Below are 272,711 nucleotides of genomic sequence, written 5' to 3' on the forward strand. Positions count from 1 at the left end.
CTGTAGAAATCAAGCACCTACACGACAGAAAGTACACACACGTTATAAGCGTATAAACAGAACATCATCCAGTACCACGCAATAGTAACACAATCTCCCAGGCACTTGAAAGGTGCTGACAAACGCAAAGAGAATTAAAACGCAGCTTGGAGAACATCAGGCCGGACACCGTCATTTGAAGCTCTTCAAAGCAACAACCCGAGCAGGCAACAGCAAACAAGAGATACCGCTAAGGCACAATCAACCGATTCAGAGTCTTCAAAAATGCTTCCAAGGTGATGATGCCCAAAGGGCCCCTCGCTGCCAGCTCAGGCGCATCTTGATGATAGAAAGCAGCTGAGTATTTAAATTTGTCACTTGTTGAGAAAGGACTGTGGTCCCAAGGACTTGAATGTCTATTCCTGTGGAGTACACGTCAGAATAAATGGTGTGGAATTATTTAATAAGTTTCTTTTCCTTAGGATTTGTCAAAAAATCAAGTTCATATTTCCCAATTCATGCTTTGAATATTGAAGTTATTTCAGGATGGGATTGTGTTTCCCGGCTCAGAATTCATTTTACTGACAATAAAACCCCACGTTAACACGAGCCCACTGTTTTCAGTGTTGCAGTTCTGACCTTTGAACCTGCTCAGAGGTAGAAATGTTCTCAAAGTTTCAAAAACGAAGCCAGAAGCCACGTTCCCAACAACTTCCCTGTCTGCTCTACTGATGAGGTCACGGTGACTACGTTTTCTGTTCCTTCATTTCTTCAGGCAAGATTTCTAAATATTAAAGGTGAAGCGAAGGTTAATTTTAAAGTTGCCTCTTATTCACCTCTACATCTGGGTTCACAGTTTTATGGTCTCGACATACCCAATTAAGAGTAAAAAATTGCCCTCAGCCAGAAAACTCATTTATATTACAGCAAAATCAGGCCCCAGGGAAAAACCATGCAGAAAAGAATTTATCTGTTCCCTGAGAAATGTACAGTCTAAATTAGCAGAGATTCCTTTACATTGGCTCCCTCTTGATAAATACAGCAATGCCAAGCTGAGAGTGTCAAGATATTTCCAGATAGACTCTTTTTCTCCCCCTGCATTAGTACTACTTAGTGCTCGTGCCAGCAATGGTCAGCAGCTGCCTCATACTTTTAGGAAGTCAATATAGGACCCGTATTGGAAAGACACAGAATTTGGTTATCATGCTGTAATCATAGTTCTCCTAAGAGTTCGAATCAGACTGGTAACGCCTTGTCTTTACTTTAAAGATGAACAAAACGAGAAACTTTTACTAGCGGCATGGAAAACGACACGGCTCGTGCCTTAGAGGCATCACGCTCCCGTCACAGAAGAAAAAACAACTCAAGGGCTCTTGCTTTTAAGGTTCAGAACATGCGGAGTAACTCCACAGCGCTCAAAAACATCCCACTCGTGTTCTGGTGAAACTACAGCAAAATGGACTTACCTTAAATGGACTGTATCTACAATTTTGGGAAACGACTCATTACAAAAATACAAAAACCTCTCTGTGAATTCATCTGGGCAGGTTCCACTACAGTCCACAAAGAAACACGCGGCTATTGTTTGCTGAATTATAGGAATCTTTGGAGAACCCGGCACAGGATCTTACTATGCTGCTCAGATCCACAAGAAAAATGAACATTTAGAGATCAGCGCCCGCTGAGTTTTACCTCTTTTCATATTCTGAAAGTGCCGCACTATTTAAGTCAATCGCCGACGTGAGGTGCGCACAGAAAGGAGCTGCGGGAAACCTTTGCGATATCCCATCATAAAATAACTGCCAGAAAGATAGAATCTGCAATTTTAGTTCCATTATAGCTCGGGAACAGAATTTTTAAAAGCAAGATAAGGCGTCTGATGCAATGAGTTACTCAGATTGCAGTCCAGCTGCATCAGCTGTGTATCGCAACTACCTGAGGGCCGGTAAGTTGTTTCACGATAAGCAAAGAGGCCTTTGTCATTTTTTGGGAAATGATGTCTCATCTAATACAACTGATTTACTTAGATCCTTTGAAACCTCTCACAAAGTACACATACATTGAGCTATGGGAAGTTTAAAATCTAAGAGCTACAAAGACCGTCATTGTGCAGAACTTGTTCCTCAGCGCAAACTATGATTTGCCTCCTGAGCTTAATTAAATCAAATCGTATTCAGAGAAGAAGGACACAGCTTAACTTAGACCCTGGGCTGACACCAAGGGGCAAAACAAAAAAATAAAAAATCTCTACATATAAGCTTTTAACCTTACAATTGCTGTTTAAGAATAAAAATTTAAAGAAACATTAGTTTCAACATCCAGTTTTTTGGTAAATAGTTGCAAAGTAATGCAAAAATAACCACTGATGTGGTTGGAAATACACCATAAGGAACTATTTTCCCCAAAGGCAGTTTGGTTCTTCTCAGTTACATCTTCTTCCCGACGGCATTAAATGCCTTAGCACGTTCCTGCTTCCACAAGAACAAGAAAGCCACGGTCAGCGAAGAAGCCTGAGAGAGAACAATTCAAATCCACCTCTTTCCTTCCCCTTTTGGCTTGCAGGGTCTGTGACCGTCAGAGAAGAAGAAACCGAGTCACCGATGTCGTAGAGCTCACACACAGAAACAGTATAAACCCCAGTGGAAAATGATTTAACCAAACCGGTGCAATTTCTGCAGCGAATGAGCCCTCTGCCACGTCCACTTCCAGAGTCGTTTGTAATTCAGAACATATTTCAAAACGCATAAATGTGATTCTCCGGGGTCAGCACCCAATGTGTTTATTGGATTAATAACTTAAAAAAAAAGAATCATATTATGTATTATTACACTGACATTAAGCTTTGGGCCATACCTTAAATCCTCCCTGTTCACAGCGGCGGTGGCTGAGAACATCTAAACATCCCTGGCCAAAATGACCACGGAGGTAAGAGCCTGGGACAGCCACATCACGGGGCTCTGCCGGGCAGCCGTTGTCACCCCTCCACCACGGTCAAAGGACGGATTGCACAAGCACTTTTCATTTCAAGGTTTCTCTTTGCAAAACTGGAACTCCAGCAGCTGATCTCACGCTGGAGCAGATAAAAAGAGCAAATTTAATTGGCTTCAAATGAGGGCCGTCACTTCCAGCTAAAGAAGCAACCGCATTTTAAACCATTCCAGCTATTTCTGCAGCCTTCAGCTCACAAAAGCACACATGGCTCTGTGATGTGCTGCTCGCAGTTACGTTACTCAAGGCTGAAGTCAGATACTCTATTAACAAGTCATTAGAGTTCCTGAGGTATTATATGATAATAAGGCTGGGATAAATTCTTGACACTCAAATTGTTCTCAACTTGAGTTTCAATTCCTGGGAGAAGGTAACATCTTAATAAAAAGTTCCAGCTATTCTTGGCACGAGGACAATTCTATCTATAGAGTCATTCTCGTAGAGTATTCTGCATGGCACAGTGATTTGTGCCAAGAAAACGGAGAGCTAATTGCCCTGAAAGCATTTGATGTACGTATAATCTGGAATCGATGCAAACAGAGAAAGAGATTCTCTTCAATGGCTTTGCTTTTCCTCGTCTCCAACCACTGGGTCCAGAACGCAGCGGGGTGACAGACTGCAATGCCACCTACATATAACACATTAAATATGCATTTAAATAAATATTCTGCTTTTTGCAGCTTGTAAAACATTAGGAAAGTGTTATTAAAATCTGTCCCTCTGCAAAGCAATGTTGTAGTCACTTGACCAACGAAGCACCTAATAAACTGAGAGCAGCTTTTGATGGCAGCTGAAAGGACTGTAAGGCTCAAAGCTTTTCCACCAGCCCCGCTTAAGGTCTGACACAGACCTTTTAACGAGACCAGACCACCAATTTTTAATTTGTGAGCAAATCTTACCTACCGAAGAGGTGCTGAAATGCGCGCTTTGAGGCTAAGGCGAGGCAGATAAGGCAGCTTGAGGATCTGTCTGGAGTTAGCAGACCCCGTTCAGGACAGAGATTTAGTTCTAAATAGGAAAGGTAAGAAGAGCGCTGCCCTCAGGCCAAACTGACCGGGGGAAGATCACCAGCTTCCACCAGATCAACTCAGCCCGTGACAAATTCCTTCTGAAATCGTATCCCATGAATATCCCCCTACGTGAATTCCCAGCCCACGGAAGTTACTCAGATCAGGAGGGCAGACTGCTTCCTGGTCACCCTGAATGCCAGGTGCCACCTTAGGTAAATAACCACACGGAAGTCCACGGGCTGCTCTGCTGGATTTGGACAGCCCGCAGGCACTGACTGTAAGTCATGGGAGGTTTTTTCCCAATAGATGCCGATGCAGAAGCACATTTAAATCCCCAAACACGAGAAGAGAGGCAGTCTGCAGCAAAACCTGTTTTTACAAACGACAGCAGAGCAAATGAACCAATTTTTTATTCACATCCCTTATTCAGCGAAAGGATTTCACAGACATAGCACCTTGAAAAAGCTTAGTGTGCTCTTAGCATTACAATATTTATCATTCGATTGTGTCAAAGTACAGGTCACAGCTTTCACTCACAGTTTCCACAGCATCAGCTCTGGGGAGCAAGAATTTTGAGTTTGCTTTTTGACTAAAAACTTAGCTACATTCATTTCAGCAAATGTATACCTGAAATACCTTGTTATGATTTTGGAAGCAAAATCATTAAGTTAAAAAGGAAAAATGACTACAAGACCACTATAAATTAAGAAAATAAAAAGATTTATAATTTTTTTTTTTAATAAAAATCTGTCCTGTCAGATATATACTGTATGTATTTAGCACTTTAGAATTAACAGTCATTTCTGGACATCATCATCATCATCATACCACGTTACCACTCCACCCCTCACATTCAAGTACAGATTAGTTGATCCCATGCTGTTGTGACCAATTCCTATTAAAGCTTTCATCCTTCATAGCTTTTACCAGCCAGTCCCTCTCGTTCTCCTCATCAGAGTCACTCATATCGCTGGAATCAGCAGCCAGGAGACGAGAATAATTAATTTTTTTCTGCCGTGGCAATTTAGACTGGATAATTAAGAACAAGAAGAGCCACAGCACCAGGCACACACAGCACGCCCTGTACAGAATTGGCAGGCCAAAGTGCTTCACGACAAATCCCCCTGCAAAACTGCCCACACTTGCTCCTCCACCACAGCAGAGACCCTGGAAAACAGCGTGCAGGGACCTGTCCATGCCTGGAGTGGCTATGTCATCCACCGTCATGTTAACCACCCACCACAAAGCACCGCTACTGAAGGCGGATAAAATCTGGATAAGGAGAACTGGCCACGCAGTCCTTAAAAAGGAGTAGCACAGAAGCTGTACTGCCAGGAGGCTCAGACTGACTGCAACAATTTTGCTGCTCGAGAAAGTCCTCAGCAACTTCCCTTTGAAGAAATAAAGAAAAATTTCAGCAAGTAGCCCAATGGCCACAGACAGCCCCATGTACAGCTCACTGCTGCCTTGGTCCTGCATCTGCCAGAAGAGAAAGTTGTGCGCCGCAGACCCAGCCGTGCCGGTGAGGAAGACGGTGATGGCGTACAGGATCGCTCGGCCGTCGCTCCACAGGAGAGCCAGGGCTTTGGCGGTTTTGTTAACACGGTCGGTTCTCTTGGGAACGTGGACAGGAAAAAAGACACTGACAAGCAATGAGAGCGTTATCAGGAGAGCATAGCCATAGAAATGGACAGCGAGGCGGGTGATTGTACTGCTGAGGAAGCAATTCAGTTGATCCACAAATATGGCAATGCTGCAGGCGCCTACAGATGCACCCAGGTAACTCCAAATCCACAGCCTGCCGTACCTGTCAGTCGCGTCAACAAAGTCGAGATATTCATAGAGACTCTCATCCACTGTCCATTCGAGAGAAGTAGCCAACACCTCCCAAAGCACGACAGCACCCAGTACCATAAGAAAAATCTGATGCTCTCTGTCCTGAAAGATGTTTTGCACAGCCTCGAAGCTGACATGTTGAGTGTCTTTCTGGTGGTCTGAAAGGTTTCCAGACACGTAAACGTCTCCAACAGTCGGAAGAGTTGTTTTAAACAAAGAGAGCTCATTACTTTCAGTAGCATAAAGGCTTTCTTCAGCAGTATCAGAAACATCTATTGCAGCAGAACCCAGGCTGCTCGTTTCCTCCTCAAGTCTATGTAAAGGAGGTCTGTAGAAAGCTGGCATTTCTGGTGCTTGTGTTTCCCTGTTAACTGCTTCCACAGACGTTGTCCAGCCGGAGGGACCATCCAAGTAGCCATTTGTCTTTGTATCACCTTCACCAATCCCTCTGCCTTTTTTCTCGAGAGTATCTGTCAGGCCAAATAGTCCCTGGAAGGCTGCACTGGTTAGTGTTGGCTTTCCGCTCGCTATTAAAACATCAGCGGTCGTTTCCACTGTTTCTTTCGTCACAGCTTTTGCGTTCGTAATAGCACTCGTGCTTAAAACACCGTGGCTGCTGGTGCCCGGACTGGGCACGGTGGCGGCGGCCCCTCGGTCACCCGGCAGCTGGCTGGCGTTACAGTACTTGTACCCCGCGTCCCCGCCGGCGGGCGGGATGAGGGTGAGCAGCAGACTGGCCCCCGCCGAGCCCAGCAAGGAGCTGGCGACCAGGAGGCGCCGCTTCCTTCGGCCCCGGGGGCAGCGGGAGCAGAGGGGAGCCCAGAGCGCTGCCGCCAGGTGCTTGGCTCCGGCCACGACGCCCACCAGCGGGGCCGACAGCCCCAGGTGCCGGAGGTACAGCGTGAGGAAGGGGGCCGCGCAGGCCCTGCCCGCGCCCTGCAGCAGCCGGAAGAGGCCGGAGAGGGCCAGGGCCCGGCCGACGTCCCACTGCTCGCTCATGGCGCCGCCGCATGCTCCTCCCGCGGGCACCGGCGGGACCGCCACGCACCTCCGGGTCCCCCGCCACCCCTCCGGGCTGCGGTGACCGTACCTGCAAGGCGCGGGGCCACCTCCGCCGCTCCCCGCCCGGCCCGGCCCGCACCTGCTGCAGCCGCGGGGCCGCGCCCCGGGCCCGCCCCGTTGCCAGGAGACGGCGGGCGGTGGGGAGAACAGCGCCGCCTGTCGGCCGGGAGGAGCGGGGCCCCCCTTCCCGCCCCGCCGCCACCTCAGCGCGGTGCCCTCAGCCCCGCTCCCCTCAGCCATCCCACTCCAGGCTGAGAGAGCTGGGGGGGTTCAGCCTGGAGAAGAGAAGGCTCCGGGGAGACCTTAGAGCCCCTTCCAGTGTCTGAAGGGGGCCTACAGGAAAGCTGGGGAGGGGCTGTTTGCGAGGGCATGTAGCGACAGGACGAGGGGCAATGGTTTAAACTAGAGCAGGGCAGGTTTAGATCAGACATTAGGCAGAAGTTCTTTCCACTGAGGGTGGTGAGACACTGGCCCAGGTTGCCCAGAGAGGGGGTGGAGGCCCCATCCCTGGAGACATTCAAGGCCAGGCTGGATGAGGCTCTGAGCAACCTGATCCAGTTGAAGATGTCCCTGCTGACTGCAGGGGGTTGGACTAGGTGGCCTTGAGAGGTCCCTTCCAACCCAACGCATCCTATGACTCTATGATTCTATAATCTTCCGCTCTCCTCAGCCCCGCTCCCCTCAGCCCTGGCCTCCCCCGGGGAGAAGCGGGTCCTGTGGGCCATGGTGGGCCCAAGGAGCCCCACCTGGTGCACGATGCTGGGAGGGTGTTGGGGGGACCACTGGGTGGGGAGCAAGGCCTGCGAAATCCGACTGCAAGCCTCAGCCTGAATATTGAGCTCAGATTTAATGCTTTCTGACTAGATTAACATTTGTTTTCCATCCTTACAGTTGTTTATTTTTGTCTTTATCCTGGAGGGAGTGAGATTTGCAGGCCGTGGGTAAGATCAAGGCCCAGGTCACTGTGGGGTAGGACGCGGATCCCATGGGATGTCCGTGGCCAGCTGCTCCGAGGTCTTTCCCCTCGTGCCTTCCGCACTAGGCAGTTCGTGCTGCAGCATCCCAGCCGCAGTGAGAAGGAGCAGAGTGGCTCAGCTGCCTCTCTCGTACAAAGTAAGGGACATGGGGGCTTTTTTCTCTGAAGTTCCAACTTGGTTCAGGTCCCAAAAGGAGACATTGTTTGCTGCAGTGTTTCCCCACATGTGGAAAAATAAAAGCTAAACTCTTCAATTCAGACCCAGGATGGACTTTCAGAAACAAAACATTTCATGCTGGTCACAGAGCAGAGAGGAAACTCTTTCCCTTTTTCATATAAAATCTCACCAGCTCCACACAAGGCACTGGGCACTCCCCAGCCCACTGGCCCACAAAATGACCTCCTGCTGTCAGCCCTGCGCTGCAGGGACGTGGTGACCTGGCCTGGGCGATGCACTGGGTCGCTGCGGTGGAATGAGGCATCGGCCCGTGACACTTTGCTCAGGCATCGGAGCTCTCCCTGTCCCTCCCCATGGCCATCGGGGCTGGCCTGGATCCCCTGCCCATCTGCAGCATCCCTCCCCTGCCTGCTGAGAGGGAACCGGCCCAGCTTCTGGGGAGACATATCTGGTTCCCTCTTACCACGGGGGTCTGTGATCTCACCCCGTAGCTCCCATGTAGAAGTCAGCCATTCTGGCTCCCAGGGCTGTTAAGGCTTATTTCTATGAAGGTTAGAAAAATTTATATCCCAATCCCACAGCAAGCACCGACCCCTTTTTGCATCATTCCTGGCTTTCAGCGTACCCGGCGTATTCCCCACCCTGAGGGTTTAAGCTGCTTTAGGGCGGCTGCCTCAGGGTTGCAGCTACATCCCCTGGCCCCACAGCTCTCTGCTCACAGCTCCTCTCAGTGCTAACCCTTCGCTCTGCTCCTCTCCTTTCCAGCCCTGCGAAGCTCAGGAAGAGCTGGCTGCTGAGCACTTACACCGTGCGTCTCTGTAAGAGAATGGTTACTCCGGTACTGGTGGTCTGCAGCAGTCCTGGCAGAGGTGGCAATGCCTCTGTGTACGTTGGCATCTCGCACATCGGGTAAACGACCCCGCTTTGGGACAACATCTCTGCTGTGGCAGAGTGGGAAAAATGCAAGGAAACATGTAAAAATAGGCTCATGAATCACTGAATTGAGGAGCTCAGTGCAGTCAGATCTCCTAAATCATCATTCGTGGTGGGGAATACCTTCTTTCAACGTAGACTCTTTGTTTTTGTTTCCATGCGTTGAGTGATGTGTTCATAGTCCTGCATTACTACAGTGCTTTATAGCTGGCTGTTCTGCATGCCGTGCCATGTGTTGAGTGTTCACAGGAGCCGACATGACACTGACATCCCATGGAGTTGTTTCCAGCCCCTGAGGTCACCTAGAAAACACACACCAACAGCATAGCGCAGCACAGAAACCAGCAGAGCCTCGATTTTGGTGAGCCCAAAACAAGACATGGGGAGATCGCATTCTCCTTGCTTTGAAACGCCTTTAAGAGAGACTTTTCCTCCATTCTGTATTTATCCTGGCAGTGTTTGAAGGCTGCCCTCATCCAGCTTTATGGTCTGACCTCCTAGTGCCATGGGGCAAAGGCAGGCAGGACCACCTGGACATTGGGTGCCCCTGGAGGGCTCAGTGAGTTCAGCCAAGAAAAGCGAAGAGCTGCCTGAGCAGAGAGCGGCTGAAGTCACGCCGGTGGGATATGAAATATGGATGGGGCTGTGAACACTGCTGTTAGCACTGATTTATTCCTGGCACCTTGCTGCTGGGGAGGTCGTTTGACGAAGACACAATTACCTACCGTTAACGGTGGCCATGCAGCATTGTCCTCCCCCTCGATCAGCCCGTAGGTCTTCCCATGGAGCTGGTGGGAGATGCATTTTCTTTCCTATGTAAAAATGATCTATAGCAGGGTTTCTTATTGCTGGCTTCATTCTGCCTCTGAAAGTTTTAATTTTGGTACAGAAAAATTTTGGTGCTTTTCCTCCCTGGAAAAGAGGTGATTTTTTTTAGCCTTTCCAAATAGTGTTTAATTATTTACAGCCTGTGGGTGTTTTCAGGTTGTCCTAGGCGGTATTTCGGCAGAGGTGATGGAAGGAGGGGGTTGTTCAGAATGCAGCACTCACAGGCAGCTAACTGGGGATCACGTTAACTACCTGCCAGTGCCGAAGCGCTGCTTGCTGCCCAGGCTGGTCTGGGTTTGTGCGGGAGGAGGAGGCGGCAGTGACTCAGCCAGACCTGGCATGACGCAGCGGGGGCCGCGGGGTGACACAGTAAGCCACCACGCGTGTGGACTTTAGCCAAGCCAAGCCAGCTCGGCATCAGCCACCATCCACATGAGGGCCGTTTGCGTCTCTGCTCGGCATTGAGCTGGGCACACAGGGAGAGCTGGGGGCATTTTGATGTAACAAAGTGTGATATAATGGCTTAAATAAATGCATTCAGGAGGGACTTTGGAAGGCTGGGAGTCTCTCCAGTGAGCTGGAGAATCCTGCCAGTGAAAACCCCTAACACAGCTGTGCCAGGAGGGTTTGTGCCCGCAAGCCTTACCTCCAGCTCTGCTATTTATGAACGCACCCTGTGCTCAGGTTTCTGTGCTCTCCCAGTCTCCAGGCAATCGTGTCCACCCTTATCCCCTTGAGGTCCACCGCCACTGTCCTCCAGGCATTTCACCTGGGTACAGGGTATACCTGAACACTGTCCCTGTACTATGGACGCTCTGTGATACGCACTAGCTGCCCATGATTTCCAGGGCTAAATAAACCTGTGAAATTCTCTTTTTCACAGCTGTGCTAGTTCATTAGCACGAGTTCAGGGACTGTTTCTGCTCTATCAACGAGCAGCTCCTGCGCTCAGTAGGATCAGCAGGCTGTAGAGGATGCTGGATGCAGCCAGCATTTCACCCCCTTCCCAGCCCAAGCCTCCATGTGCTGGGACAAGTGCTGGCCCCGCTGAGGGAATGGGGTGCTTTGAAGTGACAGACGTCAAGGGGAACAGGCCGTGGGGACAGAGTGTACCAGCACAGAGGGAAATCGAGGGGCAGCCAGCATGGGGGTTGTAGACTGCTGCTTCCGAATTCCTGCAATTCAGCCATTTCTGCCCATCCCTTCACGAAAGGGCTCTTTGGCCATGAAATCTCTCTCTGTGTAACATAGCAGGTAGCCCCCAGGAGGGGAGGAGGCAACATCAGCCATAGAGGGCCAAATGACAGTGATGTCTTTCGATTCCTACCAGCTTATTCCCTAGCCACACGCAAACATAAAAAAACCCAAACAAACTGACAGTTTCTGCTGGGTTTTTTTTCTACTTTTTTTTATTAATTGGCATTAAAAGGATTGCACCTTCTGATACAGATCATCTCTGACAGCTATACAAATAACTTATAATCCATCTACATCATTTACAACTGTACAGAGTAAGCTCTGGACACCGCAGACCATGCTCGAACCCAGCGTACGTCTCTTGGCTTTGTGAGCATTTGCCTTGCGTGTCAGGGTACACGAACACCCCAGTGAACCCCCGGGGAGGCAGAGGTGTGAAGAGCCGCTGGGCACCCCTTAAACCCCGTGTTACCCTACGCAGCAGCTCACAGAGGAAAACAGCTGGTGCAAGCAGGCGTTTCCTGACTTGTTTCTGAGCCTCCTGTCTAACTTCAGCTTCCTTCAGGGCCAAAATGCTTGCTGCCTAAGGCTGGCATTGGTGGGCATCAATAATTTTTTTATTTGTGAGCAAATGGAGGTGAAAAACAGGTACTGAGGAACCGAACACTGTTGCTGAGATCCTGCAGCTTTGTGACTCCTGTGAGGGACATTAAGGCTCGGGGACTGTGCTTGGCTCAGCCGGGAGCGAGGGGCTACACCTGCCAGCAGGCCAAGGTAGCTTCCTTAGGAAATGGCCTTGTTGCTGTTGCCCAACATGATCTTTCGACTGTTGGTGCTGGTTTGGGATTAGGTATTTCTTGGGACCTGGAGGCTTTTTACAATGCTAAATAACCCATCACCGGCCGACAGCTCCGGAGCTGCTCTGCCCCCAGTAGTGTATTTCAGCGGTTGTTTTGGACTGCACAGTACGTTCAAAGTGAGAGGAAATATACCTTTAGCTTGGGAACAGGAAGCGGCAATGGCTGCTGTGCCAGGTGACAGTGCATGACAGCAGCAGGAATATGGAAACTCTGTGCTTGTTGGCAAAGAGAGGGACCAGGGAAGCCTGAGGGTTGAACCCCTAAAGCCTCGTGCACGTGCCAAGAAATGCAAGGAAGATTTCCATGGGGCCTAACCAGCCAAGACAACCCCACAGGCTCAGAGCAGTTCTGCGGAAGGGAAAGTCCTCTCCAGTATCTCAGACTGGGATACCTGGGAGGTGAGCTCCTTGTTCCAGGTGTGGGTGGTTAAACAGAAGTGACTTTCCAGAGGTGCAGCTCCCCAGGGCCGGGCAGACCTGGCACGGACAGGACAGGGGTGGTTTTGTCCCCAGCCATCAGGGCTAACACAGGGGTTTGCCACTGCCACTGCAGCTGAGTCAGCATCACCCAGTAGCACAGAGCTGGCTCCAAGGTCTCCCCACCAGTGACAGCCAGAGATGACTGGGAATAGTTGCTATGCACATATACAAAGCTGAGGGACACTTTCTTTGGACTGCTGATCCAAGCAAGCACCCCTGAGCGAAGACAACCCAGGTAACGAGCTGTCTGGGAGCCGAGAGAATAAAAAAATGATAGTGTCATCGAAGGAATGCCCCCAAATCCCCTTCAACATGAATTTAGGGAAGGCTCCCTGGACACACCCCAGAAACCACAGAACACATTCAGAAAGTCAATAAATACCATGTTGCTTCCATTATTTCAGTCAGCCACAAGCTGGAATGAAGACGGGTCCTCCTACATGGTCATCCTTAACACGGGGTTAATCTGAGCCTGGGTGGATGCAGGAGCTGGGCTGTCGCTGCTCAGCCTGGCCCATCTGCAAACCAGGGGAGGGTTTCAACACCGTGGTAGCAGCAGAAGAAAGGAACGGAAAAGTCTTGCAGGCATCCTGTCCATCCGTCGTTCCCAGGAGCGCTACTCTGCTCTTCCACATCTCTTACCCGCACAGCAGACGCAGACCAAACCAGGACTGCAAGGCAGGCTGGGATGCAGAGGGATTGCTGGATGACCTCATGGAGGAGGTCCGCTGCTGCTGGGGTTGTAGGTGGTTGTTCCTGGGATGTACAGCTGGAGGAATGCAACCGGTGCACGTGAGGTTCCGGACCACATGTGGAGAGGCCATGTAGCAAAGCCCCAGTGAAATCCCAGGTGGACTCAAAGGTACAGCTCAGATGACAAAGAGCTGTTGTGCAGCCTCCGTTGTCTGCTCACAGGTTTCTTCTTCAAGCAGATCTATGCCATTCGCAGCCGAGCACATCCCACAGCACTGCCTAGGCAGCCTGAGCTGTTCTTGCCCTTTTCGTCACTGCCAAATATTGCACCACATGTCCCACGTCCCTGTTTCACACCATTCATCGTTACTTTGTGCGAACCCTTTGGAACAACAGTGGGTTTTCCACTGACTTCCGTAGAAGCTGCGTTAAACACACATGCTGTCCTGGTTGTGGCCAGGCTTACAGTGAGGTTTCCTAAATCACTCAGGGGAATAATTGCTGGTTTGCTCAAATACATCACCCTGTGCCAGAATGAAGAGTTTGCTGTGCAGCACCCAGTGCAACAGGCCCTGATCCCCTGCCGGGCTGTGAGACATCGCCATAATAAATATTACTGCTAGCAACTGCTCTGCGACCCACAAGCACAGCAAGCACCAGTGCCTCAGCTGTATTTCCCCCAGTCTTCCTGAAACGAAGAAGCTCAAAGGTTTTCCCTGACTTGTGCAAAAGGTTAAAACTCAGTTCTTCGGCAACGCCCTGCCCCTTGGCAGGGGAGGTTGGCTGTGGTCATCGCTGTCATTCAGCACATTCAGCAGCGCACAGCTGTCCTCCCTGAGCCCTATCCACCTCTGCTGTTGCAGCTTTGTACACCACTACCATTGTAAAACCATTGTTGGTGGCTATTAGTGTGTTTTCTTTTTCCACCTTCTCTGTGATCCAATGTTACATCTCTCGCACCAGCTTTTTCTCATTTTCTTCACTGGATGACGCCTGCAAATGTGTTGATGGGCAACAACAGGGACTTGGGCATGTATTTCACAAGCCCCACATCTTCTGTTTCATGCAGGCTGAATTTCATTGTCCTTGTCTTTTGCAAGCAGTAGCTGGGCTCTAGGCAAGGAGACACTTCCACACTGCAAGAGCACAAGAACGTATTTACTGCATGTGCAAATCTGCCCTTGAGGGCCAGAGCCTGAACTCAGACTAAACATCAGGTCTCTCCACTGACTGCTGAGGGTGGGCTGTCACATTGAGATGAGGAGCTGCTTTTATGCTTTTTCAACTGGTTTTGGCTGGAAAGATGAGCTGATGTGTATTAGTGTTTGACCACAAAACCAGTGTCCTTAGCCTGGCTCAATTCGATTCTCAGAAATTCACATTTTATGTATATTCCACGTGGTCCATGGACCATGACCCACCTGTCTGTCTGCTTCCAACACATCATATGTCACTGCAGCAACTATAGGCACATTGATCCCTGCTATTTTCACAGAGCTGAATTCTCTCCTTCTACCTTCATATGCTTGAGACACTCTGCTGAGGAATGCAGTCAGTGAGAGGTCATCAGCTCCACAATATAATTAAGGAGATCGAAGAGCTCAGTTTTTCCCTGGAGGTATCTATCCTTCTACTGTCCTAATGACAGCAGCTTTCTTAAAATGGAAGAACTGTTTTGTTTCTCACACCATCACCCAAAACCACAAAGGTAGGAGAGCACCACTCTGTCCTGCTTTCCCTGGAGAAGCAATGTATTTGCCCATGGGTCTTTTGTCACGTAGAGTTTCAGGACTAGGACTCCCTAGGAAAGAGCTCTGCCACCTTGGGAGCCCTTCCAGGGAGGGATGCAAGGTCACCGGCAAGACGTGCAGAGCCTGGCACGTGTGGCATTCTCACCTGATCACGTTCCTGTAGGCTCTTCTGCTGTCCTTGTCCAGACACACCATGAAGGGTCTCTGCTCTGTGCTCCTGATTTTGATACTGCGTGTTTTCAACCTGTTGGCCACCGCCTGGATTGAGAGAGGAGGAAGAGCCCAGTGAGTGACTCGCTTCCCCTCCCTTGGCTGCGCGGTGATGGCGGGTGTGCACGTACTGGGTATGAAAGGGACCGATGATGACATTTCTCTTTTTATTTTTATTTTTAACCTCAGATGTGACACAAGGTGAATTCATTAGGAGGGAAGTGTCTGTCTTGTCTCCTTTTTCTGTAATCACAACCTGGTCAAATTTTGCAAGGGCAAACTTTCAAAACTGGCAATGCTTGCACAGGTTGCAGCGTTGGGGATGTCTGATATGGGGCATGGTCTGTTCTCCAGGGCCATGGTGTACCGTGGTGGGCAGTGTGGCCTAAAATACCTTGGTGTTTCTGAAAGCCAGGTGAAAATAAGCAAAAGCGTGCTGGCTAGCTAAAAATACCAGCTGAGAAATTGGAGGCTCCAGGGCTCAAATGACCAAGGCACAATAATACTTAATGCCACCCAAACCGCAGTGACACACTACCACGGGGCAGCGTGTCCTCTGGGGTCTACTTGAGCTCTCATGTAAAACAAAAAGGACAGGAGTCCAAGTTTTCAGTCTCATCTCTTGCATATCCATCTTTCTGAGTTGGTAATCAGATTCATTGAAGTTCCTGCTTCTCGTTTATGCTTTGTTAAAATATTTCTGCAGTGGCCTCTATTTTCGTGAGCTCTGTGGGGATTAACTCATGGGGTCTGGGGAGGGCACTGCAGCTGGAGGTGTGGAGCTAATGAAGTTGATCGCAAAACTACAGACCCTCTCCTGTACCCAGGTGGAGCCACGATGACTAGGGCTAAGCCTTATTTCTCCGGTTCTTCCCTGGGGTCACAGCATCAGCCCAGCTGCAGGGTGTCCTGAGACAGGATTCGATGTGGCATTGAGCAGCAGGGATGGCATCTGGGGCTTTGGCTCAAAAATCTAGACTTTGCCATAGAAAGTAATTGCAAAACACTCTCTGAGCAGGGTGGCCCCAGAGCCTTCTCCTCCTTCTCCTCCTCACAGAGTGTTTCGCCTTTCACCCTTGTTGTAGGGATTTCCACATATTGGCCGGCCCCTCCAGGGCTGTGACCACCCACAGCTACTTACTGAGAAGGACCGTCCCGACAAGTTGTTGATCCTAATGATTTCAGTGATGTTCACATTCAGACACACCAGGTCTGCAACAGAAGCAGGGGGTTAGCCTTAGACCATGGCACGATCTCAGCTCAGCTTTGAGTGGGGCTGGTGTAGATCCCACACTCGGGTGCACTGCCAGAGATCCATGGGATCAGCAGAAAAGGACTCTAGCAAGCTCCATGGGTAAGGGTTTGTGTGGGATCATGCTCAGGGCTCAGGCTGGAAACCTCACAGGCTATGCTAAGGGCAAGGTAAAAGGGGAAGGCTGCAACAAGAGGAAGAAGTCGCCAAATCTAGATTACGGTTATGCTGAATCCCACGTTACAGGGAGCCCCAGGCACATCATTCACAAGAAAGCATACAGCCACAGCCTGTGGTGACACCAATACATGCACGTCACTGATTCAACCCCCACAGCCCACGCACAATTGACACTATGTACTGTGGTCGGATTTACTCTATCAAGCACCAGAAAACTCAGCAAACCCTCTTCATGTAGTTCCAAGCAGGAGAAACCCACCTTCAGCCTCATCAGCAGGGATGGCTTTCATCACCAGACCTGTGGAACGCAGTGACATTGCTATCTCCTTCGCCCGGTCACTCACCACAACCTGCAGGAAAGGCTCTGTTAATTCACCCTGGCAGGGAGGTTAGACATGGAGAGGTTTGGGGGCAGTTTTTCACAAAGGCAGGGTTAGCTAACAGGCTTTTAAAGTTCATCACCACCTCTCTGTCCTGGAGTGCAATTCCAGAGGAATGGAGGAGCCAGAGCACTCCTTTTGGGAGATCTGTGTTGTGATGGAGGTCCCTGTGAGCGGAGACATTTTGGGCTGCTGAGAGCCCCACTTACCTTTCTGTATGTTACTGTGAGATCTATGCCAGGGCCATCCGGGGTGGTTTTCTTCTTGTTCGTGTTTAGCTCTGCAAGGAGGGAACCATGTAGGATTGAGGTTTCACTCATCCCACCTGTCTGTGGTCAAGAGAGGGGTCCTCCCATGGGATGAGCTACCCCCTCTGTCACACAGCCCTTGTGGTTTGGCAGACTGGCCCTTCTCTCCTTGCCTATGGGAGCTGAGGGTCTGTGAACTTAACAGGTCCGGTGGGATGGATGCATTTGAGGTTCTGTGCCCAATCACAATGGCAAACATCCATTGGATTGGACACCAGGGAGCACTGATGGAAGGGCTGGATGTGACCTCTGTAACAGTCCAGCCTTCAAGCACCCTTGTCCCATCATTGGCAACTCAAGGAAGCAGAATTTCTAGTAGGGAAAACATCTGGCAATGGGAATGGCTGTAAAGCCCATCTTGTTTCCTCAACAAAAATATGATGTTGGTTCAAATTCAGAGGGTCATGGAGCTAACCAAGGGCACAGTCTACAAGAGCTGGTTGAGACCAGGAGCCAGCGACCACAAGGTCTTTCATTTAGCCTGGTGTCATGCGCGCGAGAGGGAGATGGAGGTGTTTGGGGAGGCCTTCTGCTCATCAGGGAACAAGGGATAGTGCCCCACGGCATGGCCTTGATGGCTGCAGGCTAAGGGACAGGGCGAGAGGGAGCTGGGGCCAGCAGGACCCCTGCCCAGGATGGCAGCCCCTGCTGCAGGGCTCATCTTGGGGACACGCACACACCTCTGTGGGGGTTGCTCTCCTGCACCTGGGTGCTCAGCTCCGTGAGGAACACATCCTCGGCCGGCTCCTGCGCTGGGTCATTGAAGAAAATCTGAAAGAGAGGAAAATCTCTAAGAAACAGCTCCTCCTCAGTCACCCTGTGATGTCACACTGGGCTTGTGACATCAAAAGGTTCTCCAGAGCACCCCAGTGTGACATCATCAAAGGGAATCTATGACCTCATCATGGCAGCCAGGGGGCCTGTGGGGTGGAGACGACCACTTTTGCTCTGCTTTCTGAAGCCCAGGAGCATGGCAAACCTTGCCAGGAGTGCGGAGGGCCCAGCCAGCAGAGCCACGGGCAGTGTCCCCTGCCACTGGGTGTCACTGCGCCCTCACAGATGAGTCTGTTCCCAGCCATCCACCCAGGGACAACCCAGGTGGAGGGGAGCAGCTCCCCAGGCCTGACTGCAGACGCTGGCTTAGCTTCAAGGCTAAGCTAATTTCTCCCTGATACACCTAAATCGACTGGTCACTTCAGACGTATTCGTTTTCTTTTCATGGGCTTGTTTTGGGCAGAATATGAATATAAGGGCCTGGGGAGCCTCTCCTAGCCCTACGTCCAGCTCCCATGGGACTTGACCGTAACTTCCAGGAAAACTCTCTGCAACCAAAGAGGAACAGTGTGGTCTTAACCAAAAAGGCAAACCAGGCGTAGTGTTTCCAGATGAAGCGGCATCACACCCTGTATGACAGCAGGGTAGGTTAGGTGCCTCTATCTGAAAACCACATCTGGACGCAGTTCCTCTTCCCCTTGCTTGAGTCACCCACTCCCTCGCTTGCTTTTGATTTTTGTCTTGGAGGAGAAATGAGTGGAATAAAAATTCACCAAAACCCCCAAATCTCCAGCCCCACAAGCTGAGGACCAGCTGCTTCAAGTGTTTGTGAGCTACTTGTTATTAATTCAAGTCCTGGTGATGCTCTACCAGTAATTGCCAAAGCTCTTCCAGCTCTTTGCAAGCCACCTGTCAGTTTGCTCATGTCATAGCTGCCCCTTTGCTGCAATAGGTTGCCACGTTGGCTATGGGTAGATTAAAAGGAGATGTGTGCATCAGTACCACCCTAAGCTTTGAAGGGGGAAAACTGCCAGAGAAGCAGATGGGGGGGGTTGATGTTACACCACCAAATACAGTAGTTCTTTGCTCTCATATCAAATGCTAGGTCTCACTGTGATGCCATTTCAGAGAAAAGCTGGCAGGAAATAAATAAAATGGTGTTTCAGGAAGCCTTGCAAAGCCCCTGCAAGGTACAGGATGGTTTTGGCAAAGCCACTCCGTAAACTCCTGTTTGCTCACAGCATCTAAAGCAGCAGGAGGTGCCAGAGCTCCTGAGCAAACCCAAGTCCAGCAGAGCTGGAAATCTGTGTCCTTACGGGCCAATTTCAAGGTTCACTTTGCTGACCTGGGTGATCCTGAAATAGCCTTCCTGGGATCATTGGCTCTGGCTGAGCTGTGCTACGGGGAGTTGCTAGACCCGGGAGCCTGGCAAGAAGGGAGCGAGCTGGGGAGTACGGAGATCCAGGCTCAGATGTCTGCCGAAAGCCCCCAGACCCTGTTGACTTTGCACGACTTTGCCAGCAGTGGGGCTCTGCAAGTCCTTTCAGGGCCACCCAAAGACACAAGAGATGTGGCACCCACCTTCACGGCGTAGACCTGGAAGCAGACGGGCTGGACGCCCATGCGGACGTAGTACGCGATCACATCAGCGATGAACAGATCAGTCACAAGATGTTTGCTCGGAGAGGAAGGCTGTGGGGGGCAAATCACATCATGGATCAGCCACAGTCACTTCTCAAAAATGCTGCCACTAACCCCCATGCCTTCCTAGATAAATAATGACCTGTCTCCCGGGGCAGCGCCATGCTGCTCTGCCATGAGTAGTCAAAGCGAACGGGAGAAGCGATGGCTTGCGCCCACCTACCAGCCTTTTTTGTAGGCTATCGATGGTGGCTCAAACTGCCAGGAAATGAGAGCTGGGGGTATTTCAGCAAATGTCTCATTTACATTTTCTTTCTTGAAATCTGCCATTTCCTGTCCCTCAGCCAAAAAACCCCATCGTAGCAAATAGGTCTTGTGGGCTGGGGCAGTGTCAGCTGTATGTACCTTCCCAGCTGCCAGCCCCGGGGAGGGTTTGCAGGGAGAAAACCTCTCTCTGGGTGACAGAGGAGCCCTGCAGGGCACAAGCTCGTCCTCAGGTACCGCAGGCGTGTTTGGGGAACGGGCCAGGCTGGGATGGTGGGAAGGTTTCCCTCGTACCATGGTGGCCAGCTTGGGAATCATGTGGCAGAGCGTGTTGATGTTGCTCTCGTACCACGGGTCGGCTCTGCCCAGGTACCTGGCCACCTCGCAGAGCTCCTCTTGGCCGGTGACAGCGTGGTCCTGTGGGAGAAACACACAGCTCAGAGTACGATTACGGCTCAAAATACCTGGAGCCGTAGAGGAGGCAGAGAGAGCTGGGGCAGAAATGTCCCATGAGTCCCATCCTTCCACCTTCCCTGCTTGGTCCAGAGAAGATGGCAAAACGTTTCTTGCAGCACTCACTTAGCAGGTGCTCAAGACCAAGTGAAGAATAAAAAGAAGAAATATTCATTTTTGTAATGGCACATTTGTCAGGATTGACAGCCAACTCTGGGCCAGCTTAAAACATTGTGAGAAGTGCAACTGTTTATTTATCGCTGTCTGGAGGCTGTCAGAAGGGAAGAGATTTGCCCGAGATAAACTGCAAGGTAGTGAGTTGCGGAACTAAAACTGGGGCCATGACCAAGCAGGCAAAGCCTTCAGTAAGGGGCGGCCGCTTCCCCTAAGCATTTGGGAGGTGAGAAAAACATCAGTCCTTTGCTAAAGCTCCCTCGATCCTCCTATAGCTGGGGCACAGCAGCAAAACAGAATGCCATTTCCAGGCTGTCAGTTATCACCCCTCCGGGAAGTTGGAGCAGCCTGAATGTCTCTGGAGCTGATGGATTCCTGAAGTCAGTCTGCAAACTGAGCCCAGCCCTGTCCTGGCTCCCTTCCTCCTGCTTCTAGGAACTAGTCATTAATGGATATGAATTCCTGTAAATAACAGGAATTCCTCCAAAAACACCGTCAGCCACTGGCAGCCGGCGGCAGTGCCCGGAGCTGCTGAACCCAAACTCACCGCAACGGTCAAGGTGTTTGGCTGCCCTGTCACAACTGGAATGTAGTAGAACTGCAGGTTCAGCCTAGGAGTCAGGAAAACTCGCCGTGTTTCTCGTTTCCTTGAAATGGAAGAATAAATAGCCGTGTCACAAGGGGAAGGTGGAGGAAAAACAGCTCTTGGCCAAGGCTGGGCAGTGCCAGGAGACCACAGCTGCTCTGCGACAGGAGCACGTGCCCTCCTCACACGCCTCCTTTGCCCAGTGTGACGGGATGGCAGTAATGGCCCAGGGTTCCCAAATCTGGCAAGGGGACACGACAGGGGTAAGGGACATCGTGCAGACAGGCTCTCAGCTGAGACCAGCAGTCCCCTCCACACCCAGCTCTGCTTCCCCAGCTGCTGCACCACAACCCAGACCCACCCTACGTTGGTCTCCTGTCTGGGCAGCTGGAAAACAGCTTTTCTTTAGGATTTTTCCCTTTTGCATAGGAAAGCATCTTGCCTCGTTTATTATTCATTAAACCCATTCCATGGACAGAAGGGAAAAACTCCCTGTGTGCATTGTTTGGGCCAACAGAGCCAAATGATACCGTGCAGCCAGTGAAGTCAGATGCATTTGGGTGCAAAACAACTTGGGTCATAGAATAGAATCATAGAATCATAGAATGTGTTGGGTTGGAAGGGACCTCTCAAGGCCGTCTAGTCCAACCCCCTGCAGTCAGCAGGGACATCTTCAACTGGATCAGGTCGCTCAGAGCCTCATCCAGCCTGGCCTTGAATGTCTCCAGGGATGGGGCCTCCACCCCCTCTCTGGGCAACCTGGGCCAGTGTCTCACCACCCTCAGTGGAAAAAATTTCTTCCTAATGTCTGATCTAAACCCGCCCTGCTCTAGTTTAAAACCATTGCCCCTCGTCCTATGGCTACATGCCCTTGCAAACAGCCCCTCCCCATGGGACATTGTAGTGTCCCACCCTGTCTGAGGTACCACTGGAGCCCAACCCCATCCCCAGCCATTCTGGCTGCATCAGCAGGCTGAAGAGCAAGCCCTCACCCTGCCCTCCCTTTCCCCAAGCCCCCAGGGCCAAAGAGGCTGTGGCCACCAGTTACCTCAAAGAGTGGTAGGCTTGGGCCAGGCGCCCCAGGATCCGGTCGTCCCCCAGCAGCACGATGCGGGCAGTGTGGAGCCTCTGGAGTGGGGCTGCAGGCTCTGGGAGGACGCTCACTCTCTTCTGTGACTTTGCCGGGGACTTTGCCCCAGCACTGTTGCAGCCAGCCTGCAGGAAGGCCACGCTTTCCAGCGGTGACAGTTTTTTTTTAATGCCACCCTTCCTGTGGAGCCGGGATTGCTCTGTCTCGGCACTGCAAGGGGCGAAGGGCTCCTCGGCTGCCGCGGGCAGGTCTCGCTCGATGCCGCTGTCGGTGGAAAGCACGGAGAAGCGGGTCTGCTCACAGTACTCGCAGTCCGAAATGATGTCCTGGATCTCAAAGTTGTCCAGGTCCTGGCTTAGGCAGTTGGGCTCACAGCTCTGCGACAGCGGGCGGATGAACAGCACCAATTCCTTCCCTGTGGGAGAAGGGAGCTCGAGGAGGGAAATACAACCAAACTCCGGCTGAGCCCTAGTCCTGCCCTGGCTCCCCTCTTCTCATGCAAACTGGAGGGTCAAGATCTCCACCAGAGGGTCCAAGAGAAGTCAGTCTTTCAGTCCCATTTCACATTGCACAATGAAGAGAGCTCAGTTTGAGTATCACTCAAATCAGGCACTTTGGGTGCATCCTGATGCAGCCTGTCCCACAGGGTTCCCCCCCTCATCTCCTTCACCCCTCTTCCCCCCTCATCGCCTGACCTGACCCCGACACTCCACAAGAAGGAAGGCTGGTGCAGTCAGCACGAGCCTCCACAAGATTGGCCCTTGGGCAAGTGTTATGAAACTCACAGCCCAAGAATCAGGGCTAAATGGCTCGTTTTGTGCAGGCTTCCCAGCCTCAGGTACCATCCGAACTCGTCACAGCCCCCCCAGGGCACTCACAGAGCTGGTCTTCTTCTGTCCAGAGGTGAAAGCTGATGTTGGGGTTGGGCAGAGGGGTACCTTGCAGCCCTCCCGAGGAAGCATCGCCTGGGGGAAACAAGGATGCTTGTGACACATGGGAGCAGACAGTTTTCCTGCACCCCGACCAATGCTGTGCTTCAGACACAGGCTGAGAGAGCCTGTGCCAACCCCAAGGGATCTCCCACCCTGGTCGCCTTCTGGCCAGACCTGAGACTGTAACCACAGACCTCTACTCTCACCAATTGAGCCATGAAAAGGTTCCTACACCATCAGTGAAAGGGCGGAACGAAGATGGGGAAGCAGTCACAGGCAAGCGAAGGACCTTGCTCTGCTGCAGACAGCAGAGGGATTGCAAAATAAATAAAACATTCTTTGAGCACTGGGCCTTCAATGCTCATGGCAGGACCTCCCCTTGGCGATCTCAGCTGAGATGAAGGAGAGCTCTCTGCCACCACCATCGCTGGCTATTTTTAACCCATTATGGCTCGGGGAGAAGCAGTGTGACAATTGAATAGCTCCCTGCCACCTTTTGGTGAAGTGGTGGTCCAATGGAGTGGAGATGGTCCCACTCCTTTCCCTCCACCACTGTCTGCTCCTGCCCATATCTTGCATTGGGACAGGCTCCATCTCTTTCTGGGGATGGCGTTGGGATGCAGGGACCTTCCACCTGGAGCAAGAGGGAAGCATGATCCCCATTTCCCTCTGGTCTTCCCCAGATTTGTGTAAGGAGCTGCGATGGGTGGGGACTATAGTCCATGTAGCCCCGATGGCACCAGGCTGGAATAGAGCACTGCCAGGGATGGAAGGAGATGGCAGTACCACTGTCCACCACAGCAGTGCAAGGAGGTTTCAGGGAGTGGTGCACAGTGTCTCCCCAGTCTAGGCCATGGCAAGATGTGTCTTACACCAGCAGAGCACTGGAGAGTCTGTCCAACCTCCCGTGGTTGGACAATGAAGATGAACAACTAGGGCACCCTTTGCAAACAATGGAGACGTGTCTCTAGGCCTCAGGGCAGATGAATTAGCAGCAGAGATTGCGACGGTCCCTTTCCTCAGGCGACAAATCTGCCTTCTACTGCCACGTGCCGTTTGGCATCATGGACATCAGGTCACTGCAAGGAGCCAGGCTGCAGGGACCTGATCCCGGGGACGGATGCTGCTGAGGTGGAGGCAGAGGGGAGGTGGGGATGGACAGCTATGGGAGGGCAATGGTGAGGACACGGCAGGGACCTGCCAGCTTCACTGCTCCCTTCACCCACCGTGATGGCTGGCCTGGAGCTCACCTGCTTGCAAGGTGCTGAGGATGGCGTGGTAAATCTCCTCCAGCCTCGCTGCGTGCTGGCCACGGTCTGCGTTCGCCTCGTGTCCTGCACACTCCACTGCCGCCACCACTTGCCGGAACCAGTGCTCAATGTCGCTCGTGAGCATCTCCTGTCATGAGGAGCAGCTATTAGCACCCGGAGGCGTGAAAAGAAGAGATGCTCCAGGGGCATGGCCACGGGAGGGGACAGAAAGAGGGCAAATGACTCCTGCAAAAATTACTGTTTCACAGCAGAGGACACAAATGTCCTCCTGTGCCCGGGGAAGGCTGGAGGAGGAGAGCTGCTGGCTGTGCTCTTTGCTTAGACTTTTTTCTGGCAGGTTTGCAGCTGATGGGTGCTGTGCTCCCGGCTGCCACCAGCTCAGGGAGCCCGCAGCAGAGCTGGCAGCTCCAGTGACAGCTCAAGTGGAAGCTGGGGAGATAGGCACAGCAGACACACAAAGGCGTCCTCTTGCGTGGAGATTGCTGAGACCCCCTGCAAAGTCACCTATCTGAACCAGCTTTTTGTCTTACCGGGACCCCACAGCTCCTTGGAGGAGGTCTGGGAGAAAACTGGTTGAAACATTTCTGCCGAGATGGTTTTGCAATGACTCATCGTGCCAAACCAGGGATCACAGAGGAGCCTGTATTTCAGCTGCAGAGCCCAGCTTTGCTGTGCAAAACTGAAAAATCAAACTGAAGATTCAAAACCTCTGGCTTTTGCTATAGCAACTCTTTTATTTTTGGAGAATTTTTTCCTTTAACACTAGCTCTGCTTGTAGCCCGGCCTTGCAAGTAACCGGTGGGGCTACTGGGGATGGAAACCTGCAGTGAGGAGCTGAGGGGTCTCCCCACTTGCCAAAAATCCTTTCCCTGCTCTGACATGCCCAGCAAGAGCAGGACCACTGGAAAACCATACGGGATGCCGCAGAAGTGCTGCCAGTTACCTGGAGGCTTCTCTTTAAGCCGCTGACATCGCAGCCCTCGCCCAGGGACGCCTGCATGGCGTGGATGACCACATAGCACATGCATGCCCGGGGACTCTGGGACACCTGAGCTGCCTCTGTGTCGGTGACCAGTGCGTTGCAAATGGCTTCTGAGAGCAGCTCCGGATCGGCAAAGATGAAAATCCTGCATAGGGCGGGAACACGGGAAAAGAGGGAGATGAGACGAGGACTCCCCGTTACTGACATCAGGGCTGGAGTAAGAAGATCAGATCTCCATTATCCCACGCAAAGAAAAAGGGCTGCTGCTGATATTCCCCTTCTCTGCCCTGTCTCCCTGCCCAGGGAGGCTCCCTGCCCCCAGGACCGTGGAAATAAATTGAGACACATGGGAGGAATGTGCTCTCCCAACACAAAGCTCCCCCAGGACCATGTGCTGCCATGTCGTTTATGTCCAAATTGTCTGTTCCATCCAAAGTTAATTCAGGGCACAGGAAAAGGATAGATTTCACTATGAGACTACAAAAGAAATACAAGTAACAGCACATTTGAAGAGGCGCTACTCACTTTTCCTGATAAGGGTACGGGTCGCTTTTAAGACTCTGTTCGGAAATGACCATTCTTTGGTACAACGTACCTAACGAATGCAAGAAGATAAACAGGCAGGAGTCAGAGCACGGGAAATAACAACACAACTCACCAGAGCAGCTCAGCGCTGCTCCCGGTTGTAGTGGCTGATGGTGGGTCTGCCAAGTCGGCGAACGCTCATTGCTGGAGAGATGATGTACAAGAGCCAAGATTCAGGCTCAGAGTTAAAAATAGTCAAGGACAAAGATAGACCACGCTACATAAAAAGAAAACCCCTTCTATTCAGGGACAATTTCCTGTATTTCCCTTCCTTTGTTTAGTGGATTATGAGCTTAGGAGTGGAGTCGGAAGCAGGAGGAAGGGCCCTACTCCCGGCCTCCATACCAGGGGCCGCAGCAGGGGACAGCATTTGGGTAGATGTGAAGAACACAATGCATTTCTGAATCGGGAGGGATGTACTTTACTCTCACCCAGCTGTAGGGTGGGGAAGATACGTCCACCCCACATTGCTCGGGTGCAATCATCTTGTGAACCTTGTGGTGCTCCCAGAGAAACCCCGCTGGAGATCCCCATCTCTCCACACTGAATCATTGTTTTACCAGAAGTCAGGTGAGATAAAGGTGGACCTTGGAGCTCCAGACAAAGTGATACTGGGGAAGAGCGGTTGAAGTGATGGTGATGGGCTGAGACTACCGAGGACGGCACTCTCTCTCTGATTTCCCATCAGGTTTCTCATATTTTACTTCCACCTCACAAGGTGTCTGCACCTTGCACTGTTTTAAAGGATTGCTTTTAAAGACTTTTACTAAAGAAGCCTTTACCAAGAAGAACTTTAATGAGCAACATAGAAAAAAGGAAAATAAGAGTTTTCCTCTGACTTGCTTTTTAAAAGGGAAAGATCTCTGGAGGAACTAACGCTGTTTTAGTGTCTAAAACATGAGAGACAGTAGTGGAGAGAGAGCCCATGCTGTCAGCCTGCAGCTCAATTTTAGATGGAGACCTCCGCAAAACTTACTGAGGTGTCCGGGCTGGAGCATAAGCACCCTGTTTCCCTTATAGACAGAGGGTGTATATACACCTGCCTTAGGTGGGCTGGACTTGACGCTGGTGATGCCACCACCTACAGCAGGAGGACCACAAGGTTTTCCGCTAATAACTAAAGCTCAGATGCATGAAATCAGGAGAGGAGAAGCCTCCTACCCAAATCCATCCCTAAGAGCCCCAGCGTTTGGCCACACCCCTGCGGAAATCCCTGCCATGGCTCACTGCATTAGGCAAAGACCAGCTCAGGTATGGAAACCCCCCAAAACCCCGGAATCATCGCCTCGAGGATCAAAGCCGTTCACCCTGCCCTGCACGGGCAGAGTGGAGAAGCCCTCATACCCGGTGCTGTCCTTTCCATCTTCAGCCTCATGGCATAGTCCAAACCGATGGTGCAGAAAGGCTTGGGCAGGGTGAGCAGCTTCTTACAGAAGTCATACACTCTGCTGCAGAGCTCGTCGGAGATGCAAGGAGCCTGGAGCGAGAAAGGGGCAAATAAGGAGATGCCGCAGGAGTGATCCCTAAGGGTGCTCTCCCCACCACAGACCCCAGGGTGGGAGGGCACAGAGCTACGCCAAATTCAACATGGATTTAAATGCAGTATATGAAGCAGAACCAGACCCTGGGATGGTTTGGAAACCTCCAGCAATACCCACTGAAGGGCTGTGGGCACACATTTTTGCCAGGTTGTGGCTTCCTCCACCATCAGGCGCTTAAACACCTCCAGAAAAGGGGGTCAGCTGGAAGGACCTGTCACTCTCATACACGTCACAGTGTCTCAGTCATCAGACATCACACTGGGAAACGCACGGTTGGGTCCATCTGTGGTAGTCCCAGGGCTTTACTGGGCAGGCACTGTGATATTTCAGCACAGGAAGAGGTGCTGAGTGACTTCAGGTTGGTCCCTCCGATCTCCCTGGAGCTTGTCCCAGTGAAGCCCATGGTAGGTTACCTTTATCAAGGTGTACATCAGCGTGTGCAGCAAGGGGATGATGTAATGTCTGAAGTCACCTCGCTCCGCCTGTGGGACCAAAAGGCACAGTCAGCGCAGGCAGCGCCTGGCAGGGGGCTGGGACTGGAGCCGGGGGCCACCGCAGACCCCGGGATGTGCTGGGTCCCGGCTGCTCGGTGGCTCAGGCACACAGGGTGAGCACACAGTGGCTCACCCCCAGCTCAAGGTGGGGTTTGGGGTCCCTCCACAGGCCATCAGGGTAGGCAGGATGTCCCCGGGGGAGAGAGGTCCTGCCTGGTGGGCATCCCATGCAAGCCAAGCCTTGGGGAAGGGGTATGGGGGCAGAGGGGTGGACCACGCTGCCGTGGCCACCATGACCTCGAAGGTCTGGAGGCTGTCGTAGGGAGGTGAAGGCTCTGGGAGCTGCTGCGGGAGCGTGGTTTGCACAGCGAGAGCTGCAGAGCACATTCACAGCAGTCACGGTGGGAGAGAGCGAGCAAAGGTTTCTAAGAGCGCATTGAGGAGCTCCTTTCTGTTGCAAAAAGTCATGTGAAAAATAAAAAAAAACGCTGGGAGCCCTCTGGAAAAAGCCTGTTTTACATTTGGTGGGTGCGGGACCAGAGTGGACAGGGAGGAGAGATGCTCCTGCATCCCTATCCTGGCCCATGGGAAGCCAGATGGATGCTCAAGCCAACACAGCCCTGGCCCCTCCGCGAAGCCTGGCTTCAACCGACAGCTCCAGCAACAGGAATGCCCCTGGATAAACCTGGGAAAGACATTTTCATCCCAAAGATATTTTCGGCAGCTTTCTTCAGGGCTGCTGGATCTGAGTTAAATGGAACTGATGGCAGCACAGCTTTAGAAATAATCAATAAAATGAACAATACTGAGTTGCGGAGACCAGCTGATATTTGCCCAGAGCCCCGTAGGAACTCAAGCGTGAAATTGCTAAATTATTATCTATGGTTGGTACTGCCTCTTCAGAGCTGCTGCAGTACCAGAGGAATAAAAAAATAAAATTTAAAAAAAAAAAGTGGCACTGATTTCCAAGAAGAGCTTCAGGGAGACAAAGGGAATTACAGACCGGGACACCCGACATCCCTCCTGGGCAAGGAAAGCAAGAGTGATAACTGTTATAACGGGGAGGGAGTGACATGGCTTTTGCAGAGGGAAGCAGACCTCAAGCCTTCCGGGGGAATCCCTGCATCCGTAGCCGAGGGCGATGCGGGTGTTCCTGTCTATCTGTATTTGCAAAAGCCGCTTGATAAGATCCCTCCCAGAGGCACTGAGGGAAGCTAAACTCTAAACTGCCATGGCGGGGGGAGGCAGCAAATGGCCTCGGAGGGGCTGAAAAGGCAGGAAACGGAGAATAGGAATAACGGATCAATGTTCACAGCGCTGCGCTGCGCGCTCAGGGGTCTGTGCTGGGCTGACACTGACACGGGAGGGGACGGAAGGAGGTGACGGCCTCTGCAGAGGGTGCCTGGCCCCCGCGGGGCTGAGCGGCAGCGGGCAGGAGAACTCGGGAGCTGAGCGATGCCGGGCAAGGCGGCTCCATCCTTCCAGCTCAACAGGAGAAACGGCAAAGGGGCAGAGAAGATGGTACAGGGAGGTTTCTGCACAAAGGACGACTTGCGGGGCCCTTCACCGGGGTGGGGAGGAGGAGGTGTGTGTGTAGGGGGGGCACATGGGCTCTTCCTCCCTGCAGCGGAATGAGAGGGCGCTGGGTAAAATGAGGCAGGCTACTAAGAAAAGGTGTGACTTCTACACATGACATCTCATCAGACCACAAACGAGGTCGCACCAGGATGCTGAGGGTGCTAACAGTTTACACAAAACCAGAAAATGACAAGACAAATCAATGAAACAAAAAATCCATGACAAGATTTCCGTCAGATGCTCTCAGGACAGGATACTGGGTCAGGTGCTTCTGCTCCGACACCTTCCGGGGCAGAAATGAGTGACACGGAGGAGAAATTTCCACTGTGCCTGTGACTACAGCTGCCTGGGGTGGGATGAGGGAGATTTGGGGGTGCTCAGAAGCGTTTTGCACTTTGCTATTTGCAAGCTGCAAAGGCCGGCTCCCTTTGGCTGCTACAGCATGGCCTGGGGAGGTTCCTTGCTCTGCCCGTGGCTCGCTGTCACTTTTGGGGCAAATCCTGGTCCCTGCAGCCGTCAGCTGGGGACGAGCTACTGGAGCCCTGGTGTCCCACTGAGTTTTTCACTCTTTTCTGAGTTACAGTCCCCAGCCAGGCTCAAGGTCCCTAAAAACACCTTAGCCATCTCCAGCCCGGGATGCCCCAGGAGGGAGGCAGAGCCCTGCGGGTGGAGTTGATCCCCATCCCTCGGCTCCCCCGGCCCTGCGGTGGGACACACACGCCACAGAGGGGCCGATCCCAGCGCTCAGGGGATGTCTCTGAGGTGGCACTCACCCTTTCCAGCTCCTTCACCAGGATCCTGACCAGGACAGAGCTGTTACTGGGATTCTGGTCGATTTTTTTATGCAGGGTCCATCGCAGCATCCCTGAGGAGTGAGAGCCAAGAAGGAGGTGAGGTTGCAGAGCAGGGCAGCGGTGGATCCGGGGCAGAGTTTGACAGAGGAATCAGGAGACCTGGGCACCGTTGCTGCAAAAATCACGCTCTGGGATGCTACATTGGCATCACTATCAGAGCTAAACCAGGCTTCTCTGCCCTCGGCTTCAATCACTGCCCCTCTGCAAGGGACGAGTCATGCTGCTGCCCCGCTTCCGGATGCAGCATTGCTGTATCGCACCTCTAACACTGGGAAGCCTTTGGAAAAAGGTCCCAGAGATCCAAGGACTGGGAGGCTGCAGAAAAGCAAGGCAGGGCAATGGGCACGAAGTTTGTTTCCCGTTCCCTCTGTTGCTCTGTTCACGACTGCCTGCTTTCACCGCCTGCCCCCAGGAACGTGGGAATGCCCCCAGGAATGTGGGTCCCAGTGGGGGGTGGGAATGCCCCCAGGCATGTTAGTCCCAGCACACAGCACCTGAACACTGGCTGCCGACAGCTCACACTCGGAGCAAGGATCACAAAGCATCTCAGTCCTGTGGATGTCAAGGCTCATTCCAGACCAAATCAAATTTAATTGACCGTAAAATATTCTGTGCACTCCAAGTAAAATCAATTTTTCAAAATCAATTAAGTTTCCTGAGGCTGTAGCAGTCCAGTTGCTGGGTCAGCTAGAGTTTTATTCTCCAAAACCGTAACACGGGGATTTCAACTGACTCTTTGGCCAGGAGCGGAGCGATATCCCTGCAGGGAGAGATGGGGAGAGTCCAGCTCAGAGCTGTTAAGTGAGTTGGACGGGGCTGTGCGGCGAGTCGGTGTCAGAGCTGGGAACAGCATCACAGACTCTGGCGACTGATGTCCCACCTCCATGCTGGACTCCCTGGGCGAGTGAAGGGTGTAGAGGAAGCAGGAGGAGGGATGGGAGCTGCTGAGGTTGGTGCACGGCAGACACCAGGAGCTTGACAAAGATTTAGCACCTCCGAGAGCAGGTTAGAAAGGGCAGAGCAGGGCCAGGGAGGTGAGGCCACCCCGTGTCCCCCCACCCTGGTGCTGTCTGAGAGAAAGGAGCAGTGAGGTTTGGGACCATGCAATGGCCCAGCGATGCAATGGGGGGGACCTGGGGGGAGTGCTGACCCCCAGGAGCTGTACCCGGGGTCTGCCTTACCTCGATCACTCTGGCAGGCGGGGTGGTGACCGTCCAGCTCTCGCAGCAGCGTGCGGACGCGGCGCAGGATGTCGGACTCCACCTCTGCAGGGACGGAGAGGACGTGAGTAGCCAGGCCAGCACCCTTGGGAGACTGGCACCCGGGGACAACCCCGGAGGAAGAGACACTGGTTCTGGTGTACAGTGAGTTGCGGGGACTGCACCCTCCCTGCATCCCTCAGGATGGCTGTCTCAGCGGGCTTCAAGCCTGGATGAGCCTTGATGGAAACAGGCCAGAGCCCTTCCAAGGGCCACTGGAGCTGGGGGGCAAATGACGCCCCATGGTGAGGTGGTCTGTGGAGCCATACTGGAGAGTGCAGTGGTAGGGGAGCTCTGCAGAGGACTGCCCGTGCATGAGCTCTGCAGAGCCCTTCTCTCCCTTTTTTCAGTAAAAACTTTGCACATTAAATATAGAAACTGACAAAATTAAACCACAACTTGGCACGACGAAAGAGCAGAAACACCTCTGCATTTTGGCACCACATGGATTTGTCCTCAACCCATCACAAGGAGCACTCTTGCAACAAGGTCTGCTGCCCCCACTGGCACCTCACTCCTCCTGGGAAACCCAGGCAGGGCCACCACGCTGGGCATGTCACCTCCTGCCTTCCACCCATGACCCCTCGCAGCCTCTCCCCGACGTGTGACCAGCCACCTGTGGGCCCCGAGCATCTTCTGCTCCCCGAAGCAGGGACCTGAGGTCGGTGCTGCTGCCTGGTAACAACCACACGCACCTCGTTCACATCAAAACCAAACTGCATCCTGCTCTCGGCCAACAGTAACTCTGACAGCCTCAGACCCAGTTTGAGGTATGACTTGTACATGGGGCAAGGGCTCGTGGTGGCCATGTGTGACGACACAGTGCAGATGTAAAAGAAAAGTCAGCCCTGAAAGCACGTGGGGTGTCAGCCAGGAACGCTGCAAGGTTCCTTTGCTCCACCACGGCCTCTGTGCATGTCCCTCCTTACCCTGGGCTACTCTTTCCCCATCGGCAAAACGATTCTTGTTCCTTTGTAATAAAAAAAAGCATTATATAAAGTTGGATATTTATTACGTGACATTCTCCCTCTGTAGGAAGTTGTAGGCTGGAGCAGCCAGAACATGGCCTGATCCAGAGGAGGAGCTCAGATGTTTGTGGTAACCGTGTCCCAGGGCTGTTCCCTGGGGCAGGTTCTTGCCTCCGTGTTCACTGGTGGGTTCCAGACCATTGCCAGCACTGCCTGAGCAGGTCTCGCCTGAATGGCAAGGGTGCAAGCAAGGAGGAATTGATTCAGGTCCTAAGGGAGCTCCAGACACATACTGCTTGGTCTAAGCTGCCTTGTCCACGTGGGATTGGTGTCATTACCACCACATTTCCTGCCCTGTTTTGGTCCTGAATTTGTTCATTCCCTCCACAACCTCTTCCGCTGCAGCTCCACCTTCCCTAACAGTAGAGAGATGGCAGAGGAACAGTGGTGGGCACTCACACACAACTCTACCTACAAGAAACGGAGGCAGCAGCCAGGGTGACACTATTTAAGAGCTACGCTCAAGGACCACAGTCTCCAAACATCCTTCCTTGGCTCTGGAAGGAGATAAAGCCGACTGGGCTGGGTCGGGTTGGTGGAGCAGGTGGTGCTTTGGGTTTTACAAGGAACAGTGACTGGGGGAGGTGGATTGGGAGCTACAGGAAGGGAAACAGAAAAAATACAGGGGGGATTTTACAGCTCAGCTGGAGGGTCAGACCAACAGGGGCATCTCCAATGAGTGCTCCTATGGACAGAGGACCATCAAGACAGGATCATGCAGTAGCTGGGGCAGCTTTGAGTTTCTGCCCCCTCGTCCCATGCAGATCCATGCACCATCTCAGCATGTGTTTGAAGCAAAAAATAGAGACTTTTTTTGCTCTTCTACTGTGCCTTTTTAGGCGGCGTGCAGGCCCAGGGTCATCATGCAGGGGAGTGGACATGGCACACCAGAGTTGCCACCATTCCCACTGGTGAATGCACGTCAGAGAGCAGGAGCACTTTGCCCCTCACAGCATCCTTGCTGCCTCCTTGTCACTAGCTCACAGGGCTGGCAGCATGGCCAGAGACGTGACAAGCCACTCTTGCCCTCTACAAGCCTAAAGACTGCAGCGCCATAGGTCCAATGAGATGGTGACCAGGGCAGAGGGGCAGCAGACACGAGCCCGGCATAAAAGACAGATGGGAAATGCAAAATTTAAAGTATTGGAGATGGCTTATTCCTGAGTACAGCCCAAGAGCCAAAATAGTTCTGTTTACTGACTGGAGAGGGGGCAGCAAAGGGCTACCAAGAGGATGAGGGGACTGGAACACCTCTCTTGTGAGGAAAGGTTGAGGGATTTGGGTCCCTTCAGGCTGGAAAAAAGACGCCTGAGGGGGGAGCTTATCAACACTTATCAATACTGAAAGGGGGGGTGTCAGGAGGATGGGGCCAGGCTCTTTTCAGTGGTGCCCGGGGACAGGACAAGCGGTAACGGGCACAAACTTGACCATAGGGAGTTCCACCTAAACACGAGGAGGAACTTCTTTGCTGTGAGGGTGGCAGAGCCCTGGCACAGGCTGCCCCGAGAGGTGGGGGAGTCTCCGTCTCTGGAGACATCCCAAACCCGCCTGGAGGCGTTCCTGTGCCACCTGCTCTGGGTGACCCTGCTCTGGCAGGGGGTTGGACTGGATGATCTCCAGAGGTCCCTGCCAACCCCCACCAGTCTGGGATTCTGTGATTCTGTGTGACCCCAGGGAAGTGCATTCCCTTAAGGATGCTTGTGGTGAGGATTCATTCAATTCAGGCGTCTTCTGCAGAGGTGTACCCACTGCCGTGGCTTCGGTCGAAGCTATGTCAGAAAACAACCGCGCACTTGGGTCCACAACTATCCACACATGCTGTGCGAAGCTGTGCATGGGACACGGGCAGCCCCATCTCTGCCCGCACAGTTCATGCCATCGTACCCGTGCGGGGAGAAACTACAGTGCAAAAATGCCCTTTGAAATTTTGGAAGTGTCGTTTGGGGAAATGTAAAAATTTTGCTTTGGAAAATTGTGTTTTCTCTCCTTTTTGTTTTCTCTCCAGTGATTTTGTAAAGCTCCTCAATTTCACTGCTGTGTTCATTGGTTTTGCACTAGGGAATTACACAATAATGGACTATTTGAAATTTCCTATTCTTTTCATTTGTGTATATGTTTTTGATTACCAGGGGAAGTTTCTCCTGAGCACCGATATAAATACTGTCCTCTTTTTCTAAATCAAAGTGACTACGGTCATGATCTGCTGAGGTTTCTTCATGGGGAGCGGAGCGTCAAAGCGTTCGCTCCAACACAAACAAGAGGCACTTTGATCTAAAAACAGTCTCAACCTACCAGCGACAAACAGTAGTGGCTTAGAAATGAGAAAAAAAAAAAAAGACATTTCAGCATTGATATCCTGACCTTGAGGTGCTGGGACACCATCACCACCTTGTGAAACAGCGTGAAAAATAAAACACAGATTGGGGGGGGGGCAGGAAATGGACACTAAAAAAAATACCGTAAAACTGCTTTAAAATTCAAATGTCAATGGTTGCCAGACCTGGTGCTTCCAAAGTGCCCCTCTACAGCAAATCTTTTGGTTGCCCCTCCATTGCTTCGTGCCTCATTTCCCACCTACCCAGTGTGTTCTGCCAATGCCTTGCGAAGGGCAAGGTCTGCCCCGCGGCAGCCAATACTCCTTAGATACCCACGTGTTTTATCGGAGGGACAAGGAGGCAGATGAGGCGGGTTAATTTGGCCAGGACCCCCCTTCCCCAGCACCCCAGCATCACCCACCTGCGCTCTCCATGGCCGGGCCGGGTCTGCGGCAGGGGGTGGGCACGGCGGCCGCGGGGCGTCTGTGGCAACGGGGCGAGGGTGCAGCTGCTCCTCACTCCGCACGGGCATGGCCCTGGGTCCTGTGTCTCACCTGGAAAAAACAGGGCAGGCTCAGGGTGATGGTGGCGATCAGGATCAGCCTAAGGGGGAGCACAAAGCCACCGGGACAACGGGGATATGGGACCCCAGGCTGGAGGATGGCCGGCACCCCCTAAGGGTGAGCACAGCATGTCTCAGGGGCTGTGTTTTGCTGGAGAAAGCTTCAGCTCGAAGCTGAACCCATCTGAGCGCTTGGTGCTCAAAGCCAGGAGGCCCCCAGGGATGAGCATCAGCATCTCCAAGCAGGGGAGGATCCTTCTCCTTCTCCTCCCCAGGATTTAAGAAGAAATGTTCAGGGTAAGTTGAGTTTGAAATGCAAAGTCTAACCAGAAAAGCAAAAAAAAAAAAAAAAAGAAAAAAAACGGCCCAAATTTCCATGAGGTTTCTACGCTTGGTGTGCTGATCTGCTGCCACCCTGATCCAGCATCCCCGAGAAACAAACCCCAAGGAAAGCTCGGGAGCCAGTTACGCTGCAGAGGGAAGCCAGCCTGGAGCCGGCCAGCTTCCCTTGCCCTCAAGCATTGTTTTCTCCAAAGAAAGAGGAAAAAAAAAATAATAATCCCAAGAGCTGAGGAGGAAGGAAGGGAGATTTCCCCCTGACAGGACCACAAGCGGGCTGGGGAGCCGGCACGGGGCAGAGGAGACGCCAGCAACTTCTATGTGAAATACCGCCGCTGAGATGCTCAGCTGCAGCCATCCACCCCACAACTGGGTCCCTCCCGGCCCCTGGTCCCAGTCCTCCGTGGTCCTGGCCCCCCACAGCACCCATGGGAGGTGGCATCCCCCCCAGCGCGTTGCCCTCTCCTGTCTCCCCACCCATGGGCACAGCAGCAGCCGCAGAGCGAGCTGCAGCACCGCTTTCAGCATTTCTATGTTGAGGCTTCTCCAGCTTCTGCCCTCTCTTCTTACCTTGAGGGATGGAAAAAACCCAGCCCACAGCTCTGAATCCTACGCGTTCCCTGAAATACCCACGTTTGTGGCTGATAAGAAGGAGCCCACCTCCAGTGGCGCCCAAACCAGCACAGGCAGCGATAACCACGCAACCCCGTCGGTCCTCCGCATCCCCCCAGGCATAGCCAGGCCATCAGCCCACGCTCCTGCTCATGTCTTTGCTCTATTTAGGATTTTCCCTCTTTAATTTGCAGATTTAGGCCCTAGCTCTACCCAGGTAGGTCCTAAATCTGTAAACATCCATCACCAAACCCAACGGCTCTGCGGCTGCAGGGGGAGATGGACAGACACGCGCGGGAACGCCCCTGGCACGCACCACTCGAGCATCCTGCAGCTCATTAAAGGTTTCCTGCAGCAAGCGAAGTTTGCAAAACCCACCCCAGATCTGTGTGGCCTTTCTTTCTGGCCCCAGGGCTGGATAACAAGGCCTGGCGCCCGGCCACCGCGGCGGATTTCCACCGCCCGCTGAGCAGCAGCGCCACCGGGGCAGCTCCTGGCCACGGAGAGAAGGGAGGCAAGGACAGGGGTCCTTCTGCAGGACAGGGGCTTCCTACAGCAACACCCCTGCCTCGGCTTGCACAGCGGGCAGGCAGCTTGGCCCAAGGGTGGGAGTGGGGAGGAGATGCCAGCCCTCCTCCGGCTCAGCTGGATCCCTGATACCAACCTTGGAATCACATCTCTGCAGCACATGGGTACTGCTGCAGCGATGGACATGCCCTTTCCTCCCTGGTGACCACCCAGGGGTGCGTAGCAGGGCAGAGGGTGTCTCCTAAGGTCATCAAACCATTTCCCCCTCTTCCCCTCATGCTGATGGCAGCAGTTCTGCTGGCGGGTGAGTCGTGGTGCTGCCCACATTTTGTCCCTGCCTGTGACACAACGTCCTGCCTTCCCCCTCGTGCTGACGCAGCCACCCCTGGCCGGGCACCGGACGCCTCCCCGGGATGCTCAGCAGCCTGGGTGCAGAGCGCTGAGCAGGGGAAGGATGGTCTCCTGCCCTGGCCACAGCTAACCGCAGCGCTGACAGCCTGCACCACGCGTCCGCCGTCAGTCTGGGGGCAATCAGGGCTTTGCTTCTACAGGCAGAGATGGGACGTGTCTCCTGGTCTGCTGGCATCTGGGCCAGAGGAGGAGAACATCAATTAATCTTCCTACTCTCAGAAATTACCCGTCACCCTCTTGAATCCCTGGCTACAGAAGGAAAGTGAATGATTCTCCTAATCGTGCGTAAGAGCACCAAATACCATACAGCAGCGTTACACAGCCGGTGAGCTGGTTGGCACCACCATTCTCAAAATGATATTTCCTGCTGGGAAAAGCACTGGTGTCCCCGCTGCCGTGGGAGACCCACGGTGCCTGCACGGAGCGGAGCGGCCGGGGCTGCAGGCTGGCTCCTCCGGCGCCTGCCGCGGGGCTCGGGGAGGCCGCCTGCCGGAGCGAAACGCAGCCCGCTGCTAATTGCGTCGGTGGTTTTCCACATCCGCATCCTACCTGCCCGCGCGTGGGAGGGGAGCTGGTGACCGAATGTGGAACCTGCACGCCAGAGCTTGGTTTCCAGATTTAGAAAAGGGCTCAACAGGGGCAGAGTGACGTGAGCTCCTCCTGCCTGAGAAACTTTGGTTCTCCATTCACCCGTCTGCTTAAAAAGTGCTGGCTTTCATAGATCATAGAATGGTTGAGGTTGGAAGGGACCTTAAAGACTGTCTGGTTCCAACCATGGGCAGGGACACCTCCCACTAGACCAGGTTGCTCAAAGCCCTGTCCAACCTGGCTTTGAACACACCAGGTGACAACCTGGGCCAGGGTCTCACCACCCTCACAGCAAAGACTTTCCTCACTGTTGGCAAGGAGATGTTGAATCCATAGTCCACCTGCCTGCTCTAGGCACTTGGGTCTCGCAAGAAAAGTCAACATAAAATGCCAAAAACTGGTCCCCAGCGTACTCAGAGTCCAGTCTCGCTGCCGGCGGGAGGACAGGTAACTGTCGTATGAGAAGAGGCATGAAATGACATACATAGAAACAGGCTGGGGAGGAAGACTGGGGTCACCCTGGTTCCTGCCAGACACCAGCTACTGCTTCTCGCTTGGCCCAGCCATAACCAGCACAGGGACCTAAATGAGCAGAAAATCACCCATTTTCAATGGGGGCGCTTTCTGTCTGCTTTGCTCACCGAGGGTGAGGGTACCAGGGCTACCAATGGAGGAGGAGGAGGGATGCAGGGCTGAGGACGGGAAGAGCCGGCCAGCATCAGCCCCAGTTCAGAGCAGTTCAGACGGCAGGACCACAGTCGCCCTCTCCAGCCATGAGAGATGGGGATGCTGCCTGCCCTTCCCTCCCGGGCTTCGCCACGACTTTCCCGACAGCAGCTGGCCCTGGAATCACCCTGACACAAATTCATTAATGACACCAGGCCGATTTCTGCCAGATGATTTGACCTCGGCACCTCTTTGGCTGAGCGGAGAGGGGCAGGGAGCAAAGCCCCAGCCTATGCACCCTTGGGAAGGAGACTGCCAGTCCCTGCCCCAGCAGTGACGCTGCTCCGGGCAGCGGGTGACCATAAGGGATGAAGCCCATCACCTGGCAGGAGAGATTCCTTGAATTATAGAATGGTTTGGATTGGAAGGGACCTTAAAGATCATCTACTTCCAAACACCACCTAGAAGCCATGTGTCACTACAGGTACACAATAACCAGCTGAAGCTCCAGTGACACACTTAGAGCTGCTGATTTTCTTCAAAAAGCATTTTAGCAGACGGTGCGTGCAACGGCAGGCGCACACCCCGGTGTGAGTGTTTCCGGCACCCAGAAACCTGGGGCATTAAGAGGATCCCTGTCACCGCACCAGGCTGCTGCTCGGCCTGCTGAGACAGGATCAGTCCCCAACACCCGTCCTCTCCACCTCTGCCTGACAGGCTGTTCCCAGGACACGGCAGCCATAAATCCCCCGAGACACCGGGTGCGACACACCGGGATGTGATGCTGTGATGCTGGAACCACTCCTTCCATGGAGAAGATGGAGAGGGATGTCCCTGCATCCTCTTCCTGCACAGACAAGTTCCTTCCTGATGGCTTGTTTGCCATTGCCACCCCTTCTGCTCACAGGCCATGGGGCTGAAGACCCTGGTTATAGCCACCCTTTGCACTTTGTGCCCATCGAGCCTTGACCCACCACGTGCTATGAGCCATCCAGGGGGTCCCCCATGCCCAGGGCTTGCTCAGGCGCTGCGTGGGGACGGCAGGCAAAGAGACATGTCTGAGCTGCGCTGCAGCCCCCTCTTGTCACCCAGGGATCCAGGTCCCCTCTCCCAGATTTGCACTGCTGGCCTGGTGCCTCGGGCAGGGACGCTTTCAGCCAAGGGGACTTCAGGGCGTCTCTAGGACCAGTCCCTCAGCATCAGCTGTGCCCCATGCCCACACCCCAGCGCAGCAGACAGGGGTTGCTGCTGACAGCAAGCGTCAGCGCAGTCCCGGGAGGAAGGGGAGCACAAGGCATCAGACCCCCCCTGCTACAGACAGCCCCCTTGCTGCCCGCCTCGTCTCTCCCAAAATGACCGATCCCTGGCACAAATTGGGTGATGCTGTCCCCATTTCTGGGGAAGGACTCTGTGCCGGTCCCTAGTGCCTGGAGCACTAACTCAGACCTTCCGCCTGGGAACCGCTGCCCCGCTCCCCTGAGGGTTGGGGTCAGGATCCCCCATCACAGCCTGGCCCCACAGCATCCCCCTTGCGAGGGGCACCACGCAAGGAAGGACCCTGTCCCAGACCTGCACTCACCTTCCCTTGCGTCCTTCCAGCTCCCAGCATCACAGCTCCCTTCGGGGCACAGGACCATCCCAGCAGCCACATTGTGAGGAGGAGGAGGAGGAGGGAGGAGGTGGTGAGGGATCAGGCGCAGACGAAGGGCACCGGCTCCTTGGCCGAGGTGGGAGCCAGGTGGCAAAGCAGAGATCCCTGCGGCATCTGCACCGGAGCCCACGCACAGCGCTGCCGAACGTGGACGGGGCTTGCTTGGGCTCGCTGTGCGTGTGTCTGCACTCACCGGTGACCACGAGCTTTCTACCCAGGAACAGGAAGGGCTCACAGGCCCCAGCCAACCGCGGGGAGACGACAGACGAGCCGAGGGGAAATATGACGGTGTGGCGCGTAAAAGCAACCCCTGCAAAAGTGCCGGCGAGAGGTAGCAGCCGCTCAGCTCCCTGATCCACGCCAGCGAGGGCTTCTCCGCTTTCTGTCCCCCTCCTCCCCGCCTTGGATCTCTTCCCTTCCCTGCAGCAGACACGAGACACATTTCATCCCGTAACTGGTTATTTTGCTGTCTGCCAGCTCAGCAAGACCAGAGTCTCCTCTGCATTCATCCCACTTCTTTGCAGAGCTGCAAATCTTCGCTTCCTCTCTGCAATTCTTAAAATACCCATGGCATCAGCTGTATTTTATTTCATTTGCAGGAAAAAATTAAAAAGGAAGGGTGAGAAGGGAAGTCGCATTCCTCCCTTCGGTTTTCAATAACTATGAGGGCTTTGGTGAAAAACCCTTAGTGACTCAAAAGCCACCTTTCCCAAGACTTCGGGGTAGTTATGGGAACCATCTGGCTATATTCTTAAAAATGAAGAACTTCGCATTGAAAGTACAGCTTGTGCTGGAAACTGGCAGATAAGACCATGGGTTAAAGGGCTTCGCAGCCTCATCCTCCTTTTCCAAACTACCAGGGTGCTGGAGACAGCATGAGCAGGACCTGCCTGAGCAGCGGGTGCTGAGCACCCCATAAACCCATCCTCGGTGTCCCTCCTCTGCAGGGCGGCAGTTAATGGGGACCCGGAGGTGGGGAACAGTTTGCCATGGCTGCTCTACGTTGGCTGAGCCAATACAGAACGAAGTGCTAGAGGAGAGGCCACTGGGGCTGGGATCCTCCAGTCGTCTGCCTCCCTCCTCACCTCTCCATCCCACCAGTGCTCACCCCGTTGAACCACCTTCTTCCTAAGCAGGAGTTCCCCATCTCTGTCATGCTCTGGCCCAGGCCTGCGCCAGGAAATAGTCACCTTCCTCCAGGGTTGTCCCCTCCCTGGTGCTTACAGCCAGGGAGGCATGGTGGGGAGACTACACCGATGCCCTCTCCTTTCACCAGAGACTGGTCATTAGGAGGACGGACACCAAAGACACTGTCACAAGGTTTCAGCCGATCACACATTACCCTGTTTGCTTTTTGGAGGTGTCTGGGGGGGTCCTAGCTACAGCAGGGTGGGCACCACCAGGTTGTACAGACAGAAGGTCATTGGTGCCTGTAGGGTCATCGGTCCCGACCGCATGCAGAGACCTGCGTTGGCTGCTCTTGTCCTCCATGAAGCACAATCCATGTTCACTCAGCCCTTGTTAGATTGTTTTAATTACAGTATGGGCTAGCACCCTTACAGCTGTCACGGGCAGTCCCAAAGGGCCCCAGATCGGGCTCAGCACTATGTGGTCCCACGCCAGCGGAGGGCTCACCTGGCCACCAGCCTCCAGGCACCCTGAGCAGAGACGGTCCGAGCGAGGCATGGCACCCTCACCACCGAGAGCACCTGGGGATTCTCAGAAGCGCTGCCAACACCCTGACAGCAAACACCCATGAGCCTCTACGAGTTGCAAGAGAATCCAACCTGACCAGGACCAGACCTGAGTCCCAGGAGGCCACCTGGGCTGTGTCCCACCCCAACCCAGCTCCCCCTGCCTGTTCCGTTCTCCTGACTGTTACGACAAAGCCCAGCTGGGTGAACTTCCCAGCAAGTGTGTGACACAGCAATGGGATTGCCTCCCCAGCCTGGTGCACCCGCTGGAGGAACAGTCTGGCTCTGTAGGAAAGCACATCCCTGTCCCAAGAAAAGGAGATTTCCCTCTTAGCTCCAATCCACAGCAGGAGTTGAAGCTCAGTCCTTTTTAAGCCCTCAGTATGCAAGGGCGATGGGAAGAGACAGAAAATCCCATAGCAGAAGGATGGAGACGTGTCCATCCACATGAGCCATCTCAACCCCACCGTACTCAGCGGAGAGAAGTGACTCAGGCTGTCCCCTGGAGACATTCAACACGGGGGTGCATGGCGTCCCCAGAAGACCTGCTGCTCTGTCTCACTGATGTCTCAAGTGACCGAAATCACTAAAAACCAAAACCCCCAGACTAGGTGAAACACATGAGACACAGACCGAGCGATGCAGAAATATCTGAAGCCGTGAAAGAAAACCTAAACCCAAACCCTTTTGGCGGTGGGAGCTGGGCCAGCAGCAAAGGTTTGGGCTCCCTTGGGAAGCTCGGTCGCGCCGTCCCCCGGCTCTCCAACATGCCTGGGCACCCTCCGCTCCCAGCACACCCCGGCTTGGGTCCCTCATGCCATTACCTGGAGCTCCGCTGACCACAGCCAGCCCTGGGGGACGTCCCCTCTCCCACCCCAAGGACGGCAGTGACACAGCAGGGCAAGCGCAGCCCCTGGTGCCCAGCACACGCTCGCTTTCTCCGAGTTATATTTAGTCCCGCTCCAAAGCCAGTCTCTCCACGCCTTCTGCAGCCCCGTATTTAGTTACCAATTCACTACACGGGTGCGTCTGAGGTTTCCTGTGGTTGTTTATCAGCTCGACTACAGACGCTCGCAAAGAAAAACCCGCGTATTGCACAGGAACAAAAGTATGGAATGCTGTTCCCTGGCCGCGCTCCTCCTCTGCCCTCCTCCCCATCCCACCGCCCCCATCCCAACTCTTCCCATTCCTGCAGGGGACACCCCGCCTTGCTCCCGGTGCAAGGAAGGATCGTACAAATACCATCGGCAGCGGCAAGCGAGGTGTTCGGCGCCGGAGCATCCTGAGGGGAGACGCGGCGGGTGCTCAGCCGTAGGGGAGACACATGGGCACGTGTGCTCGCGGCGTTTCGTCACGAGGTGACAGATGTCCCGTGGAGCAGACACCAGAATTCGCCGCCCCCCCCCTCCCCGTGCTGCCCTCCCCCTTCTCCCTGCAGTTGCCTTCGAGCGAGATGGGTTATGAAAGTAGCACATCGGCGGCTCCGTCTAACGTTACAAAGCGCCGGGGCGGCTGCCCAGCCCGCGCTTCCTTTTAGCTCTGGCGAGAGCGGCTGGGGCACAAGTATCAAATGTGAGCCAAAGGGGTGAATTCTTCACCGTGTGAGTTGAAGGGCCGTTTCCCCCCCCCCAGCCAACCCCAGTATTTGACATTGCATCCCCTGGGCTGCTCAAAACTGCAGCCGACAGCTCCCGAAATGCTGCGCAATTGCTCCTCTGGGCCCAGCCGTCGTTGCTTACGCCACGACAAGCTGATGCTGCAGGAAAATCATCCAGGGGGAGTCCACCAGAGGCAGGTTTGACATCCCGTTTGGACCTTCCTCTTAAACCGCGTCCGCCTGCCAGTGGAGCCACCGCTGGTTTTGGCCCCGATCCCGAGGAAAACAGGACAAATGGAGCTTTCCAGCCGCCAGCCCCTCCTCACTGCCCAGGACCTGCACCATGGCCAAGGATAAACACCGAGGGCAGGGTCTGGTTCCATCTCACCTTACCTCAGCCGCCCCAGAGCAAAGCGTCTCAGTTAAAATGAAAACTAAAGCAAGACTTTCGTTCTGAATCTCAAAAAACCACATAAAGATCACCTGCCTCGTTTCTGGCCCCCTTCGGACAGGTTGCTGGGGCGGAGGAGACCTGCAGAAGAGGCGGGGGGGACCACGCGTGCTGTGGACCAGCCTCGGAGCTCCCCTTCTGGACTGCTTTTTCAGTTTCAGCTCAAAAACTGGCAGGGCTCGTGGTTTCAGACAGCTCTGATATGAAACCAGATGCTCTCCCTCGGGCTCCCACTGCCAAGGAAACGCATCTCGAGCTCAGACTCTGCTTTCCAGCAACACTTTGCTGCGCCGCTTGCCTGCTCTGGCAAGGCACGTCCCTGCCAGCAGACTCATGCCCATGGAGGGAGAAGGTGAGAACGGCTCTTACAGCCGTTTCACTAATGAAACACCTTCGCAGCTCGCTCTGCAGCGGACGTTCGGCTGCCCATCAGGATTGAATGAGCCCCAAAGCCCTTTCCTAAAGCTGGCGTGGAAGTCAAGCGGCTTCCTGGACACTAACGGCTCTTTGGAGACTTCCTCGCCAACGTCACATTTCATTCTTTCTAAGGAAAGAAATGAGTTTTCCGGAAGCATCAGCTTTTTAGATTTAGCATCTCTTTCCATTCCCAGAGTCGGCTTTGGAAAAAACAATCAGAGGGAAAAAATAAGTGCGTTTTGAAAACTGCTGCCAGGTTTGCTGGCGCAAACAGCCCGGGTAAGTGCTGTCCACCTGAGGGGGAAACAAAAGCAGGCAGAGGTCAGGCTCCCGAAGGTGTCCAGCCTGGGAGAGGCCAGGCAGGGATGCGGAAGGGGCTGTGGGATGGCACAGCCGCCCCCTGCCATGACAGCCCCCCTCCCCCAGCAGCACCGCCCTCGCACGGTGCCTCCACCAGCACCATCCCTGCTGGTGCAGCCCCTTCCTTGAAACAGGTTGCCCAGAGAGGTGGTGGAGGCCCCATCCCTGGAGACATTCAAGGCCAGGCTGGATGAGGCTCTGAGCAACCTGATCCAGGTGAAGATGTCCCTGCTGACTGCAGGGGGGTTGGACTAGATGGCCTTGAGAGGTCCCTTCCAACCCAATGCATTCCATGATTCTGTGATTCTATGATTCCACTCCCATGCTCTGTGTCCCCAGCTGGGAGCAAGAGGTTTTGTGTTGACAGCAAATCCTCTACCCCTCGCAAAGAAATTCGGGGTTTAAACAGCAGTTTCGGGGTGTGTTCAGCGCCTCGTGCAGTGGAGCAAAGCAGCTCCCTCTGGGCTGCAGTGAGACGTGCTCGGGCAGGAGCTCCTGAACACAGCTGAGCTGCTGCCACCATGTCGCCTTGCCGTTCCTTGCAGCGCTCCGGCAGCACGGCCGGTGGTAGCACATGGTGCCCACCTGCCTTGCCTTATCACGGGCACAATCTGGAGATCAGACCATAAGGGGACCATCACGGGTGTACCTGCATCCAGAAGCCCCAGTGGTGAATCCAATGCTGTTTATAACTTAGGTCTTTTCTCCCCAGGTGATGTGACGGTGTCTGAGTGCCCGGCTCAGTGCGGGGACACGGTCCTGCTCCCCTCCATGGCGGAGGAGCTCCCACCCAGCCGCTGCTGGAACCTGTGCTCAGGTGGCCACATCTGCCTGACATTGGAGGGGAGGCCACCGGGGCTCAGGGAGGGCACAGAGCAATTGCCCATGGCCTTGGGAGGTCACAGAGGAGGGTGACCAGAGCCAGAGTGACCCCAGCGTGTTGTGACGGCACCTTCCCCTGCTGTCAGAAGATGACCAGGCCAGTGGTGTGCTCGTGGGATTGCTCTGGCAGTGGGGAACGAACAACGTGACAACTGCTGACAGGGCTAACATGGAGCACAGAGACTACGCAGCTTAGCAAGGAAGGAGTATATAATAATGAGATTTAATTACATGGTACGGGCAACAACAGAAACCACTGCTTTCAGGAGGACCACGAACAGCCCCCCAGTAACACCAGTCTGGACCAAAGAATCACACCAGAGACTCACAAGCAAAACCCGTCCCAGCACAGATCGCTCACAACAGCATTTCCCTGCCCAAACCATGTTTGATGGACCGTGCTGTCTTCAAGGCATGTCACACCTCAAAATAGAAAGACATGACTCAGCCAACACAGCATCTGCCTTCGGAACAGCCATTAACACCAGCAAAGCTCACAAAAGCAAGAAAGCAACTGGGAAAGCAACTCCTGAGAGCCTGGGTAGGAGATGCGGTCTGCATTAGGAAGGCTGGACACAACCAAAATGAGAGTCCTCTTGGGTCAGCTCTTTCCCAAACACTTGGAGCGGAGGAGCTCTCATTTCGTGTGAAAATCAGAGCTCCCCTCTGTCAAATCCCCGCCGAGGCTGGGCACACGGGGGATGCTGGAGAGGGGTACTGCTGCTGCTGCCACCCACATCCCAACCGCAAACCCGTATGAAGGTGACTGATGAAAGGCCATTATGGCCATGCCACAACAGTGGCCGTGCCCACCCCATGTATCAGAAGGTGATGGGGAGGTGGGAATTCAGTATATCCCAGAGGGATGATGCACAGGGCAACCCCTGCCAAAGGGGCCACAGACAGGTTTTACATCAAGGTCCCTGTCACCGGTGGAGGGAGACCATGTCTGACACAAGAAGGACTACGCTGAGACAGCCTTCACAGGTCTCCCAGAGGGAAACCATCTGAGCACAAAAGAGAAACTGGAAACTGCTCCAATGGGGATGTGCAAGTTGGTGCCTGGCAATGGGGAACAGTGGCCAGTCGCCTCCCCCACAGCCCTTCCATGAAGCAGAGATTATTTTATTTTTGTAGTGAAAAAGAAAGCAACGTTTCTGTCCTCCTTCAACCTGAACATGCTGTCCCGTAAGGTTCAGGAAACTCCCATAAAACCATTGCTAGCTGCCCTGTGCCATCTCACCCTGTGCCAAGAAGCCTTCTCTGTCTGATTTGGAGCCATCCAGCCAGGAATATGGGCTACCCCAGAATGATGGACCGGCAACAAACAGTGAAGCCTCATAGCTCTGTCTCTTTAGGAAACGGGATTAAAAGAACCAAACCCAAAGGATTCTCGGGTGGAAACACCATCACAGCTGATCTTCATAGCAGGTCTCCAATAGCTGATGTCAGGACAGCCCTGTCCCAGCGCTGGAGTCCCAACATCTCACGGCTGGCGGGGAGAGCCCTGCGGAGGCCAGTGCCTGCTGCCAGCAGCAAGCCCAGGTTCTTGCCAGAACAGCTCAAGCTATTTCCTCGGGTGGAATTAATGTTTGAGACAAAGCTGTGCAGTTTGAACAGATTCCTGTGACAGAGCAGAGGCAGGCCATATATTTCACCAGACTGACCTACATTGTCTTCCATTGCAGATGTAGGACGTACCTTCAGATGTTCAGTAGGACCCTAGCTGTGAAGGCTGCATTAACGACTCATGCATTTGGGCCATCCGCAGAGGAACTCAAAACCTGATTGAGAAAGCCTTGGGAGCCACATACTCACTCCACAACCAAAGCACCAAACAAGTATGCACCTAAAAGTTTGCGTAACACTCAGAGGTGATAAATCAATCCTTGGAGCCCGGAGGAATTTGTTTCTGTGTTCTGTCAAGACACAGAAAGAAAAACTGCTGCGAAGTTGCGTAGACGCTCAGAGAGCTCCCGTGGGAGGGCGAGAGCATCCCAGGGAGGTGATGGGTCAGAGTGCGATGGCTCAGGCTCGGTGCCTCTGATGCAGCCAGAGGACGCAGAGGAAAATACTCAGCAGGGCGCAGGAGGGAGGAGGACTGAAAACCTGCCTGTTACAAAGCTGGCTCATCTACATTTTTTTGAAGCTCGGGCCACAAGCACTCCCCTTTTTGTTTCCTTTCTGGACGGGGCCGCCGTGCTCTCCTCGTTATCGCCGCTGCCATCGCTGTTTATTGCCATGTCACTGCTGCAGCGCTCAGGGCCCCCGAGGGACCGAGGAGGCCCCGGGCCAAGGGGAGGGGAAGCTGGGCAGCCACACGACTGCTCAAAGAGCTGCCGCCGGAGCGTGTGCCACCCCCGGGCTGCAGCAAAACCCGCAGCAAAGCCTCCCCGGGGCTGGATGCACGAGCAAGGAGGGCAAGGAGCTGGGAGGGGTGGGATCCCCGGCAATGCCAGGGAAATAGTGGCGATGGCCGGGAGCAGCTGTGGGCAGGTGACTCTGTTCCTTGCGGCCGGGAGTTGTTTCACACAGAGCAAAATGGGTAAGTGTGAGTTACTGCTGAAACGGCCTTGAGTCAGTGACGGGACTCGCGCGCCCTGTCTGTGCCACGCAGCGAGCGGCCGCCGGCAGTCTGTGCTCGGGGATGCGTGTGCCGCGAGCTGCCGGGGGCTGTGAATGAGGGCCAGGGAAGTAACGACATCCAAACTACCTGCACCTGCCCGGGGGACGCAGGCAGCAGAGTCCCCACACTCCTCCCTGGGACAGGCTCCCGGGAAAACCCTGTCTTTCCCACCAGGATGCAGCCGGGGAAGCGCGCGCAAATATTCCCTTCCCGCAGAGAAGCGGCACGTTCCCCTTCTCCCGCACCATCGGTGCCTCCTCCCCTAATTCACCCTGAGAAAGGAAACCAAACCCACCCCGTTCAGGGGCTTTCCAGGGTCTTTCACCCGCAGGGACGCAGCACTCGCGCCCGCACGGACAGCCTCTAAGACAGAAAGCCCCCCCAGTAAAAGCGCAGCACTGGGGGCCAGCAGAGCAGCAGGTCCCCCCCAGAGGAGCAGGGAGAAGACAAAAGAGAGGATGAGCACTGCCTTTCCCCATGCACGGAGCCGGGAGCAACGTGCCCTCCAGGACTTTACCTGCTTCTCCAGGGCAGGCACCGCGGAGCCCGGCAGGTCACACCTGCACCTGAGGTCCCGTCCAACGCCGGGGAGCAGAGCAGGGTCCCGGTGGAGTCATCGCGGGGTCCGCTCTGCCCGTCCAGGAGGTCGGTGGGTGCCGGGAGAGCGGCGGGGCAGCTGCTGGGCTCTGCAGGACACTTCAAAGTCTGCAAAGCGAAAAAGGGAAGCGTCGGAGTTATTTCAAGACAACTTCCTCTTTCATAGAGAAGTCCCTCAAGGAGAAAGCTGTCCCTGTGCAGGTCGCGCTCGCCCGGTGATCTCCGGACGTGCAGCAGGAGCAGGCGAAAGAGGGCTCAGCTGCGCCCTGCCACTAATCCCCCAAAACCAGCTGTGCAGGTCAGGCTCCTCTGGGATGAGCCTGTCTGGCAGCAGACGCGGTGAGCTGCCACGCCACCGACCACCCCACGCCGGGGCAGCTCCGGCGGTGCTGCCGCTTCTCAGAGAGGCAGAGCGAGCGCCTGGAGGCTGCACACCCAGCTCCTCCAAATAAACAGTGTTGCTACGAGAGACAAGGAGGAGTCTGTCCAAGAAGACACTTTTCCAGCTCCCCGTTCCAAGCGCGGCGTTCCATGCCTCTGCCAACGCCTCCCGCCCGGAGCATCTTGGGCACATCTGTTTTTGCTCAATGCCAGCCCCCGCAGCTGCCCTGCACAGCCCCTGCCTCCTGCTGCCAACTCGGGGACGCCCTCCGGGCAGGGGATGCCCAGCCCCTTCTGGAACGCGTTTGCGGAGAAGTTTGAGGTTGCGTTGACAGAGGTGTTGGCTGCGCATTGGTTGGAGCAGGTCTGGCTGAGCTCAGCAGGGCGTCACGTTGTCACCCCTTGTGACTCAGGAGCGCAGCTCCCGGGATGAGCCCAAACAGGGCTGCAGGTGAGGGTGCTCGGGGCTGCGGAGGTCTATCAGTGCCCTGACACTCGGGTAGGGCTGAGGCATGTTGGCATAAGCCCAGGTTGGCACATGGGAGGGATGCATGGGCCTGGCAGACCCAGCCCACATCAGGAGATAAGTGTTCATCCCTATGGGATGCGGACGTAGGGCTGGGTGAACCCACCAGCTCTGACAGTCCAGCAGCTGGTGGACATGTGTGCGTGCCCCACGTTTCACTGCGTGATGTGCTCAGAAAAGCTCAATAGCATTGACCGACCTGCCACGATCAGTGCTGTCCCCACTATGGCCAGGGCCCTGCTGGGTCAGCCATTACCCCAAGCGTTATCTAGAGCAGTGCTTGAGGCGCTGAGCTTTTCTGGGGTGAGTGGGTTGGGGGGGGAGAAAGTACTTATAGAGGGAGCGTGGGAACTGCAGCTGATACCATATCACTTCCCATCTTCTTTTACATGAGAAAAAGCATTAGGTATAGTTACATACCTGGGCCCCAGATTTAAAAATAACCTGTTTCCTTCCTGACTGGGAGAGAAAGGCAGGAGGAGGCAGTTTAACTGGCTGTCAGCGTTACTCGCATTCAATTTCCCACTCGTTGCACTGGTGCCAAGTCGCTGCACTGAGCAGCATCCCCTTCCCCTGGCGGGCTCGCCGCCCCGAGCAGCCGTCCTGCGGGCAGGAAGGCTCCGGGGAAACAACAGCAGATGATAACATCCTCGTTTCCCCTGTCTTGTTTTCATTCACATTCACTCCCATTCATGGAGGACACGCGCACGTGTCCTGGCCCCAGTACAGAATCGCCGCAGAGCACAGCGGCACCGGCAGACCTCAGACCGTCCCCGTGGGCAGCACAACAGCGTGGTTGTGCCATACACACGCAGGATCCTGTTTGCAAAAGCTTTGTCCCTTCTAGCTTCAGAATTATCTCCTTCAACATGCTCGGGCTAAGGGTTTGGGCATCCCTGATCAATAGCTTATTGTCCCGTGCCTGTCCATCACTCCTGATGCCACGTTGCGTCTGTCCTTCCTCAGCAGGAGTTACCCAGCCTGCAGGAGCTCCGGCCGCAGGCAGGAATTGCCACACAGATGCAGTTTCCCATGACAAAAGCCAGAGGAAAGTGAGCTGTGAAGCCAATGCACTGACACGAGCTGGGGTATGAGCCCCATGCGGTGGCATAGGAGGGGAAAAGGCTGTCACTGGCTACATGGCAGCCCTTTGTCAGATGTGCTTTTGCTTTGGTGATGCTTCACAAACATCTTTCAAGGCTGGGATCTCCCATTTTCATGCCTCACTTCTCAGCTGGCCACTGCAGGTCCCAAACCTTCACCTTACCCCTTAATTTTTCTGGAATTGGACTCTCTCCCGCTGCACAGCTGCAGAAGGAGGATGCCAGTGAGCTGCCGTGGACGGTTCCCGTAGCACACACCCAGCACCCCCTTCATTGCCATCAACTTTGGGATCCCAACGCAAAATTCGTTTATCTGAAGGACCCTTCTGGAGACTTTCCCCCTGTGCCTTTTCTGTACGCACCGACTCCGGTCGTAGCATCAGCCCTCTTCCGAGTGTAGGGTCATATTCTCCTGTGGCAACACATGTAACGGGGAGGAAGGGGGCTGGTTCTCCATGTTTTCTCTAATGAGCTACCAGTTAGCAGATGAGATCATTAGACACTGAAACACAGCTGACTGTCACCCCGAGAACAGGACGGGGAACCTCAAATCACCCCAGACAACATCACACCTCTGCCAACCTGTGCTGGCAACAGCGAGAGGAAGAGCCAGGTATGACCTCGCTCAAACAAAGGCTCCAGTCAGAGGAGAAAAAAAAAAAAAAAGGAAAGAAAGAGCCAAAATAAAGTAGAGAGAGAACCTGTTGTATTGGGAAGCGGCGTGGACCAGGTACAAAACAGCTCTTTGTCTCTTCAAACGCCATCCGCTGTGATTTACAGGCAGTACCCGAGCACCATAAAGGGCCGTGCCTGTAGGCTTTTGTGCATGAATGGCACACAAAAAAGTTTTGGTTTTTTTTTGAGCCGGTCTGAATCTCCCTCACGTGGAAGAAGGCTGTCTTCCAAAATAAACAGAGAGAGCTCACCTGAAGCACCGATTCAGGAGGGGCTTTCCAGCGTGGAGAGGCGCTTACTGCCCAGAAAGGGGCTTTCCAGCCCTGGAGCGGCCACAGCCCTCTCTCCTCACGAGACCCTGCAGCCCAATGCATGCCAGCAGCAGCATCTCCCTGCTGGAGAGCCAGTTGCACCACCGCCGGGCCGTGACGCGCCAACGCCGGCCAGGGCTGGCTCGCCCCCCGCAGCCACGCTCCAGCGTGCACCGGGGTCCCAGCGCCTCACGGTCCCTCACTCGGCACTGGCACCCGTGGGGCTGAAGGAGCGCTGGAGGCGATGCCAGGGCTGGCAGAGACAGAGATGCTTCTCCTCCCCATTGCGCTGACGTTCGGTTCCCATTTTGGCCTCTGTTCCACAAAGGTTCCTGTCTAAGAGGAGCTCTGGACACCTCCCGTCCTGCCCTGATTTCTATTCACAGATGCTTTAGTTTTCCCTGCTTTAATTTTCCACCATTACGTGGCTGCTTTAATAACATACCTAGCAAGTCGACTGAGTTTCTGTGGGAAGCAAAGGTATTTGTGCAAAGAAAACGATGCTGTTTGAGCTCCGCTCCCTATAAACCACCCATGCTGCAGGGAAAACTCCTCCCGGCAGACGTCCAAATCCCCAACGCTTTAGTCAATGGATGATTTTCTTACAGTTTACAAGGGAACAGGTCACAAACCAAGCTATATTTTGATGACGCGTCTCTATTTCCCACTCCAGAATTCAGCCCAGTTCTAGTTTTGCTCCAGCTTTAGCAAATATAGAAGATGGGGGGATATGGGGAGAGGGAAAGCCAAGCAAACAGCCAATCCAATGGTATTTAAGTTGTCTTTTTCATGTCTTAAAACTAAGCTATTTGTGTCCAACATTTTTTCTTTCGTCTTGGAAAAATCCATAATAAGGAGACAGCAGCAGCAGCAAAAGATAATAATAATAAATCATGGACTTTTCAAGTCTAATCAGCATCTCGGTATGTCCTGCAGAGGTGGAAAATATCATCTCTTTTGACAAAGGCTGTACAGGGACTAGCACCAGGAGATGCAACTGCTCACCTACAGGCTTGAAAATCCAAGCAAGTTGATTGCGATAAGCGCCAGCAAACAGCTGATAAGAAACCGCCGAGCTTTCTCTTTTCATCCCGTCCAATGACCAGCTCCCACCATCCTCAGGGCTGCAATTACGCACCCGCTATCGCACAAGCAGCGGGGCAGGCGACGGAAAACACGCTGCGAGTCGAGGTGACCCGCTTGTGAGCAGGGAACTTTGAGGCACCTGTAGGAAACGGGCCCGGCGCCGCTGGCGGGTGCTCAGCCGGCCCGTGACGATGAGCTGGGCACGTCTCCGCTCGCAGGGGTTGGCAGTGACTTGCCAGTGCCGAGGAAGAGAACAGCTGCTTGAAATGGGGAGAGATTGCTTTTTGTCCAAAATCTTAAGTGCTGCATCACATACGCTAAGGGTTTCCACTGCCCACTGCTCACACCTCCCAGGATCTTTTTCCCAGAATTTATGGCTCTCCCGTGGGTACCAAGGTGGCAGTTTTGGAATGAGATCAAATCCTCGAGCTTATCGGTTCTGCCAGCGATAGCGTGCAACAGGAAGCAGCTCTTTTTAATCACAGTCACTCTGCTCCGCTCCACTCATCGAGCCGATAAGCTGAGTGGAGAAGCTGTTTCTGCAGTTGTTTTTCAGGATGGAGGAGCAGGACTTTCGAAATGCTGCTCGAGCTTCCAACCTGCTGCGTAAGGCAGAGAAAGGGGCAGGTTTTTCCTTAATCCCAAGGCTTGCTTTTTTGCTGAATCCCAGGACAAGGCTAGACCCAGAAACCAGCCCCCAGTATATGCCCAAGGCACAACGACCATCTCTGCTCCCCCTGCATGGCCATCCCTGTCCCTTCACCCTGCCTCACCTGAATGTTTCTTGAAACATCCCCGGTCCGTCAGCCTTCTCCAGTTAATCATAGAATCACCATTCGGTTACAGTTGGAAGGGACATTAAAGCCCACCCAGTGCCACCCCCTGCCCTGGGCAGGGACACGTCCCACCAGCCCAGGTTGCTCCAAGCCCCGGCCAACCTGGCCTTGAACCCCTCCAGGGATGGGGCAGCCACAGCTTCTCTGGGCAACCTGGGCCAGGGGCTCACCACCCTCACAGCAAAGAATTTCTTCCTCAGATCTCATCTAAATCTCCCCTCTTCCAGTTTAAAACTGTTCCCCCTCGTCCCGTGGCTCCCCTCCCTGATCCAGAGTCCCTCCCCATCCTTCCTGTAGGCCCCCTTTAGGGACTGGAAGGGGCTCTAAGGTCTCCCTGGAGCCTTCTCTTCTCCAGGTTGAACCCCCTCAGCTCTCTCAGCCTGTCCTCCCAGTAAAGGGGCTCCAGCCCTCCCAGCATCTCTGTGGCCTCCTCTGGCCCCGCTCCGACAGGTCCATGTCCTTCTGCTGTTGGTGGCCCCAGAGCTGGAGGCAGCTCAGTGCCAGCTTGTGATCCCCAGCGTCCCCACAGCATTTCCAGCAGGACCGCCGCCTCCCCAGCCGCTCCCCAGCCCCTACCATGCAGCTTCCATTTCTGCCCCGGGGGGAATCTTGGCTCTTGTCCCCGTTGAATGGCAGCAGGAAAGGTGAAAAAACCTGGACTCGGCTCAGTTCACTTTAAATTCCAACTCTCCACTGGAGTCACCATCCTGCTCGGCCTCACCTATGAAGGCAATTCAGGTGCTCTTTGCTCCATCTCCCGTCTCATGAATGGTTAGATGGGAAAGCCCCAGCAGCCCAACAGGCCCTGCACAGCCACCTCCCTCTGTCCTGCTGGCTTGGCAGTGGACCTGTGCTCAGACCATGGATGGTGGCCTCCCACCAGGTCTCCATGTTTCCCCAGTTCCCTTAGAGGCGACACAGGAGAGTCAGTGGCAGAAGCTCCACTGTTCCCAGACAGCTCCTCAACATCCTCGGTGTTCATTGTGCTGCCGCGGAAGCAAAACCGCATTGGTTTAATTCAGTTTGGCTCTGATAAATCCCCAGCTTGATTCTTACAAATCCATCACTTCCCTGTTGTTTCCAGGTACCCACAAAGGGTTGGTTTGTTTGTGCTGGCATTTTCCCAGCAGTTGAGTTAAGCTGAGAGAACTCAATTCAGCTCCTTCACCCTTTTTAAAACTCGTCTTCTGTTTGTCTTTCTCCAGTCTTACAACCTCACTTTTCCTCTGCCCATTCCCAAAAGTCACTGCAAGAGGGAGTCCTTAGCTGAATCCCGAAGCCCCCTGGCAGGAGCTTCTTCATGTCAGGTGATTTAAAGCATTTAACATTCCTGAGTGCACCTACCCTGCATAAGGGGACCTGGCCCTGTGTCTGACAGTTACACTGAACCCACCAGCTCCCAGCTGGGCTATTCCCAGTTCATGCAAATGTGCCTTTAACGCGTTCAACATCGTCCATGGACAGCTTTCCCTCTCTAGCAAGGACTCACAGAATCCCAGACTGGCGGGGGTCGGAAGGGACCTCTGGAGATCACCCAGTCCAACGCCCTGCCAGAGCAGGGTCACCCAGAGCAGATGGCACAGGAACGCCTCCAGGTGGGTTTGGGATGTTTCCAGAGACGGAGACTCCACCACCTCTCGGGGCAGCCTGTGCCAGGGCTCTGCCACCCTCACAGCAAAGAAGTTCCTCCTCGTGTTTAGGTGGAACTCCCTATGGTCAAGTTCAAGACTCAACCAGCTTTTCCTTGTCTCTCACCGCTAACATTCACTAACAGGGTGAGCGTGCGTTGCTGTTGTGCTCCTGCAGCCCAGTGCCTCCTCTGCCTTTCCCACCTCTGGGATGCTCCCGTGTTTGCTGTTTGTCACCCGCTGTCATCCCAGCACCTCAGCCCTGTCCTCCTTGTGGCAGGTCAGTGAGGAGCTCACCGCTTAGCCAGGCAGGTCTGGTACTGTATGTCGGGTCTGGTACTGTGTGTTCTTTTGTTCCCCTCCGAGTGGGATGATCTGCACGTGTAGGGTGAGGAAAATGGTATTGTTCTCTTGGGTGATCCATGGGGACATCTACTGGTGTCACCCAGTGAAAGGGAGGGATTGCTGGTGCTATCAGAGATATAGAAAGCAGCTTCCTGAAGAAGCAAAAGTGTTTGCGGATACCAACCGCTCTCTCTCACCTTTGTAGTCGTGAAGAATTTCCCCACTGGAGTCCCTTTGCTGGTGTTGACTCATCCCTGGTGGGTCTGTCTCTGCTTCACAGAGCAGCTCCGCATTTCTTAAACAGGGACATCAAAACTCAGTAAAACAGGTTTGTTTAAAACACATCAACAATGTGGCAAACTATTTTCTTGATTTACTATTTCCTTTTTCTCTTCCCATTTCCTCGCTGCCAGGGATCATTTTTCCCCAGAGCTCAGCACCTTCGGGCTTTATATCATCAGGCTTTTTAAAGCGAGGAACGGAGAGCTGGGAAAAGAAGACAGGCAGGAGAAAACCACAAAGGAGAAATAAAAAACCATGACAAATGAAGCTTTAAAATTTCCCAGAGAAAAACCAGAGCTTGGGAGCAATAGCTGAAGCGTCTCTTTCTAGCACCCTGCAATGTAACGACCGCGCTTTTACTCCTAAGTTGTTTTCCTGGTTTTTCAGTCCACTCCATCTGCTGGCAGCCAAAAGTCTTCTTCCCCTGGGCTGGTGGGAACATCCCGGCAGCCTCGGTGAGATGACATGAGATGTGAGATGAGATGAGGCAGCTCCTCCAGGGCGTCCCTGCGGAGGAGGATGCCCTGAGCCCCCATGGCCATCGCGGGGGCTGCGGTGGGTGCAGGCGTCTCTGCCCCCGGACACCCCCGTCCCACCCTGGGGAGAACCGAGCGTGTGCTGGAGCAAAACCTTCACACTTCAAGAGGTTTTTCGCTGGCTGGCTGTGGCTGCTCGCGGAGCACGGCGGTGCTTAGATTTCTGTTGTCATGTGTCTATTGAAAGAGAAACTTTACATAAAGAGCATACATACACACGTGTACCTTACCCGCTCTAGCCGGCCGGGTTATATGTTAATAACTAAACCATATCAATCTACATTCTGTAACATATATTTTATTTTATAATTTTTATATTTATGTTGTTTTATATTATTATAATTATTTTATAATATATGTATATATTAAGTATACTTAATGATACACCTGGCAGAGGCGGAGATTCACACTGCGCACCGACCCGCACACCCATCTGTACTTTCTTACCACACAAAGCACGTGGAAGTATTTTATATGCTACAAAGGAATGTGCAGTGTGTAAGTACACATCCACCCGCCTCTGTGCTGCCTTTATCATTCACGTTACAGCGCAGACATGCACATACGTACACACACAAGCTGACTGCGTGTGCTATACCAAGGATTCATTGATCCATAGAGATAAGCAGGCAGACAGATAAATACAGTGATGTGTATTTCCTGGTATGGTTGTACGCGCAAGGGGTATTCAAAGGCTTTAAAATGACTAATAGGCAACTCAACTCCCACAAATCGGAGTCCCGCAGCTTGCATATTTAGAGACCCGAGTCACACCGGGGGGAGTTCGGAAACCGTCTCTCACTATCTTAAGCTATTTGTAAACACATTCTGAGAGAAAGCGCGAAACACGAAGATATCACAACCTCCTTTTGGCCATGTTTTACCATCACCGATCAACAGCCGTTAGCTACGCCCACTCTGCCCGTCAGCCAAGAGGATGAGTTACGGGCCGCATCCACCCTGCGGGTGCCCATCTCCACCCAGAGACCTCTGGCTAAATATTCACACGGTCGCCAAGAGCCGGGCCCGGGGAGAGAGGGATGGAGGGAAACGTAGGCTCAGCCTGTTCCTCCCTCCTGCATTGGCCATGCTTCATGTCATGGGAGAAGGACCCCACTGCTCAACCCAGCCACCATGGCCAAGGTGGGGCTGGAAGGGGACAAGGGGACCTGTAACCCAGCCACGAGGATGAGCTCCAGTCCTCATCACACAGCCCACCAGGCTGCTCACTCACTACGTAAGAAACAATTTGTCCTGAGCATCCCAGGGGCAGAGGAGAGCATGGGAAGGCTGCTGGAGCACCTCAGCTTGGTCCCACAGAAACTGCCACAGGTGCACAAGGCAAGTCACTCCTTACTGATGGCTTCCAGGAAACAGAAGAGAAAAATTAGAAACCAAACATCTCCATCCTTGCTTGCACCCAGCCCAGGCTACAGGCACCGTTTCTCCTCACCAAAGTGTCTTTCTTTGGACAATTTCCGATCGGGATAGATGACTCTTCTGCTCTTCTTTCAGCAAACAAGCAGAGAAAGCGGTATGAAAACCAGCATCCCCCCAGTTTTTTAAGGCTCCAACCTTCTGCCCCCCCCAGTTGTGGGCTGTCTTTGGCCTGAGGGACTGTCACAATTACTGCAATGGTCTTGGTTACACACAGGCTCGAGTCGCATGTTAAAAGTACAGACGGCTCCTTAGGACGGGAAGAGGTTGGCTTCTAGCTGAAGATTAGCACGTATTTCCTTTCACGATGGCTGTGAAGTTAAACAGAGGAGGAATCTCAGCTATCGGTCAATCTCACCCCTACCCAGATTGTTCGTGCCGGTTCCAGTGTGTCACATCTCGGCGGAACCACACGCCTCTCAGTCGCCCAGTCCACGTCAGGGAGGCGTCTGATGATGGTCTGCAGCACGCAGAGATATGAGATGGTGTCTGCGCTCCATCCCGTCTTTCATCCCTTGCCCAATCTCCCAGGGAATGGCTGCAAAGCCCTAGCTCCTCGCTGGAGCTACCCCATCGCTTCCTACACCCAGTGCGCCATTAAAACAGCAGCAAAAATTCAATCAGCAGCTTTAGGATTACAGTTCAGCTGGGTACCTGGGCAAAAAAAGCCCTTAATGGGCTGAACTTTCTTCTAGGAACCTCTGACAAGGGCATCCTGTCCTCAAGTGGCTTAACCTGAACCGCCGTTGACGGTAAGTCAATACAGAGACAAGCTAGGGGAAAAAACGCGGGCTGCTGTGCAGGGGAAGTACTGATGATTCAGGGTCTCATTTTTCCCTGCAGCTCAGCACCCAGCCCGTGCCCACGGGCAGTGCAGAGGGGCAGCACCAAGCGGCCCCCTCCTGGGAGATGTGACAGGGCCTGCCATCAGCGAAGATCTCCCAGTAGACCAGTGGAGGACCCAGGGTCCTGGTATCCTGACAGAGCCATCCACAGATTTCTGATTACAAGGGCAAAGCCTCAGCCTGCAGTTCATTGGCGTCTCCTAGAAAGTCTCCAGACACAGCCAGAAGCAGGACTAGTCCTTGTGAGACCAGAGAGTGTTCGACTGGCTGAGCCACCCTGCCCCAGGTCCTCTCCGGGGTGGGAACACCAGCTAAACACGCTGCATTGCACTGGCCCGTTGCTGGCCAGAAAGTTCTATGCCGTCTAGGTTATCCTAGAGCTGGGTAAACACCACAAAATATTTTCCATGCTTGCTTTGATTTGGATTTCAGTTTTGGGACGTGTTTGCTCTGGCTACAAGCCTTTCGCTTTCGCATTTCTTCCTGCGAGTGTGGCAGGGGAGGTGCCTACGGAGGGGAGAGGGGATCACGAGGGCACCGAGGAAGAAAATGAGCGTGGGATTGGCACAGACAAGCCCACCCCACTCCCCTGGCACAGGCACACGGGCCATAGGACTCCTGCTGCAGATGAACGTATTGATAATTATGCAACTTCGCATCGTTAGCGCACCGCTACTCTTCTTGAGGGAATTTTCCCTGCTAGGACAACTCCGCATGCAGGCATGGGGAGCCTTGTTAACTTTTAATTGTTCGTTAATTAGCACAAGTAAGATAAGGAGAGTGGAGCCACAGGCATTGCCAAGAGAGATAAACAGCCGCCTGCAGCCCAGAAACGTTTCACTTGCCCAGCTTCGCTCCCGTTAGTCCTGAGCAAAGGTCAGCCCCGGGACAAACAGGGAGTCGGGTGCCCTTTCCAGTCATGGATGCTGGCCAAACCCTTAAGAAATTGGCAAAATTCACAGAAATTTCCAGTCTTTTCTACTTTACCGCAGCCTGGAAGAGCAGCTAAATCACGCACATGGGAAACAGCCCGATGTACCAGCCCAGAAACCTGCAGCCTCAAGGGGGAACTAGGGCAGGGAATTTGGCAGGAGAATGTATTCCCTGGATTTTCTTCTGCTTCTCCCTTTTCTTCTGAAAGTGCTGGATTATTGGTGGGTCATTCCATAACCCCCTCCGGGTCAGGCAGATCCTGTCGCCGGCACAGGCGGTGGCTTTGGCCATCGTGCCGTGGCTCGGTTTGCCCGTCACCAGCCCGCAGGCAGGGAGCCAAGCTCGGGGCTCGCTGCCAGCCATCCCCGAGCCGTCCCCAGGTACCTCCGCTTCGGCGGAAGGTAATTTGAGATGCAGGGACGGGAGCAGACAGGCAGCAGAGGGACAGAAAGGAGGGGACAGTGACCTCTAACCGAGGAGACACCCTGGGCACGTTAATCCTTATCCTGTAATGGTACGTGGAGACCGGGAGCTGCCGGGAAGCCTGACTCTGCTCTCTGCTATTCCTGCTACAACTGAGAGAGCAGATAAAATACCTCCTTGTAAGAGATCCCCTGGAAACAGCCCAAGTCAAGTCCCGTGACCCCAATGCCCAGGTCCTTGTGGGCTTCCACATCCCCTGTCATCCCCCGTGTCCACTGGTCTCTCTCTGCAAACGCCACCCACGAAACCACACGTGGCAGGAAGGAAAAGTTCAAGAGAAAGGTTTGCCCTGGCACAGCTGACAAACAACTGTTCGAGCGCGAGGAAGGGATCAGAGGCGCCGGGCTGCGCGAGCCTGTGGGTGAAGGTAAAGAGCCCCATCGCCAGCCAAATGCTTGGGTCATTTTTGTGCCAGCGCACCATCCTATGTCATGCCTCACAGCAGTGTCTCCATTCAGACAACCTCATGATGACCTACTTAGACCATGGCAGGTGTGTTCTATTGCCCTACCTGCCAAAAGAGGATGGCACCTGCTTTTTTTTACCTTTCAGAGGAGTGTCTTGCTGTGGATCCAGCACAGACAATCTCGTTCCTGCCTATTGATGCTAACTCATTCTGTATTCCCAATTAGCCATCGGATCAGGATCGGTCACTTAAGGACCCCTTCTCTGGATGATCAGTGGCTTATGTTGTTCTCCAGCTCGTGCACTAGAACATCTCCATCCTTGAAGCTATTCATACCTTGGCTGGACCCTGAGCAACCTGACTGATGCTGCCTGCCTGCATTAAGCTCTTTGTTCCCTGCCAGCCCTGAGCCACAGTGGCTCCGGGGTGGCAGATTGGGCTCTCAACCAACACCTGTGGCACGCTGGCACCTGCTGCAAGGATCCACACTGGGATGGATGTTCCTTGTGCTGGCGAGGTGAAGTTGTGGGCATCACACCAATAAAGATGAGGAGCACCTATGCACAAAGTGCCATTGGAGAAGACCAGAGGATGGAGGGTCACCACCGATGATGGGTGGGTGAGAAGACACCCCACAGCGCGTTCCCACACCACATCACCACCTCCCATCTCCCCGGTGGTGGAGCATGTCCCACTCCAGCTGTGCCGAGTCCTGCAGCTTCGGATGAGGTGGCTGTGGGATGGCAACCCCTGAGAGAGCAGGGACCATCTCAAACCACCACTGCACCTTGGTAAGTTGACATGTACCAAAAGCCCAAGGCACTTTTTTTTGGTGTAACCTATAGAATTCAGGAAGTCAATATAAGTTGCTGTTCCCAGCCTGAAACGTCGAATACACCTTATTCACTCTCTTCCCGTCCCTCACAGACGCAGAGGGGCCACAGACCCTGTGAGATGCTGTGAGAGCTGCAAAAATCTCCGTCGAGTTGATTTAACCATATCTACAAGAGGCAAAACTAGTTTTGTTAAGTGGTCTAGCCTTAGCCCAGCCTTGCTTATTTTATCAGCAGCTGTTTGCTAAATCTTTTGTACTTACACGAACAAAACCCTCAGTTATGCGGCACTTCAAGGATCAGACTTGAGCCCTGATCCTAAACCTTTCGTCATGCATGTTTTTAGAACAAAGTACCTTTTTTCTGCTTTGGATTTAAGCATGCGTGTTCCTCTTTCCACTTTTCTTTTTAAAAAGAAAAGAACAGGGAAGGGGGATTTGTGGTTTAGGGTTTGGGGCTTTTTTTTTTTTTCGTTGTTGAGAACAAACAAAAGCAGATTATCATTCCAGCTTGGAAAATAAAGTTTTTTCCTTTTGAGTTCTATTTGCCTTTTCAAAAGACCCTTTTCTTTTTATTTAAAAAACACCTTTTGTTATTCTCTAATCAGAGTGAAAAAACTTGATAGCTAATACATAACAAAGTGCTGATTAACAAAAGTTATTCTCATCTGGGGTTTGGCTCGCCTGAGCCAAAATGACTTTTCCCACGTTGTTTATTTGATGACGACGCGTTGGCCCTCACACCTACCGACTAAGCCTCCTTCCTCCAATATCCACAGGAAGAGAAGGCGACACTGGAGACAGTTAAACATTTGCAAGTGTCATTTCATATTTCAGACTACTTTCAGTAGCAACAGCTCCATCTGCAAAGTCTGCGTGCCCAAAGACGCAGAAGGGATTTCCAAGTCGGAAATACCCCAGATACCCGGCTGCTGGGCAAAAAACCCGCCGACCCCAAACAGTAGCCCGTCGTGCCGGGGCTGGACCTTGCCCGTGGTCCCGGGAGCTCAGCTCTCGGTGTAACTCGTATTTCTCTGCAAAGCAACACCGCAAAGGTCAAGGATCCTCCTAGGAGGGAAGGGTATGCCCAGATCTCACCTTGCACACACAAGCTCCGCTCGTTTCTTTTCTCCTTAACCCAGCAGGAAACCAATTGTGGATTTACAGCCTCAAAACCTGCTTTTTTTTTTTAACTCACAGAACAGAAGCAGCTCAATTAACCGCCGCAGGTCTCCGTGTCACGCCCTCCGGGACCAAGCTCGTGAATATAATGCCTATAGGAGCCTTTTCCTGCTCTCAGGTTCAGCCGCTCCGTAAAGGAGCCGGGTGCTCCCTGCCCTCTTCGTGGGGACACGGAGCCTCCTCCTGCGCCTCCCGCCTGCTGAGGAATGACGCCACTCAAACGCTGTACTTGTATTCGAAATAAATCGACATTTAATATTTTACAGTTACCTTTAAAAGTTCCTCGAACGGTATTTTACAGATCGGCACAGACGTTACACAGATTTGGTGAGGCTGCACAAGGATGACCTGAAAGAACCTCGAACTTCTTTAGTTTCCAGAAAGCATCAGAGGTCAAAACCTCAGCCAGGATTATGAGTCCCTAGAGTTTGTGCTTGTTTTTCCTCTATGAGATGGAAATTCTCTTCTCTAGTAATTCTGCAGGGGCAGCTGAAACAAAGGGGTTTATATCATTAAGAGTGGCAGGGATAGATTTAGCCACGGATATCACGATCATAAATAGCAATGTTTTGACAGGATAAGGTGCTATTTTAAAGTATTGAACAAAAAGAAAAAAAAACAAAACCACCCAGCTGTCAAATTTCAGCCCCGTATGAGAAGACGTACACAAACATGTTTGAGAAATGAAAAGTCAGTGGGAAAACTTTTTCCAAGTGCGTGCAAAGAGCTATTAAAATCTGTTTCTGATCCCTGGAGCCCACTGGACTTAAAATACTGATGTGCAGAAGCGCACAGCAGCGACCTCAGCGTGCATTCCCGCATCGCCCCGCAGGCACCCCGTGAGACGGGACAGCCCACCGCGACCTGGTAGCGTCTTGGTGTCCCTGTCGAGTCTGTGCCGCGAGCAAGGGATGGACGCTGCTCCACGCGGGTGGGAAGAGATGGGTGCTCCCGGAGTCGGTGCGTGGCCAGGGAAGGTGGGTCCTTGCCGGGAGTCCAAGCTGGCTTTGCATCACGGTGGAGCCAGGGCGCCTACGTATGTTCAAGTCATGCTTCGCCCTGCACGAGGGTCTTTTCTTGGAGTCCACAAGACAACACCATCCTTGGGATGGTTTATTCAAGTAAAAGGATGAAGCGCAGAAGCCTCAGGAGCGTGTTCACCTCTTATTTTTGCTCTTCTCTGGCCGTTGGCAGAAGCTGCACCCGCAGCTGCCGAAGGCACCAAAGGGCCAGCTGGTACCTTCTTCACCTGAGATGTCCCCACACAACAGAGACAGCGGGGCCAGGATCGGAGTTGCCAGCACAGGAGGGATCCCCAAAACACTTCCAGGAGGGATGTGGAGGAATCCAGCAGACAAGCCTGACCCACGCTCCTCTGAGACAACTGAAGCCCCCGAGCCCTTTTCGTGGCAGATTCAGCCTCAAATGACACCGCCGCTGTGCCACCAGCCCTTGGGGACAAGAGCCCAACCTTGTTCTTACTAAGAGCTAACCAGGTCCTGCTTTCTGGAGGATCGAGGAGCCCACACTGATCACGCCATGGCTGAACCCTGCAGCCCCCCAGCCATATCTGGCGTCCCTTCCAGACATTTTCCAGGGAGCACACATCCTCGGCATTGAGATCCTTTTAGCCTGCAGCAGGCAGCATGTTCTTCTGCTTGTTATCATTAGTGCAATCAAGCAAAAACTACTGAGAAACAGCTTGAGGGCTATGAAACCAGGCAAGGCTTCTCCAGTTTCATTTTTTGCTCCCGGGGTCAGAATACCTCTAAATACCCGCAACTATTGCACCGTTCTGTACCTAGAGCCTTGCAGAGAGAAGGAAGAGGGCATAAAGCCTCTTTGCAGGGCAGGGGGAATCTCAAATCCTATCGTCGCTTGGGAGCGTCACTAGTGTTTTTGGTGCTGGGTCCTTCTCAAGCAAAACTGCCCCTTCAGGTGAGCTTCAGGCAATCCTCATGGTTTCCCCAGTACATCCCTCCCTCCCACGAGCGTGAGCATGGGTCCCGCCGTATTTCAAGCAGCTATTGAGGATTCAACCTCTGGGATGTCTCGAGCGTAGAGTGCTGGGGAGCAGGACGCAAGAACATGGGCTGAACAGGGAATACATCTCCTGGGTGAACTCTGAAGTCCTGCAGAAACTGGAAGTTGATCTCCTGCAGGTCCTGGGTTTACAGTAAACGCAGGTATACATGACAAGCTGTCCATGCCCTGGTATGGCCTATTGCACTCAATTCACTGGAACGCAAGCAGCAGCCTACAAGCCATGCTGGGCTCTTTCTGGGCCTCAGCTGGCTTGCTCTGCTCTGCACTGGTTCTCTGCAAGACGCCCAACCTTCATAATTTAAAGCAAACCTTGAGGAAGCCTGTCCCCATCCCTGAAGACCTGTCCTGAGCATCCTTCACCTGTTACGGGTGAAATGCCATCAGGACATTGGCTGGGCAGTCTGTATCTCTGCATGCATTGAAGGCCACCTACCACCACTCAGCCAAAGACAGTCATTTTCCAAAACATCTCCCCGTGAGCTCCCCCCACACCACACTGGCCTTGCAGTCACTGTCAAATACAGCCACAAGACCATTTGCTGACAGGAAAATATCCCTGTCCTTGCCTTGACCTCTCAATCCAGGTGTTGTCAGTCTGCTGAACCAGGTGGACATCTCAAGGAAACCACTTCCCCCCATTGCTGAGGAACCCTGAGAGGTGCCAGAGCACACCACCGATGTTCCCGTTTCCCAAAGACAGGCTAAGTCCAGACCAGGAGCAGCTCAGCCACCATGCCAATACTTCAGGCTGCAGTATGTCTTGGACAAGAACGGATGGGTCTCCAGCCCAAAGGAGGACAGTCAGCTTCCTCTTCCTGAGGCTGTTTTGGTGTTTGACACTGTTTGGTGAGACGACACAGGGTTCTTCTATGGCAGTGCTCCACTGAAGGTGGCAATGGGTAAACACAGGAGAGAATGAAACTCGGAGGGGTCCTGGGGAGGCAAAGAGGACCTTCTCAGTGCAAAGAGATCGCTGTCCCTGGGTTTGTAGCACACAGAGATCTCACACCTGCAGGGGAACAAAAAGAAACCAAGATTACGTAAGGTGTGTGTCCTCAGGTGCAGCAGAAATATCTGCAAACAAACAGGAATCAGTGCAGTCTTTTATAGGACTGGAGTTTGAGTGCTGAGAGTTCAGGTCCTTTAAGTTGGCTCCAATTGGGACGTAGAGCAGACATCCACAAAGACTAATTTCTGAAACACATTAGGGAAAACGAGAACTTTTGCACCCCTCAAGTTTTGGGAGAGGGAAGTAGCTCCTTTTCCATTTTATGCACTGAACTCTCCCCACTAGCCCCTTGAGTTGTGCAACAAACAAGTTAAGTAAAACCCTTCTCTTTAGGGTTATTTAAGAAATAAGATCCTAAATCTTTTCCCATTGGAGGCAATATAACCTGGGGACCACCCTTTAGACCGTGGCAGTCACGAAGCTCAACTACTGCTGGGATCTGAGCAGGACCATCCAGCCCACCTGAGCTCAGCTGCACTACAGAGCTCAGAGCTAATGTCACTCAGCTTGGGCATCTGGCATAGATCCACAATGGTGCTCAGGACCTTGTCCCCCCGTTGGCCACCCACGCTTCATGGACAAGTCCTTACACGCAGAATGCACCATCCCAGGAGCAGCTGGCCAGGCTGAGGTTCCTACCTGGTTACGCTCTGCAGGATCTTCTGCTCATCCTGGTCCAAGCAGACGGCGAAGGAGGACTGGAGACCAATAATCTGGACCTTGTCTACTTTTATCTGGGACACACTGATCTGCTGATAGAAAAAGAGTCCAAGTGAGGGAGCTTCCAGGCTCAGTGCGTTATCCTTGATCAGGGAAGGGGAGCAGGGGAGCTGAGCATCCCCCCGCAGGCAGGCCTGCTGGCCAACAGCAAACAGATCCCACAGGGAGCGACTGTCTCCTGCCCTGCTTCCGTCCCAGCTGAGTCAGGCTGACATCCTGTTACCAAATGTAAACGCACCGTGATTTGAGTTACCTGATTGAAACTTTTTTTGGATTTGGAGTTTTGCCTTTTGACCACCTCCGTCATGGTCAAGTTGAGACACTCTGTCTTTGAGGCTGTAACAAAAGAAAACTGTTATCACTTGAGGCTTCTGGGCCACTGGTAGGAACCCAAGTGGTCCCTCCACCCCTCAAAGCATCCCAGAGACAGCGGTTCTCAGCAGGACCCTACTGTCATGGGAAGTACGATACCGTTTCCTTCCCCAGTGCCAACCTACGCAGAAAGAACTCAATCAGAGAGACAGAAGTCAACTTCTGAGTAATTTCCAGCTGCTTTCCAAACATAGCAGCAAAGGGCATTTAACTATCTTAGGACCTAAACAGGAGAAAACCCATTGCCCCATCGTCATGAGAAAATTCTAGCTCTCCAGCATGGCCTTTCCTGCAGTCCACCTGGAGATGCTTTGCCGTGTCTGGAATTACAGTGACATCCTGTGGTCAAAACTGCTGAATGTGAAAACCAACGGAGACAATCCAGGGGAACCGGTTTTTTTGGAAGGAAGAGATTCATGAAGCAGAAGCTTCTCCCCAATGCGGAACCGAGGACACCCCCTGAACGAAACACGCAGCGTTGGCAGCACAAGCGAAGCTCCTGAACTAGTGCAGAAACATCCAACGCAAAACGTATAGAGGAGGTGAGAAAGTAATTCCTGCTGGGTTTTTTTCCAGGGTTGTCTGCACGGGCTTCATGGATGGGGTAGCAAAAGGAGGGACAGAGGTTTATGTTGAGCTCCGTGGGGCATGTAGGAGCTGTCTCCTGTTTGGTAGATCACCCGTTTGCCACGACTACTCTGCTCACAAACCACACATCTGCCAGACACAAAGCACACGAGGAAAGAGGAACTAAAAAACCCCTTCTGTTTACTCAGAACTGGGTGTCTGACTGCCAAAACAGCAGTTCTTAAGCAAGAATGAACAGGTATTGCTTCTAAATATTCACACAGACTAAAAGTCTTGTTGCTTTTAAAAGGCTCAAAGCCTTATTAAGGCCCCATCAGAAACCTCATTAGGAAAAAAGTTCTGAAGCAGAACCACGTGGCAGGCGGCTATCTCTGAGCTGCAGGAAGGAAACCGGGCTGAAACATCAGCTTGACGAGAGCCTGCTGAAAGCTGCGGCGGACGGCAGGACAAGCACCCTCACCCTTGGTTCTACTTCATTTAACAACAGTTCTACCTGTCTCTCCTTCTCCTGACTAAACAAGTGTTGCTCTGGAAAGCACCGCTCTCCAGTGACCATCCTGCCGTTTGGACCATGCCAGCCCTGTCCCTAATGGACATCCCATTTCCCTGGCTGGAAGCTTTAGGACAACGGGAAATCAAATGCCCTTCATCCCTGATGTGGTGGCAGCCAAGGACTACAGTATGCCCCAGGGAACCCCAGGCACCTTCCATGTATCTTCTCCTGCATTCACACATCCCCGCTTTGCTCCAGCTAGAAAATCCACACCATCCTCTCGCTCCACCAGTCCCTCCCATTGCTCCCTACACAAAGCCAGAAAGACCACCTCTACCCACCTAGTTCTTCGTACTTCTTGCAGGCTTTGCTAAGGTTGACAGATGTGCAGACCTTCTCAACATCATTCCAGTGACTTCTTCCACTGACGGCTGTCTGCAGAGACGAAGCAAAGCCCATGAGATGCCACGCTCCAGGCTGACGCCACCCTCCCTCCCACCCCTAACCATCTGGCTGGACTAGGTCAGATCTGGATTTACCAGGAGCTGCACAGACAAAGTTTGAGTAGGCATTAAAGTTCATTTAACCCTGGATTTACAAAAATTGCCCAGGCTTAACACTAAATAACTGCAGAGGGACGAAGACAATAATGCTTGACCAATCTCATAGCCTTCTATGATGTTATAACTGGTTGGCTAGATGGGGGCAGAGCAGCAGATGTCATCTACCTTGACTTCAGCAAGGCTTTTGATGCTGTCTCTCATAACATCCTCCTTAGGAAACTGAGGAAGTGTGGACCAGACGAGGGGACAGTGAGGTGGATTGAGAGCTGGCTGTGTGACAGGACTCAGAGGGTTGTGATTAATGGAGCAGGGTCGAGTTGGAGGCCTGTAACCAGTGGTGTCCCTCAGGGGTCAATACTTGGACCAGTATTGTTTAACGTATTCATCAACGACCTGGACAAGGGGACAGAGTGTCTGCTCAGCAAGTTCACTGAGGATACCAAACTGGGAGGGGTGGCTGACACCCCAGAGGGCTGTGCTGCCATCTGGCGTGAGCTAGACAGGCTGGAGAGCTGGGCAGAGAAGAACCTAATGAGGGTCGACAAGGACAAGGGCAGGGTCCTGCACGTGGGAAGGAAGAATGTCAGGCACCAGTATAGGTTAGGGGTGGACCTGCTGGAAAGCCGCTCTGAAGAAAAGGATCTGGGGGTCTTGGTAGACAGTAAATTATCCATGAGCCAGCAACGTGCCCTTGTCACCAAGAAGGCCGACGGAATTCTGGGCTGCATAGGGAAGAGTGTGGCCAGCAGGTCAAGGGAGGTCATTCTCCCCCTCTACTCTGCACTGGGGAGCCCACAACTGGAGTATTGTGTCCAGTTTTGGGCTTCCCAGTTCAAGAGAGACAGGGAACTACTGGAGAGAGTCCAGCGTAGGGCAACAAAGATGATGGAGGGGTTGGAGCATCTCCCTTGTGAGGAAAGGATGAGAGAGCTGGGACTCTTTAGCCTGGAGAAGGCTGAGGGGAGACCTTATTAATGTTTACAAGTATCTAAAGGGTGGGTTTAAGGAGGATGGAGCCAGACTCTTTTCAGTGGTTCCTAGTAACGGGACGAGGGGTAACGGGCACAAGCTGGAACATAGGAAGTTCCGATCAAATATGAGAAAAAACTTCTTTACAGTGAGGGTGACAGAGCCCTGGAACAGGCTGCCCAGGGAGGTTGTGGAGTCCCCTTCTCTGGAGACGTTCAAGACCCACCTGGATGCAGTCCTGAGTAATGTGCTCTGGGCAATCCTGCTCTAGCAGGGGAGTTGGACTAGATGATCCCTAGAGGTCCCTTCCAACTCTGAAAAATTCCATGATTCCATACTAGGAGGACCGCTGCAACCAGTGGAATATTGCTCCCTGGAAGCAAAGTCCACCAGTGTAAAGTGGCAGCCAGTACATGTCATAGAATCACAGACTGGGTTGGGTTGGAAGGGACCTCTAAAGGCCATCTAGTCCAACCCCCTGCAGTCAGCAGGGACATCTTCAAGTGGATCAGGCTGCTCAGAGCCTCATCCAGCCTGGCCTTGAATGTCTCCAGGGATGGGGCCTCCACCCCCTCTCTGGGCAACCTGGGCCAGTGTCCAATGTCCAGTCTATGGAAACTAGATGCACACTCCCTATTTCATTTGGCTGAACAGGAGTGGAAAACCACTCCAAATTAGCCAGTAAGTAGACAATTAGCTGGAGTTTGGCTCGTCTGGGCTTGGATTTGGGCTCTTCCAGCACATTGTCAGCGCTTGTCTCTCTCAGCCCCCAGCAGAGAGACGTGTTTGCCCAGCACTGAAGTGGTTTCCTGCCCCGTTTGTCTTTGTGCAAGTCCCGCGCACTCACCTTGCTGTAGGCGATCTGTAGTGTTAGTGGGATTGCTTCTCTGTCTCCATCTATGCCCAGCCTTTTGCTGCCTGGACCTGCACAAAACAAGGAGCAAATGTCACAGGGTGGCCTTTTATCCCCATTCTTCAGCGGGCGACCGATACGGCAGCGCGCTCAGTACCTACAGAAAGGGGGGGAAAAAAAAACCCCCAGTTTGCTGAACACAGCTTGCGGAGCAAAAAGGCAAAAAGAAAAGGTGGCTTAAAAGCCGCCAGAAAGCAATTAATCCAGTGCAGAAATTCCAACACAAAGCGCAACAAGCAGCTCTGCAAAACTGAAAGCGGCGCTGGCTAAGCCGGTGCAGAGGGGTCAGTGCTCCAGGGAAAACACAAAGCAATAAAAGGCCGCGTTGCTAACCCGGCTCCTGTTTTTCCGGGCATGTTTGTGCCCACATTAAATTAGCCTTGAAATACTGTGCCCGACACTTACTAACTTTCCCTTCCCTCCCGCCCTCCCCGGATAATTTTTTGCAGCTGTTAAGCGGTTCGCTGCCAGACAACCGAAGGAAAAAAAAAAAAAATTAAAAAAAAAAAAAATCAAAGTCAGAAAGGATCGGTGGTTTCATGAGTTATTGGGAAGAGGTCTTGGCCCAGCCTGTATTTTTGGGGGAGTGGGGTGGTGACACTTCGTATGGAGGATGTTTTATGAGCTCTGTTTAGAAAGACAAGGCGAGGTCACAGAAAAGCACTTGGTCAAAAAAAAAAAAAAAAAATCAAAAAATAACGAAGAGACGTGTTTAAATGCAGTAGTGTTGGTTGGCCATGAGATGTCTCTGCCAGCTGCGCCGCGCCAGGCAGCGTGTCGGTGCCCAGGAGAGCCAGAGAGCACGCTGCCGAAAGATGCTTCTGCCGTTGCTTCTTGTCTCTACTCATTTTATAAATTCCTAGTGTAAAAGCTCATGGATGTCCCCTGCAGGAAGGCTACAAGCACATGCACGAACCTTGCTTTGCCCGGTAAACTCAAGAAAATGGAAGGCGTTTTTTGGGTTTTTTTTACAAATGACGCTCCTGGACAAAGCACAAACAACAGAAAGCGGCGAAAAGAAAAGATGAAAAGCTGCGCTTGGCCAGGTGCTGATGAGAGGAAGGAAATGGGCTTGAAGCTGTTTTATTGCAAATACGTCTTAGAGTTAACAGCAGTTAAAAACAACAAGGCGCTGCCGCAGCTTCGCTCCTGAAGGGGAACGCGACGGTCGCGACGCCTCATTTCCAAATTTGTGAAAAGATTGTCTGGAACTTCGCTCACAATGCAGCCTGGGCTCAGCTGCCTCTTCCTTCCAGCCCACGCTCCCTCCAGCCCCTCTTCCCAGTTCTCTCCCAGCCCCGCGGTTTGCAGACCCCCGCCCCCCAGGGCTGCGGGCGCAGACGCAGCTACGGACCTGAGGCTTTGATGGCCCGCGTGGCCGCCGAGTGGCCCAGCTCGAGGGAGTGGATGAAGACTTCGGTCAGCTTTTCTCCCCCGATGAAGGTGAGCTGCCAGGGCGAGAAGAGAGGAGACGCGGTGGGGTGAGGAGACCCAGCCCGCGCCAGGTGACGTTCACCCCTCTCCTCCTTTCTACAGGAAACCGCTCGGTTTGGGAAAATCCTCTTATATTTTCAAACTACCCCTTTTGCTCGCTGCCTTGAGTGACGCCAGCCTTTAGCTGTACTTCTGACTATTTTAACAGACCGCCAGCAAGCAAAACAACCCCAAAACCTAATTTTTGTTTAAAGAAAACTCCCCAACCCGCTGGAAAGAAAAGCCATGATGAGCCTAATGTCTGAGCATCGCTTTGGGCGACACAAATCCCACAAACAGCAGTGACTCTTGCTCGCCACAGCCCCACTGCAGCCGGTCCCGTGCCACCGCACCAAAGCGGTGATTGCAGCCGTGCGTTCAACCTTCCCCACCACGTCTGCCTCGTGCACACAGCGGGATGTGGAAAACAGGCTTCGCGGAGGGGCTTGGTTTGGAAAGCAGAGCACTGGAGGGATTTCCAGTGACGCGAATAACCTGTCAGCACTGACAGGAGCCACTTTGTGTCACGGGAAATGGTATTTGGATGGAAAACTGCTCGTGTGACTTAAGGATTGTCTGGGCAGGACCCGCGTGCTCTCAGTCCTGGAGCCAGGAGCACCACAGGCACCTGAGGAATAAAAGGGGACGGAGGTCTGCCCCACCAGCACGTGGAGGCTGTGCCATACCCCCATCCGCTTCACAGGCAGGTCCTGAGTTGGTGGCACAGGCAGAAATACCCCCCTTTCTCCCTCACCGAGATGGGGCTGGGCTCCTTCACCTACCTCTGTCTGGTAGAGCTGCAGCAGGACGGGGCGCGTGGCAAAGCGGCAGTAGTAGAGGATCATGTCGGCCAGGATGGGCAGCTGCTCCTGGGAGTTCTCCTGGGGCTCAGCCTCCGGCTTGGCAGACTGCGGCGAGAGAAGAAGTCATAAGCCTGATGGGTACCCACAGCCCGGTGCCAAGAACTGCCCTTCCCACACTGCCAGTGACAGAAACCCTCCTACTGACCACCCAGCTCCATGTCCATGTAGCACAGCCTGCTGTACAGGATTGTGGTGGCTCAGGGCTAAGCAGAAGCTCTCTGCTCAGCTGCCCTGTACCTCGGGGAAGGAGAACGCCAAGCCCTACCAGCTGGCATACACATACCTGACACAGGACGTCCATGGGCAGGTTCATCAGCCCAAGAACGTTGCGCTCGTACCATGGGTCCAACATGCCAATGTAGTGGGAGATGTCGTTGGTGCTGCTCTCCATCCCAGCCAAGGTGGGATCCTGAAACCGGACACACAGGAGTCACACCAAGGCCCCCCTCAGGCTCCTCGCCCCACGCTTGGGTCTGGTGGAAGCAACACCAATGCTGCCCTCAGCCTGCCCTGCCAGCCTCCTCGCACACCACTCTCGGGGCCAAGGAGAGCACTGGTGGCACCGTGAGCCCCACAGTGAGCAGGACACCTACCGCCTGTGCCGAGGCCCGGAGCTGCGGGTCCCCCAGGGACGGGGAGGGATGCATCAGTGGGGTTGATGGAGCCAAGCAGCTCCTCTTCACGGGGACGTAGAAAAACTGCAGCTTGAAGTACCTTGTCAGTGAGGGGCAGGTGCTCTCCTTGAGCCTAGGAGAAGGTAGGAGAGGGCTGGGTAAGCCAAGCCCTCCGGCGCGTCCAGCAGGGCCAGGTACCTGCAGCCGGGTCCCCCCACACCGCCAGCTCACCTGAGGTTGCTGTAGGCTCGGGCCACTTTCCCCGAGATGCGGTCGGAGCCGAAGACCACGACACGCAGCGTGGACACCTTGGCGTCCTCGTCGTAGCTGAGGAAGGGCCGTCGGTGGAGGCTGAGGTGCCGTGGGGCCAGCGGGGCCGGCAGCCGCTGGCTCAGGACGTGCTGCGGCAGCGAGTGAGCGCGCCGGGAGCGCGCCGGGATGCGGTGCTTTGCCTGGGGGGTGCACAGGCTCTCGGCCCGGCGCAGGGGCAGTGGGAGCGAGCCTGTGTCTGGGCAGTCCTTCAGGTCCCTCCTCAAGACCAGCTGGCTTTTGCTCTTGAAGAGTTTGTAGATCTTGTTGGTCAGCGTTTGTCTGTATTTGTGGTGGGTCTTCTCTACCTTCAGCTCCGGCCTCCCCACCATGTCCAGGGAGCTCTCGTCGCTGTCCTCCGCGTACCCGCTGTCCATGCAGTCCTTCAGGCTGGAGACGAACGACTTCAGGGACTTTCTGGAGACCACCGTCAGCTCCGAGATGGAGTCCTTGGAGGTGGTGAAGAGGGACACTCGCGAGGGCTTGGAACCCTCCTCCGACAGCGTTGAGTACACAGAGTCTTTGGAAATAGTGCAGATGGGGGAAAGCAGCGAGTCCCGCTCAGGGGAACAGCCATCGGTTTCCACCTCCTCCTCCTCCTCTTCATCCTCCTCCTCGTTCTCCGAGGCCATGGGCTCGACAACGCTGCACTCTTTGCTGAGGACATCATTGAGGATATCTGAAAGGCAACCAGAGGGAAATCGTGTCTGGCACGGGCTCCAGCGTAACCACTGGAAATGTGATGCCTGCAGCCAACGACACTACTACAGCGTGGCCAGCGCTCCCTTTGATCCCGCACGGTTTCAAGCAAGGAGCTGAAAACCTCCTACGGAACGTTTTTAGATTCCCATAAGGCGCTCAGATGCAACGCTAAACAAAACGTGCTTCTCTCCTTGAGGTCACACTCTGTTTGGGTTCGCGAAAGGCAAACACCAGTTGGGGTTTTGCTTCCTTCCTACACAGATTTCACAATGTGGTCACGTCCGATTCAGGTTTAACTGAAGGGCAGGAGGAAAGCAAGGTATTTGGCTAATTGACCCCCAAATCACCCCACTATGGGTGGCCTTGCAGCAAAGCTGGACTCGCTGCAAAGCCCAAGGCAGAGCTCTGGTCCAGAGCTTGCTGAGGCCAGCAAGCAGCAAACACTAAACCTTCACGGGAACAGAAAAAGTCTTCCAGGAATGGGGAAGCTGAAGAGACCAGCTCAGCAGAAGGAGAAGCCGCCACTTCCCCTGCAAAACTGCTGTGGCCGGGCCGAGAGCACGGCAAAGGCACCCGCTGCTCGGCCATCCCTGCTGGGGGCGGGGGGAAAGAGCTGCAACGTCTGAGGGGTCTCAACACCACAAGGCCCTGACATCTCAGTGCTGTCAGGCTTTCCCAGCAACAATTATTTCCAGGGCACGAGCAAGGTTTACTCCTTGCAGAGGAGCTTTCTATCAAACAAGGTCTCCGTCCTACCAACGTCCCCAGGGACTCGGGTGCGACAAACCTCTCCTAGCTTAATGCAAGGCGAAACTTTGCCCAGGAGGTGAAGCCCTGCATGATTTGTCTCTTGGCAACATGTATTTTGGGGCCACCAGCCTCTCGCGCCCACCACTCGGATGAGGGCTTTGCTTGGCATCGCAGCAGGTGTCATGCCCGCGTCATGAGTTGATGCCCATGTCCCCTCCTGTCCAGGGGACACTGGTACCCACTACGTTACCTCTCCCATCACCACCAATTTGTTACCAGCTCTTTCAGGCTGCGGCCACAGTTTGTGTCGCACGCCCGGCCGCATGTGGCGGTGCCGGCGGAGTGGAAACGCTGCTCAGCCGCCCCTGCAAGGGGGAGCAGAGGCTGCGGTCTCACTGGGAGGGACGGGGGACCCCCTCCGCTTACCAAAGTTATCCTGGTCCCAGCTGTAAGTGTAGCAGCGAGCGGCAGGGATGGGGATGGTGTGGAGCTTGCGGGGCTGAGCCTCACCTGGGACGAGAGGAGGGAGAGGAGTTAGTTTGCAGGGAAACCCGATGGCGGTGCTGACAGCTCTCCTGGCTGGTGGGAGATGCCACCCACCCCGTGCACTTGTTTTGGGCAGCCCAGGGCACGCAGAGCACTGACGCTGCTGTTGTTACCCCCGTGAAGTCTCACGCAACTGGGATGAGAGGACATTCCACACCACTATTAGCCATCAGACACCACAGCTGCCATCGGTTTCTGATTCAATGTTTGCATCTCACCCACAAAGGCTGGAGGAACAATTTTTGTGTTGTTGCTTCTGTTTTAATGAAAGATGAGAAGCAATTTCTGGCTCGTCATGTAGTTATGAAACGGGACCTGGGTTGGTGGTTTTTTTGTTTTTTTTCCCCTGTTGTAGTGGTTGCTGCGCTAGGTCGCAACTTTGCAAAAGAGGGTCCTGTACTTCAAAGGGCTGGCTCCCAGCACCCGCCGCAGCGCAAGGGAGCTCCTCGCCACCGCTGGGGCTGAGCTGGCAGAAAAACCCGGAGGAAAGAGGGGCCGGGGGGGGTTCCTCACCCACGATGGCAGGAAAGGAGGCGGCCCCGGCGATGTCCCGCAGCACGGACTGCAGCCGCTCCCGGGCCAGGAGAGGGTCGCTGCTGGCGGCCGCAACCTCCTGCGCGTCAGCGGCGCTGGCGTAGATCTCCGAGAGCTCTTCCAGAGTCTTGGACTGGGGGAGCAGAGCCAAGATGAGAGATGGAGGGGGTCCCTCCGCAGAGGCAAAGCACAGCTCTTTGGGGAAGGTCATTAACTACACCACTGGGCAAATCTCTCTCCCTCCTCTACCTCCAACCCCCTCCCCTTCAAGTCCCTCCAAGACTTCTGCAAAATGGAGGAGACAAAAAAAAAAAACAAAAAAAAAAAAATCATTTGAACACACCTAAGGGGTTTTCTTCAGAAGTCTCCCCCCCGCCACAGACACCAAAGCAAAATGTTTCTCCGGTTAAAGAAAAACTTTTGCTGCATTTTAAATTGAGGTGCTCTTCCTCTCTCCACGTAAGAATGGGGAAAGGAGTAAAAGGGTAAAAGGCAAGTTATTCCCTCGCCACACTTCACAACACAGAATTGTGGACCCCAGGTCCAGAAGAGAAGGGGAAGATGTGTATTTTTCCTACAAGAAGTGTTACGAAAACTTATGGTCTTTTGTCAATCAAATACTATTTTGGTCAGGAAATCCACCAGCCACCTGCATGAAACTGCTCCCAACACCATCATGGCATCACCGAAGGGGAAGCTCTCTGAGCCTACCTTCAGGAGGTGGTGCAGGCTGCCCAGGTCGCAGCGGGTGCCAAAGTTGGCCTGGTAGAGGTGCTCGAGGAGCAGGACGAGCGTGGCGTGCTGCGGGTGCTCGCTGGCGCTCAGCTTTTCGGCAATGGAGAGGAACTCGCTCTGCACCTCAGAGCGGTTGAGCAGCAGCACCGTCCTGAGGATAAGGGGACGGCAGTTAGGCTGGGCAGCCGGGCTCGGATGCCGGTGGCACATGAAACTCTTGGACAAATTACCCCCCTACTTGGCTCTGGGGAGACCCCCCTGCAGTGCTGCCTCCAGCTCCGGGGCCACCAACAGCAGAAGGACACGGAGCTGTTGGAGCGGGGCCAGAGGAGACCCCGGAGATGATCCAAGGGCTGGAGCCCCTCTGCTGTGGGGACAGGCTGAGAGAGCTGGGGGGGTTCAGCCTGGAGAAGAGAAGGCTCCGGGGAGACCTTGGAGCCCCTTCCAGTCCCTAAAGGGGCTCCAGGAAAGCTGGGGAGGGACTCTGGATCAGGGAGGGGAGCCACGGGACGAGGGGGAACAGTTTTAAACTGGAAGAGGGGAGATTTAGATGAGATCTCAGGAAGAAATTCTTTGTTGTGAGGGTGGTGAGCCCCTGGCCCAGGTTGCCCAGAGAAGCTGTGGCTGCCCCATCCCTGGAGGGGTTCAAGGCCAGGTTGGACGGGGCTTGGAGCAACCTGGGCTGGTGGGAGGTGTCCCTGCCCAGGGCAGGGGGGTGGAACGATGATCTTTAAGGTCCCTTCCAACCCAAGCCATTCTAAAACTCTATGACATTCACGCTAGATGGCAGTGTCCTCTCACGTTAGTCCCAGCCGGAGCGTCTGGGGCCAGACCCACGCTGCAGTGCCAGCCGCAGGCAGGGAGCACGTAACGGCTGAGGATGCTCCATCCTGCTCCTCGGCACCATCTCTCCTGCCACACCTGCATTACCACCGGCCCAATAATTGCTCAGTCTACCCCAGACGGGGCTCCAGTCCAGCAGCCAGTTGTCCTAACTGGACAACCAGCGCACACGATGAAGCAGAGGGTAGAAGATGAGAGCGGTCCCCAAAACATCCTCCCCCTGCAAGACGCAGGTCACAGCATCACTTCTCGGCTTTAAGGAGAAGAGCCACATCCTTCAGCTGCATTTTTGCTCTGGACCACAACATGACCCCATCAGTGGGCACCTTTAAGATTCGGCTGGGCAGGGTGTTGGGCCATCTTGTCTAGGTCGTGCTTTTGCCAAGAAAGGTTGGACCAGATGATCCTTGAGGTCCCTTCCAACCTGGTATTCTCTCATTCTATGACTATCCACAGGCTTTGAATTCCCAGACCTGGATCCCAGAGAGTATGTTTATGGAGGAGAACAGTCCACCTCTGAGCAAAGATGGCTCTGAATTAAGGATGTGCTCTGGTGTGCTTGGGTCTAGAAAGCCCAGCAACGGGCACAAGCTTTCAATAAGCTCAAGGTTCAGCTTGTGTACAGCTTCGTGCCAGGTTTTCAGGGCTTTTTATGCAAATATAGCCATCCTGCTGTAAGCGGTTGCACTTGCACCAGTATAAGCCTGTAGAGCAGCAGAGCTGTACTGGGAAAGCAACACAGCAGCGCCGGTGCAGCCGGGTGGGGTACGGGTGAAGTTCCAGAGCTGCACGGCACGGGCGGAGAGGTCAAAACAGCAGGACAGCCCTCCTTTGTGGAAGTGGCTGTGCATGAAGGACTGTCCCTGGGGCTGGCACTGCAGCCAGGAAGGGCCCACAGCACCACCTGGGCTCATTTTCCTATTTACAAACGAGGTGCCCTGGCAGGAGGTAAAGGTTCAGCCCTCGATTAAGGGGCAAAGTCTGCCTGCGCTCACAGCTGCAAGGCTTTCCTTAACTTGTTGCCCTGGGACGGACTCGCTTCTGACCCCCTTTGGGGTGGTGGCTCCCAAACAAAGCGTCTCCTGGCTGTTCTCCAACGTGCCCCGAGTTCAGCCGCTCCCTGTGGAGGAGACTTTGCCTTCCCTGGCTGTTTTCACCCAGATCCGCAGCCCTGCAGTGAGCAGGGGGACCGACACGGGGAGCCCACAGACCCTGACGCCACTTTCCTCCTCCCTTCCCACAGCTCAGCCCAGCTCTCCAGCTCTCCTCCCCGGCACGCACCGCTACACCTTTGAGACGCTGCTCGCAGCGTGCTCACGGAGCAGCGTGAGACTGTGGGGATGCTACAGAGCGGCACCAGCAGCGCCCACCGCCACACTTACACAGTGGAGCTCTGGTAGTTCTTCACGGGCAGCCCCTGCTCTGTCCTCACCAGCCGCTGGAAGGAGATCCCTGGGGGAGAAAGAGCAGAGGACATGAGACACGGCACCACCGCAGACCGCTCTGCCCCAGGAACGCGGTGACTTTGTCTCCTAATGCAGTGCTGAGCCGGCTGAGCCGCTGCCCGGAGCAGGCATGGCAGCACCAAGAGTCCTCATGGGGACAAGGCACAGCCACCGTGTCAGGGGACCAACGCAGGAGCAAGGGAGTCATGGCATGTAAAGGGTAAAAGCCCAGAGCAATGGAAAAGCAACCAAAGGAGGGGATGGGAGAGCTGCTCCAACCCCAATCCCTTCCGCCCCACTGCTGATGTGGGGTGTGAATTGCGTGGATGATATTTAGCAGCTTCTGCCACTTGCATTAGCTCCCCAGGCCCTGGATCTCACTTATGGACAGCAGGTCACTGCCACCTTCCCTCCCGCAGAGATGGAGCCCAGACTGGCCCCAGCAGAAGAAAGGCTGGCGTGGGCAGCCCACGTCCCTGGATGCCTCCCTGGGACTGTCCCCAGGGTGCCATCGGGAACCCCAACCAGGTGACATCGGATGGACCTGGACTGGGCGGCAACAGCAAAGCCTGTGTCACCCCCAACCAGCCAGACTGGGGTACACCTTGGGAAAGAAATTAGGGTGTCAACAAGACCCAGCACCCTTAGCAAGACCCAGCACCCTTATCACTGTGGGCAGCCACGTCCCAACCCCAGCTGCTGCTCGGCAGCACCCACGGGGGGGACCCAGCACCCACGAGAAGCTCATGTTGATCCACACAGGCCCCCTGAGCGTCCGCCCCTCTTGCAGAGGCATCAGCCCCGGTTTGCAGATAAAAGCTATTGCATTCTCGGCAAATATTGACAGCAGCTGGTTCTCAGTTAATATTTACCCTCAACTCAATAAAAAGCTTTTGCTTCAGCCTCGTGGCAGGTCACGAAGGCCGGGCAACAGGCATATAAGGTCCTGGCCAGCTTACCAGCAGAGGACACGTTTTTGGTGTTCTTAGCTCCAGTCGGGGGGAAAGGCCGTGGTGAGGGGCAGCACCGGGCTCCCCAGCCCCAGCAGGCCAACATCTCCCACACGGCATCTTTTGGCGGGGGTGAGGGAATCTCATATACTTGTAGGAAGGGAAAAGCTTTCGGACCAAAGTGGCCCCCTCACACAGCCTCCAGGACTGGTGATGGCGGTGATGGCACGGGAGCAGGATGTAGCAGACCCCCCACCACCACAGCACCGGGGCTTTCCCGGTGGTCTGCAAGACACGGCCTGATCGGCGTCACAGCAATAACTGACCGGGAAGGAGCTGGGGAAGTCCAGGGCCGCAGCAGCATGGGATGAGCATCCCCACATCCGTGCTGGCCCTGCAGCTCGGCGCTGGGGGGCTGGATGCAGCGCAAGAGCCCAGCCAGAGCTTGCCTGGTGGCCATGGCCATTTATCTGGGGGTAAATCAGCCAGCCCAGTGCCAACACCACAGAGGGCTTTGGGTTTGGTTTTTTTTTTCTTTTAATCTTTTTGTTCCTTTGAAAGCATCTTTCATCCCATCTGCTCCTACAGGCTCCCATCTCCGCAAGACATTGCTGCCGTGATGGAGACCCCGTATTTCACATCCCGGTCAGGGCTCTCCAAAGCCGGCGCCTGGTTCAAGGATGTGGGGAAGCCCCCCCAGCCTCAGCCGCAGCCCATCTCCAAGGCCTCCCCAGTCCTGCTCGGAGCCGGCCTTGCTGCGATGGCCCTGCGTAGGATTAAACAAGGGCCAAAATCCACTCTGTGTGATAACTGCTCTCCATAAGCCACCAAAAGACGGGGAGATTAGGAGAAACGGCCTTTTAGAAATAATTGGAAGAGCTGCTCCACTGGGAACAACAGGACATCTACGAGGAGTCCTTAATTAAGAGGAGCGCTGCTGCTGCCGATGGATGTGCCCAAAGCCGTATCACAAGGTAGTGTCTCGGCTGTAAAGAAAGAGCCGGGGAGTCCCTCAGCCCTATGGAAATCTCCACGCAAGGGCAGGCTCGAAGGCTCCAGCCACCTTCACGCCAATGAATGGACCCACTGTTACCACCCCACCGAGCATCTCAAACCGAGCACCTCCAACAAAGCCCAGGGCCGGGCGGGAGCAGCCAGCACGTGCTTTGCCATGGAAAAGACCCACCAGACTGAAAGGCGGCCAGGAAATAGTTACACGTTTTGCTAATTCACGCTGGTCCAGAGCTGAGTGAGAGTCCCGGCGATGCTCCCACCACCTTGCACGCAAAGCGGCCACCAAAAACACAACCCTGCCCTGCTCCTCCAAAGGAATCTGGTCTCACCCTGTGCTGGGCCACCAGGGAAAATCATCCAGAGGACGGAGGGCGTAGGTCCTCGCCTCCTGGAAATGCTGAGGTTCGGGTTGCACAAGGTAAATGTGGACACGGCGCCCAGGGGATTCACGAAGCAAGCGGGGTATGAGACAGCAACACCAGGAGAGTCTCGGGAACAAGTGCGGGGTGGTCAGTTTTTGGGGAAGCAGAGCCCGCGGCAGGGGGGCAGCGCTCACCAGGGGCCTTGAGCTCGTCGCTGATGAAGGTGAGCAGCTCGCGGAAGATGTCGCAGTAGGGCACGGGCCAGGTGAGGAAGCTGTGGTACACGCTGGCGGCTTTCAGGAGCAGGTCGGAGCCTGGTGGGAAGTGGGGAGCCTGCGGGGGGGGCCGGGGGGACACAGTTAGAAAGGGAGCGAGGACACGGGCCTTGAGCGCTGCGTAAAAACTGGAGGATTTAGGCTGGAAGCGGGAGGAGGAGAAGCAGATCGGAGCTGAGGTTAACCCCGTGACACCCCGTCCTCTCCCAGGGAAGGGTCAAGGGATCCCCACTGGGCACAGCTCCGGGAAAGCTTCATCCGCTCTGCACCTCCCCAACCTCCCGGCTGCGGCTCACGTGCCAAAGCCTATATATAAATTTCTTTTTAACAACCACAGAGCCATACAGATGAATCGCATTACAGCCTGTGCTTTTGCAAGATCTGGCAGCAATGATTTCCTTAGGATAATGATGCATTGTGCTAATAATAATAATAAAAAAAGTATTTCCTGTGAAGGCTCCACTCCTTTTCATTAGTGTTGCCTATATATTTTGCAGAAGTATAAAAAAATGTGATGAAAAAAAAAATTTGCCTTCTCCACACAGAGATATTGTCCGTCTCCCTTTCTCATTAGCCCAGCTTTAAATAAAAAGCTTAAAACCACTGAAGCTCATTTTTTTTCGGCTCTCAGCTTGTGCAATGATTGCCTGGTCTTGATCCCTGTAGATTCGTACAGGATCTTTTTTTTTTTTTTTTTTTTTTTGAGATGAATCGCTCACAGCGGAGCATGATGTTTCAGACAAAAGCCACCCCGATTTCGGTGAACTGTCCCACGTGGCTCCGTGGGGCCCTGGACCCCACGCCTCCCCACGGGCCGGGATCAAGGTACGTGCAGCAGCTTGGGACTTACATACAGGACCGCATAGTAGAAGAGCAGAGCCAGGGGCGGGACGAGGTCGTAGTCGCACTTCTCCTGCACCTGTAGGGAACAGCCCGAGGGCAGAAGGATGAGCCGCGCTGCTCGCCATGAGTGTTACCCAAAAACATCCTTGGAGGTACCGGGAGACTCCCCAACAGCGCAGCCGAGCACCCAACCCACACCATCACATCACCATCCCCAGCAGATTCCCTTGTCTCCAGGGGAAAATAACCCCTAAAGCCCCAGTAACCCCCGCCGCTGGGACAGGCAGGTCAGCACAGACTGTGGCTCTGCCTTTACCCTCGAGAAGCCGGATTTGGCCAAGCTCCCAGCCCTCCGATGCTCCTGATCTGTGCAGGGTTGCATGAAATGCCATGAAACTGTCTCAAAGCAGGCAGCCCAGCCCCTGCAAGCGGCTGCGAACCTCAGCAGCACACTACAAACCACGGAATTTTGTCCCAGCCTCTGTCATTGAAGAGCCAGCAGAATTATTTCACCGAGGGACACAGCGACGGCCCAAGGATATGCTCGCAGACACTGTCTCCCCCTTGTTCATCAGCACGGCACGAAGGGCAATAAACCCTTATGCAAACCCTAATGTAATAAAATGCTATCTGCGACTAGATCAATTCCAGCCATTAAAAAAAAAAATTAAAAAAAAAATGGATTAAACCGAATCGTACTAATCTTAACTGGTATCTGCTCCACAGCTAGACAGCCTTTCCCAAAAAAATGAAAGGCAGCATTTACCCCATCACATGAATCCCAGCGCTGGGGGTTTAGGAAACACATCACTGTTTCCTGCCACATCAAGGGATTCCTCCGAGGTGCTCCCGGCCACAGCCCCAGTCATCTTTGCTCGACCGACGATGCCTCGAGCTTCTCCAGCACATGACAGAACCGCGGCGGGACGGTACCATCGGTCCCACGGCCGTTTCGCCTCCCCATTGTGCTTATCCCAACAGTCGCCCGTTGGGATGCTACGCCCTGAGAACCCTGCGTGGTCCCCAGCGCCCCAGCTCCGCTCCTGGCCCGGCAGGAAGCCCGCCAGAGCCGTGGCAAAGTTTCCACCAAAAACAACAGGAAACCTTCAGTTTGCTCTGATTTGGACTAGCAGCTCCCCAGGCGTAAGCTGGGAAGGTCTGGGGAAGGCCGGCCCCATCCGTGCAGCCCTACAACCCTGTGTCCTGGTTTGAGTGACACAGGACTAATTTCTCTTCTAACGCCTGGGAAAACTGCACTTTTAGCAGACTCTAGTGTCTGAATTTGTGAAATATTTACTTTATAGCCAGCTCTGGTGTGCGAGTTTCAGGTCTCAGTGCACAGGGATGAGGAGGAGCGAGACCCCGGCACTTGCCCCAAGCTGCCAACAGGATTATTTCGTACCACGAACGTCACGTTCAATATAAATTACAGTTTGCTGAGGAGTTCTCTCCCTCCCTTGCTGGCTGCCGTCCTGAGCACTCCTTGCCCCGGTGCCAGAGCCCTGAGCCCTTCCCTTCCTCCCGCAGCCGCAGCGCTCGCCGGGTCCCACATCGGCTGTCCCTGCGGGGAGTGCAGGGCCTCCTGTGATGGAATGGGCTGGGAATAGTCCTTGTGTGTTTAATATTGATATTGTGATCAGTATTGGTTCTTTAGTGTTATTAGTGTTAATTATTTAGTCTTATCCTATTAAATCTGTTTATATTTCAACCCTCGGGTTTCCTTGTTTTTTCCCAATTCCCCTTCCTGGTTGGGGAGGGGTCATCAGGTGAGAGAATAATGGCCTAAACAACAATAAATTGTTGTGGGGCCTCAAACCATGACACCTGGGCTGCTGCCGCACGGCGCCAAGCAGCGCTTCAGGAAATCAAACCCCTTCCCCGCGGATCTGCGGTGCTGCCCGAAGAGCAGGTATTGGAGCTGGGCTTTTCCCTTGCTCTTCCTGTGTGCCGGAAGGACACACAGGGCTGTTCCACCAGCATTTCGGACCTGTGAACCCAGCATCTCCCGTGTCCAAGCTCCAGTGCTCCAGCAATACCTTACCACAACCCAAAATCACCCACCAAGCTCTGCAAAACCCCACTTGGGGCAAGTCCCAGAGCTGATACCACCTCAAAGCACCGCAGCCCCCTCCCACCCCCCGGCAGCCCCCGACTCACCTCTTTGGCTTTGCCGAGGATCTTCTCCACCAGGATGAGGTAGTTGCCGGCGTCTCGGCTCACCAGCTCCTGCAGGCTCCAGCAGTTCAGGCACAGCCCGGCTGCGGGGGAAGACAGAGCCGCCATCACTCACGGCCCCCTCCGAGACCACGGGAGGGACGAACAACGGGAAGGGGTCGGGGCGAAGGCGTTCGCCACCTGCGTCAGATCACGGCAGAGGAAAGAAAACCTTGTGCCCTCATTCTGGACAGATCTAATCTCGCCGAATGGTGCTTATCTCGGCAGCATCGCTTCGTACCCGAGCGCCTTCGTGCTCACGCAGCCCAGCGCGGTCTTCCCCGGGAGGCTGGAGAGCTGACGCGCCTGCGCCGCCTCGTGCATGCTGCCGAGGCCGGAGGGATGTGCGTGGCATGGGTGGATGCCCACCTTCATTCTGCCCCAGCACAGAAACCCCACCAGTACACCCCCCCCCGAGCCCTGCCACCCCCGGGCCCAAATGCCCCAGATGCTCCATCCCAACCATAAACTCCTTCAATTGCTGCAAAATTCAGCTCCCGCCAGGCACACGTCCAACATCCTCCAGCTGCACCGTGGGAGGGGAGATGCTGCAACCCACCGACCAGCTTCCCCATCACATCAGCGTGGTGACAGTCAGACCTCGCGTCAGCATCGTTGTTAAGCCTGCCCAGCATTTATTCCACCTCTTAGCACCTTCAAATTTTCACTAAATGTATTAAAACCCCACCAGGAGATGACCCAGATATGGAGAGAGGAGAATTGCCGTGCAAAGGGATGGAGGGTCCTTCACGCCGGTTGATTGAAAACCCCCCCGTCCTCCATCCCCAGACATCTGCCTCTCGCTGCTGGGACCCGACCGGTGACAATGGCCCAAGGTGTTTCCCGAAGCCGTCGCTTTTCTTGGCGGTCAGGGCCACCTCCCAGATGGTCGCAGAGGAAACGCTCTGCGCGAAGGCTGCCGGGCGCCTCCATTCATCCCAGCCCCGCATCCCAGGGGAGGAGGCGGTGCTCTCCGGCTCGGGACCTGCAGACCAAGGGAGCAGCAGCACCACCTCCTCCTCCTCCTCCCTGCCAGGCACTGCCCACAGCCCCATGGAGAAAAGTTATGGGGAAATTTCAAGCGAACAGCCTAGCCAATATTGACAAGGGTCCGTGTTTGCGTCTCCCCCATCGCCATGGACTTTTCCCCCAGGAGTGGACACAGGGCAGACATCACGCACAGCCCGGTCACAGCCCACGGCACAGTGCCGGGGGTGCCGGCATCGGGGCTCTTCCAAGCTCAGTCCAAAAGGAAAACCAAGAGAAGGAGAGCGTCTCTCACTGCAGGGAAGCGGGGGCTAATGATCAGAGAGGAAAAATAAATATAAATCCAGCCACTCTTTACTCACCCGGTCTATTAAGTGGCACAGAAACATAAAAAACACCAGCCCACGTGTGTTGGCTGTCGCGTTGGAGCTAACGAGGAAGAAACAATGCCGTGAGCTGGCAAGAGACAGCAGAATTCATCACACGTCTACAGGACAGACACTGTCTGTCCCTCAAATGTTATTCCCAAGCTGCAGAAGCTACAAATCCATCAAACGTACCAACACGTAAATGCCAGAAAAACACCTTTACACACCTTCTAGGTGTTAAACAAGATGAATTTAAACCAGGGGAGAGGTCTGCTGTGGCCCAGCAGGGAGAAGGGTGAGGCCAAGACAAGCAAAACTGGTGCTAAGGTTGCAAAAACAGCCTTCACTTGTCCACCCCCCCCCGCCATGGACAGGCGTTTGCTCACCAAGACACACGCTATTTCTGTGGCTTTATGCCTAGCTTGGATGTGAATTACCAGGGCAGGAGCATTCCCTCGTAGGAAAGCCCCCCCCGCCCTGGTGCCATGCAACTTTTTACTTTCAATGAATCAACATTTGCCAGCCGAGAAAGATCCTGCTGGAAAGCTTCCAAGGAGCTCAGATGCACTCGCTGTTAACGACAGCTGCAATTCTTAATTTGCCTCTGGTACTGCCAGCATCTCGCTGGGTTTGCGGACACCCAGAGCACAACCTTAGATTGTGGTATCTTGTCAGCGAGGGCATAGCCACAGCGACCCGCTAATTCAGCGATGCTCCAGACTTCCTTCGAGCCACTTTCCTACACCATGGAATCACAGAATGGTTCGGGTTGGAAGGGACCTTAAATATCATCCAGTTCCACCTCCTGCCCTTGGCAGGGACACCTCCCACCAGATCAGGTTGCTCAAAGCCCCATCCAACGTGGTCAAAGCCATGGCTCTGCCCAGGATGACTCCGGCAAACTGCTCAAATAAATCAATATTGTCCCAGGGCACCACATCCTCCAGGGAAAGCCCCAGCACCTGTGAGATAGTCAAGAAAGCCCAGCAGAAGTGGTCAGAGCTGCCGGGAGCTTTGCTGACCTCGACAAGAAGCAGCTGGGCTCACATGGTGCCTTGAAACAACCCGACCTGCATCAGCCGGGAGGATTACTTCTCCCAAGAACTTCTCCCATACACCTCTCCCAAGGAACAGGTGACAGGACAAGTGGAAATGGCCTCAAGTTGCACCAGGGGAGATTTAGGATGGATATTCAGAAAAATTGTTACACTGAAAGGGTTATTAAGCATTGGAACAGGCTGCCCAGGGAAGTGATGGAATCACCATCCCAGGACAAGGGGTAACGGGCACAAACTTGACCATAGGGAGTTCCACCTCAACACGAGGAGGAACTTCTTTGCTGTGAGGGTGGCAGAGCCCTGGCACAGGCTGCCCCGAGAGGTGGTGGAGTCTCCGTCTCTGGAGACATCCCAAACCCGCCTGGAGGCGTTCCTGTGCCACCTGCTGTGGGTGACCCTGCTCTGGCAGGGGGTTGGACTGGGTGATCTCCAGAGGTCCCTGCCAACCCCGGCCAGTCTGGGATTCTGTGGAGGTATTTAAAAGCTGAGCAGACGTGGTGCTGAGGGACATGGTTTAGTGGTGGAGTTGGCAGTGTTAGGTTGATGGCTGGACTCAATGATCTTAAAGGTCTCTTTCCAACCAAAACGATTCTATGATTATCTCACCCAAGAGAGCCCGTCCCCACCCAGGGGGAAGCCTGGCCGCGGGGAGCAGGATCCGGGAAAGCAGCAGAGCTGAGCTCCATCGCGGAGCATCGCCGGGCGAGGAGAACACCACTTCCTGCGCCAGCGTAACCACAAATACAAATAGCCCAGCAAGAGCCCAGCGAGACGCAGGCTCTTTCCTTCCTCTCACTTCTAGCGAGGGAGGAGGGAACTGCGGCAGCAGCGGCTGGCTGCCTTATTCAGCCTGGAGAAGAGAAGGCTCCGGGGAGACCTTCGAGCCCCTTCCAGTCCCTGAAGGGGGCCTACAGGAAAGCTGGGGAGGGGCTGTTTGCAAGGGCATGTAGCGACAGGACGAGGGGCAATGGTTTAAACTAGAGCAGGGCAGGTTTAGATGAGACATTAGGCAGAAGTTCTTTGCACTGAGGGTGGTGAGACACTGGCCCAGGTTGCCCAGAGAGGGGGTGGAGGCCCCATCCCTGGAGACCTTCAAGGCCAGGCTGGATGAGGCTCTGAGCAACCTGATCCAGTTGAAGATGTCCCTGCTGACTGCAGGGGGTTGGACTAGATGGCCTTGAGAGGTCCCTTCCTACCCAACATGTTCTAGGATTCTACTCTGTGCTGAATGGGCAGAGGGGGAGGCGCTGGGGCAAGGCCGCTGTGAAGGGGCAAGGGACAAGCAGAGACAAGGGCAGGGCTCAAGAGAAGTGTCTTACAAATATCATTTAGACCCATTTTGGGGTCTTCTAACAGGAACTGTGAGCTGAAGCACAAGGACACAGCCAAGTATATCCGAATAGCATCGCTACAAGCAGAATTTCTGTTTAACTCAAGGCACGGGGATTCCCCTGGGATGAAGCCAAGCAGCGCTGGGAGGCAGCAGGTTGCCAGGGGCTGGGATCCGAAATCTGGCAGAGCAGCATTAACCAAAACACACCAAACCAGCTGCGTCCTTGCCAAAAATAGTCTCGAGCACAAAACGCAGCTTGGAAATCCTGGACACAATAAACAAAGACTACCGGGCATCAGTCAGGAGAGGAGATCCAGACCTGGGTGGGAATTCCCTTCTCTCCACACACAGGCCAGGTCACAAGCATCCATTTACCAACCACTGGAAGCAAAATTAGTCCCTGAAGCCATATCATCCCATGTATCCAGCCTAAAAAGGTTATTTGGGCACAGAGGGTGATGCTCCTCATGATCACAGCCCATGGTGACATTAAAAGCAGGAAGGAGCCACCCACCTGCACGCACACTCTCCGTCCCTCTGCAGATGTCCTGCATCCGCTGGGGACACAGCTGGGTGCTGCGGTAGCAGCCGGCGACTTTTATGAACTGCAGAGCAGCACTTGGTTCATTCCCAGGCCGGGGAAAGGCTGCAGCCAGGTGAGACACCCAGTCCCGAAAGTTTGATTTGCAGCCGCTCTTCCGTCTCAGCACCCCCAAGCTGATGGTCCGCTGCTGGCTTGGTGTGATGGTGGATCGCGCCACCGCACCGGGTCAGGCCACAGATGACAGGGTTTTACACCCAGACAAGGCAGCACAGAGCACAAAGTCCAAACGGGGTTCGTTCCCTTGCGCCCAGGTTTGCTCAAAACCAGCAGCACCAGACCATGCCGGGCACCCTCCCTGTGCCGGGGTGGACCAGGGTAGGATGCGCACCGAGAGCAAGTAGAAAGCTTGAACCAGGTTTTCGCCTGAGGTTTGCACTTGCTCTGTAGTTCCCCAAAAAAGCATTTCTCACTAGGAGATGCAAGTGAGACCCCAGATCTACAAGGAGCCCGCAGCTCGGGGATGCCCTGGATGTCCCCACAGGCGAGCAGGGAGATGCTCCCTGCCGTCACCACAAGCAGGGAGATGCTGTGCTCCCCGTCGCTGCCTCTCTACCAAGTTGTGCAAGCGCTAGAAAATCCTGTGTTGGTGGGGAAACACTTCCCCTCACTCACCTAAGCCCATAGCAAGGCCGGGTTTGCAGAGCTCGGGCGGGTGCCTCTCGGCTGAGGGAAGCAGCAAGTAAAGTCACACGCACAAACTGCTCAACACCTTAAAGGAGAGTGGTCCCCGTGGGAGCTGCGGGGCAAGCTCTGGCTCTGGAGGTGTCAAGACGCACCTTGTGCGGGCAGCACAAACCAGGACTTCACCTTCCATCCCCTGAATGCAACGAGTTCATCGCAAGAGGCACCGGAGACCTCCCAGGAAGGCAGCGGGAAGCTCCATGGCTAAAAAACTGCTTACTTCCACCCTGCCCTCACGCTCATCCATCCGGTTTTGCTCCACTAAAACAGCGACCCAGCGCTATTTATTTTTTTTCTTTATACGTGGAGAATGAGTCAGATTTATCTGCCAGCAACACAGGCAGCCCAGAGCACAGCGCGGTCCCAGCCGGGGGATGCTGGGGCTGAGACACACGGAGCCGCAGCAGAGACAGGACTAAGCCGTGTTCATCTCCAACTGAGCCCAACATGATGCAGACCCAAAGAAAAAAGCTCTTTTTGGGAGAGCAAAACCCCCAGCAAAGCCTCCGAGCACGGACGCGAGACCCCCTCACCGGGAGGGAGCTCGGGCGCGGAGCACGCTCTCGCTTTGATCGCTATCGGCGTCCACGAAGACGCCGGCAGCGTGCCGGGAGCGGGGTGGCAGCGGCCCCGTGGGCGGCCTCGGAAGGATGAGGCTTTGCGATTTCTTTTCTGAGAAGTGCACCGAGGCGCCCTCCCCTCCCAGAGCAGCTCCTTCCTGACCCCGGTGGTTGACGTTTCCCCTCCGCCGCCCTTCATAGGGGGCAACTGTCAAGTCGGAAAAAAAAAGAAAAAAAAAAAAAAAAGAAGAAATAAAGCAGAAATATCGCGTGCCCAAGCTGCCTTCGCCCACGGCACTTGGGCTGGGCATCAGCTCCCGATGCCGTCAGAAGTGACACAGCTGAAGGGGTGAAAAGCAGATGTCTCCGTTTCCTCCCTCCCCCAGACCCACTCCCACCATTTCCACCGTGCCCTCACCAGAATGAGGTGGTTTTCTCCAAGGGACTGCCCAGAGGAAGGGCCCACTGGCAGCGGTTTGTAAGCAGAGGGCTTGGAGGTGCCCGAAGCGCAGGGGACAGCAACAGCCCTGCATCCCTTGGGATGCATCCCGCACCCCGCAGGGGTCCAACCCACGGCTGCTGTTTCCAAGCAGCTGCTTGGAATCCCCTGAGCAGGACACAGCAGCACCTCCCAGGGCTGGAGCCACCCCTGGTGCTTCCAGCCGGCCTGGGCGGTGACCTCAGCACGAAAACCCATCACAAGCCCGGAGGAGTGGGGTGAAATGTTGACATTTGCGAGGCGTAGTAACCAGCGCCCCTTAATTCTGCACTTAGAGCTGGAAGTATTTCAGACATTGCACTTCGCTCCACGGTGACTAAGGTGGAGGATCCCCACACCAGACTTCTCTTCATTCCCCACGAGGGTATTTAGATGACTGCAACTGAGCAGGATCTTAAACTTCTCTTCGTTAGAGCTGAGCAGACTGAACTCCCTGGGCACCACGTGAGACGTATCACCAAACACTCCCCTCCTCCACCAGTGGCCTCCATCCATCATCCTCCCTCACCAGCATCCTTCACCCGCTCTGGTTCGCGTGCAGCCCCGCGGCAGAGACACAACAGCTCCTTCCCACTCCTGCGACCTTCTGGACGCTGGGTGCCCCCCAGCCTCTCCAGCAGCTCTCCATCCACCACCACCCCCCAGCCCTTCTCACGCCTCTGACTCCCCAGGACGGCATCGCCGGCCCCACCAGCACCCAGACCCGAGCTCAGCACTCTCCTTCACCAAAGGCTCCCCCATTCCACTGCTCAACAGCAAGAAATAAAGTATTTTTCTTCTTTTAGCTTGTTGTGATTTGACTCTCGTCTCTCCAGCCACATGGAGGAAGACAAATGGGACGTCATCTCAAGAGGGTGCCCGCGAGGAAAAGGTCATTCTTTTCTAGCACTTTTCTAACAGTTTTGGGGTTTGTTTTGTGAGTCAGAGACAATTCATTTTAATTTGGTTCCTGCAATAAACGCTGCAGTTCAGGAAAGACTTTCTGTTTAGACTCCAGAGCCAACCATGGGTATAAATCTGTGCTATACCCAGGGTATAAATCTGTGAGGGCTGAAGCACTCACACTTCTCCTCTTCGCTGCCTTCACAGACCTCAGATAGTCAGTCACTCACGCGGGGGGGAAACAACGCATGGGAAGCAATTACTCACCCACTCTGGAGCAACCTCCTGTAAAATTATCGTGTAAAAATAAAGCATTAAATAATCTGAAAAGGAACAAAATCCTAGCAAGGTCTCAGCGCAAAAAGCTGCAACGTGGTGCACGTTATTGTGGCGTGCGGGAACGGTAAAAAGGAGGGGAAAGCAAATAAATTGGGAAATAGAAGTGATATAGGAAGTTAAAAAACGAGAAAGGAGAAGGCTTTGGCGCAGTTAAGAACAAGGTGGAGAGATTCATTGACTATAGAAGGAACAGAGCCCTGCCATAAATAACAGCCTGGATCTGACACAGGGCAGCAATAATTACACTGTTGCTTGAAACTCGGAGAAAGCAGAAGAACATGAGAACATTTCTGCTCTGTTTCTGAAAGGAAATAGGATACACTGTTAAGGGGCGTAGGTACATCTCTGCATTCTGCTCTGTTTTCCCTAAATCGTACGTGTTACGGCAACGGTGAAATACTTCCTACTCCGACTGCAAGGGGGTAGGATGTGAAACGGCAGCTCTTCAAAGCAAACGTGTTAAAATCCAGCAGGGCTGGAGAGCTCGAAGCAGGACAACGGCCCCCGTGGACGAGCACCGAAGGCGTTGGCCAAGAAGCGCTGCCCCGGGGGCTGCCCAGGAGCGCCGCAAAGCCATTTACATCCCATCCGCCGACGGGAACGGGGTTCACTGGAGACTTTTGGCAACAGCACAAATGCTTTACGATGCGAGGGAACGCCCGAGATTCTCCCAGGAATTCGGTCAGGTCATTCCGCTAAACCCCAACAAAAGCCACACGAAGAGGATTGAAAGCCAGCACGTGGAGAGATAGGAGAAAATCATTAGAAACGAGGACTCGCTGGGCAGCACAACTGCTTCCAACAGAGCCCACCACCACCTGACCCCTGCCCCGTACAGTCTTGTCTTTGCTAATGAGCCGGAAAAATTACGAAGTCATTTTTTAAAGGCTACCCTAACACAAACGCCAGCGCTGAGGGGCTGGGATTAGAGAAGGGCAGAGTTTGTGAGTGACACAGGAATTGATTAATTGTAATTACAGGAAGAGGTGAGTTATGCGGCGCACAATGAACTGCTTGGCGAGATGGGACTCCTTTGGACACGCACTGTAACGGTGCCAAACGCGAGGTCCCGCTTCCAGGAACCGGGAATGTAGGTCACACTTCAGGGCTTGCTTCCCAGAACGCGGGGAGACCAAAAGGATCCAGGAGTCCTGGTCAGAGCTGCGTGAACCAAGACTCTACAAGATGCCACAGCACGGGGAGCTGGCCTCACGCCGGTGGGTGCAAGAAAACGGGCAGGGCGAGAGGGATTACTCCAGTATTTGGTAGCAGGTGGGATTATGTTTGCATCTCTTTCTTGACTTATGGGTAAATGGAAAAGCAGAGGGGGTTGGAAGAACTGCACAGATAAAAGGAAATCTGAACTTGACAGCCCCTCAAATTAATTTCATTTCTTTCGTCCGCAAGAGGATTTGGGAGTGATTTAATTGCAGCCTACAAGCGTGAGTATGAGGAAGATAGGTCAAAACGACACTCAGAAATTACGACTTCCCATCGCTGCTTTGCCCTCACCACCACCATCCCAAATCCCTTTGATCGTGGTCACGTCTTTATGGCCACCATGGTATCTGATTTAGGTTGAAATAAAGCTGATAACAGTATCTCCACACTGGCTTCTGACAATGCGGCAGAGATTACACCCATAGGTTTTGAGGACTACATGCATGAAAGCAAGACAAGGCTGGCTGATTACACAAAGGAGTCTTTCCTCGTGCTGAATGAAGACTCCTCCTGTTTCCAGCTCATGCATGGACAACTGGCAAGATGCACGTCTTCTCTGCTGAGCTTTACCTATGTAAGGCCTAACATGACTTGTTCAGCGTCTTGGTACATCTTCCTACTGCAACGAGACGCTCAGGAAGATTGATTAGGTTGGATCCCACCTCCAAATTCAGATATTGGAAGGGAGAAAAGGCCTCCAAGCCTCCAGCAGCACCAGCAGGTCTCCCTTACCCAGGTAGGTCAGCGGATCATGCAGTGACAGAAGAACAAAGGAGTCTGACCCCATCGAGGCTGTCAGGCTCGTGGCCAACATGCTCGTGGTTAACAGGTCACCTACCAGCCCATCTGCTGGAGACAGCATCTCTGCTAAGCCCGTGTAGACATCTTTCCAGTGCGTGGTAGATCCTGTCCTCCGTGCACGTGGTGTGCTGCATTTTAATTCATCTCCTGAAGAGAGAGAAGGAAGAAAGTTATATACTGGGCCTTAAAAGTGCAAGGAAGAGAGCAACACTTCTACTGCAGCACAGACAAGATGTCCTTGGTGAAACCCACACCATTACTGCCTCCTGTCACCCTTCCCAACACCAAAGCCAACGATGCACCCCACTCTGCTAGCCATCATCTTCCATTCTGTTCCCCCAATCCCTCCCAACCATGGCAAAGAAAAGGAGGCGCAGACATCCACGACCCGATCACGAGAGGCTGTGGGGTCAAGCCACCCTGCCCCTGACCTGCTGCAGGCATATCCGCCTTCTCACAACTTCCGTCTGCGGGACATATCAAGTCTCGCTCATGTGTTTGTGGCAAGGAGGTAATCTTGGGTTAGCCTCCATCGAAGATAACACTGCAGGGGCTTACAGCTGCAGCACCTTGCAACGGGGTTGATGGGAGTCATAGAACAGCCCAGGCTGGAAGGAATCTCAAAAGATCATCCAGTCCAACCTGGGAAAAGAGACGGCAGAGCCCAAGCGCCTACTCCTTGCCTTAGGCACAGATCATCCTCGGTGGCTCTAATGTCCGCTGTCGATGGTCACAAACCCACTTCCAAGTGCCAGCCCTGTAACGGCCAGGAGAGCCTCCGGCACTGTCACCTTGCTGCTACCCAGCCAACATGAATCATAGAATTGCCGGGTTGGAAGGGTCCTTTCAGATCATCGAGTCCAACCATCCACCTAACTCTGACAAAAAACATCACTAAACCCTATCTCTAAGCACCACGTCTGCCCGTCTTTTAAATCCCTCCAGGGATGGTGACTCCACCACTGGCCTGGGCAGCCTGTTTCAATGCTTAATAGCCCTTTCAGTGTAAAAATTTTCCCTAATATCCAGTCTAAGCCTCTCCTGGAACAAGTTAAGGCCATTTCCTCTTGTCCCCTGGCCTGTTCCTTGGAAGAAGAGAACGACACCCCCCGACTACCCCCTCCTTCCAGGGAGCTGCAGAGAGCGAGAAGGTCTCCCCTCAGCCTCCTCCAGGCTGAACACCTCCAGCTCCCTCAGCCGCTCCTCACCAGACTTGTGCTCCAGACCCCTCACCAGCTCCGTCGCCCTTCTCTGGACTCGCTCCAGCACCATGAGGAAAAGGTCCACATGAACCTTGTGGCAATGCAGGAAAATACGCAGCCCTCAGCCCCAGCATCCGAGGACGTTGTGAAACTGCGGATTGCGTGCCTGGCTGCAGCCTTTTCACAACACGGCTCCATACGTCTCGCCTCCCCTCCACGGCTCGGGGCGCAAACCTTCACCGCGGGCTGCGGGGAGGGAGATTTTACCCCGCTCAATTCATACACGTCTGTCTGGGACACCGTGAAAATAAAAGCGGCTTGCCCAGAAGGTTTACTTCTCAGATCTGTGAGCAGAGAGGTGCCCAGGCAGAGATTCCCTCCCTGCAGTTCCAGCCCTGGCGTGTGGAGGGACCCTGGGGCAGGAGTCTCTCCCATACACAGAGATGGGTCCATCCCTTCGCCTCTCGCTTCGAGGCAACACAAATGCAGAAAAAAAAAAAAATCCAGGAAAAAGAAATAAAACCCGCCAATACTACAAAACCCACCTGCCAAGGTGGTCTTTGCTTTCATCCCGGAGAGCACGTTGCTGTACCCATGCCACACACTCATGTAATTCCCAAAATTACCCCCCAAAATCCTCAATTCTCTGCTCATCTTCCACGTTTGATGCTCAGTATTCAGTGGCGGCTGCGCCCACCACAGCTCCCCACCTCCACCCTGGCAGGAGCAAAAGCCACTGCAATCTTGGCAGAGGCTCCACCCGGTCCCCCCAGCTTGGTGCGCTCAGCGCGGCCACCTCCACACACACCTAATTCCCGGCAATTCCCCCAAAAGGGCTCAGTGAAGCCATGCCTGGCTACTGGGGCTCCCCGCAAGCCAAGGGAGTGGTGAGACTGGCTCCAGCCCCACCGTTCCATCCTTCCTACGCTGGAGAGAAGCCACCAATGGCTCCAAACAGGTGAAAGCAAAGCCACAATGAGGAACCACTGACCTGCCAAGTGCAAGCGCTCTCCTTTACACCAAAGAGGCTCATGAGCTCCTGCCTCTTGTGTCCCGCTGCCACAGCCTGTTATTATGGTCTTCACCAAAAGTTTTACCCATCCACGCCGGAGAAACGCTCCGCCGCGGTGCCGAGGGCTGAATGAGCGGGGAATTTGCACATCAGCACCTTAGTCATGACTTGTGGCAAGAGGAAAGCAGTGACTAAGAGCACGGCATGACTCATAAGCACCCTTTACAACACCCAGCTCACAAAAATACACCTCCCCGCACGTCAGCTTGTTTTAGAGCACGGCTCGGTCCTCGGAGGGGAACACGCTCCTCACCACACACTCACGGCGAGCCCCGCACCGGCCCAGCCATCCCTTCCCAATGCCTCTCCTCTCCCAGCACTAAACAGGCAGGGAATTTAAGGACAAAAAACGACAAAGATATTATCATAGCTTTCAAACCACAAAACACAGTCTTTGGGTTGTTTTTTTTTTCCTGGTGCGCTATGGACCACACATGAAGCTAAACCTCTTTTCCCAAGGCAGTACTTATGGAAGCATCTTTCATGGGAGAGGACTCAGTTTGTCCACCACAACCGAGATGAAACTTTTCAACCTCTTCTACTGTTTATTCCCCAAACTCTCCCTTCCTTCCCACCCACACTGAGCAAAATGACAAGGCAGGGGAGGACGTAATTGGACTTTCCAAGGAGCTCTGTTAAGCATCTCAAGAACAGTAAGAAAAACAAGTGTTGAGGTCAAGGTTTTTAATCAATGCTTTGCAATGGTTTATGAGGGTGCTGAGCAACTCTGCAAAAAAAATTAAAATAAATAATAATCTGTCCCTTCATCATCTTCCTCCAGCTGGACTCCCAGTAGCAGAGCTGCTAAACCAAGAGCTGCTTTGGCAAACCCGCAAGGTGCAAGGCATTCGGAGCGGGTGGAAGGGACGGCGCAGTCGCTGCCTGGTGAAATGCCTGCGGTCACGTTTCACAACACAACCAGGGCAAACGCTGTGAGCGGTCATGGCCCGGCACCCTTTGGGGACACCCTCGTCACCGAGGCTGGCTGCTGCTCTGCGCATTTCCAAGCAGAGTGACACATTGCACAAGATGTGGGTTTCCCTGCCTTCTCCTCAGGTGTCAAGCACACTTTCAAGAGAGAGAGCACAACCACCACCCAGGCAAAAAAGAAGGGGTTTGATGGACCCGTTGAGACAAAGCAGCAGGGAGGATAACAAGAGACCTTCTGACACTGGATTGTCACACACCTCCTAATAGTAGCTCTGCAGGCAATGCAACACAGTGCCCACGCATCTGTTCTGCCCCTACGTGAAGCCTCTAGAGATATTGCTCCTAGGAGGCAGGAACAGAGAGGACACCACAGCAGTCATGAGGAACATCCTCAGGCAACGACTGCATATCACACTTGGAGAAGGCATTAACTACCTCTCTTCGGGAAGCATATTGTGTACAGAAAAGTGTGGCCACATCAACTGCTGCTCCTGCTCTGCACAGCCTCAGCAAGAGCTGAGCAAAGCAAGCAGAAGGGCTTTATCCTACCACACCTCGCTCATGCATCGGAACCCGGACCTATCAAATCAAGCTACAGAAATTCAAGCCCTGGATGTTCTCTAAGATGAGACTGGTTTCCTCTCTCCAGTAACTTTGTGCATTAAAAGCAGCCTCCAAACACCGTTGCAAACCGTACACTCACCATTAAAGAGGCAGAGAAGCCAACACTTGGAAAAAGTTAAGAAATTTTTCTGCTGTTCCACAGGGACTTGTGGCACAGCTGGGAGCAGAAGGCAAATCTCCAGCTCTCCTGGCATGTTCCTTACCTCTGTGCCATCCTCCTGCCACCAGCAGTATCAGCACAGTCAGAAAGGACTGGACTTCTTGCTAGATCTCACCTAGACAGAGTCCCCCATCGCCTCCCACCGCTCCGGTCCCTACTGACCAAGCAAGATAAACATCTACCATCGCAGGTCCCAAGAAACACCTTCCTCTCTGTCTCTCCCACACAGGACGTCAGTAGGGTGCATCTTCAGACCGCTCTGACGGAGGTGGCAAGAGGAACTGACAGAGACCGAGAGGGGAACCGGGAATCCGGGAACCACAGTCACGGCGATCCGGGCACAGGGAGGTGTCCGGCTTGCAGACAGCTCCAGGACGAGGCAGGCAATGAGCAAGGCTTGCTCTCGTTAATGTTACGTCATGCCGGTAATGTTACAGCACTCTTGGCCACAGCAGTGACAACATTTAAGCCCCCTGGTTTGAAGAATCCCATGTCCCAAGGGAAACCAATCTGCCTCGAGGTTTCACTCTGTTTTTGACAAATGGCCGACAATTAGCAATGTCACGGGCATGGGGTAAAGCTGAACCTACCTCCCTCAGAAGGGCTGATTGCCCAAAAGGCACCACCTGGTCATTTTCTAACAAGACAAAAAAGTAATATTTAAAGTGAGTGAGAAACGGCACAGCACACCGGAGCGCAGTCCGGAAAGTATCTCAAGAGCATTTGTGAAATTGTCCCGGCGCCTTGCATGGATGCAAGATCTTTGGGAAATTTCCATCAGAGGTTGCTTAGTTAGAAGTCTTCATTCATCTCTGTTTGTCACAGTTAAAACGGCAGACAGATAAATTACAATTTTCCTGTTAACTAACATTAAATAGGTAAAACACGTATCCCCTCACGGAAAGCAGGAATTTGCTGATCATTGCTTTTAGATTTTTCACTTGTCCTGCCTTTAGGCACAAGGTTTGCAAAAATCCTAAAGAATACGAAAAAAAAAAAACCAACAATCACCAACAAAAAAGAACGTATTTCCCTGCTGGGCTGTGAAGCCCGAGGCCGCAGGGAGCCCTCAGGGTGTCACAGCTCAGCGACAGGGGCTTTCCACTCAGCTGGGACAGACTGTGGTTCCCCCACTTGCCTTCACCACCCTGGGACCCTTCCCTTTCACGGCTTTCCTCCTGCTCAGCATCGGAGCAAAGGAGAACACCTCAGCTCCTTCATGCCCAGGATGGTGCTGCCCCGGGAGCAGAGGGTCCCTCTGCGGACAGCAGCCAAGTCGAGGAGATGCCCGAGGCCATTAGCAGTTCCCACATGGTTGCCACAGGGCACACGAGAAGACAAACTGGGGGTCGCGCAGGCTTTCCTGCAAGGAGGAGCACTATTCTTAAGGTCCACATGAGTCCTGTCTCCAACATCCAAAGGACTTCTCTGACCTCCTGTAGTGGTGGAGCCCAAGACACCATCATTAGATGGGAACAGAGCAAAAGAACTCAAAGATCAAGTCCAAACAAAGTAGTGAAGGGAATTAGACCACTGTCTCCCAGGACACTGGCCACCTCCGATCCAACCAGCAGGGCAAATCCCTGCCCACCCACCCCAGGCAGCTCCAGTCTGATGCCCCAGGGAGGCATCACCCCTGCCAGCATCCCCAGCATCCCTACCTGCTCTAATCCGCTCCCCCCAAGAGAGGAAACCCAGTTGAGATTTCCCTTTCCGTGGTAGCAAATCCCAGAAGCATCTCCTTGAGACGGCCGTGGGCAGGAAAGGACCTGGCTGAAAGTCCTCTACCTTCCCTGCAGCAGGGAAGCAAGGCACCGCTCCGCCTGCACCGCAGAGAGCCCCCGGGGTACCTTCACAGCAGGATAACGCCCTTTCCTGCCCCGATTGTTCCGAGGTTGCTGGCTGAGCATCCCGGTCAGGAAATGGGAGAGGAAATACAAGCCCCTTCATCCACGGGATCAGCTCGTAAACACGCTGCCCAGCTCTGCTGGCAATCGCAACGGGAGGAGGGACACGGACTGCCTCGCGGAGACACGAACTCATGGGTTGGTGCGGGGCGGTGGCTCAGCATTTGGCTTGCTGCCGCAGTAGGGCTTAGGGCATTGGGGAGAAAAGGGCAAGAAGGCTGATGAGGCTAAAGAAAAAAGGAGCTTGGGCTGACGCCGCAAAAGAAGGAAAACCACTTAACTGGGAATTAAAGCAACTGGGTCCTAACCAGAGCTTTTTTCAGGGCAAGAACCTCATGCAAGCACCCCAGCAAGGTCATCATCTCCCTCGAGCGACACCTCAGTTTTCTGCCTCCTCCGTTTCGTCCTCAAAATAGGCAACAGGCAGCACGGGGGCTTTGGGAGACGCATCCCCCATTGCAGGGGAGGAGCTGGATAGGCGGCTGTGCCGTGCAGTGGAGCAAGTGCACGTGTGGTACCTGCTCTTCCAATGAAAGTGTCTGGTTTTTCTTAGATTACAAGAGAAATCTTGGGTTTAACCATCCTTAGCTTGCAAGATTTTGCTGCCTCCTCTACACCCCATACGGGAGCCAAAGACAGAAACTCAGAGCCGAGAGAGGGAGCAGCATCGAGTCTTTGTAGAAATCAGAGCAACGAGGGGAGGAACCTGCAATTTTTAAGACTCAAGCTTCAGCCTTCGTGTGTTTACTACTCAAGTAAGTGCTCTGCAAAGAGCAGGGAGATGAAGGTGATAAGATGTTCGTTCAAACCACACAAAGGCAGCATATCAAAAGATCCAGGAGGCAACTGGTTTGACAAACATCCTTTCAGGGCGCTCACAAAGGAGCGTGTACCATCCAAACACCCCGGCACCGCGCGGCTTCCTTATAGGGCCTCAGGTTCCTGTCCCGCTGAGCGAGGATGAAAGTTGCTCTTACCCCGATGAGTAAGAGCATGCCAAGCCATGGCAGAGATCATGAGTGACTTTTGCTCTTTGGATTGCAAAACCTCATCTCCAGGGAGCCTTCACTCCCTGAACCAACAGAGGAACAGGCAGCAGAGGAGCAACATGGAGAACTTTTTCCAAAACGGTCTGGCAAAACCCAGCAAAACCCAGACTAAGCTCTTACTGAATCCTGGCCGTGGTAGAACTGACCTAAACCAACCACTGATGAGGCCATGGAGGGCAAACGCAAGAGAAAGCCGCTTAGGTACCAGCACCCACATCTCTGCAAATGCCCCCATACACCTACTCACCCACCCATGCCACGTTGGCTTGATGAGATCTTCACCACTACCACTGCCAGGTAGCGGTACAGGCTTGAGAGGCACGGATAGGATTGAAAAATTTGTCATTGTGTCTGATTTCTTCGGAAGTCAGTCGCAGCAGTGCCTGGGTACCCTGCGGGACTGCCCCCTTTCCTCCTCTATAAAGCAAAGAGCCAAGGAAGATCGAATAGGACAGATTACAAACGCGAACCACAGCAAGGTGCCTGTGATGTTATCTGCTGTACTTACACACAGCAAAATACAACCCACAGGCAAACAAAACCAGGAGAAGAGATGTTATCCCCCTCTGTTATCTTCCTCCTTTTCTTGGGGTGCAGAGGGAGGAAAGGAAGAGGACACCAGAAATTAAGCATCTTCTCCCAGGACATAAGGAGAATCTGAAACAAAAAGCTGTAATTTAATGCTGTCTGCACAAGCCCGGCTCAATCACCTTGTACCATCTAGTCTGACAAGTGAGCAAAGGAGAGACGTAGAAGCACGTGGCCATCTCATTCAAGATGGGACATGAAGACCTCAGTGATGGGTCTCTGAGCAAGGCACATCCAGAGCAGGATTTAGGGGGTAAACAGATCACACAGGCTGTTGGGATGGGGCAGCAGGACAGGATCACCCAGCACGGGGCTGAAAAGGCAGGCTAAGGGGCAAACAGATGCAACTGGGGCCAATGCTGTGAATATTTGCTGCCATGAGGGTACCAATGAATGAACAAGAGCAGAAACACTCAAAGGAGCAGAGCACACTCAGGGGTTTGGTGGTGAGGATCCACAAGACCAGTCTGCAGGAAGCAACACGTGCCAAGGAGAAGTCGTCCAGACAGAAAGGCACTGAGTGGTGCACTCGTAATAGACAGCGAGAAAAGACTTTGAGATCAAAGCGGGTTTTCAGAAGACCAAAACCCCCCAAAAGTCAGTTGGGCATTGGTCTGAACGAGCACCATAGGAAATCGTTTGGCCTCCTGGACACACAGGGTGTCTGGTGCTCCAATGATCACATCGACGTGCAAAACTCCCACCAGCAATGAGCAGCCCTGCTCATCACCGGCAAACTCCACATTTGAGGTGTCCAGCTACAGTGACGCATCTCTGCTGGGAAGGATGGGATGATCTGCTGGGAGATCCCATCAACATCTGAAGCAACTTATTTCTTGAACGGCTCTGGAAGATTTTCACAGCAATTAGGCCCCTGCTCTGGGATGGCTGGAGCAGCACACGGAGAAAGTCTTAATGTAACAGATGAGCAGCAAAGCCATTATATGAACCAGCAACCTTAAAACTGCTGTGGGATTTGCACATAAGGCAGGATTCTGAGCAAACTGCTCAGTATTTGGAAGTGAAATGGGAAAGAGAGGTTTAGGCAGTGATTTCGTCTTAAAGTGGAAGATAAAGCTCATGGCACAAGGAGAAAATCTGCTTCTGGAATAATAGCAGCCTCTGAGCCTACATGCTAAGGGGCATTACTTCAGACAGGAGCGATGCAGGTCATCCCTCCCATGCTAGCAGTAGGAAATGAAGATCTGGTTTATTAGTGGTAACTGCCATGCCCAGAAGAAGAGAGCAACCAGCCTGGCAGCTCCCTTGAGATGAAGGTCTTCAGAGCACAGCAGCGCTACGGGACTGGGGTCCTCCTCGAGCAGAAGGGCAACGCTGTTGTCTTGCCAAACTGCGAAACCTCATTTTACACCAGCGAACGTGAGAACTGGAAAGCTTACTAAGACGTAGAGAGGGCTCCCTGTTCTCACCGTGTCTGAGAACCAGGCTGAATGAGAGACTCCCACCACACAGCAGGGAAAGCACCTAACGTGCAAAAGCGGTTTCGAAGGCCTTTTAACATCGAAGAGCACCTAACACAGAAGGGGCAAAGCAGCACCCAGGTTTTACGCCCAGGTTCGGCTGCCAGCTGCCCTCGGGCAGTCCCGCGGTGGGCACAGCAGGGCTGGAGGGGCTGTGGGGGACGCTCCTGGCAGCAGCGTGGGGAGGGGGGCTCAGCCCAGCCCAAGAAATCGAAACGTGAGATGTGATTCATCTCACCAAACTGCCGACAGCTAAATTCAGACACCTCTTTGTGAGCTACTTACCTGGGGCTGCTCAGCTCGTGCCAAGGGGCGTCTAAGGTGGCTACTTGTGTCCTGCCAGGACGCGCCTGTTCCTCTCCACTCGACGCCAGGTGGCCAGCTCCAACGCGGTCACCCAGCTCGTGGCTACACAGAGCTGGACCGGCTGGGCCCAGCCACGGACTGAGACCACAAGAGGCTTCTTTGCAGAAAGACCAAATTAATTCACAACACACAGTCAGGAAAGAAAATGGTTCTGTAGGAAGGCCCGGTGGTGGCCACCACATCACCCAGAGCTGGGGCACAGGGAGCATCCCGAGGCAGCGGACCCGGCAGAGGGTCTGACAGTTAAGTCTCCGCTAACGAGGGCACATCTGTGTGGCCACCTCTGCTGCTGCTCCGCCTGCCATGCTGCTGAGCACAGACACAGCCCACCAGCGAGGAAATGTCCACGGTCAGAGAGGAAAGGTCTCCAGCTCAGAAATGAGCTTAAAACCATACTGCAACCGAAGGATGGAGCACGGTCTGAGCTGGGGGCAAGAAAAAAAAAAAAAAAAACATCCAGGAGAGGCAGAAATAAGGGAAATGCCTCTGGCATCTTCCTGTTACGGCAGCAGCCTCTGGTCATCAGTTTTGCACCTAGTACTTTGCCTGCAACAGCAAACCCACCCAGGAGGCACCGAAGGTGTCACCCAACAGCCACAACCTGGAGACAGCGAGCACCACGGGGCTGTGCTGCGGGCACGGGGCAGGGGGGGATTACGGATCCAGACGGGGACTCTCCCTAACACAGGGCAGGACTGACTTCTTATCGCTCGGCGCGACTTTCCCAGCCCAGCCCCACAGGCCGCACCGAGGCTTCGCTCTCAGGGAAAAAACAACGCTCCAGGGGCTCTGAGCTGCGAGGCAGGAGCAGGACCTGGGGGAGGGCGAGAAAAGGGAGAGGGGAAAGAGAACAACCACAAACCTCCACACGCGCACGCGTATGTGACGTTGGAGCCAGCAGTGCTCAGCATCACGTAGCCCTGAGCGACACCACCAAAAAAAAGCAATACGGCGTCCCGTGCATAGAAAGCAGGAGCACCCGCGGTCACGGGAGCAGGTTACCCACATGCGGGGCTGCTCAGAAGCATTGAATCACACACAGACGCCCAAGCGACACCTCTCTGCAAAGCCGTGGCGGTGAAGGGGTTGGGGGTGGGGGGGGGGGGAAAGGCTTCCGGAGCAGCTGGGGATAAATATTTTGAACCTCCAGTGGAGTAGGGCAACTGGGTTTTGGGCTGTAGATACCGCAGCACCGGCGCTTTTCGGTGGTAATCACAAGTGGTTTATGGCCCCAGCTCCCTCCGGTTCAGCTTTGCTCTGTTCTGCCGGCACTAAGTACCCCCGGCTCAGGGGATCGGAAGAGAAAGCCAACAGGAAGCTGAGAAATGCCTAAGACATGCCAGCTCCACCCAAACACCTCCATCCAAGCCCTTCACGTTGCTGCAAGTGGGAATTATTTAACGGGATTTCCCAAATTCCATCCCCAAGATTACCTGCATTAGCAGCCAGAGCTTAAGGCTAACGCTTAGGGCATGAAGATGCTGTGGGCTCCAAAAAAATAAATGCAAGAAGTGCAAACAAACACCGGCTCCGAATTGCAACCGCTTTTTTGTTCCGGAGACTCAGAGATGGAGGCTCCACGGAGAGAGGAAAAAAGTAAATATCAGAAGCAGGGCCCTAATACTGCACACCTTTGCTGCCTTTTGCTCTGGGATCTGCTATCATCGAGCTGATAAAGTCTCAGCCGTGTTTTTCAGGAGCGGGACTCACATCGCTCACCAGCTAGAAGCAAGCCCGAAGGTGCTCCAGGCGTTGGGTACCAACGGCCGAGGATGCAGCTTTGCCGTGTCCCACCTGCGGGTCGGCACATGGGGTGGCCTCAGGACCAGCCCCAGCGAGCCGGGGAGATGTCGCTTTAGGGTCGTGTTTTCAGAAAGGTGTGCATTTAACAAAAGCGACAGATTCAATCACGGTAGGAGCAAAAATGGGGATGCAAGACGCTCAGCCAAAAGAACAAGATAATTGGAAAAACTGTTTGGAGGCGAGCACGTTCCTCAGCGAATTGGACTGGATTTCAGCAAAACGCGTCTGCTCAGAGGGTGCACAAGGCGAGGAGTGGGGGGGGGGGTCCTCGAGGACTCAGAATGAAACCTTTCGACCCATCATTTCGAAACAGCCTTTGCCCTCATCTGACTGTGATTCAAAAAGTAAAAATCAAGGCAGAAAAAAAAAAAAAATGAAACTTCTCATTTCTGAGACAAAATGAGACATTTTCCTCCACACACCGGCGTTTAGGTCCATGTTGCAATGAGCAAGCCCCCAGCAAGCCAGCCCTCCCGGGGACCAGCATCACACCAGTTTGCAATGACAGCGGCTGGCAGAAATGGTACCCAGGCACCATCAAGGATGCTCCTGTGCCCATCCACCACCTTCAGCATCCCTGGGGCAGCTGTAGCCCTGAGCACTGACTGCACCCCTGCATCTCAAGAGCTCACCGGCCGTTGCGTCTCAATTCTTCACCCACTATGGAAATGCTGGTGGCTTCCTTGGAGCTGGGGCAAGGCATTCACCCCACGGCACAGGCAGGAGAAACGTCTTGCCCAGGTCAGAGAGGTGAACTTGGGGCATCCCGGCTGAGCACGCTGGGAGGAGGAGAGCCGGGAGCTCAGCTCACACCCCGACACATCTTTTTATGAATGGAAAAGGTTTTCAATCATTTCCCAGCTGGGAAGGGCCGACCGGGAGAGCTGGGCTCCCCCGAGCCCTGCCGCTGACTCGCCAGATGGTTGAGAGCAGGAAGGAGCTCAAGCTCAGCGCCAGCGGCACCGGAGTATTGTTTATCTGCTGGTTCCTGTTTTTAGTTTTGTCTCTGTTTTCTTTCTTTGTTCTGAAGTTGTGTTGCGAGGGCGATACCTGGTCTGAATGACACGGGGATTGCTGTGAAGTAAGAACCAGCCCAACGCTTCAGGCCCTTGAAGCTTCTTACCTAATAGAAGAAGAGAGGCCCCAACCCCAAAGCAAACCATGATCAGATTAACCCCAACACCCTTTGTTTGTACAGCTGAATTGGAACCACAAATTAACAGCACTCGGGAGCCCCTGGCACAGCCCGTGCATCTCCGATCCTCCCAAACCTGGTGCTGTCAGCAGGGATACATCTCCTGGGATGAAGAAGGGCTGCCACCAGCTCTCCATACTGGAAGACCAGTTCAAGTGATGATGGCATTTGCCATCAGCATCTATTTGGGGGTAGGGAGCCGACCAGCAAACTGTCATCCAAGTGTGTCCTCGTTGCCAAAAGGCAACTACAGGGGCCTCACTGGAGCTGACGCAGGTTCTGCTGCTGATGGGCACCCAGATCCTCCTGTGGTCCCACCTGCCAGGGTTTCCTCCAAGTCTCAAACACAAGGCAGATGTGAATGGGCTTCGTCAAGAGGATGCTGCTAGTGAAGACCTCTTGGTCATGCCCCTCCTGGTCTCACCACCAGGGTCCCTTTCTTCTCACCAAGAGAAAGGGACAAAAGTGGTCCAAGAGGTGGCCCGTGGGCAGCCTGGGGATTTGATGCTCCCTGGTTTTGGGTCCCAGCAGGGTAGAAAAAGCCCTTTAGCCCCCGGAGACAGCAGCACCCCTGAAGGACATGGGGACACTGATGCAACAGGCTCCCCCTTGTTGCCCCTGTGCTCCCATGGCAGTGCTGACACCCTCGAGCAGGGCCAGCCGCATCCCCCGGAGGAGGGCTGGGGGACATTCTGGCAGCCACTGAAAGAACAAGCCCTCGCAGCCCCAAGCCACAAGCACAGATGGGAGTGAGCTCCACTCCAGCTGCAGCTCACAAACACGCGTCCTGCCGCTTGCCGAGGAGGGGCCAGGCTACGACAAGCTGTATTTTTAGCAAACCAGGACCAAGTCCCAAAAAGCCATGGTGGCCCAATCGTACTCCCCATGCAGTCCCTGCCTGGCTCCCAAGACTCTGACCTTGGTTTCAAGCCTGTGTGTCCCCCACTGCCATCCTGCGCCCTCACGGGATGGGCGCCAGCCTCAAACTTCTCCGTTCCCATCATTTTTAATTCCATTCCCGACTCCGTGCCTGGTGGTCCCCATAGTCCCGCTCACCACAGCCACCTCCTGGAGCAGCTGCAGACCGGGGCAATGGATAACAGCCCTGCGAGGGGCACGAGTTTGGGCAGAGCCCCTCCGATGGGACGTTGGACACATCCCACTTTATTAGAGAGCTGCAGAAAGAGAAAACAGCCCCGGTGCTTGCATAGCTTTCAGAATTTAAAAAATTTACAGTTTCCAGGCTGTGCTTGAGAAACCATGTGTCACAGCCCTGAGGCTGAAACACTTGATTCCCAAAGCCCAGATTAGCACCAGCTCCCCCCAAAAGCCATGATCTTTGGGAATTATTCACCTCCCATTCCCTCAGCACCGGATTTGGACATTATTTAACGCCCTTATCCTCGAATCACTCCTCCAAGGAAGGAAAACGCACTACTGTCCAGGCAGCGATGGGGGACCAAGGCTGACGGGGAAAGGCAAAGTGACTTCGCCCAGGTCACCCAGGAAGACTACGTCAGCACAAGGGCCACACCAGTAACCCAACAGCACCTTGAACCCGCAGCATTTCACCCCCAGAGCTGCTAGAAAATCCCGTCACCCTATTTATTCTCTGCTTTTCTTGGCCTTTCCACCCTTTCAGCCGCAGCACTCACAGCTCAGGTCACACCTCAGTTTAGCTCGTCACTCGGGGACTGTTTCTTGTGCCTAGACGGCCTTTTTTTGAAAACATTTTTTTTTAAAAAAGAAATATCACGGGTTCAGCAAAGCGAGGCCACTCTGCTTTGCCAGCACATGGCTTTGGGAGGCTCGGAGCAGATCCATGGGCTTCCCACCCCTGCGCTCCCGGGCTGGCAGCAACCTATTCCCCTTCTCTCTCACCTCCAGGGAGACCTCAAGTCGCTTCTTTGCTTTTAACTTCAAAAATGTTAACTCCAAAGAACTGCGAGGTTATTTTGACAGACTTCGAGCTGGTGTCTCGCATCTGCCAGCTCCTGGCCTGCCCCCACCCCCCCCGGCAGGGGAGCAAGAGACCCAGAGAACTGATGGGGTCACCTCCCCGGGAAGTCCACCTCCCTTTGGGAATATGCTCCGTTCTCCAAATTAACCGGGGAGGTGTAAAGACCTGTCTAATTAGCTAGCCTGACCCCTCTGCCTTTCGCAGAAAGACCAATTAGCAGGCAATTTGCCTCTGGCAGCGGTGGGTCCTCGGTAGATAAACAACTGCTGCTTTCCTGGGAGGGCAACCCTCAAGTGGGTTAAGTGCGAATTGCTTTTGGTCACAGCTTTCTGACATTTTGCCGCTATTTCTGCTCTCCTCCCCCGGCTCTTTGCCTACAAAACTCCTTCCAGTAACTGCAGCAGTTCTCCCTCTCTAAACCCTGGGAGGGTTTTTACCAGCACAAGCGGTGCTGGCCCCAAATCACCACCGGGTTTTGCTCTTCGTATCAGCCATGGCACAACCCAGTCCAATTTGAAATTAGCAGTTAGCAGGCCGGGTAACGAGATTAGACAGCACACATAGCACCCGTGGTTGGTTTTGCCCTCGGATCCCCTAGAGCTGCCGGGGCAAAGCATTTCCCGGAGCCGAGGGATGGAACGCGGAAGCCAGTGCTTTCCTGGAGGCTGCAACGCTCGACAGCCTGTTTGGGTCTGTCGGCTGAAGCTGGAACCAACCCTGGCTTTTAAAAATTGCCGAACACCCTCCTCCCTTCAGATCCTTTAAATAGTTGTCTCCCGTTGGACGCGACCCAATAACCCAATAAAAGTGAACAGGGATAGTCACTTTGGGAAGCACTGACCTCCTCTCCGTGAGCACGGGCTTTGCAGCGCTTTCCCCCTCGGCAGGGGATGCAATGGCCAGGAAGGGAGGACCAGAGACCCTCTCACATCCAGTGACACCAGCCGATGGGGCACTGGGCACAGTCTGGAACAGCCCCAGCTCTGCACTGAGCCTCCAGCCTCCGGAGGAGCAGGATCGCCTTCCCGAGATGCCGTTTCACCCCTTCCATACCAGCCGCTGTGGGCCTACCTGGGTTAAACGCTCAACTGAACACAGGCAAAGAGACTCTGGGTCTTCTCCTGTGTGTCCCCTTTTAAGAGGAAAGCCTTGGCAATCTCAAGGAACAGGAGACCAAGCCAGAGCCACCCCCTATAGATCCACAGGGCTGGAGGAAGACAAGCTGGCAAGACACATCTATCAGCCTTTTGCATCACCCCATCCAATCGTGGGCAAGTCATTAATTTTAGTTTTAGATGTTTATACCAACAAACGAAGCACCCTATACACGAGGAGCTTGAACACTGCCCAGTTTAGCACTGCCGCTCTTTCCCTGGAGAGACCCTCCTTCCCCTTGTCCCCAGCACAGGCTGAGTGACCCCCACTTTGGTCTCTCCACGTCCGAGTTGCCCGTTTGTAAATGGGATGAGAGCAACAGCAGCACATCAACACCACCAGTATCCATCAGCCTCCCCATGTCGTCTAGTGGTTACGAAGGGAACCGAAAGCCCGCAACAGAAACCAGAGCTCCGGTGCCATGGCATGGTGAGTGACCTCTCCGTGCCTCAGTTTCCTCCTCCAAAAGCAGAGACAAGGGCTCTGCTGCAGCGTGTTCTGTTAGATAAAGGTGAAAGCATAATTTTCTTTCACCCTATTATTTCTATTTCATAGAATCACAGAATGGTTCGGGTTGGAAGGGACCGTAAAGCCCACCCAGTGCCACCCCCTGCCCTGGGCAGGGACACCTCCCACCAGCCCAGGTTGCTCCAAGCCCCGTCCAACCTGGCCTTGAACCCCTCCAGGGATGGGGCAGCCACAGCTTCTCTGGGCAACCTGGGCCAGGGGCTCACCGCCCTCACAGCCAAGAATTTCTTCCTCAGATCTCATCTAAATCTCCCCTCTTCCAGTTTGAAGCCGTTCCCCCTCATCCTGTCACTTCACGCCCTTGCAAAAAGTCCCTCCCCAGCTTTCTTATAGCCCCAATAGAACCATAGAATGCTTTAGGTTGGAAGGGACCTTAAAGATCATCTAACGATCACCTATTTCCTAATGTAGCCTTCACCATCCCATTTATAACCCTGGCAGGTAAGGCTGGCAGAGCAGGACATGTCAAAAAGCATATTTATAATACATAAAACCATACTGATTATTTCACAGAGGTTATTTCTAACCCACAGGAACCACTTGCCTTAACCGAGATATCCTGCCACGGGCACCTCAAGAGCAGAGTACTCGGATACCCATCCTCGAACTTTTTGAGCGGCAAAATGATGACAGGCAACCAGAACTGCTCAGGCAGCAGCAAACTGCAGAAATAAAGCCAGGCATGAGAAAACCACGTGCTCTCAATGGCAGCGCACGCAGGGGAGCCGTGGATTCCGCCGCTAGTACCAGAACTGCCTCCCAGCTTTATTTTTTTCTTTTTTTTTTTTAAAAAAACCCAATTCCTCAGAAACAAAATACAGAACTGCCTTGTCCAGACTATTGCAGCAGCAGCAACCACTCAGCTCACTAAATCTAATTAATGAGCCAGGAAAAGTGTCATTCGTTTGCTAACTACTTTGCCCGGGGTTGCCAAATAGACAGATAAAGGATTTAGCTGGGGCCTATTCCAGCCAAAGGAGCTGGGAACCTGGCAGAGATGGCAAAAGATTAGAGGGGGCTGAAAAGAAAAAAATAAAAAAAAGAGAGAAGGGGGGGGTGGAAATCAAAATAGATTAGCACTTTCCAAATGCAAGCATGTAAATCAGCTTACGTTTTATATAATGCCACCCTTGTGAGCGTCTGGCCACGGGTCTGATTACAGCAGCGCGCGAGAAGTCTCGGCTGAGCCGCGTTTTATTTGGGCTCAGGAATCTCACGCCACCAACTCCCTCACAAAAACAGCAGTTTTGTTTTTACCAGCTTTGTAAAGTCTCACAGGAAGCCAATTAGAGGAAACCTGGGAACAGAGGAAGATTCATAATTGCAATTAAGGCTTCAAAGTACTTCTCCCAAGCGCGGCCGTTAAAATTAGAGCTGGGGAAGGAAAAAAAAAAAAAAAACAACCACAAAAAACCCCACAAACCTTTGAAACACAGAGCTTTCAGATACCTCCCAGGCTGGAAGAGCTTCTCACTCCCGTAACAACGCATCACCTGGCAGACACGGAGCTCACCCCTCCCGGGGACCCACGCAGGACGGGCTCCAGGCTGCCACCTCCCCTGCAGACACCTTCGCCGGGGGTGCTCGGAGGCTGGCAGGAGGCAGGGACACAGCGTGGGGCGCATTTACCTCCTGCCTTTGGTTTTGGGACGAAAGTTCAGTCGTCTATACATGAAACTCCGCCGCGGAAAATTTTGGCGTCAAACAAAGCCTCTGCTTCTCCGTGATGTTCTCAACTCCTGGGACCACTCCTAAACCACCACAGCATCCCTGGCAAGGACAGAATGGCTTTGCAGACTAGGCTGCCTGCTGGGATACGAGAGATTTGGGTTTAAATCCACTGTAAAAGCGATCCAACGTTTGTCACTTAGTGCTACAGACCACCATCCTTCACACCATCACGAACGAAGACGTCCTCTTAGAAGTTCAGCAGTTTCAGCAGTAATCTGGATACGAAGAAAAAGCATCTAAACAGCTCAAATAACCGTGTTTGCGTCACGGCAGAGCTGCTCTGCCTGTCTGCAATCAAACGTGCACCACCGGGGCTCGACAGCTAACACCGCTGCGGCCCCACCGAGAGCTGGGGAACCTGGCCCTGCAGACACACCTACACCAACACTCGCGTGGACTCCACCGTCACGATGGGATGGAGGTGTCTCTTTGGGTTTTGTTTTGACTTTCAGAAACAAAAGCTCCGGTTCAAGGCGAAATATCACCGGGGAGATGCTCTCGATGCTGGATTTTACCCCCACCCTCTCGGACAGAAAGCTGCAGCCGTTTGGTTTGGCTTGAGACTCACAACCCAACCAAGCAAGTGACGGGAGCTGAAGCACAGTTTCTCATATTAGCAACCCCAAGACAGGCAAAACCTGAAAATATTCTACGATCTGCCCAAAACAAACATGTTTTAGCTCATACCCTTGGCTTGGCCATTTCAGGTTGAGGTAGAGCAGAACAGCCCTACTGGTAGAAGTTCAGTCCTCCAGCAGCAGCTGATCTAGATCAGGGCATTTTGCACGTTGGAAGATGTCAACGATACACACAGGACTGGCCAGAAACTTCAAACCAAGGCTACAGACGTCTTACATCTGGGGGGTGGTGCAGTGGTGTATATTCCATAAAGTTCTATCTATCCATCTATATATGTTCCGTAATCTTATATCTAGTCCTTCTCTGGCAGAAGAGCTCAAGCAGGGGAAGCACAATTTGCAAGAATAACACATCCGCACTAGGACACGTTGCAGCCCAGCACTGTCAGTTATGGATTGCCCTCCTTCGCATCCCTCATCGGCAGAAATGGTGGTGGCAGCCCCTGCTATGGCCCCGAACGTGTGGACTCGCTCCTCTGGTATGCCCTTGTAAGGAGAAAGGGTTGAGAAGAGCTGAGAGGAGAAAAAGTAACTCACCCAAGGTGCTAGGGCAAACCCCTGGTAGATCCGGGAGGAGACCATGAAGGTTCTGCACCAGCTGTAGCAGTGGACTCACAACCGCTTCGCTCTGCCAACACTCACAGACACTTCCCTCCTGACGGCACCTCCTCTTTAGACAACACTCCCAGCAGCAGCTTTTCTTCCAGCCCCTCCCAACCTCAACCTCTCTCCAAATAGACAGAGAACATCATGCCCCAGCAGGCAGCAGAGCCCAGGGGAAAGATGCAAAGGCTGCTCTCCTCGGCGGGGATGCATGCTCCTCCTTCCACCAGGCGCACCAAAGCCCCTGGAGCTGCAGCGGCGCTTGTGCCCAGCACAGTCTGGAGGAGGAAAGATCTGCTGTGGCTGTAGGTGGGACCCAGGAGCCCACACAGGCAAAGCGACCCTCAGTCACCTTCATCCAGAGCGTGCCTTCAACCGCTTTTCCTCATGTGTCCACGCCTACTTTCCCCCATGGCCTCGCATACCCCTCATGCGACGGCTGAGTCCTTCTCAAGGATTTTGTGGGTGAGGCTCGGGGTCTACTGCAGGATCTGCCATGTGACCTTGGAAAGTCATTTGTGTATCTGGAAATGAATTGGCTCTAGGTATTTTTGCATAAGCTACTTTCCCTGCGGTGTTTTTGCCCTGCTGCTGAGCACGTAGGACTCAGTAATCAAATGAGGTCAAAGAAAATTCCAGCCAAAACCCCGGCAGCAGCCGCTGCAAACAGCCAACAGCGTCTGAACGAGCACAGCCCGGGCTTGGATGATGGATCTCCCTCTTTGGTAGCACAAGACAAACCATCACAGAAAGTGGGAATAATCCTGTGGGATTAAGCAAGCTGCCACGACCAGGGCTGACATCTAAGACAACACACGGGCAACAAGGACACGGACTGCTAGTTCCCAAGGGCAGAAGAACTGGAAAAGGCGACTCTCCGCAGTGAAGGCTGCAGAGCCTACAGCCCACCCGTCCTCTGCCTCTCATTACACATCGAGCACACTTCCCATCTGAGGAGGAAGCCACAAGCCATGCGGCTGAATCCATCCGCACAAAAACATACCCCTCCCCACCGGCCAAAGCCAAGGACTCCACCGTGGGCTCGCCCACCGAGATGGTTTCCAAGAGCAACCTACACTTCTGCATTTTTGACAGAGATCTTCTTACTTCACCTTCCCGCGTGCTGGTGCCAAAAGGAGAAGTGCTCTGGAGCCCAGGGGAAGTTGTGCCACCATTTCCTATTCTGGAGGATGATTTCACTCTCCTGCCACATCCGAGAGCCACACGTGGCACCCGCCATGCTGCCCAAATGAGCTGTGAGGCTGTTAACATGCAAAGGGCTCTGGTTTGGGCCAAGCAGTTCCAGGAAACTCAACAGTCGTGTTCAAGAAAATATAAAAATAAAGACCACATCGAAATGATCTGGTCAGAAATAACCGTGCGGTCCCTTGGTGCTCATGAGGCGGTAAGATACCAAAGCAGCGCACGTGGCTCAGCGACGGAGAGGCTGGAGAAGCCACAGTCCAGGTCCAAGCAATGACTTTCTGCGCTCCCCTAAACGACGACACGCTCAGCAAGGTTGGGCTCAAGCATCCCTGGGGCCCTCTCTTCTTGCTTGGAGGGGGTCAGTTCCCTTGTCCCCTTCCCACGGCCAAGCAGCACTGCTCTAGTGATGGGGGAAGAGCAGATCCAGAGCAGCCAAGAGACCTGCGCCTCCCCACACATTCACGGAGCTGGACTCTTCCCACCTCCATGCTAAAGGAACGGTGACATGTTGACCAACCACTGACAAATGTCTGAAGGGAAGACTTTTTCTACCATTTATCGCCAGGGTTTCCCCCTATTTCCTCAGCATGGGCATGGGCCAGGACACTCCCCCCAAGCAGCTTGGCTCCATCTTCCAGTCTGGATGGCAGATTCAAGCATCACTCCAGTATGTAGAAGGCTTTCCTTACAGCCATAATAGCCTGGATTTCTGCTGACACCAACAGAAATATCATCCCCATTTAGAGGGCAGAACCTCCCGCCTCTCTTCCCCAAGAGAGTTTGGTAAGCCCCATTACCAGAAGCTTTCTACAGCCCAGCTAAAGAGCGAATCAGGTCTCAACGTATTCCCTGCTTAAAACTTACTGCCGTAGCCTTATCAGCAGAGAGGCACCTCTAGATATTTTTAGAGGTAATATCTGCTAGCACAGGAATTACAGTGCATTAATTAGCAGAGAGGCGCATACTGACAGTCACGAGGTCAAAACACAACATCCATAATTTACACCTCGTTGGGAGTTACTGAGGAAACAGAACGTAGAAGAGCCATCACAAGATCTGCCGTCTTTAAGGGCTCTGAGCACAGAGGCTCCCATGTCCCCAGAAGAAACAGGGAAAATCCACTTTCTCAGATGGACCAAATCCTCATGGACAGCAAAACTCCGTGGAGGCTCTATGTCCATGTTGAGGCGGTCCCTAAAAGATAATTCACAGTTTGCAAGGCCGTTGTCCATCAGTCTGATGGCTCAGGAGAAAAAAAAAATAAAAGAAAAAAAATAAGGGGTGGTCAACATTTGCTCTTCTGGGATAAACTACCACGAAAATTTGTCTGCATTTTTGGTATCAGTGGCCATTCATGCTCCTCAACAGTCACACGTGGCCTCAGCCTTTTAGGTGACCGGGGTACTGAGAGATGGAGCTGCCTTTTTTAACGGCTAGTTAAAACTAGAGAAAGTTGTAAGTTGATTGGTCATACAGACGGGCAGATTCACTTTCCTGAGCCATCTGGATTGTTCCTCAAGAAGTTCATAACCTGACCCCACCTTAAGCAGCCTCTCTTCCCCCAGAGCTTCCTCCACTGGGCAAAAGTTATTGGCAAGGAAGCGTCGCAGTAAGTCAGGCTGCGGCAGGACTTCCCGCACTTCCCACTGCATGCCCGGACATCAATAGCAATAACCAGCTGCAACCTCAGAGGAATGGACCTAGAGAAGGTTATCACTCAGGTTCCACCACTACCGAGCAGGACAACCCTTGCTAGATGAGTGGACGAAGCACAATAGCTCAGTTTCCCTCCAAAAAAATCCCCAAAGCGCAGCTGCTCAGAGAGGGAGAGAGAGAACCACTGCGGGATGCAGGACTGACAGCGAGTCGATACCCACCACCATCTAAAGAAGAAAACCATGCCATTACTCGCCGACAAAATGCTTGATCATGACTAGGACTCAGATGAAATTAAGCCATCCAGAGATGGCTGATGGCTAGGTCAGGTGCGCCATGCTTCGGTCCAGAAGGGGCTTTTTCATACGCACAACGGCTGTTTGGTGAGACTTTCTGTCAGAGTGGTTCACAACTTCTTCTCTGAACAGCCTGGCCCCCCCGGCAGCCCTGCTGGCATCCCCACAAAGGCTCTTCCCAGCACACCAAAGGGCATGGCGAAATGAGGAAGAAGCCTCTACCACCCTGAACACCTTTGTGAACCTGCTGCACAGCCGACCATACATCAAGGCAAAGACGACCAGCCAAAACTCTTGGTATCTTGTTTCTTACAACAACGTAATTAAGGCTGGCAAATTCAGGATTATCATACTGAGCCAAAAAAAAAAATAAAAAAAATGACAGAGTTGAAGGCATGAAGCAAGATAACTGAGGAAAAAAAAAACATCCAGTGACTTTGGAGAACCCACATCAGCTGTTTGCTCTGCTGTAAAGCTCCGTGGTGACACTAGGTCTATCCCAGGGGCAGGATTCATTGCCTCTAACTTTACCTATGCAAAAAATGAGGTGAATCCCTAAGCAAATCGACATCAACAGACAGAGAGAGCACCTGGTATGGGCGTCAGGAGGATGGGGCCAGGCTCTTTTCAGTGGTGCCCAGGGACAGGACAAGGGGTAACGGGCACAAACTTGACCATAGGGAGTTCCACCTCAACAGGAGGAGGAACTTCTTTGCTGTGAGGGTGGCAGAGCCCTGGCACAGGCTGCCCCGAGAGGTGGTGGAGTCTCCGTCTCTGGAGACATCCCAAACCCGCCTGGAGGCGTTCCTGTGCCACCTGCTGTGGGTGACCCTGCTCTGGCAGGGGGTTGGACTGGGTGGTCTCCAGAGGTCCCTGCCAACCCTATGATTTTATGGTATGGAGGTCAGCCCATCCCATCCAACTTCAACCCTTCTACGAGGGGAGATAGCAGACAAAAGTTAAATTAGAGGCCTCAATTTTTAGGCAGGCATCCTTAAGCAAGACAGCTCCCATCCTCCTTCTCCTAAGCTGCTTCCCACATCTAAAGCAGGAATGATCACACTTCCTTCCTCAGCCAGCAGTTGCACAACCAAACGCTTCAAAGCCTGTCAGAAGCTCAGCTAGTGCAATAATGGGAACATGGAAATTGCAATAGACTCACTTAGTTTAGCTTTCACTTCTTCCCCCCCCACCAAAAAAAAAAAAAAAAAAAAAAAATTGATTCATAACAAACAAAAGCAGAAGCCAACATTTTTGCAAGTGGCTTTGGCTGCTCAAGATCCCCAGGTTTCCTCGCTGGACTTCCAGGTGTAAGCTCCGAGGAGGAGTGCCAGAGGCCGGAACGAGCAGCTCTCAATAAACTACTGGTCCAAGAAAGCTTTACAAGCGTGCCACTTCCAAGCCTCTGCTGTAAAAACAGAGAGTTATTTCCACCTTTGAAGACGGAGTGGGCGCTTTAAATCTGCCTAAGGTCAACTTTATGGGGCTATTTCACAGACGAACTACGTTAGAGTACTGGTAATCCAGAAAACACAGACAAGTAGGAGAAAAGAAATGCGTCATTACTTAGTTATTTGGAGCAGGTGAGGGCTAGCAATAGATAGTTGTAGACACCAACAGTCCAGCACGTGTGGGACAAGGCAGCAGAGGTCTCATTTACACACCAAAGCTGCATTAGATCTTTGGCCAGCAGCAAAATTCCCATCAACTGTGGCAGGACCAGTCGTGGGCCCTCTCACCGGAGGTTATCGGAGAAATCAACTGAACTGTGCCTATGACCAAGCAACCCCCCTCGCTCCCGCAGGGAAGATGCAGTCTCTTACCCGACCGGCTAAGGCTGACCCACACAAGCCGGATTTGAAGTGATGGCCGAGGAGCGAGGAAGGCTCCAGCGCTCAACTGCCCATGGGAGGCTCGTCGCTGAACACTGCCCTTTGGGGCTGTCACTGGCTCTCCTCTCTTGAGTCATTTTTTTCGTTTTTCTTATTAAAAAAACGACTGGAAAAGTTAGACAAGCAGGTGGGGCTGCCCCTAAAATGTACAAAACACAACCACAACAAAATTTTAGTGATTTCAGAGTGAAACCACCATCACGTTATCAGCCTGGTAATGAACTTCTCATCACAGTAGTACTGACTGGACTCCAGCTCCAGGGAGCTGCTCCAGGAGATTATTTCCACTTTATGAAGCAGGAAAGACAGTCTCCTCCTACGTCCGCCCGGAGATACGGAGGGGTAAAGCATACTGCAAAGCACAGTGCAAGAGCTGGAAGGAGACACGCAACACGTGGGGTTCAGTTTGCAGCCAGGCTCAACTTCTGGTCCCACCAGGACAAGTCCAGAGCAACGCATTGGTTCTAGTTTTAGCAAGGAAGTCACAGCAGGTACCAGAACCTGCATGTGGACCAGCAGCCTCGGAGGTGGCAGGGATGAGGGCAGAGCCAGCAACCCCCAGGCAATTTTTAGCCATTGGAGAGGAACAGGGTGATCACAGAAACAAGGTGATGTGCATGAACCACTGACCCCATCATTTGCAGGGGATACCATCAGATCAGCTTCACGGAGACCACGTACCACTCACGAGACTGCGGCGCTCACACAAAACCTCTCTGATCCTTCCAGAGTCTGTCCCTGTGCAGTAATAGCTGCAGCTGGATAAAGTAACAGAAAAGGAGTCTCAGCAACGTGTAATAGGAGCAATCTGGAAACTGCAATCCAGGCAAATTCAACAAGTGTTGGATTAAGACAAGTACATGCTGGTTTCGCAGCATCACCACCACCTTCCCCATCAGCAGTGCTGGCAGCAAGTGAAGGCGTGAGATGAATACAGAGGAGACCCCTTTTCCAGTCCTGGGGTCTCCGGTGGGAGAGAGTGAGAACAGCAGCAGCTCATCGGTTGTGGGTGCCGGGTTCAGCTTTTCAGGTACTAAACTCCTGGTGGGGGCACAGCACCCATCCTGCTTAACACTGGACACCGAGAAGACCAGTAGTAGATTTTAGGAAGCCAAGAGACCTTCCAGAGACAGATATTCAACAGTAATTGAGCGGGGATTACAACATTTTGCATCGGCTTTGCGTCTCGACTGACCTGAGCTCAAACCGGTCATCTGAAGGTTTGTCGCTTCCATATTCAGGCCTGAATTTTAGAGTAACTCTGCATTTCCTTGAGAAACAGAAGCAGCCTGCGACGCATCGCAGGGTCACACAAGCTGAAGGCACTTGCAAACTATTCTGGGACCTGCTGCGAGCGAGCGATTCCCTTGCCACGAGGACAGGAACGTGAATGGAGCGGCTACGTGGAGACCACGACCAGCGTTAGACCCTAGCAGCAACGCTGAGGGGAAACTGAAACCACAACAGCGCGATAGTGTCCAGCGCAGAACTGTCTGCAAACCTCCCTACCGCCCATTCTGCAAACTGAGACTTCCTCTCGACTTATTTTTAAAATGTTCTTTTTTACAATTACCTTTTTTTTTTTTTTCAGGCCAGGATCTAGAGTATTCTTGACAAACAGATAACGGGGGAATTCCACGCGCTACCCCTTTAAAGCCATGATGTATTTTGATGCCGAGAAATACAAATCTCTAAATTAGTCCCACCGAGCCATCACCGAGAAGAGCAGTTGCGATGGTACCTTCTCTCTTTCTCCAAAAAGACATTTTCTCTATATGCAACCCCAGTGACTCACTGCAGGTCCTTTCAATTGGAGATGCTCGTACCAGTGGCAAGACCCTGCCTTCATCTCCCTCTCCAGCTAAAAACATGGGCTGCACCCTTCATCTCCATATCCCATTATTTTTAGCTCCTGTAACGCAACACTCTTGAACCGTTCAAGTGTCGAGCTTTGGGAAGTGAAAGGCACAGTGAAAGGCACAGGGAGGAACGTGTCTCCCTGACGTTGTTAGAATAAGGTCTACTACTTTTTGCCATGGTTTCTGAAGGAAACTGCAAAAGTCCCATTCCTGGAGATGCTGAAGGACAAGCTTCAAATTGAAGGACAGGGAGAAAATACGCCCTTGCTCTGCTTCAAACTGAAGGGCACGTGCCCTGCTCTGCTGGGGGTGGGAAACGGGATAAACTCAATCACAGAAAGGCTGCTATAAAGAGGAAGGGACTTATCTGCGCCCATGTCCTTGAAGGCAGAACATGCAGCAACAGACTCAAATCGAATGACAGGGGGAGAGCGGTCCCTGCCCCAGGGCCAGGCGGGGATCCTCAGCCACCCTTCCCGTCCCGATGGCCCTTCCCGTCCGCACTCCTCAGCCCCCATTGCCTTTTCAAGTCCTCCTGCCTCGAGGCAGATGAGCAGCTACGGAGGCCTGTGGGAATTTCTGGGATTTCACCATCGTAAAGTACATCTTGACGCTCAACAGTAACTTCCTAAAAAAAAAAAAAAAAAAAAAAAAAGAAAACAACACCCACTCGAAGGAAAAACAAAAATCCAGCCCTACCCTGCGCTTCTTTTTATCTCCCCTCCATCAACGCTTCGCTCACCTTCCGACACACCAGACCAAGGCTGGCGGGTTTCAGCAGCCCGCGCTTTGCTTTCTGGCGAGGAGCAGGAGCACAGAGCCGAGCCCATCTCCCCTCCTCTTGCTCTCATCGGCAACAGCAGCTCTGCCGCCAGAGCCACGCAGCCAGCGGCATCCCTGGCATCCAAACACCCCTCTCCGCCAGCCCGGGGTGGGTGCGGGGAGATGACCCAGGACATCAACAGCCATCAACAACCCCATCCGCCACCACTCTATGGGCTGTGTGGGTTTGGCAAAACTCAACCAGGGTAAGAAAAGCCTCTATTTTTCTCCTCAAAAAAACAGCAGAAATGACACATATCTGATCTGAGTAAGAAAAGACCAGTTATACATACTCACTTTTCAGAGAGGAAACGTACTTGTTCCTGGCACCAATTATGAAAACCCCTCGCCACATGATGCAAGAGTTTATTTTAGCTTGTATCAGTCTTTATCACACCAGTGAAGGTTAAAGTTTCACCCAACAGCACCGTCAATTACAAGCTCAGTGTCAAGTGAAGCCCCAAAAAGATTTAGGCTGGAGATAGCGCTGGTGTTTGGCCCAGCCCGGCTCGGGGCCGGGTGCCGTCAGCGGTATGTAATGGAAACTCCGGGGTTGCTCTTCAGGGAAGGTGGAAGTTCAGCAGAGAAGTGGCTGTGTGTCACAAGGGAGGACCAGGGGAAAAAATAAAAAATTCAGCAAATGCATAATTTAGAGAAAAAAAAAAAAAAAAAGGGGGAAAAAAAAAAAAAAAAGGTGTTTCCCAAAATAAAGGCAGCAGCACAAGCTGCCCCTGACAATAAGGAAGTGAAGGACATGACAGAGTGTCAAACGGTTCCTCCCAACACTCCCTATGGTGGTTGTCCAACCTGGTAGGACAAACCACAAGGAGACATCCCTGTTGGAAGGGTCTTATGGCCACTCACACAGGGCAAAGGGGACAAGACTCCAGGTATTTCCATGCACAGCAGGACACACCCTCCCAAAAGCATATGGGACACCTGGGGTTGAGGTCCACGCCCAGACGTAGCAGGCGCTGAGCTCCCTCCCAAGCTGAAGACTTCACTGAGGTTGAAGATGCTGCAACAAAGTCTTCAGCTTGGGAGGGAACCCAGCACCTACTGCCTCTGGGCACGGGCCTCACCCCCAGCCGTCCCATGTGCTGTCTGCGGCAGTTGCTGCGTACGTGGGGCTTCTTTGGACATTGCCCTTGGGGAAAATCCATTTTTACCACGCAAGGGTACACGTGGGTGGCACTATCGTATTTAGGATAACATCAAACACAACGGGAAACAGTGATACCACAGTATCATGAAAAATGCTCATCAGCTACGCTTTGTTCCACTGACCCAACACTTTCCTGTGACTCTCCAAACCCTTCCTAAGATTTCTTGCCCCATGTTAACCCCTACTCTGCTACACTGGCTCAGAGGGAGGGGTGCTGGGGTTTTGGGGGGTTGGTTTGGTTTTGTTGGTGATTTTTTTTCCTATTGCAAAACCATCTGTTCGCCTCAGCTGGGCCAGGGACCATCCCCATCATGCAACCGAGCAATGCGGCACAGAGAATACACAACCAAGGGTCCCTCCCGGGGGGGGGGGGGGGGGACGGACCCCAACCTCTGCCCCACGCTGCCTTCCCCCCCGCAGCCGCCTTGCGATGAAGGACAGCGAGAGCCGATGCTAATTCCTTCAGCCTATTCGGAAAAACAAGTTTACACATGAGATTTCAATTGGCTCCATCTCTGCTTAACTACTCCAGCTGTGAAACAAAGTAAGTGAGAGACAAAGCACTACAAACAAGCAGCGTGACCATTTGAGAGGGCTTTTTGTGGGCTTTAATGCCAAACCCACTAAATAGATTAACTTACAGCATAAACAAGCAAGTAAATCTTTCCCCCAAGGCCCTGTGTATCCAAAGGAAGCTTTGGAAGTTGCTTCCTGCCATTGTGGAGGCCCTGCTGGGAACCCAGGAGCCTTTTCAGTCCCTGGCTTGGTTGCCCAAAACCTTCAATTTACTTCCAGCACCGCTGGCTGCAGCGCCACAAAAGACAGATGATGGCAAGGACGGTTTTTGGCTCTTCCCCACCACCCTCAGAGAAACGGGACCGTGACTCACACCTGCTTCCAAAGCTCACAGAAGGGTTCGAGCTCCACTTTGACCAGAGGACTCGGTACAAGCGCAGCACCACCATCATAACTGATAAGAAAGGAAGTCTCCAAACAAGGAGACAGACCAAGGAGACGTGGGCATCCATCCAACAGCGGGACGACCAGCAGTGGCCAACCCCACCAGGCTGCTCAGCCCCCGAGCATCTTCAAACAGCCCACAGCACCAAAATGCCACAGCAGCATCCACACTTGCCATTTGAGAGGGGAATGACAAGCCTAGGGCATGAAACCTTTCCAGACCCTGTGTTCACCTCTGGGAAGAAGCAAGCTCAACCTGTGCTGGAGGCCACCACCGCATTCCAGATGTGCCAACCCCTGCAGATGTGGAGAAGGGCAGGGTGCACAAAGGGAAGGTGCTCGGGCTGGAGAGCTCAGGGCCATGCCACCACAACAAATGAGGTCCAAGCCCCTGGGCTCTCCCTGGCTGAGGGCAGGACCCTGAGCTGGACCATCCTTTGGCCTGGCCTAGTACAGTCAGCAGACCTACATCCCCATCAGCCCAAAAAAGCTATGGAGAAGACAAGCTGAAAGGTTGTCTTTCACCACTCTCCATCCCTTTTTTCCAGCACAGTGACTACATTTGGCAGCGACATGACAGCTGCGAGGGACACTGAGAGCACCCCATCCCTGAAGTGCCTCCAGCCAGGCTGGCACAGCCCCAACCAGCTCGTGTCCCACACGGAGAACAAGTCCCGAAATCCACTCAGTCACACATCAGAGGAGCACGGGGTGTAAGAGCCCACGCAGGAAATGCAGCCTGAACACCCTCCCGCCCCCGGTTCTCCCCACGATGGGCAGGAGCATCACGGCACATGGGGCTGGTCCCCTGGCTCAGCTCTTCACTAGGAGCCAAGGTCCGGGGACCTGGCATGACGGTGACTGCAAGTGCCCAATTTCCACAGAGTCAAAGGCTGCTCTCTTCATCCTAAAGCATCCTACTCACGGTGGCGTTCTGGTTGGAGACCAGTAGGTGGAAGGCACCTATCCTACTCACCATCCTGCCATCACTTCTAAAGTCAGCGCCACAATCCAGCAGCTCAGTGCCCACCACAAAGCGGATCCCCAGGCTCCAGGTGTGCTCTGTACCAGCGGACATGGATTTAGACCCACGTAGCCATTCCTTTACACCATCTCAGCTCCCTCACTGATCATTCAGACCAGATCAACCTGGGAACAATTTGCCTTTAACGAGCAATCCTTTGGGGACATCGGGCTTGTTGGCTTTGATTGCAATCCAGCTAATTGATCCAGGGAGGCAAGCCTCAAGCAGAAGCCCTCTCAGATAAGCAGGATGCATACATGGGGATGAGGAGGATCAGGGATGTTGCCCAGCCTGGGTCTGCAAGGCTGGAGTTGCAGAGTGGTGTTCCCCAGGGGTCAGTACGGGGCCCAGTCCTCTTCAATATATTCATCAATGACCTGGATGAAGGGACACAGTGCACCCTCAGTAAATTTGCTGATGACACAAAGCTGGGGGGGAGGGGCTGGCTGACACAGCAGAAGGCTGTGCCACCATCCAGAGAGACCTGGACAGGTTGGAGAGCTGGGCGGAGAGAAAACTTATGAAACTCAACAAGGGCAAGTGTAGGGCGCTGCACCTGGGGAGGAATAACCCCCTGCACCAGGACAGGTTGGGGGTGACCTGTTGGAGAGCAGCTCAGTGGAAAGAGACCTGGGAGTCCTGGTGGACAACAGGGTGACCGTGAGCCAGCAATGGGCCCTTGTGGCCAAGAAGGCCAATGGCATCCTGGGGGGCATCAAGAAGAGTGTGGCCAGCAGGTGGAGGGAGGTCATCCTCCCCCTCTGCTCGGCCCTGGGGAGGCCACATCTGGAGCGCTGTGTCCAGTGCTGGGCTCCCCGGTTCAAGAGGGACAGGGAACTGCTGGAGAGGGGACACCAAAGGGCTACCAAGAGGATGAGGGGACTGGAACACCTCTCTTGTGAAGAAAGGATGAGGGATTTGGGTCCCTTCAGGCTGGAAAAAAGACGCCTGAGGGGGGATCTTATCAACACTTATCAATACTGAAAGGGGGGGTGTCAGGAGGATGGGGCCAGGCTCTTTTCAGTGGTGCCCAGGGACAGGACAAGGGGTAACGGGCACAAACTTGACCATAGGGAGTTCCACCTAAACACGAGGAGGAACTTCTTTGCTGTGAGGGTGGCAGAGCCCTGGCACAGGCTGCCCCGAGAGGTGGTGGAGTCTCCATCTCTGGAGACATCCCAAACCCGCCTGGAGGCGTTCCTGTGCCACCTGCTCTGGGTGACCCTGCTCTGGCAGGGGGTTGGACTGGGTGATCTCCAGAGGTCCCTTCCAACCCCTGCCATCCTGTGGGTCTGTGATTCTGTCAGTTTGCTGGGTCGGACTGCAAAGCCCCCGCACCCGAGAGCTGCCGTCGCTCCATCACGCAGGCAGCGGGAGGCTGCGCTCGGTGTGAGGACCAGCTTGCAAGGTTTGTCGACACAAAGACACCGAGAACGAAGAAACATTTGCGAAGTTTCACATGTACAGACTGCCAGAAACAATGAGAAAAGGGAAATGCCACCTGAAAGGATGAGAGCTTGTTTGCAGAGAAGCCTCTGAGGCGAGGGTTTAAATAGACATCGAGCGATGGGGGAAGCAGCTGAAAGGGGAAGCGTTTCATCCTAATTTGAGACAACAAAGAATGGGCCTTTGTGGAAGGGATGAAAAACACTTTTGCAAGCTGGAGACAACACCGTCTTTCTTAAAGCGTGCACACACCAGCCCGTACACCCATCCACACAGCGCTGCCTTTGAACAGACATTAACACAATATTGAAAATACTTTGACCTTACAGCACAAAAACCTCCACCGCAGGATAAAAGAAGACGACGAATTCCCTACCGCCGCAGCTGCTAAGGACAGTCACAAGATCGGGGTGAAGCTGAGCCCGTCCTGCTCAGCCGGAGCAGCGTCGTGACCGGGGGGACGATGCTCCGGCGTGCCCTGCTGTTCCCAGCCACCCTCCTCACATGAGCTGCTCGTGCCGGGCTCTGCTGGCTTCTGCTTAAACCCACCCCGAAAATAAGGGCCAGCAGCATTTTAGGAGCACCCGAGCTGCTCTCCCCCCGGGCACTGCGGGAATTCCGAGCAAGGAACCCCGTCCCCGTCTCTCACAAACCCGGACGGTCCCCCTGCAGCTCTGGGAGTCATTAATAATTGTCACGGCGCCGCAGGACGGCGTCACCCAGCCAGGTAGCGTTTTCCTATTCCCCTTTTAACTCAGCAAGAGGGTGATGCTCACATCTGTCAGCTAAAAACAAAAAAAAAAAAAACAACAAAACCCATCTGCAGCCCTTTTCACTGCCCGGGCCAGGTGGGGAGGGAGCGCTGGAGCCCGTTCTTCCCCGGGCACCGACGGAGGGTTGGCCAGCCCCGTTCCGGGAATGGTGCGGCACAGGTGGGAGCGCTGAGCACGCAGCTGCCCCCGGCAGGATCCGGCCCCCAGGCTCTCTCTTACCAACAGGAGACTGGAAGCCGTATGAACTCTCAGATGGGGCAGGTTATGGTTAAATACGTCAATCGCGCTCGCAAGGAGAGGACATCTGAGCCAAAAACAGCCGAGCCTCGAACACGAAACCCCGCCACGCCGTTTCCAAACAAACCGCGCTTCCCCGTAGCATCGCGCTGCCTGAGCGCCCGACGGAGCCAGCGCTCTTCCAGCTCCGCATCTGCGAACTCCACCGAGCATCCGAGCATCCCCCGCTGCGCCACGCCGGTGAGGGAACGGATCATCCGACCACAAGCCCAAATTGGTCGTCCCCCCCCCCCCCCTTTTTTTTTTTTTCTCCTCTCTCCAGAGCTTGAAATCAGAGATTAACAAGTCTGAAGGAGCTCATGCCTGGCCACTCATGTATTCCAGATGCACATGCTATAATCGCGGCTTGCCAAACAGGATACGAGGCGTAAGAAAATAAAGCATTTTATCTTCAAGCTTTTCCAAGAGGGTATTAGAAACAATGGGGAGGAAATACAAAATTAACACTAGAGAAGAGCAATTGGCAGTGCCCCTCGCGAGTCTGTTCTTCATTACAAGGCTGCCTATTCAGTAGCTTTCATTAGGAAAATCGCATCGCAGAGCCATTCCCAACAGTGTCCCTATTTCCTAATTAAGCTTCGCCAAAGAGCCGCGTCTTTTAGTTACCGCGCAGCATACAATCACCACAATTACCATTTCATCGCACCCTGGCTGCTGAAAACCCTGCAATTAAAGCATCCGAGGAGTCACACGGGCGCGTCATTGGGGAGACAAGTTCTCACGTCGTGCTAATTGGCGGCCAAAGACGAGATCAGAAAAACGGGAACGTGGGTTTTCGGTTTCCACGCTGGGAAAGGCGCTGGGGAGCCGCAGCCGCTCCCCAGGCCCCCACCCAGGCGAAGAGGGCTCGGTGCCAGCGGCGAGCGCTGGTGAAAGGTCCTCGCCCACCCCTGCGGACCGCAGCACAGGGCGATGCTCGCTGCATCCTCGCACGTATCACACCCATGTCACCAGGCGATCAACCCCGACCCAACACACGTGGCACAAGGCGGACGCAACCTCGCGTGGTTTGTAAAGGTCACCCAGAGACCCCCCGATGACAGCTTTGGATGGGTGGGAGCCTCGCAAAGAAAGGGCTGGCAGCGGACCGGTGGCAAAAGCGTCCCCACACCACCTCTGACCACCTGGGAAGGACGCGGAGTCTCGCAGTTCCAAGCCTCTTAGGGAAGCGGAAAGGAAGTCTTGTAGAGAGGTGGGGAAAGAGGATGAGCTGCAGCCATGGAGCCTGGATCGCATCCACAGGTCACATTTTCCTCCGCTGCAGCCAGGAGTGACATTTCCAGCCCAAAACACCCCCCGGCTGAGCGTGGCTGCAAGGTGCGGAGCTGCAGCCAGGGAAGACATGCCAGGCCGCCGTGCGATGCCCGGGGGGGGGGGGGCATTGTTTCCATAGGAACCTCATCCCCCCGCCCCATCCTCTCACCTACTGCCCAGCCCCAAGTTCAAAGCTGAACTCAGACACAGCAGGAGCCTCCCGTCGCTTAAAACCAACCTGGGGGCACTCACCTGTGTGTCCCTCCCCCCCCCCACCCCGGCAAACTCAGGCACAATTTTCCACTCGCAAAATAATAATGCAAAAACGGGCAGCCCCGCCATGCCAGGAACAGCTCAGCGGCCACCCAAAAAAAAGAGAAGTCGAAACTACCCCAGGTAAGCTGCAGCACGGCAAGGCCAACAGCGGTCCCCATGCCACTGAGAGGGTGCCACCAGCCTGGCCAGAGCATCACGCTGGTGGCAACGCCGCTGCAGCGTTGGCCATCCCTCGGCCCCACAGCTGCTGCAGCACGGGCAGCATGCCCCGCCGGAGCGGCAGGCCGTACCTCTCTGCCAGCGCTTTCCTCTGGGTTCGGTTCTTCTTTCTCGGTGCAAAACGCACATCTTCATTTTCACGTTCAGGAAAAGGCACGAGGTGACAGTTTTGGTCTGCTTTTCTCCCAACTGGGGTGCCCCGATCTCCAGGGGGGAGGAGGGACCGGAGATGCGGGGCTGCTGGTGAGGAGCTCTAACTCCTCTACCCCAAATCAACGCACGCTGGCAGAGCTTCTCCCTCTGCACAAGCACCTCTAACACTTTCCATCCCCATTCCTCTCACGGAGCTGCCGGGAGCGGGAGAGCGATGGCCACACGACGCGGGGGAAGGCAGACCAGGGAGCTCCCCCCCGCTTCAATCCTGCGGGACAACACCGTCAGCCGGCCTTGGACCAAGCGCATCCCCGGTCCGCAGGGTACCGCAGACGGGGCTCCGCGCCGCCCGGTTGCCTCCCCACAGAAACCCGCGGTGCAGCGCCCAGCCATCGCCTGAGCCCTCCAACCTGACGTAGTCACCGCAACCGAGGGATGTGACCACCGCAAAGGCCACTGCCGGGCTCTCGCTCTTTATCTCCCCATCTTTCTAGGTTTAAGCTTTAATCTGAGCAACGCCCGGAGCTCCAAAACACTTTGCAATCGTGTTTCGGAAACCAATTTGCAACTCCATCCGAGTTGTTGCTCTGAACAACAACAACGAAAAAAAAAAACAAAAAACAACAACAAAAAAAAACGAAATGAGACCCCTGCGACACACACAAAAATTAAAGTGTTGACATCCTGCACGTCCCTGGAGTTTGCAGGCTCTGCATCAAACCAAGGTTTAGAAAATTAATCTAAATGGAACAGCAAAATAAATTGCAGCTGTTGAGCACCAGCCTCTCGCGCAGCGGGGTGAGCAGCGCCAGCCTGCAGCTGCCTGAGCTCGTTTGCGCTGCGTTGAGAGCAGCAGCAGCAGCACCGAAAACAAGCCCCGAGCAGAGTTAACGGGTGCTGGGGTGACAGCAGTGAGATTTTAATAAACATGAAAACAAAGGTCTGAAATCTCTTTTCTCCCGCTTTCGTTAGCGATTTGAATCAGCCTAGCCTTTTCCTCCCTTAGGGCTTACACCATCTGAAGCAGCTAAACATCCTTTCGGGGAGGCTGCTGCAGAAGTGAGTGCAGCAGGAGGCCCGGCTGGGGCTGGCCACCCTCTGGCCAGTACTAGCCACTAAGTGGGAGCTGCTGGTGACACGGTAAGGCCACAGAAGCACCTGATGGAAGATGCTCCTTCTCAGGCACAACTATCAGCGCAGGCTGGTGCACGAGGCAGCACGGGGACATCTCAGGGCTGGTGCGTGTCCGGACTCCGATGCCAGAGGGATGGATGCCACGCTGCTGGGCTTGTCACATCCCAAACCACATCCTGTTGCCCTCCGCCCCCCTGGGCTGCGGGGACCCGGCCGAGGGTGACGGGAGCAACAGGCGACTCCTGGCCCTTGGGTCCCTCCAGCCCGGCGAAGAGACCTCCTGCTGCAGGGACAGGGAGTGACTCACTGCCACCCCCGCCAGCGGCCCTGCCAAAACTCCAGGCAGGCGCTGGAGAGCCCCCGGGATTTCCCGGGGACCCAGGGACGGCGGGGTGGTCCCCGGGGGCCGGGCAGGGCCCTACACCTGGGCCCCGAGCAGCAGCTCTGTGGCGCGGAGGAAAACAAGTGCGTAGTCCAGAAATGAGTCACGGCGGTGGGGCCCCGTCCCCACCCGCGGGGTGACACCGGCTCCTCCTGGCCAGGGGCACGGCCGGCCACAGACCCCCCTGGGCTGCAAGGGGACATGGTGCGGGGGGGTCCCCTTCCAAGGGTGCAAAGGAAACCCCCCACCCCGGGGCTGGTGACACCCCCACTGGTGGGTTTAAGTGGAAACCCCCAGCTGCACGGGACCCCCCCATCACACCAGCTTCATTCCCCCTCCTGTTACTTGGACACACCGTTTATAAGTAGTTTCGCCCCCCACCCCCCGGTTCCACAGCCCCCTCCGGGCACACCGGTGCCCAGCACTCTCCCACCCCACGCACCCCGTGGTGCCCGCTGGGCGCTGGGGCTCCTCGGTGACACGGACACCCCGGTTATAAGGCACCCCCTGCTCGTCCGCCCCCTCCAGAGCACCAGGCGTACACAGCCCCCCCGGCCCGGCCCGGCCCGGCCCGGCCCCCCCATTTACACGGTCACCGCGGTAATAGGGAGCTCACCGGTTACACCGGGTGCACGGAACCCCTGCCCCGGTTACACCGACACCCCCCTGCCCCGCGGCTCTCCCACCTGGGGGGCGGCTGCCGCCGGGGCTCCCTGCCCATCCTCGGCTCGGCTCGGCTCGGCTCGGCTCGGCTCGGCTCGGCTCGGCGCCCCGCCGGGCTCCACGCCGGGCTCCGCTCCGCTCGGCGGCGGGCGGCACCGGCGGCACCGGGGCGGGAGGCGGGCGGGGCTGCCGGCAGGGCCCGCCCCACACGTGTGCGCCGACCAGCCCCGGGCACCGCCCGCCCCGCCCCGGCCCCGCCACCCCCTCGGACATCCACACCCCCGGCCCCTCCACCTGCCCTCCTTCCGCCCCTCCGTCCACCTCTTCCTCCGACCACACACCTCTTCGTCCGTCCATCCGTCCATCCATCCATCCATCCATCCATCCCTTCCTACACCAACCCCTTCATCCGTCCACACACCCCTTCGTCCGTCCATCCAACCCTTCATCCCTTCATTCACCCACCCACCCCTTCCACCCCTTCATCCATCCACCCGTTCCTTCATCCAGACAGCCAACCCTTCACCCCTTCGTTCATCCACCCACCCCTTCATCCATCCACCCATTCCTTCATCCAGACAGCCAACCCTTCATCCTTTCCTCCATCCATCCGCCCCTTCATCCACCCCTTCATCCACCCCTTCATCCATCCATCCATCCATCCATCCATCCATCCATCCATCCATCCACTCACCCCTTCCTCCACCCACTCACCCCTTCATCCCTCCATCCATCCCTCCATCCATCCCTCCCTTCCTCCCTCCCTCCCTCCCTTCATCCATCCACCCACCCCTTCATCCATCCACCCACCCCTTCGTCCAACCATCCAACCCTTCATCCCTTCGTTCATCCACCCACCCCTTCATCCATCCACCCACCCCTTCATCCAGCCAGCCAGCCAGCCATCCCTTCAGCCCTTCCTCCATCCACCCACCCCTTCATCCATCCACCCACCCCTTCATCCATCCATCCATCCATCCATCTATCCTTCCCTCCCTCCTTCCCACCAGCCTGCTGTTCATCTAGCTAGCCATCCCTTCAGCCAGCCAGCCATTCCATCCGTCCATCCTTTCCTCCCACCACCCTGCCATTCATCCAGCCAGTCATCCCCTTAGCCACCCACCCTTCCATCCATTCATCCTGACACCCGTCTGTCCCCCTGCCGCTTTCCCTTCCACCCTTCACTCTTCCACTTGTGCACCTCTCCATCCCTTCCTTCCTCCTGCCATTCCGCCATTCATCCGTCCACACACGCCTCCATTCTTCTATCCATCCACCTCCCATCCATCCACCCATCCATCCCATCATCCTGCTATTCACCCACCTACCCTTCCCTCCATCGCTCTCCTTCTTTCCGTCCATCCATGCGCCTTTCCAACACTACATCCTTCCCTCCATTCATCCATCTGTCCATCCCCCCAATCCCCCCCCCCAGGGGGGCCATTTCCCCATCCCTCCCTCCCTCCATCCTTCCTCCCCTCCCTCCACTCCGCCATGCTATGTATTATATGAGCTTGTTTTCCTTCTCTCCCTGTGCAGCCCTTTAACCAACCTCTGCTGGAAGAGCCCTCACCACCTCCCCGGCAGCACAAGGCCACCCGCGGCCCGGGCTGGGTGAGCCTAGACTGGGGACATTCTGCTGATTTCTGCTCAGGTGGCACCTGGGAATGGCCTTTTCCTGCTGCCTTCAAGGTTGCTCCTGAGAAAGGGCCTGTGTCACCTCGATCGCTGGCAATACTTGCCCCCCGTGCCTTCCCGCTGGCCCATCTGCCACACGGGGCTTGCGGCTGGATCCAGCCCAGCTGGTATTGTGGTGAGGGCAAGAATCTGGCTTTGGGTTTCTTTGCGGATTTCCGTTTTTCAGAAGAGAGTGACCGCTGCTATTGCTGCTCCGAGACTCGAAAGCTGCTCGGGGGCCGAAATAGATGTGGGTTTCGCAGTGAGATTCCAGTGAATTTTAAAAAAAGCAAACGCGCTCAGAGCCAAAACCCCCTTTAACTGGTGGCTCATTGAGACAACCACCCGCCGCGCAAACCGCGTGGGACGCCGGTGCTCAGAGCCCCGGCTGCCTCCTGAGGCATCGCCCTGCACCAGGTGAAGGCCCCGCGGAGTCGGGGGGACGTGGGCTCGACCTTCGCCAGCTGAGCGGCCACCAGCAATTCAGAAGAATTCCTCCGGCGACAAATATAGCAAGAAGGGGAAAGTCTCGTGTCTGTGTCATGGTGCCACCTGCCCCAAGGCGCTACCCTGCAAAATAGCCGAATATTCAGGTGGAGCAGGCTTTGTGCCGCAGCCTCCTCTCGCCTCGGGCTCTTCACACAAGCGTTAAAGGCTGGGTTTGGTTTTTGGGTTGCCAACCTGTTCTTTCCCATCTCTTCCACCCTATTCCCACCTCCTGGTTTCACACCCAGGACCAGAGGAATCGTATCCCTGAACCGGAGGAATCGGGATGTGTTAGATGGGATAAATGTACAGAGGCCAAACGTCTCCGGGTGCCGGAGCTGCAGCGCGTCCCCTCCCATCCCCCGCCCTCCCCACCTGAGGTACTGTGAGCTGCTTGTTTTGCTCCTCCGGGCACGCTGCAGCCTGAGGAAGTTACCAAACCTGGTGGCTCAGGGGGCTGGTGCCGGCGGAAGGAAGCGGAGGAGCACAGGGAGGTGCCGTGCCATGCCCCAGCCGCCACCAAGGAGGCTGCTGCAGCTTGCAGGGACAAAAATGACAAACAGCGGTGTGGGACAACGGGGCTGGAGGAACCACCACTGGGAAAGGGCTCCAGAGCACCTCCAAGGGCTGCTCACACCAGCGTGCTCCTGGGAGCTCCTGGGAGCAGAGCGCCGCGCTCCTCCTTATCCCTGAGTTATTCTTATTTGAGTTTGGGAGATGCTGGGGCCGTCGGTGCCACGCTCCAGGGTGACAGCAGGGCAGCGGGAAGGGATGCCAGGTGGCTTTTAGGGGCGGCACGGAGAGCGGGGGAAGCAGCCCAGGTCACTGCCACCCACGCGCTGGGGTTGCGTTCAGGGTGGCTGCGGTGACACCGAGAGCGGTGCCCGGCGGCGCGGTGCCCCGCAGCACGCAACAGCCTGCTTGGGCTCATCTCCGCCCCACGGCTCCGGGGTCGGCTCCTTCCCCTCCAGCCGCCCGACGGCCGGGGAGGAGGAAGCTGATGCTGCGCTCTGACAACACACTTATTTAGACTGTTGGGTTCTCAGTACCAGCGTAAACACGCCAGCGGCACATGATGCGAAACACTGACCTGGGGTAACCTCCCTCTGCCAGGGAAAACACGGGCCAGCCGGCTCCGACGGACAGGCGTCGCGCCGGAGACTCGCGAGCTGCCAGCGCTGCTCTGCCTTCGCGCTCCCCGGGTCTTGTTTGTCCTTCCACAGCTGCTGCGGCAAGATAAAAAGACCCAACTACCAAACTGCAAGTTCCAGCTAACTCGGCAGAAAAGCCCATGACGATGCAAATTCAGAGGGCAGAGACTGGGCCGCATCACTGCTTCCAGATGCCCAGGGGACACCACCTCTGCTCTGAAGGATGCTCAACAGCCGATACGGGGCGAGAGAGCAAGTATTTAAATAGAAACGTACTTTTTCCATGAGCGACTCCAAAGGAACTCATGGAAACGCTTGGCTGGGAGAAGGGCAAAGTTATCGCCGCACAAAGACCCTTTGGTGCTAGAAAGTGATTTCCATAGAGAACATTTCTAAGCAAATGAGGTTTCGGATGTATGCAAAGGCACTGGGGTGCGGGAGGGCCGGCGGGCTGTAAGCAAGTCCCGCGAGAGCAGTCATTCTGCTTCGATCAAATTCTTTTTCATTTCCAGGAAGGTGAACTCACAAACCCAAATCTCCTTCGCCCGGCTTCTATTTTGGTTCCTCATCCTCCAAATCAGCCCAAAGGTACCTCTTAGATGAGGCTGCTGAAGATGAGACTTACCCCTAACTTGCAGAGGTGCTTGGAAATTTGCCAGGGTCATGTTCCCATTCCTCTCTACTCAACTCAACTCAACTCAACTCAACTCAACTCAACTCAACTCTGTATTTGTACCACACACACACACACACTTTCCTGAAGCAACCACCTGTTGCTGAGTCAGGCTTCGCAGAGTGGAGTATCTCCAGATTTCTGTGATAAATACGCGGAAGACGGTTGCTCTGTCTCCAGTCTTGCGACACAGATGTCTGCTTAAAATACAGGATTTATAGGCCAAAGAGAAGAACATTGCTCAGGGCATGAGGGACATCAGTCAGAGCATTTAGCTGACTTGGGAATGTCGTATTGATAAAAACACTTAAAATCCAGGCAGGAAAAAAGTCTGTGGGTAAAGACTCATTGCCCAGCTCATCGTGTGAGGGCTCACAAACCCCTGCTCTCCATCCCCACGTCCTGCACGGCAAAACCAGGAAAGGCTTTAACGTCGTGAGGTTACAAACCGGGCAACTCCCGCTTTCTGCAAATGCATCTTTTCAAAGATGGAGGGGTTTTTTTTCCTAACCTCCTCCCCAGCAGCTGTTCCCATCCAGCCGGGGGACGGAGGCTGAGGGGCAGCAGGGATGGGGATGCCGTCCCGAAGGAACGCTGCGGGTGCGGGGATGACCCTACCTCTCTGCAGGGGTTTGAGCCAGTGCTGCAGCCCGTGGGGAAGAAGCTCCTTTCCCGACCTCCTGTCTCCCCAGGGATTTGCACAAGCACTGACTCACTCCTCACTGGGCCCTTCTCGCGTGCAGGGAGCCCATGGGGCAAAGCCGACCCGGGGGCAACCCCCTCACACTGCCACGTTGCCCCAGTCAGTGCCCCTCACTCATCTGTCCCCCAGCTAAGGGCTCCCTGGGTCTAAACAAGGGGGGGAGCAGCAGGCTCAGGAGCTGGGAAGTGCCCCAAAAAATTCCCACATAGGCTTCCCCCTTCATCCCCCTTGCCCACAGCACCTTTCCAGCGGGTTTCTGCAGGCAGGCGCCATGTCTCCGGCCCTGCTGACCCTTTGCAGGAAGCCCGGTGGAAGGTCCCGTCTCCCCAGGCAGCACCTCCACAGAGGCGGCCGTGCGGAGAAACTCTCCCTCCGCAGGCTGTGATTGCCCTTGGCCGGGGCAAATTCCCCCAGGCAGGTCCACGCCTGCCCTGAAACCTCTCCCCCAACCCAAATCCACCCCAGCCTGCTGCCCTCCCCATGGATATGCCGATGTCTGGAGACCTGGGCAGGAGGCACAGAAACCATGCGGGAGCCCAGCAGCATCTCCCGGGATGCAGCAGGCAGCGGGATGCAGGACTGAGCTGAACATCATCCAGGGAACAGGCAGGAGCCTGGCGAGAGGCTGCCCTCTCAGCCGGAGGGGTGCCGGGGTGTCCTTGATGGACTCAGGCCAAGCCACACATTGGAAATACCACAATTCAGCTGCCCCAAAATGCCATAAACTCATCATCTCCAGGCACGGGCCAACATCTGCAGACCGGAGCCAGCACATCTCCCAAGGATGCTTTCACTGTTGTCCAGACTGTGGGTTCCCCCCGGATTTGGGATGGCTAAATCTGTCCTTCCATGGACACCGAGGCCATGGCGTTCTGCTGTGCCTGGGGCTGCAGAGGCTCGGCCGCCACGGCTCTAGGTGCGCTCGGTGCTTCCTTCTCCCCATGTTCCCGTAATGACGGAGCCTCACAGCCCTGGCGGAGCGGCTCAGCGGCCTCTCCCCGCTGCCTGCACAGCTTCAAAGGGAAGGGGAAGCAGGATCCATCGAAAAGGGAACCTGTTTTTTCTCACTGGTTCCCCCCACCACTTGTGTTTTTCATTTCTCTGGTGCAGCTCAAAGGACACTGAAAGATTGCTCAACACCACCTGAGTCTGACCCTTGAGAAACGAAAGAGGGCTGTAGACTTCAGTGGTGGCAGATCTGACCCTAGATGTTCCCCTTCCGCCTCCCATGCAGGAGGTGAAAATATAACCTTAAATGACCCAACCCGGTGAAGTGCCGAAGGTTTCCTGGCTGGCTCTGGGGTGGAAGGAGCTGCCACCCTTTGCGGCAGGCGAACGCTTGTCTGATCTGACTTTTCTGTTCTCCCGCCTCGTGTGAGGGCTCAGGGCTCCTGGAGCAAACCCACGTTAACTCCTGCCCCTCTTCGACCTCCTTTCTCAGGTGCCTTCTTCTGCAGAGAAAGTCCAGTCCTGGTCTTGGGACATCATGGCACAGCTCCCTGCACTGCCACTGGTGCCCTAAGGGACAGGAGCAGGTCACTCAGCCCTCCGTGCCTCAGTTTCCCAGCTCTGAGAGGGCGATGCCGCCGGTCTCGCTCTGGCTGGTCCATCCTGCAGCCCATGGGACCATTCCGATGTTAGGCTCTGACTTTTGCATGCTGGAAGCCACCCGGATGCTTGCTGGAAGCCTCACTTTTCACAGGGAGAAGCAAGACAAGTAAAAGTCTGGGTGAAACTTTGGTGCAGGAAACCCAAACATTTTCCCCACTGTAACATCAACAATTTTACTGGTAATTGTAAGAGAAGCAGCCACACGCCCCTCCTGCCCCCATGGCCACATCACGCTGTGGTTTGGGTTTCCAAGCGAGCCGTGCATTCCTACGCAAACGGCTGGTGCTCTTCCCAGGACCCAGTTCGCAGCTGGCAGTGGTGAGGCAGAGCCGTGGAAGAGGACGGGGTGCCCTTTTCCTGCAAGAGAAACAGGGAAGGGGTGCAGAAATCAGGGCTGGGCTGGAAACTGAGGTGGCAGCTGGACCGCTGGGGACCATTCCCCGCCCCAAGGCAGACCTGCTGCGCGGCCGTCCCTGACGGACATTTCTCTGCCCCGTTCTGGAGCCCGCTGAGGACAGGGCATCTGCGGCATCCCGGGTAATGCCAGCATGGCTCTGTCCTCACTGCTAGAAAGCCTTTCCCGGTGCCAGTCCTAACGTCCCAGATGATAATAAGCCCCATGACTTCTTTTATTGATGGTGGCATATGGAGGAGACGTCTTCATTGGGCTCTGTGATGACTTTTCCTTGTGCCAAGCGTCTGCCTTGGCTCGGTCCCGCCGCGAGCACGCAGCCCAGGTGCTGCTGGCTTTCCCAGCCCTCTGCTCACCTGCTTGAGCCACAGCCCCCAGATGGGATGCAGCACCGCGGGGATGCTTCCCCAGCACGGAGCTGGGCAGGGGGGTGGTTTGCACAACCTCATGCCTCTCCTCAGCTTGGTGGGCATTTGCCACCTTGCACAAGAGGACGCTTTGGAGGCAAAGATGCTCCACGGCTCCAACACGGGGCTGTGCCCGCCCAGCTGCTGCCTTTTTGCCCGCTGCAAGAGCTGCGTCCTGGCTTTACGCAATTAACCCTTGAGGTAAGATGCTGCTGCAGAAAGTCCCCTTCCATGCAGAGAGCTGGCCTTGTCCCAACCTTACCTGAACAAAAACCTCTCCCCCAAAGCTGGAATCCCCTGTTCCTCACATTTCAGATCTTCCTCTCCTGCCCCAGTGTCCTCAGGGCTTTGCAGCAGGCTGATTCCTGCTCTGGATCACCCCCCCCGGGGCTATAACGAGCCCAGGCAAGGTGGCCCCGGGAGGGAGCCGGGGCTGGCAGAGGTTTCGCATGGGCTGAGGTTTCCCCCCTGTGTCCTACCGGAGAACTGCAGGGACGGACGGGGGCTGAGCATCGCTCGGCGGGGAGGGCTCCGCCGCCCCCCGGCTCCACCCGGCTGGACCCTGCGCCCCTGGAAAGCACCTCCCCGGGGGGGGCTCTGCCTCTGGCAGCCGTCCGGGGGTCAGCCTGGAGGGGAGGCGGTGTGAGGCGGGTGAGAGTCGGTGGGTACTGTCACAGAATCATAGAAACATAGAATGGTCCAGGCTGGAAGGGACCTTTCAGGTCATCGAGTCCAACCATTGACCTAACTGTGACAAAAAGCATCACTAAACCCTATCTCTAAGCACCACGTCTGCCCGGCTTTTAAATCCCTCCAGGGATGGTGACTCCACCACTGCCCTGGGCAGCCTGTTCCAAGGCTTCATAACCCTTTCAGTGTAAAAATTTTTCCTTATATCCATCCTAAACCTCTCCTGGCGCAACTTGAGGCCGTTTCCCTTGTCCCATCGCCTGTTCCTTGGGAGAAGAGAATGACACACACACACCCCCGGCTACCCCCTCCTTTCAGGCAGCTGGACAGAGCGAGAAGGTCTCCCCTCAGCCTCCTCTTCTCCAGGCTGAACACCCCCAGCTCCCTCAGCCGCTCCTCACAGGACTTGTGCTCCAGACCCCTCACCAGCTCCATTGCCCTTCCTGATAGCTGTCACCATGGTGACCTTCAGCCCAGCACCTTCTGTCCCAGCCACCTCTGAGCCTCCAGAGCCACCACCACCTTCCACACACCAGAGCATCACAGCTGCTGGTGAAGCCCTCAGCAGCAATCAATGCCTTCAGGTGCCAAAGCCTGGGTGTGGGGGCTTGTTCTGGGCACTGCAAGTTGAAGACATGGCCATAGCCAGTTGGCCGTGCTCCATGTCTTGAGACAAGTGGAAATGGCCTCAAGTTGCACTGGGGGAGGTTTAGGATGGATATTAGGAACAATTTCTTCACTGAAAGGGTTATCAAACATTGGAACCGGCTGCCCAGGGAAGTGGTGGAATCATCATCCCTGGAGGTGTTGAAAAGCCGGGCAGACGTGGTGCTGAGGGACATGGGTTAGTGGTGGTTTTTGTCAGTGTTGGGTTGATGGTTGGACTCGATGATCTGAAAGGTCCCTTCCAGCCCAGGCGATTCTAGGATTCTATGTCATGATGGGGCTGAGTAAACCTTCTGGGAAACCACCAGAGCTGGTTACACATCGGCAGTGTGCTGTGCTACCCCCAGGCCTGGGGGGATCCAGCCAGACTCTTGGGCAGTCTCTGCTTCTTCCCCGACTCAGAGCCCTGCCACCCAGGGGAGACACGAGGTCCTCCAGGCAGTGCCCACCCAGCCATGCCCACGTCCCTGTCGTCCCTGGTGCCCAAAGGGAGAGGCACATTTTGAATGCAGATTTGATGATGGACAAGTAAAGCATCAGGTGTAAAACTGGAAATCAGATCAGGGAGTAGAAAGCACAGGTGCCTGCATCCCTTGGGAGCTGCGCCCTGCCTCCCCAAATGTAGGTGCCAAAATACTTCTGCAAGTCCCAGCCCGGAGGAGTAGGGGACAGCCAAGCTCCTCAGCTGGGATTCTTCAGGCTGTTGGGGCTTTTGCTCCCAAATGAGCCTGCAGCAGGAGAGGACGGGATCCAGGACAGCAAGGACAGGTGCTTCCCCCGCTTCCCAGCGCCCTGGAGGGGCCCTTCTGCACCGGGAAGGACCCATCCCCACCCCGGGGCTGGCGCAGGGGGCTCGGTGCTCGGACCCCGGCAGATGGCAGCAGGGCCTCAGGGTGAGTTTCAATGGAAATGTTTTTTCGTGAATTTCTTTTTTTTTTTTTTACGTTGGTTTTACATGAAAAAGAGCCGCCCCGTGCAAATCCACTGCAGATGCATGTTGGGGTAAGCCGAACAGGACATCTGCCCTGCTCAGAGTCACCTCTCCAGGTGACAAACTCAACGTCCTCTGCAGGCATCTGAATTGTGTGCCCGGATTAGCGGTGAGGAGAGAATAGTTTTTGTATCTCAGCCTCGGGCAGATGGCAAAAATGGCACGGAGATGTCACCTCCGGGACACGCAATCCCATCCAGCCCACCCAAAGGATGCCCGAAGCCGGGCAGAGCTGGCCTGTGCCAGCCAGAGGAGGGCTCCGCTGCGCAGGGAGCGCACTGCCTGCCCGTCGGAGTGACTTGGGCTGCACAGAGCCAGGTGACACCTGTGAAAGGAGGCACCAAGGGAGCAGCAATGCCATTTGAGGTCACTTTTCATGGGAAAGGTTTGGGGCTATCCTGCTTCGTCCAGGAGGACAAAGTCCCGGTGCCGGCATGAGCCAGAGATGCTTTCAGCAAAGGTCTGGGGAGGAGCTGACAGCGGCTGGGAATATGCGGAAGTTGCAGGAGGCAGGGAAAAGCCAGTGCCCGTCTCCTGAGCAGCCCCCAGCAGATGCCTTTGGCTTGCAAAATCCCCAAGGGAAACCTCCCACGGGCAGCGAGACCTTCCCGTGCTGGGAATTCAGCTCCGCTCCAGCAAATGAGCCACTGCTGAAATCTCACAGGACTGCGACGTGCCTTCGACCATGTATTTAATGTTAAGAATGTGCTTTAAGGGCTTTTCTGGAGGGTTGCAGGTGAAAGGATGCTGGGAGCTTTGGGAAAAGCAAACTGTGATAGTAACACCATCTCACACACCTTTCGGAGATCCCCACCAGCCTGCTTGCCTCCAGACCCCAGGCTGGAATAACTCCCGGGGAGGGAAGCAGGGAAGGGCGAGGGATGGGGCAGGCAGCCGCATCCCCTGTGGATGGTGGTTTGCAGGGTCCTGAGGTGGGAAAAGGTGGATGTGCCAACTGGGAAGCTGGCAGCGGAGGATGCCTGAGAGTTGCCATGGCCAGTCTGGGTTCAGCAAGCCAGTTCCCCAAAACGGGGAGCTGCCTGCAAGCTGGTGGTGGCCACAGCAAGGCTTTCCCGGGGAGACCTCGCTGCCCGGAGCAAGCAGCCGTGACCACAGCGTTTTCCCAAACCCTGGTGGAAACACCATTTAACGTTTCTCCTGGGCGGCAAAACTGCATCATGTTCACCAAGGGAACAAGCGGCTTTTGGGAGCTTTTTATGAAGATTCTCAAGAGTCAGCGCTGCCAGATGATCCAGCAAAGCCCTGGAGCAGCCCCTTGGCAATCCTCTTTTGGGGACGACAAGGCAGGAGGCTCAGAGCGGGCAGGCCAAGGGGACATGTATGGGTGGGCAGCAGATAGCCCCGAGCGAGGGCCACAGCAAGTGCAGGACCTTTCCGGGCAGGAGACCCCCATGGACACTCTGCTGTCCTTAAATCCTTAAAATTCAATCAACCTTGCATCCCTCCCAGTGTTTAGTTTCATTCTGATGCTCTAATCTACATTTATAGTAAAGCTATTCCATGCTCGGAAATTCCTCAGCGGTCCCATTGATATTTCTGGGCTCAGACTTGCAAACTCACGTGTTTAAAGGAGAGGATTATAAAGCCAAACCCACTGGTCTATGGAGGCCAGCAAGGGGGGATGTGTCACAGAGAACTCCGTGCTCTCTGGGTCTCAGGTGGCGCAGCGCTGTGTACCTTCATCTGTGCATTTTGGGACAGCCCAGGAACAGCTTACAGCGTGTATCAACTCTCACAGCAGCAACGTTTCATTAAATCTGTCACCGCATACCGATCGACGCCACCAAGCGAGCAGGAGAGCCGTGTGAGGGACAGAAGGAGGGAGCAGTGACACGGGCAGTGAGGTCCTGCCGCGGCGTTTGATGGAGGTGAGTTGGTCGCAGCCGGAATCCGTCCTCCGACGGGCGGCGTCTGCGTGCATCCACGGGGGTGACGGGGACAGGCAGGACCCCGGAGATAAGGCTGTTTCCCAGCAGAATCAAAACCAGGCGGTGTGCTGGGAGAACGGGTTTGCTTTTCTCTCGCACAGGGTGAACACTGCGAAACAATAGGGGATTATTGAAGCCATAGAGGGTAGGCATGGGGCACTAGCATGCCAGGACAGAAAAAGCAGCTTTTACCTCCTTCTACCCTTTGTTACTAAAGCATCTGGGAGCAGGGATGAGAACTGCAACCACCACCCGGCAGAAGTTTATAGCAGCCTTTTCTGCCGCGGACGGCGAAGAGCTTTATAAAAGGTGTGAGCATCATTCCCCTGCTGAATATCTGGGGAAACTGAGGCCGACCCGCAGTCGCCCACTTGCCTTTTCTCGACGTTGCCTCCCTCCCCCTCCTTCACGCTCCTCAGCCCCTCTCGCCGCCGGCCCTACCGATGCTGGGGGGATCAGCTCGCAGGCAGGCGACGGTGCCGCTGAGCAGCAGTCGACAGCGAGGAATTCGGCCGGGCAAACGAGCACTCCCCGGCTGGCAAACGAGCGCTCCCCGCTGCTCCGGCCCTGCGAGGGAGCGGGATGAGACAGGGCGGTGCCCGCCGTCGGGCATTGGCACCCATCACGTCTGGGCAAGGGGGGGAGTCCCAGACGGGCTTGGGATGCTGCGGAACCCCCCCAAAGCGCAGGGATGACGCGGTGCTTGTTGGCTTTGCTCGCTCAGATGCATCCGTCCTCCATCGCCGACCCTCACATGGGCACAACGCCAATTAACGACGCTGATAATGGCTGGAAGTGTGGAGACAGCCCCTAGATAAGGCTCTGGAGCTCTGTCCCAGCGCTGGGGGGGTAGCCCTGCGGAGCTGGGGTCTCGGCGGAGAGAGATGGAGCAAGGCCAGGGCTTCGTGTCCTCCGGGGGGGAACATGGGCAGGTGCCTCCGATGGAGCTGTTGGCCCCATCCCCGACACGCCGCGTCCAGGGCTCACACGACGCCTTGCCGCCCGGCCTGAGCCGCGCTCCCGCTGCCGTACCGCAAGTTCCCCTATTAAAAAGTTATAGCCACTCGAAGGCCACTTCATCCCAGCTTAATACATACTTAATTATAATTAGGCTAGGACAGCTGCCAAGAAGAGACCGAACGCTACGAAGCACTCTGGGTAAGGCTCCTGAAGACCCCGTTTGCCGGGGTGACATGCCATGGTCCGGTCCCTTTGCAAAGATGGGTGTGGGGGTGCCAGGAGGCCCCCCAGCACTCGCCACGCTCCGTCTCGCGTCAAGAGGACGCTCAGCTTAAGGGAGGTACAAACCCAAAACCCGGATGGCCGTTTGCATGATCCTGTTTGGAGGATCCCACGGATAAACCCAGCCTTGCTGGCTCAGTCCCTACAGATCCCCCACTTCTTCCCTAAGGCAACAGGATGCTTTCTGGAATATACTTTTTTTTTTTTTTAAATTTTTAAACAAAGAAAACGACAAAACACTCACTTTGTCTGCAGTGCTGAAATAGAGCCTGCCCCAGGACCGTCACATTTGCAAACGGAGCTGAGCCCCATGAGCCCACTCACGGCTGCAAAGCAAACGCTGGAGAAGAGTTAATTATTCGGCAAAGGGAGTTGTTAGGTGATGGGAATCCAGAAGCTCTGGGGATCCACGTTTCAATATTCCTGCTCCTTTGGTAGCTGAAATACTCTCAATCCTGTCTGCCCCGGCCCAGCCTCAGCCACGCGCCCTCCCTCTCCCCCTGAAGCTCTGCCCAGCTCCGATCTTTACCTTAACACCAGCTTAAGAAGATCAAATTCCTTTTCACGGCTCTATTCTGAATCAGCGGGGAGGAAAATTCCCGGCAAGACGATCAGCGTTTCAGCTCCCCAGCCTTTCACAGGTCCGGTGTAATATTATGATTTCGGGTTCTCGTAAACGGTAGAAAGTCTTTACATGGGCCGTTTTCTTATGCCAGAGATGAAGAAACTCCCACACCGGGCTGAGGGCAAGAGCGTTCATGGTGCCCAGCAGATGTTTCTGTAAGGTAGGTGAGGAGCTGTCTCTGCTCCAGTTAGTTATTTTAAAGGAACGTTAGTTATTCTAAAGGGACATTGGTTGCTGCAATGTCCCTGCCCCCAGCAAGGCTGTGATTTCACTGTCCTGGCTGCTCTCCCTTTGCTCTGGGCAGCATTTAACCACTGCCATAACATGGACCAGTTTCCCTCTCCATCTGGGTTCCCCTGGCACCAGAAGGCTCGCGTTTGACTTGCTGCTCAGGTTTTGCTACAAATAGTCAAAGCACCGAGTAAAAGGATCCATTTTCTTCGAGAAATACTGGTCTGAACTCCAGAGGAGGGGGCTTTGCTGTTCTCCTCCTCCCTGCCCAGGGCAGGGGGATTGCAACTAGGTGATCTTTAAGATCCCTTCCACTCTTAACCATTCTATGATTCTATGCTTCTGAATCAATGCTGTTTTCCTCCCAAAATAGCAGCAGGTGTCTCACGGTACCCGGGACTCCTTCGAGCCGCCGCGTCAGGCAGGGAAGCCGCCGCTCAGCCCCGGGCTCGGCTTTGCTCCTTCTCTACAGGAAGCAAAGAAACTTTTCTTTGCTCCCTGCAGAGCCAGGGCACTTGCAAGAAAAAGTCGAAACAATAAAAAAAGTGAGATGTCGAGGAGGATTGATGGCTGTGGAGGTCGGATTGCACCCAAGGAGCCCACCCTGGATGTAACCGGGAGGAGGAACGGGCAGGAGCGGGGACCTTGCCAGCCTCTGCCTCGGCACAGGAAGGCAGCGGTCACCACGGGGCTGCCCGTGCCGGGATGGTGACCTCCTCTGCCCGAGGGACAGCCAGGGTCAGCAGCTGCTGTGAAAGCGCTTGAGCCCACCAAGCCTGGGTTGTCTCCAAACAGCCCCAAAGCCTCCTTCCATGGAGCGCGTGGGGCGCAGCTGGGGTGGAGACACTAAACCCCAGCGCACAATACGGCGTGCAGGGATGGGTGCTTCGGGATAAGGGCGCTTACTGAGCCCCAGACAGCCCTAAGGCAGGAGGCGGGAGCTGAGCTGGGTGGCTTCTTAGGTGGGTGCAGAGCTTGGGGTCCTCGGGGAGGTCTGTCCCCAGAGGCTAGGGGCAGCGGGCGCTGAGCTGGCCAGAGGGGATTTGTGAATGGCTCTGACGTCCCTCTGTAAGTCAAGTCCACAAACACTTGATATAACAAGAATAATCCTAAAACCAGCAGAAAGATCTTTGCGAAAGGTGGACTGGCTCCCAGGTCCCCTGAGATCCAGGTAGATGCTTTGGTCGTCTAAAACGATCTGCAGATGGCTTCTGCTGCACGGCTAAAGATGTGCAGGACAAACACTGCTCGTTTTTGTCCTACAGGTTACTGCGCCGTGCCTTCCCCACGCCCCGCAAACCCAGCAGAAGCATCTCTGGACAAAGCGTTTTACCGAATACATCGGACGTCCCCATCCCTTCCTCCCCCCGCCCCCAACTCCTCAGCAAAGTTTGTACGAGAACCCGCCTCCCCCAAACCAAAACCTGTTTGCTTCACCCCACGTCTCCCATATCTCGGTCCTCCAGACCCATGGAATCAGGGTGGCTCCGTCGGTGCCCAGAAACACGCGGGGTTTTCCTGCTCCACTGAGCAGTGATCCCCCCAAGCCTCCAGCAGCCAGTTCCAGTGAGATTTCTTCAGCTGTGCTGAAGCATTCCCAGCGGACCAAGCTCCCAATTCACTTCTGGTATTTTTTTCCCGTTTAGCTCAGAACATTGCTGTAAGGTCACTGTCCTCCTCTTGTCCCGCGCCCTGTAAATACATTGCTCAGGAAAGTAATTTTACCTTGGAAATAGCTTGAAATTGCAGGGTAGCCTTTTTTGGGATGCGTGAGCAACTGAAATCTGGAGGGTCCATGAGTGTTTCTGGGCTCTGCCATGTAACAGCCGCTCTTTCACCCTGATGATACCTCAGCGATATGTCCACTGTACAGAATATGGCAGCATTTTCTACACTAAGCTGCATTATTTTTTTGTTCTGCTACATCCACCCCCATCCGAATTAAACCATTGTTTCTGCAGAAAACCCCACACGTAAATCACGGGGTTTAACAATTTTAACATCAAGGAGTGCCTCTGTTTTCTCGGGTATATTTGGCACCCGCGCTGCTGTAGCTCCCTGCAGTGGCTGAATCCACCTGCGCGTCCCCAGGAGTGTGTGAGCCCCTTTGGGTACCCGTTTGGGTACGGCCGGGAGGTCTCCGGGCTGCTGGGTGTCAGGCTGGCCTGCTGAAAATAAATCAAATATTACACAGAGAGCTTTTTAGTCTGCCCGCCCTAAAGAAAACATTTTGCAAGAGAAAATATAGTATTCCAGAGGCTTATCTCACTTGGTGGCAATTCTGGGTGTATAATTGAAAACCGAGTTGATCATTAGAGGTTCACAGAGATGCTGAATAGCCCAGTGTTCAGTGGTCTCTGCCAGCCACGGCCAATTTACATTAAAGGCTTGATTCCTTCTACAGCCCACTTCTCAGCCCCTGGGAAATCTCCTCGTTGCTTATTCCTCGTTTGCAAGGACTGTCTAGTGTAAGGAAAAGTCTCGCCCGGCTCCGCTCTCGCTGCTGCCAGCAGTTCTGCCCGGCAGGCTGAACCAGGACATCACGGGCCATGTGCATTTGCTGCAGAAGATTCAGCATCAGCCACATCCCCACCTCTCCCCCCACCAAAAACCTGATAATCATACTCAACCTCACTGTTCCCTAAACAGTTTTGTGCATAAATGAGAGGAGCCTGAGGTGTGCTTTCCCCGGAACCAACGAGAAAACTGGATTACGGGCCAGGGATCTACAAAGTGATCAGGGGTTTATGCGCAAATTACACTTGCGTGGGAGCCAGGCGTAAATATTAGAGCAACAGTAATAACAATAACTGCCTGCCGAGAGCCAAAGAGCTTTAGGGTGGGGGATTAAATGTCATGTGCAAATGTTGTGATTTGTGCTGGCAGAGAGACATCAGTCCGGGAAGAGCCAGCGGTGCCGTCTTGCCTAATTCCCTTGGGACATCTTGGAGGACCGGCCAGCCTTTCTCCCCCTTTTTTAAGGGTTTTTTTAAGCTTCCAAGCCGGGCAGTGCAGACCGTGCCAGGTGTGCCTGTGCACCGGGCACTTAGTGAGCAGCATCCCTGCGCACACACGCTCCCTCTCCCTCCTCCTTCCCTTTCCCACCGCGAACACCACCGCCCCGCAGTCACCGACCGGTTGATCACTTTTTGCCCCCCCGAGCCGGCCCTTTGGAGCTCAGGGAATCGTGAACCTTCCCCCCCCCGCCCCCCCCGCCCCAACAACGGGGTCCCTCCGCGGCGGCCCAGCGGATGGCAAAGCCCCGCAGCAGGCGTGGGGAGAGCCTTGGCCGGGGGGAGCCGGGCTGCTCCCGACCCCCGACCCCCGCCGGGAGGGCCTGGCCAAGCCCGTGAGCATCCGAGCGACGACCGGAGGCTCCGGCTGCCCGGAGCTCTGCGGAGCCCGGCGGCCCCGGCGCTCCTCGCCCCGCCGGAGGCAGGAGATGCTGCAGCCGGCGAGGGGGTACCCGGAGCGGGACCCCGCGGCGTCTCCTCGCCCTCCCCGCCCGCTCCGCTGCCCCCCGCACCTGCGGAGTGAAGCGGGGGAACGGGGCAAAGGTGTGTGTGGTGTGTGGGGGAAACCCGGGCCGCCCCCGGTGCCCGGGTTTAAAAGATCGCGGAGATATTTTCACACCTCAAACCGCCGCTCCCCCCCACCCCCCCCTCCAGCCCCCATCGCCTTGATTTAGCCCTTGGTAATTAATTTGGCATTTCAGAATAGCTACTGGGCTGGATAATGGCCTCATTCATCTCCCCAGCCTAATCTGAACAGAATCTGGAAGAAAAGCTTTCAGAAAGACAGAAACTGCCATTCGGCAACTGCTCAAAAGAACTGTCACTCCAGGGGAATAAATCGCTCCTGATTATTTCAACCCGGGTCTTCTCTGCTTTTCCAGCCGCTCCCGGTCCCCGCCGGGGGGACGGCCCCCAGATATTTGCGGAGGGGAAGATCTGGTTGGGTTTTCCCCCTCCCTTCTCCAAAACCCAAGGTCGGGCGCTGGCAGGGGGAGGTGGGCCCGGGGCAGCGCATTGTTCCCTGGGCGGTGGACGAGCTCCGGCACCCGAGGCCATTTGACTTTTAAAACAGGCTCTGAGCGCCGGGGCCGCCTTTCGCGGCTGCCCCCGGTGGGGCTGAAATAAAGCCCTTCTCCTCTCTCCTTCATGGGGGCTTGTCCCCGGCCAAACTCGGGGGAAATGGGCCGCTCCGCACATCGACCGGCTCTTGTCCCGGTGTAGGTACCGGAGATACTCCCATCCTGGTGTAGGTACCGGCGATGCTCCCATCCTGGTGTAGGTACCGGCGATGCTCCGCTCCCGGTGCTAGTATCGGAAATGCTCCGCTCCCGGTGCCGGCGATGCTCCGGCCCCGATGCAGGTACTGGAGATGCTCCGATCCCCGTGCTGGTACCGGAGATGCTCCGCTTCCAGAGTAGGTACCAGAGATGCTCCGGCCCCGGTGGGAGCGAGAGTGCAGCGGGGTCGCACCGGGACCGAAGCCGGCAAGGATCCGTCCCCCCACCCCCGAGCCAGGGCAGGGCTTGGGCTATGAGGTGCTTAATGATAGGAAAATCAAATCCGAGGTGGGTGGTGAGCCGGGGTGGGGGGCACGGCCTGGTGCCCCCAGCAGCCCCCCTTCTCCATCCACCCGGGACGGCCCCAGGCCCCCCTGCCCCGGAGGGGGCGGACAGTGTCGGGACCGGGCCTCGGGGAGCTGCACCTCGGTCCCCGCGGAGCTGCTTACAGGCATTTAATAGCTCGGGGGCGAGGTAATTAGAGGAAAGCCTCAGTAAATCACGTTAATGACCGCAAGAGCCATTACAAACTCCGGGGGTTGTGAAACACCGAATAAACCCAGCGAGAAGGGCAGGAGGGAGGCGAGAGCCGCAGCCCTGGCCGCCGGGCAGCACCGTCCCCCCGCGCTCGGCAGCGCCGGACGGTTGTTAAATTAACACCCTGCTAATGGGATTAAGCGGCACCTCGGGTTTGTGGCGGAGTTTAGCGTAGGTCAGATTTTCTTAGGCAACCCCCCCATTTTTTGCTGAAGGACGGTAAAACCAGTGTGGGCTGGAGGGGCCGGGGCGTCCCCTTTAGAAACCTTCACGGATTTTAAGGAGACGCCGAAATTTCAGCCCTGCCGGCGAGAGGGTCGCGGGGGGTCGGGGGGAGCCGGAGCCAAACCCGCATTTTTCCCCAAACCCGAGGGAAACGCCGGTCCTGCTTCGCTCCGAGCCGGACCCCGGGCACAGGAGCCCCGCACGCGGCGACACTGGACGCCCCCGCACGGCCCGCACACCGGCGGACGGAACCCCCCCCGGGAAGGGCTGGTGTCAGACACGCGTAGCCGGAGGGGAAGCACCGGGTGGGCAGAGCCGGGGCTGAGACACGACGAGTGGGGATGGTCACAGCAGGCACCCGGGGGGGTCACGGGTCCGGATTTGGGGCGCCTGGCTGGGCAAAGCAGACCTGGGGTCGCCGGGGGCTCGCCAGATGCACCGGCCACGGCGGTACCTCCGGCGGGCGTCAACTGGGCAGGCTCGGAACTGAATTCCGCCCCCTCCCTCCTTAGAGCCCCTCCAGGTATCACCGGAAACACCCCCCCACCACCACCCCCCCTCTCATCCTGCAAATCGGGCTGCAATTTAAGAGCGGGGAGTAAAATCTCTCCGGGACCGCGATCCACCGGGACTGTGCCTGTGTGTGACCGGGTGTGCCGGACTGCGTGGGACCAGCAGGACTGGGACCCCCCCAGTCCCCGGCCGACAGCATCCTCACACCCACCCATCCCTCTTCCTCCGGCCTTCGGGAACGGGTCGGAAGGGCTGTTTCCCGGGGGAAGAGTTAACAAATCCCGGCAGCGGCGGGGCTGGGGGGGGTGGGGGTGGGGGGGTGTGGATGGGGGGGATCCGGGGGGAGCGATGGGGGCAGGGAGGCTGCGGAGCCCCGCTGCCCTGCAGGGAAGGCGGTTGCATTGCCAAAGACGCCCCGCTGGGCTAGCAGGCCCGGGAGCAGATTAATCAGGCACTAATTCAATTTACAACAACCACTTTTATTCAGCTCGGTGGCAAGGAATTCAAAGCGGGGAGAGGGGCGGGCGGAGGGGAGGGGGCGGAGGCCGGCCCGGGGCTCACCGCTGCCCGGGCAGCCCCCGTCCCCTCGGGCCGCCCCGCCGGGGGTCGCCGGGGAGGGGACGGCACCGCCGTGCCAGGGCCCGGCCGCTTGAGTGACACGGCGTGGGCAGCGCTCCGGGAGAGGGCACCTCCGTTGGAAAAATAAAAGTGCCCTTTTAATGAAGGAGGGAGGGAAGGGGGGCTAGCAGGGCGGCCGGCAGCCGCAGGAGGGAAACCCCTCCGCTCCCTCCCGGGACCTTCTCTTCGGGATCTCGGTAGCGTCCCCCGGGGCCGGCACGTCGGGGTGTTCCCGGCCGGGACGACCCGGGGAAGGGCCGAGCCGGAGCGGACCCCGAGGGAGGGCGGCCGTCGGGGGGCGGCCCGGCCGGCACCGGGAAGGGGAGCCTGGGGCTGGGGCACGGCCCGGTGCGGGACAAGTACCGCCCTTTAACCCCGTCCTCGCTTTAAGGGGAGAGGCGACAAACTGCAAACCGACAAGTTGCAAACCGTGTGCCCGGGCCGTGCCGGGGAAACCACCCCTTCGCCCAGATCAGCCCCCTAAAACAACCTGCCGGGGGTCACCAGGCCCTTTAGTTCCCGTGTCGTGCTCAAGGTCTCGAGATTTCCCCCCAGTTAAACATCCCCGCATCGGGTTTTCTTTCCCAGGGGAGAACGCTCCGGGCCGACACCCGCCGGGAGCCCCCTCGGGCCGGGCCGGTGCTCAGGCGGGCTCCGGGCCCGGACGGTGCCTCTGCCCTGGACCCCCCCTCCCAACCCAGCTGAGGGGGTCAGGCCCGATCTGGCCTGGTTAGAGGAGGGGAGGCCAGCAGCGACCATTTGGGCGAGGGTCCGATCCTGACCTTCTCGGTGTCCCCGCAGGTAGGCGAGGGGGGGGGGCCTCGTCCCGGCCGCTCGCTCCCTCTCCCCGCCCCATGCCCACGGAGCATCTCCCGACGCTGGGGACAGCCCCGGGCTCCCCCAGCCCCGTCGGGCCACAGCGGGGCGGGGCGGGGAGAAGGAGAGCCCTTCCCCGGCTCCTCGGGGCGGCTCGGGAGCCCCGCGGCGGCGCTGGCGCCCATCGCCGCGGTGTCGGGGCGGGCTCCGTCCCTCTCCCATCCCCCCCCCCGCCCTCCCCGAGGCCTGTGCGTGTCTCTGGCTGAGCCGCCAGTGGATGTCGTTGTTCTGTTCCTTGAGCGCGATGTCACTCCTTTAGCATGACCTCAAACGCGGCGGGGGCTGGGACCGCCAGTCATTCTCCGTGCGAGAGCCGGGGCGGGAGGCAGGCGGGACCCAGCCCCGCCGCCAGCCCCACTTTTGTGGTGCCGCCGCCGCCGCCGTCTCCCCTTTCTCCGCGGGGCTGGCCGCGGGGCGGGCGATGCTCCGCGCTCCCTGAGCCGCCGGCACCGCGTCCGTCGGCTAAGTCGCCCCGCGGAGCTGCGCGCTAGAGCGGCGGCTCCCGTCCCTCCCTCCCTCCCTCCCTCCCTGCGCTCCCCCCAGGCCGCGCCGAGGTTGCGCAGGATGCCGCGGAGGGGCGCGGAGGCGCCGCTGGCCCTGCTGCTGGCGGCGGCGTGGCTGGCGCAGCCCCTGCGCGGGGGCTACCACGGCGTGAGCATGTTCGCCGTGCAGACGGCTCAGCCCGACCCCTGCTACGACGAGCACGGGCTGCCCCGCCGCTGCATCCCCGACTTCGTCAACTCGGCCTTCGGGAAGGAGGTGAAGGTGTCGAGCACCTGCGGGAAGCCGCCGTCGCGGTACTGCGTGGTGACGGAGAAGGGCGAGGAGCAGATCCGCTCCTGCCACCTCTGCAACGCCTCCGACCCCAAGCGCGCCCACCCGCCCTCCTTCCTCACCGACCTCAACAACCCGCACAACCTGACCTGCTGGCAGTCCGACAGCTACGTCCAGTACCCCCATAACGTCACCCTCACCCTCTCCCTGGGCAAGAAATTCGAGGTGACCTACGTCAGCCTGCAGTTCTGCTCGCCGCGCCCGGAGTCCATGGCCATCCACAAGTCCATGGACTACGGCAAGACCTGGGTGCCCTTCCAGTTCTACTCCACGCAGTGCCGCAAGATGTACAACAAGCCCAGCCGCGCCGCCATCACCAAGCAGAACGAGCAGGAGGCGGTCTGCACCGACTCGCACACCGACGTGCGGCCCCTCTCCGGCGGCCTCATCGCCTTCAGCACCCTGGACGGCCGCCCCACCGCCCACGACTTCGACAACTCGCCCGTCCTGCAGGACTGGGTGACGGCCACCGACATCAGGGTCACCTTCAGCCGCCTCCACACCTTCGGCGACGAGAGCGAGGACGACTCCGAGCTGGCCCGCGATTCCTACTTCTACGCCGTCTCCGACTTGCAGGTCGGCGGGCGGTGCAAGTGCAACGGCCACGCGTCGCGCTGCGTCCGGGACCGCGACGACAGCTTGGTGTGCGACTGCAAGCACAACACGGCCGGCCCCGAGTGCGACCGCTGCAAGCCCTTCCACTACGACCGGCCCTGGCAGAGAGCGACCGCCCGGGAGGCCAACGAGTGCGTGGGTGAGTCCCACGCCGCGGGCACGGACGCTCCGGCAGAGGCGGGGGGAAGGATGGGGAGAGGGCGCGGAAGTCCCCGGAAGGACAGGGAGAGGGAGGGGAGAGCGAAGGACCCGTCAGGGGACAGGGAGCGAAAGGCTCGGGGTCATCCAGGACCCGGCAAGGGACCTTCAGGGACGGGGAGGGAAAAGGCTTCCGGACATACAGGACCCGGCAAGGGACAGGGAGCGAAAGGCATGGGGACATCCAGGATCCGGCAAGGGACAGGGATCAAAAGGCAGAAGGGCATCCAGGACCCGGCAAGGGATCTTCAGGGACGGAGAGCAAAAAGTTTGGGGTCATCCAGGACCCTGCAGGGGACGGAGAACGAAAGGCTTGGGAACATCCACGACTCGGCAAGGGACCTTCAGGGACGGGGAGAGAAAAGGCTTCGGGACATACAGGACCCGGCAAGGAACAGGGATCGAAAGGCAGAGGGACATCCAGGACCCGGCAAGGGACCTTCAGGACAGAGAGTGAAAGGCATGGGGACATCCAGGACTCGGAAAGGGACGGGGAGAGAAAGGCAGGGGGACGTCCAGGACTCGGCAAGGGACAAGGAGCAAAAAGGCTTGGGGACACCCAGGACCCGACAAAGGACCTTCAGAGACGGGGAGCGAAAGGCATGGGGACATCCAGGACTCGGCAAGGGACGGGGAGCAAAAGGCATGGGGACATCCAGGACTCGGCAAGGGAGGGGGAGAGAAAGGCATGGGGACATCCAGGGACATGGCGAGCAGCGCGGGGACATCCAGGGACACAGGGAGCGGGATAGGCACACGCAGGGAGATGGAGAACAGGACAGAGGAACGACACTGAGATACGCGGGAGCGTAGGGCAAAGGAGGGGACACAGAGTGACCCAGAAGGGCAGAGCAGGGAATGTGAAGGCATTTGGAAGCGCAGGGAATGGGGACACCGAGGCGCCCGGCAGCGCGCTGGTGACAACACCGAGGGACGCCGAGGTGCAGAGCAGGGGACACGGGGAGCTGGGGAGCACCGGACAGGGGACGGCGAGGAACAGGAATTTAGGGCAGGGGATACCGAGAGCGACGGTGGAATGGGACGGGGGACACCGCAGGCACCCGGGAGAGCGGGGCAGGGGACACGGAGGGACGCGGGATCAGAGGACGCGGTGCAGCGGGGGACTCTGCAGGGGACAGCAGGGGACAGCGGGAGACTCGGGGGCACACCAAGGACCTCAGGAGTGGGGAGAAAGGACATTCAGGAGACCGGGAAAACACCGTTCGTGTCCGGAGAAGCGCTGAGGAGCCCTGGCTGCCTGGGAAGGGTCTCCCGGCCCGAGCAGCCCCCGACCGGGGGTCTGGCAGCGCACGGAGCGGGGTCCGGTCCGGGGACCCCGGAGCTCGCCAGGAGCCCTGTTCCCTTCCCCGGGGCACCGGCTCAGAGGTCCGCCGCAAAGCCTCCAGCTCGCCCGAGAGGCTCTGCGCCCGGACGGGACGGGGACGGGCCCCGGTCCTCCCCGCAGGGAGAAGGCGGCCGGGCGCTGGGGAGGGCTCGGCAAAGCCGGCGGCTCCCGTCGCTGCCTCCTCAGGGGGGGCGGGCGGCCCCGGGGGAGCGGTGGCCGGACGGCGGGGACTTGAACGAGCCCCAAGGCCAAATGAGAACCGGGGAGCAGCCGGTTCGCTCCGTCTCGGGCGAGAAACCCGCGCCGTCCTGGCTGTAAGCAAGCCCCAGCGTCCAGGCTGTCCACGGAGGGAGAAGGGGGGTCTCTCGCCTCTGCCTGGGGTGGCCAAGGGTGAAGGGTTTGGGGTGCCCTTGAGCGCCCGCACATCTTGCCGACGGCTCCCCCCGACCTCCCACCCCGGGCTCCCCAGCGGCATCCCGGTGCGCTGCCGGTCCCCGCCTCGCCGCGGTTTAGGGGGCCGGTGCCAGCCCCTGGGACCGTGCGCCGGTGGCTGGGGGGGACCCGGGATGCGCCCCGGGCTCGGCTCGGCTCGGCTCTGCGCGCCGGGACCCCCGGCCCCGCGGAGCGCGTCCCCGCCGCCCGCCGACGCCGCCTTGTTTATACGGAAAACACGGCCCCGTCTTCCAAAATATTTGCAGCTCCGACGATAGGAAAAAAAAAATCCTCGCCGAGGGCCAGGCTTGGGTTTTTTTTTTTCTTTTTTTTTCTTCTCCTTTTTTTTTTTCCCCTTCTCCTCCTTTCTTTCCCCCCACCCCCCCAAATCACAATCAGATGTGTCGCTTGCAGAGAGTGCAATTTTTTCGCCGGCGCCTTCAACACCGAGGCACGGCCGAGCCTGGGTTATCCGGCGGGGAGAGGGGTCCCGCAGCCCAGTGGCCCCCGGGACACAGGCGGTGGCGGCGGCGGGGGAAGGTGCGGGAGTCCCGGCAGCGGGCGGCGATGCTCTGCCTCAGCCCGGAGCCTCCGCTCCCCGCCGGGCTGCGGCTCAGTCGGGGCGGAGCGGGCGCGGCCCCGGGGGCGGCAGCGGCGCGGGGAGGAAGCGGCGGGGAGATGCCGTTTCCCGGCGGGGAAGGCGGTGAGTGCCGCTCGGATGTGCCCACAGCGCCCAGCCGGGGCTTTATCACAGGGTTTGGGGTTCTTCTCTCCCGGCGGGGTCCCTCTGGCCGGCAGAGATCGGGGTCTTGATTGTTATCCCCGTCTTGATTATTTCCCATCGCGTCCCCCGTGCGCGCCCAGCGCTGCCTGTTCCTCAGTAGCTGGTCCAGGGGAGCAGGAGGGGCTCGGCTCCCCCCAGGCCTCCGTCCCCGTCTCGCAGGCAGGGACGAGTTCCCTGCGTGCAGGAGGAGTTACCGCTATCAGCGATGCCGTAAAATTTGGTGCGATCTCAGGGTGCTATTGGGCCCTTGGTCTATTCTGCAGGATCCTGAAATGCTCCTGAAAATGCCTCTGTCCAGTTATTATGCTGGCCCCATGCACTTACCGCCCTTCTCCCTTCCAATTTATTTCCAATAAAAAGGAAACAAGTTCCCAGTTTCCAGTAAAATGTGCAACTTTTGTGCCAGGCTTTGCATTTCAGACCGCGCGCAACCCTAGCCGTGTCAGACTTCTGCAAACAAAAATCGCATAGTTTTTTCCTTTTCCGCCGACTTTGCTGGGAAGTGAATGTTTTCCGAGGACGAAGCTACCGTAAAATAATTTTCCTGAGCCCGTTTCTGCTGCAACGTTCCCTGGGGCCGTACCTATCAGCCCGCGCAACCAACCACGGCCAAACAACTGCGTTGCCCTGCCAAGCCCACGCTGCCTGGAATAATCCCCCTAGATAAAGATCACAATAACCCTATTCAGCTCCCACCCACTTGCTCATGACCATCAGCCCACCCTGGTTTCTCTTCTAAATCCAGAGGGAAAATCAGGCTTTGCGGTGACCCGAGGGCTCCGGGTCCAGCCTTGGCCCGGCAGAGGCAGGGGATGAGCGTGGAGCTGGTGGCGATGCTGCTGGCTGCGCGCTGGAGGCATCTCCAACCTCTTGAGAGGGAAACCAAACCCTCCCGAGCGGCAGCGGTGAGGCAATATGTGAATTAGCCAAATTAGCTGAATTTGCCCCAGGCAGTAGTTTCAGAACCGATTGCAATTTTTTTCACTGAATTTACTTTTTTTTTTTTCCTGGAAAATTGCGGTGTTTTGGTTTGGTTTTTTTTTTTTCAATCAGGGAGAAAAATGATAGAATGTGTCTGCTTTGCTTAAAAATTTGGGTGTTCTCTTTGGTAAGCCCATTCCCCCTGCCAAAACCGAATCTTTGTTCCTATTCATGCTTATTTGGGGCTGAAAAAGACACACGTTGGAGTTTCTGACAAAAAGTCAAAATTTCCCACGGGAACGTTTCTCGCCAGCCAGATCTAATTTTTCTTTATCACTTCTTGCTGCCTGTGAGAGCCCGGGCACCGCACAAGGAGAGGACATGGCCAGGCCCAAGGAGATGTTCTCCAGGGACCTGCTCCTGCAGAAGGAGCCCGGCCAGCAGAGCTTTTCACAGATCCAGGTTCCCATCAACTTTACCTGGCAAATAACTCATCCACGTAGAGCTTGGCCTTACAGCCCGGCTTTGGCCGGGCGCCTGGGAGCTAACATGCTCCAGGGAGGACACAGCTCAGAGACAAGCTCGGAGGTCTGTTCTCCATCCTCCCTCCCTCCAGCGCCGTCGGGCCGGCTCCGTTTGCTCAGCGTTGGTCCAGCCCAAGCCCCACGTCTCCAACCCAGCGTGTCCCGATGAAGCTTCCAGCTCCCCAGCAAGAGGAGTCTGCAGCTGGAAAGGGCCTGAACTAAAATGTCAGAGCTTAACTGCTGGTGAGCTCGTGTAGACGCATGAAAGCGCAGGCAGGGCTTGGACCAGATTTAGCGACATCAATAAAGTGCAATCGACACCATTGCACAATTTCTCACGATCCGCGGCGTTATTTTGAGTGCTGGAAATGAACACGGGCTTTGAATATTCCCTTTAGTTTGCATAAAATACCTTTGCGTTTGCCTTGGCCGGAGAAAGCGCTACCAGACAAACCCAGGCTGCAGCCCGCTGACAGGCGCTTTGGGAACAACCTCCGGACTCGGTTCCCAGTGCCGGCTCCGGTGCTCCGCAGCCCGTTCCCCGCGGGGCCGGGAGATGCGCCCGGCACCTGCAGGTCTGCCTGACGTCAGCGGTGTCTGCAGGTGCCGGGCGCCGCTCAAGTTTTGGCCCCTACGCGATGCCGAGAGAGCGTTTAACAATAAACAAGGGCGATTGCAGGGAGAGAAAGGAAACATCTTGTGTTTTCCGATAGGGGATTTGGCACAAGCCTGGTGTTAGACAGGCTCTGTGCTGCGGTGCGCGCTGCAGGAGGGTTCCCAGGCTGGGATGTGTCTCATGTCAGAGCGATTTGCGAGCAAGTCTCTCCTCCAGCTAAAAGGAAACTTCGTCTCAGACACAGAAGGGACCGGGAACTGCCAGAGAACAGCCTGCCAAACATTCCCAACGAAAAACTTCCTTCCAGACAAACCTGGGGCTTTATCATCTCAGTGGTGGTCCAGGGAGGCGTTTGCAGGGCAGTGCTTACTAAAACAGCCGTGGGCTCCCCTCCGCCCCCATCACAGCCGGGGAAATCAAATCCTTCCACAGCAGCGAGCTCTGCGCGCTCGGGTCCTGCAGAGGGATGTGAGGACTGCAGGATTGCCTCTCAGGGAGTTCCTCGTGTCCCTTATTAAATTTAGGTGATCCCTTTTCTTCAGCCTGCATTTATCATCTCCACTGAAAAAAAAAAAAAAAACGCCAAACTTTCCATGGTTCTCATTCCATCTGTAACCGTTTTCCGCAGGGCTGGCACAGCGGGGTGTTGGGTAGCCCTACGAGACAGTTCCTTCCCATTCCCCTTGGCCTCCGAATGGGACAAGGAGTCAAACTGGTGGTGACTGATGGCTTTCGGGTCCACCGGAGCATGCCTGCAGCCATCGCTCGGCTGGGCGAGAGGCCCCCGATGCCCGTCCGCAGGGTCGAGTCACGCGGGGAGCACGCAGCAGAGCGGGGAGTCAGGGCAAGTCCATGGGTGACAATGGTTGATGGCGGCTGAGACCCACCAGACCAGCAAGGACCGGACTGGTGGGAGATGTCCCTTGCGTTGTCTTCTCCCCTCCTGTGGTGATTCAGGGCTTTGCAAATGGTCTGTCTCAGAGGGGACAGAGGAAGAGAGGGCTCCGTCTGCAGCAGAGCAGGAAGTGGAGGGGTAGGACCAGAAGAGCTGGCAGAGACCTGGTCGGGCAGGAGCACGGCCATTAGCACCCTCTTCCCCTTCAGTTCCGGGCACTGTGGTGGGACAGGAGTCAGAGAGGGGACTTAAGTGGCTTTGTATATCCCTCTGTGAGGAGACAGGGGGGGTCTCTTAGTGTCCCTGGAGTTTGCCCTACGTATCTCTTCCAGAGGGATGGGGAAGGTTGCAAACATCCTTTCTCACCTTGTTAAGGAGGGACATTTCTTATCCGACCAAAGAGGCTCTGAGCAGGATATCCAAAGGTATCCTACATGGGATAGGATCCCCAGGGTGCCCACACAGGATCCCCGGGGTGTAGCACCCTCCGCCCGTCTGAGACAGACGCTGTTGCCTGGGGCTGGGCAGCACAGCACGACCCTACCCCTCGTCTGAGGCAGGCGGGGAGGGGGGAGTTTGGAGCTGACAGGGGGGTTTTGGAGCTGCTGTGTGTGGTTCTGCCTGTTGCCTTCTGAGGATGTTAGGAATAGGCATCACTTCTCAGATCCAGGCTTGTCTTGTCCCCCCGTGCCTCAGTTTCCCCATTTATGGAGAGTAAAAGGGGGGGCTGTGCAAAATGCTTTGGACTTGGGGTGAGAGAGGCGTGAAGCAGTATCACAGCATCCTTGTGTCGAGGGAAACACCGCAACTGGGGCGGCTTCGCCAGCGACGTGGCACCAGCCAGCAACGGGAGCAGACCCTGCGCGGCCTGGGCCCCTCGTGGCACCGTGTGCCGCCCGCGGAGCCGCAGGTCCTTCGCCCCCCAGCCCTGCTGCGGCTCCCGGCGGGTGGTTCTGCATGGGGAATCGCGCGAGCTGTGGCTAACACTGTATTGCTGAGCAGATGGGTGCTGTAGCCATAGAAATATGGGCCCATAAGCTGCTGAGACTCCCATTGTAGCCTCCCAAGTGGGCCCTGCATGGGCAGAGCTTTCTCACAGGCTTTTATTCTCAGGAAGCTTAAAGTTAAACTGATTTCCAACAGAAAGGTTTTTACACCAACAAACAAACAAACAAAAAAGCGCAGTTAAGGCTAAAACAAAACCAGGCTTGGCACTCTGGGTTGGACACTTGCCTTCCCTTGAGCTTGTCCACGGCTAATCTCTGCCCTCCTCTTTCTGGGCCAAAGCATGTCATCCTTATTCAGCCTCCGCTGTCCTCGCTTCGGCAAACTCCCCGTGACCGCCCGGGGGGACGTGCTGCCTCTCCGAGGATGGAGAGAGGAGCTGCGAGGGCTCTGGAATCTCCGCTGCCTGCAGGAATCCTGCTTGTGAAAACGCTCCCGGGGGTTCTGGTTTTCCTACCTGGCCTGTGCAGTGTGGGCAGCTGGGACTCATGAGCCTGCCTTTCCAGCCTTAATGTATCTCCCCTTTGTCCTCAGGGATGGCGGACGGATTTTCTGACCAGGGAAGGTTGCCGCCTTCCTTGGCCCTGGGTCTCTCCTGCCTCCCTTTTGGGATGCCCTGCTTTTTGGCACAGTGGTTTTGGAGGCTTTTGCGCTTATTACGGGCTATTGCATGCCGGGGGTGAGGAGTGGAAGCAAAGTTTTCCTGGGGACCCTTTGGAGGATTTTGGCGTACTGTGATCATAGAATCATGGAATGGTCAGAATTGGAAGGGACCTTAAAGATCACCTAATTCCAGCCCCCCTGCCCTAGGCAGGGACACCTCCCACCAGCCCAGGTTGCTCCAAGCCCCATCCAACCTGGCCTTGAACCCCTCCAGGGATGGGGCATCCCTAGATATTTTTCTTCCCCAGCCAGTTTTTCCCTGGGGGGGGCACGCAGGGCGAAGGAAATCTTGGCCGAGGACATCTGGAAGCAGTTGGGGGTTGCCTTCAGAGCATTGCAGAGGTTGCGCATCCTTTGGCCCCGTGTTGCTGTCAAACAGCAGAAATAAACCCAGACCAGCCCCAGGACCCACCACATCCCGCTTTTCTGAGAAAGCACCGACCCGGCTGCCTGCAGCGCAGGACACACCAGCCCTCCCCGCGGCAGGGCTGAGCCCTCAACACGCCGGGGGCGGGGGGGTGGGGGGAGAGGGCTTCACAGCCCCCGGCATCAACCCTGCCGAGATCATTAATGTGCGGTATCTTCATGATCGCACCAAACAAGTCCCCCCGATTTTTCAGGCAGCAGCAGGGGAGGCAGAGGCTTTGCTGCCCGCATCACCCTGCACAGACAGCTTCGACCTGGGGAAAGGGTCTGGCAGCGGCAGAGCCACGCTGTCACATCTGCTTCGTCCCCAGGGTGTCCCCGGAGCGGTGGCTGCCGTTTGGCCTTTGCCGCTGCAGTCAGCGGGGGACATGTCCTCTGCTCCCCTCCCCGAGCATCCCTGCCACATCCCCGCTGCTTCCCACCAGGCAGCGTGGGGAGCCCACCATGGCGTTACGGGGGAGACGGCTCTGCCCCTCGGCGGGAATCAAAGCACCATCTTGTAAAGAAAAGGGCCAGATCCTCGCCCGGTGCAAACCCACCTCTGTCCGGTGGCGACGTCTCACCCCCGGTAACCACGCTCCCCAAAATCTCCCGATGGCGAGGACGGGGCTGCCTGGATGAAGCGATGGGCAGGCTTTTAAAAAGATAGCTGTATAATAGCTTTCGTTTATAGGGGGATTAGGATGCCCTGGGGACTGATAAGGAGACGGGGAGGCTTTTCCTGCTCTGCGCCGGTGCGGCCGGGGAGGCTGTCAGGGGGAGCGGAGCTGGGAGCTCGGCTGCTCTCGCTCTGTCCCCGGTGGGAGCCGAGATCAGCAGCACGAAGGGGCTCAGCCACACGCCGGCCGGGAGTTTGCGTTAGGCTCAGCAGAAGTCAAAGGATTAACTGGTGGGGAGGAAAAAACCTTGTCTTTTTTTTTTTTTTTTCGGTAGATACTAAAAAACCGGGTTCTGACCCACGTCGGCAGTGGGTCCGGGGATGGAGGAGGCACGCAGCTCAGCTGGGAGCTTGATTTATGGATTTATTTTGGACAGCACGGGTTTTCGTGGAGTTTCAAAACCCACGGAGTGATACGACCAGAGAGGCTGCTTCGTCCCGGGGCTCAGCGGGGACGGTGCTGGGTGCCCCGAGGTCTCAGCTGGCACTGGAGGGATGCGCTGCATCGACAACACCAAGGAAGCAGAGAACCGATGCTGCTCCCAACACGCATCTCGTGTCCGGCTGCGTGGTCAGGGAGAGTAGCAAGCCAGGAAAGGAATGGGGAAAGAGCCCGGTTTCGTGTCCCCCACCCAGCGGTGAGAGCAGGGAGGGGACAGGCAGGAGTTTTCCTTTCAAACTTTTGCCAAGTGTCTTGTGAATGATGGGAGGGTTGAAAATCCTATCTGCACCTCCCTCCCCGGTAGAGGGTTGGAGGTTGGGAAGGGAAAAAACCTCTATTTCACACCCTGCTGGAAGCGGGGGGGGTCTTTCTAAATTATTTCGCGTATGGTTTATGGGCTGGAAGGGACCTCTGGCATCGCCCACCGGCCGTTGTCACCCAGGTTGTGGTATCACCTGGAAAGGGACCCCCCTCTTGCGTCGAGCTTGGGGCGGGTGCCGCAGGGTGCTGCGTGGGGAGCCGCAGCCCCCGACCCCCTCCTGCAATGTGCCCCTGGGGATGGAGGAGCTGGCAAAGGGTGAGCCCAGCAGGCTTTTGCCGCCTTCTGCCAAAAATGAGCAGCGAGGAAGAGATTGTGCGGGCAGGCAGGTGGGAATGCCGGGGCGGGTGGGGGCGAGCAGCCTCGGGGGTGTCTCAGAGACAAACTTTTTTCCCGCTTGAGGATCAAAGATGTTGCATCTCCCCTGGCTGGGGAGAGGAGGGTGCAGAGCCAGGAGCCTTCGCCTCAAATTCGCCTGGAAAAGGGTAAAACCAGCGCGAGGGGCAGGAGCGGCCGAAGCACAGGCGCAGGCTGTGAGCAGCCGGGCTCGGCAGGTTGGTTTTACAGCAGATTTATTCTTTTTGACTTGCTGGAGCGATGGGAAATGCTTTCTGATTGCAGAGAAGTAGATGCGGATTCGATGACGGTGCGCGACGGAGCGGGAAGGGCAACTCTCCGGGTGCGAGGGAGCGGGGGGATTTCTTTCCGTCCTTGTCCCAGGTGGGAATTCGAGAGGAAACGCGGGAGGCGAGCTGCTTGGCTCGGCAGTCCCCGCTTTGCGCGGCGCGCTCTCCGGGCTGCGTGCCATCTCCCTGCGGGGTCTGCGAGCTCCCGGCTCGCGCCAGGCGAAGCCCAGCTGTTCCATCCCCAGTCACCGGCTTTGCACAGGCTGCGTCCTCCACGTTCCCAGATTTGGATGGAAAGATGGATGAGGAGTCCATGTTGTCTTCCCTGTGGTATGTCAGAGCCATCCATCACCCCGAACCCTACCAGGCTGCACTCATTGCGATCTCCGCTTCATTTTGACCGAGTCTGACTATTTTCATGTCAGCTCCGCGGTGTGGACTAATGTTCCTTAACGTCAGCAAAGTGGAAATTTAAGGGTCAATCTTAGGCAGTCAGACCATAGCGGGTGGAGAGAGCAAGGGATTTTTGAGATTTTCTGAGAAAAGGGGATTTTTTTTACACCCACTGGGGGTTGCCCAGTGGTTTGCACCCGCAGCCCCACAAGTGCTTTCCTTCAGGATCCAGCATAGGATCTCCGGCTGGTCAGGAGATGCTCTGGGAAGAGCTGAGCCATGCGTGCAGGGCGGTGAGGAGGGGTGAGGGAGAGGCAGCGCAGGCAGGCGACACCTGAATCTCCCTCTTCTCAGCCTCCTCTTCTTCATGCGAGATCTTCCCTAGACCCCGCTCCCCGGGCAGGGGGGGCCCGGCTCTTCCTGGACCAATGGCCCCCTCAGCATGTAGCAATGCAGAGCTAGAAGGAGCCTATCCCAGAAGGAAATCTGGGGGACATGAGAGAGGTATCAGGGCACTGTAAATGATCAGCACAAGAAGGACATGGAGCTGTTGGAGCGGGGCCAGAGGAGGCCCCGGAGATGCTGGGAGGGCTGGAGCCCCTCTGCTGTGAGGACAGGCTGAGAGAGCTGGGGGGGTTCAGCCTGGAGAAGAGAAGGCTCCGGGGAGACCTTAGAGCCCCTTCCAGTCCCTGAAGGGGCTCCAGGAAAACTGGGGAGGGACTCTGGATCAGGGAGGGGAGCCATGGGACGAGGGGGAAGGGTTTTAAACTGGAAGAGGGGAGATTTAGATGAGATCTGAGGAAGAAATTCTTTGCTGTGAGGGTGGTGAGCCCCTGGCCCAGGTTGCCCAGAGCAGCTGTGGCTGCCCCATCCCTGGAGGGGTTCAAGGCCAGGTTGGCCGGGGCTTGGAGCAACCTGGGCTGGTGGGAGGTGTCCCTGCCCAGGGCAGGGGGTGGCACTGGGTGGTCTTTAAGGTCCCTTCCAGCCCAAACCATTCTGTGATTCTATGATTGATTCTGTGATTCTATGATTGATTCCATGATTCCATGATGGGTAGAGCTATGAATAGGAGAAAAAGGTCTGGTTTTCAAGATCAGCCATGGTGGTGCATGGGAAGAGCAGAGCAGCCCGTAGAGCATCCTCGGGATGGCCAAAGCCGGCTGTTCCCTCCTGGCGCTGGCAGGAGGCTGTTGTTTTCCAGCCTCATCTGATAAGCGGCGCAGAACCAGCCGGGCAGCCGTCCCGCGTTTTGCCTTCCTTTGGCGTTGCAGGCTGTCCCGAGCCAGGCTGTTTACTCGCTCGTCCGCCCGCCCTTTTGCAATAGGGAGTCAGTTCTGGTTAATGTTGGAGATTGTAACGTGATTACCGAAAGTCTCATGAAATTAAATCACTTTGCTTCAAAGCGGGCCGGGGAGGGGGAGCGTCTCTCTGGCAGCCGGGATGGCCGAGCGGATATTGAAAGCAGACTGGTAGCCAGTATTGCATCGCACACAATTGAGCTCTGACAGTGTGAAGGCAAATACAAACAGCAGCTTGTGTTTGCACACAAAGGCTCTGTGCACCAGTATCCCCGGCCCTGTACTTTACACCCTCGGCTCTTGGGCAAAAAGTCCTGGGAGGGTAGGAGGGAGGGAAACTCCGCTGAATATTTAGAAATGAATTGAACTGTGCAAACATGCCATTGGGAAGCTCTCAGTGTAACGCTTTGGATCAGCTACCCGCCGGGGCTGGAACACAACTGCTGGACTTGAAAGGGCGACTTTCACGCTGAAGCAAAACTGGACAAAAGAAGATAAATGAAACGGGCTCCCGGCGGGGTTTGGTTTGTTTGTTTTTGTAACTCGGCTAATATTCCCGCATTGTTCAGCCCAGCGGCCCAGTGTCTGTCCTTCACACGCTGCTCGTAAATCGGGGCCGAGCAGGCAGCGCAGGCGGCAGGCGGTGCGGGGCAGGGAGGGGACCCGGGGACCGCGAGGTTGTCCTCCTCGGGGAGCGACTTGCATGCTCTGTGTCTCTGGCGTTGCAATCACGCCACACGGTGCCGGGAAGGTGTGAGTCGGAGGGGCGATGCACAGCCCTGCTAATTCCCAGGGGAACCTGGATTTAGCCCGTGGCATTTCTGGGCACAGCGTATGAAAGGAGGGGGTAGCCGGGGGGGCCGTCTCTTCTCCCAAGGAACAGGCGATGGGACAAGAGGAAACGGCCTCAAGTTGCGCCAGGGGAGGTTTAGATCGGATAATAGGAAAAATTTTTACACTGAAAGGGTTATGAAGCCTTGGAACAGGCTGCCCAAGGCAGTGGTGGAGTCACCATCCCTGGAGGGATTGAAAAGCCGGGCAGACGTGGTGCTGAGGGACATGGGTTAGTGGGGGTTTTGTCAGTGTGGGGTTAAGGGCCCCGAGGATGATCAGAGGGCTGGAGCACCTCTCCTATGAAGACAGACTGAGAGAGCTGGGGTTGTTCAGTCCGGAGAAAAGAAGGCTCCGAGGAGACCTTATTGTGGCCTACCAGTATCTTAAGGGGGCCTACAAGAAAGCTGGGGAGGGACTTTTCAGGATGTCGGGTAATGGTAGGACTAGAGGGAATGGATTAAAACTAGAGATGGGTCAATTGAGACTGGACGTTAGGAAGAAGTTCTTCACCATGAGGGTGGTAAGACACTGGCCCAGGTTGCCCAGAGAGGTGGTGGAAGCCCCATCCCTGGAAGTTTTTAAGGCCAGGCTGGACGGGGCTCTGAGTGGGAGGTGTCCCTGCCTATGGCAGGGGGGGTGGAACTAGATGATCTTTAAGGTCCCTTCCAACCCAAACCATTCTATGATTCTATGATTCTATGATGTTTGGACTGAATGATCTGAAAGGTCCCTTCCAACCTGGACCGTTCTATGATTCTATCCCACAGCAGTAGGAGGACCAAGAGGGTCCGTGGACCAACCCAGCTTTGCTGTCGCTTCATTCTGCAGCTGCCCATGGCATGTCCTGATGTTTTCCATGGAGCTGGCAGCAAATCTGCTGAGACTTGCCCAAGCGGGCACCTCCCAGACAAACTGCGGGTACCAGGGGTGATGCATCATCCGTCTCCATCCCGTGGTCCAGTGGCAGAGCCAAGAACGGTGCTCATCCTCCCTGCACCATGTGTGCATCCCTGTCGAGGTCGGAGCCCTCCCGGGGCTGGGGGATGCTCCTGTTGTGGGATGGACAGTCCGTGCAGGATCAGGGCACGTCAGGGTCCCGAAACCAGCCCTGGTTAATTCAGGCACTCATGATTTTAAGAGAAAAAGATCCCCAAATGCAAACGTCTTGAAAATTCACTTTCCCCCAGGATTCTAGGCAAAGAAGCTGCCAGGTCTAATACCGCAATATTTCTCCAGTTAACACTGAGAAAGCAAAATCTTAATAATCAGCCGTATAAAAGTTTTGATCAAATAAACCACCAAAAATAGCGATGTCTTGAAAACGTTAAATAACGTTTAATGCGCTCGGTAGCATTTACTTCTCGCGAGCCTCTGTGAAACCACCAAATGTTCACAAAAATTTGGCAAACTGATTTCTCCAGAAATCCAGCCCCCCCCCCGCACTCCCCCCCCCCCAAAAAAAAATGAGCTATTTGTTCGTCTCCACGAAGTTTCACCCAATCAAAAAAAAAAAAAAAAAAAAAAAGAAAAAACAAAAGAAAAACAAAAAGAAAAACCAAATCCCGACAAAACCCCAGACGGCACATCACGTGCTTGGGGCAACCAAAGAAATCCCCTGATTTGGGTGACCAATGAATGTCCCCAGGAATGAAAAGCGAACAATTTGTCGGCAGCCCATGCACTTGAAAACGAATGATCCAAATTATTCAGCGAGTCTCCCTGGATAGTGAATCCATTGAAAGGGGATGGAGACAGGGTCATAAATTATTCATTACCCAAAAGAGAATGAAATGCATATAATCATAACAATAATAATAACAACAACAATCGCAACAACTAATAATAGCGACAGGAATCCAGCCAGCTCCGCGGAGAGAAGCAGGGAGGCATGAAGGCTCACGGACTTCGTTTTCCCTTTATTCCAACCCCCCTTTACAGCAACTGTGTTAAATAAAGGGATGTCAGATGGGTCAGCATTTGGAATAAATGTATTTATTGCCAATAATTTGACTCGCTTGCCTTGACTAGGGGTGATATATTTTGCGTTCTGGTCCTTGGCAGCGAGAAGGTCCATGAACTCACACGCATCGCTGTTAATTGCTTAATATAATGAATTTCTCAGGGTCCTGGACTACTTTTAAGGAGTCTGTGGAAGTGGCGGCAGCGGAGGCATGTACTGTACCGCTGTCTCTGGAAAATTTATAGGTGTCCATGAGCTGAAAGAGAAGTGGAAAGTGCTGGCCTAACACATATCCCCGGGATTCGACTCTTCCTGGCTTGAATGGGACCTTGATTGCGGAGTCACCCGGGACCCATTGAGGCAGTAAGAGAGCTAAGGAGAGGCCACAACACTTGTCACACAGCCCGCGAGTTTCCTGTTGTCGCGGGCAAGCACGGTTTTGGCTGGGAAAACTCCGCCGCAGATACGCCGTGCGCCTGAATTCGGCGCGTTTTGGCTCTCCGGCATTTTCCTGCCCGTGGGACACCCCAGCTTTCACGCGGGCGTCTTTTACTTGGGACCTTTTTCCACCAAACGCCCCCTCCGCCCACCCCTGGGGGGATTTTCTCCGAGGGGAGCGCGCTGCCGGGCCATGGCTGGGGCGATATTGAAGATTCAAATACATTGATATGCTCGCGCCGTGTTGTAAAGCGCCCGACTACATCTTTGGCATGCAAATGAATTCCCCTTCGCGGCGCAGGGGCTCAGCCGTGGCACCGCGCCATCTCCCAACGGTTTCCCACAGGTTGCCCCGTGTTTGCAATGGGGGGGGGGGGCGGGGATGGATGTCGGAAGGGCTGGAGGGTCCCTTCCCCACCGTTGGGTTCTTCAGAGCTTTCTCCACCTCTCAGCGAGGAGAGGGGAGGTGTCCTGCTGCTTCGTGCGCCCAGAAAATAATTTAAAAAAAAAAAACGGCATTTTGAAGGCTAGGAAGCAGAAGTTTGAGCCAGGAAGGAGCAAAGCTCTCACCCCGTGTGGCTCCGTCGGCTTTGGGTGCTGCGGTGGGTGCTCAGCACCCACGTGGGTTGGGGTTGAATGGGTTGATGCTGCGGCGAAGTGGGGTGGGTTCGGCGCGACGGAACCAGCCGGTGGCGGGTATTTTGGAGACCGGCGTGCCGAAACACGTAGCCACGGAGCCGGATTTTTATTTCCTTGCTGAAATAATCTGCGATTAAGGAGTATTTTTACTGGCTTGCTGAAATAATCTGCAATTAAGGGGGGATTTTTACTCGCTCGCTGAAATAATCTGCAATAGGGGCTCAGCCCGGCTCAGGTGGGGGGAAGCGAGAGGGGACGGGGCAGACGGGGCAGAGGCAGAGCAGGGTCCGGGGGCTGCGGGGACACGGCGGGGAGCCCGTCCGCGGAGCCCGGTGCCAGCCAGGGATGGGATTTCGTGGCACGGGGGTGCCTCTCCCCACGGCCAAGCTCATAGATCCTCTGCTGCCGGGCAGCTGTAAGGCAAGAAGGAGAAGAAAGAGTTCCTGCTGGCATTTTTGTTGGAAGTCGGCTGTGTATTAAGTGGAGCACGGTTTTCATTACCAGCCCCATTTTGGTACAATAAATCACGAACTAGAAAACACACTTTTGGCCTAGATTCTGCCCTCAGTTATGACTGGCAGTAACCAGAGGCAAAATCCAGCTTGGGCTTCAGCGTCGCGGCCCATATGTTCACCTTTTGGAATTAATTTCTTCTGGTAATTTCTGTGTAATTATACAGCATTGAAGGCTGATTATATGCTTCCTCTCACGGGCAATTAATAGTGCTGATCTAGTGCCAAGGGTGCACTTTGCACCGTAGAAACCCATGAAGAGAGACAAGCTCAGCCTCCAGCGCCTGCTGCAAGGTGACAATCTGGACCCCGTCACCTCCAGCGAGGGGACTCTGGACCCCCCACAATCCCCCTCCCCCCCCCCTCGCCCCAGAGTCCTCGGAGGAGATGGGGCCACCAGCTAGCAATTTAGCGGAGACCGAGCACTTGCCGTTCAGCCGTCCGTAGAAAGAACACGGAGTGTTTGTGCGGGCTCCAGCTGCTGCTGAAATATTTGGGAGGTCATTTCTGGAAGAACCTGTAATTGCAACAGATGCTATCCGACGGCGGCCGCCCCGGGGGTGAGCCCATCTCCCCAGAGCCATAATCTAATTTATAATCTCATAAGACAGTTTTATTATTTTTATTTTTATTTTTTTCTTTTGCAATTTACCAATGCCTTTCTCCGCCAGGGAACTGGCAGATCCGTGCGAACTCCCCGGGGCTCCGGCCGCAGCCCTCGCTCCTGCTCGAGACAGGGGGAGTGGAGACTCGTAAAAGAAACTTCTCGCATCGGGTTATGGTGCCTATAAAATTAGCCCCGTTAGAAGCCGGCTGCCCATTTAGATGAGCAGTTTAAACGGATAACAGAGGCAGCCCCTCGCCCCCCTCGCAGCTTCCGTAAAACAACTGAGTTTAAGTGGTTGGGAAGAAGAGGAGAACAGCAACGGCGTCGCTTGGGTCGGCTTCCGCGCGGCTCAGATGCTGCTGCTGCTGCGGCCGCGTTTGGATGCGGGCGCTTCTTTCCGCATGCAAACGGCTGCGGTTCAAAGTAGATGGAGAGGGGAAAGTGAGCGGGAGAAGGAGAAATAATTTCTGGTTTCGCCGCTGGTTTCCCTGGGCTTTGGATGAAGCCCCGCTCTCCCCCTGTGCAGTTTGTCCTCCCCGCCTGGGCTCGGGCAGGAGTCGGGCTCGGCCGACCACGGGCTTCACTCAGGCTGATGAATTCCCTCCTGTGATGCCAAATGCAACATCATCACCCCGAACGGCGGAGTCCAAAACCCAAGAGGGAAGGTGCTGCCTCCAGGAGTGCGGGGTCCTCCCTGCCACCCCCACCCCTTGCAGCGTTTTGGGTTGCGGTGAGGCACGGCACACGCAGCCACCGGCTCCACTGCGGCTCCAGCTGCTTTCTCCAGGTCCTGGACTGAGAGAAGCAGCGATTTCACCCCCCTCGCCCATGGCTGGGGTCGGCTCTGCGTCCCAGGCTGCAGGGAGACAAAATGCGCTTTGATTGCGGTGCCCTTCCTGCGCGTCCCCCAGTTCTGAGCTTTACCATTAGGGTATGATCAATAGCAAAAATGTGGAAAAAAGAGGGGAATGTTCCTGCATCTCCCATGCAGCCAGAAAAGAGCAGCTCAGAGAATCAGATTCACTCGGCCAGGGGAGAACAGCCTCGTCGTACGCCCAATTCCACCTCTGCGGGAAGTACTTTGTGTGTCGCTCTGTCACGTCTGCGCTTGGGAGCTTCATACAAACCCTCGTGCTCAGGCCCAGCTTAAGCCCTAAGGCAGCAAAGCGCTACCCAAGCCACAAGGCATCGTTAGGTTTCAGAGTGAACGCTCCTTCGCAAAGGCGAGGGCAGCTTGTCCCTTCTAGCTTGTTCCACCCCTTAGCTGTGACAGCATTGTCCGTTCTCAGACAGCTTTCACCTGCCTCCCCAAACCTCAGCTCCCCGCCTCACGGGTTCACATTTTCCCTTTTCCCAGGCTCTCGCGGTGGCAGGGAGAAGCCAGGAAAAGCAGGCGCTGAACCCGTATATGGCAAAGAGGAAAAATTGCCAAATTGTCTCGTAGGAGAGAAAACCAGCTGGTTTCATCCCACACCCGGTCTGTGCAGCCGGGTGCTAAGGCTCTGAGTGGATACGAGCGCTCTTGGGGGGGACGAAGGGACAGTCGCAGGTGTGTCCCTGTCCCGGGACAGGTGCCGGGGAAGCAGCCGCAGCCGCTGAGCCGCTCCTCAGGCTCCCAGCCTAGGAGACAGCCTCCTGAGAGTTTAATTTTTGGGAAGCTTTAACATCCCCAGCTTACCAAGCGCTGAAAGAAAGGTCAGCTAATCCTTCACGACGTCTGAATGAATTCAAGCCCAGAAGTGAGATTACTAAACAGGGGAGCGGGAGGCCGGGCGAGCTGCATGGATACAGGGACCCTTCCCATAGTCAGCCGTGGCTTTCTAAAGAAATGGACCTTTTATTTCAGTTCTCATCCCCCAGGAGGAGGGGAGGGGGGTGGGCAGACGTGGCCGAAGCACCCAACTCCCCTCCTCCAGCAATTGCAAACGCCGGTGGGTCTTGGTGGAGGGGGGGGACCCCGAAAGAGAGCTGAGTGAGGGTCCCTGTCCCCAGGACAGCCGGGGTGTCCCACGGAGACTGAGCAGCACCCACGGCACGAGCATCCCCGCTGGCTACCCTGCTCTGGGTCTCAGCTCAAGCGTTTGGGAAGAAAACCCCCAAAAGCAAGGTCGCCATGTCCCTCCTGGCTGCTTTGGTGGCTTTTGCCCCAACTCTGAAGTCACCGAGGTCCCAGCGCTCCCTTTGCCGGGGCACCAGGTGCCCAGACGCCCCTATGCTCAGGGTGATGCTAAACCGAACCCATCGATTTAAGGCAACGTGGCCATTTCTGCATCCTCGCCACTGGTCGTGGTGCTTCAGGTCCCCTTTGTGGGACACCCGGCGGTCTGAGCCCGACCGAGGTGGGTGAAGTGGGTGCCTGGCCGCCCTGGGGTGCAGCACCCCCTCCTGGGGAGGGAGCGGGCACCCTGCCCACCGGCAGCTGGTCCCGGGGCTGCGGGGGCAGCACGGGCAGCCCCTTTCTGGGCTGCACCCACAGTCCTTTGTGAACCCCCCGGGGCGATGACATGACAGGACCACTAAGGACTGGCTTTTCTTCTGCAAATCAACTGTCCTTCTCAATGCTGGAAGAGCCGGAGCCCATTGAATGCAGGCAAGAAGCAGCCCCCCGGGGTGTGGATGCACTGCAGATGAGCCATGGCAACCTGGCTACAAGTGTGGCAACGCAGACACCCAGACCCCAAGCCTCCCTGCCAGGCTCCCCAGGCTCCCCAGATTGGGTATTCAGCCCGCAGGGTTTTCTCTATTGACCTCGAGACACTGTTCTGCATGGGAGAATTTCCTTTCTTTCTCTCTCGGTAACTGCAGAATGAAGTGTTTGCAGTTGGAAACTTTTGCTACCACCACAGCAAGCTGGTAATTCAGCCGGGAGCCGCTTGCCCAGTGGTGGGCCTTCATTCTCAAGGTCCAGGGGCCAGCTAGGAGAAAATGGAGAGGATGTTTTTTTCAGGACCTCTGTGATGACTTCAGCAAGGTGGGATGCTCCATCACCACCAGCAGAGCACCCAGTACCATCACCCCCAGCAGAGCTGCCAGGTCCTGCCCCAGTCCTCTGATTTCCCTGCTCTGGGTGCCCTTCCCCAGCTCGCTGGGGATGTCTGATGGAAAAAGCCCATCCAGCCAAAGGAGCTCCAAGTGACCAGCCCCGAGGTCAGACCTTCTCCATAGCTTGGTTTTTCTTGCAGGCGTCCTGTAAGAGGCTGTAGCGGTGGCTGAAATGCTGCCTGGTCGTGGGATCCAATCAGCTGCAGGTTTGCAGGTCCCATGGAAAGTTCACTTCCCAGCTATTCCGTGAAAAACAGCACTGGGACACTGACTGCTCAGCCCCGCTCAGCCCCCTCTGGGACTGCACAGTGCTCCCTTGGCCCTGGCAGATCCCTCCTGCAGGGAATCACAGAATGCCAGAATCCCAGACTGGTGGGGGTTGGCAGGGACCTCTGGAGATCATCCCTTCCAACCCCCTGCCAGAGCAGGGTCACCCAGAGCAGGTGGCACAGGAACGCCTCCAGGCGGGTTTGGGATGTCTCCAGAGACGGAGACTCCCCCACCTCTCGGGGCAGCCTGTGCCAGGGCTCTGCCACCCTCACAGCAAAGAAGTTCCTCCTCCTGTTGAGGTGGAACTCCCTATGGTCAAGTTTGTGCCCGTTACCCCTTGTCCTGTCACTGGAAACTCCTCCTGGTGCCAGGGAAGAAGGTTTTCTGTGATGAGACGTTTCAATACCAGCTATGGGCACAGCCGTACAGACCTGTTCTAGCTGCATCTGTGATGCTGTGAAATGCAACGTTTAATTATGCGGCCGGCTTGGATTCTGAGACTCCTGGACAGTAAATACCCACATTACAGCTAGGAAATACTTAAACTCAGCCCCCAGAGGTGGCATTCCCTGGCAGGATCGTGGCAGGGGTGTGAAGGCTCCATGCGGGGCTCTGGGATGTGCTGGAGCCACCAGCCAGGAGCCGCCATCCCTCGGGTGTGATACCTGTCACCGGCAGCAGAGACAGGCTGGTGCCACCAGGAGCACCTCTGAGAATGCCCCGCTGGCGTTAGCACGTGCAGGCAGAAGAAGGCAGGGGCTCACGCGGAGGGAGAAAGGTGTGGGGCAATCATGAGCAGTGGTTTAAAAGCAGTCCCGTATGTGTTTTGGGGAGATGTTTTTTCACTCAGTTTGTGGGGCAGCTTCCAACTGCAGCCCTGATTAAAAAACATATTGCTGCTGGGGTGTCTGAGCATGACATCTGGGGTGACATCATGCTGCACATACAGTACCTGCCCTGGGGAAACTGAGGCACGGGTGTGAGAACTGACCAACCAGCAATAAAGTGGCAACGAGAGAGGTTCCCTGGTCCTACTTCTCTCTTCCCAAATCCTGTGCTGGTGTTACTCCAATTCTTGGTTTGCTGGAAGGGAAGAGAGAGGAGACTCACCCTCACTGTGCTGGGGAGCATTCACGTGAAGCTGGAGGTGCATGGCATGTTGGGGGGTTGACGTTTAGCTCAGCCTGATCTCAAGCTGGACTGCTTTATCAGAAAATTTCCATCTACCTCTCGCTGTGCTTAAACAGCTGTAAACGTTAACCCCAGGCGCCTACGGCAGATGCACAGTGAGTGCCCTACGCCAAGAGGAGGGCGAGAGGTGGTGAGGGGGTTGCCAAGGGAAGAGGAGAAGATGACAGCTCTGTCTTTGGGACTTCCAGAAGGTCCAGCCCTGGCCCGTGTCCAGAGCGAGTGTCCCCTCCTGTCCCTCCGAGCCCCGTTCCCGCTGGGAGCTCATCCCAGCCTCCCCGTCGATCCCCTGCGCGGCTACCGCGTCCTCGCCGACGTCGCCCCCGGCTATTCAACCGCTCTCCGGATCATTAAACATATTGAGCAACACCAGTCCTGTGACTGGTTAATTAGTAAAGAGTTGACTAATTAGTTAATCGTGTTTACCAAGTGCTTTGAAAGTGCTCAATGTTATTATTTTTAATTATGACTGCGCCCCAGGCGCCGTTCACCTCCCCGCATGCCAAGCCTCGCAGGGTTCAAACTCTTTGTCTCTGCTACCCGAGGCTGGTTTTAAGATGGGAATTTGCCTCTTGTCCTCTGGTTACCAGGTTTCCTTAACAGCCTCTTGTGTGGGATTTTAGAAAAGCCCCCTCACAAAGTCTTCATATACCCTGGCACACTTAATTCACTCTTTCAAAGCCGTCTTATCCGTTAAGGAGGCAGGGTTGGCTCTTGCGAAGCCATACACAGTGGTGCCTTTGTGCACACCTCAGCCCGCATCCCTCTCCTGACCTTCATAGGAGATCAGCCGATATCCAGGCTCGCTCTCCCATCCCAGCCTGGGAGGCTCCAGTCCGCAGTGCCACGGACACCTCCGCTTCGGGAGCCTCCCATCCCATGGGAGAATTCCCCACCCAGAATTCCCCACCCAAGGGAGATGAAGGTTATTCCCACATCTGACTTCAGGCTGGTCAGAAAGAGAGGACAATTTTGGTGGAAGGCGGGAAGACAAAGTGTACGGCAAAGATTTCATCTACAGAGAAGAATGTGAATGGGGTTTGTTAGTCAGGGGAGAGTCTTGGCATCTCTGAAGAATCAACAAGCCTAATCGTCCTGGGACTTTCTTCGTTCGTAAAAATGTCATCAGCTTGTTAAGCAATGTCATAACGAGCCCCAGTCACCTCTTATCACTGCGCAATCTGAAGAGGAGTCTTCTAGCACCAGCTGCAGAAACAAGACCCACCTCTACACAGCACTGAGACAGAAGAAAGTCTGGGGCTTGAGCAGACAATAAGCCATAAAAGTCACACAGGGCTGCCACAGGAGCAGGGTTTGGGAATGCTTCTGTCCCCATGAGTCGATCAGGGGGACATATGGCCGGTCAGAGTACATTGTGTGGACACTACTCCTGGCTGCTTAGTACTGCTGCCTCCACCAGGAACCTCCAGTCCCCACGTCGCAGCTGGGAGCTCTTTGCTTATGCTCTTCTAGAAAGCTCATAGCGGTGTGTTGTCAGGGCTTGCCATCTCCAGGTAATGCCCACTTAAATGACTGCTGTCATCCCTGACCTGTGCTTATGGTGATGTGGTTGCCGAACCATGGATGTGTTGGTTGGGAAGTGGGAAGGTATTTCCCCTTGCACCCTGAATTTCCTTCTTGGAAATCCTCCTCACGAAGGCCAGGCACCTAAAATTGGTATCGCTTAAAATGCCAGCAATAAGTGGGGATGAATCCCACCCTCGAGCTCTGTAACTGGCTCTTACTGGCCATACCGGTCACAAGAAAGGATCTGTCGGTGCAGGATCCTGTTTCCAACCTGAGCAGCACCAGGCTCCCTGGGAGGTGTTTGAGTATGGGGCGACCATGTGGCAATAGCAGGCTGGTGTATTCTCTGTAATTTAGGGGTTTCTGAACTGAAGATGGCATCCTTGTAATTAATTTTGGTAGCATATTAGTAGTAACAGTGGTTTAATGGCTTTTGCTTCTATGGATTGGACTTCTGGGACGTTTTAAAGTTCTTTGTATGAATTAACTGGCGTGGGACAGGGCCTTACAAGTCGTTGTGACCATTTGGAGTCCAAAAACTTGATCCTCGGGTGTGTTGCATTTTGTCTACCCTTTCGTGAAAGTCAGGAGGCTACAAGGTCCCCTAGACGCCATTTATGCTATGGGCCCAGCACATTATCTCCCTTAAGAGCCACCGCCCATCGCGTTGTGCAGCAGAGACTGGATTAGTGGTGGTAAGGGGTGCATGCAGGAAGGGCAGAAGCACTGGAGCTCAGTTTAGTGTCTTGCCACAAGGTCAGCTTTCCACCTTGTCTGATCTTCTCCCCACTATCCTCCTCTCACTCCCCTTTTCTCTGCTCCATGAAGTTCTTCTTGCAGCCAGTGAGCACCAGGAAACCTTCCCCATCCTCCACACCACCTCAGTGCTGGGATAGGGAAAACTCGTTTCCGCTGGAGTCCTCCTGGGGCAAGGGAAGACCTCCAGCCCTGCTCCTCAGCCTGGACGGTTGGTGGGGTTGCTGGAGTGCTCTCCCCCGGGTGTCAGAGCAATCCCTCTGGCCCAGCCCGGCCGTTGCCTCAACGTTTCCATCCAGCAGGAGAGCCTGCTAAATCTCTTCCTCTTCAAAACGAGAGAGAAGCCAAGGAAGTCTGGAAGGGAGGGGAGACAAACACATCTGCACCTGGGAAATGTCATGTTTGGTTTTTCAACCCAAAATGGGCAGTGACAGCAGCTCCGGGGGCGTAAGTAGGGGGAGCAGTGCAGATTTATAGCTGTGGGTCACGCTCGAGCTGAGCCAAGTATTCTGCCTAGCATCAGTTTTATGAACAAGATGAAGAGCAGAACCTCAAGTGCAGGCGCCCTGTTAGAGGAGAAACACTGGGAGAGCAGGAACGGGGAGAGGCCGTCCTGCCCCTCTCCCTGCTGTGGGATGGGTCTCTCCTTTCCAGGCTGGATTTGGGCAGGTTGGGGATCGCAATGACCAAGCATGACCAGCCCTCAGCAGGTCCCGGGTTTGGTGCCACAAGCCTGTAGAAGTCACGCACCATAAAGCCACGAGCAAAGCAGCTGGAGGCTGAAGCAAACAGGAGTCGAGAACTGCCCTCTTTCAAAACAAAATAAAATTCACAGCAATTCCCAACCCTGCAGGAGGGAGTAATGCTAGACAGAGAACCGAAACCTCTGAGACAACTCCAAATTCAACACCCTGTTGAGCATCCAAATTACCAGTCCAAGAAGATGTTGCAGAGATTGCCACAACATCACAGAACATAAGGACCCGAATGATGCCAGGGTTTCCCTTTCTGGTCGGATAACCAGACTGAATCTCTTGTAAATTCAGAACCTCATATAAAGGATTAAGCAAAATTACCAGAGGCTCCCAGTTCTCACTGAGATAAATGTGGTGCAGACCTTTTTCATAGATGTGGGCGAGATTGTCACTTCATCACAGTCTCGTACTGAAAGCTGGGTTTCAGCTGGGCTTTGACACGTAATTGATGAGTGATGCAATGTTGTATTGTGACTGTAATACCCCCAAATTGTGTTCTTTGGCAATGCCTTTTGATGTACCTCTTCAAAGAAGTGCGGCAAATCCTGCTCTTTCCCATACGAAGCGGTGAACAGGAAAGTCTTTGCAAATATGATGAAAGCACCTCTAGTGTTGAGGCTGATTCTCCTTCGTCCTGAGGCTTTAAACTGAGGATGGTTTTTTGACTGATGCTTTTGCTGTGGTTCCATTAGACCTAGTGGTGTTGATGTAGATGATGTGGTGGGGAGGGTCTGCCTTTTGATTTAGTCCTAGAGTCCACTGTGGGTGTTTAACAGTCCGTGAATCTACGCAAAAGGCCTCAGCAGATAGAAAGGACAAGACTTAGCAGGGTGGCACACCCTCTGATTCTGTTATTTCAGTAGCTGGTTCAGAAGGTTCCGCCAGAAGAGCAGTATCTTGGTGCTACTACCAGAGACGGTGCTCGAGCTCAAACATTCACCCTGAAACAGCTACGGAACAAACGGATATCTTTGAAACAGGAAAAAAATTCTGCATGCTGAATACCTGTACAAACCACAGGACATGTGGGGTTCCCACAGAAAGCTGAGAGCAACCCCTAAATTATCAACAGCCAACAACTGAGCGAGTGGTCAGGAAGCTGCCGATGGTGTTTGATGACTCCCATTGATTTCTGAGCATCTTTGCTTCCTCCAGCCCCTGCTTGGGTATCTGTTTCTCCGCTCGGCTAGCTGTATGCGTTCTTGGTTTGTATTTGGTGAGGTTGTTATTGGCATAACTCGTCTGTGAGAAATGGTGGATGTTTCTGCTGGAGTGGGAGGAAAGCAATGGTGGCAAGGGCAGGAGGAGGCAATCTCATGGGCATCGTTGCATGTCAGTCCGTAACAGGGTGGACATGGCTGTGGCGTTTCCCATCCCTGCCTGGACGGGTGAGCCCCGTGGCCACATCCTTCCAAGGGAAGGAAACCCCAGCCCAGGTGAAGGCACCTCTCAGTGCAGCATCTGTCGGGACATCTGTCAGCTCCCTCCCTCCCTGGCCTTGCCCCAGCAGGACCCCACAGCTCCCAGTAGAGATATATCTATATTCCTATAGATAGAGGCTTACCCCTATATCTTGGCCTTCCCCACTCCTCCCTGTAAGAGTTCTCTACCTGGCCAACCTTGGATCCTCTTCCCAGGGCTGTGCCTCCTGAGCACCGGAGCCTGCAATAGGGGCCAAGCCGGGCGCTGAAGCTCCCCCAGAGGGAATTTTTCTAGAGGTGCCCCGTAACCCTCTGCCCTGGGCAGGGCTGAAGCTTCCCTGCAAACGGTGGCTCATCTCTGAAAGGACAAAGCCGGGCTCCCTTCTGTGGAGGGGTCACCCACAGCTTCCCACATGCAGAAGTGGCATCGCACCCTGTAAAGTTGTGGGAGGACCAATTTAGTTGTTTGCCATTAAGTGCTCAGTACCCAGGATGAGTAATGTGCTGGGCAAACGAAGGGCGTGGCTGTTAATGAGTTAAAAATCCCACCAGCTTCTATGCAAAACAGTATGAAAATGCAGTTATTTATTTATGGGCTTCTAAGGGCTTGTTCCGATGCTGGATAAAGCTGATGGGAGCACTGCCGGCAGTCGTCCTTGGAGTTAATTGAAGCATCCCCATTGATCACAGTGGGAGCAGGGCAGAGCCACGAAGGGAAAATGCCAGCGCTGCGTTACCTGCGCTGCGTTACCTGCACTGCTCCCGCCGTGCCAAGGATAAACAGAACGACGCGTCCGAGCAGCGCCTGCTGTACAAACTGCAAAGGGCACAGCTCTCCAGGTGGCCCGCGGAGGTTTCCAAGCCAGCTGAGAGACTCGACAGAGTGGTTTTATTTTCCGAGGAAGCCTTAGTCAGAGCTCTGTTCCCTCCAGTTTCAGTTTTAGCTTTTACTCTCCGTACTGCCGTGGTGCCTTGTCAGCACCACTGACCTTCTGGCTCAGCAAGGACGGCAAGGACCTTCATTCAGAGCCTGCCAAGATGCTCTGGAGCCAGCCAAGGAGGGCAGCAATGCTTCTCCAGCCCAGACAGGGCGGGTGGTGGTTCTCCTCCTGCCCAGCCAGGAAGGACAGTGATACTCCTCGAAGCCAAGCCAAGGCGGGTGGCAGTGCTCCTCCAGCCTGACCAAGGCAGGCTTTGATGCTCCTCCAGCCTGACCAAGGCAGGTTGTGATGCTCCTCCAGCCTGACCAAGGCAGGTTTTAATGCTCCTCCAGCCTGACCAAGGCAGGTTGTGATGTTCCTCCAACGTGACCAAGGCAGGTTGTGATGCTCCTCCAGCCTGACCAAGATGGGCTGTGATGCTTCTCCAGCCTGACCAAGGTGGCTGGTGATGCTTCTCCAGCCCAAGTCACCACAGGGGGTGATGGTCCTCCAGCCAACCAAGGCGGGTGATGATGCTCCTCCAGCCTGGCCAATGCAGGTGGTGGTGCTCCTCCAGCGGCTATGGTGGAGGCTCAGGAGCAGCCGCTTGTCCTGCCCTTGCAGCAGGATTTGAACCTGGTTGTTGGTGGAAGGGTTTCACAGCCCCTGAACCCACTTGGCAAAGCCTGACCTGCGCAGTGAATGGGGCAGTGAGAGTCTGTGTGGCTGGGGAGCTGGGGACCTCATTTCTCAGCCTTTGAGACACGTCCTCTACCACCACTTGGAGAGGGACACAGGGGTGGGTGGATGCTGGTGGGGCAGGATGTTCTATGGGAATGTGTGGGAGGGCACGAGTGAAGCTGGTAGGACTGCGATCCAAGTCAAACAGAAGATGATCATTCCTCCAGCACTGTGGGCAAGCTGTGGAGCTCCTCATCCTTGGATGCAGTGGATGATAGAGTTTTTTGTGGCCTCAAGGGGAGATTGTGGGGAAAAAGGGGGGGTTTGGATGCTTTATTGACATCTCAGGCTAGCTTGACTCTCTTATTGTATTTCTGCTGTTAGGAGAAAATTGAGCATTGTCTGCACACCTTGGGACTGGGGAAGGGGCCAGCCAGTTCAGCCTTGTTCCTCGGCAGCGAAGCCCAAAGAGGACCATTAAGCAGAGGAAAGCCATGTCAAAGAGGGGATATAATGGCAGATTACAGGGAGTTCCTGTGGTGGCATTGAGCTGCCCAGCCCTGGTCACCTCAGGCATTAGCATGCATTGTGCTGCCCATTCCCCCCAACCTCTGCCTCGCAGGAAAACCTGAGCCGCCCCTTCCCCACAACCCCAGCGTTTGTGCCGGCATGGAGTCATTGACAGCTTGCCCTTTTATTCACACGATTGGCTCCCCAGGAATCTTGCCGTAGGCATTTTGATCCCATAGCATGTCAATGGTGGCCCGGAAAGGGATGGACCCTGCCCCGGGGTGCCTGAGGTCTGGGGGAGCTGAAGGTCTATTCAGTAGAAGAATACCCCGAGCCAGCAGGTGGGACACGGGAACCCTTAATCCCAAATCATCTTTCTTGCTGGCATCCTTTTTTTGTTTTGAATTATTATTATTATGGCCAGCAGCGAGGCGTGGGCTCGCCGCCTGGGAGAGCGATATTATTCGCCTCCTTTTGTGCATGGTACCATGTTTGAATTGAGAAACAAAGCCGAGCAGCTTGTGCCTCCTGTTGGAAGCTTTCCTATCCCGCTGGGGATCCGGGACCTTTTCATCTCAGCCCATACACTCCATAGGCTTCTGCCTCTTCCCATCTTTAAGTCTTTAGTAAATATCATAAAAGAGAAAATAAAGGCAATCCCCAGGGCTCAGGAGTCTTACCTTCACTACATTAAAAAGAGGGGGAAAAAAAGAGAAAGCAGAGATTTAGCCTCGTTTTATCATTTTTCATGCAGAGCTTGCAGAGAGTAAATAGTATTTAGCCCCATTTTGCAGGCTGGAGGCACTTTGGAAGAGGGTCTCTCTGTGTACGTACCCCAGTTCTGGGGGGATGCAGACCTCGAGCCAGGCTCCTGCGGCAGCGGTCGTCAGACGCAGCCCCGAGAAGGAAAGTAAAGCACCGCCAGGCAAATACCAGCTTGGGTGCCCCTGACCCCACGATGCCGAGGCCACGGGCAGGGTGGGCAGGGAAAGGGGGTGCTCAGGCCCCCTGGAAACCAGCTGGAGACAATTCAGCTTCAATCTGGGCGCCCTAAAACTAACCCACCCGTTAGTGGTATGAGGGCAAGCAAAGCAGGGGAGGTCGTGTCTCAATGCTGGTGGGAAGGAGATTACATTGCTGCTAGTAAGGGAGCTGTTTAAAAACATTCGACTTCTTTTAATTTACTGTTTCAAATCGGATGTGAATGCTTGGAGGAAACTCTTCCCTTTCCGTGAAATTTTTGATTATCTGATGGAAGGCAATTCCAAACAGGACAGAAATATTTTCCCTTTTCGTTTGAAATCCAAACTTTTGGCTTGGCTTGGCTTTCAAAACCCCAAATGAAACCATTTCAATCTGAAATAAACCCAAAAATGTTTCTACTACATTTAGATGCTTTTAATTGGAAAAATGAAAATGTTTCCTCCAAGAGTCTCCAACAGAAGGATCACCCCTGTGATTTCTGTCGGGAGCACATCTCCTGTGTGATCAGTTGTAGGTTTGACACCCAGGCAGGCTGGCAAAAGCCATAACTCAACCTCCCAGCTCTGGTCGTACGCTCTGACAACAACTGCGGTTGCACAATTCCTTGTTATTCCCTAGGCAGAGGAACTTCATGGCCGTCGGTTTCTTGGCACAGATTTTGGGGATGGCACTTCTTTGTATGAATAATGATGTTCACATGTGGCTGTTTTTCATTCCTTACTCTTTAATACTTCCTTTTCCTTCAAAGACATTGCCAGGCCAGGTTTTCAGTTACATTCATCTGGGGTGGTGGAAGAGTCTGGCTGCAGAACAGTTATTGCCCCTGGTTCTGCTGTGCCTGCAGGGCGGTGGAGGTGCTGGGTGTCTCCAAGGTGGCCCAAGGGACCTTTTGAGGGTCCCTCACCCAAAATGCTATGTCTCCTTTGCAGAGAGCTGCCACCTAAGAGGTATTTGTCTCCTCTCCAGCAATGTCAGCAAGGTGGGGACTGGTCCCCAGCTCGAGGACAGTCTTCTGCAGGAGATGTAGGGGAGCTTAGGGGTGGGGCAACAGGCGCAGACTGCACCGAGAACTTCTCCTGTTGGCACTGGGGCAGGCGGAGAGACACGGCAGCTGGCGGAGGTCACGGTCCCACACCTCACCAATATCCAAGCCTTGAAGTAGGCACATGGGACACAACCCAGATGCCAGAATTTATCCATGCAAATAGCTGTATAATTAGGAGCTCACAGAAAAATAGCCCGTTCCCAAGAAACCCCCGAGGAGCAGAAGGGCTTAAACTCCCCATGACTCCCATTTTCAGTACCTTGTTCGGCTGGCGCGAGCCCAGGTCTCCGCTGGTGCAAATACAACTGGAAAAGAAATGAGTTTGCTGCCCTGATTGCTTAGAAAAGTTGCGAGAAAACACATCTCGGTCTGTGAGAGCACGGGTGGAAATCAGTGCTCGCCCTCTCCTGTTGTCTGGCTCTTGCTACCGTGAGTGACGGACACCGTCAGCGGCACCGTCCTGCAGGAGATCGGCAATCCGCGGTGTTGCTAATAACAAAAGAAGCTGCAGCTGCTTTAACTCAAAAAGTTTGCCTGCTATCGTTGGGTTGATTTAAAGCTTTTCACTCAGGGTGTGTGGGCGAGGGCTCATGTGTGCGTGTTTACCAGTCCAGCGAGGAATGTCGTTTGAATGGCTTCTCTGAAGGTTTGGATACAGCTCACTAGAGCTCTGCAGGTTCCCCGAGGACTCTAATAATTGGTACATTCGGTTTGCTTTTCCTTATTATTTCTAAGTTTTCCAGCTCGAACGCCAAAGGAGCCTGTATTCTATGTAATTATTACTCAAAACTTCGAAAACATTAAGTAGGAAAAATAGGCCATTAAACAACTAAGGAGCAAAGTAACAAGTGTGAATTATGGCTCTGCCCTGTGGTTTGACTGTGATGGGTTTGTTCCACCCATGGAGAGATCTTGGAGAAGGGTAGGTTGAGTGGGTTGTTTTGCTTAATCTCTCCCCTGTCAGAGCAGCAGTCCCCGGAGAAGGCAGATCTGTAGAGAAATGTGCCTACCCTTTGAAACACAGCGCACATGCCCAGCGCCCAGCAAAGGACTTTTGTTCTGCTCTGATTTATACAGTTCTCTGGGGCAAAGAGAAGTGGCTGTCATGGTTGCAAGGATTACTCGCTACTGGAGGCAAGGGTGGACTATGCGAGAATAATTGGTTCTCTTGACTGGGCATGGAAATCCCGCTCCCTCTTCCCCAGTCTCCATGCCCCAGCCCCCCGTCCCTCACCCACAAGGGGATGCTGGCTCCCGAGGCCCTCCGTGCTAAAGCTCTGCCCCGAGGCTGGCCAGGGGGTCGGGAAATGCTGGAGGCAGGGTCATCCCCTTCCCTTTGCGCTGCCGGTCCCAGTGAATGATAATCTGGGATTGCTCCTGCCCCTTGCCCAGGGCTGGAAGAGGGATATTAAGCCTAAGCATCTCACCCGGGGTGGTGGAGAATGGCTCCTGCAGACATTGCACCCTCTCAGACACCTGCCCGAGGGTGAGGAGCTCCACTCCAGAGGTGGCTGCTTCTCCCCCAGGACTCTGAAAGGGAATTTGACATGCCTAGCTCAGACCTAACCCCCACGGCTACCAAAACACAGCCTCTAAGGTATGTGGGCTCTCACCACATCCACAGTCTGCTTATCCACTTGGTGCACTGTGTCTGTAAGCTCTCCATGATGAGCATCTTCTTCTCTATACACGCACAGTGCCCAGCATGGCATGTCCCAGCTTGGGCTGAGCTTTCTAAGTGCTACTTCAATGCAAGGAAAGACTGTGGGTCTGCTCCTGGTGTAGGGGTGTCTCCTGGAGCAGCTGAGCCTCCGTGGCCATGGTCGTGGACCTGTGCCCACTGCAGAACTGAGATGTCTCAGAGGACTCAGTTTATCCATCCGAGGATGGATATCCATTTATCCATCCAAGGGTCATTTGCCAACAATGGCAACTCACTCATTCCAGCGAGGGACGTGACTTCAGTTATCTGCTCCTGGGATTTTTCTGCTTGTTTGTTTTGTTTTCATCCGAGGAGGAGGAGGAGGAGGGTGGTGCCTCCACACGCACAAGGCCAGCCACCTCTGAACCCTAGCTCCAGAAGCCCTTTTCATGCTCTATAAATTTTATTGGAAAACCTGTTTCTCTTGGGGGGGGGGGAGTGTATTTTTTTTCTCCCCCAGTAACACACCATGAAAAGGCTCATTAAAAAGTGAGCTCCTCGTTCTGATTAATCCTTCCAAGCAGGCAGAGGTGACACATGCTAATGACATTTCCAGCCGGGCTTGTCCCCTGAGACGCCTGCTGCTGTTGCAGGCCGAGTACCGCCGAAGGAGACAGAGTGTTGGACGTCGGAAAGGTTGCTCTTGGCTGCAGGCTTCATTTGTAGTGGAGAAATGCCTGCGGGAGCCAGGCAATTGCTGTGTCCCCGGCAGGCCTAGGAGACTTTGTTCTCCAGATGCATCTCATGGACTGTCCTCCTGCGGACATCGGCTGTTCCCGGACTCCGGAAGGGCTCGGGAAGACGAGGAATGGACATCCCTGGGTCTGCACAGATCCTCGTGGCACGTACCGAGCTGCTGACTGAGGACTTCTCCAAGGCACTGGAGCGCCTGTCTACACCAGGTTGTTTTGTTAACCTCAGACTGCTGCTTGGCCCCTGCCAAAGCTCTGATGTTCTTGGAAAACATTGGGCTTAAAAGACGCCTTTCCAAAACAACAGCTGACTTAACGAACCGGCCGGCCATTGGTTTAGCAGGCACCAAACCCCAGCAAGTGGGAGCTTGGAGGGAGGTGGATCTCCTTGGATCTCACGTCATTTGCCTGGGTTTGGTGATGGGGAAGTCGACCTTCACCCCAAACCCTTCTCCACTACTTTTCTTACAAACCAAACCTGACTTCTTGTGAAGGTCCTGGGATGCGGGTCCAGCTTTAATGTTGGGGGGACCCAAAGCTGAAATCTTATTCTCCCCTTCCTGTTGGAAACCGAGGTCCCTGTTCAGCTGGAGAAAGGAAGAAGCAGGGATGTTCCCCGGCTGGGTCGAGGATGTGCCTGGGGCCACCCAAGGTGTGCTGGATGGAGGGCAGACCCTGCTCGGGAGATGCCGAGCAGCCTGAGCTGTGCTGACATTTCTCCTCTTGGACCCAGCTACGCAGTGACACAAGGCAGAAACTCGTCAGAAGAAAGCCCTCACCTCCTGCCAGCCTCCCCTGCCCTCAGCAAACATCCAGTCCTTAATGCACAGCGTGTTTCATGTAAGCCTTGACATGTACCAGCGAGATGTACCCGGCATTGACTCCAAACAGCTTTGCTTTTCTCAGAGGGTCTCGGCCATTGTGGCCAAGAAACATAAGGGCTCTGTAACACTTTGCTGGGCCAGGAATAAAGTGAGTTTGTTGAAAGAAGGTTACCATGTTATATAAGTAAGAAAAGGGGAGTTGTATTTAACCTGGCACAGGGCAGTTGTTTTCACTTAAATGGAGCTATGCACAGAACATAGCTCATGGCTTCTTCTTCGGTGAGGTGTTGTTCATTTTGGCCCGAGCGTCTCTGGGTCAGGGAGGCAAAAGCTGCGGTCCGTCCGTGGGGGAGGCAGGGGAAGGGGAGAGATGCAAAGGGCAGGACGGAGCAGTTCACGTTGCTGGAGTTGGGAACTCGTCTGGCGTAAGCAGGCACGTCCCCTTGCCAGCTCCGGAGCTGCCAACGCAGGGTCCAGCCGGGGCCGAGCCAGGGCAGTCCCAGCCGGCGTTGGATCCAGCAGCTGCCCCCATCTTCTCCCTCCTGATCCCAATCACTCCCACCTTGGTAGGTCAAAGGATGCCTTGCAGACAAGCCAAGCTGGAGCATTCCCAGCACTGCCCTGGTATGGGTTTGAGTCAAATTTGGGCTCCAGCACAGAGAGGATGCTCCAGAACCAGTTTTACTACATCATTACTTTCACCAGTTGAAGGTGTTGGAAATGAGTTGGAGCTGGACATGGAGGTGGCAGGGCATCCCTGGCTTGGCTGCTCAGCGCAAGCCCGGCTGCGTGAGCAGGCATGGGGTTTGCTGCCGTGGGGCCACATCACCCAGTGTCGTGGGCAGCAAGAAGGGATTACCCCTAACAAAGAGACACACTAGAAGGGTGTGTGCAGCTCTTTTTTGGCTGCCACACTGAGGGTTTTCTATACAAGCGGGGCAGCTGAATGCGGCAGGAGCTGGATTTGGCAGGTGTGTGGCCACATCCATACTCAGCATCACCTGCGAGGCAGCCGGCGTGCAGCTCTTGGGGCTGGGGCTCAGCTCTGCCTGTTCTGCCTCTGCATCCTCTGCTCGCCTTGGGAGCAGCGCAGCCTCTCAGCCTCGGGGCAGCAACCTCCTCTTCCGAGAGGCCTGTGGTCCTCTCGGGGGTCTTGGGAGGGTGCAGAACAGCTGATCCACAAACCGGATCAACCATCGAAGGATTATTGAGAGTTTGCTGCCTAAATCCTTTTTAGAAAACCTGAACTAAAGAAACAGGGCATACATGTGATGCTTGGCACAGGGGATATATTGCACTCATAGAATCACAGAATGGTTCGGGTTGGAAGGGACCTCGAAGCCCACCCAGTGCCACCCCCTGCCCTGGGCAGGGACACCTCCCACCAGCCCAGGTTGCTCCAAGCCCCGTCCAACCTGCCCTTGAACCCCTCCAGGGATGGGGCCGCCACAGCTTCTCTGGGCAACCTGGGCCAGGGGCTCACCACCCTCACAGTGATAAATTTCTTCCTGAGATCTGATCTAAACTTCCCCTCTTTTAGTTTAAAACCATTCCCCCTCATCCTATCACTACATGCCCTAAGAGATAATAATAGTTCACTCACTGCAGAGTGAACTATTTCAAAAAGCTCTCCATTTACCTTGAAATTGCAGAGATGCGCTCTCTCAGCACGTCAGTGGAGCTCAGAGCCATGCGCCGATGTCTTTCAGATGAAGCCTACGAGGTGCCTCCCATTTATAGCCACTGACCTAAAGGGAGCTTTTAGAGTTAAATGGGGAATGTAACTAAGGCTGGAGAAAAAAAAAAAAAGAAGATCAGATTGAACTTTGCCCAAAAAAGTGGTGAAAGGCACCAGTTGTGGGAGTGGATGGGACAGGAGAATTTTTTTTTTTTTCTGTAGTTGAAAAAGGGTGGCAAGAGCACTGGCAGCTCTGCAGACAAACCCCCCAGGGCCACGGCGGGGTCTGGTGGACCTTTCCTACCTCTTCCTTCGGGGTCCCAGCACAGCGAGCTGTGAGATCCTTGCGTGCTTTATCTTGGGTGGCTGAACCAGCCCGTGTTAAAAGGAGATGAACATAATACAATAGAGTTCAACTTTGTTTCTGTGCTGTGCGGTCCATTCAGAGGGATTACAGGCGCTTTTCAGCCTGTTACCACCTGGAGAGGCAAATACAAGGGAGCGCTGGTTCAAATAGGCTACCCACCGAGCAGCCTTAGTTCTGCCAGAGCCAAAGTTGCAGAAGGTTAAAAATGATCCGAGCAGGATCCGACCCGGACAATCGCCCGGAGCAGGGGGACGCGTTGGGCGCGCGGGGACGCCGGCCAGCGCTGTCTGGATTTGTTAACGAAGGGTTTGGAGCCATCGGCTGCCGACGGCCAAGGGGGCAGCTCACGGCGGCGAGGTCCTGAGCAGGACACAGGCACGAAACCGAGCTTAAGACCCCTCTAAAGGAAACCATCTCTGGCATTTTTTAAGGAAAAGAGGACCACATAAGGAGTAAGGCTGAAGGTCGATGGGGCTGAGTTAAGACCTGTGTGGAGGGGGAGTAAAACCCTCCACCTCTTTTTCCTGATGAGGGTATTATTATGTCTGAAGGGATAAATGCTGGAGGGCATCAAGGTCTAGAGTCAGGTGTTACGGACTGTGTCTTTTCTCCATGCTGATGTGTCCCCAGCCGCCTTGTCTGCATGTCCTACGAGGTGGGATGGGGCTGCCCCGGCACCTCGGGGTGTGGGGAGCAGACGGTGCTCCTCCATGCCGCGCGCTGCTGGAGCCAACAGAGAGCCCAAAGGGCCATTGCAGGGTGGAAACTTGAAGCCCCCTCTCTCTTAGACCAGCTGAGCATCCCAGAGCTATGGCCATCCTTCTCACCTCCAGCCATTCTGAAAGCAACGCTTTTTACATCCAGGTGGAGTCCCTGAGCTTCAGTTTGAATAATGTTTATTTGGGGCTGTTTTGGCTGAAAGAATAGGCTTTTTGTCTTATTAAAAATGAGAACTGAGTGTCAGCGAATATGAAGGTTGTTTTCAAGGGTTTATTGCTGATGAAGCCTCCCTAGAAGCATAGAATCACAGAATGGTTCGGGTTGGAAGGGACCTTGAAGCCCACCCAGTGCCACCCCCTGCCCTGGGCAGGGACACCTCCCACCAGCCCAGGTTGCTCCAAGCCCCGGCCAACCTGGCCTTGAACCCCTCCAGGGATGGGGCAGCCACAGCTTCTCTGGGCAACCTGGGCCAGGGGCTCGCCACCCCCACAGCAAAGAATTTCTTCCTGAGATCTCATCTCAATCTCCCCTCTTTCAGTGTAAAACTGTTCCCCCTTGTCCTGTCGCTACACCCCCTTATAAAGAGTTCCTCCCCGTCTTTTCTGTATCCCCCTTTAGGGACTGGAAGGGGCTCTAAGGTCTCCCCGCAGATGTACAAAGCATGCACCCTGTGTCCTTAGGGTGAAATACTTGCCAAGTCCTTGCAGTTCTGCTGCCGAGGGCAAATGAGATGGGCAAGGGCAGGGCAAGAAACACCATGTATCCCCCAGGGCTGATGCTCCTTAGTCCTCAATCCCTTCAAAGGACTCCCTAAGAAATCAGCCCCTCTGAGGCAACGTCTGTTGCTGGAGTCTCGCGTTGAGCGGGTGATGATGGAGGCAGGATCCTGATCCCCTCCTTTCCCAGGGCTGCGCAGGCTGCGTTTTCACCGTCCTGGGGTCATTTCTCCTGCCCATGTGCTGCCAGCCACAGCCACACAGTAAACAGATCCCAGGACTGGGACCAGTGATAAATGACCCAGCAGAAGTTTAACAAAAAAAAAATTAAAAAGACACCAAAATCTTGCTTCTCGGCTGGGACTCTCTCAATGCAGATGTCCAAACAGAGGGGAAAGGACCTGCCTGTGTCCGTGCTGCTGCTGAATAATACCCTCCAGCACTGAGGGATGCAGATCCCTCCCCACCAAGGCACCAGGGGCATGGGCAGGAGTTCTGCCACAGAGGTGCTCCATCCCTGGGACGCTCGGGGCACTCCTGCCCCTCTGCCTCCAGTGCCCACAGCGGTCCCATCCGCCTGCAGGAGCAGCTCCTGGGACGAGCCGGAAAGATCTGCTCCATCCCATCAACTTTAATCCAGGGAAAACTGTACGCCATAGACCAGCAGTTTGGGACCCTGCCCAAGCAGCAGCCGGCAGTGCGTAGCTGTGCTGCAGCTCTCCCAGCCACCCACCGCTGGTCCCCGGGCAGAAACATCCCCATCCCGTCCTCGGGGAAAGGCTCTCAAGTTGCATTGGAAACATCATTTGAAAAACTCGGTTTTTATGTCTCCCCTTCGCTGGGAAAACACAGCTCAAAGGACCTCGCGCGTGCTGCCAGCTCGGGCGCTGCTCGCCCTGTGTGCCGGCCGGAGGGAGGGGGGGAAATATCCCGGGAAGGGCTGGAGGTGCCATGAGACCCAGCCGTGCCCACAGCCCAGCCGATGGCACCGGTTCCTCTCACACCCACAGCCGCCTCGGCGCGAGGCTGCAGTAGATACTGCGATTTCAGATTACAAGTGTCAGTTTAGTTTAGCCTGTCAACAAAGGCAATAAATAAATCCCTCTCACTTGCACTCCCTGAAATGGTGCAGCTGGAACGAATCTGCTTTGCTGCTTTCAAAGGGAGAAGAAGGGTTTTCTCCCTCGGGGGGAACGTGCTTGGCCATAGGTGAAGAAGACTTGAGCTCCTGGGGCGGGGACACATCAGAGAGAGCTTTAGGCTGATTGCCCAAGCCTGGTTTTAAATGAAGCAGTGTTTGTCTTGGTGAAGATAAGTTTGTTTCTCTGCTTGAGATTGGAGGTTCCCAGGTCTTCCAGGTGAAAACGCCTCTGCTTTCCAAGTGGGGTCAGGAACCATCCAGCTGTTGACTGCCAGGACCTCAGTCCAACAACCCGCAAGGCAGCCAGAAAGTGCTAAGGGCCAAATTCAAGCCCTTGAGAACTTAAAAGAGCTTCAACCACTAAACGCAGGGCTGAGAGCCATGTCCCCTTTGCATCTCAACCTCTCCTTGCCCTACCATGCTTGCTTGGCTGGTGTTTGCTCCCGACCGCTCCTGCTCCTCCGGGTCCGACAGCAAGGTGATACTTCGGTGGGTGTCACGGGCTCATTTTCCGCATCCCAACCCCGAAGTCCCTGTTTTTGAGGTTTTTGAAGACATTGTTTCCTAATGTTGGAACATCCCTTTAGGCCCTGAGCATTCCCTGACATCAGCGCGAGCGCGGCGCAGCCCCGTCGGTTTACAAACATCTGGGTTCCTAGGAAATGCCGCGTATTCCTGCCGGTACTCTGCTGTCTGTTAACGCTTATAAAATTATGTTTATTTCCTGCCGTGGGGATTAGGCTTCAGCTCAGGGTTATTTCCAGGGCTGCGGCGAGCTTTGTGCCAGAGATGCAAACCGTGGCAAACAAGTACTTAAAAGCCTTGTGTTCAGCAATGGGCAAACCACAGACACTTCAGAGGTTTGGCTTGGGAAACCGGTCGCCCGAAGGAAGGCGAGAGAAACCGATGTGCACAGGAGCGCCCCGAGCTGCTCTGGGGCTGGGGCTGGTCGTCCCGCTTGGCTCCAAGGCTGTGGCCGGTGGGGTCGTACCTGGCCCAGGCGGGACTGTGGCACCCATCACCCCTGGGAACACGGCTGGGCTTCCCCATGGAGATGGCTGGTGGTCCGTGTCGCAGCTGGGCCGGAAACCCAGCCAAAAAAACTTCTGTGGGAGGGATTTTGCACATCAGCCCCTGCTGCAGCCGGGCTTTGTGGAGCTAATATGTGCCTGGGTCTCGCCGAGACCTCCAGGTTTGCTTTGGGGGGAGCGAAGGCAGAGGCAGGGGGTTGCTTCAGGCAGATCTGGCTCATCTGGCTGGGGCTGAAGGGTGGGTTTCGGGCGGTCGTCTCTAGTCTGGAGGGATCTCCCAGCCCAGGGCTGGGGAGAGGAGCCAGGAGTGGGCGAGCGCCGGCGGCTCGGGCCAAGCTGGGAACTGCAAAAGCTTTTCTGTCCGGAGGTGGGCTTGAGCTCAAACTTGTTTCCTTTTTCTTGCCAAAGCATCTGCTGTCCTGCACACTTCCCTTCCCCCCTCTTCCCTCCAGGATTCAAGGCCATAGAAATGTTTCATCTGATCCCCCCACCCCAAAACCGCCTTTGGTTTGATGGTCTGTGGCTCGATTTCCCTCCTCTGGCCGCCTTGAGGTGACCTTGGCTTTGCCCCGCCCTTTCACAGCGGAAAACCAAAATGCTGCATTTCAAAAATGCCCAGATGGGTATTTCCAATGACCTAACAGGAAAATCAGCCTTTCTTTACAGCTCAGTCCCCATGACTTCGTGAGCAGCTCCAGCTGGTCCCAAGCTGCTTTAATCAATCGATAATTTGTCTGGCTGGAAAATGCCCCCTGGCCGGGTTGGGATCCCGCAGTCTCGGGGCCGGTGGGTCTGGGTCCTGCGAGGATCGCTGCGGTCCAGCCGTGCAGGACTGCAAATTTGAAAATTGGCCTGTAACAGCTGTGAACGCGCGACGCCCAGCGAGGAGCCCGTGAACCAGGAGCGCTCGTGAGGCTGCTGGGGCTGAGCAAGTCTGGCTGCTGCAGGGGCATGGCGGGTTTTTTACCTAGCCAAGGGCAGGACCTGATGTGCCACCGTGGGAGGCGGCTGCCAGGTGCATCATTTCGCCCACCCCCAGCCAGCCGGTGCTGCGACGGCCGCATCGCTGTTACACGGTGCTTTGTGTTGAAGTCAGGGATGGAAATGGAAGATGACCCCAAAATGCCCACTTCCCAGGTCAAACCTGGGTTTAGATGCTGGTCTGCGTCTGCGCTAGTACATATAAACTGCTGTCACGGTGTAGCCTTGGGCTGTGGGTGGCATAGCTTGCTGCATGGTGGGGGACACATCCACCCTCAGGGGTGGCACTGGAAGGATTCAGGCTCCCTTTCCCTTTGTCACCCCACCATAAACCCTCCTTGATGTGGATGGTTAGTCAGCAAGACATCTGAGAGGTCTCTCCTCCTGCTGGTGACACATACAGCTGGCTTGGGCAACGAAGAGCCCATCGCTTACACCAGAAACACTCCTCAGCCCAAACTGCAGGAGCTGAGGTTCACAGGGACTTCGGGACAAAGGACAAGCAGGGATGCCCTCACGGATGGAGACTATGGGGGAAAAGGGAGCTGCTGAAGTTAGAAACGCTGGAGAAATCACTGGCAGAGCAACACCACAGCGCTCGGGGTCCGCTCCCGAGGTGCTCAGCATCCTCGCCCCCAGCGAAGCCAACGAGGTTCCCGTCTGCTGGGATCGGGCCCTTCGCGAACCGTGCATTGTTATGGGAAGCCTCTTGCCGGGCCCTGTGAAGTCATTCAGACTCGTTTTGTGGCCATGCTGGAATGCACTAACCAGGAGTTTTTTTGAGGTCAGAAAGGAATAAGTCTTTTGCAGACAATTGATGTTGTTATTAAAAACATCCACAAGAGAGAGGCGGGGGGGGGGGGATAGGCGGAGGGAGGGAGGTCCTCTTTCCTGTTTGGGAAATAGTTTCTCACTGCATCCATCAAGCGAAAGAATTCTGCATGAAAAATTAAATTTAAAAAAAAAAAAAAAAGAAAAGTTTCTAGGGCACACGCGCCTGAAAATGAACCACAGCAGGATCAGAGGTTTGGCTCAGAGCAGCGTCCAAGACTCAAAAGCGGAGGCCAGATTAAAATACAGGACTCCTCGCTCCCAGCCGGTTGCTGTAACTGGAGGAAATGCAGTTTCCTTAAAAGAAAGGCAATCTCCTCTCTGCAACGCTTGAGCAAAATTCATGAACTTCAGCTGAAGCCCGGAGCAGGTCTCCCACAGAGACAGACTGGGTCGCAGTCTAGCGCAGCAGCTGGGGCTGCAGGAAGGTGGGGAGCGCTTCAAAAAGGGAAGAAAACACAAACAACAAAATGAAGGGATTAGGCCTGTCACCCTGCCCTCCACATCGTTAATCTTCCAGCCCAGGGCAAGCGGCTTTTCCAATTCCGTCCCGCAGCAGTAAGATGTCACCCCAGGTGTGACCCGAGAAGCAGCCGCATGGCGCGGCACCGTCAACGCCGCGGCCACCCTCTGGCCGTGAGAGCTAAGCCTGGCTCTCCCCGCCGTCACCACAGCGTGGTCCCCGGCACGGGGCTGGCCTGGACCAGCTTTCCCCAAGTTTCCAGCCACAATGAGGGGTCATTACATCCACGGAGTCTTCCCATGGGGCACTCACGATGGACAGGAGCGGGGACAGTCTGGACATGAGCTGGGAAGTGTTCCTGGCTGGTTAGGTTTAAGCTATAGGCATAACTTCAGGGTATTTTTGGATGGGAATTTGTTCACGGCTGGCTTCAGGATTTGTGGGGATGTGGCTCAATTCCTGCCCATGCCCAGGCTGCCCCGTGTCCCTGCGAGCACCCAGCCACGCTCCCTCCCTGCTGTCACTGCAGGGATGGTCACGGTCCAGGCTCAGGTCCAGGACAGAATGAAGCCTTCTCTCGAGGTGGTGGGATGGGCAAGTTTAGGGCCAAAGTGGCCCATCCCTTGGCTCGAGCGGCACAAGCTGGTCTCAGAGCATCCTTTTCACCATCGCCAGCGCTGCCGCTCCGCCCTGTGGTTTCCCGAGGATGTCTACACATCCGCAGCCCTCCTTTGAAACGATCCAGATCTGCAGACTGTGCCAGGGGCAGTCTGAGCTGTGGAGCTAATTGCCCGTGATAAGCTAATTAAAGGGTTCTGATAAAATCTGCCTGGCAGGCGCAGGAGCGTGTGGTGGCCCCGGTCTCCCCCACCCCCCCCCCAACCCCGGGGCAAGGGAGAAGGCGGCTGCTGGGACACCCGGGGCTCCATTAGACCCCCTGCACCCACCCACCCCCCCTCCCCTGCCCTCAAGAGGTTGTCAACACCTTTGCTTGGGCCTGGGCTGTGTCTTTGTCATTGCTCAGTCCCTTCTCTGCCCCCGGGGTGGTTTTTGGCAGTGACCCTGGGGTTATGGATGTGAATGCTGGATGCTGGCAAGGGCTTCGCAGCGACATCGTGGAGAGCAGGGAGCTTGGAAAATGCGGGTGATGCGGCTTTAGGAAAGGGGGGACTCCAGTATCGTCCTCCCACCCCCAGGCAACTCACTGCCGGCCACGTCCATTCCTCAAGTCTTGGCTAAAATGAAAAGCAAAGAGTTTCCACAGCCTCTGCTGCCCTGAAGCACGCGCAGCTTTATGTGTTTGGGCATTCATGTCAAGCTCTTCTCCAAAGACCTGCCCAGTTGCCATGAACGCTGTCACCTCCGGGGATTAACCATCCCCTTCAAACAGTTCTGGTCTTTCCTGGCCCCCCCTGCCTGGGTGAAAGGAGCAGCGAGGGCCAGGCTGGCCGAGGCAGTGTCCCAGGGCCGTGGCGTGCTTGGGAGGTTCACCCCGGCAGAAAAGCTGGGAAATCCTGTGTTTGACTAGCTTTGATCTGGATTAAATCCCTCAGACAGAAACAGAGGAACAGCCCCAGGAAGGCTGGGGCTCTGTGTTTTGACTTTACACCATCAAAGTTTGCCCTGAGCGACCCCAGGCTCTGGGCTGGGCAGTGAAGCGCTGCTGCATTTCCAGGTGCATCGTCCTTGCCCGAGGGGGGCTGTAGGGCCAGATTTGGTGGCTTTGCTTCAGGATTGAGTAGATGTCTGCCTGCTTCATCCCGTGGTGATGCTGGGTCGGGGGGATCACTCCCAACCCCACACCACCTAGGGCTGGGCTGAGCTGGGCAGAGCCGGGACCTGATCATCCTTCATGGGTGACCGCTGGTGCTGGCAGAGGGTGTCCGTACCCACCCATTCCCCTTGCCCTGCACCACCTGGCATTTTTGCCATCCATGCCCTCAGGACTATGCTCAAGCACTGGCTTAAGGTAGAATCATAGAATCATAGAATCACAGAATGTGTTGGGTTGGAAGGGACCTCTCAAGGCCATCTAGTCCAACCCCCCTGCAGTCAGCAGGGACATCTTTGACTAGATCAGGTTGCTCAGAGCCTCATCCAGCCTGGCCTCGAAGGTAGAGGAGACTTGGCTTGAAGTCCCTGCCCTACGCTGCCCAATAGGTTCCACGACCACAAAGTTACATGTGTTTGCAGCTCATCAGTTCTTTCTATAAAGAGCCCAACACCTCTACGATCCCACACTATAACCTTTCCATGCCTTGGTTTCACCATTTATTAAAGCAGATACTAGCTGCTCGTGAGGACGAGCACACCCAGACCATGAGGCTCCTTGAGATGTTGGGGTGTAAGGAGCACCAGGGCTGCTGAAGGAGCAGGCAATGGCCCATCGCTCACAGCAGCCCAGACCCGTCTCCGGGGTGAGCTCGCAGCCAGTGCAGACTATCACTTTTCAGCTGCGAAGCAGGCGAAAGGAAAAATAACATATCCCATGGCAATCGGAGGGAAGGTGAGAAGGTGAAATACCGTGTTCCAGATGGACGTGTGTGTGGGACACCCGAGCTGACGGCAGCTCCCTTGCAGAGGGTGGGATATGGCCTTTAAATGTCCACCGCTGCTGGGCTCTTGATGGCAGGCATTGCAGGACAGCGCAGGATGGTCCCGTTCACGCGTGGGATTGCCGTGCTGCCTTCCGCAGAGACCTCTGCAGCGGGCAGAGGATGCTGTGCTCATCCCCATCGGCCGCCCGCCCTCCCCGACCTACTCCAGCCCAGGCAGCAATCAACATTTTTTGCCCAGAGCCTGTTACAGAAAACCATTAACAGTAGCACTGCTCCCCTGATAAGGCGGGATAAGCTTGTCAGCTTTTGATAAAACCCCAATCTCCAGGAAAAAAAAAAAAAATACACCAGTGCCCAGCCTGGCCGGGGAGCAGGGAGCAGAAAGCGGCCGTCCCGCGGCGGTGGGGGTAGCAGGGCAGACAAGCTTGTCCCAACACCTCCCTGAAATACTTTCATGTCCGAGCCGATGATAACGCTGACGAGGGGGTCAGGGCACGTAAGCTGGAGTTTTCCTTCTTTCTCAGATCCCCCCCCGCCCGATAGCATCCCGGCGATAAGATAGCTCTGTTTACCCGGGCTCGGCTGCAGCCACAAAGGAGAGCTTTGTCCGCAGCCCCCGAAGGTGCGAATATCGCTGAGCAAACACGGGCATCCTCAGCTCTTCACACCTGCGCGGCGTTTGGAAAGCCAGCCCCGAGCGGGCTCCAGGTTAACGTGGGGCGGGTGGTGGATGTTTGCCCCATCAGCTTCTGGGATTCCTGCTCAGGACTGTGTGGGTGCAGCGTTTTGGAAGTTTTGGAAGACTTGGGAGTAGAATTAAAATCCACCTCTGTTGAGGTTTCTCAGCTAGAGCTGAATTTTTGTAATGCATTGAACATCTTTCTGCGGACCCACGGAGAGTTCTGGCTTCTGTTACTCAGAACTCTCAGCCTTTCCCAAAGCAAAACCTCCCGGGATCCCTCTAAGGCATATGCCTGCTTCCAGAAAGGGAAACTGAGGCACAGTGGTGTTAGGCACCTTGGCTGGGATTACACTGGGATTGGTTGCAGAGCCATGGTGGCACCTTCCCTGCATCTGGCGGAGTTTGTGAGGGTGCCAGAGCATGGGGAAGGGGATGGTGCAGCTGCGTTTGTCACCAGCCGTGGTGGCCCGGGGAAGCGTGTGCCCATTCTCCGGCAGAGCGTGCCTTGGGAGAGGGGATGGTGGGCAGGAATGGGCTTGGTAGTAGGGAGACCTGATGGCTGTTGGTTGCCTTGGCATCAAGAGAGCCACCAAATTTCGGGGTGCTGGTAGAGCAGGAACAAGGGCAGAGCAGAGGGAACAAACATGTGTGCCATTGCTCGGCTTCCCACCTTCCTCCAGCCATGCATGGCGGGGTGGATGGCGCCTGTTTCATACTCACTGTTGGTTTGATTGAACAGGGCTTAATTTGCAGCAACCTACTGCATTTTATTAGCGTAACAGGGAGGCGATGTGTTGGTGCCTAGCCCCAGGCTCCTGGGATGATGTTTCCCACGTACACACCTGCCTCAGCAGAGCGCTTTGAGATTTCCAGGGGTTCAGGCCATTTTGGGGGCTGTTTGCTGGTGAACCGAACCAGCCAGAAGCGATTAGTGAACCTCATTGCCAGAAAAACAGCGAGGGAGCCACCATGCAGGGGAGATCCAGACTGATTTTGGCCCCGCGGTGCTTGACCTCTGCTTTCGAAGACACTAGTTCTTCTCTGCACAACAGCTATGGCAAGAAACCAGTCCTATGGAGCACTCATCTCTTTTGGAACGCACTAATTGATATAAGGACTGAAAAACATTTTCAAAAAAGGGCTGACTGTCAATCTCAGCCCCGGCAGCTTAGGATGGCTCGAGGTCTCTTATCTGGACCTGTGTGTCCTTTTTGGCATAGCCAAGGCTTTGCGGTTGGGGATGGCGTGGGCAGGAATGAGTTTTTCTGCCCCTCCTGGGCTGGGCTCTGGGCTGTGGGAAGCGGCACCGTGCTGGGGAGCATCTCCTCGCCAGGGAAAGAGCCACTGAGCAAAAGTGGTGGAGCCCAGGCGGTGTTGCTGGGAGGGGGGACAGCCCGCACCGCACGGCCAGCATCTCTGCGGCAGCGCAGACGTTGGGCCCCGCTCGGCCGGGTGGAAACGAATGCGCTGATCTGCCAACTGCTCCCCTGAGCCAGCTCGGCCTCGGAGAGAAACCAAAACCCTTCCCGAGAGCCGTCATCTGTCAAGCTTGTGTTACTGTCTGGCACGTCAAGTGGCCAAGCTGAGGTTTGTAATTCATGGGGAAGGGGAGGAGGCCGCGGGCGAGCGCTCCCGAAGCCATCTCCTGCTCCTTCTCCCAGCGCCAGGCAGGGGTTGGACCAGCATCTGCAGGCACAGGCAGGACCATCTCCCAAACAGGCCCACGATGTGGGACAAAACGGAGGGGACCATCCCCTTGGAGAGTCCCTCTCGCTGGGGCTGTTGTCCATGCTGCAACACAGCAGCCCCGCGGGTCACTCGTGTGAGCTGCCGGCAGGGTAGCATCCTTTCCCAGCTCCGAGACGGATGCAGTCTTCTGGGCAGGGGTCCCCTTGTCCTCGCTGGGAGAGGGGATACGGGGGTTTGAGGGGGCTGTAAATACACAGATTCAGCCAGTGGCACAGCCTGGGGTGACGAGGTGATGCGATGCTGGCAGAGAGGAGGGAAGGCAGCATCAAACCCATGGCCGGGGAAGGACAAAAGGGTGATTCAAAGGAGAAAGCGGTGCCGACAGCCTCCAAAGGGAAATCCTGCGAGAGCTGGTCTTCGGAGAGGTGTTTCTTGTAGAGCGTCACAGGGAGCCGGACTCCGTGTCACCTCGAAGGGGATGTCGCTGTGTTTTTGGGGAGATCACCGGCCGGGGGTTATTCACAGCTTGGTGACGGGCTCTGGTGGCAGCCCAGGGCTCCCAGCCCCAGGGTCCCTTCGGTAGTGGGTCTGGTTGGGGCCGGTTTAACAATTCCCCTGGCCCTGCTCCAGACAAGATTGGGAAATGATCTAGGGTTAAAAAAACACCACCCGTTCCTGAAACACGCTTTGTTTGTTTTTAAACTAGAGCCCGGCGCAGCCCGACCTCACAGGCGGTTGAATTAGCACAACCGGAGAGGCAGCGACCGGGCACATGAGCGGCATCGTTTTGAGCTGGCTCTGCCCCGGAGGAATCGCAGCCTGAGCTGGTTTAAAACCGTTCTGCATTTCTCCCGCCCCTCGGCTGCTGGGGAACCATGGCCAAGTTTCCTGGTTCCTTGGGGCGATGGCGGGAGCAGAGCTAAGGCTGTTTGTACCCTCGGTCCTTTTAGGCTAGAGCAGTTTTAATACCGATTTTAAAATCTTTTGACTCTTCGCTGGGTTGGTTGCATTATCCGGCTTTTTGCATTTTGGGTAACCTTTGCTCTGAATGTGCAAAATTCTTTCAATATTTGTTTCTGCTGTGACATTAACCCTCAAGCTCCTGCATCAGAAATGTAGAAAAACTTACAGGAAAATGTCTTGGGCCGGGGCAGTGGTGGCCTGTGCATTGGCTGTGCCAGCTCCTGCCCCTTGGGCTGGGCTGGAACATCACTTTGAGGTTTCCAGTGCTCCCATCCCCATCACCACGTGCCCTCCTTTTGAGCCGCGGGGCTCTGGTTTTACAGAAACACAAAACTATGGATGAGACCAAGCACTTGGGGACTGGGGTGTTGATTTGGGTACCCTGAAAAGCATCGGCTCAACCTGCAGCCCTTCCTAACTGCCCGTTGAGGTTAGCGGTCTGGACAGGTAGGAGGTAAGCACCACACCACAGCCTGGGGTGGAGAGAGGAGAAAGGTCTTCTTGGAAAGTCCCACAACCCCCGCAGCGGTGGGAGCAAAGCTGCTGCTGAGATCTGTACCAGATAAGAGGGAAACCACAAGGCCAGAGCCTAAGTGGATAAATTGTTCCCAAGTGGATTCCCTTCGGACTCTAAATAAACACGGACGCTTAAGGAGCACCTCTGAGCTGGGGTGGGCAGAGCGGGGGCTGGTGGCTCTGTGCTTTCTCTGATAACCCGCAGGTTGTCGGGTGAGCTCTGCTGTTAGCTCCTGCCTTCGGATGGCATCTGCATGAATTACGGGATGCAAACAATTCTTTTCAAAGTATTTACAACCTCAGGAGGCTGGATTTGGATAAAGAAAACTAGTAACAGCCTGGTATCATCTCCCAGACTAAAATAAAGAGTTCACTTCTTGACTTTTCCTTTCTCAAAAAAATAAATTAGTTAAGCTCTGTCCAGGCTGAAGCTTATCTGCAGACTTCCTGCACAATACACGATTTGCAGAGAGAATCTCCTGGTCAAATCCCACAGCTACTGAAGAAAAGGGAGCTCTTGTTAGACCACCCAGAATGTGCCTGTGAGCGCCATCGCTTCGCTGGCCATGCTGGGACCTGAACATGGGTGCCACGTGCTGGCAGTTTCGGTGCAGGACAGGAGAGCCTGGCACACTCTCTGCCCTTCTCCTTCCCAGCCACCGGTCAGCCCCCAGGTGAGGTCCACCTGGAGCTCTCATCCCACCCCTCAGAGATGGTTCCTCCACTCCTTGTTGAGCCAGACTCAGGACGTAGACTACGAGGCTCAGAGTGCTTTCAGAGGTGCTCTAGATGGAAGGAGACTCCACTCCAGTCTCCGGTGAAGAACAGCCAATGTCCCCTCCCAGCATACTCGCTGGAGGAACCAAGGACAATTTGCAGCCCATTTCCAGGCACTTTGAGTACAACCACGTGTGCTGCACCAGGGCTAAGCTTGCTTTGTGATTTCCATCCTGTATTGAGTAAGACTGCTTTTGTCTTGGGATAAAATGCCTTGGGTGAGAGGCTGCCACAAATCTCAGCATTTCAATGCAAGACAACAGGCCCACAGGTTTCTCATCCCTCCTCATCGCCTGTTGATAGACAGTCAGCTGCCTGGTGGCTTTGAAGGAGCCATCACAGGTCACTGGAGATGTTCCCCAGGGTTCAAGGCAGGAATATACAAATCAGTGGGACCTCGCTGGCTGCGAGCAGCTGTTTGCCACGTGTGCTGGCTAGCAATGGGAAGATCTCCACTGCTCAGAGGTTGTTAAAATCTGGCTCATCATCTGAACATCTCAGAGCTGTAAATCTCCCAGGAATAAGTCTTGCTCTTGCTCCTCTGATGCTTCCTGCAGGGCCAGAAATACCATGTGGGCAGCCAGGAAATACCTAGGGAGATTTCAGTGCTCCAGTCCAGCATGGAACTAATAAATGTGGAAGCAGTTATGAAAATATCTCCCTCCCTGAAGTTAATAAAAACATATATCAGACCACAGGCAGACAGGTTCACACCACAGGTTAAGTCGTGAGTAGTGTCTGTTGCTGTTGGAATGAGCTCCCATGGCATGGGGGGCTAGATGGGCAGACAAGCAGCCACCATGCCCAGTTTGCAGCAGCTGCCGGGTGCTCTTCAAAGGGATCTTGTGCTATTGGGAAGAGTTTTGGTCTCACAGCCCTGGAGAAAAGTTGATAATTGTGGGTGCTGACCAAGTAACCCTCAGTAGCTGATCTGATGGCACTTGTCCTTTCCTCTTTGGGGTTTGATCTATGAGCAGCTCTGGCCTTTCTCTCTTGTGCCAGAGACCACACACTGGTTGTTGGCTTTGCCAAGCTGTCTGCTGCCCGGTTTTCATGGCCAGTATTTAGAACTGGCCAAGGGTCCTGGTGGACAACTGGTTTACCATGGACATGCCTGGTTTACCCCTACTGTCTGCTGGGGTGAGGGCAATCCCCAAAACGCACTCATGGGTTGAATCCATCAAGCTCTGCTGTTTAGCACTTGTTTCTCCTGCCCGCTCCCTCGCATCTGCTGAAAGTTCACCCTTCTTGCTGACGGGCCTGCCAATGACCACGGCTGTCGGGGAGGTCTGATGTTCGGTGGTGAATCTTGTACCGAAGGCAGGAGGGAGCACCGCAGGTTGGCACTGCCGCATGCAGCACCCGAGAGTCCACCAGCAGGACAAGCATCTACTGACCTGCCTCTACAGGCTTGGTTTTGAGCGTGGTTTGGCCAGGGAAAATAAGATCTTCAGGGAATTCAGCTGCAAAACTCCATCAACTTCGACCGAACGTGTCCCCCGTTTTTCAGTGACTTAGAAACTTGGCCAAGCTTGAGCAGTTCTTCTTAGAGACGGCAAAAGACATATCCCTACCAGGGAGCAATGTTTTTCTTTTTAAGCCTTGGCTTCAAATATAAGGGCAATAGATTTGCTTTAAGGAAAGAAAACCCCAAATTTGTTAGCATTGGCACAACACTGTACTTTTCACTAGCCTCGTTTCTCATTAGCAGCTGAATCATTTTAGCAGGAACTTTTCTGGAAATATTCAACCTGAGTCAGACACCCAGTCAGACACATTTCAGCCCAAACAGTGAGCTTGGCATTTTTTTACGTAAAAGAAAATGAGGGTCTTATCATTGGAAATCTCAAGCAGGCGTAAATGTTGCTGTTACTGGCTTGGGCTTGTATTGCAGAGCGTTGTTATACTTTGCAGAACCAACGTTGACAAGGGGACATCTCCAGGGCCTCCTTGTCCCTGAATCATGTATGGAACTGGGCAAAGTGGGAAGTAAAGGGCACCTGGGGTGTGCAGCATCCCCAGGGAGTTCCTGGGTCACTCTGATGCCACCTTGTCTAGAGCTTTTCCACGGAATTGCCGTTCCTCAGGTTTTTCACACGTGGAAAAGTCTTCTGTTCCCCAACCCCTTTCTGTGGCACTGGGAAGATTTTCTCAGCGTGTTTCTCCCCAGGTCCCCTCTCTCTTGCTTCATCTACATTTGCAGTTTGGCCTTCCCTTGCTCTCAGGGTGTTTCTCATGGGTGGAGATGGGCGAGAGGCATTTTGGGAGAAGGTCAGAATGCAAGGGGCTGCCCAAAACGCCTTTAACCCCGGGAGTGGGGGGTGACTCTGGGGTGCATCAGCAAGGATTGGGCTTTCCTTCCCCCACCAGCAGAGCACGCTTGTTTTTGCTGCGAGACGAGTTTGTGGCTCCGGTTTCGTGGGTGATGCCAGCCATAGCTACATATTTTGTGGTGCGTCCACACACTTTCCTCCGTCTTTTTGCTCCGACTGTCAGGAAAACCTGGGGCCTGGCGCAGACCCTGTGTCTCCCCTTCGCAGCCGCAACACCCCGATGGATTTCCCCTCCGGTGGATTAGCTCGAGCAAACCCAACCAATTTCCGATCCTCCTCCTTACTCAGACTTAACAGCACACGCAAATGAATTTTCCCGAGAAAATGTTTTTGTTCAGTGTCGGCCAACTGGGTCTGTGGTGGGTGGCACGGAGCCACGCGGGAGGGTGCGGGGCTGCCTGCCTGGCGAGCAGAGCTGGATCCGGCCACTCGGTCCTGATGGCTCCAAGCTCCCGGGGCCACGTGCGGTGGCCATACAGTGCAGGACTTCACTGCCGCCACAGTCGGTGTTCATCCATGCTTTGCCATTTTGCTGCAGCAAGCATGGACAGAAACCCCCTCCCCAGCACGGGCAGCATCCATGCCCCCCAGGAGACATCTCTGCAGGGTCACACCACCCAGGATCAGCCCTGAAACTCAACACACCTCAGCCCATGCTGGACCAGAGGGCTCTGTTGGCTTGCAGATGTGCAGGAGCTCGGCCGGCAGCTCCAGGTTCATGCCCGGCTGCTCCAAAACCTCAAACCAGCCAGCAGCAGGCTTGAAGGGACGCGATGCCATAGGGGACCAGGGACAACCTCCCTCTGTCTCCATAGGGGCTTTCTCTTTACCTCCCAGTCCAGCAAGCAGATAGATCTCTGCTGGCTCTGTTTGCTCCATCTCCATTGTCCCCTCTGTTTGATTGAAGGGTGGCTGTTTCCTTGAGGAATACGGTCCTGAAAAATTATGTCCCTGAAGATATCTCCAGGGATCCCCTGGGAGCAAAGATGGGCACAGGCAGAGTGCCTCTCCTGTTGGCCGGGACGATGTACGTGAGGCTTACTCCTGTAGAAGAGAAATAATGGCACAGGCTGAGCTAGCAATTTTCTGGCAAAAAAAACCCAAACTTATTTGGGAAAAGGACAATTTTAAGGAGACTGAGACTATTCATAAATTCAACTCAAATTTAGAGATTACTTTCAGCCCCTGGCTTCTTCTATCCTCCCCTTTCCCTTCCCCCCTCCCCCGAATTATTGTTTGCAAAAATTAAAACAAAATGTTTTGGGGTTTTCGTTTGTTTAAAAAGCAATTTGCATTTTGAAAATTGCCAAAATATAAGTTTTGGAAGGGTGGGGTCTTTTGAAAGGGCAGCATTGTCATTGCTGAATGAAAACCGCGGAGAGGAATGCGTCCTGGGAGACGCAGGGCGCTGGGACGCGGGGCCCGGGGGACGCGGCAGCAGCACAAAAGACCACAACCACAGCTCCCACCGCACCGCTCCAGCCCGCACCTCCCATCCATGTATCTCCTTTCGTTCTCCCAAATGGAAAAATCTGCCCGCCTTGACCTTCTTCGATGGAGTCATTTGGCCAAGTCGCTGTTTTTAATGCCGAGATGCTTCTGCTGTAGTTTCTTCACCCGGCGCCAAACCACAGCTTTCCTCTTTTCCGCTCCGACCTTCTCCAGGTTTCTGAACATCTGTGTGTAAGTGATATCTGGTTATTTGTATCGGAGCCTGGCGGCCCAGGTAGAGACTGTTTGATGAAGCTCTGTACATCTGGGCGCAATAAAGCCAGCGAACAAAAGGCTTGTGAGGTCCTTGGCAAACTAAGAGAAAGAAGAGAGCAGGAGACAGCAGCACTGAGCTTAGTCGAGCAACTGGAGCCAAAACCTTTCATCGGAGAGGTCTCAGCATCTGGCACGTCTTTTGCCCGTAGCTGGGTCTGCGCTGGGTCTGCAGCCCGGGCAGGGGTGTCTTCTCCACAGGGTGGAAAGCAAGGCATGGGGAGCCTAGGTGATGCCAATACTGGGAGGTGATTTTTGTTACAGAGGGCGAAGGCGTTCATAGAAAGAAAAGATGGGTTGCTAAAGAGCCACTTACTGTGGCAGGGAAATTCAAACCAAGAAGCACTGGCTGGAAATTAAAGCCAGGCCAGTTCATGTTAGGAACGAGGCAAAATGCTTTAGCACAGCGGGGGATTAACCGTTGGGCCAAGGGAGAGGGTGGGCGGGAGCCGCGTTTCCTGAGCTTCTCTGTCCAGGGAAAATGTGGCCGGGCGAGCCGCACGCCCTGCCCATGGCACCCAGCCTCGGAGCTGGCATCCAAACCCATCGTGACCTGCTGCCGGGTCCCTGTGGGTCCTATCGGCCGGCTCACAGCCATCGCGGTGTGCCCGGGCATGGCCCCCACTCAGCATTCCCCGGCCCCTCGCTCCACTTTTCTCCCAGGCTGTAGCACCAGCGTGATGGATCCCATCGTGACAAGTCCCAGCCTCGTCCCCAGCAAGGACTTTCTGACGCCTAGATGGGTCATTTATTGCATTGCCCTAATTCTTCCGTCCTTACGCGCTATTGTCAGGAAAAATTAGGATGGCTATTTTCCTTCAGTCAGACCAAGCCTCTCCCATTGGGCATCTGCAAACACATCAGGCTACAGATGGAACGGCCAGCTAGCCCTGGCTGGTGGCCAGAGGTGCGCAGCACTGGCCACTCAGGACCCAGGCACTCAGGGTGAACACAGGAGACAGTAATTTCAATTAAAACCACTCTTTTTGGGTCAGTTTGGCCCCTTTTTTCTGCACAAACAGGTGGAGCGGGAGGGGGTGGATGATGGAAAAGCAGCCATGCGCATGGGGTTGGGAGGTGACCGGTGCCCAGCGGATGTCCTCAGTGCCCTGGGAGTGCAGGTGGAAGGAGGGGACAGAGCCAAACATAAGCTGATGGAGACAAAAAAAGCTGAGAAGTCAGAGTGGAGAGGTGACCATTGGTCCCTGGCTGCTTGCGGGGCTTGCAGGGAGCTCGCAGCGGGGCCAAGCGCAGGGACGCTGGGCATGGAGAGGGGCTCGACCAGCCCACACCTTCTCCCAGCTCATTGACTCCCTCCTGGGAGGGCTCATACCCCGAGACACACACAATCTTTATGCCGTTGGCTCTGGATGAGCACAGGGATAACTGTTTTGGGGAGATCCTTCCAGCTCCTTGTGAGTCTCAGCTTCTTCTCTTCTCCAGACACTGGATTTTCCCATCCCTGGAAAATCAATGTCAAATTGATGCCGGGAGCAGGGCTGCGAGCAGCTATGCACACTCCGCTTATTCCTCCACGTTCCCGCGCAGCTCTGCCCTGGTGGGACCAGCTGAAATATTTGCAAAGATCTTGAGAAAATCCCAGGAGTTCTGCTTTCCTGGCTTTGCAAAAACATTTCTGCTTATCAAGCAACCCAAAGAAATGCGAAGATTTTTCACTCGCTCTTCGGGTGGGCTCAGCTTTGAATTTTAAAAAGGGATTTGTGAAATCTTGCAAAATACTCGAGTACCAAGTCCAGCTCTCCTAAAATACAAGTTTTAGGAGGAGGTGAGCTTTCATGCTCTTTGGAAAACACCATCTCTGCCAGATTCAAGGAAGAACTAGGTCTTCTGTGAGGCCCTGCCTTCATGTGAGGCCCTGGAGAAATGTCTCTTCATGCTGGTCAACAGGGACTAAATAAATCCTGGGGTTTGTAGCACCAAGAGCAGAGCTGCTGGTGAGCCTCAAGGGCTCTGAACGATGGAGGTGTGCCTCCGTGGTCACAGCAGGGCTGACAGACCCTTCGACTGAGGGACTTAAATCTCTTTTTCTTCTGCTTGAGCTGAATCCTGAGGCCGTGCCATTGACGCAGGTGTTGCCTTGATGGCTATGGCCCAGAGGACATCCTTCATGTTCCAGCCCTGCTGCATCTCTCAGACGGTCCATGCCTGGGGGAAAGCTCTGCCCTCGGCCCTGTGCCTCCTGCACGCCCGGCAAAAGGGTTTCATCTCACCATCTCGGTCTGTAAAACCAGGATTGGGACTTTAAAAAGGCCACCTCCTTCCCAAAAACTTAGCTCATGTGTTCTGCGGGGCGAGAATCGCCTCTAATCCCCTGTTTGTGCGGTGCTCGCTGCGGCGGAGCCTTCGTGCTGGCAGAAAAGGAGAATATCATCACTGAGCGGCTGCTGGGGGGCTCCTGGCGAAGCACGAAGTGCTCTTCTTCCTGAGATTAAGATGGAAGGGGAAAAACCTACAAGGGGGGACGGCGAAAGCAGCCGGTGCTTGCTCCCGTGCTTCTTTTAGATGCAAACAGGCCGTGTAAGTGCGCTCGCAGCGTCAGCAAACGTGTCTGCGGGAGACGTAAAAAGCAGCAACTCCTTCTGCGTGCGGGAGCTGGGTCTCCTTGATGGTTGTCTCCTGTTTTGGGAGGCGACAAAACGCTCCCGCAGGCCGGCGGGCTCATGCGAGGAGAGGCAAACCGCAGTGAAAAGCCGCGGCCCTGCTCCGGTGTCAGGAATCTCCCTTTCTCACGGCTGGCAAACTGCTCTCCAGCCGCTCTTCTCGCCATGAGCACGTTGGTGGCTGCTTCCTCTGCTCTGCTGGCGTCTGGTGGGGACGTGAGGTTGGGCCTCGCCACGTCGGCCAGAGGAATTCAGGTTGCGAAGCACGGAGGGAGCAGGCTCCATCCCGCTGGTCGGACGTGTCCGGGGGATTTTGCTCTCCCCTTGGCTTTCACGTCGTGGATTCGCTGGGGATTGTTCCTGAGAAATAATCCGGAACTGCACTGTAATTTTCTGGGCTGAAATTTGATAATTAAGCAAATATAGCGTGTCTTTGTCTTGGGCAAGCACCATAAGGTAAACAGGAAGGAATGAGGGATTAAGATGTCTCTGCTCTAAAGGAAGGTGACAAGCCCAGAGCCGTGACACCTTCGTGCCGAGCCGAGAGGCCCAGCTGTGGGTTGGCATTGCACGGATGCATTGTTCGGGGGCTGAAGAGCAAATAAAAGCAAAGGGAAAAGAAAACAAGCTATAAAATTCTCGGCAAAGCACAGAGCCCCAGCAACTGCCTCTTGATGTTCCCGTGACAGCTCGGGGGAGAGGCAGGCGAGGGGTCGAGCTTTTGAAGTCCCGAAGTTGTCCTTTGCAAAGGCCCCCTGTTAAAATAGTCCCAGTGTTGACATTAGGCTGCATATGGTGGAGAAATTGGACATCTCCCGGCAGGTTCAGACACGGCACATGCAATCAAAGCAGAGGGGGACTTTTTTTTGGTATTTGGCTAACTGGGCGTCAGGCCGGCCCTGTCCCAGCGGCGGGGTGGGAGACGCGGGGGTGGAGGTGAGGTTTTATAGGCACGTTGAGGGCGCAGACCCCTAACAGAGCCTTCTGCTGCGGGTACCGAGGAAAGCCAGGGAAGAAGCTAGCTAGGAAGGTCTTGAAACGATATTTGGAGCTGAAACATATATATGTTGGGATTGGTGAGAGAGGGAATACTGGGAAGGTCGAGCAGGTGATGTTGGAAACCCCCTTTTCCCACCGGGGCAGACAGAGGGGGCTCCCGGGGTGTTGGGAAATGGGGGGGGTTTCGCAGAGGTTTGTACGGAGCAGGAGCAGGGTATGAAGCACCGCAGCGGGAGAGCGGGGGAGAAGGGAGGGGAGCAGTGCTTGGATGGGACAAAGTGCTTGTGATAAAGCTGGAGGAGCAACCTGGGGTGGGGGGGCTGTCCATTGCCATTTCCTAAAGTTACGGTTTGAGAAAACCCATGACAATTTATTGTCGTTTAGACGATTATTCCATCACCCGATGACCCCTCCCCACCCAGAAAGGGGAATTGGGGAAAGCAAGGAAACATGAGGGTTGAAATAGAAATAGATTTAATAGGATAAGACTAAATAATTAACAGATAATTAATAAAGAACCAGTATTAATCCCGATATACAAGAATTATACTCGGCGAATTGTATCAGTAGGAAGCCGTGCACTCCCAGCAGTGGACAGTGAATGTCGGACACTGCGAAGCACAACGGCTTGGGGAGGAAGGGAAGGGCTCAGGGCTCTGGCACCGGGGCAAGGAGCTTCTCTGGACCACCACCATCAAGGGAGAGAGAGACTACGCCGCAAACTTTCTAATTTATATTGAATGTGACGTTCATGGTATGAAATAATCCTGTTGACCAGCCTGGGTCAAATGCCCAGGCCACGCTCCTCCTCATCCCTGCACCTGGCAAGGCTTGAAAACTCGGAGACCTTGAATCCCACATAGCCTAGCTGGCTATAAAGTAAATATTTTCACAAATTCAGACACTGGAATCTTCCAAAAGTGGAGTTTTCCCAAGCATTAGAAGAGAAAGTAGTCATGTGTCGCTCAACCCAGGACACCTAACCATGGATGTTCCCCCTGCCCTCGCAGCCCTGCCCACCCCAGGCTTTTAATTCACATGAAGTGTGGGGAGAGGCAAAAGGCAGATTCGTTGCATGTCACCACGTGAAACAAGGTCTCGGTGACCACAGCTTCCCCTCCGAGAAACTGGGCTCCCCACATAGCACCGGTCAAGGAGGGATGTGGGTTAGTAGTTGGCTTCCCATAGCCAGAGGTGCCACCAGAGCATCCCCTCTGGTGCCACCCCCGCTGTGGTGGGGCACCCGGGCAGGACCCTGCGGGTGCCCAGCCCCACGCAGAGGGTCTCCCCTGGGGTTAGCACCTCCAGATGCTGACGGTCTCGGCTCTTTGCCTCTCGCAGCCTGCAACTGCAACCTGCACGCCCGGCGCTGCCGCTTCAACATGGAGCTCTACAAGCTGTCGGGGCGCAAGAGCGGCGGCGTCTGCCTCAACTGCCGGCACAACACCGCGGGGCGGCACTGCCACTACTGCAAGGAGGGCTTCTACCGCGACCTCAGCAAGCCCATCTCCCACCGCAAGGCCTGCAAAGGTACCGGGCGGGGGGTGGGACGGCCGGGACCGCACAGCTCCTTCTCCTCCGACCCCTTCTCCTGCTCCTGCTTCCACAGATCTTGTTCTTCCCAAACTCCTCCTGCTCGTCCCTCTCCCAAAACCAACCCCTTGAAATGACTTTTCTTGCCCCCCATGTTCCCTGCCACCCCCTCTCCCCGGTTTCCCCAGCCTCCTGGTAAGGATGAGTCTAAGGAAATATAAAACGTCCTCACTGCTGAGAATAACTTTACATTATTTCAGGTTTTATCACTTATAAATCGTGCTTCATCCGCTCCGATAGCCATAGCTAACTTGGCCGTCACGTACGTAAGAGCGGAGTTGCACAAAATCCCAAGTTCGGGGTTAGATGTAGCGGCTGTAGGTCCAAGCGCCCGTCTCCTGCTCCCCCCGTCCACCCTTGCCCCCGCGCTGCCGCAGCCACGGGCAGCGCTTCCCCCACCCACAAAACATCTCGCTCCTCGGGACGAGGAGAGAACAGTGGAACAGGGAACAATTTTATTTTGAGCTCAGCAAACGCAGTTTTCCGAGGTTTCCTCCTCTCCTGCAGTGGACGTGAAGGTGAGCGGGGCTTCAGCCGGGGCGGGAGCAGCAATACAAGCAAATCCCCGAAATTAAGTTTGGGGGGATTTTTTAATTTTTTAAGTTTTTTAACTCTCAGCTGTCTGCTGGAAGAGATACAAATCCTGAACCTGAGACCCAGCTAAAGGAACGAAGCATTCAAAAACCACCTTAGAAGATGCTGGGGTTTCCTGCAGAAAGCTTCAGCTCTTTTCTCTCTAAAGACTCGTTTCAACAAGAAACGGAAAGCTTTTTGGCCTGAGCTGGGTATTTTTGGCTGGAAAGCTTTGGGTCTTCAGCGTTTTTAATGAAAACGCTTCTTCATTTTTTTTTTTTAATTTTTTTTTTTTTCCACTGAAAACAGACATTCTTTGCCAAAGCAGAAAAAGAAATCGCTTCTTTAGGCGGCCCTACTCCCCCTTTTTTCACCTTGTAAAAAACTATTTCAGTGAGACATTTTCGGCCCGCCCTGCGCCGGGGCCACTAACAAGCTGCAGCTTCAGCCCCAGCGCGGGCTGGTGGGATGGGAACCCAGTCCTTCGCCCTGGGGGAGGGAAGGAGCTGCTGTTTCGGGGTCCGAGGAGCCAGAAGGCAGAGGTACAGGGGGGGCTGAGCCATTTCCATGCCACCCCCAGCATCCCACATCCTGGCTGGACCCCCCCCCCCGCCCCCGACTCTGGCAGCGAGCCGCCCGCCGTGCCTCACCCCCCCGGTCCCGAGCGGATCTGTGTCGTAATAAAGTTCATATTTCTGCTTTCACGGCCGGGTCGCAGCCCAAGTAAGAGCCCGTTAGGTTGAGGCAAACAAAGGGAAATTGTGAAGGCGTGGGCTCTCCTCGAGCGGGGACGGGCAGCGATGCCGGTGGGCATCCCTCACCCCTAGGGCAGCGGCGCTCACAGCCTGGTTCTTGTTTCCCTTCCTACTCCCCAGGAAGGATTTCAGGGTGCCGGGAAGGTGGAGCGAATTCCCACCCCTCTCCCAGCTCAGTTAACTCCTTCCCAGGGCTCTGGTTTATCCCGGCTGCCTCCCTGGCAGGGGGTCTCCTGGGACCGCGGTGGGATTTGGGGAGAGGAGTGCTCCTTCCCAGCCACGGGGTCACTCTGCATCCATAGGGATCCCAGTCCCCCCAGGAGCACGGAGCGGGGAGGGGATGCTCAGCTGAAGGGTAGGGTGGATCCCATCCCCTCTCCATCCCCAGCTTTTCCATCCCGGAAAACTGCAGTCCCTGCCCTGCGTTGGCAGCGATGTCCACCCTTAACCCTCTCTGTCCCATTGACCCCAGCATTTCCCAGGACCTTCCTCGCTCCGGCTTTTCCCAGCTCTCCCCCGACTCTCCTGCCCGCTGCTGTCCCCTGGCCCCTCGCTCTTGCAAACCTCTCCAGGGCCGGCAGCACCCTGGTCTTACCCAAAAAAGCACAGCCGGGTGGGGGGGTGGTACCTGCGGGTGGGAAACCTCAGAGCCAGGCCGTGCCTCAGTTTCCCCAGGCCAGCGCCCGGGGAGATGCGCGCTGGCCTCGGCGAGGCACTCCGCAATGTTTTAAGGCTGAATTTCCCAGTCGCCGGCTCATTCGCTCCATTAAACGCTCTTTGCAATTGTCCTTTTCTCATCCCCCTGCCTTCTCCAACCGCTCCTGCTCTTGAAATTCGAGATCGCCAAATTTAAATGCCTCTCTAACCCCCCACGGTTCGTAACAAAAATGCGGCTATTGGAGCTGAGAGATACAAAGGTATGTAATAAATATGCTGATGCATGAGCAGCTCCCCGACTCGCAGGCTATTAGCACAATTTCACAGTAGTTGGAATGGTTTATTGTCGGCGTAATCCATCGTCCTATACAAAGCGGGCGGAATGAAGTTTCCTACAGCAAAGGCATTCCTTTGAAAACTCGTTTTCCTCAGCTCTGTTTATGACACAGGGGATTTTATGTTCCCTCTATTTTTCTTCCCCGATTCAAGGACTGTTCTGAAATCCTTGTTGAAAACAGGCGTTTTTTAAAAAAAAAAACAAACCCTACCATCTAACAACTTCAGCCATTTCTCCATTGATAACAATATTAATCTATCATCTCACCAAGCCATCTGCCGATGGGCAAAGCTCTCCCGGAGTCTCATCCCAACGGAATGTGTTTAGAATTAAGGAATTAACCACCCTGTAGCATCTGCCATCTCCCTCACAACTGCCTCATCTCACCCAGCAGATTGTGTTTTCTCTCTAAGACTTGATTCTTTCAACCATCCCATTGCTCCGTTCATGTCCTACACCTAACATCTTTTAAAAAAAAAAAAAAAGCATATAATAGATCTCCGGTGCCTGGGAGCCCACAGGGAGCTGCCAAGGAAGCACGCCGCATGCGCCACCACCCCGGCGAGGGCGCGGGAGCTCGGGCGAGCTGACGGCAAAGTTTCCATGAAGATTTTTGTATGAATTCAACTTCATTAATTCAGCCTAACAGACACATCCAGCTAAACTGCCTTTCCTCTCACTCGCCTTTCTCATCCCTCCCTCCATCCTACGCGGGCTGGGTTTACGGACCTCAATTCCTAACGCATCTAATGGCAGAAAAGTAGAGAGGCATGAGTGGCCCTGTTTTACAAGGTCGGGTTTGGTATTGAAGCAAAAATGTCTCGTTGCAGAAACGTTTGCACGACGTCTACTTTCTTTTTTTTTTTTTTTTTTTTAACTTGGAGAAAAGGAAACTGCCACAAACTTTGGCATACAGGAAAGCTGGGGAGGGGCTGTTTGCGAGGGCATGTAGCGACAGGACGAGGGGCAATGGTTTAAACTAGAGCAGGGCAGGTTTAGATCAGACGTTAGGGAGATGTTCTTTACACTGAGGGTGGTGAGACCCTGGCCCAGGTTGCCCAGAGAGGGGGTGGAGGCCCCATCCCTGGAGACATTCAAGGCCAGGCTGGATGAGGCTCTGAGCAACCTGATCCAGTTGAAGATGTCCCTGCTGACTGCAGGGGGTTGGACTAGACGGCCTTGAGAGGTCCCTTCACACCCAACACATCCTATGGCTCTGTGATTCTATGCACGTGCGAGGCTCAGGCAGCAAAAGGCGAGCAGAAAGCGGAGCAGGGCAGCGTCCTCCTGCCCAGGCAGAGGGCTAGCAAATAGCCAAACCTGTTTTAATTTTTAATTAGACGATGATTTTTTTTTTTTTATGGTCTGAAGTTGTCCTAGCAACACAGGTGAAGGCATAAGAAGTTGGGCTTTAAGGATGACTTTTCCCCTGGCGGTTAAAAGCGATGCAGCGGCCTGCCATCTTCCTTGCCTGTGCGTTTGCTTCCGGCTCATTTCTTGCAAAAATGATAAAAGAAAAAAAAAAAAAAAAAAAAAAGAAAAAAGTTGTCAGTGATCAGAGATGCCTTGCTGCCGAGCCACGCAACAGGCAGAGCATGGCATGCAGGCTGGAGACCACATGCGAAGGAATCGATGACAGATGGAGCGGGGCTATTGCACGAAGCGGCAAGGCTGGGTGCGCGCCAGGCTGAGAGCCGCAGGGGGACGGCCACTGCTGCGGGGGGGTTGGCCAGGCAAGCCCAGGGACACCGGTCACTCAAGCAAGGGCTCGGGCTCCCCAGGTGTTTTGAGGTCAGGCCACACAACCCACCTCTGCGCAGCCCCAAAGGAGACGCTGGGGCTGGAGGAGTCCGACGGCGGTGCCGGTCCTCCGCCGCGGGGGATGGCTGGGCTCATCCCAGCGAGCGCCGGATGCCCCTTGCTCTGGCAGATACATCAAACCCTGGTCCCGTGTCACCCATTAGGTGTGAGGGCTGTCCCGAGAAACAGCAAAACCCCAGATATAAGAAATTCCGCATGTTCATCTTTTAAAACTCAGAACAAAGGCGAATTGTTCCTCTTTTCTCACTGGTTTGTGTGAGAGCGTGAAGAGCTCCCAAAGCGCTGAAGCCCTGCTTCCCCTTCCTTCTGCTTTCCCTCTGCTCCAAATGGTGTTGCAAGTGAAATTCCACATCTGGGTCCTGCAAACCTCCGGCCGTTCCGCTCTGTCGTGGGCTGCCGTAAATCAGGGCCCTGGTGTTAGTTCTTTTGATTAAATTCACTCCTGATATTTGCCAGATTATTGGCACTAATGTAATTCTATTGGAACGGAGACTCCGCAGGATTTTATAGCCTGGCTGTAAAACAGCTCTGCACTTCGGGGAAAGGATTTACACACTTTTTGATGAAAAGATGACAAACGATACGTGTTATGAATGCACTTGTGCTGAGGCTGCCAGTGTAAACCCCTGGCGGAGGGGCAGGATTTGGCACCTGGAAGAGGTCACATTCATTAGGACTCAATGTTTTGGTAAAAAAATGGGATCGCCTGATCCCCCCGGCACCCCGCGCCCGTGCCGAGCCTGAGACTTTTCCATCTGCGTTGGAGGATTATTTAATGGCTTATGCCAAAAAAAAAATAAAAAACCAAACACTCCCAGCCTACCTGCCCGTCCTGGCTTGTACCTGCGAAGGCTCAAGACTTGGACATTTGCTTTTTTGGAGAGGGTTTGGGCTCAAGCAGAGAGAGGGTGAGTGCTGTCCCCATGAGCTCAGCCACCCGGCCTTGATTTCATGGGTGCAGATGCAGGTTTTCTTCTCACCCAGCTGCAGGCATTGAAGAGGGGGGACCACTAACGTAGCTGAACCCCTTTGGCTCCTTGCGCTGCCTGGAGAGGAGAGCAGAGCCCCTGGTGACAGGGACAGTGGGACGAGTCCCCCGTCTCTCTCCACTGACTATAGAGGGAGCTGCGTGACCAGCTTAGAGCAGGGAGCTCATTTCCAGGAGGCTGAAGCCAGGGGAGATGTAACCTCTTCTTGCTGCCTGGAGCCCCACTGAAAAGTTGGGATGCAGGAGGCAGCCAGCGTCAAACCCTAAAACCCACATTAGATGGCAGGGGCTGAGGACGGGCTCGCTGCCACCAGCGTACTGGCGTCCCACTGTTAGCGTCCCATGGGCCGTGTCCCAGTGTAGGACGGGAAGATCAGCCTGTCCATGGTGCCTCTCTGCAGGTTTCAGTTGTGGTCAGCATCTCTCCACCCTCAGAGACGTCCCCTGCCACCGTGGTCCCCAGTCCACAGCTAGGTGGTGGGTAGGCAAGCTCCCAGACAGCACATCCCAAAGACATAGGGGTGGCCTGGCTGAAACCCCTAAACGAGGGCTCCCTGGGGCAACAGGACCACCAGTGGTGGCTCCTGGCAGGGCTTCTGTCCCCGGCCTTTCCTTGTCTGCAGCAAGTACCAGCTCCCACAGGCTCCCTCCTGCCACTGCAGGGACACCGTCACTGCAGGAGATCCACCCTTGGCGTCCACCTTAGGAGGAGGTGAAGTGCATCCAAAGAGAGATGCGCCTCTCCCCAGAGCAACCTCATTTTGATGCCCATCTGGTTTCACAAGGCAAAGTCCAAGGCAATACTTTCTATGAATTCCCATCAGGAAGCTGTCCTTAATTATCAAACTTCCTTCCCTTCCTTTTCTCTTTTTCTTCCTCTTGGAAGACCAACCAGAGCTACCGTTTAGATGAGAGATGAGCCAACTCATAGTGCCGGCAGGGCTTGGATCGGGTTCTTGTACCAAGACTCGGTCACCTTTGAGAAATCACATCACTGGAGAAAGTCCAGACTTTCCAGTCATTGATCTGCCAGACACAGACTTTATTTTCTCCATAGGGCATGCTCTTCCACTACTCTGAGAACAATTTTCTAGCTGTATTTCTACACTGCGTTTGTTAGTGGCTCTGCCTCAGTCACCCCCTTCCCCGAGGCCCCATAATTCTTTATATCGATATTATGCCAAGTGCTGAGCGCTGATTTATGGTTTCTACATCTCAGACTTGTCACCAACCACCCCCAGGCGCACACAAACCACTTGGAGAAAGTTTATGGAAACGCAGCTTCGAGCTGTGCCGCGCACACGGGTCGCTGCGTGGAAGTGTCCTGGGGCTGAGTGCCACCAAGTGCCACCCCTTCCCTGGCACCTGCAGGAGCCAGGGCAGAGCTGAAAGCATCCCAAAGCCAAGAAGGGCCATGAGTATTACAGAAACTCTTAACCTGTTTTGAGTTTGTAGTGTGAAAATATGGAAAAGGAGTGATTTTTTTTTTCTTTAATGAAGACTCGAGCTCAAGGCAAGACGCCTACCTGACCATGCCAGCTTTTAAATATCCACGATTTTAATGACATATGAGCAGCTACGTCAAATTAAGCAGCTGCCTCTGTGCGAGCAGGAGCGGGAAGAGTTTGCTGCGGCGCAGCAGTGGAATATTCCTGTGGAAAACCCAGCGATTGAGACACTTTCTAATTGTTTCAAGCCAGATGGGGCTCCATGTGCCAGCCTTCCTCCTGCTCTCCCTTCCACGCCTGCCTTCCAGCTCCAAGGGCTTTCGAATTGAGTCTGATCGATGTGAGCCGTCAGCCAGGAGCAACCCAAATGCAGCGCACGGGGATGGTGCCGCGCACCCGGGGCACACGTTTAGGGACCACAGAGATCCCGTCCCAGTTGCACGTTTGTAGCAAACGGCAATCTGAAGGGGTCATACTTTTTACTTCTCTGTGTATCTGCCCCTGGAAGAGCTCCAGTACTGGGGCTGGTTCTCCATTTTGGTGCAATTTAACTGGGATGAGGGTAAAATCCTGCTGTTTGGTCTTCCCAGAAACTCATCGCTGACTTTCTCCTCTCTCTGGCTTATGATCAGGGCCACCTCCCTCAGCACGGCAGCATTTAAATGGATATTTTATTTCATTTCTAAAATAACTTTCAGATATTTTAGGCAGGTCTGGGATGGAAAAACCTGGATGCTCGGAGAGAGCACAGAGGGCTGGTAGGAGACCCCCCCTAGGGGCTGGCAAGCCACCAAGGGACATTGTTGTGGGCAAGGAGACTCTGCCACCCACATCCCAGATGAAGTCCACATGCCAGGGGGGGTCTCTGCTCTGCTACAGTCTCCAGAAGTTGGCTTAGAAGGTCATTTAAGAAGAAAATTAAATAAAAGAGAGGAAAAGAAGAAGAAAGAGAGAGAGGTTTGTCTGTGCCTGGTGATAACATCAGAGCAAAATCACCTCCATGCCAAAAATTTCCGTAAGCTGCAGCTGTCTTCAAGCTCGAAGGAAGTCAGTAATTTCACATATTGCTCCCACCCGGGTGCATTTTGCTGCAGGATCGGAGTCCCCGGCAAGCCCAGACTGTGGGGGCCACTGGGCTGGCAGAGGCTGGGCACCCCAGCCCCAGTGCCCAGGGAGGGGGCTGCTCTCACCTGGGCCCCCCGTTCTCCTCCAAAAAGCCACATCGGCACCTCCAGAGCCCTTTTTGGCAAAGCTCCCCTTTCTTCTAGAAGCATATTTTGGACCTTGACGAATCGGTAGAGGCTAAGTCGCATTTAAAGGCAAATTTGAAACGGACCCAGTTTAGGGAAGGAGAGGTGTGGAAGGGGCTTTTGACGTATGTTCAAATGGGTCGGGAAGACACCTGGACATAAACAAGGCAGCATCTCGCCGGGCAGGGACCTGACCCACAGCACAAGTCCTGGAGCGTGGCTCTGCCATGTCCTCCTGGTGTCCCCAGCCCAGCCGAGAGCACCCGCTCCCGCGGGAGATGCGCCTGGGACCCCAGCAACGCTGCGCTTCCACAGATGCTCTCCCACAAAAGCACCCACCGGTTGCTTCTTCCGCCCAAATGAGTAAAACCGGGACCCAAAGCACTGTCTCCCAGGAGAATGACACCAAGCGAGCTGGTTTGGAGATGCATCTCCACTGCGATGGAAGACCTTCATCACTTTTAGCACGGGAGGGAGGAACAGCCCCGTGAATGGATGAGCTGAAGAATCATAGAACCATAGAACGGTTCGGGTTGGAAGGGACCTTAAAGATCATCTAGTTCCAACCCCCCCCCTGCCCTGGGCAGGGACACCTCCCACTAGACCAGAAGCACGCAAAGAACCTCCAGAACGGGTAAAAGCCGTGGCAAAAGCTGCCAGCGCTGCCTGGGGCTCACAGGGGTTGGGGTGAGATGCTTTGATGACTCCGGAGAACCAAGACGTGCGATGGAGGAGGCTCAGCCAAAGGTCTTCCGAAGGACCTTGAGCTCTCCACTGCAGCCTAAAAACCTTTCCCCCAGCCCCTCAGAGGGGAGACACAGCTCACGGCTGAGTCCCAAATCCATGTCAGGCACTTGGATGATCCAGCTTATTAGGAAAATTTAGACAGTGTTGATTCCTGGGCAGGAGCTTTGCATATCTGAAAAATCACATCCTTGCGATGACGGTGCCTGAGAAGAGTTTTATTGGCTGAATTTGGGGCCGACCACCTTCAAAACTGCGGTTTGGGTTTGGTTTTTCAGCAGAAATACACCCATAAGCAATCCCGAAGGGCAGGTTTGGACTGTGGTTTTTCAGAAGTGGCAGGGTGCGACACAATAGAGGGGAATTTGCACCCTATTAAAAAAAAAAAAAAAAAAAAAAAGGCTAAACCCCAGCTCTCCATCACAAGTCTCAGACTAAGAACAGAAGTTGCTAAATTCATTTGCGCTGCCAGATCTTTGCACATCTCTGAGGCAGCGGAAAGAAAAGGAATAATTTGCCTTCTCCATAAATATTTTTTCAAACTGTTGAGATAATTTCCTGCTTCAGACCAGTTCTCGAGAGTGAAAAATGCTTCAGTCTCTCAGGTCCTGAACATTTTAACAAAGTCCAGTCGCGTTCGTCCCCGTGCCCTCTTCTGCTTTTGAGCGTACTAAAACGAAAAGGCTTTTTTCCTCATAGAAAAAAGATATATTTTCCAGTTCAAAGTGCACTTCTCGGAGCGTCACAAGCCAGTGGCCTGGATTTGTGCCCCCGGAGCTCTCATTGCCATTGTTTTGCGGGCACTTGGGGTATTAGGGAGGGGCTGTCCCCACTGTGGATGCTTTAGTGTCTGATAAGGGCTGTGCACACCGATGGGATCCCCCCCCAGCCCCGCCGCGCTTTTTTCGAGGGTTTCTCTCCCGTCTACCCAACTGCCTCATTTCACAGAGCTTGTGGCAACCTCATTATCTCGGAGACTTTCGCTACGCTGCCAGATTTGATTGAAATATTACCTAGTGGTAGAATACGCTTGTAGGAACCTCGTTTCCTCAGGAGCCAGGCTAAAAACGCATCAGGAGGAGAAAAAGTTTGCCTTTTTTTCCCCCCTCCCTCAATAAAAGTATTTTCCAACCCACTCTTTCTCATGCGGTGTCTCCCGTGAGAGCAGGTTGAGCCTTATTTTGCTTTAGAGCCGCGAGGACACCGTGCCCGGGGACTGTGCTCCGCTCGGCCGAGCCAGAGCTGCCCCCGGGGGTCTTTGACTTGTCATTTATTTGATGGAAAAATAAAAGGGGTGACATCCTGCACGACAAATCCCAGGTCCTGCTTCATCCCTGGGTTGTCTCAGCATCCCCACCACTCTCCCTGCCGGCTTCTCCGGCTCCGCTGCGATCACCTGAAAGGTGGAACTCCGAAACGACGGGGGGGATTTTTTAACGTTTTTTTTAACAAGAGGATTTTCGAGCATTTTGGAAAGTGCTGCCATAATTGTCTTATTGTCTGTATCGCTAATGCCTGCCCGTAGTGCGCCTGCCCAAAAAGTGGATTTATTACCACGGTTCAAAGCCCCCTCCGGATTAGCGGCGACTCTTGCTCAGTGGAGGCTTTGTGGGTCCCGTCTCTCACTTGTTACGGAGAAGACAAAGACAAGGTCTAATCTGTGAAATTTGGCCCAAACCACAGGGCGCCAAAGCCCTTGGCTTCCCCGAGTGCCAGTTCAGGAGGAAGAAATGGGAGAGCCCTGAGAAGCGGCGCAGGAGGAGGGACACTGTGAAACGCCAAAAGATTATTTGGCTTTGCCTGATAAAAGGGGGAATTCATTTTCTGCTGGCAAGGAACCTCTAAATCTCCAGGAGAATGTGCTGAGGGACATTGTGCATGAACATGATCCTTTGGAGAACTAAATCCAGCTCACAATATCGCCAACAAGCTGACGATCTCATTGCAAAGCAGTTAACAGTTAATATTTAAAGCCATTATTAGTATTCAGAGTTAACACAGAGACGTTTCAGTCTCTGCTTCTGGTTAGCAAACTAGCTGAGGCCGGACTGGGTGGGTACATACTAAATACCACAGTTTCTCTTCCCCATGACGTAAATCTGTGGGATTTGCAGGAAGTGCCTCCCGTGGTGGAGATGCTCTGCCGTTCAATATGGTCTCGCCCATCCCCGCGGGATCCTGTCCCCACGGCCAGCAGAAACTGCTCAGGTGCACAGATAGCGGGTCAGAACTCTCCTCGCCCGTGGACAAATAAGCAGGGTAGGTCTCCAAAGGAAGGAGAACGCTTGGTTTTGACTGGGTTCTCCGAAGACGGGAGCCAAAGCAAACCTGCTGAAAACAAGCCTGCCCAGGTCACGGTCTTTGGGCCAACTCCGAGGCGGGGGTCACCTTGGAGATGGATTACAGCCGCGGGGGACAAGTGGGCTGGCCCCAGGAGTTTCCGACACCCTGCGTTCCCCAGCCAGATGTGTTCACTGGAACCAGGATTTATAGTACCCGAGCCGCCAAAGTTAGTGGAACGGGCAAAAAATAACCAAAACTACAAAATTTTGCCTAAAAGTCCTAACACCTGAACCATACTAAAAAGTAAGACTAAGTGAAAGACGCTCACCGCATCAGGACGGCACAGGCTGCCTTGTGGAAGCAACAGGCAAATTTAAAGGGAGCCGTTTTGACATTTGGCTCTTTCAAATACCGTCGGAATCAAAGCCGCTACACACCGAGCTCAGGTTTGGGGCGTTTTTTTTCCAGTAGAAAGCTTCTGTAGCTGCATTTTTTACTCTGGTTGGAGTCGTCGGAGGAAAGAAGGAAAGCAACCAAAGGGAGGCCATTTTGGCCACGATTCTGGAAAAGCATTTAAACACACGGTTAAATAGAAACGCGTACCTAAGGCACCTTGGCTATGTGGGACTTACTTAAATTCGTACTTAAAACTGAGCGTGATTCCTGAAGAAGGTTCTTTCTTCAGGAACCTTCATCAACGACTATTGCAAATTAAGGTGTTTTTTTTCCAGCTTAACGCATCGTTATTTTACACCTTAGCGCATGGCGTAAAGTAATGCGGTCGCGCTTTGGGCTTTTAAATCTGGAAGTCCCGCGACCTACGTCGTCACAGCGGGTACAGTGGGACGAGAGGAGATCTGGACACCCCCTGAAATCAAGCTTTTTTCTGTTGCTCAGTCAAATGGCTTTTTTGGCGTTCTCAAAAACCTCCCAAAGAAACGGCCTCCCCGAAAACAGGAAGACGCTAATTCACCAAAAATGCAGGTCCTTTCAGGTACCTTCTCAAAACCCGTCACACTTGAAGAGAGCTAAACCTGGAGATTTATCCCTCTGTTTACCTTTCAACACACGTGTGTTGCGGGGGAAGATTAGCAGCTGGGAATGCCTCCGACCGAAATTTAGGGGTGGAAAAATATTCGCATTTTTGTCATGCTATTTGTCAACTGTCCGTGGGCCGGAGACATCCTAGCAAGTTCCACCACTTTTCCGGGGCGTTTTTGCATCCTTTCGCGTGTGGTCCTAAGATTTGCTTTCAGGTATTTTTTTATTTTTTTTTTCAGTCCCAAAGGGGCCAAAAATCGCGGCCTAAGCGCAGAAATGCAGCGCTGCCTGTGCTCGAGCGGCCCCGGCGGATTCGTGCATAGAAGAGTGGCTTGTCTTGGAAGCTTCAGACAGAGATATAAAACTCTATGATGGACAGTTTTGCAATAGCATGCCCCCAGGGGAAATCTCTTCCTAACTGCAGGCAGTTAGTAGCTGGCTTGGAGCGCTTATATCCGTATATATATTAATCCCAGCTAATGTAACTACAGATGTTCTCATTCATAGCCCTATCTAATCCTGTTGGGCTTTTGCCATGGTGTCTCGTAGCATGAGTTCTACGAGTTAATTACGTGCAGTGCAAAGAAGCGTTTCCTTTTATCGTTGAAAAAGGTTGCCTTTTAAATGCCTTGAATGTCCCTTTGTCCCCGTATTTTAAGGACCAGTGAAGAGGAGCACCTGTCTGACCTTCCCGGTGCTGCGCGGTACTTGGCACCCCTCCATCGTCTCTTGGCAGGGCCTTTCTAATCTTTTCCATCGCCCTCAGATGGGTGCCTCTCCACGTCTTTCACTCCGGTTTCCCAGCTGAGGACGTCCTATTGATTTCGATGGTGTCATGATATTATATTCAGCGCTGCTCTCTACCCCCTTCATAATACAACCTGCTATCTTGGTGCTCTTCTGAGCTCCGTTGCAATCAGCCAGATGTTTCATTGACTCCTAGATCTTTTCCTGGAGTGGTTGCGGTTAATTGGGACCCTTCAGCGTGTATGAGCCATCCCGGTCCCTCCTTCCAGTCACGCATCCTTCTGCGCACTGCTTTTCATCTGCTACCCCCTCTCCCAGTTTGGGTCGGTCTCGCAGAAGACCTACATGGTCTCCTTACGTCTGGACCAGCCAATTGGTCACCTATGTCACCGTTCGCTCCCTGCTTTCCAGGTCATGGTTATTATAAAAGAAAAAATCAGGTTTTAGGGGCAGAGGCGCCCCCTTTGCTACCCTCATTCCCCATTAAAATCTCCCCATATATTCCTGCTCCTTGTGTTCTCCTCCACAGCCAGCTTTTTCAGCAGGAAAAAAACTTCATTTTTTCACTAGTAATTCCTGGTCATCTCTGCCACGGATACTCATCCAAGATTTTTCTTAAAGGCTTGCTGAAGGAACGAAATCCTCCCAGTTATTTCCCTTCCCCCCCGGCGCTGTGTGAACCAACGGACTAACGACACGCCGTGTTCTTGCATCAACATCTTTCCTGTTTTGCCCCTCTCGCGTCTCTCTCGCTACGCCATTGCATCCTCCTCTCTGGGATGATCTTTTAAGCGAGGCAAGAGGATGCAGGTGATGAATCATCTGTTATTCCCCTTATTATCCCTAACGATGTCCCAGGCACCCTCCTTTCCTGATGAGGGAGGTTTTCTCATCTCCGGCACCCCGTGGTCTCTGCTCTGCCCAGTGCAGGGGGCTGCTGGTGTTCTGCATCGCGGTGGGTGACAGACAAACGCTTGCACCCAGGGAAGTCCGGGCATGCAAAAGTGTTTTGTGAATCAAAAGGTCCCTAATCAGAAAGGCAGCGAGGGTGCCAAAGGGGTGTTTGCACAATCACACCCCCGCTGCGACTCCAGTGCAGACTCTTTCCTCAATTCGGGGTTACAACCCAAAAGAATTTGAACTCTACTGGAAAAAATCAGCGTTAACCGCCAGCAGCCCAGCTACTCCATGGTCGGGGAAGGAGAAGAGCCCGTAATCACTGGCTGCGAGTGTTTGCACTGGCCAGGGAACTGCAAATTGCCTTTAATTGCTCCTAATTGCTGGCACTGGTTCAGTTCCTGCGGGACAGGGACATCAAATGTACATCTGCAGACACTGCTTAGACCACCTCCTGCCTCCCCGTGCCAGGAGGGCTGAGATGCTGCTGATTCGGAGAGTTTTCTGGAAGACAGAGAAGTCAAAGTGGGGTCAGGCGTTCAAGGAGCCGGACTCTGCCCATGGCCGTCATCCCGGACCCGCAGGGTGCTGCGCTGACACGGGGAGCTGGGGACCAGCGGCAGGAGGCACATCCCTACACCCAGGGAGGATTTACCCCACGGCGTGCCGGAGGGAGCGATCAGTGATCACCTGGGGGTTTCTCCTGGTGAGGTGCTGGACCAAGTGCTGGTGATTCCCAGCTCCTCCGCCACCGGTCTACTCCGTAACCTTGGGCACATCACGCGTGCCCATGGGGACACGGCTAACACCGGTGCTGCGGAGCCCTCCCAGGAGCCCGGCCTGGGGCGAGAGCGGAGAACCTCAGACAGATACGGCTGTAAAAATAACCCCGGCTGCTTTGGACGAGCTGTGCCGAGGCATTACCTCATGAGGGAAGGAAGCAGCAGCAGCAGCAGCAGCAGCAGCGTCGCTATTTGTTTATGCGGTGTCCAAAAGAGCGCTCTGTGCTCTGCAGCCCGGCCTCCAAGAGCCTGATTCTGTAAATCTTACTCATCACCAAGGCTTTTTTTTTCCTTTTTTCCCCTCTTTTTTTTTTTTTTCCCCTCCCCCTCCCCGCCCCAACTCTCTCGTCCAAGCGGTCCCACTGAAATCGGTGCAATCCGCGCACGTCGGGGAGGATTACTCACAGGATGGGGGTTTGCAGGCGATGCCTGAAACCAGCACACGCAGCCCCAGAGGGGACGCCTGAAACATGAGGCGTGTTCCTCCCCATCCTCCTGCCCTTTGCCTCTTCTTGTGTAACCCTTCCCTCATTCGCTTATTTTCCTATTAACTCCTGCCTCTCTGCTCTTTTTTAACCCTCTTCCTTCTTCAGGCTCTTGCTTAATGTATTTTTCCTTCCACTCCCCCAGCGCTACTGGCGGGGGGGGGGGGAGATATTGGAATATTGGTGATATTCGTCACCGGCCACACTGATTTAATGTTAAAACTTTTCCAACCGAAACTGGGTTCGATAGAAAAGCAAGTTTCCCGCGACAGGCAGGTTTGCAAGCGGCTGGTTCCCAGAGGCAGCTCAAGGCAGGGGGGGGAGAATAGGACTTTTGAGCAAAACCCCCAAATCAGAAGTGTTAGGGAAGGAGAAGAAAAGAAGTAATAGCTTTGTTGTTGGGTTTCGTTTTTTTTCCCCCTCCCATGTGAAAAAAACGTCAGGTTTCGGCAAGGCTCTGTCTCTTCCCATCCAGCACTGGTGGAGCTGGGAGGTGGCAGGTTTTGCTTGAGCTCCGGGGTGGGATGCCCCGTGCGGGGGCAAGGGGACATCCCAGCGCTGCGGCGTTCCAGGCACCATCCAAATCCCGCTGGGAGGGGGACCAGCCTGGGACCTGCTGCCCAGTAACCACTAAGGTCAAACTGGGGGCTGCCGGTGCAGGGAGCAGGAGCAGGATGATGCTGGGGCGGGTTGGAGGGAGGCTTCAGCCAAACACCAAAACTTGGACGCCCAACAGAAATGAATGCGGGATGTGATCTGCCGTCCCCAAATGAGGTGGATTTAGGGTGTCTCAGAGCCAGGGGGGTGCAAGACAAACCAAGAAGCATCGTAGGGTCCAGCACAAACCCTCATGGGAGTGATACGCTCAGTTTGGGGGATCTGGGGCTATTTGAAAGCCAAGCCGAGCCACTGGAGCCCATAGAGACACTCGTGCTGGTCCTGACCCACAAACAGCTTTTGGGCTGTGGGGCAGGTTTTCCCCCAAACCCTCTTTCTGGCAGGCAGCTCCCCCGAGGGGCAGGAGGAGAGCAGGATCCGTGCTCCCCAGGGAGCGTTTGGGCTGGCTCCTTCCCGAGGATGCTGCCCAAGAAAAGGAAAGAAGGAAAGCTTTCCTGCCTTTCCCTGCCACCGCTCAGCAGGGGCAGACCGCAGTCTGGCACGGCGCTTGCAGCTCTTAGAAATCAGGGCTGTTAACAAATGTGCGAGGCCATAATCCTTTTGGAGCAGGGATGATAACAAGTCCCGATGCTTTTTTTTTTTTTTTTGGCCTTTTTTTTTTTTTTTTTTTTTTAACAAACAGCTGCGCCGGTAAGTCCCACTGTGGGAAATGAGATGGTGAATGGTTTCAAGTGCAGTATTTACATCCCCTGCCAAACCCTTCACATCTGCCCAGCTCTGCCGTCAAGCCTCCATCCATCTGGCCGGGAACAGCAGGTCCTCCAGCGCCTGCATCCCACAAGGGCATTTCCTTCCTGCGCCCGCGGTGCCAGCTGCCAGGGATGCCGCTCAGCGGGGAAGGGCTGGAGCGAAAGCCCTGAAAGGAGGGTGTTGGGGTTGTGTTTGGTTTGTGGGTTTGTTTTTTTTTTTTCCTGTAGTGCACGTGAAATGAATTCCCAACGTCTCTGAAAGCAATTGCTTCCTGCCTGAAAGGGTGATGAAATGCTCCTTGATGTTTTTTTACCTCTTCCTTACAGCCCCCCCCCGCTGCTCCAAGGAGGGTTGAGGCCGGCTGGGGTGGGGGCAGCGGGTGCTGCAGCTCCCGGAGTCTCTCCGGCGGCGCTGCCTTTCCTGCTCCCCTCCGCTTCAAATCCTGCCAAACCCTTCCTTGACCGCAGCGTCTGTGGGGTGAGGTGGTTGCAGTGCCCGAGGGGTGGGTGTCCTCGGGCAGGGTCTCGGACACCCCGCGCTGCCTCCCTGGCTCTGCAGAGCAAAGAGAACTCATCACCCTGGGCGGGGGGGGATGTCCTGGCTGAGCTTCCATCCCCACAGCGGGACCGGCTGTGGCTGGGCCATCCCCTTTCCGCTGCTATCCCCTCTGCACCCAAGCGACGGCCGTGTCCACCCCCTCTGCCACCTCTGTTTCAGGTCAGTGTGGCCGCTGGCTGGACAGGACGTTTGCCGGAGGTCCAGCTGCCGAGAAGGTGGAGCCGTGCCGCGAGAGTGCAGGCAGCTCACCCCGCTCCCCGCCGATGCCAAAACATCGCTTGCGCCTGCTCCCCTCTCTCCCTGACCTTCTTCTTATGTGTTCCCCCCACAGAGTGCGATTGCCATCCCGTGGGCGCCGCCGGCCAAACCTGTAACCAAACCACAGGCCAATGTCCCTGTAAAGACGGCGTCACCGGCATCACGTGCAATCGATGCGCCAAAGGCTACCAGCAAAGTCGGTCTCCCATTGCCCCCTGCATAAGTAGGTGGATCGCTCTTTTGATGTCTGTAGATTAGAGATATTAACCTTTATAAACCCCTAGGAGCTGCTGCTCAGTTTGGGCGGCTACTAACCCCACTGCATACATGCCAACGGGCAGTGCTCGGGCGCCGGAGCTGCCTGGGTGCCCCTGCCGGCCGTGGTGCCGGCAGTAGGACACATACTCCAAAATTCACCCCTAGCTTCCTCATCTGCTGTGTTGGGTAGGTTGTGTGAGTGCATCTACAGCCCAATTTGTGGGTAATTGGATTTTGGTCCAAAGAGCCAAGGTGCCGCAAGAGCACATTTGCTTTGGGGTACCACATCACAGAACCACAGACTGGCCGGGGTTGGAAGGGACCTCTGGAGATCACCCAGTCCAACCCCCTGCCAGAGCAGGTTCATCAGGTCTGGATGCTGAAGCAAATCAATACAAATAGAATTTTTCTCTCCAAAATCAGGCTGTGCTGCTCTGGCACGGGGCTCAAATCAGAGGTTTGATGGAGGAACAGTAACTCCATCACGGTAACGCAGCCAATAGCACCTGCATTGCTAAAGGGGATCTTACGCTCACACAACCCACCATGGGCTGGGTTACCCCTTTGCTTCCTTGGGTTTGCGTTTTAGTTTGCCTTCCCAAGGCTGCCCTCATCCTCTGCTCTTAAAACAACAGCAGCAGGAACCAGGTACAGCTCCCGGAGTCTCTCCCGTGCAGGATTTCCTCTGCAAACATCCCCGTCCCCGCTCCATCCCTGCTGAGCACCCGCTGCCCTTCGGCTTCCCTCCGCCACCTGCTGGGTTGGCTGCTCTTGGCTCATTCAGCAGCTCCTGCACCTTGCGAGAGACATCTCTGCCCGCCTTAACGAAACGAAGCATCAAAATTAGGGTGGCTGGGCCGGGCTGGGAAAGAGGGGCTGCTCCCCCGGAGTCTGGCTCCCTGTAGCTAAAAGGAGCAGGAAAAAAAAAAAAAAAAAAAAAACCAAAACAATGGGAAAAGAAAAGTGAAGGTTGAAAGAATCAAGTCTTTGTCAGGAACCCACAGTCTGCTCCTGCACTGGTCCCTCGCAGCATCTGCCTCTCAGGATGGCCATTGCCACATTACGTGTCAGATACCCTTTCTCCACCTTCTCCTGCTGAAGAAAACACATACATTCCAGGGTGGTTTTTGGTCACTTGAGATTCATTCTTCCCCGTGTCGCAATGGGACGGCAAGAGCTCAAACCAGATGCTTGTTTCCCCAAGATGCTACAGTCATGGCTCCGGTATGCTTTGCAGCAAGTATGCGCAAAGGTTTATCATTAATCATTCCCCAGGGCCGTGGTAAATCAGAGGGTAAATTGTTCCTTGCATCACCTCCCTTGGGATTCGTTGCACTAAATAAAGACAGACAGAGAATTTCAAAACGATCCAAGCAGGCGTTTGGAGCCGGGCTGTGCTCAGGGCTGCCCGCTGGCGTGGGCCTGGCAGGGCTGTCCTGCCCTGTTCCAGCGCCCGCGAGAGCCCCTCACTTCTGAGCCACAGCAGAACACCCTTTCCAAGGGGTCGCAGCTTCGGGTTGAAACTTTTTTTTCAAGTAACGCTCTGGCCTGGCTACCAAGGCGCCGTGCAGTTGTAGGGAGTTTGATCTTGCACGTACGATGCTAAAGCCGTTAAAGCGAGGACGTGAGCAACTCACAATTCTCTCATCCTCGAAAAACCCCAAACCAGCACGTTTTCGTCCTTGTAAAACGCCAGTCAGCATATCCTACGCGTAGGGGGGATGCAGTTCACGCGTATTTTGTACACGCGTAGTGGCGGGCACCTGCTCTCCGTCCCGACCCGCCCTGCTCTCCCACCTAGTGCTGGAGGGCGCGGGTACGGGGCTGGCCACCGCGTCTGCGAGAGCACAGTTACTCTCTGATTTACCACTGCTTGTATTTTCTTTGTCTCAAAGACTTAGAGCCATGTAAAAATCACCTCGTGGGGAATGAACAAGACTGGGCTGTGTCTGCACAGCAGCCCACGCCGGCAGGCATGCGCACCCATCCAGCCGGCCTGGCGACGGCTGTGCTGGATGTTCATGTGCTGCCTGATCATCCACTGTGTGTTTCACACGGGTTTGTGCCTCTGTTTGATTGCATGAGGGTGAAGGACTCAAAAAGCCACCTAACGCTAACTGGGTTGCACCCCTACGAACTGCCGCCACTGCAACGCAGACCCCATCAAACCCTGCCTCCCTAGCCGGGCAGGTTCCCGAGAGCAAAAGCAGAAGGAGGCAGATGCTGACCCCTGGCTCATGCCTAAATTCTACTTTCAAAATGGCCTGGTTAGGTGTATTCCCCTGCCAGGATTCCCAAGGATGCACAGAAATTGCGGCACGGCGCCCCAAATGCGCCAAAGATGTCAGTAGTGAGAGCTGTGTATGTGCACCGGGGAAAAGAGATCGTCTTGTCAAAGTCGGGATCATATAATGTGCTCCACCTGCAATCCAGCTTTTTCCTCATCCACAAACACGGTCAGACTTGGGCACGAAGATCCAGAACGCGATGTGGTTTCAGCTATGCGTACAAAGCCGGCCCCAAATCAAACCCGGGGACCTTTGCACTGGCACCACATATGTTTGCATTTCCTTTAAATGCGGGAGGCAACACTTGCGTCCCAGCAGACAGACGCTGTACCTGGCTCCTGTCTCACACAAGAGGAGTGGGGTGGAGGTAGCGCTGCCTCGGACGTGGATGGAGGTTGGGAGAGTTGGGCAATCCAGGGACAGGGAGAGGCAGCAGGGTTCCCATTGCCCGCCGGCACCGCAGCACCCTGCCTGGCTTCTACCCTCTCCGAGCCCCTGCAAAAGCATCCCCCACCCTGGGCTACAAACTGAGACCAAAAATCGCAGCGGGCTGTGTCTGGGCACCATCGCGATTGCTGGCTGTGGCACCCTATCGATCACCTGGCTGGCCGTAGCCTGTTGGCTGGAGCAACTTGGTATCACCAAGCCGTGCTGATGCTGCTCTTTTTAGCCACAAGCCAAAAATTTTTGGTTTAAAAAAACCCCTTTCCCACAGCCTCCTGGGAGGCCCAGTTCCCCAGAGGGTATGGTCCTGGTGTGCTGGTTTCTGGGGCTCTTGCAAGGCTCCGTGCTGGAGGGCATGGCTGGGAAACAGCCCTTGCTGGTAGACATGGTTGGGAAGGGACAATGTAACGTGTGGAGGGGCCAGGCTCTTTGGGATCGGGAATAATGCCTCCTTTTATCTCCTCTTCTTTCCTGCTCTCTTTTCACCGTCCTGTGCAGAGATCCCCGCCGCTCCCCCCACCACCGCCGCCAGCAGCACGGAAGAGCCTGCAGGTACGTTGTCTCTTCTTTCAAAGCATCTTGATGGTAAATGTCATTCGAGCAATTGCCTGCTTAAGATAAAAAAAAATGCATTCAATTAATACATTAATTCTGTTGCCTGTACTGGGGCAAATGGATTCTTTTTATGCCCAAAATGTCTGAGAGTTTGAACCAAGTGTGCAGCATCCCTAGAGACGGGTGTTTCTAGGAGCACATGGGAGTGTAGGGAAGATGCAGAAAGATTTTTTCACAGAGGTGCTAAATCTATGAGTGCAGAGCGGTTACCCAAAGGAGAGCAAAGTTTGATGGAACCAAGGTAAGGACTCAAGACCACCACTGGTTGATTATTAAAGTTTAGTGGTTTCCTACTGCAGTAGAAGAGCCCAAAGAGGGTAAAAGAACAGCCCAACTGGGTTTTTTTCTGGCGGAGGAGGACTGGAGAACCAAAAATCCCCCAAAAAGAGAACAAAACACCTAAATGTTGCTTACTGCTGTTTATGAGTATTTCCTTTCGTTTGCCTAGATCCGTGTATTTCTTGTGCTGAGCAATGTTAGGTGCTGATGTGACCTGTGTACGTTAACATCAGCGTGTCTCATGTCTGGCTCTGCGGGTCCTTGGGGTGGGACACGGCTGTGGGTAGTGGCATTGTGGGTAGTGGCATTGGAGAAGCATGGATTTGATAGATGGACCACTCGGTGGATAAGGAACTGGCTGGATGGCTGCACTCAAAGGGTTGCAGTCAACGGCTCAATGTCCACATGGAAACCGGTGATGAGTGGTGTTCCTCAGGGGTCAGCACAGGGACCAGTGCTGTTTAACGTCTTTGTTGGTGACATGGACAGCGAGATCGAGTGCACCCTCAGCAAGTTTGCCGATGACACCAAGCTGTGTGGCACAATTGACATGCTGGAGGGAAGGGATGCCATCCAGAGGGACCTGGACAGGCTGGAGAGGTGGGCCCATGCGAACCTCATGAAGTTCAACCAGGCCAAGTGCAAGGTCCTGCACCTGGGGCATGGCAATCCCAGGCACAAATAGAGGCTGGGCAGAGAGTGGATGGAGAGCAGCCCTGAGGAGAAGGACTTGGGGGTGCTGGTGGACGAGAAGCTCAACACGAGCAGGCAATGCACGCTGGCAGCCCAGAAGGCCAACCGCATGCTGGGCTGCAGCAAAAGCAGCGTGGCCAGCAGGGCGAGGGAGGGGATTCTGCCCCTCTGCTCTGCTCTGGGGAGACCCCACCTGGAGCACTGTGTCCAGCTCTGGAGCCCTCAGCACAAGAAGGACATGGACCTGTTGGAGCGGGGCCAGAGGAGGCCCCGGAGATGCTGGGAGGGCTGGAGCCCCTCTGCTGTGAGGACGGGCTGAGAGAGCTGGGGGGGTTCAGCCTGGAGAAGAGAAGGGTTCAGCCTGGAGAAGAGAAGGCTCCAGGGAGACCTTAGAGCCCCTTCCAGTCCCTAAAGGGGGCCCACAGGAAGGATGGGGAGGGACTCTGGATCAGGGAGCGTTATGATAGGACACGGGGTAACGGCCTCAAGTTGAGAGAGGGTAGATTTAGATTGGATATCAGGAAAAAATTCTTTACTGTGAGGGTGGTGAGCCCCTGGCCCAGGTTGCCTGGAGAAGCTGTGGCTGCCCCATCCCTGGAGGGGTTCAAGGCCAGGCTGGATGAGGCTTTGAGAGACCTGGTCTGGTTGGAGGTGTCCCTGCCCAGGGCAGGGGGGTTGGAATGAGATGATCTTTAAAGTCCCTTCCAACCCAAACCATTCTGTGATTCTGTGTGATTCTGTGATTGCTGGGGACAGTTGTGCTCACAGGTGTCTCAAGGCCGGTGATTGTAAGAGCCGGGGAAGCATCTCAGCTTGGGGCAGGAGCTCCTGCAGCTGCGGGTCCTGCAGTAAAAGGTCCTGCAGTAGCGGCTGCAGCCTAGGGACAGTGGCGAGTCCCCGATGGGCTTGGATCTCCACATCTATGCAAGCTGCAATAGAGACGATCGTCCTGAGAAAGCTTTGCCGCATCACGCTGCCTGTGTCCTCCCCTTGTCCTTGGCCAAATCCAACCCGTGCCGTGCCGAGCCAGGGCTCAACGCGTCTCTTTGCACACCCCATCTCTCCACCACCACAACCCCACCGACACCCACCGTCCTCCCCTCCTGATTTACACCCCCAGGTGGATCGATACCCGCCCCCTTCATGTCACCAAGGGACTTTCCTGTCCCCAGCTCCCTCAGGGTCAGATGGGTCTGAGCAGAGGGTGACAGCAGGAGCCGGAGGGCCCTGGGAAATGGTGACTTGTCCCATCCCGCTGCCTGCGGATTCCCAGGGTGTTTGAACAGCACCGCAGCTGTGATGGACACGGAGTGTAAAGGCTGTTTACTTTTGTCTCACCAGGGTAGGAGGGTTCATAAATTAAGGATTTTCTACTAAAAGTGATGGACGTCACCTCAAATTGAACCCTGAGCCACGGCTCGCCCCCTGGCAGGGCTTTTCGCCCAGGCTGTGGGTGTTGCTGTGTGCTCAGGAGCTCGTCCCGGGATGGGAAACCCAGGGAGCAAAGGGGCAAGGTCTTTATTCCTAGTGTCATGGGAAGGTGAAGCCCAGGGCTTTCTGGGGGACTGATTTAAAAGACAAGTTCTGCCACCTGCAAACACAGTAAGAGCAGCTCAGTGGTTTAGTGTCTTTTCTTAGGCTGGCATGAGCAAGGAATATCTTGCAGCCTCGGGTTTGTGCTTGTTGCTTCACGTGTGCTTCTTAAAGTGTCTCCGCTGACCTGCAGGGCTGAGAGGAGCGCGAGGAGACACCAAAACCTGCCCCATCCAGCACGCTGCCAGCTCAGGTGCTGGTGATCAGCCCTCTTGCTGCTTTGCCTTATAAATTAGGTGCCGAGATGAAATGTGCACACATTTGGTGAGTCCAGCACAATGAAGAATCGGGCTGTGAGGAACAGGGACCGTCCCACCTAACCCAAAGCCAAGCAGGGGCAGGGCTTCTCTTCCTTAGAACGCTGTTTCCTGACAATGCCAGCCCCTGTTACCTGCTTCCCTCAGGAGAAATCTTCTTCCCCAACTCCTCAGGAGCTTAATTACATGCCACAGTGCATCTCACCATCTTCTTTCAGCCACAGAGAGCTCCTCCCCAAAGCTCCCATTAAAATCTTGTCCTGGCTGCAAGGGGACTCAGTGGGGGGATGTCCCCACCTTGGCCAAGCCCCTGGCACTGGCAAGTACACCCCGAGTCTTCTCAGGAGCGAGATGAGAGCTGGCAGCTCCTGCAGCCTCTGCAACTCCTTCATTTATCCCGACACCACAGTTTGGTGCCATGTTGTAGGTACACAAAGGTGCTGGATGCGTGGGGCAGAGCGGGCTGCCCTCTCCCCACCTCCTTCCGTGGGAGGTAAATTTATGTCTCCAACTCCCTGTTTCACTCCTTGCCATTAAAGAAGCCCAGGGTCTATCCGAGACTTTTAGATGCTTGAGGGAGGCTTTTCCCCATCCACAGGGACTGTGCTGCTGATACATGGAACATTTATGGGCAGATAGAGCACATCAGCTAGAGGTTTAAGGATCAGTGAGACCTCCAGAAAACCATGCCCACTGCGCTGCTGAGCGCACATGGCAGGAGAAGCCCAGTCCCAACCGGTCCCCTCTGCAGCAGAGCAGGATCTGAAGGGTTTACCTGGATCCTGCTGGGGCGAGCTCTGCTCCATGGTGCCGTCTCGTTAAAGTGAGCATCTTCACCTGCCAGATTTACTGACTGATCTTTGGGGATGGGGCTTTGGGTACTTGGCATCACAGTTTCCAAACTGAGCGTGCTTGAGGGGGCAGCCGAGCACTACTCAGCCCTTGGAGCCCTGCAGGGCAGTGCCTTCATCCTTAGGTAATAATAAACCCAAGCATTGCTTAAGTATAGAACCACAGAGTCATAGGATGCGTTGGGTTGGAAGGGACCTCTCAAGGCCATCTAGTCCAACCCCCTGCAGTCAGCAGGGACATCTTCAACTGGATCAGGTTGCTCAGAGCCTCATGCAGCCTGGCCTTGAATGTCTCCAGGGATGGGGCCTCCACCCCCTCTCTGGGCAACCTGGGCCAGTGTCTCACCACCCTCAGTGGAAAGAACTTCTGCCTAACGTCTGATCTAAACCTGCCCTGCTCTAGTTTAAACCGTTGCCCCTCGTCCTGTCGCTACATGCCCTTGCAAACAGCCCCTCCCCAGCTTTCCTGTAGGCCCCCTTCAGGGACTGGAAGGGGCTCTAAGGTCTCCCTGGAGCCTTCTCTTCTCCAGGCTGAATATAAAAGCTCAACAGACTAAATACCAGATTTCTCACAGGTTCCTGCTATTTAGCAGGAACTTGCGGACTGAATGTTCTCTCTCATGGCTTGGGAACACTGAGATTTTTTGCTCCACACCAGGATCTCTCTGTTCCTCCCCCCACAGCCTCCCAAACCCGCTCTGTTCCCAGCCTGCAGCAGGGATGGCAGAGCAGATCTTTTGTAGCACAATGCCACCAGGTTTATCACAGGATCTGCCAACAAATGTGGATGTTTCACAGCCAAGGAGATGCAGAGATCATAGAATCATAGAATCATTTTGGTTGGAAGAGACCTTTAAGATCGTTAAGTCCAACCGTTAACCCGCACTGCCAAGTCCACCACTAACCCATGTCCCTCAGGTCCACGTCTGCCCGGCTTTTCAATACCTGCAGGGATGGTGACTCCACTTCCCTGGGTAGCCTGTCCCAATGCTTAAAACCCTTTTGGTGAAGGAATTTCTCCTAATTTCCATCCTAAACCTCCCCTGGCGCAACTTGAGGCCGTTTCCTCTTGTCCCATCGCCTGTTCCTTGGGAGAAGAGACCGACCCCCCCTGGCTACACCCTCCTTTCAGGGAGCTGCAGAGAGCGAGAAGGTCTCCCCTCAGCCTCCTCTTCTCCAGGCTGAACACCCCCAGCTCCCTCAGCCGCTCCTCACCAGACTTGTGCTCCAGAGCCCTCACCAGCTCCGTCGCCCTTCTCTGGACACGCTCCAGCCCCTCAGTGTCTTTCTTATAGTGATGGGCCCAAAACTGGACACAGCACTCGAGGTGGGGCCTCACCAGTGCCCAGTACAGAAGGATGATCACTGTCCCAGTCCTGCTGGCCACGTGTGAGATGGCTTCTCACAGCCCTTTCTGCAAGGAGCTTGGTTCCTGAGAGAAAGGGCTGCATGTGGAGCTACAGCGTCTCTGTGCTGGGGTTTCCTCACACCGTCACTGACCCCGGGAGCAGAATCAACCCTGGCACTCACACCGGGGACCTCCCAGCAAGAACCTTGGTGGAATCTCCTTTCCTTGGGCTCCTTCTTGCCAGGGGTCAGGGCACATCCCACCCAGCGCAGCTGCCCCAGCCCTTTCCGAAGGCAGGAACCCGGCTCGTGCCATCCCCTCCCCTGCTCGAGGTCAGGGGAGCGTTTGTGAGTGGGTAAAAGATTGCTTTGCCCCATCATCATGGTGGGAAGCATCCCTTGGGTCAGCTTTGCATGCAGTTTGCCCGCCTAAGCTGCCTACCAGCCTTGGCAAGAGGTGACACTTGAGCAGCGTCCCTCAGTTTGAGCTGGCCACAGGGATCTCTCAATGCTCTTTTGCTGCTGTTAGGAGCTTGTTTGTCTGGGCACATACCTATTCCCGAGTCCAAAGGAGCCTTTTTGAGGACATTCTCTATTATTCACAGTCTTTTCCCTGCCAGTCCCCATGTCCTCTTGCATCTTCCCAGAGCATGACCATGAGAGGGGCTGAATGCAAGCGAGGGCTCGGAGCAAGCAGCATTCATCCATCAGCCAACATCTCGCATGAAAGGAAAGAGCTGCTGAAGCCCCAGCCCTGCTGCCCCCACTCTTCAGGGGTGAGGGCTGGTTTGGGGGTGACACGTCTCCCACCAGCGTGCTCCACGCGGGCACCAGCACAGCCGGGGAAACGGCTCCTTTCTGCAAACTCCCTGCACCGTTCTGGGCAAATGCCAACTGGGGCAGCTGCATTTGTCCATCCCAAACTCCACGTGCCACTTCGATTGGCCACAGCCCTCGTCAGCGCCCGCCCGGAGCTGATGTGCTCTGGCAGTGTGACCCGTGGCAGCCCCGGGCTGCGAGTCACAGCCACCAGCTCAGTGCCAGGCACTGTGCCGGCTACGCTGAGGCCAGTGCTGGGCTATTTGCCCCCACGGCCCCTCGGCTGGCCAGCGAGCAGGATCAGGGTGAGCAGAGCAAAAGCATAGAGCCTGCACAGGACCCTTGGGCAGGACAAGGGGGTGTGCAGCCTATTTTAGGCACCCAACGTGGACGCTTTGGTGAAGAGCATGTCCCTGTGCAGCTGGCGGGGAGAGCAAAGTGCTGCTCCCTGCCACCCCTGTGTCTGCCTGGGTGCTGATAGGGATGGTTGTCGGGATCAGAGGTGCGTCGGTCAGGACATGCCCCTCCTTTGACCAAGGATTTGGGTAGGTGCCTGCAACACTTCCCAGCCTTGCTACGAAGGGACCATCTCACCCTGGCGCTGCTGGCAAGGTTGCAGCCTCCATTCCCAAGCCCTTGCAGATCCTGGCAGCAAACAGCCCCGGCGGGGAAGGAGTGAGTCCCATAACTCTGCATCCTCGTCGTGGAGAGGAGGGTTATTTAGGGATCTGCCCAACCCCAACCGCATTTGCATAAAGCCTGTAACTGAGAACGTCTCAGCAGGGTTAGAGACCTCCCTTCTGCAAAGGGATGCCTCGCTGGAGGCTGGGAGAGGGTTATCCGTGGGCTGGGAGGGAGCTGGGCGTTCTGACAGCCTGCGAGCCATGAGAAATGACCTGCCAGCGTCTCTTGGACCCCTGCGTCGCTGGAGGGGCAGATCTCCCTGCTCCTGCCCGGAGGGGTGACTGGGGACCAATCCATCTCACCAGGAGCTGCTCGCACCCCTCTCCATGAAAGCCCAGCGGAGGCTGAGCCAAGCTGAGCAATCTGATGGGCCTGGCAGCCGATCATAATTCTTCTCCCAGTGATTTTTATTGGACTTTTTAAGCACTGTTTTGTCCAGGGAGCTTGAACCCTCTATATTTCATCCCTTCCCCTTGGCGGGGACCGTCAAGCGGTCCCAAGTCTCAGCATCGCTCAGCTCCCACCATCCCTCTGAAGCATCCCATCCAAAATTCATGGTGTTTTCTTGGCAAACCCTTAAATCGGCGTGTCTGCAAGCCAGAGCTTCCCTGATATGGGAGCAAAAGGGTTATAGAGATGGAGAAAGGAATTAGTGGGAGACTTTGGGTGCAGCCAGTTCTGGGAGAGACGTTGCTTTATTTCCTCTGCTCGTAGCTACGCAGGACAGAAAGCGCCTTCCTCGCCAAGAGCCGTGTTAGTGTCACCACCACTCTCAGTCAACGAGGGGTAAATTTCCAAAGAGCGTGGGCCAAAGCTGGCCTTGGTACAATGTCGACCTTGGCATGGGGAGGGGGGGGCCCTGCCTGGCTCCGCTTAGCTCGCGGAGGTCCGAATCAATTTGGGGCAGTGGTCCAAAATTGAATTGTTTAGACGAAATGCATTCATGCTTTCCCGTGCCGGGAGATTGGAGGATGAGGAGGGGGTGCTCCTCATTTTCATGGCCAGGCGAGGAAAGCTCTTGCTACCACCCCATCCTTTCCCGGTCCCGTTTAGAGATGCAGAAGAGGCCACAGGGAAAGGGCAAAAAAAAACCCATAACAGCGGGGGGAAAAGGTTTACAAACCTGCCAGTCAGTCATTGTCTTATCTGAATCGAATCCAGATTGGCTTGGAAATGATTATCTTAGGTGGATGATTTCAGCTGGGAGGCTTAAATAAAAACAGGTGACTGGATTGATACGACTTTGCATGGTTTTCCCGCTGGCTTCCGCAGTTTCAAACCCAGATCTGGACTTTCCAAAAGTTGTTTGGGTTCAAGGTGTTGCCTGGGCCCTTTTGTTCCCGGCTGCTGAGGAAGAGGCTGCATGTAAGCGCAGGAAAGGGAAAAAAACCTCCACTCTTAGCAATCCCTGGGGCTCCCTCGGGTGTGCCGGGGCCCGAAGCAGCTTTCCCAGAGTGCAGAGTCAACCCAGAGGTGGATGCATGCCGCGGTATGCGAGGATGAGTAATACCTTCCAGAAGCGGCTCGGAGAAGGGAGATGGGCAGTCAGGTCTCTGCTCTGGAACAATCTGGAATAGTCTCAAGGAAAAAAAAAAAAAAAAAAAAAAAACCCCGAAACAAAACAACACAACACAAACCAAAAAAACCACCAAAACCCAGTCCTGTGGGCTGTCTGAGGCTTTCAAGACTGTTTCTGCTTCTGTGTCTCACTTGGAAAAAACACACGCAAAGGTTATGGCTTCAGTCCGGGAAAATAGAAACTTTGTAGGAAATAGTAGAAAACATTCACTTGAAAACATTCGTTCCCCGGGGACAGAGCTCTCCATCCACCTTGCGTGGCCAGGTGGCCCCGGTGCCATCGCAGTGCCGAGCCCCCACCGCCGTGCCACACGTCGTCGGGAGCGTTTGGGACAATTCACTGCCCCCATGGCACCCACTCCCTCCCTGTGCACCACCGTGTACAAGCACACGCTCACCCCATGGAAACCTCCCCCTGCAGCTCCGTGGTGCTCTCTGAGCCTCCCGCCACCCCATACCCATGTCCCAAATTTAGGACACCTCTGATGCCTTCCCATCCCATCCCCTGGCAGGGCTGGAGGCTAGGCATCCTTCCCAGGCTGCAGCTGACTGTTCGCAGTAGTATAGGCTTGGGCTTTGGGGTGAAATTTCCAAATTTTAGCCAGAATCCTCCACCAAGAGCCAGGAATGGGGAAAATCCGCCTCTCGGATGGCTTGGTGCTCCTGTCCCACCACCATTTGTTGGTTCTCAGAGTAGTCCTGCCCTAAAACAGGGTTGTTTATCCTTTTGCCTGAAGGACAAAGGCTTTCATTTTTGCCTGCCCATGCCTAGAAGAAACGGGGTGATGCAAGGCCACCCTTGGAGAGTCCCTGGCTCCCAGGTACAGCCCTGGGGCAATCACAGGGGTGTGCAGCAGAAGCAGGGCTGGTCCGTCCCACCGCAGAAGGACAACATGCAGATCTCACAGGGCGGCTCAAAGCCACCCTCATAGGTGGGCATGGAGGAAAAGGGACCTGCGGCGTCCCTCAGGTTTGCTGCCACTGGCATTCACACCACCCCAGCAAAACCTCACCAGATGCTGTTAGAAGATGAGTTAAATCACTTTCTCCCACCACAGGTACAGGAGCTGTGCTGGAATTCCATGGCTCGGGCAGCTGGGAGCCACGTCCTTATTTCCAGCCTCCCGGCCAGCTTGTACCTGTGCATCCCTGTGGGAATGTGGTCTTTTTGGCTCCACATGTCCGCTCCCAAGCAGAGGCTGTGGGCCACTGTTCCCCCTGCTCACGGTCACATAAACGCTGTGATCGTCACAGCCGCAACAGCTTCAAGGGAAAAGTGACATTAGGAAAGGATTAAATGTACCGTAGCTCCTTTTAATGAGCTGCAGCAGCTGGAAACAAGGAGTCAACGTCATGTGAGCCGCCAGCTGCCTCCACAACATCTGCGAGGGGTGCGACGCTTGTTTGGATAATGACAGCGTGGGGACGGGCCGCTGGCATTGCGCAGCATCTCCGGTCGGGACGGGACACGGGGCTGCTCCCGGACCCTTTCCCGAACGCTTATCTAAACCACTGGACCAGCTCCAGCCCTGGGTGAAGTCAGTGGCAAATCTCTCCCCGGCGTCAGACCTGCAGGGGCAAATGCAATGGGTGCTGATGGCTTGGCCAGTGAGAACCTGGCTCATCAGGCTGTGCTTGGGCTCGGGCATGTGACCATGGCTCGTGGGCGGGCTCTTGGAGGGCTGGAGGAAGCAAATCCCACCCCACGCTGAAGTTCTTGTCTTCCCTCCTTCCCAGAGCACTGAGCAAGCAGGGAGGGAAGGGAGCAGCTTTGCACCTGGTTTGCGTCATGGTCGATGTTGGGTTGAACCGTCGTTGGAGGGTGGAACCTGCCCGTGGTGTCTTGCCAATGTAGACTTGGCAGCTGTGTCAGAGGGGCACGGGAAATGTCCCTTGAAACCCCATCACCCCCTGACTCCTATGGCCCTGGCCACCCTTGGGGTGATGATTGGGTCAGAGTCTTCCCCCTGTGCCATGGTTTCATCTTGGAGGTGGTCCCAAACCAACGCTGCCAACACACGTTGGACTTTGCAACCCTCCCAAATCTCAGGTTGTGCCCCAAGCACAGTCACCCCAGCAGGTCCAGGTCGCTGCTAGGCTGGGCTGGCTGGCTGGCTGGCTGGCTACGAGCCTCAGCTGCTGGGCATGGCACAGCCACCCAAGCTCCTCCAGCCGTGCGCCCCAGGGCGCTGCAGTGCCACGGGCACCCTGCCCGGCGGAGGGAGGGATGCTCTCCACCGAGCAGAGGGAGCACAGGCTCCTGCGGGAGACTGATCCTTGGGCAGATCTCCTTTATCAGAGGCAAACTGAAAAAAAAAAAAATACACCAAAAAACCCAACTTACTTAGCACCTTGTAAATTTAACGCAAAAGGGACTATCAAGAGACATTATATTGACGTTATGTATTGAGAAGGAAAAGCCTGAGGAGGTGTCTGGTTTCAAACTAGATTTGCCTCCAGACAACAAAGGAAATCACAAAGTTGTAACCCTGCAGAATTGCAAGCCGTGTACCAGCTAGCCTTAGGCATTTTGGGATTTGAAGTAGCGGCATGTCTTGGTAATCACCCGGCACTGATATTCAATGAAAAGGCCCGTGTGCGTGTGTGTGTTTGCGCACTCATGTTAGTACTCGCACATCTGGAGGGGATCGAGAGATCCCCAGAGAGGTCCGAAGGGCTGCCGGCCGGGCTGGGGAGGAGCTGCCAGGCTGTCGGGTGAGGATGCTCCCTGAGCCGGGGACGGGGCATGGCCAGGCAGAACTTTGCACTGATGGAGAGAAAAATCCCAGCTCGTCGCTTCGAGGAAGCGCTAACAGTGAGCCTGAGCTCTGTGGAGAGCCAGGAGCATCCCGCAGGCTGGGAATAAAGGACTCCACAGCTGCCTGCTGTACAATCAGGAGGCGAAATTCTCAATTCAGTCAACTCAGTATAAATCTGGGCTCGGTCTGGGGGTCTTCAGCTTTGTACCCATCCAAACAAGTAATTAATTCAGCCCTACATGGGTATTCTCTTGCTTGTCTCAGGCTGTAAGCAAGGTGATGGATTGACTGTGTGATTGATTGACTGATTGATCGGTCGCAGCATCCAGCTCCCTCCTGAAAAGAGGTTTCTCATGGTGATCCCCAGTGAATGGCCATGAGCACAATAGGGTGAGGGGCTTCCAGGGAGGGAAATTCTAGTCACTTCAAAATATTTCAGAAAGTCTGGGGGAAAAAGAAACAACACCAAAAAAATAAATCACAAAACTTCTGCTGAAATGCAGATAAGCTTCACGCGCAACTGCATCATGCTCTTATAATACCATCACAGGGCTTCCTGCATCCCTTCATCCCTGTATCCCTCATTCCCCACATCCCTATATCCCTCCACCCCTGCACCCCTCTGTCCCTGCATCCCTCCATTCCTTCATCCCTCTTTCCCTCCATCCCCACCTCCCTGCATTCCTCTGTCCCCACATCCCTTCATCCCTGCGTCCCTCCATCCCCACATCCCCAGCTCTGGGACGCTGCCACCTCAAGGACCGTCCTTCTGACACTGGGAGGACCTGGGTGCCCACGAGCCCTGGGCAAAACAGCCAAGTCACAAGCTTCAGGGCAAGGACTTGCAAGCCCAGCATCACTGTCAAACCCATCTTAAAAAGAAAAAAAAAAAATTATGAATTTGAAGTGAAATGAATTGATTTTCTCCCCTTCCTGGGACATTTCCAGATGCTCCTTCCCCTTGGCAAAACAAAGCGCTTGCCCCCAGCCCCAGCTCTCCGTTGCCATGTTTCCCCGGGAGCGGAAAGTCTGATCTGCCCCGGCTCTGGTTACATCCTGCCCCCGCGTCCCGCACAGCGCCCGCTCGGCCGGGGAGCTGCTGTCAGGCCGGGAATTTATAGGGTGACCAACGCTCCCGAAGACAGATGGTTTCCTATTAACGTATTTAATCATGTCGACTGCGGCTCTCGGCAGGGCTGTGTCCCCGGGGGCACTGGGAGCGGCAACCCTGGAGTTCGTCAGCGGTCGGAGGCTGGGGACACGTTTGCAGCGGGGAAGCGCCGGCTGGGGATGAAGAGCTGTCAGGGCAGGCACCCCGCGTCCCCCACGTCTCCGGGGGCTTGGCGCTGGGTTTGCTCCTGTGGGGAGCGGGTAGGAAACGTGCTGCCAGCCCCGGCTGCTCCTGGGAGCAGGGCGAGGAGGGTGAAGGGTGGACATGCCATAAATCTCCTGGGTTCCTGCGGTGTTTTCCAGTGCTTTAGTGTCTGGCACAGCTGGGCCGTCCCCATTTTGTCACCAGTGGCCATAGCCTGCCTGCTCGCTCCCTGTATATCAGGGAAAAAGTGGGATGCTCATGAGGCTGTGAGGTCTCAAGACACCAAAAATGGCTCATGCCCATTCCCTCCCATCCCAAAACTGGCAGCAGGCAGCTAGAAAAGCAGGGGACACTCTCACCCCCACCCGCAGTGGGGCTCGGGGGGTGTCTGGGGGTGGCAGAAGCCAGGGGTCCCAGGGCTGGACCGAACGAGTCACGTTGTGCCCCAGCAGCATCTAAACGGTGCCTGGACCCAGCTGCCGGGATGCTGCAGTGGGTCACAGCTCAAAACGGGGTGGCGGAGCATGACCGTCCCAGGCAAGGGCAGCTCCCGGAGGTGATGGGCCACCCTGGCCGCATCCTGCGGGGGGCTGGTGGTCCTGCCGGAGGGGCTGATGCCAGCTGCCCCTCTCCCCGAGCCCTGCTGGATGCTGGGGAGGCGGGAAGGGGACTGTGGGCTCCTGCGAAGCGCCGGCCCCACTGCTTTCCACCCGCTGCAGGCGAGAGGCTTTAATCTAATTACATGCTTTATTTGCGCCAATTTGTTTTTCAATCAATCTTGTTCAGCCAGAAGAAAGGAGGCTACTGCGGGCTCATTTGCACCTTCTTGTTCCAAGGGAGAGGTTAATGGCAGTTATCCTCGCTGGAGGTGCCTGCAGGGCTGCGGACCCGGCTCCCCCTTTGCGGGGGGCTGCTGGCCTGCTGCACGGGTGGGTTTCAACCATCTTTTCCCCCAGCACCGTGCAACAAGTCCCCAGTTCAGGCACAGAACAGCCTGGTCGCTGCCTGAGGATGTCTTCGACACACGCTGTTTGGTGAGGACCGGCGAGGTGCTGGCGGCCCAGGGTGCAGCGTGGGGCAGGCAGAGCTGCAGGCAGGGGTCAGGATATTCCTGCCAGGTGGTTCCAGGGGTTTCAGTGAGGTCCCAAGGAATTATTAGGGTCTACAGAGCACCAAAAACAACGAAAAAAAGTGAAAATAAGTCACCGCGCTTTTGCTGCCCAGACGGGCTGGCGCAGCTCCCTGTCGCAGCGGCTGTGCGCGTTATGGGGCAGGGCTGTCCCCAGTGCCCCATGCACACACGTGCCGGTGCACAGCGCTCCTGAGACTGCTCCAGAGAGCAGACCTTCTGGTCTGGTGCCTGGGCAGGTGCCTCTGCCTTTACACGTGGAGCAGAGCGGCCACAGACCCTCTCCGTGGCTGCCCCAGGAGCTGATGGAGCTGGGTCTCCGCTGATGGGACAAATCCCTGCCAGGTCCTGTTCCCAGGGCACACTGTGGGGACTGCTGCTCCAAGGACAGGTTTGGAGGTGACCCAGGACAGAAAAAGTCACACGGCCATGTGGTTCAATGCAAGCACATGCCAGGGTCTTGCTTTGCACAGACCCTCTGGGAGCAGACCCAGGCCCTCGGCACCCCCGTCCACAGGCTGCGAAGGGGACTGTTCCAAGCCTGGGGGACCGTTTCGCAGATCACACAACACGCGCAGCTTGAGCAGCCCAGTCCCAACTCAGCCCAGGTCCGAGGCTTGCAAGTTATGAGCCTCCCCAAAGCAGTTGCCAGCCATGCCGGAGAGATGGCCGGGGCCACCCAGCCAGAGGCACCAGCTGTCCTGCAGCCAGCCCCAAAAAGAAGAGCGCTCATTTGCGTGTTATATTTGCAAAGGGCATCACGGACAATAGCTGGGTCATTGCCAGGTGGGGGGGAAGAAGAGCCAACTTAGTCATAACAGACTCCCCTGCTCCGGTCAGCCGCCAGAGCCGGGAAGGGAAGGTGCTGGGTGGGCAGGAGGAGCGATCCCGCTGCTAAAGCGAATAACCTGGGAGGCATTCTCTGCCTTAAATTTGGTCTTATATTAAAGAAGCCTGCTCCGAGACAAAGACTCCCACTGGAGTCCAGCCCAAATTAAATTACAGCATCAGTCCCTCGCAGTCAATGTGTGCTCTGCAAGCCAGATACACTGCAGCCCCTGCCGTTCATCCCACCGGGAGAAGCCCATCCCTGCTCCCTGTGCAAGGAGAGGACTATTCCAGAGCATCCCCTCCCGTGGGATGTGTGGTCAGCGAAAGCCAGGAGCTAGAAGCTCGGAGCAAGCATATTTGGCCAGCAGAGCTGGCACTCTCCGAAATGAGTCTAACAGCCATTCGCTGAGACTGATGGAGATGTTAAAATAATTCTTTGGGACAGAAGCAAGGGGCAGCTTCAGTGCTATGGGAAGCAAAACAGGATTTCATGGTCATCTGGGGGAATATCCAGAAGTCCAAGAGCCAAAGGGATCGCTGTCGTAACCGCTATGGGCCAACCCTGGCACAGGGACATCATCTCCTGTCCTGCTGCTGGGCAGTGGTGGATACATTTTGTCCCCTGTGTCACCTGGGAGCATGGCTTCCAGCTGCCTTTGGGATGCTTTGAGATGGCTCACGGAAGCGTTTTCATGCCCAGTTTGGGCACATCAAGCTGAGCCCATGCTCAGCCACAGAGCGGAGACGCGATGTTTCCATCCCTGCCCTCCCCAAAGGCTGGCTCCCCTTCTGCTCCATGTGCTTTTCCTCTGTGCTCCCAACCCAACCACGAGCTGAAGATGTCGAGTTGCTGCCCATAAAGGGGGGTTGGAGATTTATTTCTGCAGCCCGAACAGTTTGGAGGAGTGTGCAGCCCCATGGGGATGGGGCAGCATGGAGCTCCGCGGGCCCGTGGAGCTGTAGGCTGATGCACATGTCGTCCTGTTCAGGGCTACAGGCTGTGGCTGTTCTTCGGGGCACCTGGAATAGTTCTGTAGTTGCTGGATGGGCTCAGGAAACATCGCGATGCAGACAGGACCCACCCTGGGGCTTCGCTTGAGAGCACCGTTGGCTCAGCGGCGAGGTCTGGGCATGGACCACGGCTGGGAGCTGGGACTCCTCGACTCCCATCGAAGGGAGGGTTCACTTGGGTCCGTCTTCAGCATTGCTGTGATACAAGTGATATGACAGAAATGCAGCAGCAAGACATTCTCCTTCCTCCCTGCGGGCGCTCGTGTGGGTTTTGCGGTGCCAAGCGGAAAGTCATATCCCTCAGGTGGGGGCAAAGCCCCCCCGGTACTTTGGGAGCTGTTAGAAAGCCAGAAGAAGCAGCAACGCAAGTGCTGGAGCGCAGGTTCGGGGCCTTTCCAAGCACAGATTTGCTTGAAGCTGGTGGGGACCTGGATGCTGTTCTGTTTCCCCACGGTCATCACTGCTCACAGCCCCATCCGCGCCGGCGGCTCATGCCCCGGCTCCCTGCAGGGATGCCACTGCCCGCGAGCAGCGCCCGATGGAGGATTTCTGAGCGATAATGCTGGGGAGGAAGGGAAAAAAGGAAAGGAGGTGAAAGCTGGTCCTCGCCATGGTCAGGAGAGGAAATCAAACCATCCCCACTGATCTGAACTGGTGAGCACTGGGGGTATCTAGGACCCCAAGACAGACCCCCGTTCCCATTTCTCAGCCCCGCTCCCTCCAGCGATGGGCTCAGGGATTTAAGGATTTGACATTTGGACCTGCACCTTCATTTTGCGGCTCGGGCCGGTTGCACATCCCACCCGCTGCGAAGGGGAGATGGGGACCCCCGGACCCCCGCCTGCAGAGCCCCAGCAAGAAGCGCAGCCCCTCGGGAGCACGCGGGCAAACACCTCAGCCTGCTGGAATGCTGAGGCCAAGCTGTCCCGGCTGGGTCTCCCCTTCTAAACCACGACACCTCCGCTTTGGATGTCGGCCCACAAAGGTATTTAGGGCCCTACCTGGGGGAAATCAATAGGAATTTAGCTGCATAAATTGGGATTAGAAATCTGAATCCCCTCGGGGATCTAAGCCTTATATCTGCGTTTCGAGTTAGGTACCCAGGCCAAGAAATGTGGCTTTAATCGTTCTATCATGTCAGAATCAAGGGGCCTTTAATTTCCGTTACCGACATGTGGCTTTCGCAGGGGCTTAAAGCTCATTTCGGAACTGCAAGCGCAGCAAGAGGCGGTTTCGCACAGCGTCTTCTCGGGAAGACGGGCTCAGCACCCCAAGCTCCGGCTGCCGGCACCTCCGTCCTCCCAAACCCCGAAAGCATCGGCGCCCCGACAGGAGCAGGGTGCATGAGCAAAGCCGGGGGGTGACCAGGGCCCCGGCTTCCCACAGCTTTCAATCTCATGCTAGCAGCCCCAGCCCTGCTCAAACCACCCCCCAAAATGAAGACATTCTTTAAAAAAAAAAAAAAAAAGGCAATTTTTGCAAAAAAAAAAAAAAAAAAAGGCAAAACAAAGAAGGTGTTTAGCTGTGAAAACTCTTTGCTCAGCCAGAGAATTAGTTATATCAAGGGGATGGGCTGAGCTGCAAAGCTGCCGAATGCTACGCTGACACATTTTACTAAGCTGCGATGGACACAAAACAGCCGCCCGCCACCTGCTCCCAGCCCTCTGCGAGCGAGGAGCGCCAACCGCCTCTTCCCGGCTCCCCTCCCGCTCGGCTCAGCCGGGAAACGCCAAAAGTTTCTGCTTTCCCACAGGGAAGCGGCCAGTGGTTCCCGGCCCGCGGGACCCAGCCGGGAGGTGTAGGATGTTCCCCCCCCTGCCCCCCCAACCCGTCGGGTCGTGGCGCGTAAGGATGCGGTGATGAAAAAAAAGCCAACCCTAGGGTCTGGTTGTGCTTTTGGGTTTGAGTCTCTGAAATGGGGATTTGCAGTGAAATATTTGTGCAGCTGAGCAAACTCGGGGAGGGAAGCGCCGGGAGCGGGGGGAGGAGGGTGTTGGGATATCACCACTCCATCGCTCCCACACCACGGTGCTGTAGCCAGGGCTGTCGGAGTCCTTCAGAAGGGAGGTGGCCAGGCCAAATGCAGGCTAGGAGGGACTGGGAGAGGTTTCGGGATCTGGGGAGGGCAGGCAGGCGGAGAGGGCAGGTCTGCCCAGAAGAGGAGCAGGGCAGGACAGCACCAGGGTGAGGACCAACCCTGGTTCTGCACCAGGGGACACCTGCGTCCAACCGGATGGGGCAGAGAGCTGGGGCTGACCCCATGCACCAGTCCTGTAGGACACCAAGTGGTGTCCACACCATCATGCCTGTAGGACCTGGGTGGACAAGACCTGGACACTTACCACCCCATGCTTCAGGCACCAAGGTGTTCCCCATCCCAAAGGGGGCTTCACTTTCTTCAGGCAGCCTCCTTTTCTTCTCAGCCTGGCCTTTACGTCACACTCTGGCATTGCCTTCCAAAAGCAGGTTACCCCGGGCTGATCCTCCGCAACCTCCCGGAGATGGGCGAGAGGGACCTACAGCCAGGACAAACAGCACGTGCCTTAGGACTTCATAGGTTTATAGAATCACAGAGTGGTTCGGGTGGGAAGGGACCTTGAAGCCCACCCAGTGCCACCCCCTGTCCTGGGCAGGGACACCTCCCACCAGCCCAGCTCCAACCTGGCCTTGAACCCCTCCAGGGATGGGGCAGCCACAGCTTCTCTGGGAGCTCAGGGGACAAACTCCGCAGGAGTCTCACATCACGCGTGTGTTTCCCGTACACACGCAGGAGTCACTGGAACAGCATTTAGAGCACTCCAGGCTCCAGATCAATCCTCTCCTCCCACCCCTTCCCCAGCCTTTGAGCTTGGCTCTGCTCTCACCTTCAATCAGGGGACCGGCAGCTCAGCAAACCTTCCCCCAGAGCCTGAACTGCCAAAATGTCACTCGAGGGACAAGAGCAGGGTCTTTTCCAGGAGTTAAGCAGCATTGAAATAACTCCCTGTAGCATCCCCTCCGTGCACTTTCCCTACGCAAGCAGCAATCTTGCAGCATCGCCCCACACGCGTAGTGCTGCTTACCAGCAAACACAAACTCAGCACTGCGCTCCGAGAAATTGCATTTGCCCTCCCAAAGAGGCCCCAGAGGACCTCCAAGTCACCCAGGAGGCAGGAGAGGTCTCCACGTAGGAGACAAAGGAAATGAACTGGGGCAAATCCCCCACCCATGTAAATCAACCCTGGCATCTGGTGATTTACACTGATTTACACCAGCTGCCTCTGGCTGCATCAAGTTCAATTCGAACCAGCTGAGGCTCTGGCACAGCCCGTGGGGTTGGGAGAAAAAGAAAGAGAAAGGGAAGGCGGAACAAGGGTTGTGTCAGTAAAAGCAGGGCTGGAGCTGCGTGTCTTGAGCTCCAAGCCCCATTCCAGGTTTGCAGCCTGGGAGCGAGGGAGGCTGCGGGGATGGGGTGCTGTCCTGCAGGGGCAGCGGGGTGGTGTCCCATCACCCCACGGCCTCCCCGGCTGGGGAACGGTGCTGGGGTGGGCTTCTAGCAGGTCTGTAATCTCAGGCAGAGTAGAAATATCACGGCGGCAGTGTGAGGATTGGGCAGCTCAGGTGCGTGCATGAGCCGTCAATGTGCCCTTGCAGCCCAGAAGGCCAACCGCATCCTGGGCCGCATCAAAAGAACTGTGGCCAGCAGGGCAAGGGGGGGGATTCTGCCCCTCTGCTCCGCTCTGGGGAGACCCCACCTGGAGCACTGTGTCCAGCTCTGGAGCCCTCAGCACAAGAAGGACACGGAGCTGTTGGAGCGGGGCCAGAGGAGGCCCTGGAGATGCTGGGAGGGCTGGAGCCCCTCTGCTGTGAGGACAGGCTGAGAGAGCTGGGGGGGTTCAGCCTGGAGAAGAGAAGGCTCCGGGGAGACCTTCCAGTCCCTAAAGGGGGCTTACAAGAAGGATGGGGAGGGAGCGATCAGGGAGTGTAATGATAGGACGAGGGGTAACGGTGTCAAACTGAAGGAGGGGAGATTTAGATCAGATATTAGGAAGAAATTTTTCACTCCGAGGGCAGTGAGCCCCTGGCCCAGGTTGCCCAGAGAAGCTGTGGCTGCCCCATCCCTGGAGGGGTTCAAGGCCAGGTTGGACGGGGCTTGGAGCAACCTGGGCTGGTGGGAGGTGTCCCTGCCCAGGGCAGGGGGGCTGGAACAAGATGATTTTTAAGGTCCCTTCCAACCCGAACCATTCTGTGATTCTATGTGGTCAGGGGTGTTTCTGGGGGGAGAGGTTGATGAAGAGACCACTCTTGTGAGTGCTCTGGTCTGAAGTCCAGAGCAATGGTTTCCATCTGGTTGCTGTTTCTTGGGGCTGGATCCCAGGAGCAGTGCTGTGGGGCTGGAGGAGGATCTGCTCTCAGTGGGCTCTGCCCGCCTGGCTGGTTGAGACCCCCTTGCGGATGCTGGGGCCAAGCCATGGGGTACACAGGTGGGAGCTGCCCTCCGCCCCTGCCCATCACTAGTGCTCAGAGCCAGCTGCTCACCACCATCTGTTTGTCTGGCTTCGATTTGGCCAGGGGAGATCTGCAGGCAGAGCTCCCGAGCTTCTCCCTGCTTGGTTGCCTACCCTTCCGTCAGCCCCTTCTGCGGATCAGCTGCTGCCCGGGGGCCTGAGGTGTAACAGTGGTGATAAATATCTACAGAGCTCCAGGACTGTTGTGCCAGAGGAGAACTATCATCACATTTATCATAACCGCGTTAGCGTCCTGAAAACACCAGCAATCTGCGGTTGAGCAGAATCGTGCCAGCTGCCCGACGAAGCAGCCCTATGGCCTCTCCCTTGCTCCACTGAGCAGGTGCGGGAGAGCATCCCGGGGTTGTTGGGTTGCCACATGCACATTCATTTCCCTTATAGACTTTTTCTTCCATGTTTATGGCCAGGAACATCTTACCAGCGAGTTGGATCAGGAATGTTTCTGTTCCCTGGGCTCGGTGACACCAGGTGGCCACGTCCCACTGTATGGTGGCATCCTGCCACGTAGGCATGGCTGGGACTTTGCTAGCGACTCGCCATCATCTGTACTACAGTTTTTATGGAATATCCACTCTTTTCTCAGTGCATTTCAAGTTTTACTTGATGTTCAGGGTCGTGCTAGATGAGAAAAGCAAAGGGGAGACATCGGCTGCTGGAACCCCTCGGTCATCAGCTCAGCTCCTGGGTTTCTAAGGGCTTTGGGCAGGTTGTAGCTGGGCCGAGATCTCAGCTGGGGTGCTTGGAGGAGGAAGGTGCCCCGCTCCATGTCATAGCATTTGCTTTCTACCCTGGCTAGGTCATACTGAAAGAGCGTGAAGCCATGTCTGACTGTGGGTGCCTCCTGAGGAATGGGAGCAGCAGCGGGGCAGGAACGTAGTGCTGAGATGAGGTGACTCCACCTGGCCGTGCTGAGAGGGGCTGGGGCACGCATGGATCACAGGTGTTGGGACTGAGGTGCTCCCTGGTGATCCTGGGATGTGTGGGCGTTCAGCTCGCTGGATTTCCTTCTCTTGTTGGTTCCCCGACTCAAGCTGCAAAAGAAGCTGAGGTTGGGTTGGGCTCTGCTGCCAATGGTGAGGGTTGGAACTGGGGCCCATGAGACTTCCTGGAGCATCTCGTCTCCACCTGAGGAAGCTCCCCGTGTTTCTGAACCCACCTCCCACTCCAGGGACACCTCCTGTACTGAGGCGGGTGAGCCAAGAGGGCGCAGAGCACCCAGTGCACCGTGTCTGCGAGATCTCGGTGCCCTCCTTGCCTGGGCTGGCTCTGAGCACCCACCACTGGAGGCCACTTCCTCCAGCATGGCCCTGTCCCAAAGCTGACTTCACACCAGCGGAGCTGCAAACGGAGCTATCACCAGCAAATGCTGCAGCTGCTATAGCTGTGCAGCCACCTCCCAGCCCTCTGCCTCAGTTTCCCCTCCCAGCCTGCTTTGTGTCAACTTCTCTAGGAGGGAACTGCTTCTCACAAGGGCTCTTACAGTATGTAAGAAATGGGTCCTGCTGAGGCTGTGGCACATGTCACCCTGCTGTGTGACACAGCCGTGCTAAAGGGGGACGCAGAGGGGGATGCCGCCCAGCTTCTCCCCCAGCGTTTCAGGTCCCCTGGAGAGCGTGGGGTGTCGCATGGGCATGTGTGGTTCTGGTCTGGCGCTGCCAATGTCACCTGGGGCAAGATACGGGCACCTCGTGTCCGCTGGCCATGGGGTACCAGCAGCGTCCCCCACTGTCCCAGCATCCCACCCTGCTCGCAGAGCCCTGGGGCCACGTGGTGGTGGCCTTTTGGCAGGTCTTCACACCTGCTCTCCAACGGTGGCTGTGGAGGAATGGTGGGCAGTTGGGAGAGGTGGAGATGTCCAAGGACTATCGCTGTACCAATGCCTCCTGCCACAGCCAGATGCGTCCCTTTTTCCCCCCAAATATGGGGTTTCTGTGGTGCTGGGGCCTCTCTCTAGCACCAAGGGATGTGCATGGACATGATGTCCATGACCCAGCCCCGATTCTGGGAGCTGGCATGGGGTGGCACATCGCCAGCCACTGTGGCGCTGCCTGGCCGTAGAGCCACTGGGATGTTCCCAGTGGTGGCTGGAGGGCACCGACCGCACAATGCCATTTGACAGCGTGATGCTGTGCAGCTGCATCCTGCGTGGGAGCAGCTCCCTGGGGAGCAGCAGCTCCTGGAGCAGGGCTCAGCATCCCTGGGGAGCAGCAGGTACCAGAGCAGGGCTCTGCATCCCTGGGGACCAGCAGTTGCTGGAGCAGGGTTCTGCATCCCTGGGGAGGTGCAGGCACGGGAGCAGGGCTCAGCATCCCAGGGGAGAAGCAGACGCTGGAGCAGGCCTCGGCATCCCTGGGTACCAGCAGCTCCCAGAGCAGGGCTCTGCATCCCTGGAGACCAGCAGCTCCTGGAGCAGGACTCTGCATCCCTGGGGAGGTGCAGGCACGGGAGCAGGGCTCAGCATCCCTGGGGAGACGCAGGTGCTGGAGCAGGGCTCAGCATCCCCAGGGACCAGAAGCTCTCGGAGCAGGGCTCAGCATCCATGGGGAGAAGCAGGCGCTGGAGCAGGGCTTGGCATCCCCGGGGAGAAGCATCTCCCAGAGCAGGCCTCTGCATCCCTGGGGAGACGCAGGCATGGGAGCAGGGCTCTGTATCCCTGGGAAGCAGCAGCTCCCAGGGCAGGTCCCAGAATCCCTGGGAAGCAGCAGCTCCCAGGGCAGGGCTCAGCATCCCTGGATACCAGCAGCTCCCAGAGCAGGGCTCTGCATCCCTGGAGACCAGCAGCTCCTGGAGCAGGGCTCAGCATCCCTGGGGAGGTGCAGGCACGGGAGCAGGGCTCAGCATCCCTGGGGAGACGCAGGTGCTGGAGCAGGGCTCAGCATCCCCAGGGACCAGAAGCTCTCGGAGCAGGGCTCAGCATCCATGGGGAGAAGCAGGCGCTGGAGCAGGGCTCGGCATCCCCGGGGAGAAGCATCTCCCAGAGCAGGCCTCTGCATCCCTGGGGAGACGCAGGCATGGGAGCAGGGCTCTGTATCCCTGGGAAGCAGCAGCTCCCAGGGCAGGTCCCAGAATCCCTGGGAAGCAGCAGCTCCCAGGGCAGGGCTCAGCATCCCTGGGGACCAACAGCTCCCAGAGCAGCGCTCTGCATCCCCGGGGAGCAGCAGGTACCGGAGCAGGGCTCAGCATCCCTGGGGAGATGCAGGCATCGGAGCAGGGCTCAGCATCCCTGGGGACCAGCAGGTACCGGAGCAGGGCTCAGCATCCCCAGGGACCAGCAGCTACTGGAGCTGGGCTCAGCATCCCCACAGCCGCCTGGGTCCGTGGCTCAGCTCCAGCCCTGCCAGCCCTGGTGGCACTGCCAGGCTGCCATGCCGGTGCTGCCAGGCTGCTGTGCCAGCGCTCCCGCCTGCCCGCCGCACCGGCCGCTGCGCCGCCCGAGCAAAGCCAGCGTGTCCCAGCAGTGGGGGCCCATTAGAACTGAAATGTTCCTACTGGGGTATTTTATTTGCACACTTCAGTAGAGTGGACACCAAAAGGCTTTGCTAATGCTTCATGGGCTGCTAATTTCCTCTCTGACCCGCATTGTCGGAGGGTGACCCCAGCCCGAATCTCTCCGCAATGAATGCCAAAGGCTGACACCGGCCCGGGTTAGGGGTGACAATGGGGCCTCTGTGGGCTCCGGGCAGGCTCCAGTTGGGAGCTGGAGAACAGGGGGAATTTGTGTGGCTCTCAAAAGCTCTGGGTGGCACAATAAGGGAGGCCCCGGGGTCTCCCAGGAAGACAGAGGCGGCCCAGGGAAGCCGGGCTGGGGGAGGCGGGCGGGAGGATGGTTTCCTTTGTGAAAAGCTTTCTTTAGAAAGGAAGGTTTTTCTGAATGCCCCCTTAGACGACCCAATCGGGGCCTGGCAGATGGATATCACAGGCACGCTGCTTATTCATGGCAGGCTGCAGCTTTGAGCCGTCCCACCCCCCCTTCCCCCAGCCTTTTATTCATTTTAAGGCTAATTTGTTTTGTTAATGTTTTCTTGCCCTCCCCCTCTCTCCTGTGCAGATTGTGACTCATACTGCAAAGCCTCCAAGGGGAAACTGAAGATCAACATGAAGAAGTACTGTAAGAAAGACTATGGTGAGTCGAGTCACCCCCCTCAGCCGCTGCTTCCCAGGGAGGAGAGGGTGCACAGGGATGCAGAGCAGGAGCATCCCCCTCCCCAGGTGTCCCCAGGCCCACCCAGCCCAGGGACAGGTTGCCGGCTGGGTGCCAACCGCAGCTCTTCTTCGCGGCAGCTGCCCGCCCTGGGGGGTGTGCAATTTGGGGTACGGTTTTTGCCAGGTTTTGGGGGGTGGGGGGAAGCCCTGGGTAGCGATGCTGGGCCAAGCAGCGAGCGATGCAATGCGTTACTTGGAAAATATGAGTCCCCCTGCAGATGCTGAGACAATCCCAAAATCAGGGGCCATAGTGTCCTCATCCCATGGTGTCTTCTGGGTTGTGATGGCACCGTGTCCTGCTTCTTCTCACTGTGCTGTTCCGTGCTTTGCTGTGGGGACAAGCAGCAGGCAGTTCCCCGTCATCCGGATCCATCCCTCCCGTAATTCCCAGGCAAGTTCAGAAGGTGGTGGAGCCCTGAGACAAGCTGGGGAGGCAGTGGCATCCCAGTCCTTGATGCTACTCGAGGTCCTGAGCATCCTTCCACAGCTCCGGCGTGGAGCAGGCACGTCCCGAGCTCCCACCCCACCTCGCTGCTCCTGGGATTAATTTTAATGTGGCTCCATTCCCAACGTGGTGACCAGCAGGTCCACGCAGGAGGCGTCCAGGGTCATCCCAGGAGGGGATCACACCAATGCCACACCAAGAAACCCCTTGCAGCCCTCCCCGGGGCTCGGCAGCCCCTCTCCACCCCAGCTCGGCCATCGCCCGCCGGCACCGAGCCGCAGGGGCAGGTGGGGAGGGATGGCTCCACTCCGTCCCATGTGCCCGGCGTGTTGCCCTCCCGCGCCGGCCGTGCCATGGCTGCTGGGGCGAGCCGAGTGTCAGGAATGGGATCAGCCTGGAAAAAATCAGGTAGAGTTGGTTAAATTACAGGCGCTCCGTGCCGGGGGATGTTTAGAAACGCTGCTAAACATACATAGGGGCTGGAAATTATCTCCCCCCGCATTGACTGTAGCGAGAGAGAGCAAAGTGTCTGCAGGAGGGACCAAACATGAGCCGTCGGGTTTGCCGCGGGGATGGGGAGCGGAATGTGCACGGACGAGCCTGGCTTTGAGCTGAGCCTTCAAATGTTCGAACAATCGAGGAATCACGAAGTACTGCAGGACAGGGTTTAGCATCCTCAACGGGCTGCGGCTGCCCCGGTGTCTGCCAGCCCTTCCCCTCCACAGTAGAGGAATACATAAAAAAATACATCTATATATGCATAAGCATGCGTATATGTGTATCTCTATGTGTATGTATAGATAGATATATATATATATTTAACCAAACTACCAGGGGGAAAAAACCCTCCTGTCCCGTCTGCATCAAAGCACCCAGGAGTGGCGACACCTCCTCCCTCCCTCAAACACGCTCCCAGCAGCAGCTCAGCATGTCCGGGAAGTGTTTGCGAGAGCAGAACGAATTCCCATTTAACAGCCCATCCCCGGACAAGGCGCTTCCCGGCGGGGCCAGCCGAGGGATGCTCCGGGCTGGCTTTGTGCTCTGGCACCTCCCCGCCAGCTCGGGGGAAGGAAGAGGGCTCGGAGGCAAATGTTTTATTTGCATTCCCATTTTTTTCTTCCATTACCCACATGGCAAAATGGTTGCGGAGAGCATCGCTTGGCAAGGGTGAGCTGCGGGGGCTGGGGAGCACTTGTGGTCCCCATCCAGCGAGGCCATGCTGGGGTCTGGCCATGCACAGAGGAGCTGCCGGAGGTTCATCAGATGTTGGAGAGGTCCAACATATCCCTTTTCCCTTAGAGAAAAGGGCTTAATTGCAGGTGAGAAAGTCCCTGCTAGATCATGACGTTATTAAAGCCGGGGCTGAGCATGAAGCTATTAAAGCCATAGGGTTTCTCGTGGGTGGATTCTCTGCTGGCTACTGAGGTACAAAGGCATTTCCCGCACGTGCATCCCTTCATTTTCCCACCTGGCTTCTCCAGCATCTCCTAAGGGCTGAGCTCACGCTGGAGCATTTGGTCTCTGGAGGGGGCAGAAAGCAGCCACTTGACTGCAGGAAACCGGGACCTGCCGTGATCCAAATTGGCCCGGGGAGCTCAGAGGGAATCATAGAACCACAGGGTCGGAAGGGACCTCTGGAGATCACCCAGTCCAACCCCCTGCCAGAGCAGGGTCGGCCAGAGCAGGGTCACCCAGAGCAGGTGGCACAGGAACGCCTCCAGGCGGGTTTGGGATGTCTCCACAGACGGAGACGCCACCACCTCTCGGGGCAGCCTGTGCCAGGGCTCTGCCACCCTCACAGCAAAGAAGTTCCTCCTCGTGTTGAGGTGGAACTCCCTATGCTCAAGTTTGTGCCCGTTACCCCTTGTCCTGTCCCCGGGCACCACTGAGAAGAGCCTGGCCCCATCCTCCTGACACCCCCCCTTTCAGTATTGATAAGCGTTGATAAGGTCCCCCCTCAGGCGTCTTTTTTCCAGCCTGAAGAGACCCAAATCCCTCAGCCTTTCTTCACAAGAGAGGTGTTCCAGTCCCCTCATCCTCTTGGTAGCCCTTTGCTGTCCCCTCTCCAGCAGTTCCCTGTCCTTCTGGAACCGGGGAGCCCAGACCTGGACCCAGCACTCCGGATGCGGCCTCCCCAGGGCAGAGTAGAAAGGCACGTGCGTCCTGCTTCCAGCCGAGCGGCGTTATCTCTCCCCGCGGCTCTCGGGGTGATGTTTGGGTGATGGCAGCACTTGGGCTTTGCTCGAGGGGCAGCCCCAGAGTGGTTTCGCTCGTTGGCTTCTCCGATCACCGGGAAGATGTTACTTGGGGGTTTGGGTGAAAGCTCAGGCTTGGTTTCGTTTGAGGCTGTGCCATGGGATCGGGGGCTTCACCAGACCCCGGGGAGACGAGGGCAGCTCAGGAGCTGTCTCGGCCAGGAGACCCCCCCTGGAGCAGTGAATAGGGGTGCTGCAAAGAGCTTTTCTTTTCTTTTTTATCATGCGGTATCGCTTCTGCAAGAGCACGAGTGAGCCAAAGCCGTTTGCCGGGGCTCTTTTGGGGCGCAGGCTGCCCCAGCGCGGGAACCGGGGTGCTCCCACCCGAGCCCTCTTGGCCCTGGGTGGGGTCCCCGACCAGCCCCATGGCCCCAACCAGCCCCGTAGACGCCACAAATTTGTTTTTTCAATGGCAAACCAGCCCAGCGAAGCAGCGGGGTAAGCGATGCCGCAGCGCAGCCCGACCATGCCGGGGGCAGCCCAGGCTTTGGACGGGGCCGGGGAGGGAAGAAAGGGTTGAAAAGGTGCAGGGAGGGATAATAAAGACTTTGGGACTGACACCCCAGCAGGAAGCCAATTAGGAGGCTCTTTTCCTCACCGTTCCGCCGGCATCGCTGGGCTGAATGTCCTAAAAGGCTCTAATTAGCTTGAACAGAGTTACTTCTCCCGCGGGCTCCATCGGGAAGCTATCATCCGCCCCGCGCTTCTCAATGGGGCTTTTTAGCTCCCCGTTTCATTCAGCGATTCAAAGGGGATATTTTCCCTTATTTATTTTTCTTATCTGTTTGTTTTTGTTGGGTTTGTGGTTTGGGTTTTTTTTTTTTTTTTGTTTTGTGGGTTTGGTTGTTTTGTTGTATTTTTTTTCTCCTTTTTATTTTAAATTGGGCCCTTTCCCCCCGCGACGGGTTTTGGTGCAAATATTTGGAGTGAAACAGGGACGCGGGGAAGGCCGGGCTGGGAGATTTCAAGGGCGGGGGGGCGGCCAAGAAGAGAAGCAGAAAAGCTTTTCCTGGGTTTATTTTGGCTGCCTGGCAGAGCGCAGGGGTCGCTCGGCTCCCAGAAAACCAGGGATAGAGGATTTGCTGGGTTTGGGGCGGTTAAAATTGTCCCGTGGAAGCAGAGCCTGGGGGGGGATCCCTGTTGGGGATGGAGATTCCCCCTGGCCCGAAAGGAGAGGGGATTATTTTATTAGAGCAGGTGATGCTGGGCCAGGGGATGCGGGAGCATCCCTCGTTCCCTCGGGTGCCCCCATTTCAGCCTGATCTTCGGGGCTTTTCCCGTTGTCTGTGTGGTGTGGCTCATCCAAGCGGGGTGGGCGGCTGCAGTCAAGGAAACCTCGATGTTTTTCAACCCCGTTTTTCCCCTGACCCCGAGCTCCTCGCTCTGCAGCGGGGCCCGATCCTGCGCAGAGGATGCCAGAGTGTTTTGCTGGGAACCGGCACTGTGGTCCCAAGCATTGCCCCCTTATCCTACCTGTGTCCCCGGCACGGCATCAGCGGGGAGGGATGGGGGCGAGGAAAGGGATCCTCGACGGAAAGGTGAGATCATCTGCTCGCTTTGCCCTTTCTTGGAAAAAAAAAAAAAAAAAAAAAAAAGTAGAAAAAAAAGATATCCTTCCTTTCGCGGAGACTTCACTTAGTCACCCCCTTTGTCGAGAGGAGCTTGGCAGCGGCTGGTGGAAAAAAGGAAAACATGTTTTCAAAAGGCAGCTTGAAAAGAGAGACTGGGGAGGAGAAAAAACCCTGAATCCACAGAAAAACACAAGGCAGGGGGGAAGCACCGTCCCCGGCTCATCCCTGGCTCGTCCATGGCTCATCCCTGTCTCGCAGCCCCTTCCACCACCCTGGAAGGTGGAGAGATCCCACTCCCGGCACGGGGGAGCAGTGAGCAATTCCCCCCCGTAACCGCATCCCGAGGGAGTGAGTCGGGGCAGCGAGGGGTCCCCCGGCACCGCAGGGGGGACAGTGCTGGGCCAGGGCGCACCCAGGCTGGCCGGGATTGGGGGTCATAAATCTCCAATATTAAACCGGTAGGAAACTGGCAATGAGAGTCCGGCAAAGACACTGCCAAGTAACTTAAAAAAAAGAAAAAAAAAAGAGGAAAAACCCCTTTGCTCCAGCGAGGAGCCAGCCCTTTCCATTCCCAAACCCGAATGGTGTCGGGGTCACCTTTTGCTGTTGGTTGGAGTAAAATCCACAGGGGCTCCGCTCTGCCTGTGCAGAGGGAAGGGACCTGGTCCTTTGGAAAGTCCCGGCTCAGGCTGGGATGACTCCATCTGCATCCACGTCCCAAGCACCCGTTTCCATCTGTTTATATTAAAGACCCTCTTGTCTCTCTCAGCAAACTGCTCTGCTCCCGATGCCACTCCCATGGGCCAGTGGGATCTTTCCCTGGGGCCAGAGCAGTGATCATAGAATCATGGAATCACAGAATGGTTCGGGTTGGAAGGGACCTTAAAGCCCATCGAGTGCCACCCCCTGCCCTGGGCAGGGACACCTCCCACCAGCCCAGGTTGCTCCAAGCCCCGTCCAACCTGGCCTTGAACCCCTCCAGGGATGGGGCAGCCACAGCTTCTCTGGGCAACCTGGGCCAGGGGCTCACCGCCCTCACAGCAAACAATTTCTTCCTGAGATCTCATCTAAATCTCCCCTCTTCCAGTTTAAAACTGTTCCACCTCATCCCGTGGCTCCCCTCCCTGCTCCAGAGTCCCTCCCCAGCTTTCCTGGAGCCCCTTTAGGGACGGGAAGGGGCTGGAAGGTCTCCCCGGAGCCTTCTCTTCTCCAGGCTGAACCCCCCCAGCTCTCTCAGCCTGTCCTCACAGCAGAGGGGCTCCAGCCCTCCCAGCATCTCCGGGGCCTCCTCTGGCCCCGCTCCAACAGCTCCGTGTCCTTCTGCTGTTGGTGCCCCAGCGCTGGAGGCAGCACTGCAGGGGGGTCTCCCCAGAGCGGAGCAGAGGGGCAGAGTCCCCCCCCCCTTGCCCTGCTGCCCACGCTGCTGGGGATGCAGCCCATTGCCGGCTCATGTTGAGCTTCTCATCAACCAACACCCCCAAGTCCTTCTCCTCAGGGCTGCTCTCAATCCATTCTCTGCCCAACCTGATGTTCCCCATCACTGGAAGCTCCACAAAGCTCCAGCTCCCGCAGTCGGGTTAGTGCATAGGATCCATAGGTTTGTCCGTGTAGCCCAGTCCCAGGTCAGCTTTGGCAGGGCAAAGCTTGAAATCAAGAGATTCAGCACAAACTCGCAAAAGTAAATTAAAAAAATACATGATTTTTTTCCAGTCTCACTCTTTTCGTGGCAATCTCCTGATTTTTGGGCCCCTGACTCATGGTCTCCGAATGCTGCGAGGCGCTGCTTTTATTTAAGCCTTTGCGCGGCTGCCCTCAGACATGTTTCGAGGGTTTGGGGTTGGGTTTTTGTTTTTATTAACATCAAACCATCCACCCCTCTGTTTTCATCTGCAACATCCAGCCTTCGGGTCCTTCTTGTAGCTGGAGGCCAAGCCCCGGGCAGCACCACGGGCCCCGGGGCTGAGCGTTGGGGTGGCTCTGCCCAGCACCCTGCGGGTGCAGGAGGGGACCAGGGACCGTCCCACCCCCTCCCGCAGCCCGGGGACCACTCGGCCACCTTTTCCTTAGAAAGAAGCATAACGTGGGGAGCCACTTGAAAGCATCACCTGGGCTGGGGTGACTTTGTAAGGCACCGTTCGCGTGGGATTTAGAATCACAGAACCATAGAACCTCTTGGGTTGGAAGGGACCTCTCAAGGCCATCTAGTCCAACCCCCTGCAGTCAGCAGGGACATCTTCAACTGGATCAGGTTGCTCAGAGCCTCATCCAGCCTGGCCTTGAATGTCTCCAGGGATGGGGCCTCCACCCCCTCTCTGGGCAACCTGGGCCAGTGTCTCACCACCCTCAGTGGAAAGAACATCTCCCTAATGTCTGATCTAACCCTGCCCTGCTCTAGTTTAAACCATTGCCCCTCGTCCTGTCGCTCCATGCCCTCGCAAACAGCCCCTGGATGACGGTTAGTCAAGCGGGCGGTGGAGGTGATGCTCCCCTGGCTGTGGTCTGCTGGGAGCGGATGGTGACCCAGAGAGGGGAGAACAAAATCAAATTAGCCGCAGCTTTCAGGGTTCCAGCTGAGGCCGGTGACACCAGTTCCCAGCCAGGATAGGCTCCGGTCCGTGTCCCGAGCCCGGCGGTGCCTTGGGGCTGCCTGTGGCTTGTTGCCCACTCCTCTCCGTGCTTTGCAAACAGCGGGCAGCCGAGCCCTGTGGGTCACCTGGGGCTGGAGGTCCCTTCCAACCCAACGCATTCTGTGATTCTATGATCCCCTACTCCACCCCTTCGTCTGGTTGCCCCATAGACGCTTTCAGGGATGTTTTTCCATGGATGCAGTGACAGGGACGGGCCCCTGCGCGGCTCAGCCTTGGCGCAGGGGTTCAGCGGGTGCATCAGCAAAGTGGGAGCAGTCCACCACGGCACAGGCAAAGCCAAGCTTTGCCCTAGGAAACGGCAGGTGAAGGACACCACCAAGCACCAAAGCCAGCTTTGGAGCGGTGGGCCACAGCTGAGCCCCCCCCCAAAAAACACAACGGAATTGAAACCTTCTCTTTCACAAGAGACAAGTGCCTAAATCCCCAGGGATTCACCCAAGGGAGCCAGCTTAGGTGCTTCCAAAAATTCCTCCTGGCACCTCTCTGTATCTCCACACACCTCGTGTCCCTTGGGAGATACCGGAGACACCCCCCCCTCCACCCCGCCCAAATTACCCAGACAAGTCATCACTAAACTCGGGCTCTGAAACCAGACTCGGGGCGGGGGAAACCGCGCGTCCTGGATGCAAAGTTTTGGGCAGAAAACTCGCTGTCAGTGGAGGCAGCTGTGTCCGTGCCAGCCAAGCCTTCACCGAAGCTTTCACTCCTTCCACTTCATTAATAAAAAGGGAAAAAAATAAAGAGACGGGGGCCTTGACATCAAAAAAATACAGACTGTGTATTTTAGAGCGGAGTTTCCTGTAGCCACCTCTCTCCGGTTCCTTTTCATTCATTTTCTCCATTTTGTCAGTGTGGACCCAGGCAGGTCAAAGGTTTAAGCTTTTTTGGAAAGATTTGTTGCCAAAAAAATAAAAATTGGCTAATCTTCACATTTTGTTACCTTCACACCAGACTGGGAAATACACGGTCAGAGCTTAGGGTTGTTTTTTCTCTCTCTTTTTTTTTATTTTTTTTATTTTTTTTTAATGAAAGCATCTGGCGGCCATGTAATGCTCCGAAAAAAAAAAAAAAATAAAAAAAAAAAAACCAAACCCCCCACACCAAAACCCACCATATATTTTGCAACGTGTTAAAAAGCCTTGCCGGGCTGCAGAGCCCCGTTTCCCTCCATAGCCTGAAACCAGTTTGCGCGTTGTGGTTTTTCAGGCGCGGGTGATGCTCCTCCTCAGCTAATCCTGGGGCGGGGTGGATAAAATTAGGTTGTTAATAAGGCAAAGGGGAGAGTTTTGCCCAGGTTTTTTTTTTTTTCTTTTTTTTTTTGAGGTTTCTTCCCCCTCTGGTAATTTATGCACTCGAGATTGGCCCCACTGGGGACCGGCCAGATGGCTGAGCCAGGCAGGTGGACGGGCAGGGGGTTATAGCTCAACAGGGCATGGAGGGAAGCAGAGGAAAAAAAGGGAAAAGCTCAAAGATTTGGTCAAAAAGCACTTTGTGGTTGGACTGGACCAGCCTGCACGGAGCCGCCGGGCCCTGTCTGGTCTCCTGGCCAGGGCTGGCATCACCACCCGGGATTTTCTCTCTGTCTCTGCTGGTGGGGGCTCCTCTCATCCCGCAGTCAGCAAACAAACCCGGGGGGGCTGGGCAGTCACTTCCCGGTGAAGATATTTTCCTGGAAGCTGGTTTTTAGCGAGGAGGAATGTGTTCATCCTCCCTGGATGATGCGATCTTGGCCAACTGCTGCTTCTGTCCTCTGCCGTCTCTGGGTCGTGATGGACCACTGTCGGGAAGAAGCTCACCGGAGCAGCAGGAGCTGCCTCCAGGCTTGTATCTCCTCTTCCTCACCATGCAGTGGGCCACACACTCCCTTTCCCATGTGTGTCTCCATCCTTCCTTGTGGTTTGAACCCAAGTCCATGGATGTCACCTGGGAAGGGGACAACAGCACCCGCTGTAGGGATGGCCAGGAGGCACGGATGTGGTCCATCATGGGTGGGGTGTCCAAGGAAGCAGTCTCATGGAGGAGGAGGAAGAGGAGGAGGGCTGGCAGAGGTCACCGTTGGCTGCTTAGGGCCACCTGGGCTACAGCCTAGGGATGCCCCACAGGACAAAACCGTGGTGGCTCGAGGGGCTTCTGAAGTCAGCGGTGAGCAGAGCCTTACCCTCAAGTGTGCTGGTGTGCACCACCATCCCAGCTCTGCAGCGCCTTTGCAGACAACCTTGGAGAGAGAGTCCTCTCCCATTCAGATCATGATGCCAAGACACCTCTTCCCTCTGGGGCTACGGGACCATGGGCCACCGCTCCTGCATGGCTGCTGATGGGTGCAGGGATCATGTAAGGTATGAATCGTGTTTCAGGAAAGAGCAAGGGAGGGAGTGGTGGAGGGCTGAGTCCTCCCCAGGTTTCCTCAGTCCATACAGCTACAGATGGGCTACACGACATCAGCCACGGGCTTGGAAAACATCATCTTGCTTATGGATCACGGTTGTCCTCCCATCTTGGTCTTGCTTTGGGAGCTTGTTATCCCACAGTTACCTGCTGGGTCCCTGGGCTTGCCAGGCTGCTGCATACTGAGATATCCCTTGAAGCCTGATGTTGCTACTCAGTACTTACAGAGATGCTCAAGGGAGTCCGCCAGACCCCAAAGTCAGGTTGGACACTGGCACCGACCTCTCCTTAGGATCCCTGAGCCCTACCCTCAGTCCTTCACTTGTGATCTTTACCAGCAGCGTCTTCTTCCACAGCAACTCTTGACTCAGGGACATCTCCTAGGAACACGGGAACAGCAAACCTTCCTGTTTCCAAATCCTGTCATCGGTTTGACCCCATTCAGTGTCCTGCTCCAAGGCCAGATGCTCATGGAGAGGTGTCTCCTTGCACTGGCCCTGAGCAGATGTGCTGGAGACCCTAAGAGGTCTTTCCTACCGCTAGATGCCAAATGCTTGGAGATTTGGGCCAGTCCCAGTGTTTTCGCTCCAGATTTTGGCTCGTCTTAGAACCTGGGGCTGCTTTTAGGGTCCTGGTGCAGATGCACCAAGTTGCCCATCCAGCGAGGAAGGGAGAACAGAGGGGCTGGAGGGATGGTCCATGCAGAAGCCCATCCTATGGCTGGAGTGTGTGCTGTTCTCCAGACACGTGGGTCAGGAAGAAAGCTCATCCCAGGTCCTACGGTTCATGCTGGGGGTTTGGCACTGCCGACGGGGACAGGGACCTCCCTGCCGTGCCCTCTGCAACTCATTCCTTGTGCGCAGACCCTCTGCCCCGTGCCCGGGCCACCACCCGGGGCTGGAGGCACAAGCTGTCCCTGGGTTTGTGAATTTTCTCTGTGCTTGCTGCTTCAAGGGAAAAGGCAGGGTCCAGTGTACACGAATCCACCTGATTTTTAAAAATTTTTTCCATCGCTTGAAGAGTTCACAGGTGCTGGGGCAGATGTTGCTGCGCCGACAGCCCTGGGGAACGGCTCCGCCTGTGCTTGCTTCCCAACCACGGCCTGGGAGATGACGGTCCCCCCAGGACACAGATAGAACGAGGCACCCTGCTCTCCACCGCCGCTCTGGGCAGCACCGTGTCGTTCTCAGGGCCCCCAGCACAAGGAGTGCCATGGTTCCTGCCGTCCCCGCCTCCCCTCCTGGGGGCCCTGCAGCCCCTGTGGTCCTTGGGTAACCATCCCCATGGTCACAGGCGACCCAGAGGGCCATCTTGGTGGCAGCAGAGCTGGAGAGCATCTCCCAAGCCTATGGTGGTCTTAGTACCTTTGCGGGGACCCTCTGCCACCAGCACTGGCTACTCTTGCTCACGGCGGATGGCCTGGGGACAGAGGTAGCTTTTGTGGAACCGCCACCCTCGCTTGCTGTCCCCCAGCCTGGGCTCAGGAGACAAACTCCCTTTTCCTCACACAGCCCATTAGGTAAGGCTTGAAATTAATTTTCTTCTCGCCAGCTCAAATCGTAACATCTTTTCCTCTCTTGCCTCGTGGTTTTTTTTGGTTTTTTTTTTTTGGTTTTTTTTTTTTTTTCCAGCTGTCCAGATCCACATCCTGAAAGCGGAAAAAAATGCCGACTGGTGGAAGTTCACGGTCAACATCATCTCCGTCTACAAACAAGGGAGCAACCGGATACGGCGCGGAGACCAGACCCTGTGGATCCACTCCAAGGACATAGCCTGCAAGTGCCCCAAAATCAAGCCCATGAAGAAGTATTTGCTGCTGGGCAACAACGAGGACTCTCCCGACCAGAGCGGCATCATTGCGGACAAAACCAGCCTGGTGATACAGTGGCGGGATACGTGGGCTCGGCGGCTCCGGAAGTTCCAGCAGCGGGAGAAGAAGGGGAAGTGTAAGAAAGCCTAAAGGAGGAGAAGGCAACGGAGCGCGCGGGAGGGAGAGACTGACTGTGCATGCTGCTTTGTGTCGAGCTGGGGCGGGCAGGGACCGGCGACGGGGACGGCAGGAGGAAGGTCGTGCCGTCGGGGCGGGCTGGGGTTTGTTGGGGGGGTGGGGGGGACGGGACACACGGGAGGGATGGCAATCACAGCTGTGGCGCTGCGGGGTTTGCACCTCGTATTCCGGGAGAAAAACAAAGCAAAACGCAACTGGAAAAGAAAAAAAAAAAAAAAAATCACACACGTGGATATAAAACAAGAGGAGGGTGGGTGCGGGTGCAGGGCAGCCAGCGCCCCACCCCCCCGCCCCCCCCAGCTTCATTCTGCCCCGTTGGCTGAAGAAATCAGAGACACCAAACTGCCTTCCAGCTGCTAACATCTGCCGTTTCCAAAGCACGGCACGGGAACATGGAACCTGTAAGAAACTAATCAACGGCAACGCTGGAAATGAACTCCCCATCCCCCAAAATACGTATTCTGGGCTTAGGTTGAACAAGCCAGTTATCGTAGAGGAAACTAAACAGAGACTCATCGCTGAGGGCGGACCTGAGGATCGGCTAATGGCTTGTGAAGACTCTTTGGTACCCGATAGTCGTCCCGACCACCCGCTGTACGGTACCCAGGGGCGGCCGAGGTCTCCAGCCGTGGCGATGCTCCCATCCCAGGCTCCCAGCAAGGAGGAGACCACGTTAGTGGGCGACTCCCACGCGGACGTGACTGGGGGAGCGACTCCTTGGCTCTGGCCCCCACACCCCGAGGAGCGCTGCCCGCCCCCCCCCAGCCGAAGGAGCGTCAGCCCATGGGATGCCCCGGCCCCCTCCCAGCCACCGAGTCACAGCCGTGGAGTTCATAACAAGGATCCCCAGTGAAACACGTGGACTTTGCAAAAAAAAAAAAAACAAAACAGTTGGCATCCAGTTCCCATAAGTGCCCTGGAAGATCTTGCCCATCGCAGTCCCTGAGTCTCCACTGCGGCCACCCCTGAGACCTCCTTCATGGGCTTGGTCCTCCCTGCTGCTGCCGGCAGACTGATGACCCTCAGGCGATAGGAAATCCCTGCAGGTGACACCGAGGTCCTGGCTGGCCACTGGTTTCACTCCCAAACTCGGCCAGTGCTCCCGAACCCACAGCGGCTCTGCCCTCGCTCCCTCTGGAGCAGCGGCTCCCCAGCATCCCTGCGTAAGGTGACCATCTCCCTTGGGAATCACAGGAGGTGGGACAGCGAGTGCCTGGGGACTGTCCCCATGGGCAGCGGGGAGAGCTCTGAGGCTCGGCCAAGCTACAGCCAACGCAGGGCAGAGCCTGCCCAGGGCAAGGGGTCTCAGCCCGGGACTGGATAAGCGAGGGGTGACCCACCTGGAGCCCCCCCAAATCGCTCTGCTCCTTCTACAACCAGCAAATCGAAATTTCCCAATCTCTAATGGCTGCTGCACTACGGGAAGCAGCGCTGCCTCACCTCCCCCTCACACCCTACGCCCAGCCCCAGGCCTGGAGCATCGTCCCCCGGGGCACCCTATGGGCAGGACCGGCCGTTGGGTTGTTCCTCACCCAGACGTTGTGTCCCCACGACAGGCTGCCCCCCCGCCACAGCGGCCCAGGAGGAACGGCCACCACAGAACCACAGACTGGCGGGGGTTGGCAGGGCCCTCTGGAGATCACCCAGTCCAACCCCCTGCCAGAGCAGGGTCACCCACAGCAGGTGGCACAGGAACGCCTCCAGGCGGGTTTGGGATGTCTCCAGAGACGGAGACTCCCCCACCTCTCGGGGCAGCCTGTGCCAGGGCTCTGCCACCCTCACAGCAAAGAAGTTCCTCCTCGTGTTTAGGTGGAACTCCCTATGGTCAAGTTTGTGCCCGTTACCCCTTGTCCTGTCCCCGGGCACCACTGAAAAGAGCCTGGCCCCATCCTCCTGACACCCCCCCTTTCAGTATTGATAAGCGTTGAGAAGGTGCCCCCTCAGGCGTCTTTTTTCCAGCCTGAAGAGACCCAAATCCCTCAGCCTTTCTTCACAAGAGAGGTGTTCCAGTCCCCTCAGCATCTTGGTAGCCTGTACCTGGATATCTGAGTTCACCTCCTCGATGGAGCCAGGCAATGGCCGGGGCGGAAAGGCAGGGAGGGCAGGAGCGGTACCTGGAGGAGAAGCAAACATTAGTCGCTACGAAAAGCAAAACCTCCCTGATATTTTTCCTTTTAGGAAACTTGGAAACATCTATTTTATGACATTTTCCAGTGGTTTTTGCCTTGTTTTATAGCAATTGACAATATTTATATAATGACATAAACCGCCATAAAGCGAGGCAGCCGTGTAAATAGGTGTAAAGCGCAGGGCTCCCAGGGAAGCAGCGGCAGCACCGAGCTGCTGGAGACACCACCCGGAGGGAGCCAGCTCCGCTGAGCCTCCTCCCCCCGCAAACGCAAGGCCCTTCTGGAATTAACTGGGGTACGAGGAGAGAAATCCCACCCTGGGCATCAAGAAATCCCCCCCAGGTCTGTGTTTTCTCCCCTCACCCGGAGCAGACGCCGTTTTCCTTAGGTCAGGGCTCAAGGAGAGCCGGTGGTTTTGCAGACAAGGGAACCCAAGCCACCAGGTTTGGAAGGAGAAAACCCGAGCTCAGGTGTCTAGATGGAGGCTTGAAGCCCCAAAACGGGGCTCAGATGCTCTCCTGCAGCCAGGGCCACCCCACACCGGCTGAGGCAGCTTGTCCCCCGTTAGCCAGCGTGCTCTTGAACCACGGGAGACCTTCAACTGGACTAAAAGCAACCAGATCCAACCCAAAGCCGGTTCTCTACTTGGAGAGCGGGAAGGCAAGGCCAGGGGCCACGGGGACTTGGGGACTGCCCACCAAGCAAGCCTGGACACCCAACGCTCACTCCCACTTTCCAGCAAGCGCAGCCGTCCTGCCCGGCACAGCCTTGACACCCCCCAAACCCACCCGGGGACAAGCCCCAGCCCCTGCCCCGATCCCACCGCTTTGGGAGGCTGCAGAAGAAACGCCACTCACCCCGTCCCGCGGCCGGACCCCTCCAGGCACCGACCCAACCCAGGAAATCAGAAGGAAACAGAATTTGCACAAGACGGGAAACAGCTCGGAGCCCGCCACAGCCAGAGCCACCCGCAGAAGCGAGGTCCCCCAGCCCCGTCCCACCAGGACCCTGTCCCACCAGGACCCTGTCCCACCAGGACCCCGTCCTGTCGTCCCTGTTGGGAGTTTTGTGCTTTCCAACCGGCCTAGAGAAGCCCCTTCGCTGCGTCCACGGTCCCCCAGTGCCCCTCGCGTGCTCCCGGTAGCCTTGACCTGCAGGAGCTGCTGGTGTAACCGGTGCACGGCCCTCCTCCTGCGGGGGAGGCAGAGCAGCCCTGGGTCCGGGGTGTCGGGGGGGGGTTACAACTCTTCCCTGCTCCAGGATATCTCCCGGGGGGACACCTCTGTCCCGTCGCCCAAAGAGGGACAAGACGTCACCGCTGAACACCAGCGTCTTGGGGGGCAGCTCTGTCGGGGCACCAGCCCATTACGACCAGTGGGGAACCCCAGCACCCACCCGCGGGGCCGGGGGGGGGCGGGAGGGAGGTGCCGGGGGGGCGGCGGGGGCGGCCGGGGAAGGGCCGGGGCGGCACGGGAGAGCAGCCGAAATGCCAAAACAATCATCCCTCCGTGGTAGCACCCGACAAAAAAGTCGTTGCATCTCGTTGCTGTCGGTTTGGTCGCGTCCGTGCCCCCTCCCCGCACACCCGCCTCCTCGCCCCTCACAAAAACCTGTGTCCGTTCGGGGGTTGGTTTCTTCTTTTTTTTTTTTTTTTTTTTTTTTTTTCCGGATTATTTCTGTTAATATCTTGAACTGTAAATGTTGTTTAGTTACGACCATTGCATACTGCTTTGGGCGATGTTTCTTTACAATGCATACTAATATATTATGGTTATTATATATGAATATATTTAATGACACGTGAAAAAGTTGTGGATTTTCTTATTGTTTTTCCAAGTGGTTTCTTTTTTCTTTTCTTTTTTTTTTTTTTCGTTGGTTGGTTGGTTTGGTTTTTTTTTTCCTCTTTGTTTGTCTGTTTGGTTAGATTGGCTGTAATTGAACCCGAAGGAGCTTGTAACTGTTCAGCACCCACTCGGTAGAAACTAAAGTCAGAAACCAGTTGAATAAACTCTTGTAAACTGTAAATATCTCCAAGGATCTCTGCTTCCTCCCAGCTCGCGGGACGGTGAGCCCGAGGCACGGGGACGTGGGCAGGGGGGTGGCGGTGTCCCCTCCGCCTCCCCAGGTCTCTGCCGAGGTCCCCTTGGTGGGGCTCCAGGTGATGCACGGCTGTTTTTGACCGTCAGTCCCAGCCGCGTGGCCCACCAGCATCCTCCCGGCAGCAGCCACACGCCCCGGGGGACAGGGGGGGGTCACCAGGAGTGGGATGGGGGGGTCCCCGCCAGCACCCCCGGGCTCTCTGTGAGCTCTGGACCGCGGTACGTCCCGCCGGGCTCCCCGTCCTTCCCCGAATGGCGCAGGAGACTGTGCCCTGCAGCGGGACAGAGCCCTGGCTCGCTCAAACCCGCAGGACCCCACACAGAGCCAGGGGACAGCGCTGGGGACAGGGGACAGCCAGCGCCTGGGGGCGGGGGAGCCGCCAACCCCACTCCGGACCCGTTTTCTGCCCCCATCCACAGGCTCCTTGCCAGCGCCGTCCATCTCTGCCCGTCCTCCGCGGCGGGGCCGGGCTCCATCACCCGTCTCCCGGGGGACATCAGTGGTCCCAGATGCCACCGAAGCAGCCGGCACTCGAGACCGGGCAAGGGCTGGGGGTAGAGACAAGCTGGAAAGCTGGAGGCGGGGGGGGGAACCGAGGAGGCAAAACGCTTCCAGAGAGAAAAAATACAGGCAAAAGGTCCCGCAAAGTGCGGAGGGGTCAGCCCGCCCGACCCAGGCCCTCAGCCTGGCGGGTAATTTATGAATTGGAAAACATCTCGGAGGTCAGAAATCTCAGATCTTTATTGCGGAGACAAATGGGTCACAAGTGCCACCATCTCTGCTCCGGGGCCATCGCCGGCGGCTCCGCGGAGAAGCAAATGGCTTTCCCAGATCGTTCCGGCTCCGCAGCCTCCTGGCAGGCGACCGCTCGTCCAAAGAAAATGCGGTGGCTCCGGAAAGAGGGGAAAGAGCCTGATCCCACTAAGGGCAGGACCTGGAGCGTTTGGTCCCACCGGGCAGTGCGGGAGAGCAGCCGTGCACTGCCCCAACCTCCAGAAACAGGGGGTGTGAAAGTGCCCGGCAGCCTTTCACCATCATGGTTGTCCTCACGTAGGAGCTAGGGACTTCTTACCAAGGGCACTCGGACAGGTAAGTGCCTCTAACACGTACCAGAGCCTCCCCGGCACCGGTATTTTTGATGAAATAACAACTGGAAGCAGGTAAACTCCTGAGCGCATCCTCCGAGAGGGAAATGAAGGAGGTGCAAGGGAAGGGGAAGCCTGGGGTGTCTCTCCGCGCACATCCCAGGGGACGGGGAAAGACTTTTGCTTGGAGAAGCCACTGCGGGTACATGATTCCAGCAGCGCGTGGCACAGATTGAGCATCCTTTGCCCCGTCCCTGGAACTCGGAGCATCCAGCAGCACGGCGTGCGGGTCCCCGGCAAGCTGGGCTTCCAACTCCCCCCCACCGACTCAGAGCCCAAACCCAGCGGCTCGGCTATTTTAACCTTCCTTTTTCTTTGGTGGGGGCAGGGAGAGAGAAAAACTTTCCACAACGCAGCAGAGAGCTGCCAAATCCACTTCTTTTTAAATAAAACCCCTCACCCAGGCGGCACATTAAATGTTACCTAAAGGGCAAGTCTGAGAAGCGCTTTGTCAGACCTTTCAGCGGAGCGAAGCCTCGCGCTCCCACCTTTGCCGGGCGCTAGCGGGAAAAATGTCTTTGAGAACCCAACGGGTCAGAAAACATCTTTTTAAAGCCTCTACCAGCACAAAGTCACCGTGTCACGTTGATCAGGATGAATTACGCATCCATCCCGGGCGTCCCGGGAATTCAAACAAAACCTTCATTCTCTCCGTAAATGACAGTTTTAATTGGAAAGCCGAGTCCGTAGCCTCATCCCAATACCCCTGTTATTCTCCTGCAGCCACCGAAGATCCAGGGGGCTGCACCGGAGCCGTGGGTGAGATCCCGCTGCCGGGCTGGGGCTGCTGCGGAGGAACAGATCCAGGGGGATTTCCAGCGTCGGTCCCTCCCTACAGGACCTACAGGAACACACAAGTTTGGAAGACGGCTCCAAAGTCGCCCATTGTTTCCAGCTGGAGCAGCCTTGCTTAAAGCTCCGTCTCCAATCTGAGATCGAGCCATAGACTCATCAAACACCCAGTGTGCCCTCTCGGAAACCGAGAGAAAATAAAACTCTCCTTGGATGGTTGTAAGGTGAAGCATCTCTCCAAAGAAACTGAAGCAAGTGGGCACAACCTGGATCGGATTTTTGACGGCTTCAAGGATTTTCTCCAGCAAAGCACGTGGAGATGTGTGGAAGACTCTGCTCCATCCCGGCCATGGGCATCATTGTGTGTCCTTCACTGGCACAACATGGTATTTAGTTACCCACCACAAAGCCCATGCCTGGATTTCCAGGATTTTGGTAAACACCAGGCAAAGACGCCGAAGCCAGCAAAGCACAGTCCCCCTTGCCCCAAGATTTCCAATCCCTCCAGAGGAGCTGGTCTGGTCTCTCCTCCAGCTCCGACTCTCCATGCCGAGCATGAGAAGGTGGGTTGGGCACTGGCACAGAGCCCTCTTTGAAGCCCACTGCCCATGCTCTGAGGCACAGCTGTATCTCCTGGGCTTTTTCTCCACCAAGGTCCTCTCTCCACCTACACTGTGCCCTTCCCAGCAGCACAGACAGGGCAACGCTGCTCTTCAGCTCCAGGGTACGGTTCTTGGCCACCAGCAATAGGCACGTATTTGGTGGGTACCCAACAGTTCCCTACCTCCCTTTCCTGCAAAACCCC

At 55.2% G+C, this 272,711-nt stretch overlaps 4 protein-coding genes and 1 long non-coding RNA gene across 17 annotated transcripts; 1 reads left to right on the forward strand and 4 right to left on the reverse strand.

Annotated features, from left to right (window-relative positions):
• Nucleotides 1-4,387: 4,387 nt before the first annotated feature.
• MFSD6L (major facilitator superfamily domain containing 6 like) lies at nucleotides 4,388-6,942 on the reverse strand. The gene has a single exon (XM_074607560.1). The coding sequence runs from the start codon at nucleotides 6,810-6,812 to the stop codon at nucleotides 4,842-4,844; it is 1,971 nt and encodes a 656-aa protein (XP_074463661.1). The 5' UTR covers nucleotides 6,813-6,942; the 3' UTR covers nucleotides 4,388-4,841.
• A 4,223-nt stretch (nucleotides 6,943-11,165) lies between these two features.
• PIK3R6 (phosphoinositide-3-kinase regulatory subunit 6) lies at nucleotides 11,166-49,348 on the reverse strand. Of its 9 annotated transcripts, XM_074607734.1 has the most exons (21): nucleotides 42,797-42,894; nucleotides 40,207-40,698; nucleotides 35,343-35,475; nucleotides 31,501-31,584; nucleotides 30,239-30,330; nucleotides 27,807-27,875; nucleotides 27,197-27,329; nucleotides 25,793-25,862; nucleotides 25,229-25,412; nucleotides 24,265-24,412; nucleotides 22,961-23,047; nucleotides 22,041-22,497; nucleotides 20,954-21,053; nucleotides 20,074-20,196; nucleotides 19,456-19,566; nucleotides 17,781-17,871; nucleotides 17,002-17,072; nucleotides 16,672-16,762; nucleotides 16,122-16,192; nucleotides 14,916-15,028; nucleotides 11,205-14,155 (listed from the first exon to the last, which is right to left on the reverse strand). In XM_074607734.1, exons 3-21 carry the CDS (start codon nucleotides 35,353-35,355, stop codon nucleotides 13,999-14,001), a joined length of 2,265 nt encoding a protein of 754 aa, XP_074463835.1. In that variant the 5' UTR covers nucleotides 35,356-35,475; nucleotides 40,207-40,698; nucleotides 42,797-42,894; the 3' UTR covers nucleotides 11,205-13,998. The 9 variants fall into 9 exon arrangements, with proteins under 9 accessions (XP_074463833.1, XP_074463831.1, XP_074463832.1 ...); XM_074607732.1 differs by lacking the exons at nucleotides 40,207-40,698; nucleotides 42,797-42,894 and adding an exon at nucleotides 43,215-43,337 and having other exon boundaries at nucleotides 11,166-14,155; nucleotides 19,921-20,196; XM_074607730.1 differs by lacking the exon at nucleotides 40,207-40,698 and having other exon boundaries at nucleotides 11,166-14,155; nucleotides 19,921-20,196.
• A 13,610-nt stretch (nucleotides 49,349-62,958) lies between these two features.
• PIK3R5 (phosphoinositide-3-kinase regulatory subunit 5) lies at nucleotides 62,959-130,837 on the reverse strand. Of its 4 annotated transcripts, none has more exons than XM_074607816.1 (19): nucleotides 130,700-130,837; nucleotides 94,245-94,354; nucleotides 84,818-84,918; nucleotides 82,668-82,736; nucleotides 81,737-81,875; nucleotides 79,154-79,223; nucleotides 76,905-77,079; nucleotides 76,173-76,326; nucleotides 75,540-75,623; nucleotides 73,584-74,340; nucleotides 73,332-73,485; nucleotides 73,022-73,147; nucleotides 72,658-72,783; nucleotides 71,757-71,850; nucleotides 70,337-70,413; nucleotides 68,299-68,392; nucleotides 66,758-66,840; nucleotides 66,424-66,533; nucleotides 62,959-65,784 (listed from the first exon to the last, which is right to left on the reverse strand). In XM_074607816.1, exons 2-19 carry the CDS (start codon nucleotides 94,339-94,341, stop codon nucleotides 65,643-65,645), a joined length of 2,652 nt encoding a protein of 883 aa, XP_074463917.1. In that variant the 5' UTR covers nucleotides 94,342-94,354; nucleotides 130,700-130,837; the 3' UTR covers nucleotides 62,959-65,642. The 4 variants fall into 4 exon arrangements, with proteins under 4 accessions (XP_074463917.1, XP_074463915.1, XP_074463919.1 ...); XM_074607814.1 differs by having other exon boundaries at nucleotides 66,424-66,536; XM_074607818.1 differs by having other exon boundaries at nucleotides 66,424-66,536; nucleotides 82,672-82,736; nucleotides 130,700-130,715.
• Nucleotides 130,838-151,576: 20,739 nt separating this feature from the next.
• Nucleotides 151,577-267,561, forward strand: NTN1 (netrin 1). The gene is made up of 6 exons (XM_074607370.1): nucleotides 151,577-152,838; nucleotides 209,723-209,911; nucleotides 227,040-227,189; nucleotides 230,455-230,508; nucleotides 254,274-254,348; nucleotides 265,364-267,561. The coding sequence occupies exons 1-6, from the start codon at nucleotides 151,815-151,817 to the stop codon at nucleotides 265,690-265,692; spliced, it is 1,821 nt and encodes a 606-aa protein (XP_074463471.1). The 5' UTR covers nucleotides 151,577-151,814; the 3' UTR covers nucleotides 265,693-267,561.
• On the reverse strand, nucleotides 243,413-248,888 carry LOC141751087 (uncharacterized). Of its 2 annotated transcripts, none has more exons than XR_012589860.1 (3): nucleotides 248,780-248,888; nucleotides 248,060-248,233; nucleotides 243,413-246,279 (listed from the first exon to the last, which is right to left on the reverse strand). It is a non-coding gene; the product is annotated as an uncharacterized LOC141751087 (long non-coding RNA). The 2 variants fall into 2 exon arrangements; XR_012589859.1 differs by having other exon boundaries at nucleotides 248,582-248,870.
• Nucleotides 267,562-272,711: the final 5,150 nt, after the last annotated feature.

The sequence above is a fragment of the Larus michahellis genome, chromosome 14, assembly GCF_964199755.1.
Source record: "Larus michahellis chromosome 14, bLarMic1.1, whole genome shotgun sequence".
NCBI classification, from domain to species: domain Eukaryota; kingdom Metazoa; phylum Chordata; class Aves; order Charadriiformes; family Laridae; genus Larus; species Larus michahellis.

Excerpts from the sequence above, each read along its gene's own strand:
- MFSD6L (XM_074607560.1), bottom strand. The coding sequence starts at position 6,812 with ATGAGCGAGCAGTGGGACGTCGGCCGGGCCCTGGCCCTCTCCGGCCTC.
- PIK3R6 (XM_074607729.1), bottom strand. The coding sequence starts at position 35,453 with ATGCCCGTGCGGAGTGAGGAGCAGCTGCACCCTCGCCCCGTTGCCACA. Across the intron at positions 27,876-31,500 it reads CGCCTGCCAGAGTGATCGAG|GCGGAGCGAGGTGACTTCAG; the intron begins GTAAGGCAGACC and ends TTGGTCCCACAG. Across the intron at positions 25,863-27,196 it reads GATGGAAAGGACAGCACCGG|GTACGTTGTACCAAAGAATG; the intron begins GTATGAGGGCTT and ends TGCATTCGTTAG.
- PIK3R5 (XM_074607814.1), bottom strand. The coding sequence starts at position 94,341 with ATGCAGCACACCACGTGCACGGAGGACAGGATCTACCACGCACTGGAA. Across the intron at positions 77,080-79,153 it reads AACTACCAGAGCTCCACTGT|GACGGTGCTGCTGCTCAACC; the intron begins GTAAGTGTGGCG and ends CCTTATCCTCAG. Across the intron at positions 70,414-71,756 it reads GCGGGCCATCAAAGCCTCAG|GTCCAGGCAGCAAAAGGCTG; the intron begins GTCCGTAGCTGC and ends TGTTTTGTGCAG.
- NTN1 (XM_074607370.1), top strand. The coding sequence starts at position 151,815 with ATGCCGCGGAGGGGCGCGGAGGCGCCGCTGGCCCTGCTGCTGGCGGCG. Across the intron at positions 152,839-209,722 it reads GGAGGCCAACGAGTGCGTGG|CCTGCAACTGCAACCTGCAC; the intron begins GTGAGTCCCACG and ends TGCCTCTCGCAG. Across the intron at positions 254,349-265,363 it reads GTACTGTAAGAAAGACTATG|CTGTCCAGATCCACATCCTG; the intron begins GTGAGTCGAGTC and ends TTTTTTTTCCAG.